This window comes from Alosa alosa, chromosome 13 (genome assembly GCF_017589495.1).
Source record: "Alosa alosa isolate M-15738 ecotype Scorff River chromosome 13, AALO_Geno_1.1, whole genome shotgun sequence".
Taxonomy (NCBI): Eukaryota; Metazoa; Chordata; class Actinopteri; order Clupeiformes; family Clupeidae; genus Alosa; species Alosa alosa.
The window spans coordinates 33,301,879-33,576,524 of record NC_063201.1 but is presented as its reverse complement, the minus strand read 5'-3'; the positions used below and the strand labels follow the sequence as shown (position 1 = coordinate 33,576,524).

The following is a 274,646-nucleotide window of genomic DNA, read 5'->3' as shown; positions in this document are numbered from 1 at the left end:
AATCCCATAACCATAAACCTGGATCTTAAAATCAGCTGCATCGTGGGCCGGTGGCTTACTGGACCAAAGTTGCATGGCTGTTTTTTCCTCTCACATACACTAGTAGTCTGTGCAGGACTTTACAAAGCAAAATATTAGGCAGGATCTTACTTGGATTCCTGCATCATTATGGCCAGGATATCGTAGTTCCGGTTTCCAGGCAGTTTAACCAGAGACTTTCTAATGACGAGACACAGCACTCAAAGAATCTCCTATAGAAATGCATGGGGTTAGTTTGTAACGCCAATATGGCAGTACAGTATCCCGCCCCTTTCGTGGCCAAAAGTCAACATGTGAATACGTTGTACCAATCGTGTGGTGTGTTGTGAATACATTGTGTCAATCATGTGTTGTGATCATGTGTTGTTGGTGTCTTGAAGCCTTGCGCATGCTCAGTTCTGCCCAAAATAGCCTGATAACTGCCCAAAGTGTGTTGCAAGATGGCCGCCGAGTGGAGGAATTTGCCTAAAAGGACATTGGTTAAATTAGGAATCAGCTGACCCTGTGTGACTCGTTACACAGCAATCACGTTCAACTTGGTGCTCAGCTGCGTGAGTACAGTTCTAAAGCACAGCTCAGCTAGCCCAATGCTAACTGACAGAGCAATTGCCCCCATAACTTCACGACCATGTTTGCGAACATTCATGGAACTACAGTATGGATTTGGGAAACACTTGTTCAAACCACCATAGTTCAAACTATCGTTTTGGGAAACGGTTGTGTTGCACTTGCATAGTTCCAAACATATAAGTTGTTAGTTGCTAAGTATGCTTTTGGGAAACATACCCCAGAATAGTAGTGTACATATACATTATGAACACAATAGTGTGCATCATGAATTTCAGCAGATATAAGGCCTTGAGAAGTTACCCTGATTGTATATTAGCTCTGCCACAAGAATTCCAAACCAATCAGCGACCAGAGGGGGCTTACTGTGATTAATGTTTCAGTTAAGAGTTTTTAAATGTAACTAGAAATTCAATTCCAAGGAATTACCAATTAGGTGTCGCCACCTGACGTCATAAAGTGGGCGGTGGCCATGTTTGGAGTATACAAAAGAGAACATAGCCTAATATTAACCGTGTAAGGAAGTCAGTCTCTAACTTCTGTATAAATAATTCTTTCTTTGATCAAAAATGGCATGTTACTGTCGTATAGGCCTACACAGATATCCAGACGAAATAAAGATATGCCGTTTTACAGATTATTCATTGTCAAGGAGAGCAAACTTTAAAACTGATTGAGGAGCGGAGATGTCCGTGGCAGAATGGAACCTAGGGTTAACCTTTTACTACACAGCCATAGCTTTTTGAATAATTAGGCTATTTATTCTATCCAATTTTTGGCATATATTCCCTCACTCCTTAAAATAGTACAATTATTGTTGTGTACACGGTTTCCCTAATCGTGTCACTCATAATGTTAAAAATTGCAAGCCAAGGAGAGCAAACAGAGTGTACCTATCCATGTTAACTTCACGATCAGGCTACTTTATCCTGTCTGAAAGCCTCATATTATTTTGAACCTCCAACACAAACACAATCATCTTTAATTTACTCACAAACTTGTCATTACTTTGAAACTCGTCATCACATATAAGCACCATATAATGTATTTTCCAGGCAAGAAGTCACACTTTTATTCATAGTTTGGCTGAACTTATAGTCAGGTGCGACTTACATATCAAAATATATAATTTAACAATGTTTTTAAATGTTAATTCATGCTGACTGACCAAGGAGTAAACATTACAGTCTACAGCAGCGAGAGGGCACTCTAGGCTTGTGGAATGCACAGCCGTATAGAGATATTTTAAAACGTGCATCTTTTTTTCTCTCTTGCTCTCGGAGGTAGCCTTCTGAACATTTGCTCTGCTGTCGGCTTGTGTCTCCACATCGCCCAAAATGCTTGATTGCATTGCATTCTCCACATTTTAGCTACATTTTCTTATTAACTTATTAGAGTTTATCCACCTTTCAAAGAGTTTATTCACCAATTGCAACTTTTAACATTGAAAAATCACACTGTATTATCCACCTTCACAATATGTACACTCATCAACATTCTAGGAACCATTTGATGCCACTAGTATTGTTATAAACATTGGACTATCTCATCTAAAAATGACGTCTCTTCCGTTTTGATACGTTAAGACGGATCGCTACTTCCGGTCATGCGGAACACCATTCACAGTGAATGGCAATAGCACAGATGATTTGCACAAGGCAGTATTATGTACCTCTGTGTACCAACAGCAGATAAAAACAACCATATTTGAGCTTTCATAATTTTCCCCGCAATGTGGACCGTCGAAGAAAATGGATTCAAGCCATCAGGAGAGAGGAAGGCCCACTGTTTAACGTCTCTAATAGCACAGTCGTTTCTAGTATGCATTTCCATAGCAGTGATCTGTACAAAACACCTAGTGGTTTTAACAAACCAGAGTTAAACAAGACGCGGTACCTTTTGTTTTTTCATGGGTCTCTGACACAACCCAAGCCAGGAAGTCTGTTTTTGAGAGGACAACTGAGAGACTGGGGTTTGATGGTCATGAAGTCCAACAACCTTGTGGAAACGAAGATGTTGATGTTGCTAGCTAGCTTAGCGGACCACGACTACGACCATCCCCTGGTAAGATTTGATCTGAGTAGATGAACTGGCAAGGAGATAAATAGCCAGGTGTACATTTGTATACATTATGTTTATTTGGAGGATTTTACTGGCTCTGTGCACTAGATAATGAGTACTTAAATTGTACCAAAAACGTAAGAAATAACATTACAATGTGCAAGTGTTAAGCTTCTTAAAACCATGGGTGACTGATTAGCACTGATGTGTGCCAGTCTGCTCGGTTTCAAGTTGATATTTAAACACAAATTTAGCTTCCACCTTTTTCCTAAATACACCAGCCTACGGCATGATATGAAATACGAACTTCGTGTTTGTGTTATGGTGGGTGAACGGCACACATTTCTCGCTTGTTGTAATCGCTTTTAAAAAGCACCTAAAGATGAATGCTTCAGTTGTGCCAAAATGTATGAAATACAATTTATGCAAGTGTTTTACGCTTCTTAAACCCGTGGGCAGCTCCAAGAAGCACTGCTGTGTGCCAGTCTGCTCGGTTTCAAGTAGATATTTAAACGCAATTTTAGCTTCCACCTTTTTCCTAAATACACCAGCCTACGGCATGACATGAAAGACGAACTTCGTGTTTGTGTTATGGTGGGTGAACGGCACACGTTTCTCGCTCGTTGTAATCGCTTTTAAAAAACACCTAAAGATGAACGCTTCAGTTGCTTTAAGTGTTTTACGCTTCTTAAACCCATGGGCAGCTCCAAGGAGCACTGCTGTGTGCCAGTCTGCTCTGTTTCAAGTAGATATTTACGTGATTTTAGCTTTCACCCGCCTACGTGCACTAGGAGTTTGTCTCTACCTAGTGCTGCACAGAGCCAATAGCCCTAGGTAACAAAGCAAAGATGTAGATAGTAATGTTAGCTAGGTTTAGACAGCAAATTGTGTGTCTGTTTTAAACTAAACGAGAGATTATTTCATACATTTATATTTCATACACCTTTTACTGAAACACAGATTATTGTGATGTTATTTTGTGTCACAGCACTCATAACTTACTACAGTATGTCATCATTGCACACTACAGTAATTGTAGTGTACCGTAATTATTTAATAAGCATTGTTGTTTACAGTTTAGCAGGATGTCAGCATCAGGAAAATAAGCTATTCTTGATATGGACTGAGTTTAAAGAGGTGCTGTGATCTGTTTCATTATTTCTCTACTTTTTCTCTACTTGTTGTTTGCATCAGGTAGGTGCATTGGATGCAGCTCACACGAGGATAGTGGAACTAGAGGTGCTGGTGTTGTCACATGAGAATTTTCACTTCCCTGCTCTTCTATATGCATACGCACGCACCCATACACTCCCACATGCTAAGTTGTTAGTAATAATCACTGAATCCGAAATCAAGAAAATACATAGAGAAATGTGTCACACACACATGCACGCCCACATGCTGATCAATAGAATACTTGTAAAACAGACAAATTGAAAATTGAACAAAGCACGCATGCATGCACACACACACACATACTATTGAAGAAATACGTCCATAAATGTGGAATGATAAAAAATATCTAATTTGTCTTTCAGAACTTCAATGAAGGACTCGTCTCACCAAATCCTCTCCTCTACACGGAAATGTCTGACTTGGTGTCAGTGACTATCACACCAGGGAAGGCCAGTGACCGCAAGCTGACCTTGCACCTGGGTGAAATTCCAGTGACTCATTTTTAGTTGAGGTTTCACCCCAACGAACTTGAGGTGCCTCGTGATGCTGGTGATGTCTGGTCATTTCGCCTCCATTAGTATAGTGGGGAACCTGCAAAGGATCAACCACCTGACAATCTAGGCTTGCACCCAGATGTATCATAACGATGCTGCAGTGGGAGACCTTGACCTACCAGAGATCCACGTAGTGGTGGAGCCCTTCTGGCTCCAGCCCCTGCCGCATATCTGCGGTTTGCCACGTTCCCTTGAGGATCCTCCCTGCCAACCACTGCTGGGTCTCATCTCTCCTGGCAGCAAGGACCTCATGCTCTCCACAGGTGGCTCCAGGTGTACACACACACACACACACACACACACACACACACACACATATATATATATATATATATATATATATATATATATATATATATATATATATATATATATATAATTGGTTTATAGTTTGTTCATTGTGTTCATTTTGGGTGTTCATGTATTGTTCCATGTTGTGTATTTCTATGATGTCCACAAGTTTTTCAATAAAATATGTTTCTTGTTACTTTGACACCAACCTTTTATAGGGCATTTATAATGTGGATTTCACTCTGCAGCGTCCCGATGTTTTTGTTTTTTTAATGACCAACTGGTTAGGTTACGTTTACCTGAGTGTGTGGCATGTGCAACAATGTGATTACAGAGTCCTCTACCAACACACAAAACAGCATATCCCCGCAGTCTTGCTGGCCGAAGTAGTGTTAGTAATAGCATGGTGAGTGGAACATATTAGCAAAGTTTCTGAACCTTAACTCGTGGAACAACAACTAAAACTTTTGGGAAAGAAATAAGAGCTTTGTCTTCCATAGGGTTGCAACCATTTGCTACTTATGTGTGTTTCTATGGGGAAATGTTTTGGATATCATACAAATTATGGTCATATGAAGGACACATACACACAAGGCATTTAAATCAATGATATACCAGCTTGGCTTTTTATGTAAGATTTCCTTTTATGTAGAAGGCAATCTTACATAAAAAGCCAAGCTGGTATATCATTGATTAAATGCCTCGTGTGTATATCTGTCCTTCATATGACCATCATGTCTCTGATATCCAAAACATTTCCCCATAAAACAAACCTAACTTTCACAAGTTAGGCTCCTTACTGTAGTCTGCACAGGAAGGTGCATTTGTTATTAACATTGCATGATGCTCAAACATCGCCCAGGGGCCTGTACTACGAAGCGGGGTTTCTGGCTTATCTGGGTAACTTCGAGAGTAACTTGATCACGTGTGGCGTAACTTCCCGATTAACCCGTACTACGAAAGGTGGATAGGTTTTAACCGAGGTAGCTGCCATGGCAATTTACGCTGCATCTCAAACCTGCTCCGACCAGGTTATGTTCTTGGTTAACCCGAGGTTTCCGTTAACCACACCCTTTATAAGTACCACCCCTCCCCTAACAATTTCTCCCGAGACATGTCGACGTACCTGGATGATCCATACAACATTGGAGCGCAAATCGTGAGGGACTCTCTTCGCAGGGCGAGGGGTTTTAGAGACCGCCAGAAAATATATATAGCGATATTCTTTATGAAGATATAGATTGTCAGCCGAGGGAATTCGTTATCTTTGTCAGATGATCTAGGAAGACGTCTCATAGCAATGCCCGTACGTGGACATTCATGTATTCAATTGGTCATGCAAGAATACTGTATGTCCGAAAATAAATCAGACATAGGCCTACAGTATGCTGAACATCTGAGCAAGAATAGCCTAAAATAAATCGGACATAGCCTACAGTAGGCCTAATAAATAAAAATCACCATTTTAACAAACTTGTTGAATTGAATGTCATATTACAGTACCCTGCACATAAAGGCTACACATTTCCACAGCACCAGAATCCGACCGAATGACTCCCTCAACCCCCTCCATAATCGGCCTTCCACTATTATTTGCGATGGACAACTCCTCTGCTACTGTAAAACACTCTGGTGCCTTTCCTCCTACAGTAGTGTTCGAAGACACCTGTTTCTTGTTAGCTGTAAAACAGAGGCCAAGTGAAGGCTATAAGCTAGGCCTACATGTTTTCATAATTAAGAAATATTAATGCTAGCTATAACTATATAAACCTACTATTCTGAATAATGTTTTTGTGTTTCATTTTCACCTGCTGCCATGTGTGTTTGGCAATGGTGTTGCATCTGAAATGTTCACAGGATTAGGCATACATTAAATCAGTCAATGGGGGCTACTTAAACATTCAATTATCCTTATTTCTGTCATCTATATGCCCACTTCTGAATTTGGTTGCATCTGTAGGCCTTTCTATGAACTCAAATTAGGCTATTTAATTATTTCAACTCATTTCAGACATTCCGTAAGCTACTAATCCTCCGTAACACATATTTGAAGAACATGTGGGAATAAAACTTTACTTTTAGGCATTTAGGCTACCCGATCTGTAATACGTTGCCAACAGCCTTGCTTGGCTCACTGCCAACGTATTTGATTTTTGTCGTAGAGTGGGTTTTAATTCCTCATAACTTGTCATAATAATTGTGCATTCCTCATCCGTAAAATAAGGTGATCGCGTCATCATTGAAAGTGGTGACAATTGCACTGCAACCCGCCCCTTTTATGTGAACGCGCACAGGTTAACCCCGGCTCAACAAATCAACTTCATAATCAGCGTCGTAGTACCGATTAACACCACTTAAGATAACCAGGTTTTGTCAACCCTGGTTTAACAAAGTAACCCTGGGTTACATCTGGGTAGGTTAAGCTCCCTTCGTAGTACAGGCCCCAGGTCTCAGACATCGACACTGTTGCAAGTAAGATGTCATCCTTCAATCAACTAGGCTTCAGTGACATTTAGCACGAAAAACAGGGTAGGTAGCGTTTGTTTATCAATTATTGATGCATACTCTAGACCAGGGGTTCCCAAACTTTTCCACGACAAGGCCCCCCAAATACCACTAGGTTCTGGACAAGGACCCCCTTGATGTGTTATTAAACCCATCGACAATACTACAGCAAATGTAAAAAAAAAAATACATTAAGCTAATCCTAATAATTATTTTAGCCACAAGCACTTCGCGATGGAGCATACAGTGTGTAAAAATTGTATTTGGGGCTTTCTGCTATATGAGAGCTATCACTCTACTATTATTCCCAGTCATTATCATGGGAAATATAATGTTCAGATATGCGTCACATTATTATGATGGAATTGTATAACAACCCTCATAGTAATAGGTATATTTTATATATATATATTTTTCAGATGTATTTATTTGTTGCTTTTATTTTTCCTTCCAACTTGCTGAGGCCCCCCTGGCACCCCCTCGCGGCCCACCAGGGCCCACCCCCTCGGCCCACCCCCTCGCGGCCCACCAATATACCTATTACTATGAGGGTTGTTATAGTATGTGCCCCCCCTTTGAAAACCACTGCTCTAGACAACGTTTTTGTTGACAAACCATAGCCATTTGTGTTGCATCTTTTTAATATTATTTGGCCAACGCACCCCCTTCAAAAAGACTGTTGTAAACAATAGCTATTTTGGCGTACTTGTTCCTTTTGCCCCTGACAGATTCAATGTTCACTACACCTCGTTTGTGCGGCTCCTCGTTTTTTCTAAGAGATTGGTAGCACAGTGATCTCACGACGACACCTCCATCTAGGCCTACTACGTTGGAGACTATACAAAAACAACATGCACGTAATAATTTCAAAATCAAATACTGCATAATTTCTTTACACAGCTTTATTGAAGTGCATTTACAAGCTGTTTGGATCTGACGTTAGCCACCTAGCTAGCTGACATCAACATTACCTTCACAAAACATAAACTGTTCATGGAACAATCTATATCTACAATCCAATTCTGATGGTTTAGTAGAAGTAGGCTACAGGATAATTTTGTTACACTGCTTAATTGAAGTGCATTTACAAGCTGTTGTGTCTTATCTAGTATTATCCATCTAGTTATCTGGTATTCGCCATCTAGCTAGCTGACTGACTTTACCTTCATATTTATATATAAATTGTTCATGGAACAATTTATATCCCCGATCCAGTTTGGATCGCTTAGTTTTCGTGTGATGTTCCACAATATCTGCCACCTGTGACAGATTAATATTTGGCAGATGCCGCAAATTCCTTGTAAACTTATAGATAGCTCCGATAACATTAGTTTCTCCATAAGACATTGTTAACCGGAAGTGAGTTTACGGCTTATCGATATTTAAAATGGCGGCGTGAAATAGGCGAATAACCTCCACCTTCATCAAACATGTTCTGAATGCCTTTTTTAAAAACCTGCTACCGCATGGCGCAGTCCTACGGAGCCCTAGAGGGGTCATCGCAAAATGTTTTGCATGTTGAGAGAATGTGCGCTCGTTTTACTACATTGTGCGCTCGTTTTACTAAATTGTGCTCTCGTTTAACTATATTGTGCACTCGCTTTTACTAAATCAGACGCAGCTCGTTTTACTAAATTGTTAAACCGGTTTACTAAATCGTGTGCACAATTTACTATATTGTGCTCTCGTTTTACTATAGTGTGAGCTCATTTTACTAAATTGAGCTCTCATTTTAAGCATAGTAAAACGAGGGCACAATTTATTAAACGAGTGCACTATTTACTAAAACGAAGCCGATTTACTAAAAAAAACGAGGGCACGATTTATTAAAACGAGCACAATTTGTGAACATGGTTATAGAACATTGTGTGCACGATCTACTTAAACGTGGGCCACAATTTGTAAAACGTGCACTCAATATTGTCTTGACACATGTAAACATGAGCACGCTTATAGTAGGCTATATTCGAGATCTCGATCTACTAAAACGCACCCACCTAATAATTAAAACGTGGGCTCGAAGAAATTAAATTGTGTGCACAAAAACATAGTGTGGTGTCAAGGGGTATCCCCGGAATGACGGGGAGGTGTGTCGCTTGTAGTGACGTAGAGGGAATCTCATTGATTGCAGTGCACCTGGATATAGCCCGTTAGGTAGGCTGTAGGTGGGAGCAGATGATTGTGTGTGTTTGTACAGGCCCTTGCCATCATCGTCCAGCTGAATGTTTGCCGAAGTTTTGAGTGTTTGTTGAGGTCCAAGTGTATGCAGAGCTGTGGTGTTTATCGCGAACGGTGTGAGCTGAGCATCGTGGAACGCCACTGTTTATGTCTCCGTTTCATAGTCCGTTATCAAAGCTTACCTCGTTGTGTGCACCATTGGTGTGCTTGGCGTGGGTTATCTGGTGAAGCCCATCGGGCTAGAGGGAACCTATTGTATTGGGTGGGTATTAGGCTATACTACTAATACGCAGTAGCCTATTTGTACCAACAGCTTGTCCCTGTGATGTGCTTCGATTGACTTCTAGACCTCACAGTTAAGTCAACAATCCAGGAGATAGTGGAAACCGGTCATTACAACAGAGCCCGAGTAGCCTTTGTAGCCTAGTAGAATTTCCCCATTATGGGTCTCCATAGCTGGCGGTTGACACCACAGTGCCCCTGCTACAAAGAGTAGAAGTCCGCTATAAACCATGACCACCTAAAGTCTTTAATTAGCTGCCTACGGTTATCATCACATTACCAATATGAACTGTTACAGACAGCTGTAGGCCTAGTCCATGTCAAGGTACACGAAGTTGCCACCACAGCACAGCGAAAATGAAAATGACGGAATTACTAAATGTGAGCACGAAATACATATTTCGAGAGCTCAATTTAGGCTTACAACGGGGTCACGTTGTATTAATTCGAAGGCTCAATTAAAGGAAAACGTGCTCACAAATGATCACGACCAGAAAAAATATCACTTAAAGTGAGCTCTCCCGGGCTCCGTACAGTCCACCTTACCGTGATCACAGAATTGATAGTTTACCTCTTATTTTACCACTACACTCCTTATTTCATGTACCACATTAGCATCAGCGTCCAGTGAATCTTTTGTAAATTGCTTTACAATTACTGTCGACTGCCGTCATTATCGCCCGGCTTGCCTCAGCTTTGCCGCCATTCACTCCTTCATCTTCATAACATTCCCGGTAGAATTCTCAATCTTTTTGGCCTCTATGTGTCCAGTTACATAGTATCTGTCTGTTTCTTGGTCTTGGATTTTGTTAAATCAATTTCTAAATAAATGCAACTCAGTCCAGTGCAAAATATATGTTTTTTTCTTCTTCATGACATATTTTTTGACGACTTGGCGACTTACACTCCAGAACGACATATAGTCCGGAAAATACGGTATTTCCGTCAGAAAAACATTCCTGGCAAACCATAGGACAACATTCGCAACTTTCAAGCAAAGTTCCCATGACCAAAAATTGTTAGCTGGGTTGCTTGGAATAGCCTAACTGATCATGTAAATGTGGAATAGCCTAACTGATCATGTAAATGCGTAAGTTTAACATAGAAGCCTATTAATATCAAAAGCACAATATAATAAATAATTCAGTGGTTATTACGTATTGACTGCTTTGAATGATGCATCCTTAAACTAGCCTACCTTCTCACATATTCAGGGTTACCACCTTTAGCCTACGCATCTGACGTGACACTCACGCTTTCAGCACCACTCTCACGCTCATGCAAGAAATGTCACGCCAAATCCATTCTTTTTTTTTTGCAATCCATTCATTTTTTGTTGATGACTAGACTACAGCATTGTTTCTAAATAACAGGAGACGAGTTTAAGGCATACAGCTTTAGACCAACAGCAGGTAGGTCTAATATCTGCCTACAACGTTCTCAGCGCAGTTTTCTGTTGATTCGCGGACTAGCGTTTAGATGTAGGCTATTTAACATTAACGTGACATTGCTTGCTTATTCTTTTGTCAACTCCATGCTTTTAGGAAAACAATCTTTTTATCATAGTTCCCACTTCAATGAGCGATTACCATCTCGTTTTTGTAACAGAGATAGCTGTTTATTGTCCCTAGGTTTACAGAAACACCTATTCATATTAATACGTAGCCTATGGAGAGCTGCCGACCACTGTTCATTACGGCCCAGAATGCCTTGCATGGTCTTTACAACAAAACAACACAGTAAACCTAAATGCCCGTAAACATATGAATTTGCATACTTGTAACATTTTTAATAATACTCTCCCATCATGATATTTAACAATAAAGAAAGATTAAATTTGAATACCGTCAATGTGAAAATAACTGTCCTACGTCAGCAATAAATAGCTAATGTTCTCCTTGCCATTTCAGTTGGTAAGTCCATACTATCCCATGGCTGAGCAAGGTTGCAAGGAGCAATTTCATGATTGGGCAAGGTTGCCCAGAGACATTGTGCATACTTGGAAAGCATTGTGATAGATGTACAACTGTAAATGTGGAAGGTGATAGTTACCAAATACGGGTGGGTGGTTTGCCAAATGCTGGAAACTTTTGGAATGTTTTCTTTTTTTTAGCTTATGCACCCTCACATTGGAGTCCCGAGTTCAAAAATTTGGTATCGATATGTGACAGTGTTCCTGAGATATGGACGACTTCCTGTTTCGGAGCTTCGCCGCCGATTTCGTTTGGCTGTGACGGGCAAGCGCTTTTGAAAATCAAAAATCCTTTCTGTAACTTTTGTGAAGCTTGGTCCAAGGATCATGTACGTCAAGTTTCGTGAAGTTCGGACCAAATTTGTGACCTGTGAAACTTTAGTTTAGCTTTCTATTCAATCCAATATGGCGGAAGAATGATAAGGGTCAGTGACATCCTTTTCAATTTCCACACTACACCAGGGGCGGAGCCAGACATTGTAAACATTCGGGTCTTAGCCCATTTAATTTTTTTTAAAATAACCCCTTAAATAATGACTTCTAGTGAATTTTGTGTAAACTAATGGACACATTGAGACTTAAAAAATGTGAAACTAACATTCAACAGATTCAAGGTATCTGACTGGCACTACACTGTGTAAAATTATAGTTTTGGGTCTTTCAAGAGGCAATATCTGTTCATATCTATTTAGCATGTACTTAGTTAATTAAGCGTTTCTTATGGTTTGTATATTATAGTATTTGTTTATTTTCATTAGGCTATTGTTTTATTGTTTGTATTGTTTATTATTGCTATTCTCCTTCTTCCTCTTCCCTGATCTCATCTGTGTGACAAATAAATAGAATATCTTATACTATATTATACATAATATTATGATATAATTACAGTATGGCCAGTCATCATGATACAAGGGTATTTAAGAAGGAATGCATTATCATCTTGACATAGGCGTTTCTAAATTATATTAATTGTGTAATTTAGCAAGATTATTCATAGGTTTCATCAGGTCCCTTTACACAGGTGCATAAAATCAAGCACCTAGATTATGAATGCAGACTGCATGGTGCTTGATTAACACACTTATGGAAAGGGCCCTTTCCTCTCAATATATCATTGTAATGTTTTTTTTTTTTTAGTTAATAATTAGTTAGGCAGCCAAAACAACATAACATGACTTTTATATGTGGACTCTTGGATTATAAGATCTGTGGTGGTGGATAGGATATCAACAAGGTTTTAAGGTAGGCTAACAGTTAACATTCTTTTGTGCAACATATACGACACTGAAAAGTTGACATGGGCAGATAACTGTTAATGGGTTTTTCTGACATTTCAAAACAGTGTAGCCTAATTTATTACAAGACGAGGATCACTTTGTTTTGGGAGCTGGAATTTCTTATTCTGCAGTAGGCTTAGCTAGCCTATGAGAGTACTGAATTTGCCTTTTCCGCCGACGAACGAGGACATTTAACGTTAACGTTAAGCATTTAGGGAGCTAGCCAAGTAGCCTAACGTTAGCCTGCCTAACTGACTGAAAGCTCTTAAAGGGAAACTTGGCAGGATTTCCCCCTCTGCTGGAGAAATTGTGCATTATGCTATTTCAAACTGTGGGAAAAGGTAAAGATAAAGCACATGGATTTGTTTACAAGCTAGCCAACGGTTAGCATAAGTTTGGCAGAACTATGTGGATGTTACAAGGTAAGAAACACAATGTAAAACGAGTTTCTTGTTTCTCACTTCTCTTTCCGGGACTGTAAGTCTCAATGTTGCAAGGTTGGTTTTCCGCCTGGGGACGCTAGGCGCAGCGGGAAAGTCACCATTTTCACCGGAACAGGTCATTTAACCATCCGAATGATTTCTAAACGGGTTTATTATGTTGAAATAGTTGCCAAGTTCCCCTTTAACGTGAAATCACCAACCTGAAACAACACCATCCGCCAGTTCACTGGGCGATGCTGTTGCTTGAACGGAGCTGAGTGGTCTTTTGAAAAACTTTCTAATATCCATAACGTTTCAACAACATGTACAAAAAGTGTTTTATCACAGACTGTAAAAGTGACAGACTTCTGACAGAGGCTTTTTGGAACACCGAAGCCATGACATAGCGTTGTCAAGGCAGCATTTTCACTGGATCTAAACAAATCAATCTAACCATTGAAATCACCATAGCGGATAGCCCAGAGACCTGGCATAGATCGTGTAGCAAGTCAAATTATTTTTCAATATTGGGCTTTGAAAATAAGGGATATAATTCCTCAGTAATAGAGCATTTTGTGACATTTATAGAGAAACCGAGGGGAAGTTATATTGGAAATAAGAGTTGCCGGGAATTTAAAACACTAAAAAAAGATTCGGGGCTTTTGAAAAAAGATTCGGGGCTTAAGCCCCCCCCTAGCTCCGCCACTGCACTACACCGGTTCCGGCCGGACGTTCTAGAGTTGGACCGGTGGCGATATCTCAAAAGGTCTAGGAGCAGGAGCTGACGAAAAATTTGGCTTACAGGAATAAGAACACTTAAGAAGAACAATAAGTGTGCTGCTTTCAGCAAGCACACTTAATAAGAAGAACAATAAGTGTGCTGCTTTCAGCATTATTCTTTTTTGGAATAAAAGATTAAATTTAAAAAAGGGTGCAGCTTAGTTTTTTGTTTAAAAGAAAAAAAGCAGAAATGGCTGTATTCTGTTTTCAAAATGTATTGTTGTCATCACATAATAGTATTAGAAAATTGGACGACATTTCCGAATTTGCATTTTTGAATTTGCAATATTTATTTGTTCGTTTATTCACCAAATTCACACCGCGGCCATCTTGTTTTGACGTCATGCTCAGGGTGGGACGTTCGAGTTCTGTACAGTTGTGTGTGTGGATGTTGTGGATTGTATCAGTCACGAATATGTCTGCTGTGTGCCTGGGTGTAATTCCTACTACAAAAGACGGGAAAAAGACAAAACACGTTCGTTCCACCGGTTCCTGACAGACACCAGATTGAAGAGAGAGTGGATTTCAAAAATTAGAAGCGACATCGGTACATTTTTCCAGGTAAGTGCATAATTATCTTAACCTGACCCTAGCCAGATGAATGTCGTTCCGCTTAGCTCCGCCTAGCTTCACTCACATCCATCTGGGACCTCTTCCATTGATAGTGATTTCTCCAACCAACTTTATGGTTTAGCCAATCAGGACGAGGGCGGAGTTTCATAGATGTGACATAGCGTAAAGCGACTGTGAGTCTGTTATTAGCGTCACGGGTTGGCTTCGATGTGAGTGGTTGAAGTAGCACGTCAATAGATGACGGACAAGTGGCTTATTCAATCATATGCAAGCATTTTTTGATTAGGCCCAGCCTTCTGAAGCAACACTTCAATGGATCGGTTCCAGATGGATGAGTGGAGCTAGGCGGAGCGAAATTCATCTGGCTATTGCCAGGTTATAATTATCTAGCTGGCCAACCGGTTAGCTTAACCTCAGGCTAATGTTAGTTATAAAGATAGCCACATTGTATCATGCTACTTGTTAGATCAAACGCAAACATGAAGTTTTATTTATGTACACAAAAGTTTGTGCCAAACATTTCACTGAGCAGTGATCTGTTTCGACCTCACTCTGACCGTCACTACGGTCTAAAAAAGGAATGATCACCTTCGTTCTGCCTATCACCGAGACCTTATGTCAACAAAGTCATGCCCATGACCTCCGGAAGCAGAACGACTCGAGCTTGTAAATAGCGGAGATTGCTCCCGGTTCAGTCTCTCACCTTGATCGCCTCATCTGAGACCTGTGATACGTGAGTACTTACTTTCACTGCTTTCTTGCTTGACTGTGTTTGTTAGTCTGCATGTGGCAGTAACCTGTGTTTTTTTCAGGAAACTTCGTTTAACTTTGTTTAACTTGTTGACACCTTTCCTGAGTTCACCCCATACCGCACGGCGGAGGGGCTAGTGTGAGCCTGCTGCCTGCGTTCGTGCACTGCTGCGGGCCGCCGTTTCAGTGTTATTTTCCTTTTGTGTGTGCCAGGTTTCCGGGTTGTTGTTTGTTAACTACTGTGTACCTTATCTGACTGTTCACGGCTAGTTGGGCTTGGTGTGAGCCTGCTGGGTGCGTTCGCGCACCGGCGTGGGCCACTGTTATTATTTCTGTTTACTGCTCTGGCAGCCGGAACCTGTGTGGGCCTGATCAGTGCGTATGTGCTCGGCCGCTTAGGCGCTAATGTTACTGTGTGCTTCTTGTTAGCTTTGTTGTTGTGTGCAAGGCTACTTGCAAAAGGTAAGTTTAGCTGTTTGTGTCTGCTAGGTGCAGTCTTGCACGAGGTGCGGGCTGCTGTGTGTCTTTTCTCCAGTTGTCCACTGGTGTATGCCGTCGGCTGCGTCGCTCACAAGACTGGTGGCCGCCTTCTTTGTGTATCTGTTGTGTACCCGTGCCGCTGCTGTCCGCAGCTAGCTGGGCCAGTGTGAGCCTGCTAAAGCGTGTCCATACGCTGCTTCAGGCCACCTGTGTACTGTATTACACCACTGCTGTATCTCTTTACGGGCTGCTGCTTGCAGACCCAGTGCGTTGTACGGCCAAGGTAAGTGCCTTATTGTATTGCATTGTGTTTTTCTGTGGTAGGCTATGGCGGCACACTACTGCAGAGTCTGTAGGGCCACGATGGCCCCCAATGATGGGCATAGAGAGTGTCCCGCTTGCCTTGGGGCCGCCCACCTCCTGGAGGATGTCGACAGCCCCTGCAGCGCAGCCTGTGACTTTCCTAGGGAGGAACGGCTCCGCCGGGCTGACCAGGCATGTGGCCACGTGCGTGGACGGGACAGGCGGCGCTCACCCGAACGACCATCCCACTCTCATAGGCATGGCCATAAGCATACGCACAAGCGTTCCAAGTGTGGAGAACAGGGCGGCCGACATTCTCTCCAGGACCGGGCCACTCCCGGGGGAATGGAGATTGAACCCAGAGGTGGTCAGCCAGGTCTGGGCTCAGTATGGTACTGCACAAGTGGACCTGTTTGCGTCGGTGGAAACGACTCACTGCCCAGAGTGGTACTCTCTCGTGGGACAGGGAGGCAGTTTGGGCCTGGATGCTCTGTCACAAGACTGGCCGACAGGCTTGTTGTACGCTTTTCCTCCATCCCCTCTTGTACCTCAGGTCCTGTGGAGGATCAGGGAGGGCCGACACACAGTTCTGCTGGTTGCTCCACGGTGGCCGGCGAGGCCTTGGTTCCCAGACCTTCTCCGGCTCCTGCAGGGTCAGCCATGGCAGTTACCCTGCCGGGCGGATCTTCTGTCACAAGCAGACGGGCAGATCTGGCATCCGAACCCAGGTGCCCTGCACCTGTGGGTTTGGCCCCTGCAGAGTCCGTCATTGAACAGCTAGCTGAGTCTGTGCAGGAGACTCTGAACAACACCAGGGCTCCTTCTACTAGAGCTTGCTATGCACTCAGGTGGAGGATCTTTTCGGATTGGTGTGCCAGCTTGGGTCTTGAGCCAGCGGTTTGCCCTGTGCCACAAGTTTTGCGCTTCTTGCAGTCCTATTTGGATCAAGGCAAGGCGGTCAGTACTGTGAAGGTTTATGCCTCGGCCATTTCAGCCTTTCACCAGGGTGCGGATAACAGGCCCTTGGGTAGGCATCCACTGATTGGTCAGTTTTTAAAAGGGGCCCGCCGGTTGCGTCCAGTTCGCACTTTGCAGGCACCAAACTGGGATTTGCCCACTGTTTTAATGTCACTTACTGAAGGCCCGTATGAGCCCATTTTAGATGCAGATCTGCGATCTTTGTCTCTGAAAACTAGCTTTCTCCTGGCTCTTTGTTCGCCAGGCGTCGCCGGGAGCTGTCGCCCTCTCCGTCAGCGAAGACTGCCTGAGGTGGCAGGCAGGGGCACTGGCGTGTCACTTTGGCCTAATCCAGCCTTCCTGCCTAAGGTTCTAAGTCAGCAGTCTATCAACCAGGTTCTGGAGCTGACCCAATTCCAGCCATCTGCTGCCTCACAGGCAGAGCGACAAGTTGCTCACTCTGTGCCCAGTCAGGGCTTTGAGAGCTTATCTGGCCCAGACGCAGTCGTTGAGGAGGGAACACACTCAACTTTTTGTCTCTTATGGGGCGGCGAAGCAGGGACTACCACTTTCCAAACAGCGGCTGTCGCATTGGCTGGTTGAGGTTATTTCCCATGCCTACCGGGCTCTGGGAATGCCGGTCCCTTCGGGTACAAGGGCTCACTCCACCAGGAGTATGGCTACGTCTTGGGCGGCCCTTAAGGGGGTACCAGCAAGCGATATCTGTGCAGCGGCTTCATGGGCGACGCCTTGCACTTTTACCAGGTTTTATAGGGTGGGCGTCCTTTCGCCCAGCTCGGTTGGCGACGCTGCCCTCATGTCCGTGACCGAGCGAGGTTTTAATGGTTAGCTTAGAGCTCCTCGCAACTTTTTTGGTATGTGTCATCCCTTTTTTAGACCGTAGTGACGATCAGAGTGAGGTCGAAACAGATCGTAAGTTACGCATGTAACTATGGATCTGTGAGACCGAGGGATGAACGTCACTATCCTTGTCGCTCGGACCATCCTGAGGCGCTCATTGCCGCTCAAGGTAGGAGACTGAACCGGGAGCAATCTCCGCTATTTACAAGCTCGAGTCGTTCTGCTTCCGGAGGTCATGGGCATGACTTTGTTGACATATGGTCTCGGTGATAGGCAAAACGAAGGTGATCATTCCTTTTTTAGACCGTAGTGACGGTCATCCCTCGGTCTCACAGATCCATAGTTACATGCGTAACTTACGTTTTGTGCACCATGATGAGGCTGGAAAAACGTGACTCCTGCCAGGAAGTGTAGCTGTTCGCATCACAAAAACGACTCATAATAGACCAATGAGAATGAGAGAGAGGTCAGTTAGTGAAATTTGTTTTACACGTCTCCTAATGTCATGTTTAGCCTAGGTCTGTCACAAAAGAGTTGATTCATTCAGTTTTGCAAGAACTAATGTTTTATTATTACATACACATCAATGAACCTGCTGGAGAGACAGAAGATGCAAGTGTAGACCTGGCTGGAGTTGACACTGGGTAAGACACTTAAAGTATATTGCCTATGTCCATCTTGCAAAAAATCACACTGCTGCATAAGACATAGGCTATGTGTAGCAGCAGGGTATAACATGTAATCTCTTAATGAAACAAATTCACTGTAGTAGGTTACATACTATACAACTTAACGTGATACACATGCAGTTGGAACTGAGCGTTTTTGATGTCATTGTCTCCTATAGTGCAGACCATGACTATGCTGAACTCTCGGTCACTGGAAGAGCAGCTAGAAGCAGCATGGAAGGAGATCGCCCACATTACGCATGAGAATAACATCCTCAAGGCATCCTGTTTCAGCTTGAAGCAAAAATTATTCAAAGTTCTTGACATTCTACACTGGATTTCGGGTTAATAATGATCAAACATGCAGTCTTTTTCTACAGTGTTGTTACTATAGGACTTTCTACAGTATTAGCAATACTTTGGACACAAAAAACTCATACAGTAATTTATTTTCCTTGTGCATTAACATTGTGCTGATCTCTGTATTGTACAGTAAAAATAAAAGGTGTCAATTTTCTATTTTCTTCTATTCTATACTTTCTATACTATACTTTTTTATAGGACTACAAGACACAGAGCATTGTTCTTGTCCCTTCAGCCAACGGCAGAGGGCATGTTTTTTGCATCTTTTAGGCATGGAGTTATGTCAGTCATGATATTTCACATTCTTAACTGGAAATGAAATAAACTGAATAGATTCTAAAGCAGCACAATGTAGTTATTTTACTTGTAAAGCATTTAAACTTTGGCTTTAAAAATGTTGATGCTACATTATGGACAACATGGACATCAATAAGGTGAATACAGTAGCTACAGATGAATGAATACATTTTTAATAATACAGTTTATGTACATAACAATGGGGCTGTGGCCACTTAATAAGACAGCATCAAAGTGCACTTCCCCAGATAGTAATCCTCCTGGCACATTACAAAAAAAATTAAACCATTTTGCTCCTGTAAGAGCCATCTGTCCCATGACTTGTGAGTAATATTCATGGCCATGCTTGAAGGAGAAGGTTCTATCCACTATTCTTTTCCGGTATGAGCAGTTTGACTCTCTTGGTTTGGGCATTTGATTTGAAGTAGGCCATGGCCATAATCTTTTTTACTGAACTGTGACGACTGTAGGTCTTGTTGGATTTGACCTTGTTCATTTTTAAGAGAGTGACAGGTTTGGGCCCTAGGCCTAATTCTCGAGAAGGGATGTGCCAAGTTTGGGGTAAGGAGGTTTTACATTTGGTTAGGGGGACTGATTTGTATCCTAATTTAGAGTAATGAGCAAGAGTATACAGGAGGCCAACAAGGTGTGAGTAGTACCCGAGACCTGCTTCACTGGCACAGCTGGTTTGTTGAATCCGCTGATCAATTCAACCTGAAAAAAAAGAAAATATATTTAAAACTTGTTCATGGCTAAGTCTTTATGCAAAGCCTGTTGCTCAGACCACACAAAGTGTTAAGTTCATCTAGGGAAAAAATATATAGTATGCTAATTTGACATCATTGGCCTGTACCCTGTAAGCTGGCTCATTTTTAAACATGCTGGGGTATGCCATCGCCCTGACCCTAACAATATTGGTATTAGTCCCACCCTCCTCAACCCTGACTGAAAGCAGAACAGAACAGAACCAATAAAATGAAAGGATAAACAGGGAAATAAATTAAGCTACGACGTGGGTTGCACAAAAAAAAACATAAGCCTAGTTTGGTTAGTAAGACAGCCTGACCGGCTAATAGCCTACTTTTTAAGGCTAACGATAACACTTGCGTTACCTAGCTCAAAATGCAGAATATACACGTGAAACGGTCTCACTGGCTAATAAAATCAGGCTGGTTTAAATGCAAATCTGTTGTTCTGGACAGAAATGGTAGACAAGGCCGTGCCTTAATACAGGTTTATCGGTGCAACCCAGTTAATAAAGTGGTATTAAGTTAGCAGTTAGCCATATCTTCTTACCTTCAACATCGTGGATATAACGTTCAATCCAGTTGCTGTATCCCTTTTTCTTAATTCAATTAGGGGTGCTGAACTGTTCATCTGTCCATGTCGATTTCTTGGCATGTCAAGGCTGGTAGATAGGTAAGGTTTTTGGACCATCTTGCCATAATTGGGCTAATCACAAACACCGGACAGCTGACCGTTTTTGAGCTATTTGTTTGGACTTCCCCAGAGGATTCCCACCCTGAGCATGGCGTCATAGAAAGATGGCCGCCGTGTGAATTTTGGTGAATAAACGAACAAATAAATATTGCAAATTCAAAAATGATCGGAAATGTTGAAAATACTATTTTTTCTAATAGTATTATTTGATGACAACAATACATTTTGAAAATGAATAATGAAGAATACAGTCATTTCTGCTTTTTTTCTTTTAAACAAAAAACTAAGCTGCATCCTTTTTTAAATGTTATCTTTTATTCCAAAATAGAATAATGAATGAACTAAAAAGTACACGGACCCAAGCACATTTCACAAATTTTGATTTAGAATAAAAACAAGAAAATGAATTCATTTTCTGTTTATTCAATCATATATTGATAACCCAGATGCCTACTTGTGAGTCTTTTTGACTAAAAGTTCAGGCATAATATTGTGAAGCCACCCTTAACTAAAACACTTTGTCCCAGAAATGGATATCATATGGTGTGACGTAGTGATGGCAGTCTGACACTGAAGCTTCGATACGTGCTTCAAACCAGTAACTACAATTCCATTTGAACCACTGCTCCGAAGGTTGCTTTACTACGGAAAAAATCATGTGACACACAGTGGGCATCGCTTTCAAATGACCACTTCAGTCGCGCATTACGAGGCGTGAAGCTGCGTGAAGCTTTAGTACCACTTTCAGCCACTGTGCGTAGCTCTGCCAGCCGCCCCTTCTGAAAAAGCAGGAGACTTGCCGAGAGTAATCCCGGCCTACGAATTCAATAACAAAATAAATCATGCATAATTAAACATTACCTCGATTTAGGCTACTTGGGTATGGCTTAAGGCTTGACTACACGGTGGTAAAGAAAATCGAAATTTGCTGTCTACATTATTGTCAGTTTAGGGGGTAACGCAACTATGCAAATCAAAACAGTGGTGTGATAATTGAGCCAGTAGAAAAATAACTGTTCAGAATTAATCTGTAGCCTTGGGTAGGCTTTTGCAGAAAACAATGTTGTTGCCGATTTAATACTATCTGGCAACGTTTTTCCCCTTTTAGTCCGACCGACTTGACGGTTGTAAACTTGCGTTAAGACCGACCGATTTTTTTTTACTCTAAATAACCAATACAAATAAAATACTATTTATTTTAGTAGGCCTAAGTATTGTGAATATAAATTGCCTACATACAAACGTAGGCTCTCTTAAATGGCGTCATCTCTACACAATTGGTTTACGCATGTCACACTATGGCCTACGCTTCGTTTCATTCACACAAACATCTCGACTCAACGCTTATTACTTGGCACGAAGCTCTGGAATAACTGTGCCCAGATCTTTTCCCATTCTTTCTCCCCTCTAGTCTAACGGTGACCGTGTTGAAGAATTGAAATTGGTTGTGGTCTATTCAGCATTTCTCAAAATATGGGCTTAACCCAGATTCGAACTCTTGGACAGGGGACTGATAACTGCTGCGTAACCGCGGCTGTCATCAGCCGGCCTTAACACAATGCGCCACAGAATTGACAGCGTGGGTGAATAGGGATAAATAACAATAGAGTACACAACTGTTTCACCAGCACATTTAAATGACTTGACTAAAACCGTGCATAACTGGAGGTACACCTGTTATCTGAGCAGTCTGTATGTCCTCATTTTGCGAATCACGAGGACGATATGAGTCTGTTGCATTTCGTTAGATGTCCGAAGTCACGATAATGTTTGAAAACCACTGGCTCGTAATCACAATAATTTAACACACGACAGTTGGATACTTCATCGTGTTCCCATGCCTACATTTTGGTGAGTAGCATAGAGATCGTTAAAACAATAAAGTATGGCTCTCCGTTTGGGACATCGAAAACGTATATTTTTAATAGGGTAGACTACCGTTGGAGATGCTGACTTGCAAAGGCCTCGGGATAACACGTTATCTCCACTATCATCAGTCAATGCCTCCTTGATCAAAGTGGGAAATGAAAGAAAAAGTTTGAGAACCACTGGCTTAACAAGTTACCTGCAGTACAGAACACACAGAATATTGAAGAGAAAGTTGCCTTTATAATCAACTACTATTTGTTCCAACAGCATTCAAACAAAGCCTTTATAAAAGTGAAAAAAAAATATTCCATAAGAAGTAAAATAAAATACTGTTACTGTAGTTACTGTATCCCAAGCTTCAGCTCCCCACGTCTGTGACAGGCAGACGTGACACCGCTAAATTCTCAGCTTGTTTATACCCCCACACTGAACGCCAGAATAACACCGTTAGGCCCATCACTGTGGGGTGCGGTAGCCTAGCCTACTCTCTGGGATTTAAGTCAAGCAATATAACCATACAAATGTTTCAAAATGAGTAATTTCGGCTTTGTCTGAACTGCGAACTACGTATAAAAATAAACAAGTAGGCCTATTCTCTATCCAATGATATCGGCAAATGTTTGTTTTCCAAAGTAAGAATTTCACTTCATGCACCTTCGACAATGAATAGCTTATTACACTTATGTTACTGTTGAACGTAGGCCTAACTGGTATCATTACAAACATTATTCTGTGTCCTAAAAACTGGCATTTTATGGCATTGTGTCATGTAAGGTTGCAAAATCTAGAGAAATGTGTGAGGTGGTCAGCGGGGGACAATTGAGACACACATTGGATTGTGTTATTACTTGAACATTCCACACTATCCACAGCTGTGGTATCGGGGGCAGGAGGATTACTGTTAGCGCAGGCTTTATATAAAATTCTTCAACAGAAGGCCTGCCTCGAATGCAGGCTTGCCCAAAATAAAGGCCTGTGGTTTGCGCAGCCTACAGTAAGTAGGTCTTAGTGAGTTAGGAGTCCTCTTGACTTCTTTTAAGCTGTCTCAGAGGTGGAAAGTTGCGTTCGTTGGGGGCAGGGCCGGATTAACAATTCATAGTGCACTGCATGTTCTTAAATAACAATGATCATCAGTAGCCTAATATTCGACCATTATTTTGTGTAAATGGGCTATGCATTGGGTTGGACACCAGGGGCCATATTCACAAAGCCTTTTACCACTAGGAGTAGGCTACTCCTAAATAGCAATAAAAGATTTTAGCTATAGGAGTTTATCTTATTAAGTTATTCACAATGCCTTTCAGACCTACTCGTAGTAAGGGAAAATGACAACTCCTGAACAGATTCTGGAGCTGAGCTCTAGAATCTTTGACTAAGAGTGAGTGAGTCTTCGTTGCTATGGATGACGTTATTACTCATGCACGAGCTTGACTGAAGTGACCACCTTGATTGGCTGATGATTGTAACGCTGAATGATTCCAAACACCCCCTCCCCCTACGATGAGTGGCAGGTGACAGGTCTGAGAATGCGTCGCTACACAAGGACGGAAGATGATGAATAACTGAATAAAAAGGCCTAGCCTAAATGAATCAAGAGTAAGGCAAAACAAATAGCCTAGTAGCCTAATGAAACATACGGATTGATGTATCTTTGTAACATTATTAAATTAATCTGTTACTATGCCTATGCCTACGTTTGCAAAATAGAACATTTTAATTTGATTCACAATAATGTTACATTTAATTTACATGTTGACAATGAGTAGCCTAGTTTTGGTTGTTGTTGGTGGCGTTATTGCATGTTAGTTATGCCTACAATGCAAAATTGCTTCCACACGATTGGAAGCTCCTGTAGCCGCATAGGATTTCAAAACAGGCGAAATGCCACAAAACCGGTTTGTGAATAGGTCTGTGAATAGAGTCGACTTCTTTTAAGCTGTCACAGCTGGTGGGAAGGTATGATTTGTTGGGGGCAGGGCCGGATTAACTGGGCACAAATGTCTGATGGCCCCTGGTCAGTTAATAGGCCTGTATCGTGAAGATTTTTCTTGCCATCTAAGGCACGGGCGCATCTGTTAGATGTTTTACCTGCACGCCTTTTTAAAGAAGTTTTTACCATCATCTGCCCTCTTGTATTGGCCATAATTAATCACTCACTAACCAATGGAGTGGTCCCCTCAGGTTTCAAACGTGCAATTGTGCAACCTTTACTTAAGAACCCTAACCTTGAGCCCAGTGACCTGAAGAATTATAGGCCTATTTCTAAATTACCTTTTCTGTCAAAGATACTAGAAAAGGTTGTCCTCTCTCAGGTTTCTTCTTATCTGAGTGAGTTCAATATATGTGATAAATTCCAATCAGGTTTTAGATCTTTGCACAGCACTGAATCAGCCTTGCTTAAAGTCCAAAACGACATTCTCTTAGCAGTTGATTCTGGATCTTGCACCCTCTTGGTGCTTCTTGATCTGAGTGCAGCATTTGACACCATTGACCATAACATCCTATTAAAACGCTTGGAGGATGAAGTTGGTCTCCAGGGTTCTGTTCTGCAATGGTTCTCTTTTTATCTTAGTGATTTTCAGTTAGTTTAGGCAATTTCTCCTCTTCCTCTGCCCTTATAAAGTGTGGTGTTCCTCAGGGTTCCATTTTGGGCCCTCTTTTATTCTCTCTTATATGCTACCCCTTGGCTCAATTTTTTAAAAAAAGTATAACATTCAGTATCACTGCTATGCAGATGACACTCAGTTTTACCTGCCTGTTAACACTAATGGCATTTGTTCTTTGGAGAATATTTTTAACTGTCTCAGTGACATCAAATGCTGGATGGCAAGACATTTTCTTCAACTGAACGAAAGTAAAACTGATATAATTATTTTTGGCCCTCCAAGTGATGTTTCCATCTTGAAAAATGCACTAGGACCTCTAGGGGTTTTCTTTGACTCCTCTTTAAATTTTAATAAGCAAATAAATAGTGTGGTCAAAGGCAGCTTTTTCCAGTTAAGAACCATTGCAAAACTGAAGCCCTTTTTGTCCTTCTCCAATCTTGAAACTCTTATACATGCTTTCATAACATCTAGACTAGATTATTTTAATTCATTATATGCAGGCCTGACCCACTCCACTCTCAACAGACTTCAGCTAGTTCAAAATGCAGCAGCTAGATTATTAAGTGGCTCTAAGAGCATACGTATATCCAACCACTTGGATTGCTAAGTAGATGACAAAGATGGGAATGAGCAGGGGCATAATGAACTGGACAATCTGAGCAAACAGGGGCCCACCCCAGCTACTCAACCACCCTCCCAGGGACCAGCTACCATTATCCCGCTTAAGCTGCTGCATGGGACGTAAATATCTTTGATGTAATTGGAGACATTACCGTCGAAGTCAGGCACATAAGTACAGCATTCCTGTCCAATCAGAGCACAAGCACCTCCCTTACTGGCCAAAACCACGCCCAAGCAGAGTCTATTCTGAAGGGCAACCTGTCTTACTGCATACAGTTCCCGGTTAATGTCTGTAAGAGCATCGTGCAGTGTCATTAGCTACTACATCAACAATGTGTACCAGATCTCTAATCTCATCAAGCTACCACAGTTAGGCCATAAGTTGGAATTAAAGCGGCAAAGAATCTCTGTGTCGGGTTTGCAACAGTACTGTGACCCCCAAAGCTGCCACGCTTTAGTCCTAGGGGTGTATGGGTGTTGACTCACCCACCAAATGTTCCCTCCCCCACAATCCTCACAGCTGGAACAACATAAGATAAATAACAAGAGCCTTGCCAATTAGGGGAAGATAGGAATATGCATACTGTCCACACACAAACATGGAACCCGCGTTGCAGGTGCTAGTGCATTAGTGACGCACCGTGCTTCCTGGCGTCCCACCTGGAACCACGATCATCGGGAAGGGGAATAAGGACCACTTCACCTGACTGTTCAATGGAAACTTCAGTCTGTCCAACCTGAACTTCATATGGGCAGATGCTCCTGACCCACCACCGACCGCCCATTCTTTGTCGGCCACCCAACAGATCACACCACGTGGGGCATAACTCAATTTAAGCTTAGAAGGGGCCCTCTGGCCCATGGAGGATGGGAAAAGATGTCATCAGGGGAACCATTTGTAGTACTGTTAAAGGCAGCTACATACTCTGGGATGGTAAAGGGATGGCTATGTAAGGATACACTTCAGAGGCAGATGGCATTAACCCATACCCAACACGAATGCTTACGCTTGGCCTGGGCTAACCCATGAGCCGTCTTCAGAAAAGTGTTGTCCTTGTGCACATCATGATGGCTGTCATACAGAGTATCAGTAACAATAACCAGGTGACACAGGATAACAGCACAACAAAACAACATTCTCGGTGACATTTTTCAGTTGATAAAGAAGGCACACAACAACAGTTACAACACAGAATTCAGTGAGCTGATGGCTGTTAGAGAACGATGGAGTTGAGGATTCCTTTGGGAAACAGAGTCTTTTTGGGGAGAAGTGAAGGAGACCAGCAGGCAACAGTTCAGTTCAAAGGCAAAGTCTCTGTCCTGGATGATGTCCCGTGGCTTCAAGCAACTTCATGGGTACATGTGGAGGAAAGTAAAGAGCAGTATCAGTTGGAGGATAGTCATGGTTGCAGTGAGAACAATCATATAATGATTAAATGTAATATATAATCAAGTTATAGTATTGATTAACAATGTAACATGCAAGCACATAATGATTAAACATTTCACAGGTATAAATAATCACTCCTGAATCAGATAATGGCTAATGCCAGTAATAAAAAAACAGGTAAGACTTGTCCAAGTCTATCACCTTTCTGAGCATGAGTTTGTGTCCCCAAGAGTCAACTAGCACAACACTCCAAGCAGGCTCGGTTTTACAGGGAAAGATTCTACACTGGTGTCCCTACCCTTTTCATTTTTCCCTCTGACCTCCGCGGAAAACAAAAAATCCACCCGTCAAAATGAAAGTCTTCCGTGAATCTTCCTCCCTGGTCTACACCCTATTTCTAAAAGAAGACGGGGGAAAATCAGATATACTTCGTACCCTGCTTTCGGCGTGTCATGTTTCCTCCGGATTAACTAGTTTGCAGTGGCTCGCGTGTATCCATTTGGTTTTGCCCTGGACCTTTACTGCCGACTGTGTTACCAACAATATCTGATAATGCCCATCGTACCTCGCTTCTAGCTAACCTTTGGGGCTTGTGAATCATCACCCACTGACCTGGCACTAGAGAGTGCCCACCTTCGGGGGTCTCCCCCAGGCCTCTTTCACTTGGTTAGCTGTCTGACCGGGCTTCTGTCAATTGCACACAGTAGTTCAGCATTGCATCTGATGTCAGGTGGATGTCGGCTTTCCTCAGATCGATCGTGCCTGGTGCTGAGAAAGGCCTGCCAGTCCGCGATCTCGAATGGGCTGAGTCCTGTGTCCCTGTTGCTTGTAGCATGCTGCACACAGGACTGTTGGTAAGGCGTCAACCCAAGGAATGCCTTCTTGATGTTTCTTGGCCAGTCGCTCCTTCAGCGTCCGGGTTGGCTCTCTCCACCTGCCCAGAGGATTCTGGGTGGTAAGGGGGCAGTTCAGGGACCATTGCACATTCAGCATCGCGGGCCACCTCGGCGCCAGACTGCTCCAGTGAAGTGTGTTCCGTTGTCTGAGCAGATCTGTTCCGCAATCCGTGACGTGGAATGATGTCTTTCACGAGGACTTTGGCAGTGTGTAGTGCAGTTCCAGATCGTCGCAGGGAACCTCGATCCACCTAGAGAACTTGCACAGGACAATCAGAACGCCGCGATAGCCTTTGCACTTTGGAAGGGTGATGTAATCTATCTGAAGAACTCCTGAAAGGCCCTGGTGGAGCAGGTGTTTTCAATGTTGGCAGCTTGACCTTTCTGTCGCGGGTTGTTTTGCCCGACAGGTGGCACACCGCTGACGATGTCCCTGGCCGTTGCTGTGAACTTTGGGGCCCACCAGACCTGTATGAATCTGTTCCTCATTTTTCCACTCCCACGTCCAAGCGAATGAATTTTATGCCGCCAGGTATGGCAGAAGACTTTCTGGAGCCACCGCTCGTGTTCCAAACCTCCACAGGTTGTCGCCATGGAGCTTAGCTGCATTTTCAATCCAAGTCCACTTCTCTTCGGCTTGCGTTCTGTTCTGCATGTCTTTGATGTTGGCCAAACTTTCCCCGTTTTCCCTCTTCCGATGTTTCCTTGATCTTCTTGGTCACTCTCATCATGCATTTTCCTTTGTCATTTTCAAAAAATTTCCCGTTACCGTTAGATCCGTCCGTGTTTCCATTTCCGTGTCCATTCTCGTTAGTCGTTTCGTTATCCCCTCCCTCTCTTTTTCTTGCGGCTGTTCTTGACGCCGCATCCGCCAATGCATTGCCTCTTGCCTCAAGGGTGTCTTGCCTTGTGTGTGCTTTCACTTTTACGACTGCCAGGTCTTTTGGTAGTTGCCTTCAAGCAAAGCAGTAATGAACGATGTAGGATCTTCAATGCGTCAAAAGGGTGCAGGTCTCTCATCTCCTTGAGTTCTTTTTTCTTCGTCCAGGTATGCGTCCGGCATCCCGAGGGTGTTGTATGGCGGCGGACCACTTCTGGATTTCAAATTAAGCCTTTGCTGGTTGGTAGAACACAGACACACCATCAGCGTTGGCTACTGTGCGTATTGGGCATATGAGGGCCTCATCAGTTGATTCATCCCAGACATCCCATCCCTCTGCTGGTGGTCTGCCTCTTGGTCTTGGGCTTAATTACGGGAGCAGCCGCCCTGGCTTGCATCAGATGTGGATGGGGCCAGTCACGGGGACAGCAGTTCGCGTCATCATCCTCATGGTGCTTGGTTGGCTTGTTCGGGTGGCAGGTATTGGGGATTGGTTGCAGGTGGCGCTGGTAACAGCATGGATGGTGTTGGAGTGGGTGCTGTAGCAGTGGCCAGTGGCTGGTATTGGCCCTGCTGGGGTTGAGCAGGTTGTTGGTAGTGGGTCACATATGAAGTGTAGAGGCCAGGGCCTGTTGCTAGGCCCATGCTGGCTTGAGCATCAGCTGTAGATTGTTGGAAGCAGGGGCCTTTCCCTGTTGGCTGTTGGTACCCACCAGGTGGGGTGCTGTTCAATGGCTCAAACAGTCCTCCAATAGCCGGATAGTGTGCGATGAAACTGCCTCCCAGCTCAATAGTGTCAGAGATGTCCACTGCACTTCCAGAAGCCTCCACCCTGGCAGGTGGCGCTGCTGGGTCCAAGCCATGCAGTGTCGGATAGAGGCGGGTGCTGTGCTGCCCTCCACGCCCCCCTCCCCCATGATGGGGCGGTGGTAGTGGGAGGAGTTGGCTCCTCCCCTCAGAGTGGCGCGCTGGGACTGCTCCTCTTCGCCTCATTCCAGTGTGTTCTAGCAACATGTCTGCTTCTGCCAACTGTTCCTCTAAGTCACGTTTCTCCATCTCACTTCTCCAAGTCTTGTCTCGAATTTCTGTCTCCAATTCTTGTATCTTCCTTCTCAATGACTCTTCCACAATCATGGGCCGCCTGCAACCTCTTGCCAGCTTTCCCTGCCTGAGATTTCAATTCTTCTGCCAGACATGTAGTACGGTGTTTTTCGGCATCTACCTCCTGCGAGCAGGATGCCCGCATAGCCCCCATAAAGGATCGCCTTAGCTGGCTCATTAACAAAAAAGCATAGGGCTCACGATGTCTGTTGTGCTTTTTCCAACTCAAATACACCTCACGAACCTTATTAGGTGGCCAGCGCCCCTGGACAATAGATGCAGGATCAATTTCAAAATCTTTTCTCAATTTTTCCTCAAATTTGCCCAATTGAAATTTCTTCGCCATCCAATCTGACACATAATCTTGTATTTCAGCGAATGTCTCCTCCTGCTGAGGCTTCACTCCCTCCTCATCATGGTCAGCTGCTTGCTTATCTTCTTTTTTTTATTATTAGCCCATGAACCATCTCTGATTTCTTACTCTCTTGCACAGTGTCTTGTTCCAGATTATTATTGGGGCCCGAAGCCATACGAATTAGACTATGTGTTCGTACAAGGACGAGGTCCTTTATTTAAACTTTTTGCTTAAATTTGTCAGTAGTGTGTGATGTTTTAGTGCCAATTTTTGCGATTCTGCTTTGGCCAGAGAAAAACCTCTCTCTCTCTCTCTGTCCTTCTCCTTTTTTTTCCACACACTCACACACACACGCTCTGCTCCCCCCGCCAGGAAAAGAAAACACTCTCTCCTTATCTCTCTCGCTCCGGAACCTGGCAAATTATTCTACTCACAGCATGAAGCCACAGCAATAACTTTCACCAGTGTCAGTTCCACTTAACTCAGACTATTTCCTTTCTCCCCAAAACCGGCTGGACAACGACAAAAAATTAATGTCTCACTCACACCTTTAACGATCTCTCGTTAAATTCACAGTTGACCAAGTCAACAAAAACATAGGTTGGAAACCCTATACCACTTTTCACCTACTGCACAACCAAAACACCCCCCTCTGGTGATTTTGTCTCCTCTCCGTATCACTGTAACGCTAAGTTTAGTCCTTGGCCATTAAACTAAACAAAACCCTTGAGAAACAACCACACAGTTCACTTCAGCAACAATAATGACTGTCGCAACAGTAACTCCTTCTATTTTCTCTTCGGCACCCGCACAGCATTTATCACAAAACCCACACAGCTTTTATCACAAAACTCACACAGCTTTCATCACAAAACTCACACAGCTTTCATCACAAAACTCACACAGCTTAGCATGTAATGGCAGTACAGAAAAAGAAAAGCGTTAAACCCACAAGCTTGTCCGTAGTTAATCGATTACTTCTTTTAATTCGTTCACGAATCTATTCCAAAATATGTGTATACACTTCAACCGTTTACTGTTTTATCAGAAAACTTCTTATATCCAATGACATCTAGAGCTCATCAATCATTGATATAGGTACGTTACTTGTCAAAACACTTAATGACACAAACTTCAATACTCTCATTAATGTGCAGCTTCAAATCAAAAAATTCTAATTTACTCCCTAAATTATGTTTATCATTTTTTTAACTTTACTCTTGGTTCTTTTCACGCACAGAGGAGAAAAAAACTCTTTGCTTTCACCTGGTCAGAGTTTCTTCACTGCGGCGGGTGCACACGCGCACAGCGTCCTCCCTCTTGGTAGGCTTCCAGCTGGGGTTGGTCACGTCAGCCCGGGGCCCCAAAGTAGACTCTTCTTACAGATGTGAAGTTTCAAAATCTGCCCTCGACGTCTGTTTGAACCCGAAGACTCAGTCTGACCTCGCCGAATGGATGTTCTCGTCTTCCCCCTCCTCTTGCGTTCGGGTCACGGAAACCAAATGTTGGATATGTATGATAAACGTGAGCATATAACTCCTGTGTTGGCTAAGCTGCACTGGTTACCTGTGGAGCACAGAGTTAAGTTTAAAATGTTACTTTTTGTCTTCAAAGCCCTCAGTGGTTTGGCACCTAGTTACATAGGTGACCTACTAATTCCTTACAGCACTCCAAGATCACTTAGGTCTTCATCTCAGAATCTTCTCTATATCCCCAAAACACGCCTTAAGACTAAGGGTGATAGAGCCTTCTCTGTTGTTGCCCCCCAACTCTGGAATAGCCTACCTGTACATATTAAGTCCTCTCCAACCATTGACTGCTTTAAGTCTAACTTAAAGACTTTCATTTTCTCCCAAGCTTCTAATCAACCTTAATACCCCCACACACACACACACTCTAATTTTCAACATTTTGAATATTAGTGTCGGGTGAATTAGGAAAAGTTCTCAAAGTAGCCTTATGGCTGAAAGCTGCTTGGGATCCCCCCCGTCAAGCAATATAACCATACAAACGCGCGCACTCATTGTTTCAAAAGGAGTAGCCTAATTTCGGCTTTGTCAGAACTGAGCTGTGGACGACACGGCACGGCATGCCCAATTGAAAATAAATTAACGCAACGCAACACAACACAGACTGCCAGCTTCTCTCGCGTCAGTCACTGACATGAACGAAACACAGAACCCGCTTCTCTCACGGCAGTCACTGACAGTAGAATACATGCATGTGGAAAAAAACTTCCCCATGACAAAGACATCGTAAAACACTTGAAGTTAATATTTTGTCACTATAACATACAGCTGTCCTTTGTCAAATGTGTTATGTTCCAAGTAGCCTAGTGCGTAATTCTGCTTCATAAAGTTGAACAAATAGCCTCGAAAAGACGCGTGCTGTAGACATAAGGCCGAACATGCAAAGCGCCAATGAATCGGTTTCACCACAATCACGCCGTTAAACTTAAATAGGTTAACATCACGCTAAGTTCGCCTTCAAGCAAGGAAAACGATGATTTGAAGACATCTGTTTCGTTGGAAGGGCAATGGGTAGCAACAGGGCAACACAGAGACAGGCCCGATGGCAGGGCTGTTATGAGAGTATTAAAATATGTGATATTCTACGGGAAAACATTAAAACGGCAAGACAGCGGGGGGAAGTTAAAATACGTGAGAAACACGGAAAAAGTTGGCATGCATTGTTTCGGTCCCCGTGCACAGGGATTATTTGTCATATTATTAATCACATATGATTATTTGTGCTCACGGGAAAGATTGATTTAAGAATGTTATCACAGTGTGTGGCTGTGGCGCAAAGCAGCGCGGGCGGAAGACAGTGACAATTGGCAGGGGAGGGTCATGTCTTTTTTAACAATTTTTTTACGAGACACCCTGCTCACTTGAGCCATCTACCGGTTGTTTGGGTTGTTGCAGCGTCTCACTGGAAAAATACAAATTTTGTATCGCGTGATAGTCGCGTGATACCGCGTGATCCCACGCGCGGACCGCGAGTGAAGCTGGCCAAGTCGAAGCACTGCCCACTGTATGACGTCCGAAGCAGAAACTGCTTCATTCTCTGAAAGAATCACCTGAGTGGTTCGCAGTGCCACTGCCTCGTGAACCAATTGTGCTGCCACTGCAACTGGCACGGCCTCATTTCTAGTCTGAATTATAGCGCGCTCAAAGCATAAACACTTTAGGCTAATGCAAAACATTGCGTTTGGTTCATAGCCACTACTGTGACAAGCATAGTTTGTTCATATCGATTTATTTTTATTACAATGTAAGAGATACGTGGGAAAACTTTATTCTGATGGTTCCTGATCAATCTTTATTTGTATAAAGAATGATATCCCATTCTTATTCATGTGCACTACGTATGTGTGGGGGTGGGGTTGTTAGGTGCGTGCACTAGATTTATTTCACTAGTAAAGCTTCCTGTCCACTATCTAGCCGGGATAATTTAGATGCAGTCTTGGCTTTTCATCAGGAGAGGTCGCTATTACTGAAGCTTCGAGTAATGAACCCATTTTTGAATCAATTGTTCAAAGTGGTTCAGTGCTTCACCAAAGCTTCAATTGCCCATCACTAGTGTGACGGGCAATTGTTGGGAGACCTTTGGGGAGTAAGGGTCCTCCTTCTTTCAGGAGGAAGAACAACACCTCAGAAGGACACTGAAATGTACAAGGTGAGTTTTCTCTCTACATGTTTTCAAAAAAATCAAGTATATCCGGCACTCCTGCTTCGGTTCCCTTTTGCACTACTGTCTTTTGGTGTGACGCATTTTACACAAAAATGCCCAAATGAAATTACTTTTCAGTCAATATTACCTTTAAAACTATATTGTCATATTGCAGTGAGCATGGTTTTAGGATGTTTGCATAAAAGCACATTGCTTAATGTCATGCTAAAGTACATGAAACCTCATTTGGTGTGACCCCATACCATATACTGTAGTGTGACCGGGTTTTCTCGTCACAACATATGATTTATTTGTCACACTATATGATAGAAACTGCATTTTCCTACATAAATAATGTTTTTTCATACATATGTTTAACTCATAATTAAGTGTAATATATTTGACATATTAAACATGATTTAACATTTATTATTTAAGATGTGCAACTATTGCATGTATTGTGAATCACACATACATAAAACACAGAAATCCCCCCCCCACACACACTCACTTACTCACTCTACAGCCTTGGATACAAAAGATACATATTTGACATTCTAAATATCAATAGTAGTCTGAGAAAATAAATTCTGGTGTTAAAGAAAACAGTAATATTAATGTTGTCTTTAGCACTATAAGTAATTGCAACAATTTAATCTGATTATAATGCAGGATATGCTTTTAAATTATCTGAATAAATTGTTGAATTTGTCTTTTAACAGTTTAACAGATATAAAGAGAATAAACTCAAAGGGGAACTACAAACATTCAGATTGAAGCCCACCATTGAGAAGAGAAAAACTCAGGGAACCCAAGAGCTATACAATATTTGGTTCCATTCTGTTTTACATAGTTGTGATTTCTGAAAGTGAACCTTTACATGATATACCTGTCTTAAACTGTCTTTTGTTGCTTATGAAATACGTATAATACACATTTTTGTATTAACAGATTGTTATGTGGTGTTATTTATCATATGGAGTGACACCATATCATTTGGTGTGACATCAAGAAATTATGAAAATAAAAAGGCTTTCGGGGTCCAAATCATACAAATCTCAATGGAACAAACAGAAAATAGGGTCAGCAAAAGTCACAAGCATTTTCTTTCTTTTATATCAAGGTATGTCACAATGAATATGACGTTTATTGAAAGATTGAGGACATATGCCTTACTCTGTGTATTGATGAAGAAATATACTGTAAAATGTAATAAATTTACACAAGGAAATGCTAGATCTTGATGAAGTAATGATAGAAGACTATAAGACATTGAGTCACATTAAAAACAAAATACCCCATTATAATTTTACACACAATAACTTTCATGTCACACCATATGACAATTTTAGTCACTACCATAACTAATTAGTGAATAAATATGAATTTCAACACAAAATTTAAAAGACCACACATATTTTTGGGAATGGAAGGGTCAGTACAACAGCACTAAGTGATTTCCATGCCTAATATCTGAATTTTTTTTCAAAAACTTTTTTTCGGCCTAAAACGTCAACCACCCAAATGCTAAGACACTGGTTATCAACAGCACAGGTGAAACGGCCTCCTGCCAATGATAAATCAAATTGAAAAAAAACCCCCAGAAAACCAGAAATGAGTTACAAAGTAACAGATGTCGAGACACTGGTTATCTGCAGCACAGGGGAAACGGCCTCCAGCCAGTGGAACACAAACAAACAGACAAATATACAAAATAAAGAAGCGAGCCCAAAGATAACAAACGTTAAGACACTGGTTATCAGCAGCACAAGTGAAAGGGCCTCCTGACAATGGCAAATCAAATCAACAAAAGAAATAGAATGTTAGAAACAAGTTACAAAATCAAACATAAATCAGAGTTGTGGAGGTGAGATGGCTATACACCTTAACTAAACACACAGAATGGAGTGGGGTGATACGTAAGACAACATGAAGTCGGGACAGCAACAATAATGGTCACACAATAACACGCACATAGAAAGACTTTAACAGACCGTAATCTACGACTAACAGCTAACCAGCTAGATGTAAGCTGAGGCTGACTAACCTGTAAATTACGGCCACTTGTCTATGCACCGCTAAAACAATGAAACACAAATACAAGGGCAAATTGCAGCACTCTGTGTAGTAGGCTTAAACACAGGCGGCACAAAGGTCCGACGTCGTGAAGTCAAAGCAGCAGCGGTCACACAGCAGCACGGCAGCAGTTCCCCATCCCGCTGTTAACTACCTACAGTTTTCTACAATACGAAACAAAACAATGTAAATGTACATTTTAAGAGGAAAGACTGGCTAACACTCGAAAGGGGCTACGTACCAGCAAGTTTGCACTGCAGAGGGCAAAAGCACTAGGGTGGAACGTAACAGCAACTACCTAAAATGCAAACAAACATTTACTATATGCGACACAATGTACTTGTGTCGCGAAGAAAAATGTAAACATACCTGCTGCGAAGCGACACCAGCTACAGAGTGGGGAAGGATTCACACAAAAAGGGCACTAGTATGACATTCTCCTTTCTATACTATCTGAACTGGGAATTTCTGGAAAAGCTCTTGACTGGTTTGAATCTTACCTTAAAGGGCGTTCTTTCAACGTGTCTTGGCAGGGACAGGTATCTAAATCTCATGACCTCACCACAGGTGTGCCTCAGGGATCAGTATTAGGACCCTTGCTTTTCTCTATTTACACCACTTCCTTAGGTGAGACCATTCGCTCCCATGGATTTGACTACTGTTATGCAGACGACACTTACCTGTCTTTCCCACCTGATGACTCTAGCGTTTCCAACCGGATTTCTGCATGCCTTAAGGATATTTCAGCCTGGATGAAAGATTGGCACCTTCAGCTTAATCTCTCAAAAACAGAGTTTTTGGTGTTTCCAGCTAAAACAGCTATTCCCCAACAGATTAACATCGATTCAACTTCACTGACCCCAACTAGATCGGCATGTAACTTGGGCGTTGTAATTGATGACCGACTTAACTTCTCTGAGCATGTAGCTTCTATTGCAAAATCATGTCGGTTTATGCTTTATAACATTAGGAAGATCAGACCTTATCTGACACAAGAATCCACACAACTTCTTGTTCAGACCATGGTCATCTCTAAGTAATATTAGTACTAGTAGTGAAGTACTATTGTAATTCACTATTAGCTGGCTTACCCGCTTGTGTAATAAGATCATTACAGCTGATTCAGAATGCTGGAGCATGCCTGTCTTCAATCAGCCAAAGAGGACACATGTAACTCCTCTCCTAGATACTCTCCATTGGCTCCCTATAGTAGCCAGAATTAAATTTAAATCTCTCACTTTGGCCTATAGGACACTGGCTGGATCTGCTCCTAGTTATTTTGATTCAATAATCAAGCCTTACATCCCCAACCGCCCACTGCGGTCTTCTGATGAGCGTCTGTTATGTCGACCAGTCATAAAAACTAGGTCTAATTCAAGACTCAATTCCTCAGTGGTTCCATGTTGGTGGAATGAGTTGCCCAGTGCTCTCCGTTCCTGTGGTAGTTTTGGGTCATTTAAGAGGGGTCTAAAGACATTCCTGTTTAACGTGTAGTTGTTTAAGCGCTTCTTATGTGTTATGGTTTGTATAATATTGTTTTATTTTCATTAGGCTGTTGATTAATTTGACATTATTGTTTATTATTGATATTCTCCTTAATGTAGTCTTACCATGTCATTGGTTTTATATTATTGATTGAATGGGCATTATTGTTTTATTATTGCTTTTCCCCTCATTTTCATTGCTTATTTTATTAGGCTATTGATTGAATTGATATTGTTGTTTATTATTACTATTCTCCTTATTATATTTGACCAACATTCTAATCTGTTTCCTGTTCAATTTTAAATATTATATTGTTTTGTATTTGTGTGTCGCTTTGGACAAAAGGCGTCTGCCAAATCCATAACCATAGTATAACTAAACAGCCACCAAGTCAAATTCTTTCAGTTTGTGCATGATTACATGATATAACTCTAATAATACTGTACCCTAAATGGTGGATAATTAAGCTATACATCATATGCTGAAGTATGGCATTTCTGAAGTGTTAAAGATTAAAAGGAAAAATAACAACAAGAACCGTACAGAACCGAAAACCTTGACCTTAAAACAGTGATATGGACCGAACCATGGTTTTTGTGAACCATGCCACCCCTAACACCCGCAGGCACACACACAAACTTAAACACAAACAGGCATGCACACACACACAGGCAACATGCACGCATGCGCGCACACACACACACATCACCAGCCAAGGGCCAATGACCTCAAGTACCAGTGGATCCCAGTTACACACACACCACAACACGAGATAAAGTTTTTTTTTAAATACAGATTTTATTAAAGGAAAATTCCAGTATTTAGCACTTTGAGTCCCTTTTCTGGCTTGTTTTGGATGAACTTGAGTGGTGGACACCGAAATTTTGACGAGTGGTCCTGTCTCGACTTTTCTGACTCTGAATGACTTTGAATCGCCTTTGACTAGTCAGAGTGGCTGCCTACAGGCATACTCAAACATGTCCTAAAACAACCCTTAGCGTTCGTTTTCAAAACTGTGCAACTCACCGAGTGGTTAGTGGTGTTCGTTGATGTTCCAAAACAAGTAGCTTAGCGAAATACAGTTTATGTAGTGTTTTATTTGGCATTTTGTAAAATCCCATTGATTTCTGTTAGAAGACTCATTGCACATTGATATAACTGTGCCACCGTCTATGCTTCAGGCTCAAATATTGAGCGGAAGTTTATACGCGGTTGTGAGGTGTCTGAAAAAATAGTTCACAATAGCAAACAAGAGGGCTGGAAATCATACATTGTGCCGATATATTTGATTTTAATAATTAACGAACACCACTAACCACTCGGTTGTAGGCCTTCTATACTTCAGCGGTTGAGAGTGTTCTAACTGGTAGCATCATCACCTGGTATGGGAACTCCACAGTTAGAGATTGTAGTAATCTGCAGAGAGTAGTGCGCTCAGCTGAACGTACTTTAAGAACTCAACTCCCTTCTCTACAAGATATCTATTCCAGAAGAGTACTCCTAAGAGCCCAAAAGATCCTAAAGGACTCTTCTCAACCTAACAATGGATTATTCCTACCGCTGAAATCAAGAAGACGCCTATGTAGTCACAATACTAGAACTGAGAGACTCAGTAGAAGTTTTTATCCCCAGGCCATCCGTGAACTCACACTATGCTGACTTTGCACACATTCACTCCTCAGCACTCTCAAACATTTCCCAACTCTGAACTCACACTATACTGACTTTGCACTCATTCACTCCTCAGCACTCATGACGACCCCCCCCCCCCCCCCCCCCCCCCACATACACAGCACATTGTCTTCAGGATCTTCTCCAACACACATCCTCTACATACTTACAGCACACTGCCCCCACCTACCCACATACACACTGCACACACACACACACAGTCACTGCTCCACTCCCCTCCCGCCCACACACACATCTTCACTGTCATCACTCACATACATCATACATTTACATTACATTACATTACATTACATTACATTACATTTGGCTGACGCTTTTTTAGCCAAAGCGACTAACAACATGGTAAACAGTTTAAGTTTTAGAGCAATTCTCAACAATTTTAGGACAATTTAAAAACATTAGAGTACAGTAAGAATAAGTGCATCAGTGAGTGCTGTTTTTAACAGTTACTTGTCAGTTTAAGACGGCTGGTGAGTGCTAGGATCAGTAAGACTTGTTGTAAGTGTTGCTATGAGAGGAGATTTTCTTTAAAGAGCTGGGTCTTCAGGAGTTTTTTGAAAATGGAGAAGGATGTCCCTGCCCTTGTAGGAACTGGCAGTGTGTTCCACCAACGAGGAACAACAGATGAGAAAAGTTTGGATTGGCTTGAGCGTACCGGTGGTAGAGCTAGACGTCGTTCGTCTGAGGTAGTGTAAGTCTGTATGAGGGCATTCAAGTAGGTGGGAGCAGAACCGGAGACTACTTTGTAGGCAAGCGTTAGAGCCTTGAATTTGATGCGGGCCGCCATAGGTAGCCAGTGTAGCTGGATGAGCAGCGGGGTAACATGTGCCCTTTTGGGTTGGTTGTAGACCAGGCGCGCCGCCGCGTTCTGGATCATCTGAAGTGGTTTCACTGCGCAGGCTGGGAGACCTGTCAAGAGGGCATTGCAGTAGTCGAGTCGTGAGATGACTATACATACAGTACTCTGCTTGAAATAGTAAGTCCCTTCACCATACTTGCAGTACACTGCCCCCCCCCCCCCAATACACAGCACATTGTCTCATGAGGAAGCTTCTCCAACACACATATTGCACACTGCCCTCTCCCCACATACACAGCACACTATCCCATCTCCCCTGTCATCCCCCCCAACACTGACCAAGACCCCTGGCAGTTGGGTTAGCCCCTTGAGCCGTGGATCTGCCCAAGGTTTCTTCCTTGGTAAGGGAGTTTTTCCTTGTCCCTGTTGCTCTTGGGTGCTCCTTGTTGGTGCCTCCCCTAATCCCAATCCTCCCCCACCTTTCTTATGCAGCCCTTGCCACTTAATCTACTAAACCCCTCTTCTACTGCACCCCGCCCCCCCCCCAAATGCACAAATAGGCTGACACCAAACATAAACATAATTTCACTGCATTTCTTACTTCCAGTAACTATATGCATGTGACAATAAACTTTCTTGTATCCTTGTCAGTGGCGTAATGCTTTTTAGATGGTGTAGCCTAAGCTAGCAATTTTTAGATCACACGTCTTATGTTGTTAAGCATACAAACTCATTCTCAAGACCACAGATCCTGTTCCACTGCTTCCTCTGTCCACTGTTTTAAAATAAAAGTCCTCGGCACAATAATTCACTGTTAAACAATTTAACCATTTAAACTATCCACCTATTTAACTGTTCAGCCATTCCAACTATATTAAACCACCACCACCTAGCAACCAACCTAGCAACCATGTCAAATACCCTAGCAACAACCTAGCTACTACTTCCACAGTTAAAACCTAGCAACCAATATAGCAACGAATGAGTAACCTAGCAACCGGCATAGCAACCATGTCCAATACCCTAGCAACCACTTCCACAGTTACAACCTAGCAACCAATATAGCAACCAATGAGTTTAACCTAGCAACCAGCATAGCAACCACCACAACTAACCTAGCAACAGCCTAGCAACCACCTCAAGTAGCAATCAAGGTAAGTAACATGGTTAGCATAGCTAGCATGATTGACAAAGTTAACATTGTTAGCATAACTGCTAGAAAACATTAGCTGAGTTAGCAAACTTGTTTACAGTGTTAACATAGTTAGCCAATTAGTTTAAACAATATACTGTACCAATATATTTACACCAGTGGCGGACCGTGCGTTCAGTGGTTAGGCCTTCAATGATGACTTTTTTGACAAAAATAATAATAGGGGGCGTTACGGGAGATATATATTTTTTTTTACATTTCAGCGTTAAAATGTGTGCAATTTCCCAGCATTTCATGGTGGGGGGAAAAGTTCTCTCTTACGCGAGTCTGTGTAGCACTAGAATCTTCGTTACACAAACAATTAATGCTCCAATTGCTTATTGGTTAACAGATCATCCTCAGCAGCAAAGTAGGCTGCTAGGCTATTTATTTACCACCCATATTCACAAGTACATTATAAACTGCTGCCTGCTGCTGTCCAGTAAAGATGTGGAATTTAGTCCATGTCATATTGAAAGTGAACACCAAGTGTAGCCTACTCAAGTATAGGTTTGTGCAGACTACTTTGAAATATTTAGGCTATCGGTTGCCTAATTTATGTTCATGACTCGCACGCACGTATAGCACTGCCACCGGTCAACAATGATGTGTCCAAACCATTTAGTAGTTTAATCTGACATCAGCAAACTTGCTTCAGACTGTGGCTCTCCTATTGAGCTGTAGCTTTAACGTTAACGTTACAGTGCAACTATTCTAGGTGCCGCGCTGCTCTGATTACTCACGTGGAACTACAGTAGGCTATCCTACAGTGTTTGCCAAACATAGGCTATTTCGCGGTAGGCCTACACTATGAGAAAATGTCTCAACAGAAAAAAATATTTAAAAAAAATGTCACAGCACACCACCATGCTATTAAACATAAAAGTCACCAGATGTATTGCCGTATATCTACAGTATGTGTATTGCCCTAATGCTGCTACTGCTTGTTGGCTATTTTAGAATGTCTGATGGTCTGATTTCACCAATAATTTCCACAAAACTCAAAGAGATAAAATGTCAGACTAAACTAGCAGGGCAGGGAACCAAAGACAAATGACAGTTTTCACATAGATGCCGATCCAGACATCTTCACCAAAGCCACCAACTCAAACACAACTTCAAGGTAGCATACAGTAGAGTAACCAAGCAGACACTGCAGTCCTGCAAGCAGTACAAAAACAGGTTTTTTTTTATATATAGAAAAGGACCAGATAACAAACATCTATAGTACCACTGTACTACAAGTCTATGTTATCAAATAAACATGAAACAAAACTTACCAATTCCTGCATAGGCTACTGACCAGCTACGTGCAGAGCTAGCTGACGTTATGTGCATTTTGCTAACATGTAGTCCAGCTGACACTGTAACTTTACATTAGCCTATATTATTTTGCTTAATGAAGGCTTATATGTTTTAAACAAAAACGGTCAATTTACTGTTCATAACTATAACCATAGTCATGCCAGTGTGACATGTACTTTTCTAGTGAATGTCTGTCTGTCTGACTGACAGAAGTTGCTCACGAAGTTAAATCACGTAAAACAGACAGCGTCAAAATTCGTGATGAACGGTTCCAGGTATTCTTTTCGAACATTGCAGGCCCAACTGCAGTCAGACCTGCCTACCTCGCCATAACAGGTCGATTTGATTGGCTAATCAGTCAGATGTAGCCATCAATCAAGCCGAATCCAAACATATGATTTCTAATGGTTGCTAAGGTACCGAAAACGCAGTGATTCCTTGTGAAGGCCTGATGCGGGACTTAACAAGAGAAGACGTGCGATTGGATAAAAATCACACCCCCTCACTATTTGTTCACACAATCTGCCAATCAAATCACATATCGGACAGTGGTAGGATATCAGTAGTCAAGAACGATCGGGGAAGAGAAGCAGAAGCAAATAATAAATGCTAAAGTACAATGTTATTAAAGACGCTATTATTTTTCATTTGTTTAAAAATAGTTAGGCCTTCAGAGAAGGCCTTGAAGGCCCTGACAGTCCGCCATTGATTCACACCATATGTTTTGCATTTTCATGCACTGGTAATTCCCTGGAATTACGTTTTCTAGTTTACTGTGTAGAACTGTTTGGTCATTGACTATGATACTCGGTGAAGTTAGTTTCACTTTGCCTATCAGTTCAAATAATAGATGAGTGCAGATGCATGTGTGCCGCTGACTATCAAAATACCGATGCGCTGTATGAAGTTGCACTGCTTGCTGCTGTAATGAGACAGTGTACCGCCCCTCCCCCAACATTCTATTTATACATTGATTTTGCAAAATGTATCCAGCTATGAGGTTAATACGGGGGAGGGGGTGGGGGGAGTTAAGTAAGGGATCATGTATAGAACGCTGGTCATTATCGGGAAAGAGGTCCCAACAGGGCAAACCAGGTCTTATTCTGACCTGAAAGGACCTATTTCCTGATAACGACCGACGTTCTATACATTATCCCCTTATTACATGGCTACTTGCCAAAACTAAACAATGAACTCCCCACGATATGACTCTTTAGCCTTCATAGCCTATTTGTTACCGTTTCATCGTGGCTTTAGCTGAGAAACAAATAGTTCGCAACAACACATGCTGAACTTGAATCAAATATTCTTTAGAACACAGCTGATCAACCATCTGCTTTCACTTTTGAATGAAGTTCCAGTAGTTGCGGAGTGATATGAAAGACATGAATTAGAAGCACAAAACCCATTTTCCTTGACAGCAGTTATACAATGGTCTGCAACAGTCTGTTATTGAGAAATGTCAGACCACCGAACGTTGGGAAGGCCCATTGAAGTGAATTGAGCATTCTTCCGTATTATAATAATAATAATAATAATCTTTATTTATATAGCACTTTTCAAAACAAAGTTACAAAGTGCTGTACAATATCAACATAAATGAAAATGCAAATAAGACATAATAATATAACAGTCAAATAATATATACTAATTCAATTAGAACTTAACATAAATTTGAAAAAGGAAAATAGAAATAAAACTTACTGAAATAAAACTTGACACTGATATAAAACTTACTGAAATAAAACTTGACACTGAAATAAAACTTAATAAACTTAACACAAAATTAAGTATATTACTTAAACAAAACTAAGGAAGGCTTGCTTGTAAAGATGAGTTTTAAGGAGGGATTTAAAAGAGCATGCTGACTTGGCTGACCTGATTTTATCAGGCAGGTCATTCCAGAGCCTACTTTAGGTGCCCTTAGATGCTCTCTCCCCTTTAGTTTTGAGATTGACCTTAGGAATAGTTAGGAAACCACTACCAGATGATCTTAAAGTACGCACAGGTGTATAAGGTACTAGGAGATCAGATATGTAGTTGGGAGACAGGCCATGTAGAGCTTTAAAAGTAATCAGAAGAATCTTAAAATCAATTATAAAGCTTACTGGGAGCCAGTAAAGTGAGGCTAAAACAGGAGTAATGTGATTACAGTACTTTGTCTTAGTAAGAAGCCGGGCAGCTGAATTCTGAACAGTTATACAACAGTTACATTATGAAGGGCTGTGTAATAATATGGTATTATTATTATTTTTTTTACTTGCATAAAACTGTCCTGCAGCTTATATACAATACTATATATATATATATATATATATATATATATATATATATATATATACATACACAATAATACAAAGGAAATTACTGTAAAGTGGGACACTTGGCAGATGCTACAAATGATCATTTTCAGGAGTGAGTGTAGCAATATCTGAGGCATATCCCAAATTCCCCATCACTGAATGACTCATTAGCAGGAGCAATGTTCAAGTGATATGCAACTAATATGATAGCAATGTGATCATTGAGTGCTCAGTTAATTTTTTGGAAAGAAAAATAAACAAAAAGAAAATGTGTCTGCTTCTTGGACTGACTAGCCCAAGGGACACTTCACTAGCCTACCCTTTACGTACTTGTGAAGGTCAGTGGCTTTGGGAAACTCTTGGGAATTTTCCAAGTTTGAAGCTGTATGCAACCGCTGTCTGGCATACCACCTTGACAGTGTCACCAGAAGGATTATGCTACAAAAAGACAAAGGTTTAGTAGAACGGCCTGTGTTCCTATTTGTGCTTAGCTTTTGGCTACGAGGCAAAGAGCTGCAGCTTCGCCACCTCTGGGCTATACTGGAAAAAAATGCAACATTGGCCAATCATCTTTAGTATCCTTCTTCCTTTCTTTTGATCACTTGGCAGACTTGTATCCATAACTGCCACATGAAGTCATTTACTTCCTGAATCATGCCAAATTATAGAGAACAAAGACAGTTTCCACAATCCTACTGCAGTTATTTGAAAACTAGGTCAAGGTGGATAGTAAATCAAAAGTTAAAAACAGGATATATTGTGCACATCTGGTAAAGCTATTTCCCTTCATCTGGAAAAGGGGCCCTGCATGAGGAAGGACTGGTTGAGTATTTAGTATGTTATGCTGAACCCTCTGGAGGCCTACAGTCTGCAGTCATATTTCAAATGAACTGGTCTGCTGTTTACGGTAACTTTAGGTTTGATAAGAACATTTTACAGACAAGTATACAGTAGTAGACAGACATGTATGCAATGGCAAAAAAGAAGTACTAACAAAAACATCTACACAGTTTGCACTTCAAACTGTTTCAGGAAAAGGATTTATATTTATTTACGTATCTATTTATTTATATCTATATAGATAAATGCTTTGAGGAGTGATCACAAACATGTGATGAGAATGTTTGAGAATTTTCTGAAGTGATTTTATTTGTTGCATACATAAACAGTATACGACTTGCAGTTAAATGTGAGACTGGTACAACTGTGCAAAAAAGACTAAAATAATAGTAGTAATGTAAGAGAGAGAAAAAAAATTAACAACATATGCATTGAATTACAAAAATGATAAGGAAAGATCAATAAAAGGGGTTGGTGATCAGTGTGCACAATGATAAGTGTATTTCAGGTATTTTGATTGTGCACTTATGAACATTGTTGTGAAAACAACATCAAACAAAAAATGTTCAAAATGGCAACTCATCCTTCATGCAATTTTAACATGATTAAGTTATTCATTCCACATCCAACATTATATTGAATCTGCACATGGTGTTTCTCGAGGGAAACACAAGGGGCGGAGATTCAGGACTAGGACAGCAACTGCAGCAGTGGTGCATTTGGCAAAAATCTCCGACAGTTTGTCTCCGACATAGTCTTTCTTGGCTCTGTAGAGGATGGTGTTTTTAACCTGCTCCACAGCTACACTTATGAGGCTGTCCCTAATCCTAATCTATGGGGCACTGCTGATGAAGGTCTGCTCAGGAAAGTCTGACACTCCACGTGGTGTTTCTGTTCCCTTCATTTTTGACCCTAAAGCTACCTGTGACCCACCATGCAGGCATGCAGGCATCTGTATTCGGAACAACACATGCTTCTGCTCCAAAGGATATGAAGGAAGTGTCTGTCAATATGGTGAAGTATATATTTTATTTTCCAACAAGAGCATTATTCAATACAAAATTAAGACGTACTCCTGTCTGCAATGGATAAACTAACAAACGGATAATTCTATTGTAGCAAGTTGTCTTCCAAAGTGTAAAAATGGGGGAGAATGTATTCGTCCAGGAAAATGTCGATGTCCTCAAGGCTTTGGAGGAAAATACTGTCACAAGGGTAAACTGTAATTCTCTGTATTCATATATGCCTGTAATAAATGAAATGCTCAGTGAGCAGTAATCTATGAAGTGTTAATATGTGCTAAACTGTATACTTCACAGTGTTGTGTGAGGGGGGCTGCTGGAATGGCGGTGAGTGCATTGCAGTGAATGGCGTTACAAAATGTCTGTGCCCCTCAAGCTGGACTGGAACCAGATGCCATGAAGGTTTGTTGACATCTTGAACAATATTTTGAACACAAAACAATTGCAGTGGTTACAATCAAAGACATTGGCAGTGGTTTGGCATTATGGGAATGTTTCTCTGCCCCCCCCCCCCAGCAATCTGTCCACAAGGTTGCAGAAATGGGGGCAGCTGTGTAGCTCCAGGAATCTGCAACTGTCCTGAGGGCTGGATTGGTGGTGCTTGTCACATGGGTGAGTGCTACCACTGCACCGCATTACATAATTATATTCTTATCATAGCACCAGCATGAGAATTCTCATGGGAAAATATTACATGTTAGTTTGTTCGACTAAATTAAACACAACTTATAATTAATTTAGGAATTAAAATTCTTATACAATTTCTAATTTTCACATAAATACATCTTAACTGATACACTGATATATCTTTCCAGGTATGTGGAGTGTACTTGAATGTCATAGGGTGTTGTCATGGATGTATGTGAGATTTACATGTGTGTAAAATGTACTTGATTCACGCCCACTGGTGCAAATATGGCCCCATTTGTTGGATAAAAAAAAATCAGGATATATATCACATATGAGGCTTCTTACATCATGGGCTGTGGGAACATGATCAGCTATCGTGACTCTGAGAAGGTAAAATGTGAGGGGCAAAAAAGGCACAGGGGGTTAACAAACACTGTAGCTCCTCTGTGCTTACTACGCTTATCTAAGATTTACCGTGATACTAACGAAAACAGAGTAACAGTCTAATCATTTCTCTTTGCCAGCTGTATGCAGAGAGCCATGTCTGAATGGAGGGAAGTGTATTTCTCCGGACACATGTCGCTGCCGTGCTCCGTATTCTGGGCTACAGTGTACAGAGAAGAAGAAGCTGTTTTAATTTCTGCCTTTGTGTATAGCCTATGACTCTCCACACTGGTTTAAATGCCTCTCCTTCAGAAAATAAAGCAGACTCCCTTTGTCAAACCAATACAGAAATATTTGTCTTGAAGTAATCATCTGATTGATCTGTGTTATATTAAAATCCTTATTAAAGGAATGATCGGGAGTTAAAACAACCTTTTTATGGATGATAACGAATTTAAGCTTTCATTTAGGAGCAAAAGTATGTTAATCGGAGTAGTTTTGTGTCTATTATGTACTGTTTATGAAGTGTTTTAAGTGTTCTAGTAGGCAACAATTTAAAACTTACCAAGGTTACCTTTGCAGCAGCAAAACATGTATTGTAGTTGTCCTCTTGATATGACATTTTTTAGGTAGTATATTTGGAAACAATGTCAAAATGTCATCAGATTGAACATAAGACAGTGTATGTTGATGAATCCTGGCATACGGCAACATTTTAGCTTCATAATCTTTGAAAAAAAAATCAATATTGACAATAATGGCAAGCCTGATAATAATGCCAAAATTGGCAAGCTTATTGACTCAATCTACACACAATTAGACTGGGTAAACCCAGCCTGATCTGCCTGTGATTTATTTTTTCGCCCTGCGGCTCAGGCTGGAAACATGTGCATCTTTCTCTGCTGCTTCCGTTACAATTTTGCTGGGACCAATCACAAACCTTTATCCACCTGGCGCGCTATTGGCTGGTTTAACACGATGACGACAGAAAAGCGACGGCAAAGTCTCTCTCACGACCGTCAATCCAATTCCCTTTAACCTCTCAACGATGTTCAATGTATTTTTTAAGTTAGCAAACAAACTCCATTGTTGCTTCTGCAGAGGCCGCTGATAAATGCTATGGAACGTCACCTATTTTCTGCCACCTGTATGTGTCACTTAATATTAATTTCTATACAAACCAAGACGGCAGATCTCTAAAGAAACGCAAGCCCCCACCCCATAAGAGTGTCTCAACTAGCTATGTACCAAAAATGCCATTTTACCGTGACTCAAAGAGCTGTAAACAGTGTTGTAAGGGTGCGTGTACAAATCCGCTTGGAGCTCCGGTGGAATTTTGATTTCGCTACGTGTGAAATAATGCACCCACCAGCAGGGTTCTAAATTAACACCCGCCAACCCGCCACATACGGGTTAAAATTTTGGCGGGTGTTAATAAAAACTTACTAGCCAGTTTGGCCGGTGATGCATGAGCAAGGGCGGAGTGGGGCACTAAAATCCACTGGGAAAATTCTGACTGCACTACCCCCCACCCCACCCCCCCAACACGCACACACATCAATAGCACAAACAAAATATATGTCAATTTAAAATACTAATAGGCTACGTATAGGCTACATTTGGAGAAAGGAACTATGGATAGTGCTAATGCAATACAACAAGCCAATCAACCACAAACCAGGCACTTTCAATAATTGTGTAAGGAACTAGATATTTAAGTGCAGTATAAAAACAGCTTTGTGGGTGGATGGAAATTTCAAGCATCATGCAAAGACATGTATCTGGGTATCATAGCACTCCAATAGTTGCCTGTATAAATGTAAAAAAGCCTAGCCTACAGACAATGCCAACCTAATAACGCAGGTAATTAAATAATAGGAAAACCAGGCACTTTGAATAGGTTTGTAGAGAACGATTAAAGTAGGCCTATATAGGCTTACATATAGACAGTTCCAACGAGTTCCACAAACCATTTATCAGCCTGACTATGCCTGAGTGGCCCACATAAGACTAGCTTGTGCTAGTTTCCGCCTAGCAATAACGTCAATGCTTTAGCTCCGCTAACCTTTCTCTCTGCCTTCCATCCATGTGTAAAACAGCAAGCAACCACACAAATCCGTCGACTGTCAAAAATCCTGTAGTTTTCTTCTAACTTGAACGTTTGTAGGGTCATGCCATTAGACGAGGGGCCGCTCATTATCTCCCTACATTTCTGTAAATAGACTTGACCTGCAATCGGTTCATTGGATAAACCAGAAACACATGATCACAGAACACAAGGAAGAAGAAGAACGAACGGAGCCAGAGCAGGAGCTGAGACTGAAAGAGGAGGGAGTTAGCTAGTAAAGTAGCCTAAAGTAAAAAGTACGGCTGTCAAAATTAACACGATTTTGAAATACATAACGTGCTACAAAATATTAACACAATTAATGCAATGTGTTTACCTATTTCCTTTGTGGGGGGCTGATGTCATGTGACGGAAGCCGCAAGATCGTTTTTTTTTATTGTCTATGGAGCTGAAGATGGAGAGGAATGTGAGGAGCTTGTAGGCGGAAAGTTTCAGTTTTAAAAAGTTGCCTGATCAGTGCTGTCACTACCACCACACACTTCACGCACTGTGCGTAGGGCACCAAGAGACAGAGGAGGTACCAACATTTAGCCAATAAATAGTAGCTTTACTGCAAACTGTTTTTCACTCTTGTTAGAGAAAGTTTACAATGTCAACATACACCAACAGCATGTTACATAAAGATGATACTTTTCGGGTCCTCTCCATTAAGATCCAACTTGAACATATGCTAGCCTACTCCATTTAATTGAGAACGCGTCTCAGCGCGCATGAGAGGGAGAGAAAACAAGTGGCAGGTTCCAGCTGGCTTGTCATTGTTGATGATAATTGATATCTCCTTTTTAATATACATTTAATATACAGTATACATCCCGCCTACCAACAATAACAGTGATAGGAACACGGCTCTTAGTGAACTGTACCAGGCTGTCAGTGAACAACAGACGGCACACCCAGACGGTTTCACCATCTTCGCTGGAGATTTTAACCATGCAGATCTTAAAACTGTTCTTCCAAAGCTACACCAGCATGTTGATTTTCCAACAAGAGGAGACAACATCCTGGACCTGGTCTACACTACACACAAAGGAGCATACAAAGCCACCCTAGCCACCCCACATTGGACTTTCTGACCATATCATTATGCTAATGCCCGCATACAGACAAAGAGTAAAAGCAAACAAACCGGTTCGTAAGCAGGTAAAAGTGTGGCCTGAGGGAGCCTCCGATGCTCTTCAAGACTGCTTTGACACAACAGACTGGGAAATGTTTAAGCAGGCAGCCACTTACAACAACCAGACAGACATAGAGGAGTATACAGACACTGTAACCTCTTCCATCACCAAGTGCATCGATGATGTGACCCACACAAAAGACATCATCACTCGGGCTAACTGGAAGCCATGGCTGACAGGGGATGTCCTCAGGCTGCTGAGGGTCAGAGACAAAGCCTACAGAGCTGGGGCTGAAGCTGGCATGAGAACAGCGAGAGCCAACCTGTCCCGTGGCATCAAGGAAGCAAAAAAGGAATACACTCACAAGATAACCACCCACTTCAAAGACAGCAGGAACACACAAAGCCTATGGGAGGGTATTCAGGCCGACTACAAGCCCGCGCCACAGAGTTGTGAGAGCAACATCCCTCTGCTCAACAATCTGAACCGCTTCTTTGCTCGCTTTGAAGCACAAAACAGCACTTGCCCACAGAAGACCCCTCCCCCTCCACACGAGCAGCCCCTTGTGCCTCTCTGCCGACAGCGTGAAGAGGACACTTGCTGCCATCAACACCCGTAAGGCAACAGGCCCAGACAACATCCCAGGTCGTGCGCTGAAGGACTGCGCTGAGGAGCTTAAGGATGTCTTCACAGACATCTTTAACACTTCCCTGAAGCAAGCCATCGTCCCATCATGTTTCAAAGCTGCCACCATCATACCCATGCCGAAGAAAACTGCTCCATCCTGCTTCAATGACTACCGCCCCGTGGCACTGACACCCATCATCATGAAGTGCTTTGAGCGGCTTGTCATGTCACACATCAAATCCATTCTTCCCCCCACCCTGGACCCCTTCCAGTTTGCATACCGAGCCAAACGGTCCACAGAGGATGCAATCTGCTCTGCCCTCCACCCAGCCCTCACCCACCTGGAAAAAAGAGACTCATATGTGAGATTGCTGTTTATAGAGTTTAGTTCTGCAGTTTAGTTCTGCATTCAACACCATAATACCACAACAACTCATCTGCAAACTTGACAAACTGGGACTCAGTACCTACCTCTGCAACTGGCTACTGGACTTCCTCTGCCAGAGGCCTCAAGTAGTACGTGTTGGCAACAATATCTCAAGCAGCATCACACTGAGCACGGGGGCCCCCAAGGCTGCGTGCTCAGTCCGCTGCTCTTCACCCTGCTGACGCATGACTGCACTGCAACCTACAGCAACAATCACATAGTGAAATTTGCTGACGACACAACTCTGGTGGGTCTCATCACCAAGGGCTTACGAGACTCAATACAGGTTGGAGGTCGACCTTCTGACCACGTGGTGCAGGGACAACAACCTCCTGCTGAACGTCAGCAAGACCAAGGAGATTGTTGTTGACTTCCGGAGAGGTCACACCCAACACCTGCCACTGACCATCGACGGTGCTGTGGTGGAGAGAGTGAGCAGCACCAAATTCCTGGGGGTGCACATCAGTGAAGACCTCTCCTGGACCACCAACACTGCATCACTGGCTTAAGAAAGCTCAGCGCGCCTCTACTTCCTCCCGGAAACTCAGGGCGAGCAAGTGCTCCACCAGCTATCATGACCACATTCTACCGAGGCACCATTGAGAGCATCCTCTCCAGCTGTATTGCTGTGTTGGGCGGAAGGTGCACTGAATATAACAGGAAAGCCCTGCAGCGCATAGTGAACACAGCTGGAAGGATTATTGGTGCTTCACTTCCCTCCCTGAAAGACATTTACACCACCCACCTCACCCGCAAAGCGACCACAATTGTGAGTGATGCAAGTCACCCTGCTCACAAATTGTTTGATCTACTGCCCTCTGGGAAGAGGTACAGAAGCCTGCACTCCCGCACCACCAGACTCACCAACAGCTTCATACACCAGGCTGTTAGGATGCTGAACTCTCTCCCCCCTCCACCCTCAGCTACATAACATCCTGGACTTTGGACCCACAATGGCTGCCTTGCACTACTCCACTTGCACACTTTGCAACTTGTTGTCCTGTTGTCCTGAAAACACAACACACTTCTGCTGCTCTTACATAACTTGCACCACTATGCCACTTGCTTACTTAGGTCAAACAGAACTACCTCAGCCATTTATTGGCCTGACTTTGCACTATTATATTGACTGTCTATGCACAATTGCACAATTTCAACCCAATTTTGCTGCTCTTATTTCTTCATTGTATGTGCCTTCTTATGTACTTTTTATTTTTTACTTGAATGTTATATTTGTCTGTGGACTTAATTGGTAAAATATGTCTTGTCTCCACCGTGGGATTGTGAGAAACGTAATTTCGATGTCTTTGTATGTCTTGGCATGTGAAGAAATTGACAATAAAGCACACTTTGACTTTGACTTGACAAGGTTAGGGACTGTACGATATTTACCGGGGCTGCTAAGAGAATTTAAGCCTGGGGGAGGGCCGGGGAGGGAATTTAAGCCTGGGGGGAGGGCCGAGGAAAATTATTTTTTCCTGATCCATGATATTTTTTTCCCTGATCAATGATCCGTTTTCGATATTTTAAAAGGTTTGTACAGTAGGCCAAAACATGATTCACGTCTCTTTGACAGAGTGGGCGAGTCCAAAAAGTCGCAACCCTACCTGAATCTCCCACAACCCCCCTCATAAGCTTGCAGGTCGCCCGGGGTTATGAGTCATAAACAAAATATTTTAATGATATTCGGGTCATTTGCGGGCGGGTGAGTTAAATATATATATATATATATATATATATATATATATATTTTATTTTATTTTTTTTCTACAAATAGGCCTACTTAAAATATCACAAAAAGAATATCACTAGCATCAATACGGTAAAGTCAACAGTAAAGAAGCTGAAGACGCGAGTTAAAATAATAAAGACACCCCTTCAGGAAAAGCGATATAGGCTATGGGAAATATTGGGAAAAGTTCTTAAAGTTCTTCTTAAGATGACAGTAGTACAAGTTATGGTCTATGTAGGCCTACTTCTTGCGAAGCCATTTAAAAGTTAATAAATGTTATGGCACAGACTACACAGCCATATCTACCGGTATGTATAGGTTCGCGCATGCATAAAAGTTACCTTAGTTTGTTGTGTTTGTGCCTTTAAACAGTGGATGTGCTTTAGTAAAGCTTTGTGCTTCATTCAGCATTTTAAACCAGTTCTTACGCTAACGTTTTGACCAGCAATGTATCTCTCTTGCCTACCTTAATTTTGTCCTAATTAATATTTGCAGTCCGAGTTGCGGTCGGGTTGATTAAAATATCGGGCGACCGCCGGCCGCTTATGACCAAACCCGCGCAACACTGGTGTGTAGCCTACTCGTGTGTGTATGTGTGCTTATGACATTTGCTGGCCGTTTTAACCTTGTAAACATCATTTTTCGACCAGTTTTATTTGATTCACGTAGGGGGGAGGCCCCTGGAAAAAAAAAATTGACCAGGGAGGAGGCCAGGCAGAACATTTTTAACCCGATCGTCTGGCGAAAATTATACTTTAAATACTTTAAATACTGTGCCATTATTGTCATTTAAATAATATAAAAGTGTTTTACTTTTACCTTTGAGGTTACTCATTCATTTTGTGATTTATATTGTATTTAATATGCCACTTAAGAAGCTTTAGTCTTTTGGGAGAAAATCGTGATTAATCTAGATTAATTCATTTAAAAATATGAGATTAATTAGTTAGTTGTTTTTAATCATAGATAGATAGATAGATAGATAGATAGATAGATAGATAGATCCAAACTTGAAATGAAGTGTTTGCACTTTCTGTGCATATTTTGTTATGTATTCATGTTAATAAAATGATCAAATGCATTCAGTGGCACTCATCATTTCTGTTATTTTCTGAAAAAAATTGGCTAGTGTAAATTCTAAATGGATAGTAACTTTAGAAAGTTACCAGCCACATTGGCTGGTGATCAAAAAAGTTAATTTAGAACCCTGCCCACTAGCCCAGCACAAGCATGGTGAACAAAATCGGATTTTTAAGGTAGTAAATGCTCCAGTTAAAGGGGTGGTTCAGGATTTTGGACATAGGACCTCATTTCCAAGTAAACAAGTGTGATATTTATCAGTGGAGACCGTTTTCAACACGTTTCATCCAGTCGTTCTAATTGCAGAGTTCGCAGGTGCTAGGCTAGCGCAAGTCAACGGTATGTGCTAGCCTGCCACTAAAAACAGTCTTACCCACTCCAAAGTACACCCAAGGCAAATAAATGATAACGCCAGACTATCGATGTAAATGTCTGTATTGATAGTTTTATTTCTAACATTATTCTATCCTTGCATTTCAACGATCGCATTACATTTTGAAGGACTAGTGTCTTAGCAGCGGCGGAATTATGCGATGCAAGGGTAGTTGTATTTCTTACACTATTCTATCAACACAGACATTTACATCGATTGTCTGGAATTTGCCTCGAGTGTCATTTGGAGTAGGTAAGACTGTTTTTAGTGGCAGGCTAGCACATACCGTTGACTTGCGCTAGCCTAGCACCTGCGAACTCTGCAATTAGAACGACTGGATGAAACGTGTTGAAAACGGTCTCCACTGATAAATATCACACTTGCTTACTTGGAAATGAGGTCCTATGTCCAAAATCCTGAACCACCCCTTTAAGAACCAAACCAGATTTTGTTCAAATCTACACACCCATGGCTACTGAAAAATGTAAGGTTAATTTATCAAATGTTATTTTGAAGTATTAATTGGGCAGCCGTGGCCTACTGGTTAACGCTTCGGACTTGTAACCGGAGGGTTGCCGGTTCAAACCCCGACCAGTAGGAAGCAGCTGAAGCGTCCTACTTCTATCAATGATCCTTGAGATGCTTCTATAACTTGATTGGAGTCCACCTAAATGAATGCCTAAACCAATTCACTGGACATTAATAGGAGAGCCACACATCTCTTCATATAAGGTCTCACAGTTGATGGTGTATGTCAGAGTGTAAACCAAGCCATGAGGTTGAGAAAATTGTCTTTAGACCTGCGAGACAGGGTTATGTGAAGACACAGATCTGGGGAAGGATACAAGAACATTTCTGCAGCATTGGAAGTGCCCAAGAGCATGGCAGCCTCCATCATTCTCAAATGGAAAAGTTTGGAACAACCAACAGTCTTCCTAGATCTGGCCACTCAGCCTAACTGAGTAACCCAGAACGAAGGGCCTTGGTCAGACAGGTAACCAAAGACCCAATGGTCACTATGAATGAGATCTAGAGTTCATTTGAGAAGATGAGAGAAGCGTAAAGAAGGACAAAACAAAGACTGAACTATTTGGCCACAATTCCCAATGGAAGAAACCCAGCACTGAGCTGCACTAATGTTTGTCCTTCTTTACGCTTCTTTACACTACCAAGGCCCTTCATCACGGATTACTCAGTTAGGTTTTGTTTTCAAATGTTTTCATGCATGTCTGGATAAAGGGTGAGGAATGTTTAGGAGACAGACTATCGTAAATCCTCAAAATATGGCTGGGGTCTTTTATTTACTTAGGTTGTTGCACAAACTAAGTCCAGGCCTTTATTTTGGGCAGGCTTATATTCGAGGCAGGCTTTATTTCTTACGTACGTTTTATTGTGAGACATGCGTTTCGTTTGGAGCGGCATACTGGTAGGCTATCAAAAGCAGAATATGTTCGGTTTGGTTTGGGATTTAATTTACTTTTGGACTGTTTGATTATATTGCTAAATGTTGGGACTGATGGGCACTGAAATCTGGGGGGTATTTGATGGTTCACTGTTAAGTTGAAAGAGTGTTGGGTAGGGCTGCAGTTATCAATTCTTTTTGTAATCGATTAATCTAGCACTTTATCGATCGATTAATCGATTAATCAGATATTTTTTTTTTTTTTGCATTTTTAAACAACCAAAACAAATAATGCATAACGAAAATTACATGGCTGTAAAATGATCAAGCAATTGGCACAGAGGTATTTAGGCCTATTCTAACTCCAACATTTGGCTCCAAAACTAAGCCCATTTATTGCAATTTACCCATTTAGTGTTTATAAGTGCCAGTGCCAACAATTAAATAATGTTAAAAATATTCTCTGTAAAATTGCAGTGCATGACTTAGCTGTCCATACTATGTTGTGAAGTGCTGAGAGGGAGAAGAGGGAAAGCAATTTCATGTATTAATATGCACAAGTTCCATGATGTAATTTAGACCTGACATTAAAGTAAATATCTGTTTTATGTAGATTTCTACACCTGCAGCATTTACCATTAGGCTACTAACAAATATTTTTACCATTAGGCTACAAAAAATAATTTCTGGGGTGAGCCTATTTGCTATGGTAACCTAGCAACCTGTGTGTGTGCACGCGTGAGGTGCGTGAGGGAAGATGAGGGTGCATACGGTAAAGGGTTCTTTTTTAGGCATACTGTCTTGCAATTGAACGTGAATAAGTTTACTACTTAAAAACATCAAAGCTAAACATATCACGACATCGCTACAAATACAGTATGTGATTAAAATCAGCCAACATCAATGTAGGCTATAGGCTACGCAGATAGATGATAGATAGGCTACATAGATTGATAGATAGCCTACTTTATTGACCCTTGGTGAAACAGCATGGAGTGGATGTTTTCGGTTCAGAAGCTTGTTCTTTTACTTTTTGAGTATGTAATGATCCCAAAACTTTACTTGAAAACTTTAGATATTTTCTGCCATTTATAGACATCTTGACTCTGCCGGCAAGCCTCTGGCAAGCTCAGATGGGGGCAGCAAGAGAATGCTAGCTGAGAGTGATGTTTTGGAGACCCAGTGTAGGACCATGGCTTTTCATTGGCAACCGTATTAAACCAACCAACAATATAAATATTAAAAAGAGCTCTTTTATTTCATTGAGTTAAATCGAAACAATCTAGGCAATTATTAGATATAAATCGCCAAACTATGAAAAAAAGTGTGACTTTTAGTCCGGAAAATACGGTTAATCATTTCTATTTCCTGAGAAATACAACATTGTGTGACTGGCATCATAACCTTGTATCTCACTTTACGGCTTCGTAATAAACTTTTTTTCCGAAACCAATGCTAAAATGATGTCATGAGCATGCGACTTTCAATTGCACATGAGAGAAGTAACCGTATTCTCTGGATAAGAAACTCGATGGCAGTCTTTGTGAAAATCCGAGAGAAAATGCTGCAAAAAATGTAGGCTATGCTGTTAAATATGGTGCTTTGTCACTAAGGTCACTCAGTCTAAGCTTTCTCATAAAACCCTTTCTAATCCAGAAACTCTAGCCTTATTTGTTCGTGCCACATTGATAACACAATATTTACATATAATATAAGTTAATATAATGTCATGCTGTACGATCTTGTGAGGATCCTTGGCTTCTTCCGGACCTAGAGTTTGCATGGCTGCTTTTGCGCAGGCGTGCTGGGACCTCTCTGTGGACGCCGCTTGCAGGTGGCTCGAAGTGGATGAGATGAAGTGAAATGAAAGAGTAAAGAGAAGTATGAAAAGAGTTGGGTACAAGTTGGAGGGAGACAGATGGGATGATGGGAAAGTGAAGAAATGAAAGTGAAGTAAAGACGAAGTAGAAGAAGTTGAAGCCTCGATCTACAGGAAGAGTTGCCCTTTAAAGGAGGAAGACTCCTCCCCTAACAAATCATTGGCTACTTAAAATCCATAAATCACAGACATCTCTATAAAAAAAGCCCTCAAGTCCAGTCATGTTACAATGTTGGATACAATGGAGTCAAATCAAGTCCAAGACATTTTATAGAGTGCTGGTTACAATAGAAAGAATATAAAATATAAAAAGAAACAAAATAAGATATGATTGCATACATCTTCAATTTAACCTACACACAGGATACATCATGAATGCAGGTCTAATTCTTATAAAGGTGGTTACTGTTTTTCATTTAAGTAGGTTTGCATTACAGTTCATAAATGGCATTAGCATAGGTTACACTAGTATACTGTATGCCTCAATATGAAATCCTTAAATCATTCAGTTCAAAGATAAAATGCAGTACAGCATAGCATTATGATAGGCACTTTGCCTAGAACTGTAGACTTTTACAGACACAGCACATGTTCACTGTTTATATGTTCATGAAAACGTGCAAGGTGAAGGTGAACTGATAGATAGATAGATAGATAGATAGATAGATAGATAGATAGATAGATAGATAGATACTTTATTGATCCTCAAGGGGAAATTCAAACATTGAAAAGCAAACAGCCTGCAGTAAAATTGCTCAAAAGTAGTGCATGTGTCTGTGCAAGTGTATGGATGACTTCGGTGAAGTTAGAAAGAAATGGACAGATTCAAACATTATGGGTTATGGGATGATGACTTTACATCAAGTTGAAACTGAAGGTAATATAATAATAGTGGATGATTATAACAGTTTTCCCTATTTAACAAAGTAGCCTTATTTATAAGGTAACATTGGGAAATATGCCACTTTGTGACACTGTAATGGAAAAAAAACCTTATAGTGGCACTCAACCTTAATACAACCCTCAGAAGTGTTTAGCTGGAAAAGTGCTTAAGTCAATGGCAGAATGCACGCAAGAGTTGTTAATATAAGAAACACCTGAATTTTGGAGTAGCTCCTCCCAAATGTGTAACTGCCTCCATGGCGCGTAAATGACAGACTTAAGTCAATGGCATAGTGTGCGCAGGCTGAAAAGCGCATGGGGAAATTTGCCCAATAATGATTAAGGATTTATACGGACATGGACCTTTTTAGGGAATTTTCTTTGCCACTGCAGCCCTTTTGACATGAAATAGGAGGAGGTGTTGTTCTAACTGACACTAAGGCTCCTGCTCATTCCTACATTTGTATTCTTAACATTACATTTAAAGTGGTGCTTGCATATTCATGATTACAATCTCATTCTCACACAAGCTCCCCCCCTAGCTGAAATAGTAGCTGTGAGTTCACAGTTGGTGAACTTTGCTCAATGAAGTGTCCATTACTTCTATTTGTTGAATCCATGTCTTCTATATCTCCTCCATAGACCTGCTGAAATAAAACATTTGAAATGATACTAGCAGGTTTTTAATTCATGCATAATATTTGTTATGAGCAGAAAGTTGAAATGGAATGGCCCCTGAAGTCTTAATTCCTACCTGTCGGTTTGTTTAAACCCTGAGGGCCAGAACGCTTTTGCGCCCATATCAGGCATATTTGTTTCGCAACGTGCGTGTAAAATCATTGCGAGGTATGTACAAACAGGCCACAATGATGTAAAAGCGCAAACTGCCTGTCGCTTTGCAGTTCAATGCGTCAATAAGAGAACCTTTGAAAGACAACAGAATCGCTATTTAGAGCACCAGTTTTGTAAGTATTTGTACTATCAAAAGCAACCTTAACTTTCGTTGGCCTTTCAAATGTCTTACTTTCACTTTCACGTCATTCACTTAAAGAAGCCCTATGCAGGTCTGGTTATTCCTTCGCTGTTTCTGGGTTTGGGCTCGCATTTTTCACGACATAGCTCTGAAACAACATGGAACTTCTTAAAGGTACAGCTTGAGCCCTTCTCCCTTGGTACACCAGTGTTTCCCATACATTGACTAATCTGTGGCGGGGCGCCATGAAATCAAAATCGGCCGCCACAGATTAATATTTTATGTTTAATTTAATTTAATTTAAATATAAGATCAAATCCTTGCATTGCCATTGAGCTGCGCTTTTTAAGCACGCAGCCTTTCCTTACCCTGCCCCGCTCTCTCTCGTAGCCCGCTGCCCCTCCTCTGCATACGCATTTAACAAAATATTCACCATTGTTGAAGGATCATTGTTGCCACATAGAAGCATTGCATAGAAGACGTTTGGCTAAATTGCTCTTAAATCCGCTTAGCATCGTGACCATGCTGCGCAAATTTGTTCAAAACTGCTGCATTGAAGTTAACTCTGCTAAGGTCTTATCACAACATAGTAGGCTACATTGAAGAGACTAAACTAAGTTAAGTTTTGCAATCAAGCAGTATCTCAAAGCTAACGTTAGAATACTGTTTGGATGTCGAATTTAGCATGCTTAGCCTACTTACAGCTGCTTGTCAATTTCGTTGAAGGGCTCATTTTATTGACCCTGACACTGAATGTTTGCAAAATCCCAATGTAAATGCAAAAGTGTTTTCCAAAATTCAAAAGTGCTTGTCCCAAGGAGAAGTACAAACCTTTATTTTAACTACTAGAAAACGTTATGAATTGCATCCACACATCAGCAGCCTTTTAACTGTGTTAGGCTACTCAGGAACGTCTTAAAGTGACCCCCTTCCCCCCACCTCTGACCTTGTCCAAGTCAGCTACTGCCACAAATTGAATCCAATTCAAATGTGGGAAACACTGTACACGTACATTTATTTTTTTTAAATTGCAAGGCAAGAAATTTAAATTGCAAGGCTCTCTGCCTGTGGGGTGCTTCCAGCTATGCTAGGTGCACGACTCTCCCTATTACAAGTTTGTGTACCATCAAAATTATTTTGAAGTTATTATATTAAACCAAAGTCCAAGTCAACTCCTTGAAAGTCAAGTCTGACTTGAGTCTGAGTCTTGGACTCAAATAGCCTCGTTATCACACAGATCTTCACAATTATAATTGAGAGTGGGTCTGGAAAAGGTTAATTGACTTACAACCTCCAGCAGGTGTGCAACTAACAGTGAAATTTAAACTCTTACCAAAGTACGGTGTCTTATGTAATCCTGTTGGATTTTCTTGTGAAAATTGATTTTCTTTTTGCATATTTTTCTAGTATAGTCTAAGGAACAATATATTTTGTCTTCAAATTTTCACGATCCATTTTCACACTTAGACGACATCATCATTTATATAATGCATAATTAAGACTGGGACAATTATCACTTGGGGGCCAAATGTGAGAAAATGCTGGTAAATACGGTATTTTGCATAATTTTTGGGTGCTGATTCTGAATATCATATTTACTGATGTTTTAGTTTTAAACCTCCTAATTAGCATTTGTGGCCTAAAACTGGCAACATAGGCAACATAGAATAGGCAACATAGAATGGGTGAATAGGGTAAAAAATGTAACTCGTTGATATTCTTATGAAACTTCACCAGTGGATTATTTATGTTGAGACAATATTGTTTTGCATTACAAGTTTTCTGAAGATATACAGTATGTTTATGGATGTAATTTAACAATATCTCATTAATTATGCACTAATTTGCATACATTTCAATAATATAACATCTGAACATTGCATAGTTAACAGTGGATGTAGTCAGGACGGAGACAGGCTTTTTCTGGATTCAGAGCCTTAAAAGAACGGTTTGTTCAACAATCCCCTCCAATACCTGCAGTTAGCGAACCTAGGCGCTCTCTAACAGCGCTGGGTTTCTCAGCTTGCCCTCTTCTACAACATCAAATATCGTCCTGGGACAGCTAATCGCAATGCCGATGCCTTTTCTAGGCTTCCCACAAGACCCACTAACACTTCGCGTCATCTGTGTCACACGGCCTGGACGTCCCCCTGTCGATTGCCAAAGCCAACATGCAAGCCTCGAGTACACCTATCCAAGACTCTTGGGTGGCAGAATCTTGTATGGTGGACACCATCCCTGTTCAGCAAACAGTTATTGTGTGCACATCCCACCTTCTGGCAGGTGCAGGACAAAAGAAAACTTACTTAATTGAAAAAATATAATGTCCGCAACACTGCTTTTGACTCCCATATATTTAATGCACAACAGGCAACGTTTTGACCCTGCTGGGTCTTCTTCAGGCAAAAAAAGAAAGACAGGTAAAGTTGAGTGTTGTCTGCATAACAGGGATGGTCAAATCCATGGGAGCGAATGGTCTCACCTAAGGAAGTGGTGTAAATAGAGAAAAGCAAGGGCCTGTTCGCCTATAATACCACTGTGCACCAGTCCACACAGCACTCCCCATACGAGCTGATGTTCGGTCAGAAGCCACAGTTACCAGTTGACCGCCTAATTGGAAATACTGGAGGTGACCACAGGGACAGTCCACCTACTGATTGGGTGGTGCAACATCAGAAGAGTACCTGACTTCTGTCTATGCTAGTACTAAGAGACACTTAGAAGAGGCTGCAGCATATCGTAGGCATGGTGGTCCTGACACCGTACCCATATTACCACCTGGCACTCTAGTCTTTTGCAAGAACCATTTTCACGGTCGCCACAAAATTCAAGATACCTGGGCATCCACCAAGTATGAAATTGTGGAGTGTCTGGATGGAATTGGCACACACTATAAGTATGGGGAAGAAGGCCCCTTTAAGACCATGCATCAAGATGCGTCAAGATTCATCCAGCCCACCAGCACTGGCTGCTCTACAGCCTCAGGAGGGAGCCAGGCCTCGGTAACCCTGTAGTTGGAGACCCGTTGAGGGTAGCCATAGTCCACACCAGGACTACTGCTTAGCATCACAGTGACAAAGATGGTGTCAACTCTAGCCATGATGAGCTGTTCCAGGCTCATTTGAAGGGCATACCCCCAGGTAACCCCCAACACACACACACCAAGACCCCTGGCAGTTGGGTTAGCCCCTTGAGCCGTGGATCTGCCCAAGGTTTCTTCCTTGGTAAGGGAGTTTTTCCTTGCCCCCGTTGCTCTTTGGTGCTCCTTGTTGGTGCCCCCCCCAATCCCAATCCTCCCCCACCTTTCGTATGCAGCCCTTGCCACTTAATCTTCCAAACCCCTCTTCTACTGCACTTTTTACCCTCCCGCCCCCCCCATAAATGCACAAATAGGCTGACACCAGACATAATTTCACTGCATTTCTTACTTCCAGTAGCTATATGCATGTAACAATAAACTTCCTTGTATCCTTGTAACCCCTGAAGTTAGAGACAAGATGAGGGTAGCCGTAGCCATAGCTCTCATCAGCACTAGCACTGAGCCTCCCAGGGGCCAAGATGGTGTTAACTTTAGACTTGACCAACTGTCCCAGACTCATTTGAAGGGTGGGTGGTTGGCGCTGTTTGTGGGGGGTTGGACATCTGGTCCAACCCCCCACAAACAGCGCCAACCACCCAGCAGCGGCACCATTTAGCACAGACACTTCGGAAGAACCAGAGCTGGCCCCAAGCATAGCAGCAGGTGAAGATTTTCCAGTCGTGCGCCCCCTGGAGAAGTTGGGTCTAGACCCTGATCCGGTTCTATCCCTCCGACTTTCCACTCATAATACTGCCGGACAGCATTTAAACCCCAATTAAGAAATCGTTTTTGACATGGGCAACTAGGGAGGAGGTGTTTTTACACTTTTTTTCTGACACTCAAAATTTGAAAACTATGGATATTGTTTTAGAACCAACAACCTTTCTACATTAACTGGGGGTTTTGTGTGCAAAAAGTGGAATTAATTGTCAAAAAATTAGAAGAAAATGTGAAAATCACTTTTCGGACTAGATATAATTGCTTATTTTAAAACATACAGATAAGAACACTAAAGATGCATCGTAAAAATTTAAAGGAAAAAAAATCTTGTTCCTTAGACTCTATACTAGCAAAATATGCTAGTAGCAAAAAAAAAAAATTCACATGAAAATCCAGCGGGAGCCTATTTTCCACAGCGTACTGTACTAAGAAGTGTAGCAATCTTATAAACAAAGGTTTTAAATGCAGTTGTTCACTCAATTCCAAAGAAATACACGTCCATGCCAGATTAGCGATGTATTTGTGTGCCCGTATTTTAGGGACATTGGAAATGGGCTTCAATGGCCTCTTGGCCAGACAGACCTGCAGAGCAAATCCCAAATTTGCCAAAGGCTCGTATGGGACTCAAATACTACAAGCTTGTCTGATATGTTGCAAGCTAAATGACACTTTTGAAGTCATCCTTCTTTGTTTGACACCTACCTCAAAATGATGCTGTTGTTTGTCTCTCCATGGTTGAACAATCAAATATGGATGGGAATGAGCAGGTATTTGAGAAAAGCTCTGCAGGTTTAGTTGAACCTTCTCATTGGTGACCTCCTCATAGTCATGGCCAAAGGGTTCTATTCACAGTAAGACAAAAAAACGTGAAAATATATTCCTCTAATCTACAATATTAGTTATTCATGTCTTTGTTAAAAATAACAATCATGTTTTTTTATTTAGAAAACCAATTGCTGAACTGGTGGAAAAGGTAGATCAGCTGGAGAGAGCTGTGGGCTAGGTTAGAGTAGTACTGGAGTGGCTGCAGCTAATGGCCAGTACTCCCAGTGAGCTAGGTCAAAGATCTTTAATATACAAAGATAAAGCAGCACAGGCTTCTACAATGGAATGATCTATGCCCCGATCCTGCACATTACATATTTTTGTATTAGTTTGTCTCTGATGGCAAATGTGTAGTCAGGGTGGCGCTCAACGATTGTGTTGAATACATCAGTTCTGAGTAGTTTTTCTCGGATGGTCTTGCATGGTGTCCCTCAAAATAGCCGAGGGCTCAATTAAGTTTGCAGTGTCCTAATATTATTATTATTATTTTTAAAGAAATGTAGATGAGCTTCTAGTACAACTGTAATTGTGTTCCACCAGACAGTTGTAGACCAACAGCGCCAACAGCCTCACTAGCCACCCAGAGATATATGTAAGGATGTACAGTACGGGGGAGGAGGGGGCACTGTAACGTGGTCAGCTAATGGAAATGCAGATACTTATGTTTAGATTGTTAATACATAACGTTTTTGAACAGTTTACTTAATGAGCTTTTAACAAAAGTAGGCTGATATATATTTTACGTTTTGGCCCTTCAGTTGAGTTCAAAATAAAGTGGACACGTCGAAATAACAAATACTTAAAATAAATAAATATATAGATTAGTCTACTAATGAAAGATTAGTCATTAGAAAATTAGTTGTTAGTAGCAGCAATAAAATGACCGTCATGTTTGCTAATTCTCTCCCCAGTTGCTGGACGAGCAGAAGAACGCTATGGATGGTGAGGATGAAACCGCGATGACAGGGAGGAATGAACTTGAACCTGTGTTATTCAGAGGATAAGTCAATGCTATGTTACAGTACATAGACTGTTCTGTAACTGTCAGCTCTTGTGGCCTTTCAAATGTATAGGGCAATTCCACGCAAAACTGTCATATCCATAACGGCAACACAATGCCATGGTATTTAGTTGCCATTATGGATGTGACAGTTTTATGGGAATTGCCCCATATACAAGCTACAGACTTTCAAAGTTAAACATATCAAATATAATTTCATATAGGCTACTCACAATCAGACCTGAAGACTTCATGAAACACAACCAAAATAAAGTTGAAACTAATTATACAAAAGGCACTCCAAGGAAAAGCCTTTTTGGCTGCATTGGCCAACATGTTTCGACCAACAGCCTGTCACTATGAAACTCTGTAACTAGATTTAAACTTCCCTCTGTATGGAAAAAAATATCTATTATTCAACATTAGTTAACACACTGAGAATGATTTCTGCACTATATGTATTGTTCTCTAGCAACCTGAAGGTCCAAGACTCAATCCACTGAAGGCTCTCTCTCGTAAGATGGTGGATCTGATGTCTGCTTTGTGGTCCTATAGGGCGACGCCATGGATTGGGGTCAGAGATGCGCCTGAGAAGTAAGTGTTTGTGTTTGTAATCAAGTGCTGTTATCACAATTTGACTGATGTTAAAACTGCAGTAGCGGATTTGAATGTACATTTATACCGTGAATTTAAGACATCAAAAAGCCTGTTCATGGCCTCAAAGAAGTCAGTCGTAGTATTTGCCTCACTTGGCAGCCTCTCCAGCTATATCATAGTCTTCAGTCCTATTGTGTTATCACAGCATTTATAGTAGGAAGGATCATATTAAGCAAAGAAATGTGCAGGTGTAATAACTTAATTCCAAGAACGTAAGAACATCATTGTAATTCATGATGTATTTTTTTTAACTTTGCGGTGTTGTCTCTGTTTTAGGTGCTGTAAATGCTGGCCATATGACTTCAACCTTCATCCAACCAAACGAAGAGATCCTGCTTTCCTGCACTCACACTAATCCATTGAGGATGTTGGTTAACTACCACTCAATGCAATGCCATGTCTCAGCAGGACACATCTACTGGCAGTTGATGGAGGGGGTTTAGGGCAGTTGATTATTGTGGGAACAGCATCATCTGTAAGACGCTTTCTTGTTTGCTGAAAATACATTATCAACATTGTGCTATTCTTTTCCTTGTGGGGAGACTGCAGAATATGTATGCAGGTGTTAAATTGTGGGATTTGTTGAAAATGTGGATTTCAAATAAAACCATACCATTCAAAGTTAGCCTCACACACTCCATACCCTCCTTTCCTCAGGTTTACTTGTTTGGATTGGATGGACAAGTTGGCACTCCTTATATTAACAAGCCACCTCTTTCTTCTACCAGTTCAGTAATATAGTAGCCTGGCTAGCGCCACCACTTCTCAATGAGACGTGGTCTGAGAACCAAACGTTCATTTTCTCGTATTTGAAAAAAATGCCCAGATCCGTTTATTGGGTGCCACGGATGTCTATCAAATGCGTCTGTGCATAGCTCATCATCGTCTTGCTTTCCCCCCTGTTCTGTGATTGGTTCCCTATCTCAGGCGAAAATTTGCTCCATGGTCTCCAGGCTGCCTTAGCAGCGTGAATCAAATCGCGCGCAAGGCAGCATGGGAACACCCAGGCTAGTAATATAGTATAGGAAAGAGAAATGCCAGTGTTCATCATATTATTAGCCTTACAGTATGTCAATGAAAAAATAAGTGATGTAGGCCTATTGTATTTCCATTGTAATTTGCGTGGGTAGTAGGCCTAAAGATGTGGCCGTGTGGCGGCGCTGTGGGATACATCGATTGGCGCTTTATCAAACATCAGAGGCTAATTGAGAAAGCAGACATCTGGTTAGGTGTGTTAGTTAGCAACTTGTTAACCAGGGGCGTGTTTCCCATAACCATAGTTGCTAACTAAGTTAGCTACTTTGTTGGTTGCAATGCAAACTATGGTTTTGGGAAACACCCCTGGCTGTCCAGAATGATATGACCCACTGTTAAACAATAATATGCAATACTATAGTACAGTGGTTCTCAAATGGGGGTATGTGAGATTTTAAAATATACAAATAATTTGCAAAATATACAATCATTTGCAATACATTTAGTCATGGATTATTACAATTTAAAAATGTTCAAAATAGTTTTTTTCCAAATGTTTGAATTTTGTAGGCCTTTGTGTTTATCAGTTTCAAAGTTTAATAAATTAGACACTGGCACAGTGCTCTGTTTTAAATCTTTTTTTTTTTCTCAACTAAAAATGCTTTGCGCTGGTTCATCACCGAAAAAAGGTTGAGAAACCACTGCCCTAGTTTATGTGTATGGCCGTCTGCGATATAGCCTATTTGAACGCAATCCAGACATCAAAAACGATGCTGATATGACTATGTACATGTCTGCGTCCTTAGGGAAGGAGAAGACAGAAAGGTGTCTGTTTATGCACCCAAAGTTTAGGCATTTTCGCGATTGAGTGATAAACATCGAAGTGGTAAGCAACGGTAACTTATTCCAGAGAACCTTCGGCTACCTAATAGATCGCGTGCCAGTGGGTTACAAAAACAGACAGACAAGTGGCAAACAGTCGTTTTTCTCCTTAACTGTTCATTTTAAAAACGCCATGTCGGTCTCAGAATGTAAGGAACACATGTGAATTACAGAAAATGCATTAAAATGTCCAATCTCGAACTGTATAATTAAGGGCTGGGGCATAATCTGAGAAAAAAATGATTTCTTCCATAGGGCCACAGTGTAAAGAATCTCTCGCTAGTCTCCTAAAAAGGCGTGGCGCTAGTGAACCCTACGTCATAGGGGAACAGGAAGAACCCTTCTGTGAATCGTCTCGCTTTATCAACCGTCTCTGGCTAGGTCTTGGGGCATCATCTAAATGTGCCTTTTTTCCTCTTAACAGGCTCAAAATGTCAAAAAAAGTTCTGTGCAACATGAACAGGGTAGCCTGGTCGTTACCATCCTACGTACTTCCGCCCTAAATTTGATTTAGGTCTTGCACGTAGTCTGGCCCAACCCATATTATACGGCTCGCTGGTAGCCGAGCCATTCAGCGAACAGTTGAGTGATGACGTGGAACTTGCCTGCCGAATTGCTTGTAGTCCAGCGAAGCTTGTAGTTCAACAGCATAGCAACAACGACGGAGGAAGAGACGCTAGATGCTATCCGCGAAGTTGTCTCAACTCTTGAGGGCATCACGCAATTAAAGCAGGAACAAGAGGCTTGTCTTGTCAATTTTATAAATGGCAAGGACGTCGTATAACTCTCCTTCCAACTGGCTTTGGGAAAAGTTTGATTTATCAGATGATCAGTGATTGATTTATCAGTGATAACTAAACCTAAACGCACAAGTGTACTACATGCATCAGTAGGCTACTTATCATGTTTTCAAATAAACGTTTGCTGCTCGTTATTCTCCCCCCTACTCTCAAATTACCGAGCGGGGCTCAAGGCGAGGCGGTGTCTTGATGTGAGCTAGCCGGTTACCGAGCGAGGCTCAAGGCAAGGCTGCTGTGATTGTGCTTGACTGGGACTAGCGGTTACCGAGCGTGGCTCAAGGTGAGGCTGCGTTGTTTTATGCCGAACAACTCGCTACCTTAGAATAATAAGGTTCTATCTGCGTTTTGAGTAGTTCTGAGATATTGAGCTTCAAAGTTTTAGAATTCCATCGAGTTACATGGTAAATGGAACAAGTTCTTTTTGATATAAAGTCCAAATATGTACACAACTTTAAGAAACACCTCATCTGAACTTAAGAAACTTTCAAAGAATAAAAATATGTAAATAACTCAGATAGAACCTTATTATTCTAAGGTAGCGAACTGTTAGTTTAACCGAGCAAGCACCAGGTTAAATAACACGTAGGTCGTCAGTACAATCCAACTTATCCGAGAGTGTAGTCTGAACAGCCCGTGGAGGACGAAGTAAGCTCTGTAGCTCCGACAAAGTCACAAAGTCAAAGGGCTGCGTAGAACAACAATCGTCTGATAAGCGGCAAGAAGAGATAAGAGGAAAACTGCCGTGTGACAAGAGCTGATATAATCTCGGTGACGTGAGGCTTTTGGTATACAACTCTCGGTATGTGGCTGGCGCAACAGAGATATATCCACTACGAAGACACTGCCCTGGTGGTAGCCTACAAACTAGCCAGCGGTCTGTTTACTACTGAGAGCAGAAGTGGGAAGTGTCAAAGCCTGGACTGTAAGCGGAAGTGGTAAGCGTAAGAGCCTGAACTCCAGCGCACAGCATACGTCATTGCCAAACGTTGCTGATTGGTTAAGGGAACTCCAATGATTTTAAACCTCAAAATAAGCATTCGCCCATTACGGAGACAGATTCTTTTTACATTGTTCCAGACTGTATGACGAAGAGAAACGTAGTCAGAGGCAGTAAGGACCAGGCTATGAACAGGGCCCTTATGTGACAAAACGATGCATTTTCAACTCATTAATTGTGAAATTATGGTCCAAAATGATGGCCCGGTTGTAGCCACCACTGGCCACTCTGTGGCTCTGTCTCTGTCATCAGAAGACCGCAATGGGTGGTTAGGGATGTAAAGCTGGATCATAGAATTTAAATAGCAGGGAGCACATCCAGTAGGCCTAAGTATCCTATAGGCCAAGGTGAGAGATTTACATTTTATTCTATATGAAGAATAACTAGGAGAAGAGTTACATGTGTCCGTTTAGGCTGATTGAAGACCATGCTGCAGTTGTAACTGTAACAGTTGTAATCAGACTGAAGTAACCTTAAGGCATGCAGAATGAGAAATGGTAGTGTCCTCAGGTGGGAAAGACAGGTAAAGTTGAGTATTGTCCACATAGCAGTGATAGTCAAATCCATGGGAGTGAATGGTCTCACCCAATGAAGTGTAAATAGAGAAAAGTAGGGGCCCTAATGAAAGCAGCGCTTAACAGAAAAAGCCTGGCTGGAATTGGCATAGACTTTCAATTGAGGCCCAAGCCGTTCCACCATTCTGCAACATAGTAACAGCTGTGCGGTGATGATCAACACAGTTTCAACACATTATATGCGATCTATTTGAAATATATAAATGTACAATTTCTACATATTACACAACTGAATATAAATAAAGGAGAGAAAATCATTAGCAATGTGTTAAGCCATTTTTGGTGGCATATCTCAAAATGATTAAGAAATATTTCTCTCTCTCTCTGTCAAGTTTACATTTGTGTCTCTATGTTTGTGACCTGATGTGTTTACACAAGTGATGATTTGTGACATGTGTTTGTATAAGTGCACGTCATGTAACCCAAAGGCAGAGTAAACCTGTGCATGTTTAGCTTACAGTGTCAAAAGAGAGAGGAAAGGAGAGGGGATAAGATCAGTTTATTCTTTACAAGAATTAAGTATTTCATTATATAATGATGTCCAATCAATTACCTTGGTGCCCTGCTCCGTCCATACAGGTGTTTAAAGTAGGATGTAGTTCTTCAATAGGATAATAATAGTGACAGCTCTCCTGTTTGAAAGCAATAATAAACAATAAATCCAGTACTCAAGAAAGCACTTTAGAATTGCCAAGTTACTAATGGCTATAGTAAGTAATCTCTTACCCCAGCATAGCTTTCATAAACTGTGCTGTTTGTTTCCATAGTACTTGCTGTCTGAGAAGTGGCTGCACTGATTAACTCTGTGTTTATGTATCGGCCAGGGAGATTTATAGACCTGCACACAGAACAATAACACACAATAGACCATGTGCATACAGTACACTATGAACTGTTCATAGTGCATACAGTACACTATGAACAGAAGAAAGACCCTGAACAAGTTCTATCTGAAAGGTGTGCAGAGAGTACACTGAAACACTCAAGTAATGGTAGAAGTATACTCATGCAATGCAAACATTTAGGTACATGAATGGATACTTTGTAGCCTAGAAATCTAGAATTACATTTGCTGCCAGGGCTAGTCTAGCAACTCTCCGTTGGCTTGTGAGCTCGAAAAATTAAACTTCTATCAGGCCAATCAAATCGTGTATAGAGTCGTTAGGCGGGCTTAACAATAGACCTCATGTATGCAAATGTGAGGGATGCTTACAGTGCCACCCTTCTTCCCCCACTGGGGAAGTCGGACCATAACCTCATTCATCTTCAGACAATGTACAAGCCAAAAGTTCAGAGGCTACCAGTTGCCACGCACACCTTCAGGAAGTGGACACCGGAAGCGGATGAGGCTTTGAGAGACTGCTTTGAGTCCACTGACTGGAGTGTGCTACTGAATGGAGAAAACACATTGCACTACTGACTATCTAAACTTCTGTATGGACATTGTTGTTCCCACAAGGACTGTACGCTGCTATCCAAATAACAAGCCTTGGATAACCAGTAATGTCAAGACCCTTCTCAATAGGAAAAAGATGGCGTTTAAGGAGGGGGACATGGCAGAGCTGAGGCAAGTACAGGGGGAACTCAAGAATAAGCTGAAAGAGGCTAAGGAGGACTACAGAAGGAAGATGGAACAGAAGTTGCAAGAAAACAACATGAAGGAGGTGTGGGACTGTATGAAATCCATCACTGGCCTTATGAAGAGCAGCAGCTCTGTGGAGAGAGACCTGGACAGGGCGAACCAGCTGAACCACTTTTACAACAGGTTCGATTGCCCTGCATCAGCTCCAGGTACTGCTCTTGGTTGCGTGCCCGCCCCACCCCCACCTCCCAGTCTCCCCAGCTCTGCATCCCGGGGACATCCAACAATCTGAGCCCCCATCACCCCACGCCCTGCCCCTGCCTGTGTCGTGGTCTTTATTGAAATATATCCTTTAGTTTATATATCTTTTATGTAGTATCTTCATTCTGTGTAATATCACTGTTTTGTGAAACTGAACTCTGTAGTATGTTCAGTGTGTGGGAAAGGAAGACTGGTTTAAGGGAAAGAGCAGACCTGGCTGACAGGGTCATAAATAAGGTTTGGCGCCAGGAAATGTGAGCAAAACCTAAGGAATGTGGGAATAACAGGATGAGAGGGCAAAGGTGAAGTACCATTACTTGGTCAGTTGTCTGTAAACATAGAGGGTCTTGTCTGGGATGACTTGAAGGGGTATAAAGGCTGGACAACAGCCAGAGGATGTTATCTCTCACTTACTTGCTTGCTTCACTAATGCTCCGGAGTGCATTAAAGCCATCATCTGCAGTATACATCCACAGTGTGCGGACTTCTTTTGAGTTTGTATTATTTAATGTGGATTTGACACCACACCTGATGCCTCCTTGCCTGTGCCTGTTGAGGTGTCCAAAACTCTGGCAACCTTGACAGGGACATCAAGGAGGTGGTCATCCCCCAGCCCCCACCCCACCTCATTACCAGTGCAACACTCACCCCCACCATCACTGGATATTGCACCCCTCCCCCACATGGCGACTACGAACAACGAGGTGACAACGACTTCAGTCAACAGCCATCAGACAAACAGACCCCAGATGCTGCCTCCCTCCCCTCCCCCCCTCCATCATCACTGCTGATCAGGCTATCGCACCTCGCCCCCACATGGTGACCACGAGTAGTGCGGCAACAATGGCTTCAGCCAACGGCCATCAGTCTCTAGCCACACGACAACCCTCTCAGAAGCACCCCTCTTCCTCCTCACCCTCCACTCTCCTCATCCCCCCATTATTACAGCTGATTAAGTAAGTTATCTTTTAAAAAAACTTCATCCTCGTAAGGCAGCCGGGCCTGACAGACCAAGGCTGTGTCCAAGGCTGCTCAAGGCCTGTGCTGCTGAACTGGGGAGCCACTGAAGCACATCTTCAACTGGAGTCTACGCCTCGACAAGTTCCAACACTGTGGAAGACATCATGTCTCACCCCGTCCCCAAGAAACCACACCCCGTGAGCTTAATGACTTCAGGCCTGTCGCCTCCTAACATCACATGTGATGAAAAAACAATGGAGCGACTGGTCTTAGGTATGCTCAGACCCCAGGTACGCCATGCACTAGACCCGTTACAGTTTGCATACCAGGAGAAAGTGGGCGTGGATGATGCCATCACTTATCTTCTACACAGGACACATTCTCACCTAGACAAAGGGGAAAAGTGCTGTGAGAATCATGTTCTTTGATTTCTCAAGTGCTTTTAACACCATCCAACCCCTCAGACTGGGAGACAAGCTCTTGCAGATGGGTGTGGACGCCACCTGGTAACCTGGATTACAGATTACCTGACCGAGCAACCACAGTTCGGCCAGACTGAAGAACTGTCTCTCTGACACTGTGATCAGCAGCACCGAGCCACAGGGAACTGTGCTCTCTCAGTCCTGTTCACCCTGTACACATCTAACTTCTGCTACAACACCGAGTCATGCCACATGCAGAAGTTTTCTGACGATACTGCAATTGTGGGGTGTATCAGGGACGAGCAAGAGGAGGAGTACAGGAGCCTGGTGGAGGACTTTGTGCATTGGTGCAAACTCAATCACCTTCAACTCAACACTTCAAAGACCAAGGAGGTGGTGGTGGATTTCCGCAGGTCTAAGCCCGCTCTGCTACCAGTCTCCATTGATGGGGTCAATGTGGAGCTGGTAAGCACCTACAAGTACAGTGGGCAGTGCTTCGACTTGGCCAGCTTCACTCGCGGTCCGCGCGTGGGATCACGCGGTATCACGCGGCTCTAATTTGTATTTTTCCAGTGAGACGCTGCAACAACCCAAACAACCGGTAGATGGCTCAAGTGAGCAGGGTGTCTCGTAAAAAGAAATGGAGCCTGGAAAACCCTACACAGACTTCACTACAGACTTTAGCAGACTGGTTTAGAAATAATTTAAAAGCCAGAAATATGCCTGCCCTGCCCTAATAAAGAAATAGAAACGCAGAACAAATTATACATTCTGGTTTTCTCCGAGTGCAACGATGATAGACAGACATCATTTGGACAAAATATAGAGCATATTAACCTCCTTTGCTCAGCCAAATACCTTACGTCCTGTTATCATGGAGTTACAGGCGATAAACGATTTTTGAAGTTTACTTCATTAGCGTTTTTTTTTATTTTTTTTATTATTATTAAAGAGTTATTTTCATTTAAAGGTTTGACTTTGTGCTTATTCAGTAGAGCATTTAGTGTTCTCCCCAATCCCAGACGTTCACATTGCATGTTTGTTTGTAATGGATGCAACCGCGAGATGGGCTATGCGTTTGATGGCAATGAGTTGTTAACAGACATGAACCAAGACATATAGCCCAGCAGCAATCTAGGGACTGTTCGTTATTTATTGAAGGGGACACCCGAGGAATTTTGAGTGCTTCAGTCAAAAGTTGCATGACCCTCTCTTGCCTGCTAGAAATTGTTCAATGACCCTCCGACAGAATTGTTAAAAAAGACATGACCCTCCCCTGCCAATTGCTGTCTTCCGCCCGCGCCACAGCCACACACTGTGATAACGTTCTTAAATCAATCTTTACCGGAGCTTGCATGCTACCAGTCCTTCCTTTTCAAATGTGTTGGCCTGTTTGCACAATTTCACAAATAATCATATGTGATTAATAATATGACAAATAATCCCTGTGCACGGGGACCAAAACAATGCATGCCAACTTTTTCCGTTTATCACGATTTTAACTTTCCCTGTCTTGCCGCTTTAATGTTTTCCGTGAATATCCCATATTTTAATACTCTCATAACAGCCCTTCCATCGGGCCTACCATAACTTACCAACTCTGTACTGTAGACCCTATCTGGCTATTTATATTTTCTGTGAAATAAGCAAATGTATTTGTTCAACTTTATGAAGCAGAATTAACGATAGGCTACTTGGAACATAATACATTTGACAAAGGACAGATGTATGTTGCTAGTGACAAAATATTAACTTTCAGTGTTTTACGATGTCTTTGTCATGGGGAAGTGTTTTTCCCCATGCATTTATTCTAGGTTACTGTCAGTGACTGCCGTGAGAGAAGGGGTTCTGTTTCGCCTCATGTCAGTGACTGACCCGAGAGAAGCGGGTCTGTGTTGTGTCGCTATGCGTTAATTTATTTTCATTGGGCATGCCGTGCCGTGCGTGCCGCCCACAGCTCTTCAGTTCTGACAAAGCCAAAATTACTCCTTTGAAACAATGAGTGCAGGAAGCGCTTTGTATGGTTATATTGCTTGACGGGGGATCCCAAGCAGCTTTCAGCCATAAGGATACTTTGAGAACATTTCAATTCACCGACACTAATATTCAAAATATTGAAAACTATTTCGCATAGCCTATAAAGCAGTTTAATTAAATGGAATGTTAGTTGTAAAACTAACGAGCTACTTGGTGAGGCTTGGCCTCACAGATGCGCCTTAGATGGCAGGAAAAAATTCAACATAGGCCTATTAACTAACCACCCGATTCACGCTGGCTGGGGAAGGGGGCCATCAGACATTTGTGCCCAGTTAATCCCTGCCCCAACAAATCACACCTTCCCACCTCTGACAGCTTAAAAGAAATCAAGAGGACTCCTTACTTACTCACAGACCTATTCACAAACCTGCAGCATTCTGCCGTGTTTTGAAATCATGCAGCTACAGGAGCTTCCAATCGTGAGGAAGCAATTTTACATTGTAGGCATAACTAACATGCAATAACGCCACCAACAACAACCAAAACTAGGCTAATCATTGTCAACATGTAAATTAAATGTAACATTATTGTGAATCAAATTAAAATGTTCTATTTTGCAAACGTAGGCATAGTAACAGAATAATTTAATAATGTTACAAAGATGCTACATCAATCCTGCATGTTTCATTAGGCTACTAGGCTATATGTTTTGCCTTGATTCATTTAGGCTAGGCCTTTTATTCAGCCTAACTGGTGAATTTAGGAGCAACTCCTAAAAATAATGGGCTGCCACTCCTAACTTTAGGACTCCTAATTTTTTCCACAAAAAATGTCATTTTATTTATTTATTTATTTATTGTCAAATAAAAATTCATAAACAGCTTTTTTTGTGGCATTTTACGCTATGATGTTTTGAAATACGAGCCTATGCTAACAGGAGCTTCCAATCACAGGGAACAATTTTGCATTCATAAAAGGGATGCAATAACGCCACCAACAACAACCAAAACTACTCATTGTTAACATGTAAAATGAAATGTAACGCTTTCATTGTGAATCAAATTAAAATGTTCTCCTCTTTGCAAACGTAGCCTAGGCATATGGTGACAGATTAATTTAATAATGTTGCAAAGGTAGGCTACTGCATCAATCCATAGGCCTATGTTTCATTAGGCTACTAGGCTATTTCTTTTGCCTTACTTTTATTCATTTAGGCTAGGCCTTTTATTCAGTAATTAATCATCTTCCGGCCCTTCAGACTACTTGTGTAGCGACGCATTCTCTGACCTGTCACGGTCACTCATCATCGAAAAGAGGTGTTTGGAATTCCCGTTACAAACGCCAGCCAATCAAGGTGGTCACTTCAGTCAAGCTCGTGCATGAGTAATGACGTAATCCATAGCAACTAAGACTCACTCCTAGTTTAGAGTTGTCTGAAAGGCTTTGTGAATAACTTTTAAGAGAAAACTCCAAGCTAAAATCTTTAAGTGCGATTTAGGAGTAGCCTACTCCTAGTAGTAAGATAAAAGCCTTTGTGAATAGCCTACGGCCCCAGTTATTCATCATCTTCTGTCCTTGTGTAGCGCACGTATTCTGAGACCTGTCACCTGTCACTCATCATCGTAAGGGTGGTGTTTGGAATCATGCCCGCGTTACAATCATCAGCCAATCAAGGTGGTCACGCTTGCCCATTTACCCAAATTAATGGTTGAATATTACTGATGATCATTGTTATTTAAGAACATGCAGTGTGCGTAGGGTACCAAAAACATCTTGCTCGTAAAAAAGCATCATAACGCACATTCTGGCGGGTCTATTATTTACTGTGCGCAAACCACAAGCCTTTAGCCTATTTTGGGCAAGCCTGCATTCATTCATTCATTCATTCAACCTTTATTTATTCTCGGAGGGTCATTGAGGGAAGCCCTCATTTTCAATGAAGCCGAGATTACAGACGCGAAGCAAAGCGCTCCACAAACAAGACAACATTCGAGGCCTTATGTTGAAGAATTGTATATAAAGCCTGCGCTAACAGTAATCCTCCTGCCGCTGATAGGCCTACCACAGCTGTGGATAGTGTGGAATGTTCAAGTAATAACACAATCCAATGTGTGTCTCAATTGTCTCCCGCTGACCACCTCACACATTTCTCTAGATTTTGCAACGAACTTACATGACACAATGCCATAAAATATGCCAGTTTTAGGACACAGAATAATGTTTGTAATGATACCAGGTAGGCCTACGTTTAACAGTAACAAGTGTAATGAGCTATTCATTGTCGAAGGTGAAATTGTCGAAGGTGAAATTCTTACTTTGGAAAACAAACATTTGCCGATATCATTGCCGATCATCAGAATATTGCAACAGATTCTGTGTGTTCTGGACTGCAGGTAACTTGTTAAACCAGTGGTTCTCAAACTTTTATTTCATTCCCCACTTTGATCAAGGGGCATGACTGATGATAGTGGAGATAACGTGTTATCCCGAGGCTTTTGCAAGTCAGCATCTTCGACGGTAGTTATTAAAAATATAAGTTTTCGATGTCCCAAACGGAGAGCCATACTTTATTGTTTTTAACAATCTCTATGCTACTCACAAAAATGTAGGCATGGGGACATGATGAAGTAGGCTATCCAACTGTCCTGTGTTAAATTATTGTGATTATACGAGCCAGTGGTTTTCAAACATTATGCGTGACTCGGACATCTAACTAAATGCAACAGGCTCATATCGTCCTAGCATTCGCAAAATGAGGACCAGTGTTTTGTCAAATTGCAAATAGCTATTCGTTTTAACGAATTTTTATGATAGTATGAAGTGCTTTTTGTATAGGCTACTATCTTAATCTTGGAATATGGGGAGGGAAGTGGCGCGTCTGCAGTCAGCCAAATATGAATGTAATTCTGCGGCATAAGCAGATGTATTTGTTTATTATACAGAAAAATAAAAATGACATGTCAAGCAGTCAATTGACTACATTGCAGTCAAGAAGTAGGGCAAATTAAGACACTGTTTTGATTTGCGTAGTTGCGTTACCCCCAACACTGACAATAACATAGACAGCCAGTTAAGATATTTTTTCATTTTGTGGAGCGGCACCGGTAGGCTATCAAAAGCAGATTTCGATTTTTGCTACCACCGTGTAGTCAAGCCTTAAGCCATACCCAAGTAGCCTTAATCGAGGTAATGTTTAATTACGATTTATTTTGTTATTGAATTCGTAGGCTGGGATTCCTCTCGGTAACAATTACCACTGACAGAGCGATGTACAGTGGCAGAGCGACGCACAGTGGCTGAAAGTGGTACTAAAGCTTCACGCAGCTTCACGCCGCGTAATGCGCGACTGAAGTGGCCATTTGAAAGCGATGCCCACTGTATCTGGGTCTCCACCTGGACAATAAACTGGACTGGTCAGCCAACACTGATGCACTCTACAAGAAAGGACAGAGCAGGCTGTACTTCCTGAGGAGGCTGCGGTCCTTCAATGTGTGCAGCAAGCTCCTCAGGATGTTCTACCAGTCTGTTGTGGCCAGCGTCCTCTTCTATGCAGTGGTATGCTGGGGAGGAAGCACAAAGAAGAAGGATGCTGGGCGACTTGACAGGCTGGTAAGGAAGGCTGGCTCTGTAGTGGGAGCTGAACTGGAGTGCATCACTTCAATATCTGACAAAAGGACCCTGAACAAACTGATCAACATCTTGGACAATGAATGTCATCCACTCTACAGCACTATTAAAAAGCAAAAGAGCTTGATCAGCTGGAGACTTCGCTCACTGCCATACACAACTGAAAGGCTGAGGAAGTCATTTGTCCCCCTCACTAAAGGGAAGAGGAGAGATAGACTTCTCTGCGTAGTCTGTCTGCCTCTCCACCCTCTCCATGTTTGAGTACTGACTGCCCACTACTGCTTTACTACTGTTTTACTAATGTCCACAGCCTAATGTTTTCACGACTGTTTTACTGCTACACTGTTTTTCATGCTATATTAGCACACATGATCAATGGCTGCGGTCAGGCTTCTGCTACAATACTGAATGAATGAATGGCTATAACCCTATTACCTCAACCTGTTCTTGCACTGACACAGTTTTTTATATGACCTTGTCTCCTATTTGTTCATATTATTTATGCTGGTCTGTAGACCTTATTCTTGCACTGTTGCACTGTTGGACTAATGTTGGACTACTTTTTGCACCTTCACCATGACACTCACTCTCTTGAGCACCTTTCCATGCACACATAACTAAAGGACTATGGTTGGACTACTTTTTGCACCTTCACCATGACACTCACTCCCTTGAGCACCTTACCAGTCCCGGCCCTGTCACTACAAGCGTCTTATGCTTGATCACCCTCAAACACATTGGACTTTTTAATTTATATAGTGTATTTAGTATTTAGTTTTGTTAGTTTTCTTATCTTATACTGTCTTTATTGTACAGTGGAGTTTAGTTATATGTTTATACTTATACTTATGTTTACCATTTCTGCTGTAAGTGCATGTTGTGTGTGATGTCTGTATGCCACTGAGACCCTTGAATTTCCCTTTGGGGATCAATAAAGTATCTATGTATCTATCTATCAAACATAATAATTGATGGCAGAGTTGCGACGGTTTGGCTTGAATTCCCTGCGACTTGAAAACAAAGAATATGGATGTTGCTGTTGGCGAACAGTGTGACACGAGTTAAGCTTTTTTTAAGTTGGCAAAAGTTTGAACTAGCCAACTAGCTCCGCTGGTGGGAAAATGCATGGGACTCATAGCGCTGTCCTATTGCGTGCAGAGAGAATTTGAAAGACAACCGATTATCCCGCCCAGGCTAGATACTTTGTCCATTGGTGCAGACTTGTCTTAAAGAGGTATTGCACAGATCTTTGTGACCTTGTAGAGAATATAATGATGAATGTGGCTTAAAAACACAAATATTTGTGTACCAAATTTGGTAACCCTTCGTTTTACAGTCCCCTAATTACTAGGTATTGACGTAGCAAGTATGTGGTAAGTTTTGGGGTAATTAGGCCTATAGGTAACATGAGGGTAGGTACAGAGAAACTACATGTGAAATACCAAGAAACACCTAAACTATTACCAACTAGATGTACCGCAGAGGGGTACAAAATATGACCGCCGCCCAGTCCAGCACATTTTTTCCACAAAAAGAAATCACGCTGAAAGGCCTATATGATTCTAACTGTCTCACTAAATTGCATTATCCACACTTAATTCTCACTGGTATCTGCTAGACAACAAGTACCAAAACATGATTAGTTCATAGATTTCACATGTAAAATTCATTTTATACAACCCCACCTCCATCTTGCCTGTTCATAATTCTGAGAAATTCTTGATTGTTTGTGTTATGTTTATGTTATGTGTGTGAGTGTGTGTGTGTGTGTGTGTGTGCGTGCTTGTGTTGTGTGTGTGCCTGCGTATGTGCCTGTGCATGCAAGCGTACATATGTCTACTGTGTGAGTATGTGTCATACGTATGATTACTGTGAATGTATGTGTGTGTGTGTGTGTGTATATCTGTTTGTGCACATGAAATGGGTCAACATGACCCCTGGAGGCAAACATATGGAAAAAAATGGTCATCCTAGGCCCTACAGTTCTCAGGATATTCACAGAGAACTGTGTCTGCCCTTACCCTCCTTTCGGGGGGTCCAGTCCAGCGGGGGGGCTACAGATCAAAACGAAAAATGACGGTTCCATGCTATCCATGTGGGGGTACATGCCCACCAAGTTTTGTGTACCCCGGTCTTTCAGTGTCCCGGGAATCCTTGTTGGTGTACGTCACTAAATGTACACATAAATTATTTTATTGTAAGGCCCCCCATGAACGAAAGTACACAAAACTTGGCATGCATTCGGAGGGTGTCATAATGATCCTACACTTTTAATTTCGTGCAGTTTTGACCTTGTCAGCCAGAGATCTTGTGATGAACACCTAATTTTTTGCTTTTTAATTTTTAACTAGGTGGCGCTATACATGAAATAAGTGGTAATGGGATGGGTTGACATGCCCCCTTAAGACCAACATACATAAAAAAGGTGGACCTCCTAGGCCCTACGGTTCTCGAGATATTCACAGAAAACTGTCTCCAGCCACCTACAGGCCAATTTGTGTATAGTAACATAAATTAATTTATTGTGTGGCCCCCCATGAACGGAATTCCACAAAACTTGGCGTGCATACAGAGGGTGTCATAATGATCCTACACTTCCAATTTCGTGCAGTTTTGACTATGTTAGGTCACAGATACCTTCAATTACAACACCTCATTTTTACTTTTTTGTGTTTAACTAGGTCGCGCTATACATGAAATGAGTGGTTATGGAATGGGTTGACATGGCCCCTTGAGATACAAAAAAAAATGTTTTTTGAGATATTCACAGAAAACTGGGTCTGCCCTACCCTCCTTTCGGGGGGTCCAGTCCAGCGGGGTGCTACAGATCAAAACGAAAAACGATGGTTCCATGCTATCCATGTGGGGTTACATGCCCACCAAGTTACGTGTACCCCGGTCTTTCAGTGTCCCGGGAATCATTGACGGAAATTTGGGCATGCGGAAAAAAAAAAAAAAATCTGACTAAACCTATATGACCGCCGCTTCGCTGCACGGCGGTCATAATAAATTACACAGCATTATTGGATGATTACTACAGGTAAGTACAGAGAAACTACAAAAACAAATACCAAGAAAAACATCCACTCTTACCTATTATTACACAGCTCTCCACAATGTTAGTAGAACGCTCCATAGACTTGAATGGGATTTCCCAACGTTCTACAGTAAAAAATATTAATGTAGGGCTAATTACCGCTGAAACATAATAACCGCTGTCAATGGCAACGGGTTTTGTGCTTTTGATTTACGTCTTTCATTTCACTTCACAAGTAGTCCGGTGACTTCTTGCAGTGGAACTTCATTCAAAAGTAAAAGCAGAGGGTTGATTAGCTGTGTTCTAAAGATTTTTTGATTCAAGTTCAGCGTGTGTTGTGAACTAGGCTATTTGTTTCTCAGCAAAAGCCACAATGAAACGGTAACAAATAAATGTAAAGAGACATATCATGTGGAGTTTATTTTTTAGCTTTGGCAAGTAGCCGTATAATAAGAGGGATAATGTATGGAATGAAAATAATTCCCTTTAGGGCCAAGCAAGTCTAGCCTGGTCCTATACCAGACTCTCGTACATTTCATAATGTACAGAGAGTCTAGCCACTTTCCATTGCAAATTGCGGTTTAACACTTTCAAGTAGCAGGCCTGTCAGACACTTTTGAGGTTGTCTGTAAAGCTTGACATTTTCACATATTTTACCTGTCTACAATCATTGACGCAAAAGTGGTATGCTCTTGAAATTTCACACACATCAGCAATCATATGAAAGTAAAATTAATGAAGCCTAATACAACACTTTATGTAAACATACACTTATCATCCAGGCTTGGTGACATGTCCTCTTTGGCTGATTAAAGACCAGGCGTGCTGCAGCATTCTGAATCAACTGGAATGGTCTCACTACACAAGCAGGCCAGCTAATGAAAAAATGCAGTAGTCCAGTTTTTAAATAATCATGGCCTGTACATGAAGTTGTGTGGCATCTTGTGGTAGGTAAGGTCTGATCATCCTAATGTTGTAAATGTTAAACTGACATGATTTTGAAATTGCTACATAGGCCTACTCAGAAAAGTTTAGTCTGTAGGCTATTGAATTATGACACCCAAATTATGTGCCGTACGTTAAGATGAGCCAAGCAGAAGTGGTGGGTAGTAACGCGTTACAAGTAGCCCTAGGCCTAACGCAAATAAGTAAAAAAATACTTTTTTCGGGAAACGAGTAGCATGGGTTTTCCCATGCTGCCTTACGCGTGCGATTTGGGGTTAGCCTGGCTAGGTAACAAGTAGGCCTAGGCTACTTTCCACGTTCTTTTTTTAAGTCTGTAATTTTCCTCTAGGCTACTCGAGTAAATATTTGAACTAGAATTCCACTGTTTACTCAATTACACTTTCAATTGGGCCCTGTGTATCTCTTTTTCTTCTCCATAACATTAAAAAGAATCAAACTTTAGCGATCATGAAATAATGGCATACATGATAAGATGTCAACAAGCAGGGAGATCATGAAGATCAGTAGTTCCACTCAAACTACTTGTGCACGTAGGCTATGGAAGATTGTGAAAGTTTAAGTGAATGACGTGAAAGTGAAAGTAAGACATTCGAAAGGCCAACGAAAGTTAAGGTTGCTTTTGATAGTACAAAGACTTACAAAACTGGTGCTCTAAATAGCGATTCTGTTGTCTTTGAAAGGTTCTCTTATTAACGCATTGAACTGCAATTTGGATTAACACCTGCTTTTACAAGGCGGAAGTATTTAGGCGCAGAATAGATGTACGCTTTCAGGAGCAGTCTTTGTACATACCGCGGAATACATAATTAGGCGCTTTTTACGCTTCCCCTCCCATCTCTTTACGTTAAACTCCCACTTTCCCCTGGATCCTCCCATGAATGCGTATGCATGACACGAAAAACGCAATTTGCCACGTTCAGCTCCCGCGACAGGTTGTTTGCGCTTTTACATCATTGCGGCCTGTTTTACATACCTCGCAATGATTTTACACGCAAATATGCCTGAAGTGGGCGCAAAAGCGTTAGTACATCTGGCCGTCACTCTCTTGGACATGCTGCGCGGGGCCGGTAGTTGCTAGGTGATGCTGATGGTTAAGGTAAAGTTTCGTTTTGCAGGTCTGCATTACAACCAATCAAATAAGCGCATCCCTGCCTCTGATAGCTGGATACAATCAAGATAACTTAAGAAAAATAGTAGGATTGCAGGAGCGGAACGTAGGCTTTATTGAAAGTGAAAATAGGGAATACTTAAAAAAAAGTGCCTTTGCACCAAAAAATGGGACATTTGGTGTCCCGGGAAAGATTATCATTTTTCCGGGAAAGACATTAAAAAAAGAGAGGCTTGCTCCTCTGGTGTAGCCAATGGAAACATATCTTTGCAAAAGTTCTGTGGCTATTCTGTGCTCGTCCCATACGGTTCATGCATGATTGTTCAAGGACCGAAAAATAATTGCTTTAGGTCACGGGCCCTTTTTCCTCCGTAGCCTACTGGTGTAGCAATACCGCTGAAAATCTTGTGGCATGCATGAAGCCATATTACCTGGCGAAAAACAAAACCTTTTTTGTCAGATCATTTAGGAGGATTACCATCGCAAAAAAGGAGTGAGGGTCTGTTTGTTTCAAATGAGTAGCCCTCCATGTGATTTTGGGTCCTTCTGGTAGCACTCATTCCAAAAAAGGTTGGAGACCACTGGTATAACTATATGCTCCAGGAAGGGTTTACAACAGAATGCAACTTGCTGAATTAATGCAGCAATTATGGAATTATGGTTGTATGGAATTTCGTACATTTCGTACAACTTAACCAAAGAACAGGCAAAACATGATAGCTAGAATAAGTTACCAACCATTGTTCTAGCTATCATGTTTTGCCCGTTCTTTCTCTCTCTCTGCCATTCTCTCTCTCCCCTCTCTCTCATCCCCCTCTGGTTAGTGTTTAATTACATTTTTAGTGTAAATTTGTTTGATGGCCTATTGTTATTCTCTCTCTCTCTCCCTGCCCCCCTCATCCTCTGCCAGCTGGTTAATGTTTCACTGGTAGTTGTGTTCCTACAAAGCTCTTTGTCATATGCACAGAGCTGAAGTTAAAGGACAATTCTGGCTCAAAATGAACCTAGGGGTTAATAACACATGTGTACCAAGTTCGTCCGTTCTCTGGGATGTTATCCTAATCCTAATCCTAATTATGCTAATCGAACGTGACCAGTTTTACCACAAACCACTAATAAGTGTTTACAGCTAGTCTTCGGGGCACAAGCAAAGTCAAAAGAAATCGCTATTTCTATACCAATAACAAGGCTCAAAATAGCACCAGACTTCCACAAGCATTGAGAACTTTGTAAGTGTACGGACAGTTTATTAAAAAGATAGTTTAGAAACAGTACCGTTCACGTATACAGGCTGGCGTCATCTTGGGAAAACAATCACTTGACAATTCAGCTCACGTTGCACGACGTTGGACTGGAGCAATGCGAGCTGAACCGTCACGTGACTGTTTTCCCATGAGGCCAACCATGAGGCCTAAAACTAGGGGGAAAAGAAAGAAAATTATACCTGACACTTTAATATTCAAGTTTAGAGGTAAAGTAAGGATTTGTCCACCTACAGTGACCTTTACTTTGAAAAGGCCACTTCATTCACACATTATGTGACGTGAAGCTGCGTGAAACTGTAATATCACTTTCAGCCACTGTGCGTCGCTCTGCCACTGTACGTCGCTCTGTCAGTAGCCCGCCTGCCGCCCCTTCTGAAAAATCAGGAGCCTCATGGCCTGACCACGACATATCACCCGCAGTCTAACCAGACAGAATGTGTAAACCATACAATCAAGACTGCAATCAGAGCGTATGCAGGACAAAAGCATAGGGACATAATTGTTGCCGAGAGGAATCCCAGCCTACAAATTCAATAACAAAATTAATCATGCATAATTAAAAATGACCTCGATTTAGGCTACTTGGGTATGGCATAAGGCTTGGCTACATAGTGTTAGAACTCCTACGGACTTTCCCCTAAAGATGCCAGCTGCAGCAGCAACATTTCCGGAAAGGTACTGGCTTGATGAAATTCATTCTGGACTCTCTATCTGACCACATAAAGACCTCGGGATACTTCGGTTTGGCTTTAGGGACCCTCTACTCACTACCACATAAGTGTAATGTTGTTTGGAACTGTAGAAGAGGTATAAAAATAGCGTTTTGTAGCGGCGAAATGACATGCCCTGGTCACTTCCAGGCTAACGAGTTTTGACTAAAAACTGTAAAATCGAACTTTCTCAAAAAACACCTCCGAATGACATGATTTTGATGTCAACTCAACGTATCCCAATCATCATAAATCGATCTAAAGTGCATTTTACTCCGGATAATTCCTTTAAAACTTAATACTAAGTGGTTTTGAGCCATTTTAAATCGCTGAGCTGCAGCGTCTCGCGTTTGTAGACTGTGCGCTCCTCCTCTGTCTACTGACAGCCAGGGTGTATACATTTCTTCTACGGCTGCAAACGGGATTCACTCGCAGTTGAACAAATATTTCTTTATTAGGGCAGGGCAGGCATATTTCTGGCTATTAAATTATTTCTAAACCAGTCTGCTAAAGTCTGTAGTGAAGTATGTGTAGGGTTTTCCATCCGCTGTTTATTTTGCGAGCCAATAGCCGCTTCATTCCTTCATTGAACGTTAACCTTAATCCGTAGCCAGGCCTTATGCCGTAGGCAAATAGCCTAAATTAAATTGAAACAATCCCTTCTAGTAGGCCTATTCATGGACTGATACTGTAGCTCTATTTGGGAAGGACACGGCTCCATTTCTTTTTACGAGACACCCTGCTCACAAGAGCCACCTGGTGGTTGTTTGGTTTTGCAGCGTCACTGGGGAAATACAAATTAAAGTTGCGTGAGGTCACGTGCGAATCACGTGTGAAGCTAGCCAATTTGAAGTAATGCCCACTGTATTCACATCCCAGCTACAGGTGACCCTTGGCATGTGTCTAGGGCGGAGTAAGTATGGTTGTGGTTCAGTGTGAGCTGGCTGTGTATGAGTAAAGTGGGAAACACCTGTGTGGGCTGGGTGAATGGGGTATGAATGTGTGCCTGCGTATGTCTGCTGTGGAGGCATGAGTGAAGCGCCTGTGTGTCTAGGGCGAAGGGAGTATGAGTGTGTTTGCATATGCCCAGACAGTGGGTGTGCGAGTTGGAAATCAGTGTGGGGCAAGGAAGAGTCCATAGTGGGCGCGAGAACAGGCATCCTAGCTGCAGTAGCCTGTGCAGCACTCGTAAACTTGTCATGAGGTCCCGCTTCCCCAAACACAAAGTCAAATCCATACTCTTCTTGTTCATCACTTGCCACACTGTCTACACCCTCAGTCTCCGTCCCCTGTTGTGGTGCGTACTCCATCCTTTTTCCAAAGCTTGGCAGTGAAACCCGCTGAAGCGTTTGACCAAGGGTGAGCCTTCAGACTGACCAAGTCACCGATATGGAATGAAACTCCTATGCGTTTCTTATCATAGTGTTTCTTCTGCGTCTTTTGACTGCTTGCCACTGATTCCCTCATGTGCTCATATGCCTCCTGCAAAGCTGAGGTAAGCTCCACCTTGTAATCATAAACCGAGTCTGCCATGCACCCAGGACTTGGTGCCAACCATAAATCAAGGGGTCCCTGCCTTACATGAGAAATGCTGGTGTGTCTACCGTACTCTGGTGTGGAGCAGTCCTCAATGCAAAAGAGATGAGAGGCAAGTGGAGGTCCCAGTCCCTATGCTTTTGTCCTGCATACGCTCTGATTGCAGTCTTGATTGTATGGTTTACACGTTCTGAGGGTTAGACTGTGGGTGATATGTCGTGGTCAGTCTGTGGTCTGAGCCAAAGGCTGAAACTACTGCTTCAAAAAAAATCACTCACTCACAAACTGAACACCCATGTCTGAAACCAGGTGTGCGGGAGCCCCATGTCTTGCACCTCTGAGACAAACTTACGTGCTGCAACCACTGCTGTAGTTTCTTTAACAGGATATATTTCCACCCATTTTGTGAAATGAAGACTAAAATGTACTCCTTCCCATGGCATAACCTGGGGAGGGGACCCATGATTGGTTGGTTTGGACAGCTGACACGCTACACAGGAACGGACATATTTCTTGACATCCCCCGCATTCCTGGCCAGTAGACCCGCTTCTGTAAACACCCCAGAGTCTTAGTTATTCCCAAGTGGCCGGCCATGGGGTGGTCATGGAAGTATTTTAGCAGAGTTGCCTGCAGTACTTCTGGCGCATAGAAACGTAAATCCCTATCTGGATGTAATCGGCAGACTTGTCTATGTAGTAGACCACACCATCTTGAATGAAAAAGTCTGACGAATTCACACAGGACCCGCTCTCTAGGTATAGCATATGGCTGAAATGACTTGGTCAGCCTGCTGGAGTAACTGGAGCTGTGTCTCGTCTTCCAACACCAATGCCGGCTGCCGCCTGAGGTTCAAAGAAGCGTCTGTAGCATAGAGTGGTAACAGGTCTACTGGTTCACTGGAACCACTGGACGGGTTATGGGATAGGGGATCAGGTGCTAAATTGACAGAACCAGGTCTGTGTATAATCTCAAAGTCAAAGTCCTGCAGTCGCAAACACCATCTGGCCAATCGGCTTGAGTGGGAGGGTCTTGTCATTAACCACCTCAAACAATTGTGGTCTGTCATCACTGTGACAATAGAGCCTTCAATGTAGGGTTGGAAATGCTCCAGAGCCCAGATCACCCCAAAGCACTCCTTCTCCGAGGTGGAATATTGGCGCTCAGATTTGTGCAGGGTCCTACTCGTAAAGGCAACAGCCCTCTCTAAGCCATCCTCTCTGACCTGAGTCAGTGCGGCTCCAAGGCCCACATCGCAAGCATCTGTGTGCACTGTAAAAGCCTTTTTGAAATCAGGTAACACAAGGATTGGCGCACTGACTAGCTGCTGTTTTAAGGCGAGACACTACAGGTGAATAGGGTAAAATTTTTAACAAGCAGATGAAACTTCCCCAGTTGATTACTTACATTAATATGAGAAAAAAATGTATTACAAGTTTGCTGTAATTTAATGTTTACATATGCAAATTAGGCATTATCTAATTAAATATGCGCTAATTTGCATACATTTTAAGGCACGAAACCTGAGCATTGGATACAGCCAAGTTCAAAATGATGTTTTCATTGTGTTCAGATATTAGATGGGAAAACATTTACAGAGGGATTTATGAATATCTACTTTTGTTATCCTGTAAATCAGAAAATTATGTCACTAGCCCTAAAAAAATCGCTTTTTTCCATGTTTTTAGGCATAAAATGTCATGTAAGTCAGGCTAGGAATAATATATCAACAAACCCCTCTAGTTAGGCATAAGTCTAGAAAGTTTGGTATATGTACGTGCTTCTGAAGTGGAGTTTTTGAGCTCAGAGTGTGAGCGGAAACTCATATTGAGAAAACAGCCTTGAAAGACAGCCAATGAGATTCCGTTCTCAGTCTAGACTCGCCTTTGAACTTTCGCGATTGGTTACTGATACAAAGGAAGTGTCCATATATGGATCACATAGCGTGATACAGGAAAAACAGAGATTTCCAACGGTAGTACACATGTTATGTTTTGGACCACGGTCGCGGGAGTGCATGCAAGGTTAGAATGCTAACTTTTGCTGAATTTAGGAGAAATATACAGGCGCGAGTAGACACAATATAATGAAATAAACACCTAAATGTGTAAATCGGACTTTTTTGTTGTAGTAGTGTGATAGAATACATGCTAAGGTAACATACTAGCTCAAAATCTCGAAATTGACCAGTGCATGAAAAAACGATGTTTTCACCTGCCGTGTCTCGCCTTAAGCAATCAAATGACTCCTGGCACTCATTGGACCAAACAAATGGGGAATCCTCTCTCATGAGGGCAATCATCGGCTCTGCAATACGGGCACACCCTGAGATGAACCTACGATAGTAACTTGTCATTCCCAGGAATTGGCGTACATTTTTAAGCGTCTTTGGTACAGGGAATTGTTTGACTACCGCCACTTTACCCTCGTCAAGACCAATGCCTTCCAGAGTTACAAGGTAACCTAAATAAAGCATCTTTGGTGTACAGAAATGCCATTTAGACAGTTTTAACTTCTGCTAAATGCCCCAACACCCTTCTAAGATCTGTTAAATGCTGGTGAAAGGTTGGGGAGGCCACAACAATGTCATCAAGATACAGCATGCAACAATTATGGGTGAGGCCTGCCAGGACTGTATTCATCAATCTTTGGAAAGCTGCGGGCGCATTTGATAATCCAAAGGGCATTGCTTTAAACTGATAAAGCCCTTTGTGCGACACAAACACTGTCTTTGGTTTTGAGTCGGGAGCCACTATGAGCTACTTTGACCTGCCAGTAACACCGTGCAAGGTCTAGCATGGAGATAAATTTACCACGTGCCAAAAAATCCAAAGAGTCATCCACTCTTGGGAGTGGGTAGGAGTCTTTCACTGTAGCCTTGTTAGCTTTCCTAAAGTCTACACAAACCCTTGGGTCTGTACCTGACTTTTCAACTATCACAATTGGGGAGGCCCAGGGCCCTGAGGTAGGTTCAATAATTCCATCTTCCAACATTTTGGTGATCTGTTCCTCAATGATTTTTCTTTTCCCAGGTGAAGCACGGTAGGGCGGAAGACGCACTGGTTTTGCCATCCCAGTATCCACCATGTGGTTGACTAAAGAAGTACACCCCAGCAGTGGTGGATAGTAACGCGTTACAAGTAATGCAAATTAGTAAAAAAAAGTACTTTTTTCGGGTAACGAGTACTTTCCACATTCCTTTTTTAAGGCTGTAATTTTACTCTTACTCGAGTAAATATTTGAACTAGAATTCTACTCTTTACTCAATTACATTTCCCATTGTGCCTTCATTAAAATTAGTATTTCGATAGAAGTACACATATCTGAGGGACTTCCAGCTGACGTTCAACATGTAAGGCTGCGAGGTCCTGAGCTCTGCATACAACTTTTAATGTAATCTTTTTTTGAGCGTGCAGAATACAAATAAATATACCAATTAATCTTCCTAAACTCTTCTAACTTTAGTCGAGTCACTTAGACGAAGATATAAAGCCTCTGCAGGGCATTTCGTTTAGTTTAACCCTCTATACCCCGTAACGGCCGCGGCCGGCCGCAATTCTTAAAGAGACATCTGCTACAGTATAACCTTCATACATGAAATAATACAGCGTTAGTGGATAAATAGCACCAGACTTTTATTTTGACACACTTAAATGGCTAGGTCGCTATTGACATTTCTCCAAAAGCATCCACCATGTTTTGATGTAAGTGACGATCATATTGATGTAAGAAAATGACCAAATAAAAACATGAAAGTGTAATAAATTTAACGTTAGCATCCTCCCGTTTGTCATGACTGACTTAGCTGCCTCTCTGGCATAAAAAAAATCGTATGGCTGTCACTGTGAAAGTCAGTTTGAGTTTAGTAGCACCAGCAAAATATAGGCATAATTCAATGATGGGTCATGGCCTAATTAACAATAAAGTTTATGATAAACCCATGCCAGGTTTATTTGCAGTTATATCTTAACACATAACATTAACATTATGAGTTTTTGTTGACTAATAACCAAAGCGGGAACCACCGTTGTGTTTTCTGCTTATGGATGTCAGGAAAATGTATTTGTATACAAGTAGGCAAATGTCTCGTCATCTTCGTGATTACAAAAAAGCCTGCTAATTTGCTACCTTCACTGATCGTTAACGTTAGTCTGAGACTTGTAATGTTAGCACAGGATAGGTTGAAGGTTAGTGAACGAGTGCAACAGGTTCATTATCATCAACTGATCAAGTTTAGATAAATTATATAACATGATGTGCATATAAAACAAAACGTAAATCCATGTCAGGATTAACAGTCCCTGTTGTTGGTGACATGCTTATCAAATGAGTCACGATTTCATGCGCTATGCTTCATGGCCTACGTTAGTTCATATCCTCATCATTTTTTAGCTGTAAGGCTCACTGTCCACCTAAATCCCAAATAAGTGCAAGATATGCCAGTCTATTTCAATGAAATCAGTACTCATATAGTATCTTGTTTCCCAGCTTCTAATACAGAAATATGTGAACCATATTTATAACTTTTTGTTAGTGAAAAACTTTGAGACTGTAAGTGAGTAGGCCTATGGCCGTCTATGGGAAACATGAATATATAATTTTTAATGGATCATATATCATTTTAAAGAGCAATTTCTAATCTTTAAACTGAAAGAAACTTACAATTGACACTTTTCATTAGATTTTTAGTTATTCTTGGTTATTTGAAATGTTTCTCAAAATGCCCTTTTCTCTTAGAATTCCCAGGAATCTGGGGCATTGTTGTAGAATTCCACTGGGGTATAGAGGGTTAAAAACAATGGCTAATCGCAAGCACAAGTCAGCTAACTCGACTACTAGCAAGAAGGGTGCTAGCTCTCCCACCGAAGCTGATGCAGCACCACTAATTTCTTCGGAATCAGTCGAGAAAATTATGTCGGCGATCATTGGGCACGGAAATGGATACTCAGACGGCTGCCCTTCGTCAAGAAATAGCTTCCATTCGCCAAGAGTTGCATACCACCGTCAGCTCTCTATAATAGTCTGCTAACTCTCAGAGCACCAAACGCATTGATGGAGCAGTCTGCTACAGAGTGGAGCTCAACTGTCATGACCCTCGAAACTACAGTGAAAAGATTGCAGTCAGAAGCGTGCGGCTTGACAGAGAAGTGCTTGGACTTGGAAAGCCGTAGCTGTCGTCAGAATATCCGCCTAATTGGAATAGAGGAGGGTAAAGAAGGGAACAACCTGCGGCAATTCTGTGCGGCTGTATTGAAGGAAATATTGGACCTGGAAGACACACCACGTCTTGACTGTGGCCATCGTTCACTGGCACCAAAACCTCGAGAAGGTGAGAGGCCAAGGCCGTTCATAATTCGAGTGCATCATGGGGACGTGAAGGATCGGCCAGGCCCCATCCACCTTTCAAGTCAAAAGACGCAGCTGTTTTACAAGGAGAAGCGCGTGCACATCTTTCCCGATTTTGCACCAGAAGTAGCCAAGAAGCGAGCTGCTTTTGCCGAGGTGAAGCAGCTCCTTAAAGGTAACAAGGATGTCAAGTTTGGTCTTCGTTTTCCTGCCATATTTTGTGTCACGTTCAAAGATGAGGAGAAATCTTTTACTAATCCCGAACTGGCAGTATCCTACATAAAGGATAACATCCTCCCATCATCATTATCAGGTGTGGACATAACACATAGTTAGTCGACTTTGAGTTATTCAGGTTAATTGTTTTTCTTTGCTTTGAACAAAAAAGGAAGATAAAAATGCAAGGCTGCACTTTGTAGCCTAAACATTGGACTTGGGGGTAGCCCTCCTTTATTGTATAGCTTAGCTTAGTTTTCCCCCCCATTTAATGATGCTGTGTGTAGTCATGGTATTTTGCACTGCTATATATTTTTCTTTTATGGTTGCTTGCTGAGCTTTGGGTCAATTTAGGTTAAGTTAGAGACCCAAGCTAGTGATTTTGAGCATTTTTCTCTTGGGGCTTATGCACTTTGTTTGGGATAGTGCTAGGGGTGGGGGGGTAAGTGTCTTTTTTGTTTTTTTCTCTGTTATTTTTCTTTTCACTTTGTCCACTTATGGTTGCACTTTACTTTGATTATTACTTTTGCCTGAGCCATAGCTGCCATCTGTTACAAAATAGATTGTCATGCTTGTTCAATATCTACATTTCCAAATATGGCTAATTTGAATACGCCCTATAGGGGGAGTGGGCAGTCAATAAAGTTTACTAATTGGAACGTGAAAGGACTTAATCATCCTATTAAGCACACCAAAGTCCTTGCTCACTTTAAACTCTTGAAAACTGACATAGCTTTCCTTACTGAGACTCATATACGTGGGTCTGACTATAGTAGCCTGAGGAGAGGCTGGGTAGGAAAATTTTAATTTTTCAGGGTAAGGCCAGGGGTTCTGATTAATAAATCAGTACCATTCATACTATCTGAAACCAAATCAGACCCTAATGGGCGTTTTGTTATTGTGTTTGGGTAAACTCTACAGTCTGCCTGTGACACAAGCTTGTGTTTATGCCCCAAATTGGTATGATTCTAAATTTATGATTAACTTCCTGTCAAGTATACCGTGCTTAGACACTTATCAACTTATACTAGCTGGTGATTGTAACTGTGTTGCAAAATGTCATTGTATGCTGACGTTGTCCTTCTCTATACATCTGACCCTCTTGTATCTATTCCGCATATCACTATCCTTAAAGACTTTGGCAGTTTCTCAGGGTACAAACTCAAACTTGGAAAAAGCGAGCTCTTACCAATTACTACAGCTGCCACTCAGACCTCACTTCATTCACTACCTTTCAAAGTGACTAATAGATTTAATTATCTTGGTGTGTGTGTTACAAAGTCCCACTCTCAGCTTCTGAAGGCCAATTTTACCCCACTCCTAGAGCGTACCAAACAGGATCTCATACGCTGGTCCGCTATGCCCTTGTCTTTGGCTGGGCGAATCAGTATAATTAAAATGAATATCCTTCCCAAATTCTTATTTTTGTTTCAGTGCATCCCATATTTCCTTACAAAAACTCCTTCCTTACAAGCTTTCTTTACAAAGCTTGATAGTCTTATTTAATCTTTTATTTGGAATAACAAAACACCTAGGATCAGAAAATTGTTTCTACAAAGACCTAAAATACAGGGCGGGATGGCTCTACCACATTTTCAAATCTATTACTGGGCTGCTAATATCAAAAGCTTATTGTGCTGGCGGTGGGATATATCACCCCTGGATTTGCCTGGGTGGTTACAAATTGAGTCCAATTCTTGCAGTCCAATCTCACTTTCAGCTCTTTTGTGTTCATCAGCTCCCCTGCCATCAGCTCCCCTGCCTTCACCCCAGTAGTTCTTCACTCCTTAAAAATCTGGTCTCAGTTCCGAAAACATTATGGGCTAGTTTCTATGTCAGTTTTATTCTCCTATTACAGGCAACCACTTATTCCCAGCCTCTTTAGATAATACTTTAAGAGGTGGCTTAAAAATGGAGTTTTAAATATCAAGATATAAGGATGGTGTTCTCATGTCATTTGATCAGGTTAAACAGGAGTTTTCCTTACCAACTAGTAACTTTTTCAGATACCTACAAGTGAGACATTTGATACAGAATCACCTCACTCAATTTCCCTCACTCAGAGATTTCAGTGATTCAGATTCAGAGAGATGTATTCATCACATACATAGTTATATTAGTAACAAGCAGTGAAATGTAAGTCTGGTTAGCTTCATGACTGTGTAAAGTAGAAATAATCTAAGTTTTAGTCTAACAGATAAGATTAAAAGCAGAAATTAATAATAAATAATTCAAAATAATAGAATAATAATGTGACATGAATAATAATAATAATAATAATAATAATAATAATAATGTTATTAAAATGGGATGGAGTCCATGGTGTTCATAAGAGTTGGCATGTCCATGTTGAGGAGTCTAATGGCCTGAGGGAAAAAGCTTTTCCTTAGTCTCTCAGTTTTGGCCTTCAAACTGCAGAAGCGCTTGCCTGACTTCAACAAACTGAACAGACAGTTACTGGGATGGGTGGAGTCCTTTACGATTTTAGTTGCTCTGTTTTTGCAACGGCTGATGTATATATATCATGCAGGGAGGGGAGAGAAGTCCAAGAGATGCGCTCTCTGCAAGGCGTTGCAGTCTTTCTCAGTGCTGTTGGCATACCACACAGTGATACACTGCGTCAGTATACTCTCTATGACCCCAGTGTAAAATGTTTTTAAAATCACTGGGGGGAACCTGAATTTCCAGAGTTGTCTTAGATGGTACATTTGTTGTCTGGCCTTTTTAACCTGAGCTTGGATGTGAGTAGACCTGGTCAGGTCCTCAGAGATGTGTACTCCCAGATATTTAAAACTACTAATCTCTACCTGTGTTCCATGAATCAAGAGAGAATTGTAAGTCTACTGCTGCCTCCTTCTGAAGTCAACAATTAGTTCCTTGGTTTTGCTAACAGTCAGTTGGAGACATATTGCCTGACACCAGGCAATCAGCTTTTTCACCTCTTCCTAGAAGGCAGTCTCATCGTTGTCGGAGATGAGGCCCAGGACTACTGTATCATCAACAAACTTAACGATGGAAGTGGAGCTGTGCGATGACACACAGTCATTGGTGTAGAGATGAGCAGATGGTGTTTTTAATAAGTCTCTCAAACACCTTCATCACTAGTGGTCGGGCTATAGGTCGATAGTCATTCAGGCATGACGGTTTGTTATTTTTTGGCACCGGGACTATAACTGATTGTTTAAAACAAGTCGGGACCACTGACTGAGTTCAAGAGTAATTGAAGATAGATGTAAACACTCCAGACAGCTGATCAGCACAGGATCTCAACAGGATCTTAACATCAGGGCCGGCTGCCTTCCTGTTAACCTATTAACTCGTTTCAAAGCTTTCCTAACCTCATCCTCCGACACGACTCCCACCAAAATCTAGACTTGATTCAATCCTTGAAACCCCACCTGAGGTGAAGGGGACAGTGCCAAGGTTATATACAGCGATATTTGAAATGGAGGGTTCCTCATTGTCAATAATAAAAGAAAACTGGGAAAAGGATATGGATGCCAACATAACTGAAAATCAATGGTCTGCCATCATTCAAAGAATTCACTCTTCCTCCATTTGTGCAAGGCATCATCTTATTCAGTTTAAGATTGTACATAGGCTTCATATGTCCAAGGTTAAACTATCTAAAATATTTCCAGGGGTTGACCCTATTTGTGACAGATGTAAGCAGGCCACCTGCCACTCTATACCACACATTTTGGTCATGTTCTAGTTTAACAGCTTTTTGGTCCTCAATATTTGAAGTATACTCAGTGATTTCAGGTTTAACTGTTGACCCCTGCCCTTTCATTGGACTTTGTGGCGTTCCATCAGAGGACTTTCCTTTACAAAAGTCACAACTAAACTGTATAGCCTACTCCTCCCTTTTAGCTTGGCGACTCATTCTTTTAAATTGGAAGAATGACAAACCCCCTTCCTTTGGCAGATGGATCTGTGATGTCATGTTTTTCCATAAGATAGAAAAAATCAGATACACACGATCAATGGGAAAATGTAGTATGGCAACATTTTATCTCACATGTGGAACAACTTACAATGCACCTTGGCTCTAAATAGCGGTTGTACAAGATGACTTTGTAACTACTATGTGGACTTTTTCTGTGTAATGTATGGTTTTTATTTATTTTATTATTTATTTATTTATGTGTTTGTTTCTGGAGTTTTTGTGTTTACTGTCTTTGTGTATTTGTCTGAAACCACAATTAAAATACATTGACCAAAAAAAAAGTAGAAGACATATCTTTGTTGACTGGAATACAAACATACACGTTAGAGACACGCCTTTCTCTAGGTTGCAACATTGTTGCAATTACACAGCAGAGGAGACGAGGCGACCGTTATGTTGGGACTGAGGACTAGAAACGCCATGGATGCAGAGATGAACACAAGTAGCCTACTACCAAAAGCAGCCCCCCAATCGTGTGGTCAACCCCTGGCCACATCTGCCACACTGTTCCATCCCATGTGAAGGAAGGGAGACAACTGTATAATGAAAGGCTTCATTTGTCACCCTAAGATTAACAATATCAGCCTTCAAAATGTTGAGGTAAATTGCATTGTTTTCTTTCACTGGTTCTCGTAGTGCTACCTAGCGAGCTAGTCCTAGCTGCTTTTGACCTAGAACAAACCTAGCAGTAGGCTATTTCTTGACATAACTCTGGGGTCTCCAAAAACAGGTAGCCTGCGGAATACCTATATGGTACCTATACCTATCCTGCACTTTCTAAAAATAGCCAACAAATCGCCTGCAGATCACGCTCTAAAACATCCTCCATTATGGATTTTTTTTAATAGATATTTAATTCTAGACCATACATTTGTAACATTAACTTGATATTGGCTATATTAGCTGTGTCCGTGTCCATCCCATACGTTTCGTGCATGATTGTTCAAGGACTGAAAAACAATTGCTTTAGGTCACGAGCCCTTTCTCCTCTGTAGCCTACTGGTGTAGCAACAGCGCTGAAAATCTTGTGGTTTGTATGCCAATAGGATTACCTGGCAAAAAACGAAACCTTTGTTGACAACAGAATGCAACTTGCTGAACAAATGCAGCAATTATTGTATGGGATTTTGTAGATTGCTTAACGAAATGTAATGGTAACTATAATACTAGCTACTAGCTATCATGTTCTGGTCGTTCTTTTTCTTTCTCTCTGCCATTCTCTCTCTAAAATATGGCCCGTTATGTCTTTTTCATTGATCCAAGCACTTTAATACAAAAATGAAAAGTAATTTGTATTTTGAGTAACTTAATAACATACTAAAGTACTTTTTTACTATTTCTCGAGTAGGTTTGTCCAATTGGAATATTTACTTTCACTCAAGTAGATTTTGAAGGAAGTAATTGTATTTGTACTTGAGTATAGATTTTCAGTACTCTACCCACCACTACCAAGCAGGATGTTAATCTGTTGGGGAATAGCTGTATTAGCTGGTAACACCAAAAGCTCTGTTTTGGAGATATTAAGATGGAGGTGCCAATCTTTCATCCAGATTGAAATATCCTTAAGGTATGCAGAAATATCAGTCCTCAGGTGGGAAAGACAGGTATCATCCGCATAGCAGTGATAAGCGAATCCATGGGAGTGAATAATCTCACCCAAATAAGTGGTGTAAATAGAGAAAAGAAGGAGCCCTAATCCTGATCCCTAAAACCACACCTGTGGTGAGGTCATGAGACTTTGATACCTGTGCTTGCCAAGACACGCTGAATGAACGTCCTTTAAGATATTAACTTAGACAATGCTCAGACAATGTAGAGAGGAGAATGTCATGATTAACTGTGTCAAAGGCTGCAGATAAGTCAAGTAGAATTAACACTGATGACTGAGCAGAGGATTTAGTTGAGACATTTGTACATGTGTTATTATGGTGGTTATTCTGCTCTTATAAGGTAACTGCTAATACACTACACATATTTGTATTTAATTTATATTACTGTAAACCACCTTCCGTAAACCAACTGTATACTACTGTCTACAATGCACTATATCTTGTTCTGTCTATGCACCACCTGTCTATACTTTGTATGTCACATTTCACTTTTCTGCTTTTTTGCACTTCTTTGCACTTCTGGTTTGCACAAACTGCATTTCGTTGTCTTTTTACTCTGCACAATGACAATAAAGTTGAATCTAATCTAAAAAAGCATAGGCCATCCAATCATTTAATGCGGTCAGGGTAAAATGATACGATTTGATAAAAGCTTAAGAGAACTCACCCCTCCATTTCTGTCTTCTCCCCTTTCAACACAATACCTGTAACATCTAGAGGAGGGAGTGAAAAAGAGACAGATTTTGTGGTAGGACAGAACAACAACTAAATAAAGGAAGGCATGTACAAAAGTAAGGAAAGTAGCTGGATATCAGCCCTGCATACCAGGCTTTTTCATTTAAAAAAAAAAGCTGTCTTACCTATTTGATTTTTGTCTTTTCTCCATCTTACTAATATGAAGCAGCTCAGACAGGAAATGGTGAACAGTATGGCCACACCCGCAGCTACCATCAAAAAATAGTGCCAAACACCAAAGAATTCTGCAACCATAAAATGACACTGATATCTTTGAAAGAAAATAATGGCATTTAGATATATTTGACATAAGAATGTTTTAACAACTGTGCCAACATTCCTTGAATCTTAATCACTGACTTTCAACTCAAGGGTAATATCATAATGATTTATGATTAATTACACTTTGGATTTCAAACAAAATATCAGTGCACTCCTTAGCAATTCACAGAACTTTTAAAGGAATAATGGAGGAAATGTATTTGTATTGTATTTGTAGTGGCCATTGAGCTTAAAAAAGGAAGAAGATTGCCTTTTGTGATAAAGTTATTGTCCCCTGGAGAGTGTTGCTGTACAGTTGGGTCTTCTCCTACTGAAGAAAACATGAATATCTGTGTGAATATCAATAAGCCATGACAAACACTGCATGGAAACACTGAATCAATGGAAACTAGAATTGCAATTCCAAGGAATTACCAGTGCATGAAAATGCAAAAGTTGTGATGTAAAATATCATGTATAGTTAAAATAGATAATGCAGAGATGGTTACTAAGGTGATGCTAGGATAGGCATGGTGGTTGCATAGCTTAATAAAAGTTGATAGTTTAAAAGTAGACAGTTTAAAAGTTGAATGTAGATAGCTTAAAAGTTGTTGACAGACAGATAGTTGTTGATGTTGATACACATAGTTTAATGGATGTTGATTGGCAGAAAGTTTAATGAATGTTGACAGCCATGTTACTTAGCTAACTTTTAGTAACAATTTTGATAACAATGGTAACTATAATAACAATGTTAACTATGCTAAACATGTTACTTAACTAACTTAGCTAATGTTTTCTAGCAGTTATGCTAACAATGTTAGCTATGCTAACAATATTAACTATGCTAACCATGTTACTTAGCTAACTTAGCTAATGTTTTCTAGTAGTTATGCTAACAGTGTGAACAATGCTAACTATGTCAACGATGTTACTTAGCTAATTTAGCTAATGTTTTCTAGCAGTTATGCTAACTATGCTTACAATGCTAACTAGCTACAATTGGTGGGACTCATAGGGGGCAGCCGTGGCCTACTGGTTAGCGCTTCGGACTGCCGGTTCGAACCCCGACCAGTAGGCAAGGCTGAAGTGCCCTTGAGCAAGGCACCTAACCCCTCACTGCTCCCCGAGCGCCGCTGTTGTTGCAGGCAGCTCACTGCACCGGGATTAGTGTGTGCTTCACTTCACTGTGTGCTGAGTATGTTTCACTAATTCACGGATTGGGATAAATGCAGGCAGCTCACTGCACCGGGATTAGTGTGTGCTTCACTTCACTGTGTGCTGAGTGTGTTTCACTAATTCACGGATTGGGATAAATGCAGAGACCAAATTTCCCTTACGGGATCAAAAGAGTATATATACTTACTTAGTTGATGATATGACAACTTACAATTGGAATGGCTATACAGTTAAAAAGCTGAAGCTGAACTAGACGCAGAAATTTGGTGGGAAGAATAATAATAACTAGAAAATGTAATTCCGAGGAATTACCAGTGCATAAAAATGCAAAACTTTTATTTTGAAAACGTTGTGGACAGAGGATACAGCTGGCGGGAGTCATAATTGATGACAACTCACAGTTTGAATGGCTGACCAGTTCAATAGTTGGATAGTTTAAGTAGTTAAATTATTTAAAAGGGAATTATTGTAGTGGGGACTTTTATTTTGAAGCAGTTCTGGGCAGAGGAAACAGTTGGCGGGAGTCACAGTTGATGACAACTGACAGTTGGAATGGGTGAACAGTTAATTAGTTGGGTAGTTTAAATTGTTAAATTATTTAATAGGGTATTATTATAGTGAGGACATTTATTATGAAACAGTTGTGGTCAGAGGAAACAGTTGGCGGGAGTCACAGTTGATGACAACTGACAGTTGGAATGATTGAACAGTTAAGTAGTTGAGTAGTTTAAATGGTTAAATTATTTAATAGGAAATTATTGTAATGAGGGCTTTTATTTTGAAATAGTTGCAGGCAGAGGAAACAGTTGGCAGGAATCATAGTTGATGACAACTGACAGTTGGAATGGCTGAACAGTTCAATAGTTGAGTAATTTAAATAGCTAAATTATTTAATAGTGAATTAATAGATTTGCATAGGTAGATAGTTTAGTGGATGTTGATAAACAGATAGTTTAATGGATGAGGTAAAGAAAAAGAAGTGAAAGAAATTGGGGAAGATAAAAATGAGCTATCCAATTCAATGGAGAGAGACACAGAGAAGAGGTTCCATTGAAGTTTCTGCAGGAGCAGTTGTTTGCATTCTAAGTCGTTAATAGCCCTTGGAATGTGTCTTATATCCTTGTAGAATGGAGAGACACAGAGAGAGTTGGCCTAGTTGAGCAGAAAGCAGTTGATACAGGTGCAATTAGTTTAATTGGCTCTGTGAGGGGGCCTAGTTGAGCAGCTGGCAGTTGATACAGGTGCAAATCAGTTTGATTAGCCCATTGTGATGTCATAGTGCCAATGCAAAGTATACAGGGAAAAATAAGCTTGATTTTTGTTAATATCTCAAAAGTATAAAAGTTTACAAAAACGAAAAATACATTCCTCAAGTGTCCTTTTCAAGACCTATGTTACAAAGTTTGAACAAAGTTTCTACGTTAAACGGTTAAAGCTGAATTAGATGCAGAAATTTGGTGAGAAGAAGAAGAAGACGACTTTGGATAACAGAACAGCAGTGTAACTAGGAAAAGCATTTCCTGAAGGAAATACAGTGCATGCAAAGTTGTTGCTAGGTTGGTTGCTAGGGTAATCATGCTGGTAGCTAAATTGGTTGCTAAGTTGACATTTTGGAAGCAGTTGCTAGTTTGGTTGCTAGGCATTTGAGATGGTTGCTAGGTTGTTGCTAGGGTAATTATAGTGGTTGCTATGCTATACAAAGTTATTTTCAAAATAGTTTAAAAAGTTATTGAAATTGGGAGAAATAGAGAGGGGACGTAAGAGAAAGTGAAGGAAAATAAGTGAAAGTGGGGATGAGAAAATGAGCTATCCAGTTCAATGGAGAGACACAGAGAAGAGGTTCCATTGAAGTTTCTGCAGTCAGTGAGAGAGCGCTGGTGCAGTTGTTTGCATTCTAAGTCGTTAATAGCCCTTGGAATGTGTCTTATATCCTTGTAGAATGGAGAGACACAGAGAGAGTTGGCCTAGTTGAGCAGAAAGCAGTTGATACGGGTGCAATCAGTTTAATTGGCTCTGTGAGGGGGCCTAGTTGAGCAGCTGGCAGTTGATACAGGTGCAAATCAGTTTGATTAGCCCATTGTGATGTCATAGTGCCAATGCAAAGTATACAGGGGAAAAATAAGCTTGATTTTTGTTAATATCTCATAAAGTATAAAGTTTACAAAAACGAAAAATACATTCCTCAAGTGTCCTTTTCAAGACCTACGTTACAAAGTTTGAACAAAGTTTCTACGTTAAACGGTTAAAGCTGAATTAGATGCAGAAATTTGGTGAGAAGAAGAAGAAGACGACTTTGGATAACAGAACAGCAGTGTAACTAGAAAAGCATTTCCTGAAGGAAATACAGTGCATGCAAAGTTGTTGCTAGGTTGGTTGCTAGGGTAATCATGCTGGTAGCTAAATTGGTTGCTAAGTTGACATTTTGGAAGCAGTTGCTAGTTTGGTTGCTAGGGTATTTGAGATGGTTGCTAGGTTGTTGCTAGGGTAATTATAGTGGTTGCTATGCTATACAAAGTTATTTTCAAAATAGTTTAAAAAGTTATTGAAATTGGGAGAAATAGAGAGAGGACGTAAGAGAAAGTGAAGGAAAATAAGTGAAAGTGGGGATGAGAAGTTAGCTATCCAGTTCAATGGAGAGACACAGAGAAGAGGTTCCATTGAAGTTGCTGTAGTCAGTGAGAGAGCACAGTGCAGTTGATTGCATTCTAATTCTTTAATAGCCTATTATGATGTCATAAAGCCAATGTTAAGTATATCAAGTTTTTATTTCTCAAGAAGTAAAAGTTGTAGAAATATGAAAAGTCAAATTAGGGCCTGGAATAATAATACTAATAAGAATAATAATTTGAATATCAATACAGTGCATTTGCATGCACTGTAATAATAATAAGACTTCGGATAACAGAACAGTGCATTTTCATGCACTGTAATAACTCAGATTCTTTAGTTCAAATAATAGATGGTTATGGAATTTGGCAGACGCCTTTGTCCAAAGCGACACACAAACACAAAAACAACATAATATTTCAAATTTAACAGGGAACAGATTAAAATGTTGGTCAAACTATAATAAGGAGAATAGCAATAATAAACAACAATGTCAATTCAATCAATAGCCTAATCAAATAAGTAATGAAAATGAGGGAAAAAGCAATAATAGACAATAATGTTCATTCAATCAATAATTAAAACAATGCCATGGTAAGACTACAGAGAATAGCAATAATAAACAATAATGTCAAATTAATCAACAGCCTAATGGAAATAAAACAATATTATACAAACCATAATGCATAAGAAGCGCTTAAAGAACTTAAAGAACTGCATGTTGAACAGGAATTTCTTTAGCCCTCTCTTAAATGACCCAAAACTACCACAGGAACAGAGAGCACCGGTCAACTCATTCCACCAACATGAGAAAAGAGTCATTGATGTACGCCTTGATTATTGAATTAAAATAACTAGGAGCAGATCCAGTCAGTGTCCTATAGGCCAAAGTGAGAGATTTTTAAGACCAGGCGTGCTCCAGCATTACACAATCTTATTACACAAGCGGGTAAACCAGCTAACAGTGAATTACAATAGTCCAGCTTGGAGATGACCATGGTGTGAACAAGAAGTTGTGTGGAATCTTGTGTCAGATAAGGTCTGATCTTCCTAATGTTGTAAAGCATAAACCGACATGATTTTGCAATAGAAGCTACATGCTCAGAAAAGTTAAGTCGGTCATCAATTACAATGCCCAAGTTGGGGACAGTGAAGTTGAGTCAAGCTGGATGTTAATCTGTTGGGGAATAGCTGTTTTAGCAGGAAACACCAAAAACTCAGTTTTTGAGAGATTAAGATGAAGGTGCCTCCTTCATCCAGGCTGAAATATCCTTAAGGCATGCAGAAATCTGGTGGGAAACGCTAGAGTCATCAGGTGGGAAAGACAGGTAAAGTTAAAGGTAAAGAGTGTCGCCTGCATAACAGTGATAGTCAAATCCATGGGAGCGAATGGTCTCACCTAAGGAAGTGGTGTAAATAGAGAAAAGCAAGGGTCCTAATACTGATCCCTGAGGCACACCTGTGGTGAGGTCATGAGACTTAGATACCTGTCCCTACCAAGACATGTTAAAAGAACGCCCTTTAAGGTAAGATTCAAACCAGTCAAGAGCTTTTCCAGAAATTCCTAGTTCAGATAGTATAGAAAGGAGAACTGACTGAATAGGGTCTAGTAGATTATTCTGATGAAGAAAGTCACATTGAAGACTACTTTCTCCAAAACCTTTGACAAGAAAGGAAGAAGGGAGACAGGTCTGTAGTTCTTCACCTCAGTTGGATTAAGTTTACTTTTCTTTAGCATAGGTGTAACCCTAGCCTGTTTAAAAGAATAAGGAACAATTCCAGAACTGAGTGAAGCATTAAATACATGTGTGACTGCCGGTAGAACAGCAGGTGCGATAGACTGTAGAAGAGTGGACGGGACAGGATCCAATGGGCATGTTGTTGGACGACTTCGCTGAAGCAATTGAGAGACATCATGAGGAGAGAAAGAGTCCAACTGAGCACTTATTTTAGCAACTTTTTCAGTGAAAAATGTTGCAAAGTCATCTGCTGACAGTGAAGTAGTTGATGGTGGTGGTGGAGGATTGAGAAGAGACTTGAAAGTGGAAAAAAGTTTTCTACTCTCAGTGGCGCTCTCAATCTTGCTTTGATAGAATGCCTTTTTTGCAAGTGTAACAGTGGATGAAAAGGATGACAGCAAAGACTGGTAGTTACTAAGATAATTTCCATCTCTGGATTTACGGCATTTCCTCTCAGCAGCTCTAAGTTCCTTTTGTACTGAGACTATACTGTTCGTCAGCCATGGATGACGAGGTTTAGAACGAGTGGGTCTTGAGGAAAGAGGACATGCTGCATTCAGACAAGATGCCAGTGTAGAGCAGAGAGTCTCTGTAGCGTCATTAACCTCAAGTGCCAAGAATGAGCTAGGAGTAGGTAAAGCAGATGAATTGATGTTGGAGGTCATCTCAACAATGCCTTGTCGCTTCAAATTTGATACTAGGGTTTGTATGAAAAGCACCTTTGCACGTATCACCTACCAACCAGCTAGACTTTCATTACTTCAATACTTTAAGTTCAAACATGGTGATGTCCACTCACTGTCTTCATACTGTACATCCCACAGGATGCACAGCAAGAGCAAAATTCATTTGTAGGCAATCATTGGCACACAAAATTCCGCTGATTTGACTCTGACGCATATTTATGAGGAGAACTGGACCTATGTTGTGCTTGATAACCCCAATGAATGGGAATAGGAATGTGTGTGCAAATAGTGCTATGTGAAATTGTGCAAGAAGATTGACACATTTTATCAAATGCAGTTTAAGAAAAAACAGCTTTTGAAAACTGTTTCTTCTACAAAAGGCAGTCATGTTATAGCACAATCACACACATGAAATGTCTCATACCTCTCATACTGACCTCTTGTAGTAACAGTGAGAACAGTATTGCCATCAGCGTAGTTACTCTCTCCCATGTTATTGACAGCATTCACAGAAAAATTATAAGTGGTTGCTGGCAAAAGGCCAGTGACTGTGTAGACTGTTGCTTTGGGTGGGAAAACATCCACATAGTGATAGCTAGAGAAGCCTTTCCAGTGATACCTGTACACAAATGTAAAATTAAAAGCAAAATATCCACTGCTTTTGGACACAATGACTTAATTTGGGTTGTATTAAGTGGATTAGCCTTGATAATCACATAAATAAGCATATACAAATGTAACATGATAAGCAGTGACAGACTGGCCGTATGGATTTTGGGCACGTGCTAGAAAGGCCAGGTTCACAGGCCAATGTGGCCTTGGTGCCCCCTTCTTTCAATATTCTGCTTTGCATCCGACTCATAGCAATTTTTATTTAGCCTATGGCCTGTCAAAATAATCTTATAATTCAAAGTGCAAATTAATTTAGTCTTTTACGCAGTGGAGAAAGTAACAGAGAAACGGAGAAAGTAAAGTAAGAAAGAAAGTGCGTCCAAATTCACCCATTCTTCTCTGTTGAACTACTCCTGAAGTAGCACACAGAAATTACATGTATCACATCACATGAAAGAGCTTTTTCTCAACTTTTAAACAATGTTAGCCGCTAGTTGTTGTGGTAAACGGTTCGCGAGAAAAGTAACTTTAATTTAATCATATTATTTTACATACAGTTCTGCGCCCATCTACCCATTCATCTCGGTGGAATGCTTTACATCAGGATAAACAGCAGACCTTACCGAACTCAAAGGTGTAAAGCATTCCCCCTGTACACATTTCTACATGCATGTCTCCAACTTTGGGCTTTAAAGTTCACAGTCACAATGTGTTTAAATTGTTCAGTACATTATTTCATAACAGGCCAAATACAAAACAAATGTTACAAATATCGCCTAGATATCTGTAAATATTAAAATCAGAGGATATACAGCTGACTAAGAGTTTGTCAAAGTAGCCAATGATCACAAAATGTTAAGCATGCATCTAGACTATTTGAGTTTCTTAAAGCTGAGCTGTGCTTAAATTGTTCAATACATGATTTCATAACAGGCCAAATACAAAATAAATGTTAAATATAGCCTAGATATTTGTAAATATTAAAATCAGATAATTCTGATCATATATCAGATGATTCTGATCATATTCTATGTAATATGTCATGTTTCATGTTTTTGTCATGTTTCATAGTGATGCAGGTCTACTGCTGTGAATAGGCTAAATACAACTTCGATCATTTTTATGTAGAATGCTGTATAGTTAAATTTGGTCTTGGTGCCCTGAAGTGTGGCCTTTGTGCCTCACGCCAAATATGCCCCTAAAATTACGAAATTCCAAGCTTGGTTATGACACATGAAAGCATTGCTGAGACGTGCCACTTCCGGCTTCAATACTGATTTCGATTGGCTGTTAAAGGCAAATGTTTTTTGTCAATTGTTTCCAGTTGTTTTTGAATAAATCCAATATGGCGGCCGAATTACCAGACACCACTAGTAAATTTTAATTCCAAACACATCAACAGCTACAGGCCAAATGTATTTTTGCTAATTGCAGCACCCCCTAGAGGTCAAAGGTCCTCCTAATGGGGTGATGAGTCCATGGACTAAGTTTGGTTTTGATACATGGAAGGGTTGCTGAGATATGAGCTCACTTCCCGTTTGCCGGCTTGTGTGTCAAGTTTGGTGTCGATCGGACAAAATTTTTGACTTGTGAAGCTTTAGTTTCACTTTTGATAAAATCCATCATGGCGGAAATTGACATCATAGGTTGCATAGTTGAACTCAGCTTGGTCCAAGGATTCCAATGATACCTCATTTTTGAAAATCGGCATCAGACATGAAATTTGGTGAAATGAATCATGGGACTGTCCCCAATCAGTGTGCTTAATTTCACAACTTTTTACCAGACGGTTCTATGGGCTACCATAGACTCCCATGGCGGAAGAAAGAATAATAAGAAAACACACAAACACAATGGGTGCCTACACAGCTTCGCTGCTTGGCCCCCCAAAAAACTTCTGCTGATATTGATCCTGCATATGATATGCCAACGAAAGACATGAGATCGTTGGTCTTGGAATTTTGATGTTTGATATAGAATTTTTTTTTTTGGAGATGATAAAGAACACTTCACACTTGTCACAGATGGCTCAAATGATACTGGTATGAGTTTATGCAGGTCTGGTTATTCCTTTGCTGTTTCTGGGTTTTTGCTAGCCTGGCGGGCCATCCTATATCATTGAAATGTATAGTCTGGAATCAAACCATTCACCTCGCTTAATCCAAGGGGCGGGCAGAGAATTGTCTTTCAAACTGCCTAGGCATGCAATAGGCCAGTGCTACAACCATATCCGTATCCGGTCGGCAAAACGGCAAATACATCCTTCTTCGAAAGGAATGACTTAAGTGCATTGCGTTGCTCAACTTTCAAAGAAAAGCACAAGTCCAACTCCTCCAAAGTTGACGCCAACGTCGATTCAAACAACCGCTCTTCGTTCGCCATAGCCACCTTCCTTGTTGTTCACCGTCGCAGGACTGTCGTTATCCTGTTAAGCCCGCCTTAAGACTCTCTAACAAAATAGAGCACTGTGTTTGGATGACGTCCACGGCGTCAGCCAATTGAAATCCCTATGGTTTGATACTAGACGTACAGGCTGAGCAAATTAATTTGCCGCCGCTAGGGTGCGTCTAGATTTCTAGGCTAGGTTTTTGCCTGATTTAAGCTCGCATTTTTCACTACACAGCTCCCCCTGCAGCTTCGGTAGCAAGTGACTGCTACGCTAAACCCCCACTAGCTAGCGAGCTAGCCATCAAGAAACCAAGCTAAACACATACAGGGCTCACAATAAAACCGTCAAGCAAACACATTGTTCAAGAGACTATCAAACCACATTACAAAGACGAAGTTCACCCAAGGGTCGGCTATTTACAATTTCAACAGCAACAAAGCCAAGTCAGTGTCCGTTTTGCAGTCTTCTTCGAAACTACAATCTGACTACATTTTCGAGGCGCAGTTGGATACTTCCGCTGAGTCACATCCGGATTTACCCGGACCGGGTCCAGAAAGTTGCATATTCGTTTTTTCTGCGTTGAAGCGATAGGGGAAGACGAAGCACCCACCAAACGACCCAGAAAGTGTTGTAGAACCATTAGAACGACTCTCAACCTGGATAATTAAGGTAATTTTTGCTAAAATTGTTGCATAGTCCTTCTTTAACAACTACCAGTAATTCGTATTTTTATCCATTTCTAAATGCACACACATACAATTTTTGAACAACATGTAGGTTGGTGGAGTGATGCACTGATGTTTGTCCTTCTTTGCGCTTCTCTCATCCTCTCAAAGGAACTCTGAATGTCATTCATAGTGACCACTGGGTCCTTGGTTACCTGTCCAATTTTCCATTTTCAATTTCAATTTAATTTCACTTATAGAGCGCATAGAACACATTACATATGTCTCATGGCGCTTTACAGAGTGTTAAAACATTCAGGCCCTTCGTCCCAGATTACTCAGTTTGGCTAAGCAGCCAGATCTAGGAAGACTGTTGGTTGTTCCAAACTTTTCCATTTGAGAATGATTGAGGCTAATGTGCTCTTGGGCACTTTCAATGCTGCAGAAATGTTCTTGTATCCTTATCCAGATCTGTGTCTTCACTTAACCCTGTCTAGCAGGTCTACAGACAGTTCTCTCGACCTCGTAGCTTGGTTTTCACTCTGACATACACTCACTCAACTGTGAGACCTTAAAGAGATGTGTGCCTTTCCTAATAATGTCCAGCGTCATAACAAAGGGTGTGAATACTTATGTAAATGGAATATTCCAGTTTTTTATTTCTATAAATGTACAAAACACTCTAAACACCTGTTTTTTTGTGGAGTATTGTTTGTAGATTGATATGACAAAAAATGAATTTAATCCATTTTATGAGTCTGAAACATAACAAAATGTGGAAAAAGTGAACCAATGTTGAATACTTAAGCAATATGACACGAGTGGGAGTGGGGTTGGTAAAGGTATCGCCACAGCTCTAAAAGGAAACCTTAAGGAGAATACTTAAGGGTGTTTGTCAATTTTTTAATTTTTAATTCCTACCCCATCCTTCATTTTGTAAATCCACTAATACAAATATGAGCAGTTCAGTGTCATTATTAAAATATATAGTCAATTTAACAACAAATTAAGTTTAACAGTTTAAAAGTTTGAAACAGTTCCATATTGGTGCTTAATTTTGTGAAGAATACTTATCATCAGTGAGACTGTGATCAAAAAATGACCCTGGCACTTTTTTGATGTAGTAGTGTATTAAGATGATGAAAAGTAAAAAAAAAAAAAAAAGATAATGGACAGAAGTTTCTGGGATTTAGAGAGATGGAATTCTCAAAAATCCACAATTCGTAAATCTATCCTCATATGCAAATTCGTTAATGCATTTGCATGCATATGCATATTAACTTTCACAAAATAATGCACATAATGCATATCTAGATTAATCTGGTGAAAGAATACCAATATTTTCTTGGATATGATGTAGAACAATTCATTCACTGATTTTCCTAATTTGCATACTGTATCTGCAATGTTACATAAAAATGCAACATTTTGTATAACCAGTCCATAAAATTCTAATGTGTTGAGGCCAAGACATGGCTCTGTCTACCTACAGTCAAATTATCAGTAAATGTCTTTGAGATAAATATCTGCTAATTTATTAAAATATGCAAATATTCTAATTGACTATGCGTAATACAAAAATGTCCCAGGGCAAATGTCTTATATCAGGTTTCATCTCTGAAGATCGTGAGTGTATATAATGATTAAATAAATTGACATGATAAGTTGGCATACAGTGACTTTGTGACTTATTGCCAGACTATTTTATTATTTTTTGAAGGAACAAGGCAACTTTTGGGGAAATTACCTTATTTGCAGTCTACGTTAGTGTTAACCTAGCTTTGCATAATTCCCTGAAAGTAGTAAGGGTGCTAGGCTAACAGATGTAACCCACTTCCAGTGGGTGAAAATGTTCTTGTACGATTTATATCTAAAATATGTTCACAATAAAATTATGTTAATCAGTCCTCTTCCTACCTGATACGAAATTTCTGTGTCAAGCCGCCATCAAACCCTGGCTTCCACTCCAGTGTCACAGAGTTATTGCTGACATGCAGCAGTCTCAAGTTAGATGGGGGCTCAGGGTGATCTATGAAAGAAACAGAGACATTAGGGCCAGCTGTCCATTTGTGAGAGTGCAGTGCAAGTGGATTCTTGATTAGAAATCCCTAACTTGTGCCTTATGCTTATACCTGTCAATACAATTAGAGTGGGATAGGTTGATATATTTATAGATACTTTATCATCCTGGGAGAAATTTGGGGGAACAATTTAAATACTGATATTGGGACCTATAGACTAACAAACAACATTACACAATGACCCAGGGAAATACATAAAAGCCTACCTACAGACCTTTCCAGAAAAAAACAATGAAACATGTGTTGATGTCTTAAGTGTTTACAGTATAACATGCATGTTAATTAAATACAGAGCCATACTGGTGCTGAGTAGTTGAATGTCCAAACTGTCCTCCCCCAAGTTGTTAGAGGCGGTGCAGGTGAAGAGAGCATAGTCTTCTGTTGCGCTCACATTCTCAATGCTAAGTGTGCTTGTATGTACTGCTCCCACTCGAACAGTATGCTCCATATACCTGTAATCACAGAAAGAGAATGTGTGGTCTGTAACATACTGGCAACACTTTGACGCTGTTCCTATCCACGTACTTTAGTCAGTTCACTTTAATTTAGTACACTATGTGTGTGTTCCTTCTCGCATAGTGTGTGAATTTCAACAGGGTAGGGTCATCTCAAATCAAACACTCAAATTCTGTGCACTTAACAGAAATGACGATTGTAACATTTAAACATAACATTACTGGTGTTCAAATGCAGTTTTAACACACTTGTGCACTCATATTAGGTATTGTAAGTACAGGAGTATGTGAATTGGAACACCTAGCCTTCCTATAATGTAGAGTGGTCAGTTACTTATTACACATAATGCAGATACCTACACTTCAAGCACATCTTCATTGTGTCATTTCAGAGAGGCATTTTTTTACTGTCCAAATACTTCATCACATCTACTCATGTATGGGTTTTTCTTTCATGTATAGGTTATTTTAATTATTTTTACATTGTAGAACAAAACTGAAGATTGAAACCTCCATATTGATAACTGGTTGGCTACTTTTTATTCACTTTTGTAAATCTAAAAGCATTCTAAGAAACTATCTTATGAAGCTGGTTATGATGATGCCAATACCATTATGAAGGTAAAGTGATGCTATTTGGAGGAACACAGAAAAACTCAAACAAAACCTTGAACATGTTTCTCCATTTAGCTGGCCAATTTGTTATGAAATTTGGTGAAAAGGTGTTGCCGGACTTAAAAAAAGAACCCATTGAATTTTGGAATAAGCGCATGGGGTGCTAATTTAATTTCACTTCTGCTAGGGTGTTGCAACATATGGCATTTGGCCATGGCAGAGGTCTGCACGCACCAAGTGACCTTCTACTGTAGATCTGAACCATGTTATGCTGAAGATGGAATTTTTTTTTTTATTGTTGCCTTTTGTTCTTGAGAGGGATTCTTAAGGCTCTATTTTGACCAGAAACGCAGCGCAAAGCACAATGCAAAGCTTATTTTAAGCTTACACCCAGTCAGTGGCAGATTTTGCGCCATGCGCTTCACTTTTATTAAGACTTGTGCCCAGGGGTCTGGCAGAAGGTGTGGTCTTACACCGTCTAAAAATCATTATGCCACTGACCAAGAAAAACCTGGTCTATAGCGAAAGGCGCATGTAAAGTAGAGCTGAAGACTCACTGTCATAAGATGTAAGCAGTCCTTAGCAAGCAGTCCCAAACAACTTCAGTATCAGAATCAGAATCAGTTTTTATTGGCCAAGTATACTTACATATACCGGTACAAGGAATTTGACTTTGGTAGATGTTAAATCTCTGTACATTTAACAAACAGACATGTAGTAGTGCAACAGACATGTAGTAGTAAACATTCAATAAACAATAGTAATAAAGACACATACTGTACTGTACAATATAGACAACAATATACATGTTAACATAATATACAAATAAGCATAGTATCAAGACAAGTACACATGGAGTGGAGTGGATATAAAGTGCAGAAGTAATAGTGCAAATGCATGCATGTACAGTAGGCGTTGCTTTCAAATGTCCACTTCAGTCGCGCATTACGGGCGTGAAGCTGCGTGAAACTTTAGTACCACTTTCAGCCACTGTGCGTCGCTCTGCCACTGTACATCGCTCTGTCGCCCCTTCTGAAAAAGCAGGAGGCTACCATTAAACATAATTGTTGCCGAGAGAAATCCCAGCCTACGAATTCAATAACAAAATAAATCATGCATAATTAAACATTACCTCGATTTAGGCTACTTGGGTATGGCTTAAGGCTTGACTACACGGTGGTAACGAAATAACTGTTCAGAATTAATCTGTAGCCTTGGGTAGGCTTCTGCAGAAAACAATGTTGTTGGCGATTTAATACTAATCTAGCGATGTTTTTAACAGGCTACGCTATAGAGGCTTAGACAACTATGACCCAAGTTTTGGTTTCGTAAATTAATTTGCCCTACTTCTTGACTGCAGTGTAGTCAATTGACTGCTTGACATGTCATTTTTATTTTTCTGTACAATAAACAAATACATCTGCTTTATGCTGCAGAATTACGCACTTGGCCAGCCTATAGAACGGGCACATTTTGGAGAGAAAAGAGAATGTACGCACGCAAGAATCTGTAGGCTATTTGTGGCTGGTTACCAGCAAACAATGTTTAATGCATTAACTCAAGACGTCAAACGTTTTCAAAACAATACAAACAGAAAGGATGCAGCAGGCAGCAAATGTAGAAGAGTAATTTCCAGTGGAAGAACAAAATGCTGAATGAAGCCCAAAGATATGAAGGCATATCTGGCAAGTTGTTATTTTTTGAAGACGTAAATGGTTGGGCTATAGGCCTAGAAGGAGACATTTGCAAGAAGGAGACATAACGCATGAGCATGCCACACTATCCACAGCTGTGGTAGCGGGGGGTAGGAGGATTAATGTTACCGCAGGATCAGGGCTCTACACTAAAAAAAAATTTCAGGAGCACTTGTGCGCCCAAGTTAAAAAATTTAGGAGCACAGACAAAAATTTGGGCGCACAGTTAGTTCTGTACTTAACTTACACTTAATCTAACATTATACTGCAGCTAACAGTTAAACATACCAGTGCACCAATTGCGAATATTAAGAATGACTGACAACATTTAGGCTACAGGAAACAGGATTTTAAAGATCAACGCCTACTTTATTTTCAGTCTGTTCTATTTTCCTACATTTTGTTAATGTAAAATAATATAATACATTGCCATATTTTCATTTAGCCTGTTTATTAAGTATCCTGCCAAATGTAGGCTAACTTATTTATTTGTGAATCCATCTATAGCTAATCCAAATATGCCCATGGTGACCTATCTGACAGCATACTGCCTAATACTACTACTAAAACAGTCAATTTTCTCTTCCACAAAACCCAACATAGGCTAATCAAGGATATATGTTTTATACTTTTAGTTTTTATTTGAAATATCTGCATTGATGGGGCAGTAGGCAAACGTTAGGCCTACTTTCGTTTTGCACTTCAGCTTGTATTCGTGTAAACAAACAAGCATGCGTGGAAGCCTGGAGTTGTCAGTAGCGTTCTACCTTTGAATAAAATGGGAGTATTACGGGAGGCTACTTTTGTGCCGGTTCGCTACAGCTATATTTTGCATATTGCAGCCAATATATCAACTGGGCTAAAAGGCATGTTAGGTTACCTTTGCTTCTCTCACTGCATTCTCAATATCTCATCCTGTTCCTCCTATATCCAATGAATTCGGTGGATAGAAGTACTAATTTCTTCAATCTTTGCATCTTGGCTGGCTAGTCTAACTTTCCGCCTTTTCTGCGCGCTCTTCAATTTGATAGAAGCGACTACTAGCGAGTCACAACGCGAAACTGCTAACGTTGATGGGAGGTGTAATGTTTCTCAATGTTGCGGTGTATTTTATAGACAAACATTGACACGGTTAGAAGTCATTCGCACCAGTGCGCCTAAATATTTTTTTGCACTCGCACGGCATCATTTTTACTCGCATGTGTACTGCGCACTGTAAAGCCCTGCGCAGGATTTATATAAAATTCATCAACAGAAGGCCTGCCTCGAATGTAGGCTTGCCCAAAAAAAAGGCCTGTGGTTTGCACAGCCTACAGTAAGTAGGTCTTAGTGAGTTAGGAGTCCTCTTGACTTCTTTTAAGCTGTCTCAGAGGTGGAAAGTTGCGTTCGTTGGGGGCAGGGCCGGATTAACAATTCATAGACTCTCGGAAACAAATGTCTGATGGCCCCCCCTGCCCCCCAGCCAACGTGAATCGGGCGGTCAGTTAATAGGCCTATATCATGAAGGTTTTTCTTGCCATTTAAGGCACGAAAAAGTAGTAGCCCGTTTGTTTACAACTAACATTACATTTAATTAAACTGCTTATAGGCTATGCCGAAATAGTTTCAACATTTTGAATATCAGTGTCGGTTGAATTAGGAAATGTTCTCAAAGTAGCCTTATGTCTGAAAGCTGCTTGGGATCCCCCCTGTCAAGCAATATAACCATACAAATGCGTGGCCTGCTCAGTCATTGTTTGAAAAAGACTAATTTCGGCTTTGTCGGAACTGGCCATTGTAGGCTACGTAAAAATAAACTTCCAAAACTAACAAAAAAAAATCTTCTTTCAGTTAATTTAAAAGTTTCCAAAAAGTTAAAAACAGATGACATAATGTGTGTAACTGACATAATGCGCAAATAATATAGCCTAGATATTCCAATATATTTGAATACATTATTTTGTTTATTTTAGAAGGGATATTCGAACGTAATTTTTGAGCAATTTTGACAGCCCTAGTCCACTGTAGGCTACGCCAATCGTCTATTAACACCTTCCACCTAACCCCGGTGAATGGGGGTCGCTATAATGCGTGTGAAAAAGCACCATTGAGTAGCCTATGCGAAATAGCCTTAAAATCGTTCCGGTGTTGTGTGCCTTTTGATTTCTCCACCTACTGGTTTCCTTGCACGTGCATGCGCTGCAGCAGTTGTCAGACATTCACAAACAAGTTGTTTTAGGCGGTTTGAAGTCGCTTTTCATACGCCATGAGCGCTCGGCTACATTACAGCCACTCAGACAAAAGACACTAGCATTAAAACTAGCATTAAACTGGATTTGATCCCGCAAAAGCAACACACACGTGACTCTCTCCAGCCTGATACCCTACTCCTTGAGTCAACTAATACCTGGCTGTTACGCGATACAATTAACTATTGTAGGCTACCATCAATTAATAACGTAGGCAACGCCCAGGTAACATGTTGTCCAGGCTATCTGAAACAAGTGGTTGCCCTTCATCTACAACAACTGGTTACCTTGGGCTGCTACGGTCGTCACTGCACTGTGCACAGTAGGCCTATGCTACTCTTTGTGGTTGATCAACTCAAAATAAAAGATGTATTTGGTGATGACGTTATTGTAGGCCTAGTAGACCTAAATTCTGAGAAATTAAATGGTACGAGAAACGATCTACATAGCGCACCAGACCGCAATGTCTTCAAGGGTTGAATGAAGGGAGTTTGCAAAAATGTGCGTATTTTTCAAGTCAATAAACATTCTTAATTTTCGAATGTCTTTGTCAGGGAACATTTGACTTTTCAAAACCATAGGCCTGGTAGTCGCTCAGACAAGGAGTTATAAGATAAAGGCAATACCATTTGTGTCACCTAATGCAGTTCAGTGAATTAGCAAGATACCATCAGAAGCCAACAATCATAAAACAACTGTGCGCGCGCTCTCACTCCCCTGCACATGAAGCTGTCTGCGTGTTGTAGGCTAGATTTGCGTGAGCTCTTTCTATCTGCTTCACTTTTGTGAGTTGCAATCCACCTAGGCTATGTTCTATGAGGTACCAGTGTTTAGCTGTGTCACAAAACAATACGCTTTGTCAGACTACTTTTAAAATGATATTCAGGGCTATATACATTTTAAACATTCGGGGCTGAAGACCCGACAAAGCCTTACGTTAATTCTTTAGGTGGGAAGTGTCAGGAATTTTCATACCAGAGACGCTCTCATTGGTGGTTAGTATATGGAGTAGGGGATTGATAGATAGATAGATAAATAGATAGAGAGATAGATAGATACTTTATTGATCCCAGGGGAAATTCAAGGTCTCAGCAGCATACATACAACACAACACATTCTCTAACAGCAGAAAGAGTAATTAAAGTATATAATATAAAAACACAACTAAGCAATAAGGACAGTATAAGATAAAGAATATGCTAAATATACTAAAATACAAATTATACTAACTAAACTTAAATACAATATATAAAAATATACTAAAATAGAAATGACAAAAATACAAATTATACTAACTAACACTTAATCTAAATCAATTTTAAAAACAGTATCCACATAGTGGTGATTAATCAATCAGAGGCGCTTGCAATGACTGAGGCAGGGACTGAGCCTGTGATTCTCTGTGCATAGTAAGGTATGGTAAGGTGCTCTGTGTGAATGAGTGTCATGGTGGTAGTGCAATGGTGATAATGGTCATGGTGATAGTGCAAGTGATTAAGTCCAACAGTGCAACAATGCAGAAATAAAGTAAAGTAAAGTCTATATATCTATATATTTAACTATTTAAGAAAATGTATAAGAAAATGTATAAGTGTGGCCACAGTTCGGCTGTGGCATGGAGGGGGAGGGGGGTTATGCATATGTGCTAATGTGCTAATATAGCACGCAAACAGTGACAGCAACATAGCCAATCACATTATGAGAGATGCTGAATTTAACATCAACTGCGATGTTTGATTTTAAATGAATGTAAATTTAGCCGGGACTGTAAGCTGGCACACGTGGGTGCTCGATGTTTTCCACGGTATCGGCGCCTATGACAAGCGTATCTCGCGTTTGCATCCATTACAAACAAACATGCAATGTGAACGTCTGGGATTGGGGAGAGTACTAAATGCTCTACTGAATAAGCACAAAGTCAAACCTTTAAATGAAAAACACTCTTTAATAATCAAAAAAATAAACGCTGATGATGCAATGATGTCTATCATTGTTGCACTCGGAGAAAACTGGAATGTTTAATTTGTCCTGCTTTTCTTCTACGGCTGCAAACGGGATTCACTCGCAGTTAACCAAATATTTATTTATTAGGACAGGGCAGGCATATTTCTGGCTATTAAATTATTTCTAAACCAGTCTGCTAAAGTCTGTAGTGAAGTCTGTGTAGGGTTTTCCAGGCTCCATTTCTTTTTACGAGACACCCTGCTCACTTGAGACATCTGCCGGTTGTTTGGGTTGTTGCAGCGTCGTTGCAGCGTCACTGGAAAAATACAAATTAAAGTCGCGTGATACCGCATGATCCCGCGCGCGGACCGCGAGGGAAGCTGGCCAAATCGAAGCACTGCCCACTGTAATATGTGCAAGATGCATATTGGGATGATAGGTATGTAATGTGAAGGATATGAATGGCAGGGGGATGACCCCACTTAACTGCAGTTCAGTACAGTGATGGCAGACGGAAAGAAGCTGTTCTTGTGTCTGGTTGTTTTTGTGTGCAGGGATCTGTAGCGCCTGCCAGAGGGGAGGAGGTTAAAGAGGGTGTATGCAGGGTGTGTGGGGTCTTTGATGATGTTCTCTGCCCGCTTCCTGGTCCTACCAGTGTACAACTGGATGGGGGGCAGGGGGCACAATGATTTTTTCAGATGTCCTAATTATGCGTTGGAATCTGTGTTTGTCCTGTTTTGTGGCGGCCCCAAACCAAACGGTGATGGATGTGCAGAGGATGGAATCAATGGCAGCATTGTAGAAGATGGCCAGCAGATCTTGTGGTAGGCCATGCTTCTGCCTTTGCTGAGCCTTTTTAAGGATGGCGTTGATGTTGGACTCCCACTTCAGATCCTGGAAAATGATGGAGCCCAGGAATTTGAATGAGTCGACATTTCACTGGGCTGTTGGATATTGTGAGGGGGGGCATCCTGGATGGCCGAATGACAGTGGTGTCATCTGCAAATTTGAAGAGTTTGACAGCTGGGTCTTTGGAGGTACAGTCATTTGTGTAGAGGGAGAAGAGCAGTGGGGAAAGGACACACCCCTGTGGTGCACCAGTGCTGGTTGTACGTGTTCCAGATGTGACATCTCTCAGCCGCACTTGCTGACTCCTGTCTGTCAGGAAGCTGAAGATCCACGGACAGATGGCAGGAGATACAGTGAGCTGAGAGAGTTTGGTGGTGAGGATTTCAGGTATGATAGTGTTGAACGTGACATAGGTCCAGAATTCTGCAAAATTCCAGAATTGAATTGAAACTGGCTCTTAAATTCCAATTTAATTCTTGAATGTCACTTGCATTTCTATTGAGGTAGCAAACAGGAAGCAGAATTGCAATTTGAATTGTGCACAACCCTGTTGTTTACTGCATCATCTACTGACCTGTTTGCCCTGTAGGCAAATAATTAAATGGCCTTAGGATTTTTATTCAGTCATTCAAACATTATTGGGGTAACGGTTGCTTTTTTCAGGCTAGGTTTTTGATTGTAACCCCATGTCAATTAATAGTGAAAGTAAATAACTGTGCAGAACTGTTTTTCCTAAGAGACCATGGTGATGATTAGCCTGGCTAACACCAAACCCCATCTCATTGAGAACTACACATTCATTTTGTCGTATTTGAATCGTGGTTTGCAAATGCCCAGAGCCGTTTATTGGCCATACGTACGTAGCTCATAACCGCTTCGGTGTGTCATCATCGTCTTGCAATCCCCCCTCCGTTCTGTGATTGGTTCCTTCTTTGAGGGGAAAACAAAGTCCATGGAATCCAGGCTGCCTAGCAGTGTGAATAAAATCGTGCGCATAAGGCAGCATGGGAAAACCCAGGCTAGGTGATGATAGTATCACTTTGCCTTTGAGTTCAAATAATAGGTGAGTGCAGAATGCATGTAGAATGCAGAATGCATGCATGAACAGGTTTCAGTAAAGCAAGGTTTTGTGGAATCCCTGTGTTCTATGCACGGTTTCGCATGCAAACAGATTCCTTCCAATGCTCCGCTGACTGGCAAAATACAGATGCGCTGTTTGAAGTTGTACTGCTTGTTGTTAAAGGGAATGACAGATTTCACTTTCATTGGTTGAAAGGATGTTACGCCCAAAACACACCCATGACTGATTAAGAATCAGAAGAACAACCTTTTTGAACAATGCGCACGACGTTTAATAACAAAACCACCTTGAATGTGAACTGGACAGCCCCCTAAATGTAGTTAAGCTTTTTGCCACTGACCATGTGTTTTATATCATCAAAAGACATGTAAGTGATTTTGAATTAGTTTAGATTATGCATGTTGAAACAAAGAGAATACATCCCTACCTGGGATTGCTGAAATCCATGATCATTCCATTCTTGGCCCAGTTGAAATGAACCTTGGGTATGCCTTCTGCTTGACATGCTATATCCACTGTGCTGACACCATCACCACGACTTGCAACCTTATTCCACTGAGGCCCCTTCTTCAAGTGTGGTTTAACTATCAGGTATTGACATTAAATTAAATACTTTGTTAAAATTAAGATATAAAAACAAAAATATCCTTAGCCTTACAAATTCAAATAAACACAATACAGACAAGATATAGTCCAACACATCAGTAAGGAGTTTGCATACACTTGGAGAGGAGATTAAACAAAATGTGGCCTTGGAAATTTTGAACAGCCCCATTTTCCCTCAACATACACCACTGTATTTTTCACCTAGATCTATTTTTTGAACACAGAGTACAATCAGTTCTACCTAGCTAAAGTTGCTGCAGCCAAAAGCTAGAGCCAGGCAGCTACAGTGCTACACTCTGGGGGCATGAACATGGGGGCAAATTAACATGCCCTCAGAACATGCCTCTCCTTTAAGGCTGCATGATTTTGGGGGGAAATATAGCTGTGTTTTTTTTTGACAGGTATTGTAGATCCAAGTTTGGTCACTTCTAATTGGCGAAAGTGCCTAGTGCATGAGGTGCACAGCACCTGTTACATGAGCTTCACTGTCTGTCACACAAGGAGAATGGCATTAATCTAGATAGATTAACAATTGGGACAGAGTTTGGGGCTGTTTGGGTTGTTTGCTGAAGATCCTGACACTAACTTCATAATACTGATGCCTATAATTCCAAATTATAATTAATGACACAATAGACTGGTACTGAGTATGTATCTGTTTCTCATCAGCTTTGTCTGTGAATCTATCCTGTTGTGTTTCCTGCAAACAAACTAATTGTTTAATGATATCTTCAAGGGATTTTTCAACTAAAATTCATCTCATAATTATATGTAGTCCACTATTGCCTTTTAATAATAATATTTTTTTATTTAGTTTTATTTAGTTTTCTCCAACTTTTGCACATCTCCATATAACTTTTTATTTATTATTTTTGATTTCTCCTCCATCTACCCATGTCCTTGATTGCCTAGCCTTTCTGCCCCCCCCCACCCCCATCCCCAACACACACACAAAAAACACACACTTACATCATCACTGTCATCACCTCACATACATACAGCACACTGCTTGCTACAGTAAGCCTCCTCTACTTGCTGCACATTGCCCCCCTCCCTACATACACAGCACATTGTCTTCAGGATCTTCTTCAACACACATCCTCTACATACTTACAGCACACTGCCCCCACCTACCCACACACACACACACACCACACACACAGTCACTGCTACACTCCCCTCCCGCCCACACACACATCTTCATCACTCACATACATCATACATACAGTAATCTGCTTGCAATAGTAAGTCCCTTCACCATACTTACAGTACACTGCCCCCCCCCCCCCCCCTACATACACAGCACATTATTTCATGAGGAAGCTTCTCCAACACACATATTGCACACTGCCCTCTCCCCACATACACAGCACACTATCCCATCTCCCTTGTCATCCCCCCAACACACACACCAAGACCCCTGGCAGTTGGGTTAGCCCCTTGAGCCGTGGATCTGCCCAAGGTTTCTTCCTTGGTAAGGGAGTTTTTCCTTGCCCCTGTTGCTCTTGGGTGCTCCTTGTTGGTGCCCCCCCCCCAATTCCAATCCTCCCCCACCTTTCTTATGCAGCCCTTGCCACTTAATCTACTAAACCCCTCTTCTACTGCACTTTTTACCCCCCCACTTTGCACAAATAGGCTGACACCAGACATAATTTCACTGCATTTCTTACTTCCAGTAACTATATGCATGTGACAATAAACTTCCTTGTATCCTTGTAATTATTGATTATTGTGTTGTATATATTGCCATGTCATGAGAACAGCCAAATATCACACCAGTGCCGCTAGTACTATATTAGGCAGGCATACATATCAATAGTCATTACCATCATGGTACTACCTCTAAAATATGCTCCCAATTTTTACATATGACATATACAGTTAGTAATGTGAATCTTACAATAAACAATGAGTTTGACTTCTGCTACTGCAGGAGGACTGATTCCATTGTCGACACTGCACTGGTAAGTTCCAGTGTGGGCACGAGTAACCTCAAATAGGGTCAGCCATCCAGTTGTACCATCTTCATGCTGAGATTCTAGGTCTATCTCTCCATCTCCCTGCATCAAACACACACACACACGGTAACACTTTATGGTAAGGGTACATGACAGTGTTTCCTCTAGATTTTCTTTTAACAGTGGGGGCAACTTTTTAACTGTTCAGCCATTCCAACTGTCAGTTATCCGCCAACTGTTTCCTCTGCCCACAACTGTTTCAAAATAAGTCCTCACTAGTTAGCTAAGTAACACTGTTAGCATAGTTAGCTTTGTAGATAAGTTAACTTTCATAATACTGTTAGCATAGTTAGCTAATTAGCAACATTAGTTAAAATTAACTTCAGCCATTCCAACTGTCAGTTATCATCAAAGTTATCTACCTATACACAGCCATTAAACTATCTGTCTATCAACATCCATTAACCCTCTATACCCCATAGCGGCCGCCGACGGCCTTTCTATATTCTCCTGTAACGGCCGCGGCCAGTCACAATTCTTAAAGAGATATCTGCTACAGTATAACCTTCATACATGAAATAATAAAGCGTTAGTGGAACACCAGACTTTTATTTTGACACACTTAAATGGCTAGGTCGCTATTGACATTTCACTGGTATTTTTGAGTTTAGCCTACACACACTGACTGATCGGCTGAGGACTTACGTTGCCTCTGGAGTTATGGCTTCTAACAAGCGTCCACGTCTTTTCTCATTAGATGAGATGTGCACCACCATGTTTTGATGTCAGTGACGATCATATTGTATTGATGTAAGAAAATTACAAAAAAAAAACATGAAAATGTAATATATTTAACGTTAGCATCCTCCCGTTTGTCATGACTAACTTAGCTGCCTGCCATTCGTATGGCTGTCACTGTGAAAGTCAGTTTGAGTTTAGCTAGCACCAGCAAAATATAGACATAATTCAGTGTCAATAAAGAATTATAAAAACAAAGGCTGAGCCAGATTTGGCAAAAGTAGCAGGTGTAGTATGATCCTAGGGAGACCTTAGATGTGTGGAGTAATTTTGAAAGTACTAGATTCATAAAGCTTGAAGCTACTTGAACTTGTTCCCCCTTAAAAATAGACTGAGCCAGATGTTGCCAAACTAGCAGGTGTAGTATGCTTCTTGGGAGACTGTAGATATGTGATGTGATTTTTTTCCCTCAATAAAAATATATTATAAATAGGCAGTCAGCTTTTACATAATTCACAGGTGTAGTATAGGGAGGAGATATAGATGTGTGGAGTGATTTTGGAAGCACTAGACTCAATAGGCATGAAGCTATTTAATTTTGTCCCCAACAAAAATATTGTAGCGCCGGTGGATGTACATGTCTGATGTTGAGTGATTGTCTCCCAGAATGCAGTGCGAGTGAATGCTATAATGTGTAATGTCGGTTATAGTAGTTGTATTTGCATTTACCATGTTGTGTATTTGTTAGCGTGTTAGTCTCTTCGGTTGTACCTCATGTGTTTATCCCCGTATTGATGTGTGTGGTAAACCCTTATTGTGTGTTACATGTGCGGCTGAGACTACCCCTGTGTTGCCCTATGTAGTTGTCTGTGTTTTGCATTGATGCCTGTTCCAATAAATGGCTGTCCTGACCAAAGATGATTCTTGTCTGTGGGTTAGATCGCTACAATATATTATAAATAGGCCGAGCCAGCTTTTCCCAAATTAGCAGGTGTAGTGTGTTGTTGTGGAGGCCCTACAGTAGATGTGTGTAGTGATTTTGGAAGCACTAAGCTTAATAACAGTGAAGCTATTGATTTTTTACCCAAATAAAAATATATTATACATAGGCCAGCCAGCTTTTCCATAATTATATCCGTCAATAATTCCCGGGACACTGAAAGACTGGGGTACACGAAACTTGGTGGGCATGTAACCCCACATGGATAGCATGGAACCATCATTTTTCGTTTTGATCTTTAGCCCCCCCGCTGGACTGGACCCCCCGAAAGGAGGGTAGGGCAGACACAGTTTTCTGTGAATATCTCGAAAACCGTAGGGTTTAGGAGGACCATTTTTTTTTATGTTGATCTCAAGGGGCCATGTCAACCCATTCCATAACCACTCATTTCATGTATAGCGCCACCTAGTTAAACACAAAAAAGTAAAAATGAGGTGTTGTAATTGAAGGTATCTGTGACCTAACATAGTCAAAACTGCACGAAATTAAAAGTGTAGGATCATTATGACACCCTCTGTATGCACGCCAAGTTTTGTGGAATTCCGTTCATGGGGGGCCACACAATAAATTAATTTATGTTACTATACACCAACTGGCCTGTAGGTGGCGGAGACAGTTTTCTGTGAATATCTCGAGAACCGTGGGGCCTAGGAGGTCCACCTTTTTTATGTATGTTGGTCTTAAGGGGCATGTCAACCCATCCCATTACCACTTATTTCATGTATAGCCACCTAGTTAAAAATTAAAACGCAAAAAATAGGTGTTTTCATCACAGGTCAAAACTGCAATTTAAATTAAAAGTGTAGGATCATTATGACACCCTCTGAATGCATGCCAAGTTTTGTGTACTTTCGTTCATGGGGGCCTTACAATAAAATAATTTATGTGTACATTTAGTGGCGTACACCAACAAGGATTCCCGACACTGAAAGACCGGGTACACAAAACTTGGTGGGCATGTACCCCCACATGGATAGCATGGAACCGTCATTTTTCGTTTTGATCTGTAGCCCCCCCGCTGGACTGGACCCCCCGAAAGGAGGGTAGGGCAGACACAGTTCTCTGTGAATATCTTGAGAACTGTAGGGCCTAGGATGACCATTTTTTTCAGATGTTTGCCTCCAGGGGTCATGTTAACCCATTTCATGTGCACACATGTGCACAAACAGATACACACACACACACACATACATTCACAGTAATCATACGTATGACACATACTCACACAGTAGACATATGTACATACGCAGGCACACACACAAGCATGCACGCACACACACACACACACACACACACACACACACACACACACACACACACACATAACATAAACATAACGCAAACAATCAAGAATTTCTCAGAATTATGAACAGGCAAGATGGAGGTGGGGTTGTATAAAATTTATTTTACATGTGAAATCTATGAACTAATCATGTTTTGGTACTTGTTTTCTAGCAGATACCAGTGAGAATTGAGTGTGGATAATGCAATTTAGTGAGACAGTTAGAATCATATAGGCCTTTCAGCGTGATTTCTTTTTGTGGAAAAAATGTGCTGGACTGGGCGGCGGTCATATTTTGTACCGCTCCACGGTACATCTAGTTCTAATTGTTTTCCAAAAGTGTCTCAGCCTTCCAAAAGAGAGCAGACGTTTGATTATTGGCTAAAGTATGTAGGAGCAATGCCCTCCTAAGTCAAAATGGGGCAAAAGTATAATTTATAATTGCTCAGATTTGCAAAAGAAATGATTTGACACATGGCACTGACAATTCAATAATGGGCCTTTTCACCACCTCTGAGCATCCACTAACCTAGACCTTTTAGGGGGCTTTCCTCTCAGGGTGAATGAAAGGATGCTTAATTGCTTTTTACCCGATATTTTTGAATACAGATGCAATGATTAATGCATCCATGGCCAGGATATAATTATATAATATGACGTGATTTTAAAAGTGACCTATAACAATAGGCTATGCAATACACTTTAATTTGTTTAGTTCTAATAAAATGATTAAGCCTATTTGGAGAGAGAGATGTTTAGAATGTGACAATATGTCAGTCATCGTGTGAACGAAAGTATGACTAGGCATAGGCTACTTGTTCTGAGCAAGTGTTGTCAATGAACAGGCTGTGAAACTGTTGGCTAAGTTACAGACAGTCATGAACAACTGATGCTAATTATCTGGGAAACATTCTCTATAGCAGCAGTCACGTTGTCATTGTTTGTGTCAAACAAGTTGTGGATTTGTTGTAACATTAAAAGATGACTTACTCTGTGCTGAAACCATGAACTGATGCTCGAAGCTCCAAGGTGAACAAAACTTGGAAGAAGTAGGTAACAGGTTCACGTTCAATAATTCACGTTCAACAATTCCAGGATGCAGCGTTTTCATTGGTTGTTGCGTTAAATCTTACCCAGATACAATACAGTTATTTTCTGATTGGCTATTGTGTAGCCCCTCTCGTTATTTTTGATTGGCTTATAAGTGGCAGGCTCAACTCCAGGGGAGACGCGCTTGATTCCTGCCGGTTCCATAGTGAGAGCGGCGCAGCCAGAGACATTTTGGGCGCTGCCACAGTATATTAAATATATAGGCCTAAATAGTTTTTCTGCGTGAGAAATACAATGTGTGGCGGGAGAGCGTGACAAAAGACTGAAATGAGTCACTGTCACGCTCAATGCGTGACATTTGAGAGCCCTGTAAAGGCCTATAATAACGGTTTGTGGTTATAGTATTAGTTTACTTTTGTTGGTTTACATCTTAGGCCTACTGTTAATTTGTTATGTGGGTAATATGACAGAAAAAGAATAAACCTGCTCAAATATGTTCAACGTCCAGTATTTACTGGAAGGTTCTTAATTTAAGGTGCTTGCCATCCAGTGGCAAATTAAATGGGTAAATGTACCCCCTTCATAAACTTTGGTTTATACTCAAAGATTTTTACATTTACAGTAGGACTTCTATCTATAACTATCTCTGACCACTTTCAAGCCTTTTGAAATTGTGATGTTAAAATCCATGTTGTTTTTCTAACCCTGGCGCCTTAAGTTTGCCAGGTTTAAATATTTTTTTGAAATAATATTTTATTTGGTGTGAAACACACACATACCTGTTTTTATGCGTTTTGTTTGTTTTTATAATTTGTATTAATATTTATTTTGCACTTTCTGTTTGCAGTTTTGTGTAGTATTTGAGAACATTGCATTTTCAGAAATAGCCGTTCTTTTTTTGCATTATTCTTTAACACTGACGTGGCCCTCCAATCAGATGACGTTGGCAGAAGTGGCCCCCAGCTCATTTGAGTTTGAGACCCCTTTTGTAGACGGCCCCATGTCGCTCGGCTGGGATGCATTTTATTTATCCACATATTTACACGGTTCTTTCGGATGAAAACCGGGTTGTAGCTTGTTGTCTACCGTACTACGGTTAGATAGAGCTGCCTATTGACGTTATAACACATCCATAACATAGGCTAATGCGATCATAACACATCAGTGAATTTGCAGGACGGCTACTTTGAGAGGCTGCACTTTCTAATGCATAGCCTACATGGAACAAGTTTCTCCTTACCCTAGCACCTACTAACTGTGTTATTTTCACAGGAAGTCTCGTGGTCTCCCCTCTGCATTCACTCATAAGTTCTCCTCATTTCAAAAGACTGTAAAAAATCCTGTAAGATTCTGGTCAACGATGTTCATCCATTCATCGCCTGAAAGTTCGGTCGAATCCATCTTGCTAGGACTTAGCGAGTTACTATGTAACGTTAGCTGACTGGTGGGGAGACCGCCACACACAATAATTCTAAATAAAACGTTCTCCCCTGCACAGAAAAAAATCCGATGTACCTTACAAAATGAATGTAAAACAAATTATGTGAATGAGTTACACAATTTATGAAATTCTAGTAAGGTCACTGAAGGCAACTGAAAAGTGATGACAAGCAAGCTCACTAATGGAGACAGTGATATCTATGGTAGTGAAGCAAAACAAAAAGTTGGTGAAGCAGTCTGATTCACTGTAATTCTCTGTTCCACCACGGGTAGCCGATAGCGCTGTTGTCAATCACATAATTGATTTCAGGAAAACAGCTTGTGCTAGTGACTGTATTTCTGTGTCAAAGGACTAAAATTGGGATTATTGTAAGATTTTTTTTTGTTTTGTTTTTTCCTTTTGTTTTGGTGAAGCACTGCACCTGTAGTCTTAGGTATGAGCTACTCCAGGCGCGTAACTGAAGTGTTCCGTTCGCGTAGCGTCTGCTGCAACAATTAGCTGGCACTATAATCAATGGAAGTAGATACACCAGACCTGATAGCAGCGCATACGTTCAAAAAAATAGACCATTCATTTAAAATGGATTTTACGCGTCGCGAACGGAACGCTTCAGTTGCGTGCCTGGTGTAGCTCATACCTATAGAGGCCTCCTCTGCTGGGCATGTGAATTACACATGTAAATATCATCACAATCATGATATCCACTATTTTGTAAAGTTTCAGATCAATCCATCAAAGCATTGAAATTTGTTGGCACATTTCCTGCTTGCTTAGGTGGTGGAAATATGCCAGGCAGGCCCATTGGGTGTCTGGATGTCATCATAATCACAATATCTATTAACCTGAGAAGTTTAAGACCATTCATTCAAAGCATAGACAATTTCTGGCACATTTCCTGCTTGGCCAGATGGTGGCGCTATGCTAGGCATGTGAATTACACATGTGAATATCATCACAATCATGATATCCAATATTTAAGCAGAGGTGGAAAGTAACGAAATACATTTACTCACGTTACTGTATTGAGTAGTTTTTCCTGTGTATTTTGTATTTTTTAAGTAGTTTATAAAATCAGTATTTTAAATTTTACTTGATTACATTTTGAGTGAAGTATTGTACTTCACTACATCAAAAATCCCATCCGTTACTTGAGTAAAAAAAAAAAAAAGACTAACGAAAACAGAAAGGGAGAGAAAAAAGCGCCCTAAACCACTAGCCTAGTGAGAATGATCAGCATGTAGCCTACAACAGGACATTAATCAAGCTGGCGCCATGCAGTCTTTCTGAAAGTAATGGAGATGGAGCTGGATCACGAAATACATCAGATTACATGTGTAGCCTATAACCTATGAAAGTGTATTTTCCGCTAGGCTATTTCAATTGGTTGTCTCAGTTCATTTTAGCACTAATGATTGCGAAGATATTTAAGCAAACACCATGGGATTTCGTGTTTTGACGTTTGTGCTCTCCTTTCTTTGGAAAGAAGTTTATTAGCAGTTGTTTCCCCTTATTTTGATGTCTCTCTTTCCTGTTTTGGCCTTTGTTTTTTAGTAACCTGACTTGGCTTTCTTGGAGAAAGACATTGCACCAGCAGCACAACAATTAGCGGTCCACTACTAGCGATGCTCAACTAAATAAACAAAAGATAGACCAGCCTACCTTATGAATCGTGCAGGCGGACTAAACCATTTAGCTCTCTAGCAAGGGAGAGTGATGTATACAAAATCCAGTCTGTCAAACTTTATATTTCGTCTGACATTCATTTTGACATTTAATTTGGAAGTTAAAATATTCAGGTAAAATAAATATATGGTGGAAATAAGTATTGAACGCTTAAATTTTCTTTTCAGTAATTAGCCTAAACTTCCAGTGAGTCTATTCAAAATGTTCACCACACATTATATTAACACACATATAAAAAATCCAAACATAAGAGTTATGTGTATTAAAGTGGAATGACACAAGAAAAAAGCATTGAACGTGCCTACTGAAATTTCTTCAATACTTTGTGGAAAAGCCTTTGTTTGTAAAGACAGCTTCAAGATATTTCCTGTAGGCTTTGACAAAACGTATTAGTCGCAGTATCAGGTGATTTTGGCCCATTGTTCTAAACAGATTCCAGGGGTCCCTCTTGTGAATCCTGATCTTTAGCTACTTCCAGAACTGTTTAATTGAATTTAATTGAATTGGCTGCCTTCGAGTCTTTCTGGAGATTTCTCCGAGTGGTCCTTGGCTCTTGGAATTGACTATCCTTCTGACTCCCTGGTCAGAAATATTGCGAGGAGATCCTGTGCATGGCCGGTTGATGATGCAGTGATGTTTCTTCTACTTGCAGATAATGGCTCCCATGCTGCTTACTGGAAGATTCTGAAGTCTTGAAATAAATGCATCTGTAACCAGTTTCATTGATATGTTTTGCAACAATAAGGTTGCAAAGGTCTTGGGAGAGCTTTTTGCTTTTATCCATCATGAAATGTTTCCTGTGTGACACCTTGGTAATGAAAAACATTTTTATAGCCCATCAATATGTAGGCTACTAACCAAGCTTATATTAATTTGCACAGATAGAAAGGATAACTACTCTCTAACTACTTACAGATTGCAGCTCGTTCCTTCCCTTTCCTTAGTGCTTTTTCTTAGCGTGTTCAAAACTTTTTCCCTAAATAAAAATATTACTAATGCCTGGTGAAAATGTTGTGCCCCCCGTATTCCACTTTTCAAGGGCCCTCTCCTCAACATTGGCCTGCCTGCCTCAGCTGCCTGTGAGGGGCTTTTCAGTTGTGCTGGATTACTGTTCACTGCAAAGCAACCCAAGGATAAGTGCAACTAACTTTGAAAATCAACTACTGCTCATCAATCACTATTGCTCAACATCATTCATTTTCACATACAGAGCAACACTGGCTTGATTGGCTGTGTTCGAGTGTTCTCGTCGCTACTCTTTCATCGTATCTTGTATTAGCGTCTCTACTGGAGTGGTAGTATAATCAGTCAAACTATGATGAGCCTGTATGGCTCTGGGCCTCATAACCGTGGCTGTGAAATGAGTCAAACAGTTCGCTAGGTTCTCCGGGCCTCGTAACCGTGGCTGCCACACGAGTCAAACAGTTCGCTAGGTTCTCGGCAAGTTGTAATCAACCGATCACATAAGCCTTTCTAGTGCAAACTAGATGCTTATGTTCATGGACATTTTATCGATGGGAAAGTATTATATCACATACCTACAAATACACATAGGCCTAATGTTATCTTAGTAGTCATGTTAAATAAATGCTTAGAAGTGAATGACTATAGGCTGCAGGCTGTCACGAGGAGACAGAATGAGACCGAATGTAACCGTGCAACAACCGCTGTAGCCTACCCTTTATCTTGCCTTGGTTCTCGGCAAGTTTGATTCATACCAACCTTGTTAGTGCATCGTAGCCTATTATTTGTTCATGGCAATTCACACATTATCGATGGGGAAGTAGGCCTACATCTCATATTAGCCTACACGTCATATTATCTTAAAGTTATAAAGTTAAATGTTAGAGAAGTGAATGTTGCTTAGCCTCACGAAGACCGTGCCAGGCTGAACGAGACTGTAATCTAGTGTAGGTCAATATGAGTGTGTAGCCTATGTCAGCTAATTTCAGAGACATGGAGAGCATGACATTTGCAGCTTGAGGCTACATGTCTTGGAGCGATATGGCAAGGGAAGTAACGCGCGATATAACCCCCCCGTCGCGCGAACCGGTGACCGAATCTATTAACTCGGTAGGCCAACCAACGACCGTCCGGTTGAACCGACTTGCATATAAGAGTCGGTTGTCCCATCACTATCAGTTAAGGCATTGCCAATTTCTGGCACATTTCCTGCTTTGCCAGGTGGTGGCGCAATGCCAGGCATGCCCATTGGGTGTCAGATATTACGATTATAATGATATCCAATTAACCTGAGAAGTTTCAGACCATTCATTTAATGCACTGTGACTTTATGACACATTGCCTGTTTATGTGGCGAGATATTAAAATCATAAAAAAATCATCTTGGCATCATGTTTGCCAAATTTCACATGAATCTGACAAATCATCTACGAGGAGTATGTTAAAATTGATCATGTGACATCAGTGTAATTGTCATTCTTTCTGTTGCTAATTGGTGGCGCTATGCCAAATATGCATTATGGGCATGTGAATATCATCATTACCATGGTATACTTGACATTAATTGGATCAACCTAGGAAAATGCCCATAACGCACAAAATCCCAATACCTCATTTCCTGTTGGGCATGGTTAATGCATTGTACATACGAAAGTTGTTCATCTTGGGGAGATACATACACCTACCAAATTTGGTGTGTGTAGCTGAAAGTATGTCATCCACTGGATGAGTCACATCAGGGTATTGCCCTGAGTATCGGGCGCTACAAATGACGTGTGTACCAAATTTCCTGCGTTTTCGACCATGGCAACCAAAAAAAGGTCCCAAAAAAAGTGAATAAGAGAAAGAACAATAATCCTTACAAAAACAATAGGGCTTCCCGGCTCGTCCCAGCTCTGCACTGTCAGTGCTCGGGCCCTAATGACAGAACCTGTAATGATGGTTTTGTCAAGTTCAAGTTCAAATTTATTATCATGTACTCATAAAAAAGCATTAATCAGCATTGCAATTCCTTGTGCTCAAGAGTCCATTCAATTTCAAGAATACATTTAAAAAATACTATAAAAAATAGGATGGAGAGAGAAGGAGGAAGAGGGTAAAAAATAATCCAAAAAAGTGCCATTATGTGGTGATTTTCAAGGATGGTTCAGCATCCTGCTGATTTGCGGGAAGAAACTATACCTTTATCTGCTGGTACGGGTCCTTATGCTCTTGAATCGTCTGCCAGAAGGCAGGAGGGTGAAAAGACAGTGGTTGGGATGACTGGGGTCAGAGACTATACGCTTGGCCTTCCTTCTGCAGTTCTGGCTGTAGAGGTCCTGGATGGATGGTAACTCAGTCCTTGTAATGCGCTGTGCTGATCTGACAACTCTTTGTAGCGATTTTCGATCCTGGGCAGCGCTGTTACCATACCATGTTGTTATGCCACCAGTCAGAATGCTCTCTATTGTACCGCGGTAAAAATATTTTGTTGCCAAATTTCCAGACGGTGCAGAAAGAAGAGCCGCTATCTAGCTGTCTTTGTGACCACACCAATATGATGTGTCCAGCTCAGATCCTCACTGATGTTTATACCCAGGAATCTGAAGCTTTTGACTCTCTCCACAGCTGCACTCCCGATGTGAATTGGTGCGTGTTCTTCTCCCTGCAGTCGTCTGTAATCCACTATCAGCTCCTTGGTTTATGTTACATTGAGCAGCAGACTGTTATCCCGACACCAAGATGTCATTGTTGCCACCTCTGCTCAGTAGGCAGACTCATCACCATTCTTGATGCAGCTGATTATGGTGGTGTCATCAGCAAATTTAATGATGGTGTTGGAGTGGTTAGTGGCTGCACAATCATATGTGAACAGTGAGTACAACAGGGGGCTTAACACAACCCTGTGGAACACCAGTGCTGAGTGTTAGACTGGAGGAGGTGGTGTTACCTAGCCGTACTGCCTTTGGCCTGCCTGTTAGGAAGTTTAGTATCCAGCTGCACATCGAGGGACTGATGTTCAAGTCTTGCAGTTTCATGATGAGCCTAGATGGTAATATGGTGTTGAAGGCGGAGCTGAAGTTGATAAAGAGCATCCGTACGTACATGTTGTTCTGATCCAAGTGAGAGAGAGCAGTATTCAAGGCCAAAGCTACAGCATCATCTGTAGACCTGTTAGACCTATAAGCAAACTGGAGTGGGTCTAATGCAGTAGACAGACAGAATGTAATGTGGTCTTTGACTAACCTCTCAAAGCACTTCATCACAACAGAGGTCAGAGTGACCGGGCAGTAATCATTTAGACAGCTCGCTGATGGTTTCTTAGGGACTGGGATGATGGTGGCCCTCTTAAAGCATGTGGGGACGACAGACTGTAGCAGTGAGAGGTTGAAGATGTCTGAATACCGCTGCCAGTTCAGAAGCACAGGCCTTAAGAACACGCCCCGGGATGTTATCAGGTCCTGGAGGTTTATGTGCATTCACTCTTCTGAAGGATTTGCACACATCTGTCACAGATACCTGAAAAGGGCAGCAGTCTTGCTCTAACAGTACCTCTGACCTGGTGGGTGTCCCAAACCGGGCATAGAAAGAGTTCAGCTCCTCTGCAAGAAAGACAGAGGTCGCATCTGCTCTGTGGCTCTTTCCTTTGTAGTCAGTGATGATCCTTAACCCACTCCACATATCCCTGGTGTTGGATCCCGTGTAATATGACTCCACTTTTTCTCTGTACTGTCTCTTGGCCAATTTTAATGGATTTTCTTAGTTCATAACGGGCTATTTTGTACTCACTAGGGTTACCAGAATGATAGGCTGCTGTTAGGGCTTTGAGTGCTGAAGAGACCTCTCCATTCCCCCATGGTTTCTGATTAGGAAAAGTCCATACAGTCACTTGCGGTACAACATCGTCTATGCATTTGCAAATGTAGTCTGATACCATTTCAGTGTATCCACCAGATGCCACCATTTCAGACATTTTCTTCCTCTGTCCCCTGACTTTGTTGGATTCACCTGTGTTTCATTTTGTCCTACTATTTTGGTTGGGTATATAAACACTGCCTTATTGTTCAGTCTTTCAGTGTTTCAGTTCTTGAGTCTGCTACCTAGTGTTACACAATGTCTCAATGTTTGTATTGTATGTTTGTTTTCTTTGAATCACATGTACCATCATAAATTATCTTAGATCAAATGTAGGATGATTTCTACACAGCCTTTTTATACATTAGGGCCCCAGCATGTTTTTATTGTGTACATTCATGTAATATACGTTTTTCATCTAAAGCGACTTACATATGTCAATTATATTACAAGGGTCATTGTCCTTGGAGCAACTAGGGGTTAAGTGCCTTGCTCAAGGGCACATTGGTGGAAGTTTTGGAAGTTTGGTGGAACTTTTCTGGCTAGCCCAGCTCCTTAAGCACTACGCTACCACTGCCCCTAGTGTAGTGTATTTGCCTTGTGCATAGCATTGCATACTATGGACTTGCTGTGTGCCTGTCTTACATTGTTGGTCTAGGTAATTACAAACAGCTGTGAGAGACTGGACCATACATCCTTGGCTTAGCATTGGCGGAGTGCAAGACTGTGTGCGCTAGTTTTCATTTGGAAACGCTGTTCACATACTCTGCATTTTGAAGCATGGTGAAGTGTTTGTAAAAAAAAAAGATCTTATTTACAAAGGTTAGTTGGGCTATAACATTATATGCAGGCCTAAATAAGCATGGAAAGAGAATATACTTAATTTTTCTATACAATTGATTCTGAATATATCTTATTAACTACAATTAACCTAAACTGTAGTTAGAACTTACAAGCCAACTCCAGGAGAACATTCCGGCGGATACAGGATTGGCTTCTACTTCACAAAGCAGATCTATGGTTCCACCAATGTCCACATACACAATATTTGATTTCATTCTGATCCTTGGTGCATCTGGAGATCAAACAAGAAAAGATACTGAATGTCAAGTCACCCTAACTCTACTGGTACACTACTCTGATAGTTTTCATTGTGAGATTACAATGCATCACCAAAAGAGGATTGTTATACCTATTTTAAGTCAAATTTATCAGGATAGGCCTAATAATAATTAGGTAACACTTTGCTTCAAGGTATCTACATAAGAGTGAAATGACACTGTCATGACACATGAACCCAAACCCTAACTCTAACCATAATGAAACCGAATATAACTTAATGACAGAAGCGTTATGGCATGAACGTATTTATAATGTTTATGATATGTTCATGACAGTGTCACGTCACTCTTATGTAGATACCTTCAAGTAAAGTGTAACCAATACTAATTCTGAAGAGCACTGTAACTTGTAAAGCTGTTACAGGTTAGAAATTACTTATAACCACTAACAGTACCTTTAACATTTCATCTCTCCTTATTCTGAATAATGGGAAAAACTGTTTATCTTCTACCATTGTACTCACAGGAAATATGTAGGTAGATTTGAGTATGGTTCTGCCCCTCGTCATTTGAACATTCAATGGCATACACTCCTGCATCATGTCTTGTCACATTTTTGATCTTAAGCACAAAATCATCATCCCAGCTGTATCGAAAGTCAGTCTCTGAAAACAGAACAGCTTTAGTAAATTCTTATAACTAGAAAATAATAACACAGACATTTCCCATAACATCCCAATCAGACAGGGCAGTTTTTACAATGAGAGACATCTTTTTCCATCTGTTTTAAGCAGCAAGTGCTATGTCCACTGAGTATGTGCCCAGGACTCCTCATGTTTTAAATGTCATTTATGATAAACTGTTTGATAAACAGTTCTCCAAGCAAATGTGTAATTTTTACTTATTTACTTTTTTTTTTGTAAAGAATTTTTTTTTCATTTGAGGTTGCTCCCTATAGTTATCTATTGTCCCGAGACCCTCTATCATATTTCAGATGGAACAAATTGCAAGAATTACTCAAATTAGATTTTTGTGTCACTAGACCAATTCAAGGGTATGATTGATGATATGGCTGTTGTACAATGTTCTTGCTTTGACTAATATTTAGACCTTCTATATCATTATTATTATTTATACATACATATCCCCCTTATTCTTTTCTTTCTATTCTGTTATTTTGATTATTGTTGTTGTATGTTTTGTAACTCAGGGCATTGCTGTAAAAGTGCTTGATGCTCAGTCAATTTAAACTCAATCCCTGAATAAAAAACGGTTGATGATGATGATATGTATGGGGAATGATCCCCCAGCCTACTAAGGACTGTGGATAGACTTTAAGACACACTGGCATTCCCAGTCACGCCCACAGCAGATCATAAAGCACCTGTGTTGGCGTGCAATCACTGATTGTTTGATCTCTACTATTACGGTACCGTGTGAGGTTGTGAGTAAGAAAGATTTGTGTGGGTTTCAGTATTGTATCCGCTTACCTGTGTAAGTTTGGACATTCATTGGCATCACATAGGGTTCTGGTTATGAGCAGTACCATCTCCTTGTGGGTGTGTTAAAGAGTTACCCGTACATATGAAATATGTAACAGTGGAGAGAAAAAAACCCATCTCAATAAAAATGCTTTTATTGGCTGTTTGGCTGCATGCATCTGAGTCAGTGCACCACCATGCATAGTAGTTGGCCTAGTGGTACTAGCCTTTTAGAATGTTTTGGGGTTGTAAAGGTTTGAGAACTCATGTATAAGGCTACTGTTTGATTTGAAGGGTTGAGACTGAAAGCACATGAAAGTTTCAGGTGAGCACATGAAAGTTTTACGTGAGCACATGAAACTAAACTTTAGATTTTTATTTTGCTCAAATCCCTTTTAGGGGCTCTGTACATATTATATTAGTAGTGTGTGCAATGAATGTCCTACACTGGGAAGCATTATAGTTTGATACTGCAGCTGAAGTCAGACTTGAAGAAGAATGTGTCTGCTCCCCTGTTCCATTTTTAAACAGCCATTTCATTACTGATAAGTTGATTACATTTCTATATTAACATGTTCTATTAAAGAAAAGATAGAAAATAACTATTTGTGTGTGCTGTAAAGTGGTTAAAAGAAATGAAATCGGAATCGGCTAAAATCGATATTGGTCCAAAAAATCGGTGCATCTCTAATGATGAGCACTGTCTCATGCTATTTTTTTAAAGACATCCCCTTTTTATCAACCTGCCTTGATTAAACGCACGCAAATCAAAAGTGAATAAAAAGGACTTAAAACTGAATGGGAGAATATCATGGCCCAATGCCCATATAGTGCCATATCTATAACATATATATTTTTCAAAATGTACTACAATATACACTATAATGTTCTTCCTAGGCAACTTCTTATTATAGTGCATGAAAATGCACTGTACTGTTCTTCCTAGGCAACTTCTTATTACAGTGCATGAAAATGCACTGTACTGTTCTTCCTAGGCAACAACAACAACTTCCTCTTATTACAGTGCATGAAAATGCACTGTACTGTTCTTCCTAGGCAACTTCAACAACTTCTTCTTCCGCTTACCACTTTTTCCGTACGCAATTTCTCTTGAACAGTTTAACTTAGAAACTCCGTTCAAACTTTGTAACGTAGGTCTTCAAACGGACCAAGCTGCTATGTCTTTTCAACTTTTCAACTTTTATACTTTTTAAACTATTAAAGAAAAACTTTTTAAAAATCCCCATAGACTTAACATTGCCGATTGTGACATCATAATAATGGCCGTTAAGCAATTAGAATCCTATGGCAGGTGTTCAGGCCACCTGCAGCCTCAGGCTTTAAGCATACAATCTGGGTCAATTAAGACTACACATCCTATTCAACTGTTTCCTCTGCCCAAAACTGTTTCAAAATAAAAGTCCTCACTATATATATATATATATATATATATATATATATATATATATATATATATATATATATATATATATATATTCATTTAAAAAGTGAAGTTGCAGCCCTCAACTGATGTTGATGTTGTGTTTTGTCATGTCATGTTGTGTTTTGGCCTGATGCGCCACCCTCCACCTATCTACTAATCACAAAGTCAGTAGTGTTTCGCCATCCGAGTTGGCAACCTCGAGTCAGGGGGGAGGGGGAGGGGATACACCGCTCTTCAGTATTTTGAAAGTGATTGCAGTACCAGTTTTGGCCACAATCTTAAATATGGTTCCTTTAACTTAGAAACTTCATTCAAACTGTGTAACGTAGGTATTCAAACGGACAAAGCTGCTATGTCTTTTCAACTTTGAAACTTTTTAAACTATTAAAGAAAAACTTTTTAAAAATCCCCATAGACTTAACATTGCCGATTATGACATCATAATACAGCCATTAAGCAATTAGAATCCTATGGCAGGTGTTCAGGCCACCTGCAGCCTCAGGCTTTAAGCATACAGTCTGGATCAATTAAGACTACACATCCTATTCAACTGTTTCCTCTGCCCAAAACTGTTTCAAAATAAAAGTCCTTACTACAATAATCCACTGTTAAACAATGTAACCCATTAAACTACTGAACTTTTTCCATTCAACTTTTAAACGGTCTACTTTTAAATTATCATTAAACTATCTATCTATTAAACTAGCTGTCTATCAACAACTTTTAAACTATCTACCTTCAACTTTTAAACGGTCTACTTGTAAACTATCATTAAACTATCTATCTATTAAACTAGCTGTCTATCAACAACTTGTAAACTATACATTCAACTTTTAAATGGTCTACTTTTAAACTATCATTAAACTATCTATCTATCAACGACTTTTAAACTATCTACATTCAACTTTTAAACAGTCTACTTTTAAACTATCAACTATACATGATATTTTACATCACAACTTTTGCATTTTCATGCACTGGTAATTCCTTGGGAATTGCGTTTCTAGTTACAGTGCATGAAAATGCACTGTACTGTTCTTCCTAGGCAACTTATTATTATTCCGCTTACCACTTTTTCCGTACGCAATTTCTCTTGAACAGTTTAACTTAGAAACTTCATTCAAACTTTGTAACGTAGGTCTTCAAACAGATCGGGTTGCTATGTCTTTTCAACTTTGAAACTTTTATACTTTTTAAACTATTAAAGAAAAACTTTAAAAATCCCCATACACTTAAGATAGCCGATTGTGACATCATAATATGGCCGTTAAGGAATTAGAATCCTATGGCAGGTGTTCAGGCCACCTGGATCAACTGCCAGTCTCAGGCTTTAAGCATACAAACTGGCCCTATTAAGACTACACATCCTGTTCAACTGCTTCCTCTGCCAAAAACTGTTTCAAAATAAAAGTCCTCACTACAATATTTCACTATTAAACAATTTAACCCTTTAAACTACTGAACTTTTTAACTGTTCAGCAATTGTAACTGTTACTTGTCATCAACTATGACTCCTACCCACTGTAGCTAGTTAGCATTGTTAGCATGCTAGTTAGCATAACTGCTAAAAATGATTAACTAGGTTAGCTAAGTCACATAATTAGCATAGTTAGGATGTTAACATTGTTAGCATGCTAGTTAGCATAGTTAACATAACTACTAAAAATGATTAGCTAGATTAGCTAAGTCACATAATTAGCATAGTTAGCATATTAACATTGTTAGCATGCTAGTTAGCATAGTTAGCATAACTACTAAAAATGATAACTAGGTTAGCTAAGTCACATGGTTAACATAGTTAGCATTGCTAACATAGTTAGCATAACTGCTAAAAATGATTAGCTAGGTTAGCTAAGTCACATGGTTAGCATAGTTAGCATGTTAGTTAGCATAGTTAGCATAACTACTAAAAATGATTAGTTAGGTTAGCTAAGTCACATAATTAGCGTAGTTAAGATGTTAACATTGTTAGCATGCTAGTTAGCATAGTTAACATAACTACTAAAAATGATTAGCTAGGTTAGCTAAGTCACATGGTTAACATAGTTAGCATTGCTAACATAGTTAGCAAAACTGCTAGAAAACATTAGTTAAGTTAGCTAAGTAGCATTGCTAGCATAGTTAGCATGTTTAGCAAAACTGCTAGAAAACGTTAGCTAAGCAACATGGTTAGCATGTTAGCATTGCTAACACTGCTATAAAACATTAGCTAAGTAGCATGGTTAGCATAGTTAAAAATCTTAGCATAACTACTAGCAAACATTAGAGCCATTCCAACTTTCAGTTATCGTCAAATATCTACCTATACACAGCCATTAAACTATTTGAATATCAACATTCATTAAACTTCCAGTCTGTCAACAACTTTTAAACTATTTACCTTCAACTTTTAAACGGTCTACTTTTAAACTATCTATTAAACTATCATTAAACTATCTATTAAGCTAGCTGCCTATCAACAACTTTTAAACTATCTACTGTCTATCAACAACTTTTAAACTATCTACATTCAGCTTTTAAACAGTATACTTTTAAACTATCAACTTTTATTAAGCTATGCAACCACCATGTCTATCCTAGCATCACCGTAGTAACCATCTCTGTATTATCTGTTTTAACTATACATGATATTTTACATCACAACTTTAGCATTTTCATGCACTGGTAATTCCTTGGAATTGCATTTCTAGTTACAGTGCATGAAAATGCACTGTACTGTTCTACCTAGGCAACTACTTCTACTTCTTATTATTATTCCGCTTACCACTTTTTGCGTACGCAATTTCCCTTGAACAGTTTAACTTAGAAACTTCATTCAAACTTTGTAACGTAGGTCTTCAAACAGATCGGGTTGGTATGACTTTTCAACTTTGAAACTTTTATACTTTTTAAACTATTAAAGAAAACCTTTTTAAAAATCCCCATAGACTTAACATTGCCGATTGTGACATCATAATACGGCCGTTAAGCAATTAGAATCCTATGGCAGGTGTTCAGGCCACCTGGATCAACTGCCAGTCTCAGGCTTTAAGCATACAAACTGGCCCTATTAAGACTACACATCCTGTTCAACTGCTTCCTCTGCCAAAAACTGTTTCAAAAAAAAAAGTCCTCACTACAATATTTCACTATTAAACAATTTAACCCTTTAAACTACTGAACTTTTTAACTGTTCAGCCATTGTAACTGTTACTTGTCATCGACTATGACTCCTACCCACTGTAGCTAGTTAGCATTGTTAGCATGCTAGTTAGCATAACTGCTAAAAATGATTAACTAGGTTAGCTAAGTCACATAATTAGCATAGTTAGGATGTTAACATTGTTAGCATGCTAGTTAGCATAGTTAACATAACTACTAAAAATGATTAGCTAGATTAGCTAAGTCACATAATTAGCATAGTTAGCATATTAACATTGTTAGCATGCTAGTTAGCATAGTTAGCATAACTACTAAAAATGATAACTAGGTTAGCTAAGTCACATGGTTAACATAGTTAGCATTGCTAACATAGTTAGCATGTTTAGCAAAACTGCTAGAAAACGTTAGCTAAGTAACATGGTTAGCATAGTTAAAAATCTTAGCATAACTGCTAGCAAACATTAGAGCCATTCCAACTTTCAGTTATCATCAAATATCTACCTATACACAGCCATTAACCCTCTGTACCCCGTAACGGCCGTCGCCGGCCGTACTGTTCTTCCCCGTAACGGCCGTGAGCGGCCGGTGTTTTTTCATGGATGAATACAGGCGATCACTTAATTTCTACAGCTTATGTACACTACAGATCAATATTTTAGATCCCCTTCGATGTATTGTCATAATCAAACACATATGTTTGTATTGATTTATTTTTAGATATTTGCGTTTTTTTACGATATGTGCCTGTTTCTGCTCCGTGGCCGCTGTGGTTCAGCTGATATGAATGATGGCATGTGTCCAAGATATCTAACAAACGTCACTCATCTTGCCATGATCAATTTGGCACAGCAGTCGTAGGATTTGTAACACTTTACTCTTTTCCCCAGCCATCAAAACAAAAAAATCTGCTTGTAGGCTTTGATATATGTTGATCTTTTATGCTACGAGATGTGCCTATCTGCTCCGTGCGGCTGCAGCAGTTCAGCCGATATGAATGAGGACTCAAGTCTCAAAGTTACAGTAGCCTATGCTATCTGCCAAATCGTCACTCATGTCACATCAATCATAGGATTTGTTACAATTTACTTCTTTTCCCGCCGTCAGGACCTACAATTCTAAACATTATAGCCTCCGAAATCACGAGACAGAGTAACAGGCAAAGAGATAATGTCTTCTGCACCGAAACGCCGCAGGTTTAGTCTGGCCGAGACGGTTTTGATGTGCACTGATCCATCTCAGGTGCTGGAAGAAGATCTTCCCATATTGGATGGCAATGACACTAATGTAAGTTGTAAATGTAATGTCGGCAATAAAAGAATATGACCGTAAACAAAATATGTCAGTGATCGCTAAGTTGATTGCTAAGTTTAGCGCTAACTTTCTAACGTTGAACACTAACACTAGTTACTGTAACACTTCAACAAGTGCAGTGCGGCGCTGGGATGTCTTTTACCTTTTTGCCGAAAAATTCAGAAAACATGACATTTCTTCATTCCTGTCTTCTAATCTGCTAGATCCATACAAGACATTGGCATAGATTTGGCATTACTTCCATACGTTGTTAGCTAGCTCACTATGGCAGTCATCAGAGTAGGCTAATCCATATCGAGTGACAACAAAACTTCTGAATGGATGTCAATTGGTTACGTCAGGGGTGTTCACCCTTTGACCTAGATTTTGTTGCGAGAGCTGGATGGATGGATGGATAGATAGATAGATAGATAGATAGATAGATAGATAGATAGATTTATTATTATTATTATTATTATTATTATTATAACAGACTGTAGATAGGGCTAATATTGAATCCGAACAGACTTTTGGTGTGCAACTTTCATTGTCAGATCAATCTGTCGGATGTGTCAGATCACAGCTCTCAAGGTGAGGAGGACAATGAAGTAGGAGAGGCTATGCGAGAAGAGGAAGAGGTAATGATGGAGAGAGAAGAGGCGGAGGAGGCAGGTGAAGCAGTGGAGGAAGAAGTGGAGACCAGAGTGAGAGCCAGGGCAGAGTATAGAAGAGGTCGAGGGATAGGAGGAAGAGGAGGAGGAGGAGGGAGAGGAAGAAGAGGAGGAAGCTTGGGAGTGAGAGGGAGAAACAGTGGGAGAAGGAGACAGAGAGGAAGGGTACAAACACACGTCGATCCACCATGGTCTGACTCTATCCCAGTTCCCTCCATCCAGCCTTGTATGGTTGATCCTGGCCCCAGATGTATCTTGACCAACGTGCTGGATATCTTGTGGCAGATGGTTGGGGTGTTATTCATCTCAAATCTAGTGCAGTTTACAAATATGTATGCTGCATCCAGCAATCCCCCCGCCACGTGGTATGATACAACAGAGGAGGAGATTAGGGCCTTCATTGGTTTCAATATCCTCATGGGTATCCATCGTTTACCCTGCCTCGCTGACTTCTGGAGCTCTGATCCATGTGTCCGAGTGCCATATATCGCTGACCGGATATCTCGCAACCGTTTTGAATTAATTTGCCAATTTTTTCAGTGCAGTTCACAAGGAGAGGATACAGATAAGCTGGCAAAAGTTAGGCCATTTATACAAGTGCTACAAGAAAATTTCCCAAAACTGCTTGTGCCCTGGTCTGCGCTGTCTGTGGACGAAGCGATGATTAAATTTGATGGGAGACTGCGTTGGAAACAATATATGCCGAAAAAACCAGTGAAATGGGGCATAAAGTTATGGTGCCTTTGTGACTCTTTGACAGGTTATTGTCTCGCCTTCAATGTTTACACGGGAAAAGATGACGTACAGGGAAAAGGTTTGGCCTACCGAGTAGTTATGCATCTGCTTAGAGGATATTTGGACAAGCACTATCATGTCTATGCAGATAATTTTTTTTCTTCCATTCCCTTGGTGAGAGACTTGCTTGATCATAACACCTACTATTGTGGCACCATCAGAAAGACCTCCAAAGGCTTTCCAACGCAAATCACGGAACCAAAATTAATGATAGGGGAGAGCAGAAAAGTGGGAAGGGATGGGATGATGGTATTGAGGTGGATGGACAAAAGGGATGTGTATATAGTTTCAAGCAATCATGCAGGCAGAGACCAAATGAAGCAAAGATCCAAGTTTAATGCTAATCTAATCTCTTGCCCAGAAGCGGTCCTTGATTACAACAGGAAAATGGGAGGGGTTGACCATCTAGACCAGTTTCGAAGCTACTACAATGTTGGGCGAACTGGAAAGAAATGGTGGAAGTACCTGTTCTGGGGACTGTTTGACATAGCAATTATAAATGCAGATATTGTGTGGCAGCTTCAGCTCAGGCCACTTCCTAAGGGCAGGAAAACCTGGGGCCTGAAAGCCTTCAAACTTAAAATTGTGCATGCCCTATGTGATGATTTTTTGGCAGGAAGCCGAGGGTGTCCAGGGCATCAATACCCTGGGTATCGACTTTGTAGTGAGTAGGAATTTAAAAGAAGGCCACTCACTTGTGCGCTTTGAGGGCAGGAAAAAGGGATGTGTAAGCTGCATTAGAGCAGGGCGCCGCACCAATAGTGGGCGGTGCATTGAAACTTCTTTTGGCTGCTCAACTTGTTCTGCGCCATTGTGCAAAATGCCACCATGTTTTCATGAATTTCATGGTATGTTATAGTTTATTGAATAGTTAATGAAATGTAATCTGTTAGGTTTGTGTTGCTTCGGTCTAATTAATATAATACTGTTATAATAATAAATATATATATATAAATAGATAATGAGGTTTATTATAATAACAATACCTTTATTATTATTATTATTATTATTATTATTATTATTATTTTAGTAGTAGTAGTAGTAGTAGTAATTGCAGTAGTAGTAGTAGTATTTATATTACTATTATTTTATTGTGTTGTATCAATGTAATGGTCTCTTATCACTAATAATATTGGCCTATTCTAACTGCTGTAATGTTGTGAAATGGTAGTCGCTAAATGAAAATGACAAAATTCCATCTGCTGCTCTTTGCAGACTAGATAAAAAAAATATTAACCCCTGAACTACTCAACAGTTTCATATTTTTTGCAATGTAATACTTAAGTTGGTCTATCATATATTTTTAGATGATATTTTAAGATTGAAAAGCTTCTCTTTTAGTCTTTTAGTTGTCATCATATCACAATTTCTATCATTTCATTCAGATCAATGGCAGTCTATGGAAATTGTGAATACATAATTGGCAATGAATTATATATAATTTAAAAAAGCAGTTTCTGACCTTTAATATGAATGTAACTTGCATTTGACACTTTGCCTTACTTTTTAAGTTATTTTTCATTATTTAAAATATTACTGAAATTGCCTTTTTTTCCTGGAACTTCCAGGAATCAGAGGCATTGTTGTAACATTCTATTGGGGTATAGAGGGTTAAACTAAGTGAATATCAACATTCATTAAACTTCCAGTCTGTCAACAACTTTTAAACTATTTACCTTCAACTTTTAAACGGTCTACTTTTAAACTATCATTAAACTAGCTGTCTATCAACAACTTTTAAACTATCTCCATTCAACTTTTAAACAGTCTACTTGTAAACTATCAATCTATTAAACTAGCTGTCTATCAACAACTTTTAAACTATATGTTTAACTTTTAAACAGTCTACTTTTAAACTATCAACTTTTATTAAGCTATGCAACCACCATATATATCCTAGCATCACCGTAGTAACTATCTCTGTATTATCTATTTTAACTATACATGATATTTTACATCACAACTTTTGCATTTTCATGCACTGGTAATTCCTTGGAATTGCATTTCTAGTTCAATATGTCACCTTTATCTAGCTTTCTTCCATGATAGATCCAGTCACATGTTATTTCTTTTGGATTGGCAGACACCATCAGAGGAAGATTGACTTCATCATTTTCTACAGCCTTCACCTCTTTGGGCTGGTCAGAGCTGAACTCAGGGGGAACTAGAAAAGAAGAAGGGGAAAGATTTACAAAAAAATCATATCATACCAAAGTAATTTTCTTGGGCAAGGGGTTAGAGATTAAACACAAACATATTCACTCACAAAGCACATTGAGTGTATAGGAAGAGCTGACTCCCCCAGAGAGCAGTTTGCTGAAAGCATTGCAGGTGACCCTCTGCTGGTGGTGCTGAGAGGTGAGAGAGAAGGACAGAGTACTTCTAAAGGACACACCACCATACTCTGCTTCTTTGCTATCTGTTTCCACCCCACTTAGCCTATGATTAAACAACAGAGAAGATGTAAAAAGAGAATGTTAGTATACATTAAAAGACTATTCTCAAGTTTCCAAGAAATTGGTGATCTAGCATGCATCACCCCCACCTGGTCCTCTCATGAACACACTCTTAAATCATATTTCATCTCAGGAATGCTGAGATGACATACTGTAACACATGTGAATTGAGTTATCTTAAAGTTGGACATCAAACACCCGATGTTCCAGGAATGTTCCCTAAAAGTTCCCTGAAGGTCACATAAAAATAATTGTGTTTGTGTAGCATTGGAGAATGTTCCCGGAACCTCCTCTTACAGCTGTTTTTGTGCAACTGTCAGGGAACCTTTTGGGAACGTTCCCTGATGGTTATATTAAGGATACATTTTTTATCCTTTAACTGATGTTCCCAGAACATTCTCTAAAGGTATAGTTTTATGCAACTGTCAGGGAACCTTTTGGGAATGTTCCCTGATGGTTATATTAAGGATACATTTTTTTATCCTTTAACTGATGTTAGTTAAAGGTAAAAAAAAGAGGTTCCCATGAGGTTTTAATCCTTATTTTTGTCAAAACCATAAAATCACGTTTAAGGTACTTCCCTGAAGGATTAATTAAGGTTTAATTTTTGTATAGTCTAATCATTGAAAGTCAGCTGCCGCATTTATTATTGTTTTGATTTTTAAAAAAATATGGTTGAAACAGTTTAGCCTTTTCTTGCTGGTGTTTTGAACAATAAGATGACGGGATATGCCCATTGAAAATGGTTTCGCTATCGCTGGCATGAGGTAAGCATAAACGGTAACACACAAAGAGCAGGATAAATATTAATAATGAATGAATGACTATTAGATTTAATATATGCACTTTGTCTCTCTCGTATCGTAGGCTGATATCTTCCAAATCAAATCATTAGGGGTTTGTCCGGACGTCACGTTCTGGGGTCATTTCTAGAAAAGTTAGCAATGACGTTGCTCAACCACCATGGTACGACGCAACTTGCGACCAAACAACAACATTGTTACACCTGTTTCCAGAAAGCATCGTACCTGTGTCGCAATTCGCTACCTCCGACGTTCGAACACTATAGTTCCAACAACGTTGTTGATGATGCAGCGATAGATATCATTGGTGGAAACAGTGGCAACGTGTAATACCCCACCCCCTAGAAATTCTCTGCCACAGCCTATGTTGACATTTTTCTCATTTAAAGGTGCCATGTGTAATGTCCGCCAAAAATCAATTCATACTCCACATTCCATAAAAGATGGGGGCAGTATACCTCCAGAAAGTGAGTTGGTCTACCCTAGAGTAACAACCAAGAAACGTGTATTGCAGTTTGGCTGGCGGTTATGTTGCCCGCATACCGCCTCCCATGGCCGAAACTGGTATTATGACACCTGTCGGGCTGTGACTAGTAATTTAGCATGCTAATTCAGGTTGATATCTCTGCAGCACTATACCTTGTCATTTTTTTAATGACATCATCACCCTTATTTCTTCTCATTCTTTTGATGTGTGTAGCTCTTTTTTTGGATATTCTTACCTCAATTCTTACACATGGCACCTTTAAACCGAGTGATTAATGCTGGCATTGTCATTGTCATCTGCAAAAACCTAAACCTATTAATTGCAAGTATATAAAACATTTTACTGAAGCCGACCAATAGCCTATGTGCCATTATTTGTGTTAAATATCTATGTTGGAAAAAATGTATAGCCTGGTCGAATGTCTGGGTATCAATTGTCTCGTGGCTTAAGGGCAGCGCGTCAGTGCACTACGCGCTCGGCCGGAGTTCGGATCCTATCTCTTCTTTTCATCTCTGAGTAAGAGTAGGCCTACGAGACACAACAATAGGTTTTGACCATACATATTTATGTATATAGTTACTCTACATCGAGAGACCATAGGTACTAGACATCAGTCAAAAACAATTGAATCTACATGTCACACTAGTTCACCTGCAGGTAGCGAGAAGCAAGAGGACAATCTCACAACATAAGAAAATTGAACCTACAACGTTGGGATAATAAGTCATCTGCTTTAGCCACTACACCATTTATCACTACTGTTGTAAGGGCCTGTGAAGATTATAATACTAAAAGCAAGGCAATACTTGAATTAACATAAATAGCAAGAATGAACCAAGTAGGGGAGTCAGTGTCTTAATCAAAATTTAAGCTACAGGATAGATCAATCATTGAGTCACGAGATAAATATCCACTTCGCAATTTTTGGTTAGCCGGTTGTGATTTTTGGTTAGGCGCTCCGGACACCAACAGGAACTACCAAGGAACGACACAAGTGCGACTGCCTAGGGGCAGTAGTTCAAACTACCAAACTTTGCGTCCTTGTTTGCGATTGAGAGTTCGAACTACCCTTTCTAGAAACACCAAATCCAAGAACGATGGAGCCAACTACCAAGGTTGCGACGCAAGTTAGCAAACGATGCTTTCTAGAAACGACCCCCTGGGCGGTAACCCAGCTGCATGGCCATGTTGGAAGCATAAAGAACTGAATGAACAACAATGGAGTATTATGCACTTTGGATACTTAAGTGATTATAACCATGTCTAAACAACAGAAAAGTCCAAGAAACACGTCCAAGATGCAAAGGCAGGACTTGGACCATAAGAAAAGGCGCGATATTTCGAGAAATTGCGGTTTGTTGGCAGCGCAGATCCATGTGAGTTGGGTGAGGGAGATGCAGTACCAAGTCCAACCACAAGCTCCCCCCTTCCTCTGATAACTTCTAGCATTATTTTCCTTTTGAATTGTTATTGATTTTTAATAACTTTTGGAAGTCGATACCTACTCCAGATGTTTTTGTCTGTCTAACCTATTGGTGCAACCTAGTGTTAATTTTGTCACCTATTTTTAATTTAGTCATAGTCTTAGTCTTGTGACGAAATGTCCTTTTTAGTCTTTGTCATATTTAGTCATTCAAATATCATTTTTGTTAGTCAAGTTTTAGTCGACTAAAAGTCTCGTCATTTTAGTCTAGTTTTAGTCAAAAGAAAACTAAAGGTATCTTAGTCTTAGTCAGTTTTAGTCAACACATTTTAGTCTTTTTTTTTTAAAACAAATTATTTCTGATTGCCATTTGAGTCAAATAGTGTTTCACACATCTCAATTTTCCAACAATATTGTGTGTCCACAGGGCTACTCGTCTGTTATAATTACTCATTCTGATCTTTTGTCAGTCCGTATGTTTACATGCACAGGTAAGTCGAGCTACAGTTATAGCTCGGCTGGGATTTGACCATAGACAGTAAAAGATTTGACTGGACCACTGTCATATTCGTAGACCAGTGATTCTCAAAGTGTGGTCCGGGATCACCAAGTGGTCCCTTGAGCAGGCGTGGTAAAATATAATATAGATGAGTTGTTTGCCAAATAACTTGTAGTTAAATCCAAACAGTTCTGCAACACTGTCTATGTAAGATATGCCAGTTTAAATCATACAGAATGAATCCTCTGACACAATAAGCAAAGTGCAAAGACAATAAGCAAGGTGGTTCAGTGAGTAGGCCTATAGACTAATTATAGGCTACTGTTGAAGTAGGTCTAATCTTTTTTTTTTTTTTTTTGCTAGGGTTAGTTAAGTGGTCCTGAAACTGAAATAGTTTGAGAAACACTGTCGTAGGCCAATGTATTAATGTTTTACTCCGCCTCGCTAGATGGCGATATGCGCCCAAACACAACACATTCCCCAAACAGACTCTCCATCTTAGCCATAGCTAACTTGCTAGCGAACTTTCTATTTTAGCTTACTTGCTAGCAAACTTTGCATCATCAGTCTAACTAGATGAATAGTTGACATTACATGCTGAACATTTTCGTATGGACATTCTGGGGGATGTTAATTTGTATGAGAGAAGCGTCAACTTCTGGGTATGTAGCAGTGGCATAAAGCTTAGGTAGTTAGCTTGCTAACTCTGGCAGAAATCTCCAGTGTTCTTGTTCCATGTAGTTTCGTGTTGCAGCCACAGGGTTGCAGCAGCAGCACGTAGACTAGCCTACAGGAAAGCTGTTGCGTATGAACTCATTCGGAATATTTTGAAAACGTAACAGCTAGATATTCTGTCTTCTCATTTTGTAGACAAACATGAAGGGAGATTTTATCTTAGTTTTATTTCATGCAAAACAATTTAGTCTCGTCTTTTTTCGTCAACAATAATGCATCTTAAGATAGTCTTAGTCAGTGTTTCAGGACATTACTGACGTCTCGTCATCGTCTCGTCTTAGTCATGAAAAAAAAGGTCGTTGACGAACATATTTCCTCTCATCTCGTCTGACGAAATTAACACTAGTGCAACCTAAAGCACGGCAATAATTAACCATTTTCTTTGACGATGTTAGGGATTTATTCAGTGCCAAATGCTTTCTAATGCGGCGAGTATCTCCAATATGCGACGTCCTGATCTGGTGACACGGCGTGCAAACCCCTAATACTCAGTGTCTGCTTAGTAGGCTACGATTTTTCTCTGCTGATTTTAAACATGGTTCAAAGAACATTCCCATAACCAAAGATTTAACCTTGAAGGATCATTCTGGCGTTATTAAGAGGACTAAGCATTTCACTGCATGTATCGCTTTGTATTAATGTATGTGACAAATATCTTGAATCCAGAGGTAGAAAAGTCTGACTCAAGACCTCAAACGTTTTCTAAACAATAAAAAGCAGAAAGGATGCAGCAGGCAGCATTTCCAGTGGAAGAACAAAATGCTGAATGAAGCCCAAAGCTATGAAGGCATATCTGGCAAGTTGTTATTTTGTGAAGACGTATGGTTGCTTTGCTTTCATTAATGGTTTAGCTATAGTCAAGTTTGCAAGAAGGAGACATAACGCGTGAGCAATAGCATGCCACACTATTTTCCCTCACGGGATCAAAAGAGTTATACTATCCAGGGACGCACTCACACAGCTGTGGTAGCGGGGGCAGGAGGACAACTGTTAGCGCAGGCTTTATATACGAAGAGTTTGGTTCCAAAACGCTATACATCCAAAATTGTTAAATTGAGAAAAAAGGCATTTTCTTTCCCAAAAGACTGTTTGTATGAAAACTGTTATTTTCTGTTTCAAACTGTAATATATCATGATGAGTTTGTAATAACATAAAAAAATCAAATCCATATTTTGATTTTAAACATTTATTAAACAAATATATTTTTTTCCTCCAAAATGCAATATAACCATAACACGTTTTTCCCCCAAAATGCTACAAATCCATTTCATCAACAAAAACTCACTTTCTGTATGAAATTGAGCAAAGACATAAGAATAAATAACAAGGAAAGGTTGTCTATACATATGACAAATCCCAAACTTGAACAACATCACTTAACCATTAAACCAATTTTTAAAAGTACATTCATCTAGCCGCCTTTTTCAGACTCCTACGGACTTTCCCCTAAAGATGGCAGCAAAGATGACAACATTTCCGGAAAGGTACTGGCTTGATGAAATTCATTCTGGACTCTCTATCCGACCACATAAAGACCTCGGGATACTTCGGTTTGGCTTTAGGGACCCTGTACTCACTACCACGTAAGTGTAATGTTGTTTGGAACTGTAGAAGAGGTATAAAAATAGCGTTTTGTAGCGGCAAAATAATATGCCCTTCTCACTTCCACGCTAACGAGTTTTGACTAAAAACGGTAAAATCGAACTTTCTCAAAACACATCCGAATTACATGATTTTGATGTCAACTCAACGTATGTACTCCCAATCATCTGTAAATTGATCTAAAGTGCATTTTACTCCGGATAATTCCTTTAAGCACATCTTTTCTTTTTGCATCCTTCACTGTGCTTACATTTGGGAGCTGACTCGGCTTGAAGTTTGCCCAGTTCTGTCCTCGCTTCAAAACCGAGTGATAGCAGAAGTCACTGTTGTACACAGTCTTGAATCCAAGTTTGACATTCCTCAATTCGAGCATTCTAGCATCACTGAGCTTTAATGACTTCTGTGGCTTTACAAAAACCTCTGTTGCCTTCTTGACGTCATAAGCTTGCCAGTCCTGGCCGTAGACATGGACATGCCCATGGTTCCGCAAAATGTCATAGTACTCCTCTGGCATGAGGATGGTATTGTGCTTTCGAATCTGCTGCTCAATCCTCCCGAAAACGCGGTCGACAGGAAGGAAACTGTGTCCCCTGATGGGAAACACATATTCAGTGATCATATTCGGAAAATTCTGCTTTGTTAAAGCAAACAACATTGACAGAACATTCACATTTTTGTTTTGTCCAAAACAGGAATCACTGAATAATCTCAACTTCTGAACATTGCAAAGTGCAACATTCAATGGCTGCCGAAAACAATGGTTCAGAGCTGAAGCAGTCATATTACTGTCTCTTCTGTTCTCGTGTTCCATCCATGTGTAAAGATGGATGTCATCCTTGCTTTGCTTGCTACCTTTCCCAGCATGGACAACAACACCAAAGATGTACATGTAGAGCTGGCGGGAGTAGTACGCCTGACCAATGGGGGTTCTTGGGAGTACCAGATTCTGCATCATGTCGAAACAGACCGTCAATGCTGCATTGTCACTTGATGCAAAATGAAAGATGCTGATGCTGTACGCTTCTCCTCTTCGGGCAAGCTGGGGTTCTTTACTGTGAGATGAAACTTTGCACATGTAGAACATGCGTCGGTGGCTGGATGTCCAAATGCAAGGTTGAAACTGTATCGGAAAACACTGTAATAGAGAGAGTAGGTAACAGCGTCATGATTTTGCTGCTTGAACAAATCGTGCATTTTTTTCACGCTGAGGTCACTGGGAAGGTATTTCCGCCCAGGTGCTTCTCTTCTGCCATAGTGGCTTGGCCTACAAGTGAATGTTTGAATGTGATCCATCACAAGTTTCTTCTTTTCTTCATTTTCTGTAACTTTGCGAGCACCACCCCTACGTTCTGGTCTGGGTTCAGCATTCTCTGCATAATATCTTGCCACTCGAGCTACTCTATCTTTGCCAATACCTGCAATGACAAAAGTTAAAATAACATTTCTTTGTTAAGGGGAAACTGAGATAGCATAGGCTAGTGGCTCATCAGAATATACAGTGGCAGTCAACCACAAATCCATTTCAGCCTGAAATGGGTTGGCCTACAAACCAACAACTTGAGTAACTTTTTACATAATATCTCACTTTTAGCATGTTATTTATTTACTTATTTATTCAGGAACAAAACTATTATGGAAAATCACTAGGTCTAGGCTACCATGGCCTAAACCACGAATGTCTGTCTCTCTCTCTCTCTCACCACTCATCTGACAGACTGAGGTCTATATGAGTTTGTAAGTTTTAACCTGTGGTTGTAACAGTAACGTTGCAGTTATCTTGCTAGTTATTTTATGTTGGCTATTATGGCACCCTACAGTAGCCTACAAGCTTACTGTAGGCTAATGTTACACGCTTACAAGTTTACTGGAATATAAATGTCTGTTTACAGTCTCCGAGCAATTGGTGGATGTGCACATCATAGTGTTATGTCCAGATAAAAAAATACCAATGTTTTGCATTCTGACATGCAGCACTAGGCTATTCTTGATAGATGTAAGGGTGTTAGTTTATGTCTGAAAGTGTAGTTTATGTCTATTGTTTTCCTCCGTTTCTTCTGGAAAGTAGGCTAATGTTCCAACATTTTCGTTCTTCGTTCCGTCATTGCTTTACAATGCTGACATGCTACAGGAGCGAATCAGAGCAACACTTAGCAACACGTTTCCTAGAATAGGCTACATTTTTGTACAGGCAGTGAACTAGTGTCATCAAATAAAACAAACAAACTCACCCAACGCTGCACAGAAAGTTGCCTTGCAGACAGGAACCTTCGTGGGATGATCCTTAGTGAGCAAATAGTACTCCTTCTGTGCATCTTCAATTTCCACCTTGGGACGTCTTCGCTGTACCCGTTTTACTGTTATCAGACGTAAAATTGCTTGGTCTTGTTCAGCCTTCGTTGTATGACAGTAGAGAGTGTCGAAGTTTTTAACAAGATCGTCAGCTGTCAGCATGACAAAAGTTTTTTGCTTCACTGTGAGAACAAGCAATCGCCGGTATTTTACCACCGCCTGAGTTTCTGATTTTCTTTCTGACTTCCCTATCGTGGTTGTCTTTTGACGGCTTCCGCTTCTTTCCCACAGACGACACGACCACTGGCTCCTCAATACCATCAAAGTTATTCGTTTTAGTATATAGTATAAGTAAAAAAACGAGTCCAAGGCGAGAGTTTACCGGCGTCTACTGACAGCGCGCCGTAATGACAGTTTGCGTCATAGAATGGTGCGCGGTGAATGGAACTGTCAGGCTTTGCGGAAAAACAGGATTGGCGTTTGTCTCTGTTTGGGAAAAAAAGGGAAGGAACAGGGCAGCAAAACATGTCGGATATCGCGTTTTGTTAAAAACTTATTATCGAACTTTGAATAGAGAGTAAATGGGGAGCTTGTTTTTGCGGTAACTCGATTTGTTCAAAATTGCCGTTTATCGCGTTTTGGAACCAAACTCTTCATACATTTTTTTTAAGCCTTATGAAAAAAAGGCCTGCCTCGAATGCAGGCTTGCCCAAAATAAAGGCCTGTGGTTTACGCAGCCTACAGTAAGTAGGCTAAATAACAGACCCGCCACAATATGCGGTTTGATGATTTTTTACTAGCAAGATGCCCTACGTGCACTGCATTTTCTTAAATAACAATGAAATATCATCAGTAATATTCAACCATTATTTTGTGATTTGCAGGGCCGTTTCAAGGAATTTGGGGGCCCCAAGCAAAAGTAAAGGCTGTTAAAAAAAGGACAAAAATCTATTATTATGCCTATGCTAATTACCTGAAAAAAACCTTTTCTTAGTAATTTCTTGGTAAAAGTCCTGTTCCCAACTTTTACTAAGAAATGCCTCTAGGATGCACATATCTCAAAAATAGCACTTGTCTAAAAAAATATTTTTATGCTTTAAATGTTTATTCCATATCGCTGTTGTAAAGGTGAATTTGGGTAATTTATTGGGCAACGTGCAATTGTTCGGTTTACTGTTACGACTGACTGTTAAACTGAATGTGTTTGTGTATTACAATATCACAAATATTCTCAGTAATTCCTCTCTTGGGGTGTGGCTGAAGTAGAGTATTGTTGTTTACAGTACACCCTACTATTACTGTAAGTTGGGTATTGTGTACATCTGACTGGTTGAATATCTTTCATGCAGATTCATGCAGATCCTCAGAAATCTCTATGGGCTGTTCAAATTTTCTAGCATCATATATGTGTATCAATACAGGTTGCCATCTCGATAGGTGTACAGTATATATAGGTGTATCAATACAGTTCATTCATCAATAGGTGATCAATACAGTTCATTCATCAATTCTGGCCACACCATATGTACTATTATTTCTTAATTGTCTTTGTATAGATGTAATTGGAATGGATTGAGACTGTTACCTGTTAGAGCCTACAGTCCAGGTAATATTAGCTTTTGGGTTGCTGCTGCCACACAAGCAGATCAGACTCACAGTTTCACCTCTGCGTAGAACTTGCGGTGTTTTTTCCTGCACCACTACTTTGATTTCTACTTTGATTGCTGCAACTAAAAAGTAAGAAAAAGGGAATTAAAATCAAATAAAGGAACAGCTTATTTGATAATGCTATGGAATGTGAGTGTTTGTATGTGTGTCTGTGTGTATGTGCTTATGTGTGTGTGCATGCCTGTGTGTGTGTGTGTATGTGTGTGCATGCTTGGATGTGATAGTGTTAATTTCGTCAGACGAGACGAGAGGAAATATGTTCGTCAACGACCTTTTTTTTCATGACTAAGACGAGACGATGACGAGACGGCAGTAATGTCCTGAAACACTGACTAAGACTATCTTAAGATGCATTATTGTTGACGAAAATAAGACTAAAATGTTTTGCATGAAATAAAAACTAAGATAAAATCTCTCTTCATTTTCGTCTACAAAATGAGAAGACAGAATATCTAGCTGTTATGTTTTCAAAATATTCCGAATGAGTTCATACGCAACAGCTTTCCTGTAGGCTAGTCTACGTGCTGTTGCTGCAACCCTGTGGCTGCAACACGAAACTAGAACAACAACACTGGAGATTTCTGCCAGAGTTAGCAAGATAACTATCTAAGCTTTATGCCACAATGCTACATACCCATAATTTCGCTCCGCCTAGCTCCACTCATCCATCTGGAACCGATCCATTGAAGTGTTGCTTCAGAAGGCTGGGCCTAATCAAAAAATGCTTGCATATGATTGAATAAGCCACTTGTCCGTCATCTATTGACGTGCTACTTCAACCACTCACATCGAAGCCAACCCGTGACGCTGATTACAGTCTCACAGTCGCTTCTACGCTATGTCACATCTATGAAACTCCCGCCCTGCGTCCTGATTGGCTGAACTATAAAGTCGGTTGCAGAAATCACTCTCAATGGAAAGAGGTCCCAGATGGATGGGAGTGAAGCTAGGCGGAGCTAAGCGGAACGACATTCATCTGGCTATTGTCAGGTTAACATACCCAGAAGTTGAAGCTTCTCTCATACAAATTAACATCCCCCAGAATGTCCATACGAAAATGTTCATCATGTAATGTCAACTATTTAACTAGTTAGACTGATGATGCAAAGTTTGCTAGCAAGTAAGCTAATATGGAAAGTTCGCTAGCAAGTTAGCTATGGCTAAGATGGAGAGTCTGTTTGGGGAATGTGTTGTGTTTGGACGCATATCGCCATCTAGCGAGGCGGAGTAAAACATTAATACTTTGGCCTATGACAGTGTTTCTCAAACTTTTTCAGTTTCAGGACCACTTAACTAACCCTAGCTAAAAAAAAAAAGATTAGACCTACTTCAACAGTAGCCTATAATTAGTCTACACAATAGGCCTACTCACTGAACCACCTTGCTTATTGTCTTTGCACTTTGCTTATTGTGTGGATTCATACTGTACGATTTAACCTGGCATATCTTACATAGACAGTGTTGCAGAACTGTTTTTACATACAAGTTGGTTCAATATTGCAAACAACTCATTTATATTATATTTTACCATGTCTGCTTGCGGACTACTTGGGATAGCTTGCAGACCACCAGTGATCCCCGGACCACACTTTGAGAAACAATGGTCTACGAATATGACAGTGGTCCAGTCAAATCTTATACTGTCTATGGCCAAATCCCAGCCGAGCTATAACTATAGCTCGACTTACCTGTGCATGTAAACATACTGACTGACAAAAAATCAGAATGAGTAATTATAACAAACGAGTAGCCCTGTGGACACACAGTATTGTTGGATAATTGAGATGTGTGAAACACTATTTGACTGAAATGGTAATCAGAAATAATTTGTTATAAAAAAAAAGACTAAAATGTGTTGACTAAAACTGACTAAGACTAAGATACCTTTAGTTTTCTTTTGACTAAAACGACGAGACTTTTAGTAGACTAAAACTTGACTAACAAAAATGATATTTGAATGACTAAATATGACAAAGACTAAAAAGGACATTTCGTCACAAGACTAAGACTAAATTAAAAATAGTTGACAAAATTCACACTAGTATGTGAGTGTGTATGTGCTTATGTGTGTGTGCATGCCTGTGTGTGTGTGTGTGTTTGTATGTGTGCGTGTGTCACGGGGTGACTAGGTGGGGAACAAGTTTCTGGAGATTTAGTTCTCTATGGGAAAGCTGAGGGTGTGACACCAAAATGGCGGCCCCCGAGCCGTTCATTGTTTATGGGCCACAGGTGTGTTTAGCTCAGTGGTGGTGGTGGTGATTGGTGCACTGTTTGTGGGATTAGCCTCTTAAGCTCATGATACAGGACGAAACGGGAGAGAGGGCTGAAACGAAGACGTGCTCCGCTGAAACGGATCGAAGCCAGGGACCCTGGATGCCGGCGTACTGGATCTGGATCGACTGAACGCTGCTGTTGTGTTGACGTTACCGACTGGGCTGCGCCGCCGTGCGAAGGGCTATCTGCGTGAACGGATACGAGAGGGGTGGAATCGTCCGCCCCTCCATGAGCTAAGTGAACTCTCTAAAGCCTGTTTGTTACCGTGTAGCTTGTGCTATAACTGAGTGGTGCCCGACGTCTTAGGCTCTGGCCATTTGTATTCCTCCCTCTTCCAGAGGACCTAGCTTCTACGTGGATACTGACGAGATCCCCGGGAGGTTTCCGGTAGCCTATACACTGCTCTGTGGACCAGGAGAGGGGTGAGGACGCTCACCCTTCACTAAGTTAAGTGACTCTTCTATAGCCTACTCCGGCTAACTGGCTCCAAAGCACACTCTCGCTCTTCCTGCTGATCCCTCCCCTCGATCGTAGACCTACTGCCTAGGCTTACGACTGGACTGTCCTTGTTTAAATCCTCCCGCTGTCATTCTAGCCCAATAGCGTTATAGTAGTGTGTTGTGTGAACTTGCTGTGCCTTATAGCTTTAATAGTGTGCTGTGTAAACATGTGGTGAGCCCTATAGCTCCAATAGTGTGCTGTAAACCTGTGGTGAGCCCTATAGCCTTAATAGTGTGCTGTGTAAACGTGGGATGAGCCTATAGCTTGAATAGTGTGCTGTGTAAATTTGCTGTGGGTTGGGATAAAACAAAGAAATTATTCTCTGTCCGTATGTTTGCTACTGCATAACTCGTACTGGGCTAACTGTCCCTTAATAGGCTTACTGTGAACTTGGGTTGTGACAAGTGGGGGTGTACTGTAAAAGGGCTGAATCGCTGTGCCCCTCCATTCCTGTCGCACAGAAACCAACTCCAGTCGGAGCCCTGGGCCGTGGCCGGGCCAGTAACAACATCTGCCTGGGCCTCGAGGTTGGTGACATCACAACTGGAGGTGGCTCTACCTCAAGCGCGGGCGGGTGCAGCTTGGACTGAGCATTGGACTGTGCATTGGACTACTGTTTTAATATATTTTTTCTATTGCATTGCCCTTTTAACTCGTGTATTAATAAATCATATATTTTTATACTGTATCTACGTATCCCCGGTTCATTGAAGGGCAAAGTGTACTCCCCTGGGTTCTGGTGGGGGGGAAGAAACATTTATTAGTGACCCCTGGTGGTGACAAGTGTGTGTGTGTGCATGCTTGTATGTGTGTGTGTGTGTGCGTGCGTGCAAGCGTGCATGTGTGTGTACATTTCAACTTCCGGCAACCCTTTTCTCAACACCACCATCTGTAGGCCACTTTAACACATAAATTAATTAATTGTATGGCCCCCCATGAACAGAATTCCACAAAACTCAGCATGCATTCAGAGGGTGTTATAGTGGTCCTACAGGTAAAAAAAAACACGTCAGCCAAAGATACAGTACCTGCGATTACAGAGCCTCAGTTTTGCTTTTTCATCTTTAACCATGTGGCACTATACCATAAATGAGTGATTATGGGAGGGTTTCGAGATGGCTTCTGGAGCCCTATATACAAAAAACGGTCCTCCTAGGCTCTACGGTTCTCGAGATATTCACAGAAAACTGTGTTTGCCATATCTTCTATTCGGGGGTCCAGTCCGGCAGGGGGGGCGATGGATCAAAGCCAAAATCAATGGTTCCGTGTCATTCTTGTGGGGCTACATGCCCACCAACTTTTGTGCAGCCAGGTCTTTCAGTGTACCGGGAATCGTTGACACAAAATTACTGAAGGAAAAAATAATTCCTTTTATTTTATATAATTAAATAATTCCCCCCAAAATAATCTCTGTAATTCTGATTATTGAACTAAATATATATCACTTATTTTTGGCTCAAAATCGTGTGGATGAACAAAATAATTTTGGTCAAAAGGATGTGATGTGGTATTTAAATTAGATCTTAGAAGTTTAATTTGTTTTAACCAAACCTTTCACTAGCTAACTTTATCACACCTTATTGTAAAACTATTAATTTCCGCCCCTTTCCTTTGAAAATTCGAAAACAAAGATGTTTTTTAATACTTCAAAATAATGTTTGATTGATGAACCTTACATTTTTCAGTAGCCATAAGTGTGTAGATTTGAACAATTCTTAACAAGAGCTTTTACTGCCTAAATTATCCAATTTAGTTTACCATACTCAGAGTTTGGTGCTGGGCTGGTGGGTTCCCTATACACACCCACTCGGCGCATCAACGGTTAGACCAAGAATTATCGTCGCAAAATAAAAATTCCACAGGAGCTACAAGCGGTTATACATGCAGCTTTACAACACTGTTTACAGCTCTTCAAGTCACTGTACAATGTAATTTAAGGTACAGAGATAATTGAGATATCTTTATGGGGTGGTTGCTTGTGTTTCTTTAGGAATCCTCCGTCTTGGTTTGTATAGAAATTAATATCAAGTCATACATACACGTAAAATGGCGAATACGGGCGGAAATAACTTTCCGATACCGCTTGCTTTGCCACACGTGCAACGCTGCACATAAACTCCCATTTTCACCCTCACATTCCGTTCTCAAACTCGGACCCAGGAACTTTGCACCAAATCAGAGATGACCACGTTCTTTTTTGGAATTCTTTCCAGACAAAAGAATAAACAATCTTATCAAGACGCAGGAATTATGCTTTTGTTGGAGGACTAACTACATTATAATCTATTTTTACACTAAACTCTGTAAAAGTCCCCAAGTGACTTTACAATTTAGATCTGATTACTGAATTCAGCAATGTTGGGCTGGGCCTTTTCTCACTGTAGGAGTCTCAACCTTTCTTGAGTCAGTTAAGCAGTATTCAATATTTTTCTCCTTACACTGTACTTTAAGCCTGGTCTTGACAGAAAGTACTTTCTTAGCCTTGTTGGTAGCATCACAGCGGAATGTGGCCAAGTTGTCACTGGGCTGTAGGATGAATCTGAGCTCTCGGGCAACACCTCTTTCTAAGGAGACTTGATTAGAGGTATCCTGTTTGGCTTCACCATTCTGTAGAGGAGCAAGTCCATCACTGCAGAGTAAACAAACTTTTGATACAATTAGGGTGGAACATAAAGCCATAAAAGTATGTACTTATACACATAACAAATGTGGTAATGAGAGTGCACAAAATCTTTGTCTAAATTTAATTTCAGAAGTCAAATCTCAAAATTCAAAATGTAAATGTAGCCCCTGGTATAAACCATATTGAGATAAGATGGACAATGCTTTTAGTAACATACTAGCTACTAATAAATATTACACTACTGTGCATAGCCCCATGCTTTTATGACGAGGCGATGCTAGCACGTTAGCAGCGGTTAGCTAACTATGCTAACCTTAGTCGTTTACGAGTCTCCTCTAAGTGACAATCATTTTATACATAATGCTGGCAGTGCTGAGAACAATAAACGATCTTCTTTATCTTACTTACATTGAGTTAACTGTTTGGCTTAATTCATAGAGTGGTGGAACACTGTTTCATTGTGGTTTGCTAAGGAGTAAGTTTAACTCTTTGCTTAAAATAGGGGAGAGCTGGGAGGAGATAATTTAATCTAATTTAACATAATAACAAAAAAGCATAATCAAGATTGAAAGCCATTATTCTGTGTATCAGTGTTGCGTTAATCCCACACATGTCGTTTGGCCGTCCCTTTTCCATTTACATCACTATTCATCACTATACAATCCCATAAAACCGGAAAAAAATCAAATCACGGCTTCCAATGCATTTCTATGGAGCCATAAGGTGAAGCTGTCGGACTTTATCTACATGTGCGGAGCTACTGGACTGCCATTGGCTCATCCACGTTCGATGGGCGGGGCTTGCGATAGGTCAATTATTCAACCCACTTGGGCTTGATTGCATCCTGCGTTGTGTTGTGTATATTTGCAGATATTGGTGTCACTGTCTGTTGTGCTTCCCACTGCAGCAAAAGCAGTTTGTTGTGCATTTTGCAGATTCAAGTTAGGTCCCAGAGGGTGTATCTAGAGTTAGTGTTCTATTACTTAATGTTTAGTGTAACCTTGCTTGTCAGGTTACATTGTATGTGTTTACATACAGTATATTTACATAGACCCACCTGTTGGCAGTGATCCTACATGTAGGCCTATGTAAATATATATTTTAATGCTTTTAAAACATTACAGCAACATGTGTCTTGCAAACATGATACATTTTTACCTGTATTTCATACAGGGAATTTGTTAGTCAAGGTGGTAGGGTGGGGTATGCCATCGGGGGGCAAAATTATAGCAATTGACCTGTCGCTAAGCGCCACCCTTAGAACGCTGATGAGCCAATGACAGTCCAGCCTCAACGGGACTCGGACATCAGCTCGGACAACTCCATAGGAAACAACAGGGAGGAGGCATAAAATGACAAATCATGGTTATTTGTGTTTATTAACTCAAAAAACCCCGATGGATAACCATGGTCAAACGTTTTGCATAGGGGACGTGTAATACTGATAGCCGGTACCCCAAGAGGCTAGAAAAGGGGTATATCGTCATCAACAGTAGCCTACAGGATGTCTCTCGCGTTTGCAACAGCTCAACGTAATGTAGGCTACTAAGCCAACAACGTGGGCACAGGTTCCCTGTTAAATCCCAAGATGAAAATGCTCATTAACCAACTATTATATTCTTACTACATCAAATATTAACGTAACCTAACATATCTAGCAGGGCCGCAAGAGATATTTTGAAAGTGAGGGGGACCAAATTGTGAACACAACACCCATAGTGAGATCAGATTTCCAGATATCGGATTGCCACCTCTGGCCCACTTTTGACCATAAACTTGCCATATTAAGATAATACCATTGATTGTTTTCAAAATATTGAGATGAGCACAACGCCAGATCTGCCCTTAGACCAGCTTCTTGCTATGTGCAATTCTACTTTTATTTATTTATTTTAGATTTATTTCACACTATTTGGGCCAATGGTAGAATACTCTAAAAGCAACATGGGATGTTGATATTTTATGAAGCCATGAATGAATCATCATGCCTATCATCCAAACATAGTCTACATGATCAAATAGCCTAGTTAGGCCTATACTTAAATTGTCTGGTATAAACCAAATCAACTCTCCACTATGTGTTTTGCAGTTAATATTGATGCAACGTTAGAACATGTTGGCTTAACATGTTACCAGTCCAGAACACACAGTAAATTGCAACAGAAAGTTGACTTTATAATCAACTTCTATTTGTTCCAACAGCATTTAAACAAAGCATTTATAAAATTAAAAAATAAATACTGTTACTGTAGTAACTGTAGGCCTACCACATTATCCCAAGCTTCAAAGAACTCCCCACGTCTGTGACAGGCAGACGTGACACCAGACGTGACACTGCTAAATTCTCAGCTTGTTTATACCCCACACCGAACGCGTAAGAACGCTATAGGCCCATCACTCTGGAGTGTGGTAGCCTGCTCTCTGGGATGTATGCACCAAGGTAACTGACATATCCAATTTGTGTCTTGAAATTATGTTTGAAATAAATGTCTTAGAACAAAAACGTTGAGTATAGACTTGTATTTTATAGTTAGGCTAGTAGTGAAAACGAGTTGATCAGTAGGCTAGTTGAGTTTGTTATCAATAAACATAACAGCTAATGTCATGTTGAGCAGGAGACTAGGCTACCATAAATCCTCAAATTATGCCCGGGATTGATTCTATTTATAGCCGGACAAATAATGGCAGGTTCCCACAAGACGGGGTAACAATTGCCTATACCAACAATTGCCATCAGTCCACCAGCACTAGAAGACATTGTTTCGATTTCAGTCAATGAAATAACACCTCTTCTTAATATTTTATTATATTGTTGGTTGGATTAATAGCCTACGGTTGGCAAAGAAAAGTCGTTTTCCTACCATGGGTCTCCAACACACGTTCTCAAGCTCACTCTCTTGCCGCCCCTTTCGAGGTAATTGCCAGACTGAAGCCTGGCTACTACATTTAAACACAATTGTTGCGCGACTCAAGGCATTCCAGCCTACGAATTTAATAAAAAGTACTAAATCATGCATATTTAAACAATAACTCAATTTAGGCTACTTAGCTACGCAAAAAGGTTTCTATTAGGCTACAGCACAACAATGAATGGCTGCCTTGTCTCGCAATAAACAGCTGCATTTGTTTCACTTCAATGTCACAATCCCGACACTTTTTCAACTGCATGAAACATAACAGTGAACCATCAAATATCTCCCAGATTTCAGTGCCCATCAGTCTCAACATTTAGCAATATAATCACAGTCCAAAAGTAAATTAAATCCCAAACCAAACCGAAAATGTTATGCTTTGGATAGCCTACCGGTATGCTGCTCCAAACGAAACGCATGTCTAAATGCAGGTTAGAAATTAAAAAAGCCTGCCTCGAATAGCCTACCAGCTTGCCTCAAATAAAGATGCTGTGCTTTGCAAAAGACCCCAGCCATAATTTGAGGATTTACGCTAAGCAAGTAGCCTGGATTATTTTATGATGGTTGTTAGTAGACAAACTGGCTTCAGATATCCAACAGAGTGAATATGAGATTGTGCAGTCTTACACTGTAGATGGCTGTGGTTAGTGATGTGATGCTGTTAATGGGGAGTTTTAGTTAGCGCAAACCCTATAGGTTATTATTTATTTAGCGTAGGCCTACCTGTAAGGCTTTTTTTCCTTATCAAAAGTGAGGGGGACGACGGCCGTCTCTTCAGCACTGCGGGGGACACGTCCCCCGTGCCTCCTGCGTCCTTGTATCTTAGTATCAATCTTCCACTAGCTAGCTAGCTAGCATTAACGTCAGTGGTTTTTGCACGGTGATTTGCACGGCCCCTCCATAGCATAATTAAAGGAGAATTCCGGTGTGATATTGACCTAAAGTGTATTGAAACATGATACCGAGTGTGAACGTATGTCTCATAGCCCATCTCGGCTTGTCCCCTGCACTCCAAAAATCTGGCACTAGTTAGCGATGCTACCAACAGCTTTTTCAATAGTGGCGCCGGCATCGGGCTAGCCATGCAAATAAATCACTGTTTTACACCCATTTACGAGGCTCAATGTATCTCCACACTTCATTGGTAGACTTCGAGGGCCCTGACATTTAAAAAGCGAGACATTGAGAACTTTGAAAAAGCACTGGTAGTTTACTTACAAGACGATTTATACAGACAGTATCTTCCGCGAAGTTTAGCGTTTGCAGCCATCTTGAATTTAGTCACGATAAGTCGAAATTTAAATGGCAGTAAGAATGAACAGGTATGATAAGGGATCAGATTCCAAAAATAATTCAGTGGAAATGCATGGATTCCAGTTTCTTCCAGTAGCAGCAACTGGAATCCATGCATTTCCACTGAATTATTTTTGGAATCTGATTAAACGCTATATATATACACACACACTACTTTTATTATTGGGGTTTACATGAATTATGTGACAGATCTGCCAACCAATCACAAGGGATTTTTCTTGTTTGAAAGTTGTGGTTTCATCCAATACCGAGTTAGGAAATTCAAGCCTGGCCTGGCCAGGCGCGGTTTTGCTGCCAATCACGAGTGATTTTTCTTGTTTGAAAGTAGTGGTTTCATCCAATACTGAGTAAGGATATTCAAGCCAGGCCTGGCCAGGCGCGGTTTCGCTGCATTCATATGCTAATTAGAGCTATTAGCACTCCGCAAGCTCTCCACATACGTCATAGTTTGTTTCCGACAATATGTGGCACAGACAAACGCGACCTTCGCAGGTTGCAAATTGTCATCAACTGCCGAAAATTAGGGAGATCTCCAGGCGTTTAGGGGGACGAAAATCACACTTTTCACGCAGTGATATCATACCCGTAAATCCTCATATTACGGCCAGGATGATAATTCCCAGTAGCCTATGGCTATCAGTCCATGTGCTCATAAAATACATTGTTTCGATTTAACTCAATGAAATTAAAGAGCTCTTCTAGGCCTGCTAGGCCTACTTGGCTATACACAAAAAGGTTTCCATTACAGCACAGTGCACGTTCAATGAATGAATTAAGCGACTGCCTATCTCGCATTAAACACAGCGGGTGGAAATCCCGACACTCAACTACATGAAACGTAATAGTGAACCTTCAAATACCCCCCCAGATTTCAGTGCCTTCAGTCCCAACATTTAGCAATATAATCAAACAGCCCAAAAGTAAATTAAATCCCAAACCAAACCGAAAATCGTATGCTTTTGATAGCCTACCGCTGGTATGCCGCTCCAAATGAAACGCATGCCTCACAATAAAACGTAGAAATAAAGGCTTGCTTCGACTAAGCCTGCCCTAAATAAAGCCCTGTGCTTTGTGCAGCCTAAGTAAATAATAGAATTTTTATTTTTTATTTTGTATGCGTTCTGCAGAGAAGGGAGACTGGCGTTGGTCACAGTTTGAAATGAAAGGGAGAAAACAGTAGACCTGGAGTAAGGCGTGTGTTGCTAAGGCGGCCACCTTAAGTGCTGCGGGAAACCTTGTTCATATATGAAGTAACCATGCTAATCAATGCACATGATTTCAGCACCACCCGGCACACATACTTTAAACCATGTGAGCTGTCCTCTAGGATTCCCTCCACTTGAAAAACACAACAGACGCAATGGATGTCCTGATTGGAGTGTTACATCCTCTGGGGGAGCATCTAGCCACACCTTTTGTGGTGGATCTGAATGAAGTAAAGAGAAAAGTGGTGAAATAAGATGTCTGAAAACAAATGGAAAGAAGTAAAAGGTTCTTATGGAACTTACATAACACATTAAGTGGCTTAGATGTGCTGCTGGAGAAGTGGGTGCCTTTGTTGAATGCCTCACATGAGAGCGGAAGACCATTCTCTTCACGAGAGACAGTATATGTAAGGTTGGACATGGTCATCATCCCCCCATTTTCACCCTGATAAAATAATATGATATATAAAAAGCGTTGAGATGGAGGAAAGTTTACTTCTCCTCACATATGGTATATGCCCCAAGTAAATTTCAAAAGCTCGCAACTTCCTGCATTTTTTTTAACTATTCATGTAGTTTACCTCTTTCAGAAACTCCAGACAACGTCTGCAAATCATTCATTAACTATGAATGTGATAGCAGGTCTTAATTGGGAACTTTGTTAATCTGGAATACCTATCAGCTATCGTTAATGTACGGTGGCCGAGAACGGTCACAACACATGCAAACACAACACCTGCATATTCAGAAATCACCTGCAACTTCTGAAAACACCTTCATCGATTTCACAACACGTGTGCTGCAAGTACTTACAGCACGAGCAAATAGTGAAACCTACTGCAAGCTGCAAAGACAACAACGGAAGTGTTTCCAGGGGGGACCATAATCAGTGACAGACCGCATCCGGTTTCCGGTCCCAAAGTGGAATGTGCAAAAATGAACATAAATCGAAGGGATACCTTCTTATATGTGATTTCTGCAACAATGGTAGCAGGGCTGTAGTCAAGACCACCTTTGTCGAGTCCAAGACAAGTCCAAGACCAGGACTAGTCGAGACCAAGTCAAGACCGAGTCCAAAGAGGTTCGAGTCCAAGACAAGACCGAGTCCAAAAGGTTCGAGTAATGAAATCAAGACCGAGTCCAGGATAGGAAAAAAAAAGTCTTGTGCATGACAGTATCAAGACAATCATTTTGGGTTATTATTATTATCTAAAAGCAAAACAGTGTGAACACACCCAGGATTTGTAAGTGTAGCCATTCCCTTCTCCAATATTATTATAGGGCTGTCAAACGATTCAAAATATATATTTTGAAATGAATTAATCTCGATTAACCACAATTAAAAAAGTTCCTAAAGACTAAAGCTTCAACATAAATCACAAAATTAATGAGTAACCACAAAGGTAAAAGTAAAACACTTTTATATTATTTAAATGATAATACTGACACAGTAATTGTGTTTTAAAGTATTCATTTCTTAAGAAATACTACACATATGATGCTGTTTAACTCATTTGTAAATGGTGCACTGTTACTTTAAGCCCATTGTGGCCACGTTCTCATAATAATGATCTTTTTACCAGCTCCATTGAAATATAGCCTATAGCTAGTCCACAAGCTCTAATATTGTTTGTACCACATGTATTGTACAATATTAACAATGATAAGCATGATATTAAGTTGGTATAAACAGTTTTCATTCCTTTGGAAATAGAAGCATGTAATGACATGATGCTAGCTAGACATTTTCTGTTTGCAATTAAAAGTGAATGATGAGCCTGAGCCAGTCACCTAGCTATCTGAATGGAATGTGTTTCAATCGGCATAATATGTGCTTCATGTAAACAAATTATTGAAGACTTCAAGACTCACCAGTTCCATTACACAAAGGCAAAGACAACTCTTCATATTTTTGTCCATTTTTCAAATCACAGTTGTTACATGTATGTAGGTTGCACAGAGTGCAGCCTACATACATGTTTATAACTGGTCAGTAGTGGAAATCGGATAAATCCGCAATCTCCTCTAACCTCGTCTTTGTTGCCTTCCTTTTATAAGTTTCTTATATTAAAAAGGAGATATCAATTATCATCAACAACAACAAGCCAGCTGGAGCCTGCCAATCGTTTTCTCTCCTTCTGTGTTAGCTTCAGACGCTCTTAATTAAATGGAGTAGCATACGTTCAAGTTGGATCTTAATGGAGAGGAGCCGAAAAGTATCATCTTTATGTAACTGTTGCAGTTGGTGCATTTTGACATTGTAAACGTTATCTAACAAGAGTGAAAAGCAGTTTGCAGTAAAGCTACTATTTGGCTAAATGTTGGTTCCTCTTTATCTTCAGCTAACTCCACAGACAGTAAAATAAACTCTCAGGCTTGCGGTTTTAGGTTTTGCGGCTTCCGTTACGTGACATCAGCCCCCCACAAAGGTAAACACTATTGAGTTAATATTTTGTAACGCATTATGTATTTCAAAATGAATCGCGGCGATTAACACGTTCATTTTGATGGCCCTAAAGACACCTGGACTCGGTCGAGACCAAAAGCCATATTTGGCAAGACCAAGTCCAAATACTAGCGAGTCCGAGACAAGTCCGAGACCATAGAAAAACGGTCTCGAGTCCGGACTCGAGTCCAAGACCGGACTCGAGTACTACAGCCCTGAATGGTAGGCTAGCCTACTGAAAACGTTTGGATATTCTGTTATTTTATGCGGTTGGTTAAACAGACACATACGGAAAACACTTTATTATAGATATTGAATTTATATGCTACAATGCAGGCCTGTTAACTGTATGACAACAGTGGTTTATTTAAACTACATCATAGAAATTTATTTTGTTAGTTGTCATGCTCATTTTAATGAGTAAAAATTCAAGTTATACTGTTTTATTTTTGGTTTATTATTTATTTATTGCACACAAAATTCCATGATATCTCCCACAATGTCTCCTGCGAGACACGCCAGGCAGACTGCAGCTGGTCAGGGGTGCGTTTTTAGAAAGCGTTGTTGGATAACTTGCGTCGCAACCTTGGTAGTTCGATCCGTCGTTCATGGATTTGTTGTTTCTAGAAAGGGTAGTTCGAACTCTCAATTCCAAACAAGGATGCAAAGTTTGGTCGTTTGAACTACAGTCTCTGGGCAGACGCACTTGTCATTCCTTGGTAGTTCCAGTTGGTGTCCAGAGCGTCTAACCAAAAATCACAACCGCCTAACCAAAAATTACGAAGTGGATGTTTATCTCGTGACTCAATGATTGATCTATCCTGTAGCTTAATTTTCATTAAGAGACTGACTCCCCTACTGGGCTCATTCTTGCTATTTATGTTAATTTGAGTATTGACTTGCTTTTTGATAGGCTTGTATTATAATATTCACAGAATCTTAATCAGCACAGTGATAAATGGTGTAGTGGCTAAAGCAGGTGACTTGTTGTCCCAGCATTGTAGGTTTGATTTTCTTATGAAGTGAGATTGTCCTCACTGGCTACGTGCAGGTGAACTAGTGTGACATGTGGACTCAATTGTTTTTGACTGATGTCATGTACCTATTTTTCTCTCAATGTAGAGTAACTATATACATAAATATTTATGGTCAAAACCTATTACTGTGTGCCGTAGGCCTACTTTCCGGTTCCGGCGCCGTCAAGTGTGGCAGCCTACTCAGCAGCTCCGTGTCTTAGTGTTTGTTTCTACGTCTTTTGTTTACTTTCTACTTTTTTGGATTACACACTTTGAGGAGTGTTTTTATTCTATCCTATGGATACGGACATATCACAACGCTCCAGCGACAGCAAGCTTGTGTACACAAGGAACCAGCTGATCGCACTACGACGGAATGCTGGCTGTGTTCGCGACAACATTCCAGAGGAACTGTGGTGCTTTCGGGGTTGCAGAGCGGGAGTAAAAGTGAAGACGAGGCGTCGGGAGAAGAAGTGGAGATACAAGCCCTCAGTTCCATCGATTGTTATGGGAAACGTGAACTCACTGGCTAATAAGACTGATTAACTGGATGCCCTGGTAAGAAACCAGAAGTTGTACAGGGAATGTAGTTTGTTATGCTTTACGGAGACGTGGCTAACAAGCCATATCCCCACTTCTAACGTTGAGCTGCCTGGCTTCAGTGTAGCTCGTTTGGACAGAGACTGTAAACTTTCTGGCAAAAAGAAGGGAGGCGGACTGGTGCTATACATAAACAACAGATGGTGCAATCCCGGACATGTTACAGTGAAGGAGACTGTATGCTGTAAGGATGTGGAGTTACTAGTGGTCAGTCTACGGCCATACTACATGCCGAGGGAGTTCTCGCACGCAATTGCTGTCTGTGTTTACGTTCCACCTCGAGCTCTCCCGGATACAGCGTGTGATGTCATCCACTCCACAATCGCAAGGCTTCAAACCCAACACACTGACGCCTTTTTTGTGATCTCTGGCGACTTCAATCACATAACACTGGATTCCACACTCACAAATTTTTACCAGTATGTTGACTGCCCTACAAGGAAAAACAGGACAATAGACCTCATGTATGCAAACGTGAGGGATGCATACAGTGCAAACCCCCTCCCCCCACTGGGAAAGTCAGACCACAACCTTATTCATCTCCAGCCAATGTACAAGCCCAAAGTACAGAGGCTGCCAGTTGCCACACGCACCTTCAGGAAGTGGACACCCGAAGTGGATGAGGCTCTGAGAGACTGCTTCAAGTGTACTGACTGGAGTGTGTTACAGAATGGAGAGGACTTAGAGGAGGTCACACAGTGCACAACTGACTACCTGAACTTCTGCATGGACATTGTTGTTCCCACCAGAACTGTACGCTGCTTTCCCAACAACAAGCCTTGGATAACCAGCAATGTCAAGACCCTTCTTAACAGGAAAAAGATGGCGTTCAGAGAGGGGGACATGGCAGAGCTGAGGCGCGTGCAAGGGGAACTCAAATTCAAGCTGAAGGAAGCTAAGGAGGATTACAGAAAGAAGGTGGAACAGAAGCTGCAGGAAAACAACTTGAAGGAGACATGGGACTGCATGAAGGTTATCACTGGCCTGAAGAAGAACAGCAGCTCTGTGGAGGGGGACCTGGACAGGGCTTAACCAGTTGAACTACTTCTACAACAGGTTTGACTGCCCTGCTCCAGCTCCAATGGCGGTGGTCTGTCCACCATCCCCCAGCCCCCACCCTCACACCCCCTCAACACCAGCACAACAATCACCTCCATCATCACAGGCTATCGTACCCCCACCATCACTGGATTTTGCACCCCTCCCCCACATGGCGATCACGAACAATGAGGTGACAACGACCTCAGTCAACAGCCATCAGACACACAGATCCCAGATGCACCCCTCCCCCTTTACCTGACCGAGCGACCACAGTTCGTCAGACTGAAGAACTGTCTCTCTGACACTGTGATCTGCAGCACCGGAGCGCCACAGGGAACTGTGCTCTCTCCAGTCCTGTTCACCCAGGAACGGGCAGGAGGAGGAGTACAGGAGCCTGGTGGAGGACTTTGTGCAATGGTGCAAACTCAATCATCTTCAACTTAACACTTCAAAGACCAAGGAGATGGTGGTGGATTTCCGCAGGTCTAAGCCCACTCTGCTAATAGTCCACATTGATGGGGTCAATGTGGAGGTGGTTAGCACCTACAAGTATCTGGCTCTCCACCTGGACAATAACCTGGACTGGTCAGCCAACACTGATGCACTCTACAAGAAAGGGCGGAGCAGGCTGAACTTCCTGAGGAGGCTGTGGTCCTTCAATGTGTGCAGTAAGCTCCTCAGGATGTTCTACCAGTCTGTTGTTGCCAGCGTCCTCTTCTATGCAGTAGTATGTTGGGGATGAAGCACAAGGAAGAAGGATGCGGGGCGAATTGACAGGCTGGTAAGGAAAGCTGGCTCTGTAGTGGGAGCTGAACTGGAGTGCATCACTTCACTATCTGACAAAAGGACCCTGAACAAACTGATCAACATCTTGGACAATGAGTGTCACCCACTCCACAGCACTATTGTTAAGCAAAAGAGCCTGATCAGCTGCAGACTTCGCTCACTGCCTTGCACAACTGACATACTGAGAAAGTCATTTGTCCCCAGGGCCATTTAACTGTTCAATGCCTCACTTAAGGGAAGAGGAGAGATAGACTTTGCATAGTCTGTCTGCCTCTTCTCCCCCTTCATGTTTGGTACTGTCTGTCCACTAGACACTTGTACCACTGTCTTTATGCCTCACTGTTTGCGTGCTATATTAGCACATTAGCACATATGCATAACCCCCCCCCCCTCCATGCCACAGCCGAACTGTGGCCACACTTATACATTTTCTTAAATAGTTAAATACATAGATATATAGACTTTACTTTACTTTATTTCTGCATTGTTGCACTGTTGGACTTACTCGTTTGCACTATCACCATGACCACTATCACCATTGCACTACCACCATGACACTCATTCACACAGAGCACCTTAGAGCACCTTACCATACCTTACTATGCACAGAGAATCACAGGCTTAGTCCCTGCCTCAGTCATTGCAAGCGCCCCTGATTGATTAATCACCACTATGTGGATACTGTTTTTAGAATTGATTTAGATTGTTAGTTAGTATAATTTGTATTTTTGTATATTTAGCATATTCTTTATCTTCTACTGTCCTTATTGCTAAGTTGTGTTATTATATTATATACTTTAATTACTCTTTCTGCTGTTAAATAATGTGTTTGTGTTGTATGTATGCTGCTGAGACCTTGAATTTCCCCTGGGGATCAATAAAGTATCTATCTATCTATCTATCTATCTATCTATCTATCTACTCTTACTCAGAAGTGAAAAGGAGAGAAAGGATGAGAACTCCGGTCGAGCGTGCAGAGCACCGACACGCTGCCGTTAAGCCACGAGACAGACAATAAATCTAGCAAAACCCTGAAATTCGTCTAGGCTATATATTTTTTTCCAATATAGATATTCAACATAAACATAATGACACATATTGCTCAGCTTAAGTAAACTGTTTTATATGCTTGCAATAGGTTTAGGTTTTTGCTGATGGCAATGACAATGCCAGCATTAATCACTTGGTTTAAATTAGAAAAATGTTGACATAGGCTGTGGTAGATCATTTCTAGGTGATGGGGTATTACACGTTGCCACTGTTTCCACCAATGATATGTATCACTGCATCATCAACAACATTGTTGGAACTATGGTGTTCGAAACCGGAGGTAGCAAATTGCGACACAGGTACGATGCTTTCTGGAAACAGGTGTTACAACGTCGTTGTTTGATCGCAAGTTGCGTCGTACCACGGTGGTTGAGCAACGTCGTTGCTAACTTTTCTAGAAACGTGCCCCTGTTCGGGATAAGCTGCCGTCTGTTGTAGCTCCTCCCGGCTAGCCTTTGAAGTTCATGTTGACGGACGAAGTAAGCCAAAGTAAGCCGCAGTTCATCTCGAATGAGGCTAATGAAAACACACAAAGCCACTTCGGTATCAGAGCACATTGACAAGTCTGTCACAATAAAAGAGAAACACTTACAGTGGGTCCCAGTTAAGAATTGACACTTCATTCACCATCAAGGTGATTCACGCAGCTGGGTGAAATGTAAGTACAACTGCAGCCGCTTGGGGGCAGCATAGTCCGCTGTGGCGTTCCACGGTCGAACCGGACGGAGCATTCGACAGCAAGGGCTGTGATTGGCCGAGTTTTCAGTGCGTTTCTCTGTGTTTTTAGCAGCCCCTGCAACATGCTAGTCCACTGTAGCCTATAAGCTTTGTACATAATGTTAAACATAGTTTTGAATTCAAGGTGTTGCTCCTGGCAATACTTGTTTATAAGACGTTTGGTGATTAGTTGATAGCTGTTTTTGGGACACGTTAAACGTTCTTTATAATGAGCGCATACGGGGAGTAAAACGACTGTTACGCGCTGTTACAACTGTAGGCTACAATGATTGCAATACAAAAATATGCGTGTGTTAGTTTAGTTAGTTTTGTGATGTTTTGCACTTCTGCCTCATGTGTTTTCAGGTTTGAGGGCTTTTTTGGCAAGATTGACCCTGGTTAGACTCTGCATATGTTATTTCTCCATATGGAAATGAAGTCAATTTTCGACACACGTCTGTTATTAGTTCAATAACAAGTGTTCCTTGTTAAAACATGTGACTAGTGAAACTGTTCGTTATACAAAAACATCGACACATCGAAACGTTAGTCAAAGTTTAATAATGTTCTGCGCCTTTACTAAAGAATAAAGAAGACATCTGAGCTGCACCGGCGTCTCTCCTTCTCTCTAAAATATCTGTCCTGGCCTGGTTGCACCGGATTGTCGCCAAACGACAGAAGCGCGGAGAACCCTCCTTTGTCTACCAAAAGTGTTACTTTGTGCCCAGCTCCCCACTGCTTGTGAAAGAAGGGGTGGGGGAGGGGGCTTAACGCGAAAAAGCTTAATGTCCCAAAACGGCAACAAGTCATAATGGAAGGCTACAGGAAGTGGGGGGAGGGTATGGGATGACCAGAGCCGTCGTCACTGTGCTATTCAGAAAGCATCTTGTATTGTCTTTCCAGGCGCACACAGCTCGTTACCATATAGCCTATCGAGTGCCTTAACAGATAGGCTCTGCTCTTGGGTTTGGCCTCACAGCGAACTCAACCCTCTTGTTGCTTGCAGTTTGTTAAATAAAGCGATGCAGATTATTATTATTTATTTCTGATTAATTGCGTCTTTTGATGTCTTTTGCAACATCTGCTTGTTAGGCTGAGCTACTGTCAATGTCCTGTACAGGTAAATGTTCAACAATTGCTGGTGTAGGCCTACAGGCTATAATCAATTAGGGACTGTTTGTTATTTATTTAAGGGGCTACCGTAGGAGTTTTGGGAGCGTTAGTCAAAAAAGACGTGACCCTCCCTGGCCCTCCAAAGTGATTGAGAAAAAACGCATGACCCTCCCCAGTTCCAACAATTTATTGATGCCTTCTGTAGGCTACTGGGTCAATTTGGGAGCTTGCATGCTACGACACCTTCCTTGAAATGCCTTGAAAAGGCTGTCGTTTGCACAATTTCACAAATAATCACCGGGACCGAAACAAACCTGTCAACTTTTCCCGGGTTTATTGCGTATTTTAACTTTTTCCTCACTGTCTTAGGATGAGCTGCAGGGCCGTCGCAAGGGGGTGCGAGGCCCTGTGCGAACTTGACAGATGCATGCACTTACGTGCATGAAATCATGCGATAGCTTACTTTACACATAGCCAAGGCTACCGTCGGTGCATTTTAGTAGCCTAGTCTAATAAGCTACACCAGCTTGTCTTTAAGAGGGGAAATTGTATAGCCTATAACATTAGCTGAGTCACATATTTGGCCATATGGTGTTTATCATAGGCTACATCACGAAACCAAATAGTGTAACAAAGGCGAACACTTTAACAGGGGAAATTAATTGGGCATGAATCATTGTGCTGAACGGTATTTGTCAATGAGCAGAAACACACACGACATTCAAACTGTTGATAAGATATGCACTATGGAAACTGGTTTGTAGGCATTGGACAAATAAATGACACTGACTCGCCATATCCTGACTCTGAAAAACATTGTCTTGCTTTGCCTCAAACTCAGCAATGAAATCATAGGCCAGTTTGCAGGTAGCATAAGGTCTTTTTCAATTCATAGAAGTGAGAGCCCAGTCTCTCCTGTGACATTGAGGTGCGCAAATAGTTTTTAATAGCCTGTTCAACTTCAAAAAGCTTCACCCGATGCCAGTCACTGATCGCAATTTCAAATTTCGGGAAGCTTCGTTCAATCTTTTTAAGTTTTAAGTGCAGTAGGCCCCTATCGGAATTATATCTCGAGCCTATTATAAGGTCCAGTGCGTTATGTCCTGGGATTCGGACGTGCTCAAAAAGAAAAGAAAAAACACTTTTTTATGGTTATGAGGAGCAATATGAGTCTGAACTCCGTGTCATTCAGACTCAACCCTCTTGTTGCTTTGATATCTTTTTCGTTGTCGTTTGAACGTTGGCAAGCAGGCATGTTGCGATTGCAATTTAAGTGAAATTTCTACAGTAGGCCTACAACATGCAACATGCTTGTTAGGCTGGGCTACTGTCTTGTACAGGTAAATGTTCAACAATTGCTGGTGTGCAGGCTATAATCAATTAGCTAAATAATTTGTCCAGCTGTTTAAAAAAAAATTGTGCTACATTCAAACGCAAAAGGTGCTTTGATATCTTTTTCGTTTGAACGTCGGCAAGCAGGCATGCTGCGGTTGCAATGAATGAGGATAATTGGTTTTATCTGCGGATTTATTTTTTGCATTATTTTGAATATGACGCTCCAGTCTCAACAGCACGTCTACTTTTTCCACACGCATCTAAGTTCTAACACACATCCCCTTTCGCTTTCTCTCTTTCCATCCCTGCGCATGGGGCTTTCTTAAAGGAGCTGCACCATTTTACAACAATTGCATCTACATTTTCATATTAGAATGTTTTGTCTGTTTAAGTGTAAGCTTAAACTACCGTGATCAATTTAAGTTCCGTGCCCCACTGAAAGTCTCATAAACTTATCGTTACACTATTACATCTATAAGTAACCGTGACAAATAGGGTTATAAGATATATAAACTCATATTGTATTATCATATATGTTTGGTAAGCTCACTGCGTCATGGAAGCAGTTAAGTCAAGTCGCATCAAAAATAGTAGTGGCAGAACTTCCAAGTGACACCTTGTGGTTGTTTGTGTCAATTGCAGTTTGTGCCATTTCTGCTGAGAAAATGGGGTGCATGATTTACGAAGGAACCCGTCCAAACTGGGACCCACTGTACCTCTTGTAGCACATTCAACACACAAAGAAGTTTGTGATTGAAAAGAACCACCACCACACCGGATGTGGGTCTGTCACTGATTATGGTCCCCCCTGGAAACCTTTCTGTTGTTTTCTTTGCAGCTTGCAGTTCATTTCCCTATTTGCTCATGCTGTGAATATTTGCAGTGCACGTGTTGTGAAATCGATGAAGGCGTTTTCTGAATTTGGAGGTGTTTTCTGAATATGCAGTTGTTGTGGCATTTGCATGTGTTGTAAACCTTCTCGGCCACCGTATTAACTACATCCTGAGTGTAATGTAAAATGAGATCCAACCCGCAACTATGACAGGTCATAAAAGCAGGTCAACTAGTGAAAATTAATACATTGTTCCATATCAATCATTCAATGAAATATTGTCAACAACATGTAGGTTATAATTGCATGCACTTTTGCATTTCCTCACCTCTGACATAGATCTAACTGTTGTGTTAAGTTCCTTAAAGCCTAACCACCAACGTATCTGGACTGGAGGGTTACTGGAACTTGCATGGCAACATAATGTCACTGTTTTCCCCTCAATTGCTTCAAAAGTTCCCAATAAATTCACCTTGGCAGGCTCAACTGAAAGTGGAAAAATGAAAAAATGTGAAACATTTAAATTACCTGCCTTTCCCTTTTGGATCCCTGGAAATGCATATGGGACACACTTCATGATTAGCATCAAATGCTGTAAAATAGGCTTTATTTTTTAGATTAAATAAATTACCCTTCCCGTTAATGCACATAACTTTTGACCCATATGCCCTATCTATAATGAGGTAGGCCTACTGTTGGAATCCTTTTGGTGAACTGCACCTAATCTAGCCCACTCTTGCAGTTCTTCGGATATGCAATTCTAATGGGCTATTGTTAGTGGGTTTGATCAAGCTATTGTTCTTCTTAAGTTTACTTATTAGTGGGCTTGCAGCTGTAGACCATGTAAATAGGTTTTAGAGTGAGAAGCCAAACCAAACCTTGTCAATGGACAAACAGAGTTCAGGAGAGAGAGAGAGAGAGAGAGAGATGAGGAGACTTTAGCCATTGCAGTTGGGAGAACTGCAGCCGGTTGCACCAGTTGAATGTAAGTTTCATCTTAGTTTAGTTCTGGCACTACGTTGGAGTTTACGAGCTACTAAATATTAACGGGTTGCACCACGCAAAGTTATGACTTTCTTTTTTTACACCTCTCTCTAGGTGTATGATCCATCATAAATTGTTTGTTAACATAGTTTTCTCATTTAAATGGTTGGAATGTTAATTATAAGTATATAAGTATAAGTCGAGAAGAGCTACATTATGTGACCGATTACACACTTTTAATTCACTTGAACAGTGTTTGAATCATGTTTGTATTCACTAGAAATCGTATGTACCTAGCAGTACAAATACCAAACATCTACCCATCATTAGCACACAAAGCACTACATTTAATTGTTGTTGATTGATCTGTTATCAGAGATTTCATTAGCATCTTAGAAATATGGGGGAGTGTTACCGTTACCTTAGCTAACTAGTTAGGCCAACAGTGGTGGCTGTAAAAATTCTCAAAGCACATATACAACCAAATAAAGTCTGTTTTTAAAAATACAGTGTTATTTTATTCCATACATCAAAGTAATTGCGGAGGAAGTCAAACCTAAATGGGGCTTTAGCATACAACGTTACAGCGAACGTTACCAATATGCGAAGTGCGAATCTGTGACGCTTTCAATATCATTAAGCAGTGATATTGATTGGTTGTCAACGGTAAAAACGTCATTCTATGTGACAATATTTTGATTTAGTAGCTACCTACTACGGTATACCTTAAGGACTCATTTATACATGTCTAGATATTTGTATAAACGCATACTTTTGTATGCGCTTGGCCCTTTTGTTTACATGTAAACGGAGTTTTAGCTCCCTCGACGCATACTTACATAACTTATAAACGCACTCCAAAGTGAAGACGTCATTTCTTCAGAAATGACAACAATACTAGGCGGCTGAGTAACTCTGTCTGCATTTTAACACATTTTACGAATGCATTGCAAAATTCACATGTTAACTTTGACAGTATGTATGCCTAGTTATAACTAGGCTTCATTTTTGGTGTCCATAACACAATTTTACCGCCACCCAATGCTTTACTTACAATAGTCACGTTTACATGGACAGTTTTTTTTGTCATTCCGATTGAAATATTTGTGCTGTCTGTTTACATGGGGTACGTTCTATTCTGATCAGGTGCTCTCAAGCGCTTTAGAATCTTTGATCGGAGTAGCCGTTGTTGCCTACTTTTCCTTGAAAAGTTACAGCAGGCAATCCAATTGATTGAATACATGGCTGTTCAATCGGAATAGGACACACCACTTCTTTCATGCCGATTAAAATTCTAATCGGATCAGGCATTTTTATTCTGATTGAGGTATTTATATGATATGTTATTCCATTTCTAATCGGATTTGATGTGTCAATGTAAACGTGGCTCCTGTAATGTTAACAGTCTAACTGCACTGTAATGCACCTCTATGTAATATGTAAGTTCATTGTGGGAAGTCAGCCTCTCTGGTGATGTTAACCAACTAAATTCTGTAATTGTGTACACAGGGGTGTGCTGAGCCACAACCCACAAAAGGGGTTGGATTCGATTATTGATGATTGGTTGGATTGTTTTTTTTTGTCTTGGCAGCTAGGATTTTGCCATCACAAAAACAGTTACCACAACAAAAAGCAGGCCACCACAAAAAGCAGTTACCAGTGGAAACACACTTCATGCACATGGGCAAACTCACAGTACACAGTTAGAATATGGCTGATGTAGAGTGGAGCTAGAGACACCTGGTTGATACTTTCACACTGCAGAATGGCTTGATTATCCTCTGCAGTCACCATCAAGATTAACAGGCTCCTGGATCTTCTTTGAACAACATCCTCTTCCCAGCTACTTGACAAAAGTTTCCCATTCTTGGATGAGGGTAGGAGAAACAAAAATAACAATGAGGAATTGACTGATTTAAAGGATTATCAATTCAAAGGCAATACATTCCAGTGTTTCGTTTTTTTTTAGCAGAGGGGGTAGGCCATCCGCCATGTTTTTTAAATACTAGTTGCTTATCACACAATTTAACGTGATTTGAGAGGGACAGGATTCAGGAATAGGCTACTAAAGACAGGCCCATATTCTGTTTGACTCACGTCCCGTTACCCCATGCATTAAACCATGTCACTGTTTGAACATAGTTCACCTTGACAATGGAGAAAACGCTTTTCTTGGTTTCTGACAGAAATTACTTTCTTTGGTTATAGTCCGCGATTAACACTAGGCTATCACTGTGCATACAAAATGTTTTCCCTAAGTTGTGTGCTGTCTCCACATTTGCAAAATGACCTGCATCGAATCATGATCGAGTGTGCATCTAATGTAACAGCGGAGTCTCCGCAGAGAGATATCCACTCTCCAAGTTTAATTTTCGCTGTTGTTTGCGAGCTAACCGGGCTACGATATAGTAAATACTTTGAAGTTCCCTTTGAGTAGGATCAGCTCCAGAAATTAACTGATTTTCCTTGCTGACCAGTGGTGGGTAGAGTACTGAAAATCTATACTCGAGTACAAGTGCAATTACTTCCTTCCAAATCTACTTGAGTAAAAGTAAATATTCCAATTGGACAAACCTCGAGTAAAAGTAAAAAAGTACTTCGTTAATAAAGCTGCAGTTGGCAAGTCTGACAGATTGAGGGGTCTTAGCCAAAATTTTGAATGTTTACAACTCTCATGCTCTTCCCCCACTACCACCGAGCACCCTCTCATCGAGTTTGCGCTCGTCAGTGCGCACCAGACAGTCAGATCTCACACAGCCCTGCTCTGATTGGAGCAGAAGAACTGTGAGCTGTGGATTTTTGCAAAACAAAATAACAGGCTCTAGGTGGAGGTAGAAGTGCAGGTTTTTTTCTAAAACCGGCTGATTTATGTTGTTCTGTCGGAGCATAGTGTCACATAAAAAAAACACATAATGGGCCCTATTTTGGTGATCTAACACACATGTTCACTAGCGAATAGGTTTGTCCAGTCCACATTCAGGGTGGCTTTGTTATCAAACGTCAGGCGCCTGGAGCAAAAAGGCAGCTCTTATGTTTCTTAATCATATCATGGCTGTGTTTTGGGCGTAACATCCTTTAAACCAATCAGAATGACATCCGTCATTCTCTTTAATAGCAAGCAGTGCAACTTCAAACTGCGCATCGGTATTTTGATAGTCAGCGGCACGTTTGGCAGAGAGAGAGAGAGAGAGAGAGAGAGAGAGAGAAAGAACGACCAGACGCGATAGCTAGAGCAAGTTACTAACCATTACTTTTCGTTAAGCAATCTACAAAATCCCATACAATAATTGCTGCATTTATTCAGCAAGTTACATTTTGTTGTCGACCCTTACTGAAGCATATATTATACTAGTTATACCAGGGGTCGACAACTTTTTTGGTAATGAGGGCTACCTGAAGGACCCAAAATCATATGAAGGGCTACCAGAGGTGGAAAAAAGTACGAAAATATTGTACTCAAGTAAAAGTACCTATACTTTGATGAAATATTACTCAAGTAAAAGTAAAAAGTAGTTCATTTAAAATGTACTTTAAGTACAAGGGGGCTCTTGAAAAGTGGAATACGGGGAGCACAACATTTTCACCAGGCATTAGTAATAACTCAGGTAATCCACACATAAAAAATCCAAACAACTCCATAAGTAGAGTCATGTCTAATGAAGTGGAATAACACAGGGAAAAAGTATTGTGTTACATGCTTCAAATGTAAAGCACTTTGAGCTGCATTCTGTGTATGAAAGGTGCTATACAAGTAAAGCTTATTATTATATTAATATTATTATTATTGAACACGCTAAGAAAAAACACTAAGGCAAGGAAAGGGAAGAAACGAGCTGGAATCTGTAAATAATTAGAGAGTAGTTATCCTTTCTATCTGTGCAAATTAATATAAGCTTGGTTAGTAGCCTACATATTGATGGGCTATAAAAAGGTTTTTCATTACCAAGGTGTCACACAAGAAACAAGAAGCTCTCCCAAGACCTTTGCAACCTTATTGTTGCAAAACATATCAATGAAACTGGTTACAGATGCATTTCAAAACTTCAGAATCTTCCAGTAAGCAGCTTGGGAGCCATTATCTGCAAGTGGAAGGAACATCACTGCATCATCAACCGGCCATGCACAGGATCTCGTCGCAATATTTCTGACCAGGAAGTCAGAAGGATAGTCAATTCCAAGAGCCAAGGACCACTCGGAGAAAGCTCCAGAAAGACTTGAAGGCAGCCAATTCAATTAAATTCAATTAAACAGTTCTGGAAGTAAAAACTGTGTTCAGTTGGAACAGTGGACTGGAAGTGGACAACTGGAAGTGAAAACTGTCTAAGGTCACTCTCACTCTACCTTGCTAAAGAGCAAAATGGTTTAGTCCGCCTGCACGATTCATAAGGTAGTCTACCTTTTGTTTATTTAGTTGAGCATCACTAGTAGGCCTAGTGCAGTGTTTCCCAAACTTTTTTACTGGGGACCCACTTTTTAAAAATGACAGACCATCGCGACCCATTTCACTTCAAATCTACCCTGCAACCACCAATATTGTTTTAGGCCACAGGTTCTCCAACTTTTCTATGCATTCCCCAACCATAGATTGCTATAGGATCTAGATAGATAGATCCTGCTTTGAACACGGTTGTGTTGCATTTTGAGCACCATCAGCGTGAACAGTTGGAAATGACTACTGAAAAGATACGTTTTAATGAGTTTGGGGAAATCCTCGCAATCCTCGCATGCGCAGTCGTCATTCGTCAGCATAGTAAGCTTTTCCTGTATTTCTAAAAAAAAATGTTGTAGGCTACGTTGCGTTGCAGACAAATGGGTCCATAACACTGTGGACGTCAATTCCGATGTAAACAGCAAATAATTCAAGTCGTTATATTGTATTATATTATATTGTATAGTCGTTATATCAGAACAAGAAGCTTTTGCGCAATAGCCGGAAGAATGCGCCTTTACTTTGGAGTTAGCGAGGTAAAAAACGAGAGGAATAGTATTTAAAATGTCCATTTAAATTGTAGCCTAATATAATACGAAACTATCTACATGCAAATTGAATGGCCTTATGTCCGGTCTATGGATGTCTGCTTTAGTTGACAGCACGGTCACTAGATTTTAATCGGTAAAGTTGAGGAGCTGGTATCTGTTAATGTTCGTGCAAATAGGCGGATTCATGTCCCTTGTAGTTTGCAACTGCGAGGTACATGGCAGGCGCCCCACAGAACGGTTTCATTTTGAGAGGTAGATATCCATGCTCTGGCACCCCCTCTGCGATGCGTTCGTCCCTTAGTTTCATGCGCCAGTTTTAACAAGCTTTTATGACAAAACCGTGTGGTAGTTAACAAACTACATCCTAATAGAAAACTGTTAGTTTTCCTGGTATAAAATGACAAATGGTATCAATTAGGCCTATAACACAACATAAATTGTGCTGGCGACCCAAATAAAATCTCCTGCGACCCAGACTTTGGGAAACACTTGGCCTAGTGGACCGGTAATTGTTGTGCTGCTGGTGCAATGTCTTTCTCCAAGAAAGCCAAGTCAGGTTACCAAAAACAAAGGCCAAAACAGGAAAAAGAGAGACATTAAAATGAGGGGAAACAACAGCTAATAAACTTCTTTCCAAAGAAAGGTGAGCACAAAAGTCAAAACACGAAATCCCATGGTGTTTGCTTGAATATCTCCGCAATCATTAGTGCTAAAACGACAGTGCTGAGACAACCCATTGAAATAGCGGAAAATACATTCACATGTAATCTGATGCATCTCGTGATCCAGCTCCATCTCCATCACTTTCAGAAAGACTGCATGGCACCAGCTTGATTCATGTCCTGTTGTAGGCTAGCCTACATGCTGATCATTAAGTGTGCTTGCAAAGCAGCACACTTATTGTTCTTCTTAAGTTGTCTTATTATTCCTGTAAGCCCGATTTTTGGCCAGCTCCTGCTCCTAGACCTTTTGAGATATCGCCACCGGTCCAACTCCGGAACGTCCGGCCGGAACCGGTGTAGTGTGGAAATTGAAAATGATGTCACTGACCCCACTGACACTGTCATTCTTCCGCCATATTGGATTGAATAGAAAGCGAAACTAAAGTTTCACAGGTCACAAATTTGGTCCAAACTTTACGAAACTTGACGTACATGATCCTTGGACCAAGCCTCACAAAAGTTACAGAAAGGATTTTTGATTTTCAGAAGCGTTTGCCGTCACAGCCAAACGAAATCGGGCGGGGCGGCTCAAACAGGAAGTTGTCCATATCTCAGGAACACTGTCACTTATCGATACCAAATTTTGTATATGAACTCGGGACTCCAATGTGAGGGTGCATAAGCTAAAAAAAAGACAATATTCCAAAAGTTTCCAGCATTTAGCAAACCACCCACAGGTATTTGGTAACTATCACCTTTATCCTTTGCAGTTGCACTTCTACCACAATGCCTTCCAAGTATGCACAATGTCTCTGGCCAGCCTTGACCAATCATCAAATCCTTGCTCAGCCATGGGATAGTATGGACTTACGAACTGAAATGTTAGGGAGAACATTAGCTATTTATTGCTGACGTAGTACAGTTATTTTCACATTGACGGTATTCAAATTTATTTTTTCATTATTGTTAAATATCATGATGGGAGAGTATTATTAAAAATGTTACAAGTATGCAAATTCATATGTTTACGGGCAATTTTACTGTTGACAGGTTTTACTGTGTTGTTTTGTTGTAAAGACATGCAAGGCATTCTGGGCCATGTAATGAGTGGTGGTTGGCAGCACTCCATACGTATTAATATGAATAGTTTCTGTAAACCTAGGGACAATAAACAGCTATCTCTGTTACAAAAATGAGCTGGTAATCGCTCATTGAAGAGGGAACTATGATAAAAAGATTGTTTTCCTAAAAGCATGGAGTTGACGAAAGAATAAGCAGGAAATGTCACGTTAATGTTAAATACATCTGAACGCTAGGTGGCAACGTTGTATTTCATTTCACTAAATACGGTGTGAGCTTCACAAGTAAAGAAGGTGCAAATATTATGTAATTTATTATGGGAAATTATTGGAAATGTTATTTCTTGTTTATTCTAATTGCAAACCACACACATCCATTCGTAATCACACGTACACTTTTAATTCATGTGTTTCATCAGGTCCCTTTACACAGGTGTATTAATCAAGCACCATGCAGTCTGCATTCATAATCAAGGTGCATGATTGTATACACCTGTGGGAAGGGACCTGATGAAACCCATGAATACCTTGAAAAGACTCTCATTTCGTTTATTTGATGTTGCCTAGCAACGCAGCCTTCAGAGCAAAGATTCTAGAACAGGGCTTCAGAGAGACACGTTTTGAGTTTGTGGCCAAGAACCTAAAATATTGGTTTTGTGCTGGATGGTGTGCGTCCTTTATAAAACTAAGTGTTTTATACAGTTAACGTTACAGACATGAGTCATGTTGTAGTGGTCAACATAAATGTGCCCCTTCTGTTATTAGAATGCTAAGCGGAGAAGCATGCTAAGCAGAGATTTAGTATCATTAATTTCTTGTGTGGCTATAGGGAGGAGATGTATGTTGCTAATTGGGATTTATGTTGTTTAGCGTAATGCCATGGTCATTTGATATGAGATGCTTGCAGTCGTAACTTCGTCACTTGTAACTTTAGGACTGCTATTTTTTTTACAGTATTTCACGAAGCACGTTAGCCCTAAAAGTAGCACCTAAGTCTGTGACCACTTAAAAGAAGTGGCGAGGACTCCTAACTCCTAACGCAATGTTTTGAAATGCGTCTACTATTGTCTACAGGAGCTTCCAATCGCGAGGGAACTTGCATTGTAGGCATAACTAAGGGATGCAATAACACCACCAACAACCAAAACGAGCCTACTCATTGTCAACATGTACATTAAATGTAACGTTTCATGTGAATCAAATTAAAATGTTTTCTTTGCAAACGTAGGCATAGGCATATGGTGACAGATTAATTTAATAATGCTGCTGTGTGAATCACGGTAAGCACGAATGAAGTGGCCACTTCGTAATGGGACCCACTGTGGGCTAAGTAAAATAGAGATGTTTCAAATAAGATAAGGTTAATCAGAATTCTACGATATGCCCGCTTGACAACGGCAGAGATAGAACTGGCCTTTGGCCATAGCAACCATCCATTTAGAACGATTGGCCTTAATAGCAACCAAAGATCTGAGCTGTGTTGCAATGTGAGGCACAGTATAGAAAGGTGATGAAATATACAGAGACAGGTCAAAAAATATAGTGCAATGTAGACAGTAGTATACAGTTGATTTACAGACGGTGGTTTAGAGTAATATGAAGTATTCCTTTATTCTGAGATACATCTGAGATCAACAGGCATCTCTACATCAATAGGCTCTCAAAACAACCACAGGCTCACAAAACAATCCCAAACAGACATAAGGTCTTTATAGAGCAAATCCATATAGATTATTTGTCAAATAAACCAGTAAAACATAATTTGTGGGATGGAATATATAAAATTCACACATATTTTTTAAAAATAAATCAGTGAAAAAGTATCCTGACAAACGGGAAATTTTATTGATTTGATCTCAGTCATAGAAGCTAAATTCGAAGGCAGGCCCAAAGGTAAAATCCAACGAACAGCATTCAACCCGCAAGCCAATAGTTGAATAGCCCTCTCCTAGAGCTTTTGAGATATTGCCACTGCTCCAACACTGGAAGGCACTGTTACAATGCCTGGATCAAGCCAGATTCAGCATAGCATATGTCTGCTCACGTTGGTGACTGGACCAGGGCAAGCACACTTTTGCAGTTCCCGCCGGAAATGCAGTCTAGTTATCACTAGGCTAGTGGTTTAGGGCGCGATTTTTTCTCTCTCCCTTTCTGTTTTCGTTAGTCTTAACTTTTTTTTTTTTACTCAAGTAACGGATGGGATTTTTGATGTAGCGAAGTACAATACATTTTTTACAGTACAATTTATTTTGTTACTTTCCACCTCTGAGGGCTACTCATTTGAAACAAACAGACCCTCACTCCTGTTTTGCGAGGGTAATCCTCCTAAATAGAAGGCCTATATTTTTTCATTTAAGTTATTAATATTATGTAGGCCTATGAGCCATATTACATGTAAGCAACTGTATTTTCATCTGATTCTTCAATACATCAATATCAATATGCAACACTGGCAACATTTTTGTTCAGTTTGTTCATTTCAAATTTCTATGGGGAATCTAATCTATTTTTTAAAATGAAAAAAACAATCTTTAATGCAATTAATAATTTAGGTTACAATTTTTAACATTGCTTACCATTAAGAATTCAGAGGCAGTTTAAGTTCTGATTTCAGTGGACAATTCGGTTGTAACATTTCAATAGCAATCACCATCACCACCCTAATTTATGAAGATGCCTTTTATAGTTATTGCACATCTGAAATCTCTCCTTGATCTGACAAAAAAGGTTTTGTTTTTTGCCAGGTAATACACAGTCCTATTGGCATGCATGCCTCAAGATTTTCAACGCTACGGAGGAGAAAGGGCCCATGACCTTAAGCAATTGTTTTCCAGTCCTTGAACAATCATGCACGAACCGTATGGGACAAACACAGAATAGCCACAGAACTTCTGCAAAGATATGCTTCCATTGGCTACACCAGAGGAGCAAGCTTTTTTTTCTTTTACTGTCTATGTTTGCAAGCAGCGTGTATGCTCTCCTCTTCCATTGTTGTTTAAAGATTGAATAGGAAAGGAATTCACAGCCAAACTAAAATTTAACCTACAATTTAAGCTACAATGTGTAAGGTATCATCACTAATATCAAGTTATATATGGTCTACAAATAAATATATAAAAATGTCCACAATGGAGGCTGTTTTAGAGCGTGATCTGCCAGCGACTTGTTGGCTATTTTTTAGAAAGTGTGCTGCGGGCGCCTCATAGGCATCCCGTGGGCACAGTTTTTGGAGACTGAGTTATACTGCAATATTCTACTGCTAGGTTTGTTCTAGGTCGAAGGTAGCACTAGCTCGCTAGGTAGCACTACGAGAACCATTGATAGAAAACAATGCAATTTACTTCAACGTGTTTGTGAAGGTTAGATGTAGAGGGTTTTGAAGGCTGATATTATTGTAAGCTTAGGGTGACACATTAAGAATTTCATTATACGGTTGTCTCCCTTCCTTTGAGGGAGACTCTCTCTGCACTACTATCCAAACTAAAATAGAGAAGCTTGGGTTCGGGGGAACCTGACTGCCCTGCCGGAACATTCGCAGCGGGCTAATCGATGGACGCATGGGAGAAGTGGCGGGTCGTGTGCCTGGCGGCTCTTTTCGTGGAGGACATTGAAGATATCTACCTATTTGGAACCATGATAACAGGTCTTTTGCTGATTGGATTAGGCATTGCCCTGGTTTATCGAGGAATTCAGAAAATGGTGACAGCTGTTCAAAGCCCCATAAGGCTGCCCGTCATGATCGAAGCAGTGGGCAGAGCGGTCAACACTCTGACTGGGACTATTAACCGCAATATGAATTACATCATAGAGATGAACCGCAATATGGATAACATCACGGAGAAGCTCACGGCTTTGCAAAGGCAATTTGATCGATTTGGGGACCAGAATGGACTAAGAGAGTGATCGTGTAAATTGGAAGCGGCTACTCGCCCTTAAACCAAACAATCTCAATCTTATCTACTTTCGCCCCCCCCTCAACCAGCACTGGCCTTGGCCAAGGCCGCGGCTGGAACAACAACTCCCCTGGAAGAACACTGCAGTGAGACGCTCTTGCATTCCTTCCCGCACTCCACACAGACGCCTGCTAATTGTTGACTCTGTCTGGGGCCTGATCAAGGTTGTCTCCACGGCACCTTGCTGTGTTATCGCTATGACTATCCTGCGGACTGAGGCACCAAGATTATGGTGCCAGGCGAAGTGACTCTCCAGGCCTACACCTACACGAACTCATACGCTCACACATACAGATATGCAATCACCTCCCATCCCCCCATCCCTCGCCTTCGCCGCTTTGTACCCCCAGTCTGACAGACGGGTCTGTGACCAGCGTCGACAATGGCTGCAGGACCGGATGGCTGCTTGCCTGTGCTGGTTACCCCCCACACCCCCTCCCCTGTTGCAAGTCTTGTGATTTCATGTTGTAAAGTGTACTGTTTATGTGCTTATGTTGCTAAGGTGTTTTTTTTCCCGTCCCCACACTGTTCTCCCTACATAGTCTGGGGGTTGCGTTTTTCTCCTCCTCTCTTTAGCGCCACCTACTGAATGCCATCACAGTAAAATGTAAAGTAGCAGAAAGTAATCTGAATGAACACCCTGAAACTTCTTAGGTTAGTAGATATTATGATTATGATAATATCTAGACACACAATCTGCCTGCTTTCCTGGCGCCACCACCTGGCCAAGCAGGAAATATGCCAGAAATGGGCAACCTTAACTGATTGATCTGAAACTTTAAATATGGATATCATTATTGTGATGATATTCACATGTGTAATTTCCATGCCTAACACAGTGCCACCATCTAGCCTACTAGGAAGTGTATCAGACATGTTCCTTGCTTAAAATGAATGGTCTGACATTTCTCATGTTAATATATATATAATGATTATGATGACACCCAATGGGCCTGCCTTGCATTGCGCCCCCACCTGACCAAGCAAGTAAATGTGCCAGAAAATAACATGCAAAAACAAATAGCACATGTATCAAATATGTACATTTCACAAACGCACCACTGTCTCCCCTGTCTTGTCCAATCCTGTCTGTTCTAGTCACTGTGCCTGTCTCTGTTCCAGTCACCATGCCTGTTTCTGTTCCAGTCACCGTGCCCGTCTCTGTCCCAGTCACTGTGCCCATCACTGTCCCTGTCTGTGTCTCTGTTCCCAGTCCCATCCCCAGTCCCATACCCAGTCACTGTCCCCGTTACAATCCCAGTCACCATCCCAGTCACTGTCTTCGTTCCTGTTCCTTCCCCTGCCCCTAAGTCTGAGTCTGTCGTGTCTGAGTCTGTCGTCCTGCCTGAGTCTGTCCAGACTTTGTCTGCTTGTGCCATGCCAGAGCCTGCCTGCCAGTTCCTACCTGTCCGTTTCTATTGGTCTGTGTATTTCTACTCCCCTGTTCCTCTGTCTTTTGTCAGTTTGTCTCTCTGTTAGTCCTGTCTGAATCCTGTTGTTTGTAAGTAAGTAAGTGAATTAGCAAGGTACTACCAGAAGCCAACAACCACATTAGAGCTGTGCGTGCTTTCTCTCCCGTGCAACTGAAAACGGTGTGCGTATTGTACATATCCTTGAGTACTTTCTATCTGAATGCCAATAGAAATATCTATTCCTATTTGTGAAGAATCTGGCAATATCCAAATAATGATAGTGGCTCTATGGCTTAGCAATTGACAACAATATAGGGTAATGCTTTAGAATAACATGTGCTTATTAGGTATTAACAGTGCATAATAAGCAGTTAACAATTCATTACTAACAGTTAGTTAACTGTTGTTATCCTTCAATAACATCAACTAACTGTTAACATGCAGCTTGTAAGTGTTAATAAGCAGCCTTTTAAGTTACTTACAAGCATATTTGTTAACAGTTGTAAGTGTTAACAAGCAGCTTGTTAATGCTTGTTAACCACACCACTTTTCCATCAGAAACATATTTGTAAAAAGCATAGCTAGTATGATATAGAACATCGGAATATAGAATCAAAATGAACATTTTCATCAGCAAATTAGGAACAATAGTGTAGCTCAACAAGTAGCGATGCACCCCCTGATGCGGGAGACCAAGGTTCGGGTCCTGCTCACTGCAACAATTTTGAAGGTGCATTTCTCACAGCTAAACCAAGCTAGATAGAGAGATACAGTATATAGAGAGATAGAAGGTTGGGCTTGTGGAACTATAGGCTACATGGTCCTCGCTTTAGATTGGGGGGCTGCAAAATGTACTACAAATAGGTAAGAAAGGTCTTATAAGCGTATTAGTTATCCACCTCTTTGTCTTATACACCATTAACAAGCTTGTGCTTGTGTAACACTTACAACTGTTAACAAATATGCTTGTAAGTAACTTAAAAAGCTGCTTATTAACACTTACAAGCTGCATGTTAACAGTTAGTTAATGTTATTAAAGGATAACAACAGTTAACTAACTGTTAGTAATGAATTGTTAACTGCTTATTATGCACTGTTAATACCTAATAAGCACATGTTATTCTAAAGCGTTACCAAATATAGCCTATATACTGACAAATATTTTATTCATGCTAAATAATTTTATTCACTGAAGTCTTCTCACTGAACCATTGGAGGAAGAATGTGCCTTATACTCCTGTGACCTGAAGTAAGCTATGCTTGCACATGTGAAGATGTCAAGCAGCCAAAGGCACAGTTGATCTGTGCATCCCATGACCGATGTTTGATTCTTTGATACGAAAAGAAAGTTCATTATTTTGGGTTGCTATTACATTAGAATTTCAGCCCAAAGTTTGGAGACCATGTAGAAATGTGCTGCAATATCAATACTGAATTACTCAGTAATGACCTACTATAGAGGACTGCTTTATATCCTCATATTCGTTAAAGAAGCCCTATGCAACAATTTTAGCAAAAATGACCTTAATTATGCAGGTTGAGAGTCGTTCTGATGGTTCTACAACAGTTTTTGGGTCGTTTGGTGGGTGCCTCGTCTCCCCCTAGTGCTTCTCCACAGAAAAAACGAATATGCAACTTTCTGGTCGCGGTCTGAACACATCCGGATGTGACTCAGCGGAAGTATCCAATCGCGCCTCGAAAATGTAGTCAGATTGTAGTTTCTAAGAAGACTGCAAAACGGACTCCGACTTGGCTTTGTTGCTGTTGAAATTGTAAGTAGCCTACCCTTGGGTGAACTTCGTTTTTATAATGTGGTTTTTATAAAGTCTCTTGAACAATGTGTTTGCTCGACCGTTTTATTGTGAGCCCTGTATGTGTTTAGCTTGGTTTCTTGATGGCTAGCTCGCTATCAGAAACAGCGAAGGAATAACCAGACCTGGATAGGGCTTCTTTAAGGTCTAATATATGGTTTGCCAAGTGATGAGTGAGGAGTTTGTGAGATATTCCACCGAGAGTAATGGGTGTGGAGATGGACACAGAGCTGTGTGTGTAACGGATGCCAGTTAGCTTAGCTGTGCTTATGGAACGTTGGTAAACCTCACTCCCCGACGCCTCAAAAGTGCTGCTGGCATGCGAGCCAGTAGCCTGGGCTATTGGCTCAAATCTTAGCGCGCTCGCCTCCCGATCCGAGGTGCTGCTGTTCGTGGGTTCGAGTCCGGGCGTGTGCAGGGCTGAATCGCGCAGGTTCAACACAATGCAGGTTACATGTGCAGAATATGATTACATTTCATGTAGATTGAACTTTACAGCAGTATATTGATAATATCGATTTCAGATTGAAGATACATTGTTGTTGCATTATGCATGAAACAGTGTACAGCTATTGCAGTGTAGGCTGCCAATCTTGGAAATTTGTCCTTCATTTAGTTTAACCAAGTGGTGTCAAAATGTGGTGGGGACGAAATGAGTCATGACTAAAAGTAGTTGAATCACATCCCCACCTAAACTGATGCCTATGACCCCAATAGAGTTATAGGTCTAGTGACATCCCTGCTTTGGAATATTACTCTAATTCATATATACTGACCTTTGTCCATTGAAGGGAAGCCAGTGGGTTTCCTCCATGTGACAGGCAAACTAGTTTTAGTGTAGTCCCAGCTTTGACGGTAGTACTCTCCAGGCCTTCTATAACAGGAGCCTGGGGAGGGACTGTAAAAAGAGAGGGACAGATAAAAAAAATGTTATTACCATTCGTCCGATTGATTTCAAACATGGAAGGTGTCTTGCTACGGGCATGAGTAAGTGCAGTGCCAAGTCTGACGTTGATTGGATTAGTAATGCAAAGATATCATTAAATATATCGGTAAAAAAGCACACATTGGCTTTCTCCGCTCTACTGTAGCCACTCCCCCTCTCACACAGCACAGTGCAAGAACAGAGACAAAGAGGGTAAGTAGAATTTTGGCAGCACTGAATCAGGGCAAAGCACGGGTCAAGATGCAAGATGTTTGGATGATTATCATGTCTGTTATCAACAATACATGCCAACAGATACGGGTATGCAGTGGCTAAAAAATGACGTAAAAAGGATGTGCAATAAACTAACACTTCGAATAGCACAGGCTACTTTGGACTTGAGACTTTGAATAAACAAACGACAATTTCGATTACAAGGTCCCAAATTGAAACGAGCGATAGGCTAATGGTCCCGAATTTAAGGATGTGTCAGAATGCCACACAGCTAGACAACAAGTAGCAGACAAAGCGACATTTTACTTATGCTACCATAATGTTTATGGGCCTTATATTGGTGATTAGAAACAGATGGTCAGAGGCATAAAGTTTATAGACATTAAAGGGGGAATTCTCCCATGTGCAGCATGGGTGAGGGGGTCTAGGGGTGGACGCAAGTAAACCCTTGTGGAGCAAGGCTTCTGCAGGAGAAAAGAAGAAAATGGTAGTGGAGGAAATGCATAGACAGGAGGAGACTGTAAGATGTACTAAAGTAGTGTCGCAGGCAAAACAAGGGCAGTGGGTGAACTGGGAAGGGGTGGAAAAAAGACGGATTAGATGGAAAGATCCCAATAACTTAAGTCAATGGTTTGGTGAGGATGATAAATGCATAAATTGATAAATTTGTGTGTGGGCAGCCTCCGCCATATCCTATCAGGGTGCAAGGTCAGTCTCACCCAGGGGCGGTATACGTGGTGTCACAACCAGGTATTGAAATGTTTGGCAGCGGCAATTGAGGATAAAAGGAGAGAAGTCAATTCATTAGCAGCTAGTAAAGGGGTCAGGCAAATTAACTTTGTACATCAGGGGGATAAACCTTGTTCCGCAAAGGCCAGGTGTAAAAGGCCAGGTGTGGGAAATGAAGGTTGGTACCTCCACATAAGTGAGTAGTAGATTAAGACTTCTGTGGTCGGATTCAGAGAAGATAGTTTACTTCATTGAACTTACTGTTCCTTGGGAAGACGACCAACCTAAGAGTATTTGGATATTTTATTGTGGTAATCTGGTGGCAACATGGGGCGTAAGTTAAGGTAAGCTAACTGGCTCATTTGTTTTGTGTTTGTGACGGACTGTGCCTAAGTTGATGGTGGTTGGCTAGGGTTTTTATGGTAATGGTTCAGTCCACATCAACGGGACGGACCAACCTAGACCATGCCTAGGCTGGTTAAAGGGATATTCCACACTATTTTGCTTTCTTTAAAAAAAAAAAAAAAACTGCTCCTTTCGTTTCATAAACAGACTAGCCTACAACTAGAAGTCACATGACTTTACCCTTCTCAAGGTTTGTTTATTCGCCTGGTTAGCGTTGACACTTAACACTTACTGCCAGCTCTTCATGTGAGAGCACCGCTTTCCGTCATTACAAAATAATTTTAAGCCATACGTTTTGGCCCTATTTATGTATCTAAAGGCTGGTGAAGCACTGTAGGGAGACGTTTTTTATCTTGTTCCAGTGATTGGTAGACCTCTATATCTAGGTGATGGCATCGTATATATGCGTTAGCATGCACCCAACAACTGATGAAACAACGCCGACACAGTCTTAAGGCCCATTCACACCAAGAACGATAACGATAGCTATAAATAAATATCGTTCTCGTTAATATGAATGACTACGTTCACACATAAACTATAACGATAACGACATGAAGAACGATATCGTTGGGGATCACTTTCAGAGCGATTTTCACAACGATAAAAAGCTAATCGCCAATCAGAACCCATTGAATTTTAACTGTCACATTCATTAACACAAGGAGAGACTTTGTTTATCGTTCAGTGTGAACGCTTTTATCGTTATGGTTATAGTTATCGTTATCGTTCTTGGTGTGAATCGGCCTTTATCCTCCACTCCCTCACCTGTAGGCTACTACTGTAACTGACTGGGAAACCGAAGTTTTCCCAAACTTGCAATCTTAAAGAGACCTTTCTTGTGGGTCGCCACTGTCACATATGATCTAGGTCAGGGTACTATTTTATGCACAGGTGTTAATGCGCACTGGGGGGAGGTGTCGGAATATAGCGTGGGAATGATACCAAAAACCTCCCTTCCTACCAACCGGTGGATCCATCAAACGTCATGTCAAACGCCTACCAGCACGTTCATTGCTTTATCATCCAACAACAAATTTGTAGTCTACCTCTCCGGAGGTTTTATTTTTGGTGCATTTTGTCTTTAAACATAATTTTCTACTATCTTAGATTTTAGTTTCACATTGAAAGTAACGCTTAACATGACCAATAGGGCTACAAATTGTGGTTAACTAGTGTCGATAGCATATTGTGAGTAGTTGTGAACGATAGGAACTTTAATTGTAGCCTATAGACCAGGGGTTTCAAACTCCCGGCCTGCTGGCCAAATCCAGCCCAATCCCGGCCCGCGACGTATGTCAAAATAATAATGCAATCCGGCCCTTGAGGGTATTTTTAATTGCGACAAACAACGATACTGATTAAAATAGACGATAGATCCAAGTACGGTGACAAATCTCATTTGTAGGCTACTCTCCTCCACTATTTGCTAGACATGCAGAGCTTGATTCATAGCCTTGTAGCCTATTACACGCGAGAAACACGAAGACGTGCATTTGTAATGACGCGATGCAGGCTATAGTTTTGCACAAATTGAAGCAGAAATAGGCCTACACCAAATGTTGAAAAACGTTCACGTGTGATGAAGTCTTGGGTAGGCTATTCACCTATTCTGATTCTGAAGGAGAATATCCTTTTTGGAGATTATGATCGATCGTCTATTGACAGTGATAGTCACGGTGCGTCTGTGAATGGAGGTGCGTCTTTGTGTGTATACGACGATGTCGACTAAGCATACCATGCTTATTTCGATAGCTCGGAGGTTGCAGTGGTAATCGTGATGATAGTGTCCGTAATGGACGTGGTACAGACAGCAGGGCTCAAATAGGGCTCTGAAGAACTACAAAGTCACCCTCGGTAGGAACTGATTTGACCAGGTTTATTGTAGGCCTTGTGGTTATAGGCCAGTAATAGTTTACTATTGTTGGTATAGGCCTACATCTTAGGTGTTTTCCTGTTAATTTGTTATGTGGGTAATATCACAAAAAAGAAAGTAAACCTGCTCAAATATGTTCATCCAGTATTTACTGAAAGGTGCATAATTTGAGGTGCTTGCCATCCAGTGGCAAATTAGATGGGTAAATGTACCCCTTTCATAAACTTTTGTTTATACTCAAAGATTTTTACAGTACAGTAGGACTTTATCTCTGACCACTTTCAAGCCATGGCCTTTTGAAATTTTGATATAAAAATCCAATGGTGTTGCTTTCTTAACCCTGACGCCTATTGCCAGGTTTAAAAAAGTTATGAGAGGAAAATATGTTTATTTGGTGTGAAACACACACATAGCCCTCCCTGTTTTTATGCTTTTTTGTTTGTTTTTATAATTTGTATTAATATTTATTTTATTTATAAGCTACAACTGCTAGCACAGGTGTCTAAAAATAGATAAAATATTTGCACTTTCTGTTTGTAGTTTTGTGTTTGAAAATACAGTACAGTATTTGAAAAAAACATTGCATTTTAGGAAATAGACGGGTTTTTTTTTGTATTATTCTTTAACACTGATGTGGCCCTCCAATCAGATGACATTGGCGGAAGTGGCCCCCAGATCATTTGAGTTTGAGACCCCTGCTATAGACCCTTTTAAGAGAGTTCCATTATCAGCATCATAGTTGGCCCCACAAGGCTTCCGTTTTAACATTCCATATGTTATCTTAATGCAGAGGAAGTAGATTGGGAACCAAAAAGAATGTTAAAGCATTGTTTATGTTTTTATTGTTGAAAGGGTCCATAGCCAAATTGAAATAAGTGTGAATTTATGATAAGCCTGTCAGTTCGACTGGCGACCCACAGTTGGATAAGCAGGTTCCCTGAGCAGTCTGCATTGCTAGACACTGAGGGCTTCTCTGTTTGCTGATGTTTTGCTCAAAGGTCCAGGCGGTCCACAACAAATAGTCTAGGCTCCATGCCATTTCAGCTCAAAACACTTTCCATTTGTTAGCCTATAATAAACGTATCTTTATTAGTGGCAACATTACAGTATTTAGGCTATGTTAATCTCAAGCCACTCTAAGAAATGGCTGTAGGCCTACTTTTACAGTACAGCATAGCAAAATCTATTCAAGATGACAACAACATAACAATGCTTGTAGTATTATTTTTCATTCATTCAATTCAGAAAGTATTTCAAAATACTCGTTCTTATAGAAACTTAATAACTAATTTTGTTCATTGTACTACATTTATGCTACACCAAGGGTTGAAATTGTGTTAGTGTATGGCTACAAATGTATTTGTGTGTCTGTATAGTTGACAAAGTTTAGTTGGTGAAAATAATTGATGAAAACTCTTTAAGAGACCTGAAAATTACCATACAGTAGGGGTGTAACGGTACATGTATTCGTATTGAACCAAAACGGTACGGGCGTCACGGTTCATGAGAGTTACGAGAGTTCTTTAGCGACACCTAACGCTAATCTGTAGCCTCACCTTAGCTCTGAAGCTCTGATTGGCGCCTATGTTATTTTTTTGTTAGGTCGTCAGTCGAGTCAGTCAGTCAGAGATAGCAACACTAAGCGAGTGGTGGCGACCCATTAGAGTTAGAGGACCCGCTGGTCTCTTTAAGATCGCAAGTTTGAGAACTTCAGTTACAGTAGTACAGGCGAGAGAGTGATGGATAAGACAACAGTTGTTGGGTATGTGAGTGGAAATATATATCGAACATGCAATTGCAATCCGAGGGATACATTTGTCCAGAAAACGTTGTTAAACTTAGCCTATAGGTTAGGATACATAATCACATATTTGGACATGATTTGAAGTGGGCTCATATGCTTCCAAAACGTATTGATGTAAAAAAGAGAAAATGTGATAAGGCCAGCCTATGGCATTTCTGATATCTCGCAGATATTTGGTTATAGTCCTGTTTTGCAGATGGTTATTACGCATAATAGTTTTAAGCAACAATAGCAATAGCTTGTCACTAATAACGACACAAATAGGCTAATTAATGTTCATTTAATGAAGTTTTAACATTGTACAGTATTCCTACATGTATTCATGTTCCAACACAAGCCTACATGTATCCATCATGTTCCTACAGAATAAGTACATGTTGCACCAATTCTGGGCATATGTTGGATACGTGTAAGTTCATGTAGGTATATGTAGACTGCTTATAAAAAGACAATTATTCTGATACATGTAAGTAAAGCGGGTGGTAGCCTATGACGTTTGGTTGGTCGATCGGTTGGTTGATCAGATGGACGGTCGTAAGGTTTTTGCCACGATTCCTGCGCAATATCGGAAGGGGACAGCGGAAGGTGAGCCATTCACCTCCTAACAGCACACATGCTACCTTGTACTGGAGAGTTGACCAATAAAGTTTGAATAGAAACGTTCCTGTGGACCCTTGCATTGCTGTACAGCCACCACTCACCATTCCCATCCTTAGTGCTATCTCTGACTGACTCACTTGACCGTCAACCTGACAAAAAACTGTAACCTACATAGGCGGACCTTGGCTACCTAGAGCTTCACAGCATTCTCTGACAGATTAGGTGTCCCTAAAGAACTCTCGTATCTAACAGTAGTTCCTCATTGCAAGTTTTATTTATTTTTATACCTTGTATTCTCTGTGTAAATTCATGCACCGAACCGTGACACCCATACCGTTTCGGTTCAATACGAATACATGTACCATTCCACCCCTAATGCCTTTGGGCAAATTCCACTCTCATGTCATGCTGCTTAAAGGAGAGCTCCAGTATTTATCAACATGGGCCCCATTGTTTGATTACTGTTGGACCAGTATTTAGATATAAGGCTAGAACCATAAACCTTTAAAAGGCTATGCAATTATATATAGCCTGAGAAGTTTACAGAAGAGGCACTTGATTCTGTGTGGGGTTTTGTGAGTGTGTACTGGGGGTGCAAGATAACTTACTTTATAGGTAAAATACTGCCATGTTATAAAGGTTAGACATGTAATCTTTAAATAAATTAGGGCTGTGTGAATTGAAAAGAACTTACAGTAGATTGTCATCAACTTCGTATCAATTATGGCAGCAGTTAGTGCAGAATTCATTGCCTGGCAGACCAACTGTCCTCCATGATCTGCACCTTCTGCCTTGACTCTAGAAAGAATAATTGTGGCAGATCCAAGATGACAACAACATAACAAAGCTTGTAGTATTCTTTTTCATTCATTCAATTCAGAAAGTATTTCAAAATACTCATTCTTATAGAAACTTAATAACTCATTTTGTTCATTGTACTACATTTATGCTACACCAAGGGTTGAAATTGTGTTAGTGTATGGCTACAAATGTATTTGTGTGTCTGTGTAGTTGACAAAGTTTAGTTGGTAAGAGACCTGAAAATTACCATACAGTAGGGGTGTAACGGTAAATGTATTCGTATTGAACCGAAACGGTACGGGCGTCACGGTTCATGAGAGTTACGAGAGTTCTTTAGTGACACCTAACGCTAATCTGTAGCCTCGCCTTAGCTCTGAAGCTCTGATTGGCGCCTGTTATTTTTTTGTCAGGTCATCGGTCGAGTCAGTCAGTCAGAGATAGCAGCACTAAGCCAGTGGTGGGGATCCATAAGAGTTAGAGGACCCGCTGATCTCTTTAAGATCGCAAGTTTGAGAACTTCAGTTACAGTAGTACAGGCGAGAGAGTGGTGGATAAGACAAAACTGTGTGTCGGCGTTGTTCAACAGTTGTTGGGTATCTGAGTGGAAATATATCGAACATGCTACGCATATTCGATGTCATCACCCAGATGATGTAGGCTACCAGTCACTGAAACGAGAGAAAAAAAAAAACTTCCCCTGCGCTTCACCAGCCTTTGGATTAGAGTGAGGCTACCCGAGGTTCGGACAAATATTTAGAAATTATAGTCGGGTTCGGACACATGGGGGCGATATGGATTGGAAGCTTTACATTTAAAATTGCTTATTATGTTGGGTAACCAACAGGTCTGCTTTACATGATGCAAATGTTTGTTTTTTGAGAATAAAGTAAAATGTAAAAAAGACAACTTTCTTCCAGTGTGCAAGATTTATTTAGGCTATGTAGCCGTGACAACGCATGTGCATTTCAGGCGGCATGTCTTGGGTGACGTTAAAAAAAAGTTGTTAGCCTATCAGGAGATTTTAAGATTATTTGCGTTGCATACTGTGGTAAAGACATAGGCTCCCGGTAGGCTATAAGGGACTGTACGATATTTGTCAGGGGGGGGAGGGCCTAAGATATTTTTTTAAGCCTTAGGGGAAGGCCCAGGAGACATTTTTTGGCCTGGGGGGAGGGCCGAGGAAAATTGTTTTTTCCTGATCCATGATATTTTTTTTCCCTGATCAATGATCCGTTTTCGATATTTTAACCTGTTGAGGAGTGAATTCTTTAAGACAATGCCGTTCCGCAGAGAGTGAATTATTTTCCTGGTTCCTTCTAGAATTCTACACGAACATTCTAGAGTTTCAGTGTTCTTAAAATTGATTAATGGCAGAAAAGTCCCTGAGGGTAATTGTTGCGTCATGGTATAGAACTTTTTTCAAAAACGTTCTAATCACATATTTGTGATCGTACTCCTCAACAGGTTAAAAGGTTTGTAGGCCAAAACATAATTCACGTCTCTTTGACAGAGTGGGCGAGTCCAAAAAATCGCAACCCTACCTCAATCTCCCACAACCCCCCTTGTAAGCTTGCAGGTCACCTGGGGTTATGAGTCATAAACAAAATATTTTAATGATATTCGGGTCATTTGCGGCCGGGTCAGTTAAAATTAATTAGATATATATTTTCTACAAATAGGCCTACTTAAAATATCACGAGAAGGCTAGCATCAATACAGTGAAGCATCAATACAGTAAAGTCAACAGTAAAGAAGCTGAAGACGCGAGTTAAAATAATAAAGACACCCCTTCAGGAAAAGCGATATAGGCTATGGGAAATATTGGGAAAAGTTCTTAAAGAAGATGACAGTAGGCCTAGTACAACTTATGGTCTATGTAGGCCTACTTCTTGCAAAGCCATTTAAAAGTATGACAGCCGAAACGGGCAGCCTGCAGGAATAAATGTTATGGCACAGACTACACAGCCATATCTACGTATGTATAGGTTCGCGCATGCATAAAAGTTACCTTAGTTCGTTGTGTTTGTGCCTTTAAACAGTGGATGTGCTTTGGTAAAGCTGTGTGCTTCATTCAGCATTTTAAACCAGTTCTTACGCTAACGTTTTGACCAGCAATGTATCTCTCTTGCCTACCTTGCCTCACCATTTCTGTTTTCGAAAGAAAGATGTATGTCCATGGCCAAATCTTATCCTAGTGTTCTAATCCTTGGTGGTTGCGTGCATGCTTTGCGCTCTTATTCTCATTCTCTCCTGCGCAAACATTATGTCCTGCATGCCTACTGCGTGTAGTTCTACTGCATAAAGTTTCGCAAATAAATTAGTTTTACAGAAATGGACTACTGTCACACTGCATGCAGGCTATAACCAAAAGCACACATTTTGTAAATAAGCGGGTCGGATCGCGGGTCGCGTATAATTGTGTCCTAATTAATACTCGCAGTCCGAGTTGCGGTCGGGTTGATTAAAATATCGGGCGACCGCGGGCCGCTTGTGACCAAACCCGCGCAACACTGGTGTGTAGCCTACCCATGTTATGGCATTTGCTGGCCGTTTTAACCTTGTAAACGTAATTTTTCGACCAGTTTTATTTGATTCACGTAGGGGGGAGGGCCTAGGAGAATTTTGAGCTGGGGGGAGGCCCCTGGAAAAAAAAAAACCAGGGGGAGGGCCAGGCAGAACATTTTTAACCCGATCGTCTGGCGACCGGCCCTTACCCACCCCCCCGCTAAATATCGTACAGTCCCTAAGGTCGTCTCGTTCAACTGGATGAGGATTTTCTCGAATTGCCCCAATTAACGTTGATGCTGCATATGGATCAGTGACAGAGGCACTGTAGTTTCAAAGAGCAAAAGTTGCAGTTCATTTCAAGACTTTTCGTCAATGGTAAGACTAGAATTCTATTTCAATAGGCTATGCTTGCTTGGGCCTCTTGTGTTAATATGCGCTGTGTGTGACCTGCGTGCGTGCACGCTCATCTGATAGACAGTTCCATTTGTTCCATTTATGGGCTGAAAAGACAGGCTATCCACACACGCGAACGTTTAATCACTAGCATGGGAATAACTGAGGCATCATCTGCGTCGGGCTCGGGTCGGGTTCGGACATAAAAATGAAAATGCCTGTCGGGTTTGGGTCGGGTTCGGACGCAACTCTGTCGGACGCTGGCCGGGTTCGGACAGAAATTTGCGGCCTGAACCGCACTCTACTTTGGATACACATACAAATAGAGCCAAAGCCAAAACCTATGGCTTAAAATTATTTCGTAATGACAGAAAGCTATGTAAATCGTGTGGTAATTACCTTTATGTTAGGGTAACTTGTACTTCTCACATGAGGAGCTGGCAGTATTAAGTGCATGGACAGTAAAAGAAAGTGTCAACGCTAACCAGGTTAATAAACAAACCATGCTACGGTGAGTTAACATCGGGGTAAAGTCACGTGACTTCTGGTCGTAGTCTGTTTATGAAATAAAAGGAACAATTTTGTTTTTTTAAAAGAAGGCAAAATAGTGTGATATTTTCACAGTTAGTAGATTATTACTGTACACACACATCATTATTCTATGTAATTTGCACTTTCAGAAATAAGAGATGCTGTAGGCCTATTTTCAGTTTTATAGCCGATTGTCTTATTTTGTTTACAAGTTACAGATGGGGTCTGGATACTTATACACGGGTTTCCCGTTTACCAACAAAACTAGATGCGCGTGCAGCCGTGGGGCAGGAGATGCTTGGTGACCGGCCACAATGTTATAAACTTAACCTAATAGTCGGCTGCTGTAAGCTACAATCAGATTTTTTTGTATAGCCCTGTTGTCTCAATGATGATAACATCTCATTTCAGACTTTATTTCAGAGTTTGTCGTTTATTTGCATTATTTAGCCTATACAGTGGGCAGTGCTTCGACTTGGCCAGCTTCACTCGCGGTCCGCGTGTGGGATCACGCGACTTTAATTTGTATTTTCCCAGTGTGACGCTGCAACAACCCAAACAACCGGTAGATGGCTCAAGTGAGCAGGGTGTCTCGTAAAAAGAAATGGAGCCTAGAAAACCCTACACAGACTTCACTACAAACTTTAGCAGACTGGTTTAGAAATAATTTAATAGCCAGAAATATGCCTGCCCTGCCCTAATAAAGAAATATTTGGTTAACTGCAAGTGAATCCCGTTTGCAGCCGTAGAAGAAACGCAGGACAAATTAAACATTCTGGTTTTCTCCGAGTGCAACGATGATAGACAGACATCATTTGGACAAAATATAGAGCATATTAACCTCCGTTGCTCAGCCAAATGCCTTCCTGTTACGTCCTGTTATCACGGAGTTACAGGCGATAAACGATTTTTGATGGTCATAAGTTTACTTCATTAGCGGTTTATTTTTTTGATTATTAAAGAGTGTTTTTCATTGAAAGGTTTGACTTCGTGCTTATTCAGTAGAGCATTTAGTGCTCTTCCCAATCCCAGACGTTCACATTGCATGTTTGTTTGTAATGGATGCAACCGCGAGATACGCTTGTCATAGGCGCCGATACCGTGGATGCTCCGTCTCTCGGGCACCCACTGAAAACATCGAGCACCCACGTGTGACAGCTTACAGTCCGGCTAAATTTACATTCATTTAAAATCAAACACCGCGGTTTATGTTAAATTCAGCATCTCTCATAATGTGATTGGATATGTTGCTGTCAATTCCCTACTTCATATACTAACCACCAATGACAGCGTCTCTCGTATGAAAATTCCTGACACTTCCCACCTGAAGAATTAACGCAAGGCTTTGTCGGGTCTTCTGCCCCGAATGTTTAAAATGTATATAGCCCTGAATATCATTTTATATTAATATTTTATATCATATTTTAAGTAGTCTGACAAAGCTTATTGTTTTGTGACACAGCTAAACACTGGTACCTCATAGAACGTCTATAACATAGCCTAGGTGGTCGCAACTCACAAAAGTTAGCAGATAGAAAGAACTCACGCAAATCTAGCCTACAACACGCAGACAGCTTTATGCGCATGGGACTGTGCTTTATGATTGTTGCCTTCTGATGGTATCTTACTAATTCACTGAACTGCATTAGGTGACACAAATGGTATTGCCTTTATCTTATAACTCCTTGTCTGAGCGACTACCAGGTTTTTAAAAGTCGTTCCCTGACAAAGACATTCGAAAATTAAGAATGTTTATTGATTTTTTAGTGAAAAATACACTAATTTTTGCAAACTCCCTTCATTCAACCCTTGAAGACATCGCGGTCTGGTGCGCTATGTAGATCGTTTCTCGTACCATTTAATTTCTCAGAATTTAGGTCTACTAGGCCTACAATAACGTCATCACCAAATACATCTTTTATTTTTAGTTGATCAACCACAAAGAGTAGCATAGGCCTACTGTGCACAGTGCAGTGACGACTGTAGCAGCCCAACGTAACCAGTTGTTGTAGATGAGAGGCAACCCCTTATTTAGATAGCCTGGACAACATGTTACCTGGGTGTTGCCTACATTATTAATTAATGGTAGCCTACAATAGTTAATTGATTCGCGTAACATTTTAGTTGGCTCAAAGAGTAGAGAATCAGGATGGAGAGAGTCACGCGTGTGTTGCTTTTGCGGGGATGAATCCAGTTTAATGCTAGTTTTCAAAACATATATTTTTACATGTCTTTTGTCCGAAAGTGGCTGTAATGTAGCCGAGCGCTCATGGCGTATGAAAAGCGACTTCAAACCGCCTAAAACAACTTGTTTGTGAATGTGAATCGACAACTGCTGCAGCGCATGCACGCAAGGAAACCAGTAGGTGGAGAAACCAGAAGGCACACAACACCGGAAGGCTATTTCGCATAGGCTACTCAATGGTGCTATTTCACACGCATTATAGCGACCCCCACTCACCGGGGTTAGTGGAAGGTGTTAATAGACGATTGGCGTAGCCTACAGTGGACTAGGGCTGTCAAAATTGCTCAAAAATGACGTTCGAATATCCCCTCTAAAATAAACACATGTATTCGAATATATTGGAATATCTAGGCTATATTATTTGCGCATTATGTCAGTGATGCGCATCATGTCATCTGTTTTTAACTTTTTGTATGGTTATTGCTTGACAGGGGGGATCCCAAGCAGCTTTCAGCCATAAGGCATTTCCTAATTCACCTAACACTGATATTCAAAATGTTGAAACTATTTCGGCATAGCCTATAAGCAGTTTAATTAAATGTAATGTTAGTTGTAAACAAACGGGCTACTTGGTGAGGCTTGGCCTCACAGATGCGCTCGTGCCTTAAATGGCAATACAAATCTTCACGATAGGCCTATTAACTGACCGCCCGATTCACGTTGGCTGGGGGGCGGGGGGCATCAGACATTTGTTCCCAAGGGTCTATGAATTGTTAACCCGGCCCTGCCCCCAACGAATGCAACTTTCCACCTCTGAGATAGCTGAAAAGAAGTCTAGAGGACTCCTAACTCAGTAGACCTACTTACTGTAGGCTGCACAAACCACAAGCCTGCATTCGAGGCAGGCCTTCTGTTGAAGAATTTTATATAAATCCTGCGCTAACAGTAATCCTCCTACCCCCGCTACCACAGCTGTGGATAGTGTGGCATGCTCAAGCTTTATGTCTCCTTCTTGCAAACTAGGCCTATAGGCCCAACCATTTACGTCTTCAAAAAATAACAACTTGCCAGATATGCCTTCATAAATTTGGGCTTCATTCAGCATTTTGTTCTTCCACTGGAAATGACTCTTCTACATTTGCTGCCTGCTGCATCCTTTCTGTTTGTATTGTTTAGAAAATGTTTGACGTCTTGAGTTAATGCATTAAACATTGTTTGCTGGTAACCAGCCACAAATAGCCTACAGATTCTTGCGTGCGTTCTCTCCAAAATGTGCCCGTTCTGCGGCATAAAGCAGATGTATTTGTGTATTGTACAGAAAAATAAAAATAACCTGTCAAGCAGTCAATTGACTACATTGCAGTCAATAAGTAGTGCAAATTATGAAACCAAAACGTGGGTCATAGTTGTCTAAGCCTACTGTGAGGCCAAACCCATGAACAAAGACGCATTGATATCTGCAATAGTTTTTTTTTTTGGCGAAACAAGCTCACAGCCGAACAAGTCATACTGAAGGGAGAGGCAACTGGCATGTGATCTCCCCACGGGCCAATGGATGTACAAGTTTTCTTCTGTGCCTACGATATTTAATCCAGTGTTTTGTCAAGTTGCAAAATGCAATTCGTTTTAACAAATTTTTATGATGGTATGAAGTACTTTTTGTATAGGGTACTATCTTAATTGCTTTATACTCAATACTTGACCAATGGCTATTGCATCTGTCTATTGAAAGTGAGAATGTGGCATGTGATATACTGTGTAGGCTTCATAAAATAAAATAAACAGATTGCTAATGGCCTACAAGCTGATCTGGGGGGCGTTTCCCGTACAACTACGGAGGTTAGCTTTTTACTAACACGTGAACGGGCACCTGCACATACTTATGTGGCGCATTGCGTTAAGGCCGGCAGATGACAGCCGCCGTTGCACAGCAGTTACCAGTCCCCTGTCCAAGAGTTCGAATCTGGGTTAAGACGTTGACAACAATATTGACATCATTGTTTACCTAAGTTTATCTTTTGTGCAGATCATATTATCAAAATCAGAATCAGCCTTCTTGGCTTGGTTTGCGGAAACTAACAAGGACCCCCTCCATGAAAATCAAAGGCGTGAAGTGGTCATTTGAAAGCGATGCCCACTGTATAACATTGTTTTTTGGTGTTTTTGGCGAAGACATGCATTCCGTTAGGGATATTGAACATATTGAATATTCTCTAACCATCGTGATTTCGAATTGGTGCAGGTTTCAGCACAAAAACTTAAGGTTACTTTTGTAACCCCGGTTCTTTGAGAATATGAGTGAGGTATCTCACATATAGGAATGCGCTCCGCGCATGCCCAATCACAAAAGCTCCAATGACACCACGTCTGCCTAAGCCAGACCAATGGCGTGCGCCGTGCTGTGGCCATGCCCCGGATATATATCTACACGCGCACGTCCATCTCGCCTCATTCTGTGAACATATCTCTTCTCATGCGCAGCAAGACGGGCTGTCTGGTGAGATACCTCCCTCATATTCTCAAAGAACCGGGGTTAAGTAACCTTAAGTTCTTTTTCAAATATTCACTCGGTATCTCACATATATAGATATAGACAACTCCCGCCTTGCAGATACGCTCACCGAAGCAGCTCTCCCACAGACAGATCACAAGGTCACCTAGGTCCACCACTCCTAGAGTGTGCATCCTATCCCGGCTAGTTAGATCCTAGAACCGGATTCACAGTTAAAACAGACTGTGCCAGGGAAGGCCTAGTCACATCAAGTCTGTAAAATCTCACAAAAGTATCTGGCAAAGCCCAAGAGGCAGCTGCCATAATCTCCTGCAATGATACACCCTTGAATAATGCCCAAGATGTAGCAATGCCCCTGGTAGAGTGCGCACAAACCGCCACCGGAGCCAATCCTATAGCGTCCACAAAGTTTTGTGTTAACATTTTGAATTTGTATTTTCTGAGAGAACTGTTCAAATCCCCTTAAATCCAAAATAGGCAGTAGTCGGCCATCTTTTTTGGGAATCAGAAAGTATCGGGAGAAAAACCCCTGAGTGCTTTGTGACTCTGACCACTCCTTTGCGTAACAGCGACGCAATTTCTTGCTCTAAAACGTGTTCCGTACCCACTCTCGCCACTGATTGGCGAATGCCGTTGAAGGGAGGTGGTTTCCGAGCAAACTGGAGTCTGTATCCCCTGGCGACGGTCTGCAAGACCCAAGGGTTCACTGCGCATGCGCGCAGTGGCGAGCCTCGGGCTTGACTCTTTGAGCCGAGAGCTATTCCCGACTGAGTTTCGTTTTGAAACTTGTGTGTGGGATGCTTTATTTTTATTTTGTGAACAGGGAGGGTGTATGTGGGGAGTACAGTGCTTTTGCCACTTAACATCAACAATTCTTTTCCCTTTCCCAGACTGAACTTGAGCTGGGGATGGTACAATGTGCGAGGCACCTGAACATGTGCCTCTGTTACACAAGCATGTAAACAAACATTTACAAACATTGTTGAGCAGTCTTCCCTCCCTCGTTTGAGGGGAAGAGGTGAACAGCCCTCCTCCTCCTCCGAAGCCAAAGAAACGTCAGGGCTGTCGTTTGCGTTTCCCTTCGGCGGCCGGGGGTTTCTTCGCTGTAGCAGCCGCCGCTGCTGCAAAGGATTGCTTGCCCCAAGGCTTCGCTCCTGCATGACTGGGGCCAGGGCGCGGTGCCTCCTGCTGCCCAGGCTGAGGTTTCGGCCCGCGGAAGCCCATAGCGGCCGGCCTATTAGTCTGAGCCACTGGGATGCGATTCACCTGACGAGGCTGCGGTACAAACTTGCGCGGCAGGTTGAAGGCTTCTCTCTCCTTTTTATCCTCCGACCGTTTCTGCATTTGACCCACTGCTTCGCCAAAGAGGCCTTTGGGGTCCACTGTGGCGTCCATGAGCTCCGCCTTGTCTTTCTCGGACAGGCTGGAGAGGTTCAGCCATAAACCCCTTTCTCCAGTGACTGACAGTGCCATGACACGACCACAGCCCTGAACACCTCCGCGCACCGAGCGCAAGATGAGGTCGTTGACCACCACAATCTCCTCGAAGAGCTCAGGCGTAGCATCACCCTTCATGAGCCGCGACCCCAGTTCCTCCAGCAGTTACGCTTGGTATGCGGCGAGGAGCGTAGAGACATTGAGTGCCCTCGCACCCTGGGCTGCAGCCCGATAGGAATTCTGATGGATAGTGAACCGCTCCATTTTCCCAGGGAGGTTGGGCTTCGATATGGTCAGAACGCCCCGCTGCTTTGGGTTGAGGTGGTACGCCACTGACGCAGGCGGGTTGTATAATCCGTCCTCCATTCGCTCCACATCATTCCCGTGGAAAGATCTGGCCGAAACATTCGTGGAGAAGGGGGTCATCCTCTGGTCCTTGAGGACTTTGAGCCATGAGGGGAGTGTGGCTTTCTTCTGCGCTTGGCGGAGAGGGAGCCGCTTTCCATCATACAGATCCCGTTGCAGGCCCAGTTCGCCCTGTGGGGCTGGCACAGTCGCGCCGCTGCTCATCGGCAGACCTCCAGGGTGTCGACCTCTGGGACTTTACTGGTGTCACCACCGCGGACCCAGAGTTCGCTAAGCGTGGGAGGACGTTGTCCTCCTCATTTGAGCCTCCCAGAAGGGCTGAGGCGGTGAGTAGCTCGGAGACGCTATCATCATTGCCCTCTTCGTCACCTTCCTTTGTCACCTCACCGGCACATATGCTGGGAAACAGCTCCCGAAGGGTGACGTCGGGGGAGAGGGGGTCGTCCTCGTTCAACGATTCAGCCCATGACGCCTTGGCCTGCGGTTGCTGGGAAGCTTCCACGGCCGACGCCTCCATGAGGTTCGGGTCGGAGCCGGTTGAGGCAGCCACCTTAAGGCGCCTTCGCAGCGCCTTCGCGGTCAGCGAGCGGCAATCCTCGCACCCTTCCGGAGAATTCAAGCTAGCTTGCACATGCTTAACTCCCAGGCAAGCGATGCAGTAGGGATGGGTATCCCGAGCCGATATAAGGAAACCGCAGCCCTATGGGCAATTGCGGGATTCCTTCTTCTCCTCCATGGTACCACGACTGCTGGAAACCACGCGTAACCACAGAGGAATGTCGTGTAAACGATAACTGTAAATGCTAGCTGGGTAGCTAACACTGAGTAACCGTATAGCTGGGAAGCTCTTTGATTTTAGCTCAACTCCTGCGAGTGGTAGCTAGTCCATGTTCGGCGGAGGCTATCCTTAATGGGTCCTCCTAGGAACAGTTCAGTGGTTGCCAGCTAGAATCCACCCAAGAGCTGAAGAGGGGAGCTTTCTTGCGATTGCTCGTGAGAAGAGAAGCAGAATGAGGCGAGATGGACGTGTGCGTGTAGATATATATCGGGGGCGTGGCCCCAGCACGGCGCACGCCATTGGTCTGGCTTAGGCAGACGTGGTGTCATTGGAGCTTCTGTGATTGGCACAGAAGCGGAGCGCGGAGCGCATTCCCATATGTGAGATACCGAGTGAATATTTGAAAAAGAACTCATTGTATTCTTTTCATGACGAGCACTGCTCTATGCTGTTCTATGGTGCTTTCTGCACCTTAGTTGCGCACATATGTTTTCGTGACGTTGCATAGAAATCCATGTATTGCACTGTTTACATCTCACACACTTCAGGCTGTTGCAGATAGCTCAGGGGAGAGACTCTATGACACTAGGTGATAGTACAGCCTGAGACATGCACAATAAAAAAATTGCTTTAGCATTTTTGTTTTGCTTTTCCCTCCATTGTACCGAACTCGTACCCAGGGCTCGAAATTAACTTTTTTCTCAGGGTCCTGCAGCTGTCCCGAATTCTACTTGGCACTGTCCCGGACTTAAACACCAGTGTCCCAAATTCAAGTTCTTGTTTGTTCCCATTCTACATAATAAACAACATAATGATCAGTAACTTGCATCACTTAATTAACTCGTTCTGGTCCACCATGTCAGTTCTGAACAATTTATTAAAGACCATTTTTATTAACATTAATCAACTGCTGTTTCCGCAAACACTTATTTTCAGAGATTGCTTTTTGGCTCTTTTTTGAGGTTGCACTAGACGTTCATTTTCCATCGTTTTGACGGACAGGGTTGTAAAACATTCCGTCAATAATCTATTTTCACGTGTCTTTAATTTCAATGTCAGTTTGGTGTGAGGTCATGGCCACAGATCTCAGTGAAAACAATAAGTAGCGTGGGAAATTACCACAAAGCTGTCAGATAGGCTACTCTCCTGCCACGCTCTAAAGCCCTCTTGTGCACACTCAAATGCGTTCCCAATTAAATTAAGTAGCAAAGCGTGGTTAGATCTGCTGCAACTATGTATCTCGATGTAACAAGCTGTTTTGACATTGTAAACGTTCTCTAAGAAGAGTGTAAAGCAGTTTGCAGTAACCTAAAGTTAACCACAACGTCGTCTATTGCTGGAAAAAATAGCGAGCGGCCTGGTTTAAAGTGTGTGGCGGGCCGGATCTATGATAAACTAATAAATGCTCGGCGGGCCGGATTGAAGTGCGTGCCGGGCCGTAGTTTGGACACCCCTAGCCATAGAACTGCCACAGCGAAATGTCAAATGCTAACTTAAATAATTGTTTTCATTGTTATAGGCTACCTTGCAACACTATCTTTTTGTCAAATCGCAGTTGCGGTAGGGCTAGGCTATTTAGCTCAGCATGATATTGGTGACGTTTGTCTTTCACTGACAGAAAACACGTAGTCAGAGAGGGCTGTCACCTCGTTTTTTTTTTAGAACACCAGTGTAACCTTAGGCCTGCACTATCAGTAAAAATGTTCCCAATGTCATGAAAACAAATTTAAGTTAAGTTAACCTCTATATCGGAAAGTGACCCATTAGGCCTACCGCCCGTGCCCTATTTTTGTGTCGGCCTATGAGTCACTTAATATTCATTTAACCAATACGGCGGATTCCTAAGGAAACGCAAGCACCTATTCCATTTGGGTATCTTACTATATTTGTACCAAAAATAACATTGTAGCCAACAGTGATTTGAAGAGCAGTAGCCTAAACAGTGTTGTAAGGCTGCGTGTACAAAACCGCCTCTTTACAGATCAGATGGCTAACGCTGCTTTTGCCAGCTGCCCGTCACGCCAGGTCAAATTTTGTATAATTTTATTAAGACGAGAAAGATACGTTTAGATTCCCATGTGGAAAAAGTACCTATTTTGAAATTTGCTTTGCCATTTTTTCTACTGTCCCAGAGTTGTCCCAGACATCATTCTATTGTGTCCCGGAAGCATTTTTTATGGTCCCCGGGACGTCGGGACATCGTTAATTTCGAGCCCTGCTCGTACTGAATCGTGATGTCCGAACCGAGGTATGAACCGAACCGTGACTTCTGTGTACGGTTACACCCCTACTGTACAGGCAATGTATGCTTGTTGCTTTCTGAAATTTTACTAGCTCTGTACACCTTTGTTTGGAATTTTATTCGCCTGTCTGTTTTTGCAAGTTAGTCTGCCTTGCTACAATTTATTGATTTATTGATATTGATTAAATTCCCAAAGAGGCAGGCATATGTTTATTTTTAAAGGCCAGTTATTTCATGGATCACATACCCTTCATCATACCAAGAGATTGGCATGTTTTTATTTCAGTTAGCCTAATAGCTGGTTTGATTTGCATTGAGAGATGATCTTATGGAAAGTACCCCATACATTTGTAACATTAACTTGATATTGGTAATACATTACAAATTGTAGCTAGGTTAAATTTTAGCCTTTCTAATTCCTTCCCCATTCATTCTTTAAACAAGAACGGAAGTGAAGCGCATACACGCTGCTCGCACGCACAGACAGTAAAATAATAAAGCTTGCTCATCTGGTGTAGCCAAGCATATATTTGTGAAAGTTAAGTTCTGTGACCAGTCTGTGTTCGTGCCATAGGGTTTGTGCATGATTGTTCAAGGACTGAAAAACAATTGCTTCAGCTCATGGAGCCTTTTCTCTACATTGTAACCTAAATTGTTCATTGCACAAAAAGGTTGCATTTAAAAAAAAAAAAATGAGATTAGATTCCCCATGCAAACTTTGAAATTAACAAACTGAACAAAAATGTTGATAGTAATGCATATTGATATTGAAATATTGAAGAATCAGATTAAAATAAGAGTTGCTTAATACATGTAGGCGTATAGGCCTACATAATATTGATAATTTAAATATAAAAATAATATATTTAGGAGGATTGCTCTCGCAAAGAGGGGTGAAAGTCTGTTTGTTTCAAATGAGTAGCCCTCCATATGATTTTGGGTCCTTCAGGTAGCCCTCATTCCCAAAAAGGTTGGAGACCCTTGGTGTAGGCTATTACTGCTTTAATTACTGTTTCAAAAGGGTTATTTAGGTGTATGAAGTCACTGTAATGCTGATTAAATTTCACCTAAATATTGATGGGTATTCTTTTTTCTTACTTATTAATCCTACTTATTTTGTTTTTAATATCTTCATATTATCTATGTTTAGGTCTATATTTTCCCAAGAATAATGTGATGTACTTTTGCCTATATAATTTGCTATGTCAATAATTGTTATCCTTTCTACCACGAACCCATCTACAGAGAGCCTGTTCACTTCCTATTAAGCCCCATTGTACCGAATTTGGTTGCAGTTCCACCAGAGTTCCATTGAGGGTGATCGCAAGTGTCAAATGAATGGGGGTCTATGGAGCTAGACGGCTAAATTTGTCTTTCACCTGATTGTCGTTGAAAAATTGCAGATTTTATTGTAGTTTTTGCAAGTTCAATATGGATTATAGGTCGAAAGTTGAATCAACGAGTACTTATGTCCTTTCAATTTCTTACAGGTTGGGTCTTTTTAGAACTAATATGTTCATTTTAAAAAATATAGTACTCAACAGTGTGTATTTTTTGCCTCCCCTTTCGAATGCAACATTCAAATTACTAGACAAAAAATTGTATCCCGAGAAAAGTGGATTTTTCTGCACTCGCCCGCGAGTTCAGGTGTGTTGTCGTTCACATATATGACTGCATAATGTCCGCATGTGTAAGCATCATATTTGAATCACCCGAAGGGTCGGACATCTGTTTGACAAAGATCCGCATATAGTGCAGAGGATGTACTGTATCTGAAAGCAGCTAATAAAACAGTTCAGTTTCTGCTCTAACCATCTCCAAACGCACATACCTCACTTCTGCTTCAGTGTTCATGAGCTTATCCTCTGAGCCAGGCATGGTGTCTATGTCAAGGTCTGTAAGTTGTATTCCATCTAAATCAGAGATAGACAATAAGACCATTATATCATTTAGGCCTATAATTATGTCAAGGCAACACCAACTCACTTTGTCAACTTTTGATAAAGACAACACTTTAAAAATATTTTTTTGGATTGTTAAAATAAAAATGCATTGGATTGTTATTGGAAAATTGTGGACTGGGTGAGATACACATAGCTTACAAATTAAACTACATGAAGTGTCTACTGAGTAAAGTGTTAGACATCCCACATATTTCAGATAGTTATGATAACAGTAGATGCCATCTACAATTGTTTCCAAAAGAACCACTATTAGTCTGGTGCACTTCCCTCCGGGGGGCATCGAAAAGGCCAAGCACAACCACAAGCTAAGGATTGAGGATCACTTCACCCCCGACACATGTGGCAAGGCATCACAGATTACAAAACTACTAACCCCACCTCCTTGCCTGATGAGCTGAACCATTTCTATGGCCGCTTTGATAGGAACAACAAGGAGGTGGCTATCAAGGCTGTGGTCTCTGCAGATCACAAGCCCCTCACACTCTCCACCACCGATGTGTGTGTGGCCCTGAGCAGGACGTAGGACTAATGAACGTAAGGCTGCTGGTCCTGATGGTATCTCTGGACCTCAGGGCCTGTGCAATGCAGTTGACTGAAGTTTGGACTGATATGTTTGGACTGACATATTTAATCTATCACTAGCCCAGGCAGCTGTCCCCGCATGCTTTAAAACCATCGTGCCAGTCCACTGCAACAAGCCTTAATGACTTCCGTCCAGTTGCACTCACCCCTATCATCATGAAATGCTTCGAGAGGCTGGTCCTGGCCCACCTCAAGACCTGCTTACCACCCTCACTGGACCCCTTCCAATTTGCCTACCATTAGAACAGGAGCACAGAGGATGCCATATCTACAGCACTTCACTCTACCCTGTCCCATGTGTATGTGAGAATGCTGTTCATTGACTTCAGTTCAGTATCATCCCATCCAAAATGATCACCAAACACAGTGAACTGGGCATCAATACCTCCCTCTGTAACTGGATTCTGGACTTCCTATCTAACAGACCTCAGTCTGTTAGGTTAGATGACCACACCACCTCAACCATTACCCCGAACACCGGCGTATCACAGGGATGTGTGCTGAGCCCTCTCCTTTACTCCCTCCTCACCTACCTATACCTGTACATGGCTCTAACACCATTGTCAAGTTTGCAGACGACACTACGGTGATTGGTCTCATCAGCAACAATGTTGAGATGGACTACAGGGAGGAAGTCCAGCACCTAACATCGTGGTGCAATGACAACAACCTGGCTCACAACACCAAGAAGACCAAAGCTAGCACACACACACCCATTCTCATCAACGGGACTAAGGTGGAGCGTGTTACATCACGTTTCTGGGTGTCCATATCTCTGAGGACCTCTCTTGGACCCTCAACACCTCTATCCTGATCAAGGAGGCTCACCAGCATCTCTTCTTCCTGAGACTAAAAAAGGTCCACCTGTCTCCCCAGATCCTGGTGAACCTTTACCGCTGCACCATCGAGAGCATCCTCACCAACTGTGTCACAGTATGGCATGGCAACTGCTCTGCTTCTGACCGGAAAGTACTGCAGAGGGTGGTGAACACTGCCCAATGCATCACCGGTTCCTCACTCCCCTCCATCGAGGCCATCCAGGACAAGAGATGCTTGTGTAAGGCGCACAGCATCATCAAAGACTGTTCTCACCCCAACCACAGACTGTTCACCCATCTCCCCGCCGGGAGGCGTTACAGGTCTCTTCCCACGAGAACCAGCAGGTTCAGAGGAAGCTTTTTTCCTGTCACCCTACTGAACTCTAGCTCTGCATCCAGATGATAACCAACCAAGTAAGCCCCCCCAGCCCAGTGCCTGTTGAAGTGTCCACGACCATGGCAACCTTGCCAGGGACAACAAGGTGGCAGACATTGTGCAGACTTTTGCCCCTCAACAGACCCCCACCCCGCTGGACAATTGTACTGCCCTATCCCACCTATCCCACCTGTTCTATTTATTTATGAATTTACATACTTTAATTGCACTTAAAGATAGCCATATTCGACTGCTCTTCATACTATTCACCCTGCACATACACTCACACCATATTTGTTCTGTTTTTCTTATAATATATTCTGTTAAAGCTTCAGTTGGCAAGATGTTTTTGATCATATTCACTGAAACCGACACAATGCTCCAACAGAACAACATAAATCAGCCGGTTTTAGAAAAATACGCACTTCTACCTCCACCTAGAGCCTGTTATTTGTTTTGCAAATATCCACAGCTCCCGGTTCTTCTGGTCTAATCAGAGCAGGGCTGTGTGAGATCTGACTGTCAATCACAGTCTGGTGCGCACAGGGGGTCAGGATTTGAAGGGTTAGCTTCAGCCACTTCGCATGGCATTTGGCCGCCGACATTTTTGAAAACATGGCGTTTCATGGTTGCAACTTCCGGCACCAGTTTTTACATGCTGATTGGTAGATGACAGCTCATGCACGAGTGTAGTGTTGGGCACGAGCGTCCTCGTGCGTCCACGTTGGTTTGCATTTCTGGAAGACGACAAATAAAATAACTACCTACTTGAATTAAGCTACTGATACTTGACTTAATGCCTACATGGTTAGGCTGTATTATATCGGTTTTTGTGGTAAATAATATCCTGATATGACATTTACTTTTTCTTTTATTTGCCTTATGTGTGGGTTGACAAGGTAATTGACTATGACCATTTTAGCAGATGCATAGCAATGACCTATATCCAATTATTAGCCTACTCATTGTGTTCTGTATGAAAACTATTTCAAAACGCACAGACTTAGTTCCTACCTGTAGTCCATGACAATGCAACGTCTGGATCATGTAACCTACTGTATGTCTCCCCAAGTGATTTAAAACGAAACAAATGTCAATGACTTTGAATTTAGTTTGCTTTCTTGCAACATTGACATGACTAAGCTATGCATTTGATTTAAATGGCCAGGCTTCCAGTTGAGGCAAAAGCCAAATATCCAACAACAGTTGCAGACTCTTGAAATGCCTGCTCGAACCACAATACCCGAGGGATGTGCGCTTCTATTGGTAAGTTTAACTTGCGTTGGCTTCATTTCGTCTGCCTGCAAATGTAGCCTAGGTTTAACGAGCTGCAAATTCACACTGGTTGCAGCAAAAATCCCAGCTATCCACACGTTTCTTACATCACATGTCTACTTAATTATAGTCATTTTCGTTGGATAGCCTATTGCGTAATAGGCCTACAACCTGTCCAAATATAGCATTTAGGAATCATTATTTGTGTAGCATAAAGTGACTCAATATTGATTTGCATAAACATATTATCACATATGAACACCACATTAAATAACCTAGGACTTCAGAGACAATGCAAACTTCTACCACCATTCACAAAATGTTATCCCAACCAATGAAATAAATTTGCGCTCATAACAAGGTCAAGTGAAGCGTGTTCCCGAACAACTTCCTCTGAGGGAATGTCCAATCTTTATCAACGACATACCGTTGTACCTTACGTTGTCTCTGTCTGTAACGTGGAATCTAATAGGTTAATTCTAGCTGGTGCCGGAAACGAACACCCATGAAACGCCATTTTCATAAAGATGGCTGCGGTCAATTTCAAACTTTTTTGGCTGAAGTAGCTAGCCTAGCATGGGCCATTGAAATGAATGGGGGCGGGACTTAGTCACTCTCTCCAGTTATATATAATACCTCCATGGGTGCGCACTGATGAGCACAGACTCGATGAGAGGGTGCTCGGTGGTAGTGGGGGAGGGGCATGAGAGTTTGAAAATCAAAATTCTAAATTTTGGCTAAATCCCCTCAATCCGTCAGACTTGCCAACTGCAGCTTTAATACACTGCATCTATATTATTTTTACTAATCGGTAACACTTTATTTTAATGTGTCGCTATTACAGTGTACCTACCTAATTAGGTACAGTGGTACAACCTGTGTAACAACATGTACTATCAGGTACTATCATTGTACTTACATTATGTATTTGTGGGTACCTACAAATAGTTGTTACATTGTAATACTGAGTGTTTTACAAAACTTTGCCAATTTGCCTAAATTTTCATCAGAGGCAAAGAGCTGACCTGAGACCTTCTGGATGGGGTAAATCTGGCCATGATAGATTTGATATACAAACCATTCTTAGCTCCAGTCAAGGCCTCATTATCTTCAGTGTACATGTAACAGCTGTGCTGCTACAACCTTGTTACTCTTTGATACAGTGGAATAAACCTATTAAGTGTACCAGTTAATTACTTACATGTACATATGACATGTATGTTATGTCTTCGACGTCTTGGAACAGGTCTACTAATTCACATGTACTGTGTGGTGTAATAGCAGACACGTTTCAACACATCAATTACAGGATGCATGACATCATTAACAGGATGTATATAATATGTACATGTAACTACTTAACTGGTACACTTTATTTTAATGGGTTTATTCTACTGTATCAAAAGATAAAAATGTGTACCAACACAGTTGATACATGTACTACAGTATGTAGGAAATGGCAGACATGTTCCAAGACACCAATGACACAACATACATGTAATACGTAATTGTAAGTACTTAACTGGTACACTTCATTTTAATGGGTTTATGCCACTGTATCAAAGAGCAATAAGTGTGTACCAACACAGCTGATATATGTACTATGTAGTGAATTAGTAGACCTGTTCCAAGACATCGAAGACACAACATATGTCACATGTAAGTAATTAACTGGTACACTTAATAGGTTTATTCCACTGTATCAAAGAGTAACAAGGTTGTAGCAGCACAGCTGTTACATGTACACTGAAGACAATGAGGCCTTGACTGGAGCTAAGAATGGTTTGTATATCAAATCTATCATGGGCAGATTTACCCCATCCAGCAGGTCTCAGGTCAGCTCTTTGCCTCTGATGAAAAATGTAGGCAAATTGGCAAAGTTTTTGTAAAAGCACTCAGTATTACAATGTAACAACTATATGTAGGTACCCACAAATACATAATGCAAGTACAATGATAGTACCTGATAGTACATGTTGTTACACAGGTTGTACCACTGTACCTAATTAGGTAGGTACACTGTAACAGCGACACATTAAAATAAAGTGTTACCTACTAATCTTATAACGTTACTGCTACTACACTGCACATATCAGAGTTTCCGCTAGAACAAAAATGGTTCGTTTTCCAGACATTTTGACGATATGCCGGTCAAATATCCTATTATCGCTTCTTAATTAGTCAAGTTGAGGAAAACTGGACAGGCTATGTAGCTTAAAGAATGACATAATCAGGCCGTATAGAATGCAACATGTTCATTAGCCTAACTTATACATGCCTAACAAGATCTAGCCAGTATCTATGTTTTCATGGACAGCAAGAATCCGCTTCGTTCGTCGTTTTAAAAAGGCTACGTTGTTTGTTGCTGCTACCCAAGTGGTTCAACTGTTTAACTTGCACAGATGCGCACACACAAGAATGAGCGCTCACACCACTACCCCCTAAGGTTAATCTCCTTTATTTGATAACAATAAATTAAGAAATATTTCCTATTCTGGGAAATGTTTAGTTTCTTTTTCTTTCGGTCCGCGGTTCAATGATATTATTTGATTGTGCCGGAAATGATCCGCGGACCAGCAATCTCCTCGTCGAGGAGGCCCTAACCCTGCAGATCATAGACAGAGAAAGCATAGACCTACTGTATGCTTTGGGTACAAAACCCAGTTGGATGTCCAGTGTACCATGGGTGTGTCTACACGGAGAATGACAGTGTCTTGGAGCAGCCACTCCATTTCCAACGTCACTGCTATGCCCGACACTTCTGCTTTTTTATCTGGTGGTGGTGGAGCTGACCGGACATCTGAGGCTTCAGACGTTACCAATTTATCATCACCAATTTACCATTTTAAGCGTGCGCTTCCTATTTGAAATGCAGCATATTTTCAAATGGTAGAGCCTGTTCATTTAAAAACATAGCCAGAGGACGTATTGCTTTAATATATGCTTACATTAGGCTTATTCTCAAATTCAGATTGCTTAGGGGGACAGGATTATTAGCCAATTTCAATCGGACAATTTGACCAGGGAGATTTAATTTCTTTTTTTTTTTCGGCCAATGTCCGGTAATTACCGGACAACGGCAACCCTGGCACATATCTGTACATGTTGCTCATACATTGTTCATACTAAATAGGCATATTTATTCTGCTCTTATAAATTTACTGTTAATACACGGCACATATTTATATTTAATTTACATTACTGTAAACCACCTTCTGTAAACCAACTGTATGTCTACAGTGCACTATATATTTTGTCCTGTCTATGCACCACCTGTCTATACTTTGTATATCACATTGCACTTTTCTGCTTTTTTGCACTCCTGGTTAGGCGCAAACTACATCTCGTGGTCTTTTTACTTGTAGTCTAGCCTGGCTAACGTCAGACCTCATCTCATTGAGATGGGGTCTGGGAACTAGACATTTATTTTCTCGTATTTGAAACGTGGTTTACGAATGCCCAGAGCCGTTGATTAGGCGTTATGAATGTCTATCAAATGCGTCTGTATGTAGCTCATAATGGCATCGGTGTGTCGCCATCGTCTTGCTGCTCTCCCTCCGTTCTGTGATTGGTTCCTTCGTTGAGGTGAAAACGAAGTCCATGGAATCCAGGCTGCATAGTAGAGGTCTGCACTCCCTTCGCGTAGACCCGCGGACCCGCTGGTCTCGGCGCTAAAAGAGCGGCGGGACAACTTTTGAAAGCTCTTTGGAGGGCGGGCGGGATGAGAGAGGGATGCGTTAGTGCGGGGACAAAACCGATGATTGACTGCACTCCATAAATTAAATAATGCGTAAAATTAAATATGGAAATGATTAAAGTACTGTTCATAACTATAGTTCAGCTGGATGTTCTGTTAGGCAGCATTAAAAAATGGGGTTTAAGCATAACTGAAGGATAGCAGGCCTATAGCCTATATTGTCGTTTACGTGGGTTACAAGGAAGTTTATACAAGATACAAGGAAGTTTATTGTCACATGCATATAGTTACTGGAAGTAAGAAATGCAGTGAAATTATGTCTGGTGTCAGCCTATTTGTGCATTAATGGGGGGGGGGGGGTAAAAGTGCAGTAGAAGGGGTTTAGTAGATTAAGTGGCAAGGGCTGCATAAAAAAGGTGGGGAGGATTGGGATTGGGTGGGGGCACCAACAAGGAGCACCCAAGAGCAACAGGGGCAAGGAAAAACTCCCTTACCAAGGAAGAAACCTTGGGCAGATCCACGGCTCAAGGGGCTAACCCAACTGCCAGGGGTCTTGGTGTGTGTGTTGGGGGGATGACAGGGGAGATGGGATAGTGTACTGTGTATGTGGGGAGAGGGCAGTGTGCAATATGTGTGTTGGAGAAGCTTCCTCATGAGACAATGTGCTGTGTATTGGGGGGGTGTGCTGTAAGTATGTTGGGGATGTGTGTTGGAGAAGCTTCCTGATGAAATAATGTGCTGTGTATGTAGGGGGGGGGGGGGGGCAGGGACTTACTATTGCAAGCAGAGTACTGTATGTAATGTATGTGAGTGATGACAGTGAAGATGTGTGTGTGGGGGGGGGGGAGTGGAGCAGTGACTGTGTGTGTGTGTGTGTATTGTGTGTGTGGAGGTGGGGCTGTGTGCTGTAAGTATGTAGAGGATGTGTGTTGGAGAAGATCCTGAAGACAATGTGCTGTGTATGTGGGGGGGGGGCAGTGTGCAGCAAGTATGTAGAGGAGGCTTACTGTAGCAAGCAGTGTGCTGTATGTATGTGAAGTGATGACAGTGATGATGTAAGTGTGTGTGTGTGGGGGGTCAGGGACTTACATTGCAAGCAGAGTACTGTATGTAATGTATGTGAGTGATGACAGTGAAGATGTGTGTGTGGGGGGGGGGAGTGGAGCAGTGACTGTGTGTGTGTGTGTGTAGTGTGTGTGTGTGGGTAGGTGGGGGCAGTGTGCTGTAAGTATGTAGAGGATGTGTGTTGGAGAAGATCCTGAAGACAATGTGCTGTGTATGTGGGGGGGGGGGCAGTGTGCAGCAAGTATGTAGAGGAGTGCTGTATGTATGTGAAGTGATGACAGTGATGATGTAAGTGTGTGTGTAGGGGATGGGGGGTGGGGTGGGGGGGGGGGGGGCAGAAAAGGCTAGGCAATCAAGGACATGGGTAGATGGAGGAAAATCAAAAATAATAAATAAAAAGTGTGCAAAAAAGTTGGAGAAAGTCAGATATGTGTGTGTGTGTGTGTGTGTGTGTGTGTGTGTGTGTGTGTGTGTGTGTGTGTGTTGTGTTTTGGCGTGTGATGAAATAAGAAAATAAATAAAAGGTCTGTAGCATAGGGAGAGGGATGTAAAAGTGCTAAAGTCTTGTAGGTGTGTGTGGGTGTGTGTGTGTGTGTGTGTGGGGGGGGGGTCATGAGTGCTGAGGAGTGAATGAGTGCAAAGTCAGTATAGTGTGAGTTCAGAGTTGGTTCAATTTGTTCCTGCTGCTCATTGTCAAAACTCAAAAATCGAAATCAAAGGAAGAGGGCACCAGACTAGGCCTACTTCAGTTGTTAGCCTACATTCAGAACCAAGAAACTGACATCTGGAGTTTTTCTCAGGTGTGTGTGCTCCTTTCGTGAGACAGAAAAAAAAAACTGAATAGACTATCCCCTCCTGCATCTCTGCGGGCTTTAGCGGAGGGGAGGCGGACATCATGTTACAGATCTTGAGGCGGGGGCGGGGACTAAAAATGACACATTAATGCGGGGGGGCGGGCAGGAGCGGGACAGAATATTGCGGGAGCAGGCGGGAGCGGGACTGAAAAATCAGTCCCGCGCAGACCTCTACTGCCTAGCAGCTAGAATAAAATCGCGTGTAAGGCAGCATGGGAAAGCCCAGGTTACTTGTAGTCTGCACAATGACACTAAAGTTGAATCTAATCTAATCTTGTGTATTCCCACTGGATTTGATATTAAAAATTTATTTTCTTGCTTTAATTGATTTCACTTTGTGTATATTGTTAATATTGTTGATTGTACTGAATCACTTTGTCTATATTGTTAACATATTTATACTCCATTTTCACAATTTTGTGATGTCATGACTTAGACGCTGCATAATTTGCATACCATGAACACACTAAGTTGCCTATTATGATTTTACAGTGGTGTAATGAATTTAGAGGGATGGCGATTTTTGGATAAGATATATTAGCTAATTGCCATTTTTTGGATCATGCACCATTGACCATTAAGATAAGAATAAGCCTTCGTTACTTTTCTAGCCACCTTGATAAGTCCCCTTGGAAAGTGAACAAGTTATACTCAGAGATATAGAAACTGTCATCTGTTATATTTCAAATGTCACATGTCACGCAGTTGCACTTTCTCATCACAATATTTCAGTCACTGAAAGCTAGTGTTGCATCAATGTCATTTGGTGACACTACACCATGACCACTAAGATGAGTATTGAGTTATGGCTTCAAACGAAGTCTTTAATTACAGTGCATGAAAATGCACTGTCCTGTTCTTCCTAGGCTTCTTATTATTGTTCCGCTTACCACTTTTTCCGCACGCAATTTCTCTTGAACAGTTTAGCTTCGAAACTTCATTCAAACTTTGTAACGTAGGTCTTCAAACAGATCGGGTTGCTATGTCTTTTCAACTTTGAAACTTTTATACTTTTTAAACTATTAAAGAAACACTTTTTAAAAATCCCCATAGACTTAACATTGCCGATTATGACATCATAATACGGCCATTAAGCAATTAGAATCCTATGGCAGGTGTTCAGGCCACCTGCAGCCTCAGAACTTTAAACATACAATCTGGGTCAATTAAGACTACACATCCTATTCAACTGTTTCCTCTGCCCAAAATTGTTTCAAAATAAAAGTCCTTACTACAATAATCCACTGTTAAACAATGTAACCCATTAAACTACTGAACTTTTTACATTCAACTTTTAAACGGTCTACTTTTAAACTATCATTAAACTATCTATCTATTAAACTAGCTGTCAACAACGTTTAAACTATATACATTCAACTTTTAAACAGTCTACTTTTAAACTATTATTAAACTATCTATTAAACTAGCTGTCTATCAACAACTTTTAACTTGTCATCAACTATGTCAACACTTGTCATCAACTATGACTCCTACCCACTGTCGCTAGTTAGCATGGTTAGCATGTTAACATTGCTAACATTGTTAGCATTTTTAGCAAAAATGATAAAAATGATTAGCTAGGTTAGCTAAGTCACATGGTTAGCATACTTAGCATGTTAGCAGGCTAGTTAGCATAACTACTAAAAATGATTAGCTAGGTTAGCTAAGTCACATGGTTAACATAGTTAGCATTGCTAGCATAGTTAGCATGTTTAGCAAAACTGCTAGAAAACGTTAGTTAAGTTAGCTAAGTAGCATGGTTAACATAGTTAACATTGCTAACATGTTTAGCAAAACTGCTAGAAAACGTTAGCTAAGTTAGCTAAGTAGCATGGTTAGCATGTTAGCATTGCTAACACTGCTATAAAACATTAGCTAAGTAGCATGGTTAGCATAGTTAAAAATCTTAGCATAACTGCTAGCAAACATTAGAGCCATTCCAACTTTCAGTTATTGTCAAATATCTACCTATACACAGCCATTAAACTATTTAAATATCAACATTCATTCAACTTCCAGTCTGTCAACAACTTTTAAACTATTTACCTTCAACTTTTAAACGGTCTACTTTTAAACTATCTATTAAACTAGCTGTCTATCAACAACTTTTAAACTATCTACTGTCTATCAACAACTTTTAAACTATCTACATTCAGCTTTTAAACAGTCTACTTTTAAACTATCAACTTTTATTAAGCTATGCAACCACCATGTCTATCCTAGCATCACCGTAGTAACCATCTCTGTATTATCTGTTTTAACTATACATGATATTTTACATCACAACTTTAGCATTTTCATGCACTGGTGATTCCTTGGAATTGCATTTCTAGTTGGGATTGCTGGTGTTACCAAGATAACTTACCTTTGAACAGAGTAATTTCTGCTGCAGGTTTAGCATCAGTAGCCATGCACTTCACTGAGTACTCTTTACCTGCAACCCATGTCTCAGATGACTCCAGTTCGATTTGTAGCTTTAAGGGAGGAACTAACAAACAACCAGCAAGAAAGTAAAGACGTGGTCAGAAAAAAATGTGTATTCATTTTTAATGTGACAACAGGGATGTTTATATCACACAAAGCTAAGAGTATTTTGCACAACTGTAATCTGGTGGTTTAATACAATGTTTTGCTATGTGAGAAAGGCAGGGACCAGTCCGTTACAATAGTCTGCCAGTTTTGCTAATGGGTTTTAGAGACGGCACTGCTGTGTTGTATTTGTTAATAAGGGATGGGATATGATATCTGGGTGATATTTTTCTGCAGCTGCTGTGTCTTGACATGTTAAAGGTTGTATCAGCGATAGCGGGGATACGTCACTTCTGTTGATGTTCAAACAAAACAGAGAGCTAGCTCGCTACTCCCTCCCCCTCCCTCCTATGCAATTAAAACTCCTAAACTCCTTCGCATCTCATCGGTTATTGGTTGAAACACTTTATTTTGCTTTTGAGGGGTTGGCAACCCTTGTTGGTAGCAATTGTTTTTGTGTACAGATCTCGAGCCTAGGCTGCCTACAGAGACGCATTTTTTTGACAGCCTTCTTATGGGGCAGACAGCTAACGGATCGTTAGGAAAGATTAGATAAATGTGATAATTTATGTTTGGGTCTTTTTTTGGGCCTGAAAGCACAAAGAACTGGTTAACCTTCTTTTCAGCTCAAAAAAGTTTTAACCTACACACAAAACTAGACCATCATGCCTACTGTATTTTGATTGAATTTGGAGCATGCAGTAGTAACAATATTCTGCTTACCCTGTACATTTAGCCATACAGTTTGTGAGATGATTGCTGGACTGCTCTCTGACTGTCCAACTTGGCATTCATAAGGGGCATCATCCTCCAAGGCCACATCCTCAATCAGCAAATGGTATTCCCCTTTAAAGTTAAGGCATCTAGTTAAAGTCTAATCATACCAACAAACAATCATTACACAACCGACAGTTGTCATGTGATATTTGCATACATTTTATCCTTTATTCTGTGTTTTGTAAATGCTAATCTAATTCAGACCATAAACATGTTATGTCATGCTATGCCTTTCAAACATACTGTATACAGTATAGTTATTGAGAGACAGATCTAAATCAATCAAGCATCTCTCTACATTGTTTTATCACCATGCATATGTAATTCAACATGTTGAAAGCAAGTCCCCCGCAGTGTTGAAGAGATCAGTCGTCCCCCTCACTTTTGATAAGGAAAAAAGCCTTATAGGTACGCCAAATAAATAATAACCTATAGGTTTATGCTATGTAAAACTCCCCATTAACAGCATCACATCACTAACCACAGCTAAGACTGCACAATATCGTATTCACTCTGTTGGATATCTGAAGCCAGTTTGTCTACTTAGATACTGTAAATCCTCAAATTATGGTCGGGGTCTTAAGACAAAGTACAGGCCTTTAGGGGCAGAATTGTATTCGAGACAGCCCTTTATTTCTTATCTTGAGTTTTATTTTTGAGACATGCGTTTCTTGGGCGGCATGCTGGTAGGCCTTCAAAAGCATGACATTTTCGGTTTAGTTTGATATTTAATTTACTTTTGGACTGTTTGATTATATTGTTAAATGTTGGGACTGATGGGCACTGAAATCTGGGGAGGTATTTGATGATCACTATTACATTCCATGTTGAAAGAGTGTCGGGATTTCAAACAAACCATCCTGTTTCATGCGTTCATTGAACGTCCGCGGTGCTGTAATGGAAACCTTATTGCGTAGCCAAGTAGCCTATTAAGTTATTTTTAAATTATGCATGATTTACTTTTTATTAATTTAAGTAGGCTGGAATGCCTCTCGAAATCGCCGCAACAATTGTGTTTAAATGTAGTAGCGTGTTTCAGCCTCTGGCGAAGCTCTGGCAAAGCGACAGCGACTGAGCTTGAGGCGACATGTTGGAGAACCAGCTGGAAAGTCAGTGGCCGAATGCACGCAAGAGTTGTATACATAAGAAACACCCAGAGTTTGGGGGTGCCAAAACGGGTAACTCTCCCCCTATCGCGCGTAAATGACACGGGAGAATTCTGGCAGGATGAAATATGCGTATTACACGTTTTTTTACTTTACGCACACACTTGGGTTAATTCCCCTCTTAGTGTTTTGTTGTGCCTATACAGTGTTGGGAGTAACGCGTTATAAAAGTGGCATAATGTAGGCCTAATAGGCCTGATTTGCTGTAACGTAGTAGGCTAATGTAATGCATTACAAAAAAATGCATTTTAACCCGAAATTAAGTGGTATTTTGTTTTTATAAGCATATACAAATTCGCCAACAATGTCGCGAGATCAACAGAGGAGAAAAATCGGTGTAAATTGTAGAATGTTATCTCCTGTCAGGCCTAGGCTAAGCTACTTTCAAGATGATTGTGGCTGCAGCAAGTCGGACTCTACATTTGCTACATGGACATAAAGGCCTGCTTGAGCATATGGAGGCAGAACATTCATTCATATCACAGAGGGTAGGCCTCGGACTCTGGGTGGACTGGGTGGAATGCCGCCTAGATTAAAAAAGTTAAAGCAGATAGGCTACACACCTTCCAAAATCGCCTATTTTCCGTTGTATGTTGACAGCTGCTAGACTGGACGGTGGAAGAATAACGTTTTTTCTCTCAATTAGCCTACTGTAACTGTGTGTCAACCTGGCGTTCGTTAGGACCGCACCACTGTCGGAGGGACCACTCATAAACTCCCCTTAATTGCTGCAAATATTGTAGATTATGTTGATGGTTGATCTGGCAACCATCCCTAAATCCTATCTACAGGAGATGACGTTAAGGGGCCTGGGGGAATTGTGGGTAGAGGTCTGTGGGATGTAGAGCTACCTGCATGTTAATAAAAGCTACTTCGCTTTTACAGCGTATACGTTAAGTGTCTGTTTCCACACATCTACATGGTGTCAGAAGACAGCCTGCATTTAAAATGACTCAAGGTGTTGCATGAACGACGACACAAGAGTGCTGGTGTACTTGACTATTCATGTTAATCCTTGGGTGTAGTAGTGCATACACAACCACTAGGTGTAGTAAAACATAAACAACCACTAGGTGGCAGTACATCCTGTAACATCTTCCTTTTACATAATACAAGTTATGCTACCTGTATAACTGAGGCATACTGAATACAAAACGAAATAGCATAAGGCACAGAACTTAGGCCTACTGAATAAGGCACAGAACTTAGGCCTACTGAATACAACAATACAAACCGAAATAACATGTTCCACCACACTGGCAACAAACAGAATACAGTTGTACACTTGTCTCTCCTTTGTTTTTTTTTATATAGTGTACAAACAAACTATTCAAAGATCAAGTCTGTTTGGTGCCCTGGTCAGCCAACCATAGCGCGACGTAACTGGGGGCCTTGTCGGTGTGGATATTGGATCCACGGCTGGGCTGTCGACATGCCTAGGTGGGGAAGCGCATGGTGTGTGACCACCAGGCTCCACGATGGGTGACTCTGGCCCCTTTTGGTTCATGGGGAGCTCCTCCCTCAGCTCCTTCAGTAAGCTTCTCTGCAGATGACTTTCTGAGTTTTGTGGTGTAGTTGGCTCTGCCGGCCGCAGATCTACCCTGTTTCTGTGGTATCGCGATCCCTCTACCTCGACCAGGTAGGACCGTGGGGCGACCCTCTGCACGCAGGATCCCCGTCTCCAGATGCCTGTCCGATCACCAGGCATTGGCTTCATTCGTACCCCTTGGCCTACCGTGAGCTCTGGTAGGTCCTTCGCTGAGCTGTCATAGCTGGCTTTGGAGATCTGCCTCCTGTGACACAGCTTCTCCAACACAGCTTGTTGGCCACTGGTAGCGCTGTCTTAAGACGCCTTGACATCAGGCGCTGCGCCGGACTACTGTCCATCCCTTCGGTCGCCGTGTTGCGCCACTGCAGGATCGCTTTCCAGGCTCATGGTGAGCTTTCTTGCATAAGTTCTTTGCCATCTTGACTGCGGCTTCAGTTTTGCCATTGGCCTTGGGGTGATGCGGAGATGACGTGATGTGCTCAAACTCGCAGTCTTCTGCAAACCGCTTAAACTCGAGGGATGAAAACTGAGGACCATTGTCGGAGACAAGCCGATCAGGCCGCCCATGGCGAGCGAACTGTGCTTTGCAGCACTTGATCGTGGTTTCAGCCGAGAGATCTGGGAGGAGATCAATCTCCCAGAAGTCCGAATAATGATCCACTATCAGGAGAAAGTCTTTGCCATTCTGTTGAAAGAGGTCAGTGCTAACTATCTGCCATGGGCGTGTTGGCAGTTCGTGGGACATCATAGACTCTTTCTGCTGGGTAATGGCATACTCATTGCAGACTGTGCACTTGCCTACAAAGTCTAAGATTTCAGCTCGCATCCCTGGCCAATACAGCGTGTCACGTGCTTGCCTGTAACAGGCCTCACCCCCTATGTGGCTTGAGTGTACCCTTACCAACATCTCATGACGCAGGGCTTTAGGGATAATAACCCTGTCTAAACAGCACTCCATTTTGAACACTGAGCTCCTCCTTGTACGCCCAATATTCTCTCACCTTCAGTTCTGCATCTTCTTTGAGGTCAGGCCAGCCTCATGGCGACTGGGACGTTGCGGGGGGCACTCTGAACTGGCTGAACTGCCGTATTTAGCTGAAAGTGCACCACCCCTGGGACGGATTCTACTGGAGCAGTGAAGACCTCCCGATACCTCTCAATGAGAGCCTCCCTTTTCAAAAACCCAGCATGGGTGCTACTGTCCACTGTGTTCAGGCTTGCTGGGATGGTGAACTGCATAAGTCTGAGGCACTCGCATGTAGACCCCGAAAGCAGGGGCTGCTGACTGGTTTCGACTATCTCAAACTGTAGGGTGTGTTTGCAGCCTCGCACAACACACTCATGGAGGTCATCAACTGACCTGAGTAGAGCTTGAGCTTGGTGCTGCTTGGCATGAGTTTAACTTGTGGTGCGATTCGCATCTTGTCTCTCAGGCTCATGACGTCACAGGTGGCTCCCGAGTCTAGCTGACATTTTTGCTTAATGCCATTCAATAAAAGCGCAGCAAACCACTTTTTTCCTTTGGGCCCAACGGCCCCAATGCTTTCTGTTGAGAAGAGATCATCTCCACTACCGTCTGTTTCCTGGGATGCTATTGGATTCTCCATGGAGTGAACATGAGCAGGTGCCTCCAATCTCCTGGTTTTCATGCACACACGAGCAAAGTGGTTAGCTGTACCACAGGCTTTGCACACTTTTCCATTAGTAGGACAATGCTCTCGCCCTCTCTGATGATGCACACCACAGTATCTGCATGCACAGACACTGCCTGTGGCTGTAGCTGCACTGTATTTCTTCTGCTGCTTCCCGGTAGCATAGGGAATTTTCTTTGATGACTGTCTGAACGCTGCATTGACGCTATCTGTATGTGGCCTTTCTTGTTCCATGGACCTCAATGTCATGTCCGTCAACTCTGCAGCTCGGCATATTTCTATGGCTGTAGTCAGTGTCAGACCTTTCTCTCTCAACAACCGTCTACGCGTGCCCTCATTGGTAATGTCAAGTACTACTTTATCCCTAATCACTCGCCCCTGAGAGCCCCATAGTCACAGGTTGCTGCCTTTTTTCCTCAAACGGGTAAAAAATTTGTCAATGGACTCACCATCCTCCTGTTTGCAACAGCCGAGAACATATCGCTCATATATTACGTTCTTGGCCTGTTTGAAATACTCCCCTAATTTATCCAGAACGGTCTTCACATTGCCGCGCTCGTCCTCTGTTAACTGCAGGTTGTGCTTGTATGTGTGAATGTATGTCGCCATTCTGGCCCCATTAGACTCCTCAGAGTGGCGGCTTGGAATGCTGAAGTTGCCTCTACCAAATCCACAGCCAAACTGTAATCTTCAAATTCAGCCCTGAAGATGTCCCAGTTTGTGCTCCAGTCTCCGCTGAGCTTCATTGGACTGGGGGGCGGGATCGGGTAGTTGTATGCCATCTCGTTCACAAATCTTCGTTATCCACGGAGCCGAAACTAGCTCGTTAGCCTGTAACGCTAGCTAGTAATACTGTGCTAAACTAGTGAAAACAAAATACGAAACGAAATATGCGTGTGCACTCACGGCATAATTGTGCTGATGCACCGACCATTAGCTGTCAATTCGTCGCTTTTATTGAAAGCTATCCCACTTCTGTCACCATGTTGCATGAACGACGACACAAGAGTGCTGGTGTGCTACAAGAGTGCTGGTGTGGTGACTATTCATGTTAATCCTTGGGTGTAGTAGTGCATACACAACCACTAGGTGTAGTAAAACATAAAACAACCACTAGGTGGCAGTACATCCTGTAACACAAGGACTTTGCCGAATTGACCCCCTTGTCTTCGACGAAAACATTGCCGACAACTGGATAAAGTTTAAACGTGAGTGGCGCGTCTACAGCAACGCCGGTTTATCAGCAGCAAGTGAGAAAGTGAAGCCGTACACGTTCTTCAACCTCGCTGGTCCTGATGCACAAGATAAATATGACACCTTCACTTTTGAGGGAGAGGAAGATGCGGAAAATTCCGAAACACTGGTAAAGAAATTTGAAGAGATTTGCCTGTCTGTAAAGAACGTTATCATGGACAGATACATATACAGATACGCATACAATATAACGAATCAAAGCCCGCATGAGACTATTCAGTCATACGTAGCCACGCTAAAAACACTCGCCAAGAAATGTGAATTTGGCACGTTGCAGGATGAATTGATAAGAGATCGGTTAGTATGTGGCGTTCAAAATGACAGCATCCGTGCACAGTTGTTAAAAGAGAAGAAACTAACTTTGGACTTAGCCATTGAAATGTGCATGCTACATAAGCAATCAGAAAAAGGCAATAAAGAACTAAAACAGGGAGCCAGCAGTAAAGAACCACACAAGGAAGAGGTTTGTGCAGTACAACATAACACCTGCTCGAACTGCGGTGGGCGACACACATATGACCGCAGCAGCTGCCCAGCCTTTAACAAGCGCTGCAATGCATGTGGCAAATGGAATCATTTCTCTAAATGATGCAAATCAAGTGGACCACCTGCTCCTCACAGGGCGGGAAACATGCACAAAATCAATGAGCTCGAGACACAATTTGCACATGAGCTAACTGATCTGTTCTTCTGCGAAAGTGTGGAGTCGTCAGCAGAGAAGGGTGAAATATTTGCTGTTCTGTCAACATTTCACACTGGTAAGCAACTGAAAGTAAAGATTGACACAGGAGCCCGGTAATGTAATGTATTATCCAGGGCTATCCTCCTAAACATTGACCGAAATGCCCACATTGACAATAGCCATGTAGTTAATCTTGTGGCTTATGGCGGTGAGGTTATAAGAACTATTGGCATCACTACTGTGAATTTCCCGTGTGGAACACTACAGTTCCATGTTGTGGACAGCAACGTGAAACCTCTACTGGGTCTCATTGATAGCGTCAAGCTAAGCTTTGTGCATCTCGGACCAAATGTGCACACCCTCCAACAGCCGCACCCTCCAACTATGCCTGTCAGAAATTCCACGACTACATATATGGCCGGTCTGTGACTGTTGAGTAGGGATCGACCGATATGGATTTTTTAGTACCAATACCGATACCGATTTTTTTCCATCAGCCTTAGCCGATGACCGATACAGGCTGCCGATTTTCTTGAGCCGATATTTGGAGTCGATACTGCTTTTATTTTGCTCCCTCAATTTACATCATACAAATGACACATAATTACACAAATGATGTTAACAAATGTTATAAGTCTCAATTTAAAAAAGGAACATTTATTGAACTTATGGATGGGTGCACTGGATATGGCTAACTGTGCAAAATGCTTTCATCAAAATCTTACAACACAGCCTTGATGATGCATTGCTTGCTGACTATTAGACATAATTCAGGTCATCACAAAATGTCCTTTGTCAACACATTTAAATAATTTAAGAAAACAATAAGCCTGAAAAGTATCTATTGAAATAAAGTGCTTCATTTGTAATTTAAGAATGCATGGTTTCAATTTTTCTATGTCTATATTTTCCTAAAAAAAGCTGCCAGATTTGTCAAACACAGAACATATATCAGCAGAAGAAAATAACGTGGTGTCAGATGTTTCTGTTCTAAACGCCATCGACGTCAAAAGGTATAAAACATATCTCTCAAAGTTTTAAAATCTCTCCTTCTGGTAGCGCAGTACTCTCATATCGCTGTGATGCGTGTGTCCCACTGAGTGAGACAGACCAGACGCACAGACAAACTTCTGTTTGGTAGCTGACGAACCACCATTGAACTGGATTGATAATGATAAGGTTAGCAAACGGCTCTAAACAAGTAAGGCATACACGGTATGTCTGGGACATGGTAAACGTTAACACGAATTAATAGGAAACTACATATAACACGTCTCTCATTATTAAAGCTCTGATATCACTGCGATGGCAACTCTGCCCAGCTCGAAGGGAGAGGGGGAGGGAGACGCACACACCACACGCGTCCAAAACTCAGCCAGGTGGTCGCTGAATAAAACTCCCACAAATATCACGGAACAACGTCGGCATTACTTAATCATATGATTGACCAGTGTTCGTAACAGCTACCGCTACTGCATGCATACAGATAGCCTACAACTTAGCTATTCAGCTCCCTAAATACAATGGCAAGCAGTTTTATAGAAGAGGCATTCAGGGAGGGAGAGACACACACACACACACCACACGCGTCCAACACTCAGCAAGGTGGTCGCTGAATAAAACTACCACAAATACCATGGAACAACGTTGGCATTACTTAATCATATGACCAGTGTTAGTAACAGCTACCGCATGCATATGGATAGCCTAGCCTACAACTTAGCTATTTGCAGCTCCCTACAATGGCAAGCAGTTCTATAAACGAGACATTAGACATTAAATAAAGTACCTATCTATCTATTATTCTCGTTTTCCATTTGGACTCACAAACTTGCTTTCACCTTCAAAGTATATGGCAATATTTCAGCTAAGTCAAACAGTTAAAAGATGCTTTGAAAGTTTAAAGTGTATATACGATATACCCGTCGATCCCTACTGTTGAGACTGATCATCAGCCTCTCATCACTATCTTGCGAAAACCGCTACACCTAGCATCTGCACGTCTTCAAAGGATGATGCTTAAACTACAGCGCTACAATCTCAATGTCATTTATTAAAAAAAGGGCAAAGAGCTGTATGTTGCAGATGCACTCTCCCGTGCATACCTGCCCTCCACTGACCGGGCTGAAATGGATGAGGACTATGATGTCATGACAGTGGAGACTGTACTCTCATCAAAGACAATTGAGGAGCTCAGACGTGAGACATTGGCAGACCCTCTGTGCAGGCGCTTATTAGATGTCATCAATACCGGCTGGCCTGACTCATCAAAGACATTGTCGCATGATTTGAGGCAGTTCTACTTTGCCACCCACGGAGCACCTCAGCAACTTATGACTGACAACGCGACAACATTCACAAGTAGAGAGTTCCAGGAATTTGCCAGCACATAGGACTTCTGCCATGTCACCAGCAGTCCCCACTACCCCCAGTCAAATGGGCTGGCTGAGAGGGCTGTGCGCTCAGCCAAACACCTGCTCGAGAAATGCACGCGTGATTGCACTGACATGCAGCACTCCTCAACCTCCGGAACACCCCAAGAGATAGACTGCCATCACCAGCCCAGCGCCTGCTTTCCCGACGCACTAAGACTCTTATCCCCATGACCAAGGTCATGTATGTGCCCAAGGTAGAGACGCAGATCCACACAGCTCTATCTCGTGCTAGACAGAAGGGAAAGGCTTACTATGACAAGTCGGCACAACCACTCGTTCCACTGCGAGCTGGACAAACGGTAAGAATGCAGACAACCAGGGGATACGACAGGCTATGAACAGTGCTAGGGAGAGCACAGCAGCCCAACAGTTATCAAGTCCCGGCTGGAGATGGCACGTATGTGAGGAACAGACGCCACCTGCTACATACACCTGAGACCTACACCCCTCCCACGACAGCGGAGGCGCCACCATGTACCACAACTGAACCAACACCAGACCACCAGCCTGATATCATCCAGCCGGGGGCGGCACAGACACAAGAACCTCATCACCCGTTCAGGGAGGTTGTCAAAGCCCAACTCTTTATAAAGACTACACTAGTGTTATTGCACACACCAGACAGATTTTCCTCAAAGTTTCATTTTTATTTTTTAGTTATAGGCCGTTCATGTACCCCTCACAGCAGCCTGCAGCCCCTTTTGGCTGTTAAAAAAAGAGGGAAAAGGATAGGGGTCAGCCCATACAAATGTATTTCTGTTGATATTTTGGGCCTAAGTTATGCATTGTATGCTTATGCACCCCCATACATTCTGGTTACAGTAGATAGCCTATGTTAAAAGCATACAAAATCAGCTGTTCTAACCATAGTTATTAGGAACATTCTTTTGACTGCTTTCTGTCTTTAAGAAGGGGGATGTACAGTGGGCATCGCTTTCAAATAGCCACTTCAGTCGCGCATTACGAGGCGTGAAACTGCGTGAAGCTTTAGTACCACTTTCAGCCACTGTGCGTCGCACTGACACTGTACAAGGGGGATTATGTTTTTGTGAGTGCTACTTTGTTAATTGTTAATATTTGGGGAAACTGCGAGTAAGGGGCTGCGACCGTTCTACATGTAGGCTGCTGAAGTGCCGCGAGGGCGCAGCAAATGAACTTATTATCAATTATCGGCCGGGCCGATTATTAGGGCCGATATTTAGCATTTTTATAATAATTGGTATCGGTCATTTTTTCCACTGATAAGCCAATACTGAAATGGATAAAGAATGAAACGCGCTACTTTGTCTGTAAAGCGTCTCTCACTCCCTGCATTTTCTACTCTGTGGTCGAGAGCACTGTCCCGCCCACTACACCGTCTGATTTGTTAGTTAGAATGCAGCCAATCAGGATCGAAGACTGAACACGGAGAAAGTTTAGAATTTTCACTGAGGCTTACTGTAGACTGGGCTTCAGCTGTACGGAGCTATTTTTCGAAGGTAAGGAAGGTAGGCCTACCTTACATTGCTGAAGTTGCAATGAATCACAATCATCTACTACACTGAAGTTACAATAACACCACTTTGTAAGCTATTGTCTCTTTGATCCGGATCAATAGGTAGCCTAAAGCACCCACCTCCTTTATTTAGCGAATTCCCGATTGATGCACGTTAGTGATAGCCTACCGTTTACTAGTTAGCCTACAAACTCGGGTGCTGCGCGTCGGGAGTTCTTTGCATGCGCCTCGTCCATTAATTGTGAATAACGGGACACCTCGGCGGACGTTATCCCTTAGGCCTACATAGTAGTCCAAAATTATGCGATAGCGAACGTCAAAAAGTCTAGTTGCTGCTTTTTGACGGACTGTCAGAAAAGACTACAGGCACCCAGGGTCAGCCGTAATTTAATCAGACCTGAACTAAATCGCGTCCTGAGCTGGCAATTACGTGCCTTTTAGGCTCACAGAAGTGTAGCTTATAGCCTACATGGGTGATTCTCACGAAATCAGACTCATGAGGTGGCATTAAGGATTGTGATGAACAGATAACTGCTATCAATTTGGGAAACACTGGTTTATAAACATCTCATCATAGGCTATATTGGAAGTGATTAAAAGAAGACATTGTGATATTTTAAATTATGTATTTTTTACAATTTAATGTGAAATTCTCAGTACCGCAACGCGTCCATTACTGAATCTCGGTTCTTCAACTACATAATTTTAATATTTAAAAGAAATAAATAATAAAAAACTTAAATGTATCTCATAAGGTAAATTGTTACATTCAATAAAAAGTTATTGCTTGGAATTCACTGGTAAAAGAAAAGAAAATATTTAGAAAAAGAACTTTGGTCACACCCAATATTCTCAGCCTCCAACAATTTTTCAAGCACCATTTAAGACCACAAGGAACAGACAAAAAAACAGCCATTTTGAGAGGGGGACACCTTTTACTGTAACACCCAAGATGTCTACCAGGTAAGCACCTCATTTTATATCTCTCCAGATAAATGTTAAAAACTTGGTTGTCAGCGAGCATACACAACTTTTTCTTTCTCATTACCGAAACAGCAAGTTTTCAATGTTTAAAAATGAAAATTTTATTGTGTTTTGGGAATTTTAAGGTTTTAAAGTCTAAATACAAAAAGCTAGCAAAAGTTTAGCCTAGCATCATGGTGGCCCCAGAGAGGCCCCAGAAGGTCAAAGGTCACTCAGGCTCATAACAGCTTTCTCATACACGCAACAATTAAAAGCCTGTTCTTGGTGGAGAGATTCACTGTTCTTGTAATGAGAAATTAATGTTTTAAGTGACATGAACTTATATTATTTATTTATTATTTATTTATATTATTTATTTATTATTATTTATATTATTTATTACTCGTTATTTATTTACTTATTATTTATTTATTAATTTACTTGATATATAGCATAGTATATAGTATATTGTATATTATAGTATCTATGTCATAGTTTATTTATGTATTTATTTATTTACAAAAATATTTATTTATGTATTTATTTATATATAAAATATTTATTTATTTATATACACACACATGTATATATCATCAATACTTATTAACAGTTTTTTTTTTTTCTTATTCGGAAATTATATGGGTGCCGCTGTGGTCCTTTGTAATTGAGCACTGACCTGCTATATAAATCCGTTTATTATATGAATTTTCATCATTTCATGTCATTGCATTGTATCATGTCATTTTGAGATAAGTTTAATATACATTGCATAATAGAATGTGTGGTTCAATGTAACAATTCTATGATATGGCTATCCATATAAGCTGTCTTTGTAAATAGTAAAGTAATATTTTTACCTTTTACATTTTAAAATCAACTGTAATATGCAATGTCATTTAATTTCCTAACAGACAGGAATCTGTTCTGAATAAAAAGGCATCCGCAAAGGCTAGGCTGGCTAAGTTCAGAGAGAAAATCTACAGCAATCCTGAGCTACTTGAGGAGTACAGATGGAAAGAGAGAGAGAGGTTCGGGGTGACAGGGAGATAATAGGGACACACACACACACACACAGGTTGAGACAGACTGTGAAAGACAGGCGTGTACATGAGGCTGAGGCAGATGTGCATGCGCTCACACATGGACACACAATGAAGTCCAAATATAAATAACAATGGTTGTGCACAAAACTTTCATTTGTGTAATGACTGTTCAGTAACACAAATCTTGGGTTCTTCTTTCAGGTATCACAAACGTAAGGAGAGTGGTAAAGTGAAGACTGTCAAGGACCTTACGAAAAGAGAGCATGAGAAAAAAAAACTCAAGTGGAGACAATATTCAGCGAAAAGCTACAAGAACAAAAAAACAAACCCAATGTGTTCTCAATCTCACTCCAGATTCTTCTGTGAGTGAATTAAGTGATTCTTCAGCAATAGCTGAAGTAAATAAGCCAACACCTGAGGATCACGTATCAATACAAGACGATGTACCAACACCACCACTGCAGTCATCAACCCCAAAGAGAAGCACAATCAGAAAGAAATCAAAAGTTGTCAACAGATTGAGGACCAAACTGAGACAGGCAGAAGAGGAATTGAAAAAAAACAGAAAAGAAATGCAGAATCTCAACAAGAAATTTAGGAGACTTCAAGCTCGAAGGGTGACTGTGACCAAGCAGATTGCCACGACCGCAAAAAACAAAAAAGTCAGGCAGCAGAAAGGTGGCATTTCGCTCAACAGCAAGAGGAAAGGCCTGTTGAAAATGGTACATTCTTTCCTCCATAGGGATGATGTATCCACTGTGGTCAACGGAAAATCTGGGGAGATCCGGCGGAGAGGAGTGATCCATAGGAAAAGGCACTTGTGTGATACAATGGCTAACCTGCACAAGAAGTTTTGTGGTGAAAACCTGCATCAAAATGTGTCTAAGGCGCATTTCTTTAAGCTTAGACCGTTTTGGATTGTCAGGCCAAAAGTTGCTGACAGGGATACATGTGCATGCAAGCTGCATGAAAATTTCCATTTCAAAATAAAAAAGTTACACCAGCTTGGAGTTTTGGAATCATCTTGCGCAGGTGATGTCGTACAGTCAGTTGTGTGCAACACCGACAACATTGACTGTATGTACAATCGTTGTGAGGCCTGCAAAGACAGAGTGATTCCAACAGCACTTGATGTGGAGAACAAGGGCAACATAATCACCTGGCAGGAGTGGGTGACCAGGTCTATCACAGTGGAGAGGACTGGGAAAGCTGCAACCAGGGAGAAAGAAGTGAAGAACACCGCACTTGAAACCCGAAGTACTTCCATTGAGAGGTTGGTAGCTCTTACCACGGAACATCTCCCCAACTTTGCCGCACATATCTTCAACATCAGGCACCAGTTTTCCGCTCTCAAGACGATGAAGCATAGCATCCATGATGATGATGTGATGGTCCATATCGATTACAGCGAAAATTGGAGCTGCAAGTATGCGCGGGAAGTGAAGGATACCCATTTCGGAGGTGGGAACCAGCAGGTAACCCTCCACACTGGTGTGTTCTACAACAGTAAAGGCAGGGTGGAAGCCTTTGCATCAGTGTCTGCCAGCCTCCAGCACAATGCAACAGCAACATGGGCCCACCTGGAACCTGTTTTGAGGTACATCCGCCAACAACACCCCAATGTATGTAACATACATTTTGTTTCTGATGGCCCAACATCCCAATACAGAAACAGAAATTCGTTCTACTTGGCCTCCACTGTACCATTCCTCCATGGATTTAAATACGTGACATGGAACTTCACAGAGGCGTCTCATGGAAAAGGAGCCCCAGATGGCGTGGGGGCAGCCTTAAAAAACCTGGCAGACCGAATAGTGGCATACGGCCAAAGCATCAAAGATGCAGATACTCTGTTTCAGCAGCTGACCCTGAACTCCTCGGTAACTCTATTCCAGGTGTGTGTGTGTGTGTAACTATGTTCTAGGCTATATTGCACATTGTAGATTGTTTGGTTGAACACCATTTCAATCTTCTGTGAAATGCCTGTGACTTAAGAAACTGATAATGAAGTTCACTGTGACTTTGACAGGTGTCTGAGGACAAAATTAAAGAGAGGGGTGAATTGCTTCCTCCACACCTTAAGCCAGTCCCAGGGACAATGAAAATCCACCAAGTAGGTCAAAATTAATATATTTAAGTGCTCACATAACAAGTCACACTAGCCACATACTGTAAGTTAGTACATTCAAGATATCATTATGTTGCCATCCTAATCACATTTCCATAAATTAGTAAATCAGTAGATAAATTACTAAAACTGTTTTTGTTAATCTACACAACAGCTGATGTCCACCACTCCTGGGGTAGTTCACACGAGGGAAGTGTCATGTTTCTGTCAGAAAAATTGTGAGTGCTTCTCTCCATCACGCCATGCATTTGCGGAGGAAGACGACGTTTCCACAAAGCCACCAGAGGCTTCCATAGAGGTTGGCCAGTGGGTCCTTGTGGAATACGACGCAGATCTGTTCCCCGGTGTAGTTACACAGGTAAAAAAAATATTTCAAGGCATTACTTTCAAGTGAAACTACATTGTCAGGCTTGTTTAGTCGCCAAGTTTCAAATGAGTGCTGGAGAGGCAAGTTGATGGCACTCTCTTAAAATTATTCTTTCTAAAATACAGATTGCAGATGACCAGTATGAGGTGGACACTATGAACTGCGCTGGGGAAAACCGATTTTATGTGCCATCAATTAAGTTTTCTGGGGAAAAGGTGTGGTACTACCGCCACGACATCAAAGACCAAATTCCCGAGCCTCTGCCAGTCACTTCCTCTGCGAGGCATTTTTGTGTTTTGCCTGATATTTGGGCTAAACACAAGCTGCGCACCTGATGCATATTGTGATGTATGAGATGAGATGAGCACAATGAGATGTTGTAATGATCATTTTGTATGTAAACATTCCATTTCGATTTATATCTACATTGATGTGTATTGTTTTCATGAATTTAATGTTTCACAGTTGTGTAATGAGATGTATTGATTATATTGTATTTAAACATTCCTTTTCCATTTATGTCTACATTCATGCTTATATTTTTAATGAATTTGTGTCTGAGGTACTGAGGTACAGTATGCTGGAATGTGTTTTATTAAAATACACAGTTCAAAATGGGATATTTTCATTCTTTCTGAGAATAATTTTCAACAGAAAATGCCACATTTACTTCTCCATACAAAACTCTAAAGGTAAATCTCAAGAATTTGTTATATATTCCCAGCATTCACACTCTGTGTTTGTTGTGTAAAGTGTTATGGTGAATTAAGTAGGAATCTCATTACCGAAACTTTGACACTCATTTCCGAAACACCTTTCTCTTTACATAACACAGGTTTTTTTTTACTTATTATTTTGCTGTTGTAAAACAAATTCTAGTTTATAATGGTATTTGGATAAATTGTATTTCTTCATTTGTCATCTGTACTAAATAAGTAATTATACATTTGAATTTTCAGTTAAATATCCTGAAAAAACAGGACATGAATCATGAAACATGTTGCGGTAATGAGACAAATCATAAAATTGAAAAAAAATGGGAAACTTATAAATATAATATTTTCTGGGCTATATACACATATGGGCACAACTGTTAATAATATCTATTAAAAAACTAAAATAGTTGTAACTTTTAAACCATATCTATTCTATGTTATCATGTTGCGGTGCTGAGAATTTATGTGCTCTGACTGACTAAAATGCTCCAAAATATACAGAAAAAAATGAATATATATATATATTTAAGTGTTTTAAGAAGTTTAGACCCTAATCTTGCATAACAAAAAGAAAAATTGTATTCAAATGCCATTTTAAAATTTTCAAGTGTGAACCGTTTTAAATCTGTTTTTCATGAGAATCGCCCACATTTGGACACAAATTGCATGCTTAAATAGCCTAAGAACTATTTTAAAACTGTTTTGTTAAACTATTAAACCGTAACACTTGCCATCACGCATGCACCTCTTCCTCTCCCTATCCTTCTCTCGTGCACTCACATACACGATGGCATAGCATCCTGTTTGTGACAGATCCCTTACAAGCACATAGCCCATTGTGTATGCCTATGGAACTAATTGCTATCAGTCAGCTCTTGGATTAACGTGATACACAGGATTTACACTTGTGATGCAAGTTGATAGACAATTGTGTATCAAAAGAAGAAAGAAAAGTTAGCATAATTAAATGCTTTTGAATGAAAATTTTCAGCATATCGCCATAGCCTAGGCTACTATCTACCCCCCTTTTTGACAACTGAAATATCGGTTTTACATATCGGTCATCGGCCTCCTGTTTTGGTAATAATTGATATCGGTATCTGCCCTGAAAAAACTTTGCCACCCACGGATCCCACGTCGATCCCTACCGGGAATCCTCCCGAAGCTCCCGATAAGCCACTCATTGCATTCAAAGCATTAAATAACTTAATTTAACAGATATTGCAACTGCATGGTTAACTATACCATGAGGTTAATAAAGCTGGTTCTGAATTAGTCATTGAATTAATAGCTTTATTTTGTTATATAGAAGTATCTAAATAACCTGTTAAAATGTACCAGAATTCAGGAAATTGCATCTAGTCCAAAAAACAAATTCTGGGGGGACCCCATATCCCCCGCTGAAACATAGACTGTATATATAGAACTGGACAGTGTGCCGTCTGTTAAGTGACGCAAGCGTTAGTCCAGAGCCCCCTGGTGGCTGGCTGCTGTACAATGTGTAACTCCGCCCATCCCCATGTATTTCAATGGCCAAGTAGCCAACTTTACGTGTCACTTTTCTCACCTAAAACTATTTTTGTATCAACAACTTTTTATTCGAAAAAATAGTTTTCAAGATGCTTCAATACACACTATTTTTCTTTTCTCACTGAAATTATTTTTTTTTAATGTTATATTAACAAATCCAAAAAGGGCGTGTTTACACCTATGATTGACAGCTGGCTGGCTGCAGACACGACGCTTTGTCCATTATGTTTTACCGTCTAGGCTGCAGACACCACCACGTCATCGCTCACTTATTTTAACGACACCTGATTTCGACACATAATCTAACCTAAATAAGTGTTGCTGTTATTATCATTAGGCTATATCTTAAACCATGTACAATCAACAATATTAACAATATACACAAAGTGAAATCAATTAAAGCAAGAAAATACATTTTTAATATCAAATCCAGTGGGAATACGCAAGATTAGATTAGATTCAACTTTAGTGTCATTGTGCAGACTACAAGTAGCCTGGGTTTTCCCATGCTGCCTTACACGCGATTTTATTCTAGCTGCTAGGCAGTAGAGGTCTGCGCGGGACTGATTAACACGCTCTAGAAATTCACAATTTCGTCGCCGTAGTAGTCCAGCATAGTCCAAAATAGTCCAGTCCATACAACTTCATTTCAATTTCAAAAGAAATACTGGACTATGTTTTTTTTTTTTTTTAAACGGCGACGAAATTGTGAATTTCCAGAGCGTGTTACTCCACACTCGGCAATCGACACAGACTTTCCCCTAAAGACGCCAGCTGCAGCAGCAACATTTCCGGTAAGGTACTGCCTTGATGAAATTCATTCTGGACTCTCTATCTGACCACATAAAGACCTCGGGATACTTCGGTTTGACTTTAGGGACCCTCTACTCACTACCACGTAAGTGCAATGTTGTTTGGAACTGTAGAAGAGGTATAAAAATAGCGTTTTGTAGCGGCGAAATAATATGCCCTTCTCACTTCCACGCTAACGAGCTTTGACTAAAAACGGTAACATCGAACTTTCTCAAAACACATCCGAATGACATGATTTGGATGTCAACTCAACGTATGTACTCCCAATCATCCGTAAATCGATCTAAAGTTTTAAACATTTAAACATTTGAAAATGGTTGAAAACATTCATTGGAAATATAGAAAAGTAATCAATATGTAATTAAATGTAATAACTTACATTACTTTGATAAAGTAATTGAAATAGTTGCACTATGATTACATTTTAAATAGGGTGACTTCTAATCTGTAATCTATTCAAAAGTAGTTCCAAAGTAACCTTGCCAACACTGAAGTGAACACATAAGTGAGCATGACTGTCCAGTAATTACATTCTAAAATGTCTCACCTCTCCTCTCATCTCCAAAGATGCTATACCGTGGAAAGCCTGGCAAGTTTCTCTGGGGCCCCAGTAGTAGACCATCCTTCACCCACTGGACTAGTCCTGTTGCCCTCAGTACGTGACAGTTCAGCTGAGCCTTAGCGCCAGCCTGCACTGTGACATTCCTGGGTTGGGTCAGGAAAGCTTGTTGTGCCTGGATACTTTTCACTGTAGGGAAACAGCCAAGCAGTGGTAAAAGGTTAGCAAAAAATGCAAGTTATATTTTGTGCTGTATCAATGATTTTGTCAAATTAAATATTTGCTGTAACATGTGTGGCTAACACTTGTTTGATTCCTACACTTGTTTATACCAGCATTGGTTACGCTTATTGAAACGGCGCTAAAGAGTTTTTACAAAAGTACTAAGCTAACTCACTTGCAATGACCAAAAATGGTGCAATTAAAAGCCAGCTATGATTTTGGCAATATTCAGGGTTGGGGAGTAAATTACCTGTAACAAAATTGTGTAATTACATTTTAAAATAAATAATTGTAAATGTAATCAGTTACAGTTAGTAAGATGTGGGAAAATTACAATTACAAATAATAAATCATGCTAGTCAATTTGTCTCCATCTCCTGCTCCATCCCCTACTCTTGCAACTTTTGTGTATGTAAATGAGTGTGTGCACATGTGTGTTTGCGTTTGTGTATATGTGTGTGTGTGTGGGGGGGGGGGAGTAATGGTGTGTGTGTGTGTTTATGTGCGTTTCTGCGTGTGCATGCTTGTGTGGGTGTTTGTGTGTGTGTCTGTCTGTGCGTGCGTGTGTGTGTGCATGTGTACTGTGTATGTGTGTGTGTGTGTGTGTTTTATGTGTGTGAGTATGTGTGTACCTGCGTGTGAGTATGTGTGTACCTGCGTGTGTGGATGTGCGTGCGTCTGTGTGTGTGTGTGTGTGTGTGTGTGTGTGCATGTGTACAGTCACTAAATGCACACATAAATTAATTTATTGTATGGCCTCCTATGAACGGAATTCCACGAAACTTGGCATGCATCCAGAGAGTGTCAATGATCCTACACTTCAAATTTTGTGCAGTTTTGAACATGTCAGTGTGGTAAATTTCATGAAGACTAATGTATGGCTAGGCAGCCACCAAGGGATGATGTCATGCACATCCATGAAACAGGCCTGCTGTATGTAATCTAATAGACTTGCCCAGTACCAAATAAATGGTGCACATTCATTTTATGGACAATACGGTAAACTGATCCACCAATATAATTAATTGAGTATGCGCTGATTAGCTAAAAAGGTGTCTTCCATTTGCGTAAAGGGCAGGCCATGATTGGCCATATTGCAGAAAGAGGTGGAGTTTGAACACCAGCTCCGAGAATAAAAGCTGACTCCCAGTTTGTGGATCATCCGCTGCAGAGGACATCCATCCATTCACATCTCCTGCCTGGCTGTACTTAGTCTCTGCCTGTTCAGAGCTGTATACTGGAGTACCAGTATTTGTGAATAAAGGCCATCAGTGGCTTCTTCTCATCTCAGACTGTTCTCTGCTGGTTGCATTATTCAGAGTGCTAGATTGGAGGTAATGGGTTAGTGGCTTTTTCCACCACATTTCTTGGAGGTTCCACCAAATTTTGTTGAAGGACGTGAAGCGTTCTGCCCCGGGAGAAGATACCTGCACCTGCGGAGTTACAACTCCTCATTTTTGTTTAACTAGGTGGCACCATATCATACATAAAGCTCAATAGCATACAAAAAATTGGTCACCCTAGGCCCTACGGTTCTCGAGATAATTACAGCAAACTGTGTCCGGGTGAGCAATGGATCAAAACAAAAATCAATGGTTCCGTGTCATCATGTGGGGCTACATGCCCACCGAGTTTCGTGTAGCCCAGTCTTTCAGTGTCCCGGGAATCATTGACACAAAATGACTGAAGAAAAGCGGTAGTGGCCACTCCTTATCTTTTCTTCTCTGTGGCATTCCTTTAGAGTGTCTGGCGCCCAACAAAATATCCTTCCTTGCTCTTAAGGCCACTACTTCACTGCATTCTGTGACATTCTATGCATAGGGGACGCTACAGCTGCCACATGTCAATATCTCATGAACCGTTTGATGTAAAAGAGAAATATAAATGACAAAAAAAACAACTATAGCAAAGCACAGATGACGCACAACACAAGAAAATACTATGGGCCAGATGTACGTACATTTGCGAACGTAGCGTTATCAGCGTCATAGACAAACCGCACATTGCGAACGCTGTCAGACCCAAGTTTCCGTCGTATTTATCAATCGTTCAATCCTTAGTGTAAGTTATCTGCCTTTCTCCGCCCATAAACGCAATTTACGAACGTCCACAACTGAATGGCAGCGCCTACAAGCGCAGCTGAATGAAGTTAACTGATGACAACATTAAAAGAATCAAACGTTTAGCGATCATGAAATAATACCATACATGATAAGATGTCAACAAGCAAGGAGATAATGAAGATCAGTAGTTCTACTCAAAATGCTTGTGCACGTAGGCTATGGAAGATTGGTCAAATCTAGCAAGTAGGAAAGTTTAAGTGAATGACGTGAAAGTGAAAGTAAGACATTCGAAAGGCCAACGAAAGTTAATGTTGCTTTTGATAGTACAAAGACTTACAAAACTGATGCTCTAAATAGCGATTCTGTTGTCTTTGAAAGGTTCTCTTATTAACGCATTGAACTGCAATTTGGATTAACACCTGCTTTTACAAGGCGGAAGTATTTAGGCGCAAGAATAGACGGCGGCGCTTTTAGGAGCAGTCTTTGTACATACCGCGGAATACATAATTAGGCGCTCTTTACTCTTCCCCTCCCATCTTTTTACGCTAAACTCCCACTTTCCCCTGGATCCTCCCATGAATGCATATGCATGACATTAAAAACGCAATCTGCCACTTTCAGCTCCCGCGACAGGCAGTTTGCGCTTTTTCATCATTGCGGCCTGTTTGTACATACCTCGCAATGATTTTACACGCACGTTGCGAAACAAATACGCCTGAAATGGGCGCAAAAGCGTTAGTGCATCTGGCCCTATGTGTCAGGGCCCAAAGTATTGTAAAGGACTCGTCACATCCTGATCATGGACTTTTCAAAAGACTGAGGTCAGGCAAAGGTCTCTGCTGCTACAAGACCAGAACAGAGAGACTGAGGAGGAGCTTCTATCCTCAAGCAATCCGTATCCTGAACACACACAAGACTATATAAACTTTTTTTGTTTTGTTTTCTTACACACTTGCACATGGACTGTACGTACACACACTGCACTTTTTATTCTCTCTTGGTATTTATTAAAATATTTCTTGATCTTTCTTTCTTCACACTTGCACAGAAAAAGCTGAACACCGAACGTCATTCACATTAACGTAAAGTCATTCACAGAACTAACATCACCCAAAGTAAAATGTTCAAAATGGGCCTAGCCAACACAGGTATCTGTTCACAATGCATTTTAGGTAGCATGTCTATTTTTGTACGCCATGTGGCTCTGTCAACCAGTTCACTCTTTCTGGATCACAGTCACTGAGACACTGTCCACCATCCTGAGCTACAGAATCCCATCATCCCCAACACTCTGTCTCCTTGGTGACATCTCCGAAATCCACATCCTGCAAAAATTCAAGAATCCATTGCTCATCTCTCTAGCTGTCACTAAGAAAGTAGTCCTCCAAAACTGGAAATCTTGCCACATCAATCACTGGACAAATTTAATCTCGGAACATATGGAAAAATACAATGCACACAGAGGGAAGCAAATGTCAGCCTTTGAAGACACCTGGACCCCATTTTTAACATTTCTAGATTCAACAAAAACATAACTTCAAGCCTCCCTCTTCTGTTTTGTAAAGTTTATTTATTTATTTATTTTCTTCTTTTTTTTCTGAAACTTGTGAAATGATTCCGTTAGTGGTAATGGCCCTGGGTGATGTGTACAGTGTTTTAATTCAGTGCATGAACGACTCTCCAAAACCAAACTTGTGAAGTATATTGAATAAAAATTACCAGTTTACCTTAACGAAAGCTTTTTTCTGCATCAAGTGAAATGATAATGATTTTCTGTTGTCTTTCTTGTGATATATTGAATAGTTGAAAAGTCTGACATTATCTGTGGCGTGTTTATTTTTAATGAAACCTGTCTGATCTGGATGAATGAGAGCGGGAGTGACTGTTTCTATTCTGGTTGCTAGTGGTGATAATTTTCAAGTCACTATTCAATAGTGAGAGAGGTCGGTAGCTAGAGGGGTGAGATGGAGCTTTGTTGGGTTTTAACAGTAATATCATGGCTGCTTTATTCATGTGTGTGGGTATGGTGGAAGAAGTTTTAATTTCTATAATTACTCTCTTGAATAGTAGTGATAATATGTCCCAAAAGTGTAAGTAGAATTCGGCTTCTAATCCATCTGGTCTGGGAGATTTGTTGCTAGGAATTTTATTGAGTGCTTTGGTAAGTTCATTAAGACTAAAGGGTGCATCTAGAATGTTTGTTTGTTCTACACTTAATTTTGGTGTATGTCAGACTGTTGGTGAGTGGGGGAATAGAGGTTGCTGTAGAAATTCTGAAATATGTTGTTTATATTCTGTGGATTTTGATTAATGTTTCCTGTGGAGTCCAAGATGGTTGGGATGATTGATTTATCTTTCTTGTGTTGGAGTAGATTTGCTAAATATTTACTGTTTGCTTTATTACTGTATTGAAAAACATTATATATCAGTTGCTGAATTTGAAATTGTGTTTTTTTCTGTATGATATAATCAAGTTGTGTCTGTTTTGGTTCACTGGGATGGCGGGATATTTCATTTGTTAAGTGATTTTTTGTTCTAATGTATTTTCCAATTGTTGTTGCTGTTTTTTCCTGTATGAAGAGTATGATATGATTTGTCCTCTGATTACGGCCTTCCCAGTTTCCCATAGCAGTAAAGGTGAGGTGTCTGGAAAGTCGTTCATCTCCAGAAAGAATGCCCACAGGGTTGTAAAGTTGGGGTCTTCTAACAGTGAGGTATTGAAGTGCCATGTAGTTGAAGTTTTAGCATGTGTTTGAGTGTTTAGAGACTGGGGCTTGATAACTGATATTAATTGGGTGGATTGTGTTGCTCCTTATCCACTACACTATACTGCCCAGTGGAACTACAACACAATTTAAAAATATAATATAGATATGCCTGTTTACTATGAACAAACCATTTTCATAATTTATGTAGGAATGTAGGAATAATGCTTTACAAACGAAGAATACAGCATTTAATAATAGTTGACATATGTTTAATAAATGCTCAGGGCCGGAGCCAGAGGGGTGGCTCCGGGTGGCCAGGTGCCACCCCCAAATCCTAGTCTACGATTGTCCATTAACATGGTCTAAGGCGGGACCTTTCTTGATGCACTTGCAGCAGTTTGAAGTCAGACATCAGAAATGTAAGTGGCAAACACGCTTGCAGACCGAAAGGTTTCCCCGATCAGGAAATACTCCTTAATTCGCAACTTTGTGTAGGCTTAAAAGAGGTAGCCTAAATATCGTGCCTATGGCGATATCTTAAAAAAAAAAAACATTTATTTCACTTGTCTCGCTGGATTGAAGGCAGAATGTGGGTTGTTGCGCAAATAGATGAATGAGGGTCAGGAGATTCCGTTAACAAAAACCTAAAGTTTTTCTAACATTTTCTCCAATATTATCGTAAAATATGTCTCCATGCAGGGCAGGGCTGGTTCTAACCTAGGCTACTATATTTGGGTGGGCTGGTAGAAATTTTGGGTGGGCAACATAGCAAAGCTGTCAAATTGGATCAAAACTAACATAAACAATCAGTACTACCTAGCTTGAGTTGCTGCAGCCAACAGCCAGGGATCGGCAGTATGTCTGATATATGTATTTAAATTACAAAATAGTATGTTGTCATTTGTATTTTATTTAGTTGGAAAAAAATGGCATCATATTTTGTATCAAAATACTTCATAGGTTTGTAGTTTAAAAATACTGCCAAATACTTTTGGTAAAACCAGTAACCTACTTTTGGTGATGTGATTATAAAAGTGCAAAACAATGAATGCAGCACTAGTGCTGACTTGTAATTTGCCCAGAGTTGTTGTGATCAGAATATTGAGATTCAGGCAGATAAGTAAAATGTAGGTTGCTCACACACTCCCTAATACCAACCTCAAGTTTCTTGAGAACTTTAGTCATCCAATTCGAACACATGGAACCGGTTATGTAGTTGCCCTGCAAGAAGTTGCACCATGTGCAACGTGAACAATGTTTGCTCACATCCACAATACGCTCCTTCATACCAACCTCAAGTTTCTGAAGAAACTGATCATTAATCATCCAATCGGAAGACATGAAACCGGTTATGGTTGCCCTGCAACAAGTTACCCCACGTGAAAATTTAATTAATAATTTGTCCAGGGCCCAGTTTCCCGATAACGACAGAGACACGCTCTAAAGAGGGCTTTTTACGATTCATTTTACGATCGTTCGTTTGGTTTTTCCGACTGTTTCCCGAACATGCTCGTAGCGTGAACGCACGTGCACTGCTCTTAAGATGCTCTTAAGGGGAGCTGTCCACGTTAATAGTTCTGAAATATCCTCTGATTTGATGGTGATGTCAGGTGACTGCACGTCACAGTTATAGGCCTACCGTTTAAACTTCGGATCTACACATTAATTCACATCAATACGAATATAGAAACACTTTGACATCTGCATGTAAGCATCCCAAGTAGGTTATACCACACACAGACATAAATAATTGTAATTATTTAAGATTAGATTGTTGCACCATGCAATACTTTTTCGCTGTGTCACTTAAGAACACGTTTGAAGATAAGAAAGAAGTCGAGTAAGAAAGTGAGAAAATGTGTAGGCTTAGATTTTGATGCAGTAGGCCTACAGACTAAACCACATGTTCCTTCTCTGCTTGTACCCTTAAAGGCCTAATAAAATATAGCCCTCACTTAGCAAAGATAATGGCAAACTATTCTGGCAACGTCTCGTTCCATAACTTGATTGCATTTTTGTCCGCTTTTCAATATTATGACCATTAAATGTAGGCTATGCTATTTTGCACGCTAAAATCTGATTCATCACAGGTAAACACAATAAAAAGAATGGGGACGTAAGTTGGATTATGTATTCTAATTTGTAATTCCTCTGTATGTCCTGTTGGTGACCTCAGTGAGAAGTGCTGTTAAGACGCTCTTAGCCGGTAACGAGAACTCTGGAGCACTCGTAGATCTACGAGTGTTTTCACGACGCTCTTAAGCTACGATGGTTTCGGGAAACAGTGGGCAAATCTTAAGACGTTCGTAAGAGGGACTTTACGACGCTCTTAGGCTTAAGATGCTTTCGGGGCTTGTGATTATAATATTGAGATTCAGGAAGATGATATTGCTCACATACAAAATACACTCATTCATACCAACCTCAGGTTTCTTGAGAAAATAAACAAAAAAAGAAAAGACAAAAAAGCAGGTCAAATTATATGGTAACACTTTATAATAACTTCACACAATTCATAATTTATTAAACCTTTGTTACTTATTAGTTAATGATTTGTTCATCATTAGTAATTTATAATTTGTTCACACAGTTATAAATTGTTTGTTCATAGTAAATAAGCCTATATCTTAAATAGGTTTATACATTATTTGCTAACACTTTATTTTAATGTGTCGCTGTTACAGTGTACCTACCTAATTAGGTACAGTGGTACATCCTGTGTTACAACATGTACTATCAGGTACTATCATTGTACTTGCATTATGTATTTGTGAGTACCTACATATAGTTGTTACATTGTAATATTGAGTGCTTTTACAAAACTTTGCCAATTTGTCTAAATTTTCATCAGAGGCAAAGAGCTGACCTGAGACCTGCTGGATGGGGTAAATCTGGTCATGATAGATTTGATATACAAACCATTCTTAGCTCCAACCTGTGCTGCTACAACCTTGTTACTCTTTGATACAGTGGAATAAACCTATTAAGTGTACTGTCACAGTGAATTTGTTCCGGCCAGGGAAAAAGTTCCGGATGACGCAACAATACCGTTCTAATCAGCTGTCTGATATGGTGTGCGCTCGTGAATATGCAGTACCAGTTAATTACTTACATGTACAGTGTACATATGACATGTATGTTGTGTTGTGTCTTCGATGTCTTGGAACAGGTCTACTAATTCACTACATAGTACATATATCAACTGTGTTGGTACACACTTATTGCTCTTTGATACAGTGGCACAAAGCCATTAAAATGAAGTGTACCAGTTAAGTACTTACAATTACATATTACATGTATGTTGTGTCATTGGTGTCATGGAACATGTCTGCCATTACCCTACATACTGTAGTACATGTATCAACTGTGTTGATACACATTTATTATTTTGATACAGTGGAATAAACCCATTAAAATAAAGTGTACCAGTTAAGTACTTACATTACCAGTTAAGTACATACATATTATATACATCCTGTCAATGATGTCATGCATCCTGTAATTGATGTGTTGAAACATGTCTGCTGTTACACCACACAGTACATGTGAATTAGTAGACCTGTTCCAAGACATCGAAGACATAACATACATGTCATATGTACATGTAAGTAATTAACTGGTACACTTAATAGGTTTATTCCACTGTATCAAAGAGTAACAAGGTTGTAGCAGCACAGCTGTTACATGTACACTGAAGACAATGAGGCCTTGACTGGAGCTAAGAATGATTTGTATATCAAATCTATCATGACCAGATTTACCCCATCCAGCAGGTCTCAGGTCAGCTCTTTTGCCTCTGATGAAAAATTTAGGCAAATTGGCAAAGTTTTGTAAAAGCACTCAGTATTACAATGTAACAACTATATGTAGGTACCCACAAATACATAATGCAAGTACAATGATAGTACCTGATAGTACATGTTGTTACACAGGTTGTACCACTGTACCTAATTAGATAGGTACACTGTAACAGCGACACATTAAAATAAAGTGTTACCCAGAAACTCTTGCATAGTTGTAGGGGTTCCTATCTGGGCCAAGGTAGTGTAGTGGATAAGGAGCTGGACTAGCATGCAGTAGCCTGAAAAGTTGAGGGTTCGATTCCCGGCTTTCAATATTATGTCAATGGCCTTCAATTTAATTGACATGTGCACGTCGCTTGTCTGCTAAATGAATGAATGTGAATGTAATCTTTACAACTCATTTGAAAATGTGTTGCAAGGCATAGAAAGTCCTCACTTTAGATAAGCTCACAAAATATCATTAACTAACCACTTGTAACCCCTGAGTTAATCATGAATTATAGTATTAGGAAGTGGTTTATAAAATATGTATCCTCACCCTAACTAATCATTAGTGCATGTGTATATTGCATAATTTATTAAGTATTAACAATAATTCATGAACATATTTTAGATATAGGCTTATTTACTATGAACAAACCATTTATAACTGTGTGTACAAATACTTTATTTATGAGAATTAACATAGAAACAATGCTTTACAAATGATGAACAAAGCATGCAATAGTTTGCAACTGGTTGATAATAAGAAAATGATTTCATTATAAGTGGTTGTTTCCTTACTTATTAAGTATAAATCATGTACTTACAAACATATTTTTGGATAGGCTTATTTACTATGAACAAACCATTTATAATTGTGTGAACAAATGCTTTACTGATGATAAATTATGTATGAACAAGAAATTACTAATGATGAACAAACCATTAACTAATAAGTAACAAAGGCTTAATAAATTATGAATTGTGTGTAGTTATTATAAAGTGTTACCAATTATTTTAACAGCTACAAAAATAGATGGCCATAGATATAAGTTATTGTGGGGGAAATGTCTTAGATGAGTATATTTGTATATCTTCATTTACAGTAATATAATATAATAAAATGTATTATATTTTAATGTCCCCATGATTAAATTTGTTTTAGAACAGCATAGCCCAGTGACAGACAACTTAGATAATTAACTTTAATATGTTTGTATTACATTTTATTCAAATACAAAGAAATGTTATGTGATGGTAAGGTATTTGTGTTTTTTTTGTCCTTCAATTTATGAGTATGGTGTTTGCGTCTGGTTTCCCTAATGTATTTGTGCTAATTTCACATCTTGAGCCTGTTTCTGTTTATCTGGATGTTTTGCCTCATGCCACCCTTGAATTAATCAGTGCCTCACTAGTGCCACCCTTGTTAAAAATGTCTAGAATCGCCACTGTAAATGCTTAACAGTGTGTAGTAGAAGAAAACAGAAACTCTTGCATGGTTGTAGATGTTTTCATCTGGGTGAAGGTAGTGGATAAGGGGCTGGACTAGCATGCAGTAGCCTGAAAAGTTGGGGGTTCGATTCCTGGCTTTCATTGTTGTGTCAGTGGTCTTTCATTTAATTGACATGTGTACGTCGCTTGTCTGCTAAATGAATGAATGTGAATGTAATCTTTACAACTCATTTGAAAGTGTGTTGCAAGGCATAAAACATCCTCACTTTAGATGAGCTCACAAAATATCATTAACTAACCACTTATAACTCCTGAATTAATCATAAATTATAGTATTAGGAAGTGGTTTCTAAAATATTTATCCTCACCCAAACTAATCATTAGTGCATGTGCATGTAACAACTGTTAAATAATGGAAATATTACTTCATCAAAAACATATTATTGCACCATTTATTAAGTATTACCAATAATTTATAAACATATTTTAGATATAGGCTTATTTACCATGAACAAACAATTTATAACTGTGTGTACAAAGACTTTATTTATGAGAATTAACATAGGAGCAATGCTTTACAAATGATGATCAAATGATCCTGATGATAATTTTGTAATAGTTTGCAACTGGTTTATAATGGGAACGTTATTTCATTTATAAGCGGTTATTTTATTATTTATTAAGTATAAATAATGTAGTTACAAACATATTTTTTGGATATAGGCTTATTTACTATGAACAAAACATTTAACTGTGTGAACAAATGCTTTACTGATGATGAATTATGTATGAACAATAAATTACTAACCATTAACTAATAAGTAACAAATACATTAATATTAATGATTGAATTAATTGATTAAGTTATTTATTAATAGCTTAATAAATGATAAATTGTGTGTAGTTATTAGTAGTTATATTAGGCTACTATAGCTCTGCGCTCATTTCAATTCATATAGGTGGAATATCTCACAAACTTTTCGTTCCACACATAACAAACCGTAAACCAGAATAAACAGCAGAGCTTTCCGAACACAAAGGTGTAATGCAATCCCCTGTACAATAAGCCGTTCCAGAGTAATTTGAAATGGTAGCAAATTTCTATATGATTTCCAATTTTAAGTGTCTTAAAACTGAGCTGTGCTTAAATACCTACATATGTGTAAATATTAAAATCAGAGGATATACAGCTTATGGCTCATAATGATTTGTTTTCACAAAATGCTAAGCATGCATGTATTTAAGTGTCTTAAAAAAGTGTGCTTATATTGGTCAATGCATAATTTCATAACAGGCCAAATAGAAAATAAATGTTAAATGTTAAATATAGTCTAGACATAATATTAAAATCAGATTATGTAGGATAGTATAGAGTTAGATAAAGTTGGATGGCTCCAGAACTCACATCAGTGGATTGGGTCTTAAAGGAGCCACACCACTTTTATGACACTATAGCTGTTCTGTTGACCTTTAGATTTGTTGCTACTGGGCATGAATGGCAGGCCAATTATGAGTTCTGTCCAACATTGATGGTAGGTTTAGAAAAAAAGTCAGCACATTTTAATCATATTGCAATAATACCAATAACCGTGATCATTTTGGTCATGATTTTTTATCAAATGTTCATACTGTATCTCTAGTGGCTGGTAGACTTTGGAATCCACCAGCCACAATGGTTGGTGGAAAAAAATATTTTAGGCTATTTCCATCCCTGATACATATGTGCACTCATACACACATTCATAAGTCTCAATCTGTCCATTTCTTTCCACAAAACTCGCCAGAAGTCATCATTTAAGGGGTTAATTGTTTTTTTTTTTTTTCTACTGAGCTACTATCTTTTTCAGGTGGGCAGGGGGGCCCTTTTCATGTCTGTGCCCAGGGGCCCAGTGGCTCATAACCCTTCCATGCCACAGGGTTAAAACCCTGGTCTTGTTTTCAAGTGTTAATTGTACATTTTGAAGAAACTTTTCCATTCTATTAGTTTTTTTTTAAACATAAATCAGGGATGATACTGTACATAGCAAAAAAATCAGGGGAAAGACATTTTTAAAATTAGGTTTAGGGAAAAATTTAACGCACACGCACTATGACTTCACAAACACCCAAAGTTGGCAACCCTGTCTCCATTGAACTGGGGCTCGTTTCTAGAAAGCGTCGTTTGCTAACTTGTGTCACAACCTTGGTAGTTCGCTCTATCGTTCTTGGATTTGGTGTTTCTAGAAAGGGTAGTTCGAACTCTCAATTGCAAACAAGGACACAAAGTTTGGTCGTTTGAACTACTGCCCCTAGGCAGTCGCACTTGTGTCGTTCCTTAGTAGTTCCTGTTGGTGTCCGGAGTGCCTAACAAAAAATCACAATCGCCTAACCAAAAATTACGAAGTGGATGTTTATCTCGTGACTCAATGATTGATCTATCCTGTACCTTTATTTTGATTAAGAGACTGACTCCCATACTTGGCTTATTCTTGCTATTTATGTTAATTTGAGTATTGGCTTGCTTTTTGATAAGCTAGTATTATAATTTTCACAGACTCTTGAAATCAGCACAGTGATAAATGGTGTGGTGGCTAAAGCTGGTGACTTGTTATTCCAGTGTTGTAGGTTCAATTTTCTTATGATGTGAGATTTGCTTATCGCTACCTGCAGGTGAACTAGTGTGACACATAGATTCAATTGTTTTTGACTGATGTCTTGTAGGCTACCTATGGTCTGTCGATGTAGAGTAACTATATATATAAATATGTATGGTCAAAACCTATTGTTGTGTCTCGTAGGTCTACTCTTACTCAGAGGTGAAGAGAAGAGATAGGATGCGAACTCCGGCCGAGCGCGTAGTGCACTGACGCGCTGCCGTTAAGCCACAAGACAATTAAAAATATATGGGATACCCAGACATTAATCCAGGCTATATATTTTCTCTAACATAGATATTTAACACAAACAATGACATATTGGTCGGCTTCAGTAAAATGTTTTATATTCTTGCAGTAGGTTTAGGTTTTTGCAGCTGACGATGACAATGCCAGCATTAATCACTCGGTTTAAATTAGAAACATGTCAACATAGGCTGTGGCAGAGAATTTCTAGGGGGTGGGGTATTACACGTTACCACTGTTTCCACCAATGATATATATCAGCTGCATCATCAAGAACGTTATTTGGAACTACAGTGTTATATATATATATATATATATATATATATATATATATATATATATATATATATAATGGAATTATATATATATATATATATATATATATATATATATATATATATATATATATATATATATATATATATATATATATATATATATGTGGAAACAGTGGTAACGTGTAATACCCCACCCCCTAGAAATTCTATATGTATATATAGATAGATAAGCTCTCATTAAGCAAAATAATATAATGTAACGTTACAGTGTCAGCTACACATGTTAGCAAGATGCACATAACATCAGCTATGTTATAGTTATGGAATGTAAATTGACCGTTTTTGTTTAACAAATACATATATACACTGTAACGTTACACTACGTTATATTCCAAAAATAAGTCAGTGGAAATGCATGGATTCAATTGCTTCCAGTAGCAGCAACTGGAATCCATGCATTTCCACGGAATTATTTTTGGAATCTGACCCCTTATCATACCTGTTCATTCGTACTCATCGCTCGACTTATTGTGAATAAATTCAAGATGGTGTCGAACGGTAAAATTCCTTAAGGTACTGTCTGTATAAATCGTCTTGTAAATAAACTACCAGTGCTTTTTCAAAGTTCTCCATGTCTCATTTTAAATGTCAAGGCCCTCGGAAGTCTACCAATGAAGTATGGAGCTACTTTGAGCCTCGTAAATGGTGTAAAACAGTGATTTATTTGGATGGCTAGGCCGATGCCCGAGGCACCACAACGAAACACTGTGGGTAGCATTGGCTAACTAGCGCCAGATTTCTGAGTGCAGGGGACAAGCTGAGGTGAGCTATGAGACATACGTTCACACTTCATGTTTCACTTTAGGTCAAAATCACACCGGAATTATCCTTTAATGATGATTAATTTTCCATCTGGGTCCATGATAGATCGGTTTAGAACTGAATATCTTTATTTATTAAAATTAAGAAACCTCTTTGTTTGCTGTTAGATGTTGAAGAGTATATTTTGTCAAATTATCTAAAGTTAAGATGCTGTAATTCTGTGTCTGTTCAATGTGTTTCTTGTAGGAAGCAGATATCAGCCCTTATGGTTCAAAGAACGCTCTGCGGACATTCAGAACCAAAGATTTACCCATTCACCTCTGGACCAAGTCTACCTACTGGAGCAGGTAAAAAGAGAATATATCACAACTAATACAACTAGAAATTATTTACGACGAACTGCAAAGTATGCTTGCTCAGGTGCGGTTCATATATATATATTTAAACTTAAAAATGTATTCTGACTCGTTTAATGGATGAATCTCTATGCCCCCCTCCGCTCAGGTCTAAGCAGCTAACAGGAATGTATACCTGTTCATCACCTGTGACATATTGTTAAATTGACAAACACCATCGTTAAGTTTGCTTTTGAAAGCACCATAGTCGGCTGTATCACGAGTGATGATGAGTCTGCTTACAGAGCAGAGGTGGCAACCCTGACATCTTGGTACCAGGACAACAGCCTGCTGCTCAACATCAGCAAAACCAAGGAGCTGATAGTGGACTACAGGAGACTGCAGGAAGAGGAGCACACACCCATCCACATTGGGGGCACAGCAGAGAGAGTCAGCTGCTTCAGATTCTTTGGAACTAACATCAGTGAGGATCTGAGCTGGTCACACCATATAGGGATGGTCGCAAAGTCAGCAAGACAGCGGCTCTTCTTTCTTCTTTTTTTCTCTCTCTCTATCTCTCTTGCCACTTGCCCCCACCCCCACATACAGGTACACCCCTCTCACTCACACACACCACTACACCCCCTCACACACACACACACACACACACACACACACACACACACACACACACACACACACACACACGCAGGTAACAGTGAGAGGTTTAGGAGGAAAGTGTTAAATACCATAACAATAAGGTAAAAGTAATCTTACCTAAAATAATTGTAAAGAGGAGAAGAAAACATCTGGATCCTTGAAGCATTGCCAGTAAAATCATGCTGCTCCTCTTTCATGTGTTCAGTGCCTGCCAAACATAACATCATTATTAAGTGTGCTTGCTGAAAGCAGCACACTTATTGTTCTTCTTAAGTTTTCATATTATTATTCGGTAACACTTTATAATAACTACACACAATTCATAATTTATTAATCCTTTGTTACTTATTAGTTAATGGTTTGTTCATCATTAGTAATTTATTGTTCATACATAACTTATCATCAGTAAAGCATTAGTTCACACAGTTATAAATGGTTTGTTCATAGTAAATAAGCCTATATCTAAGTAAGTATAAGTATACTCTTTTGATCCCGTGAGGGAAATTTGGTCTCTGCATTTATCCCATTTATTTCTTCCGACATATTGGATTTAATAGAAAGCGAAACTAAAGTTTCACAGGTCACAAATGTGGTCCGAACTTCACTAAACTTGATGCACATGATCCTTGGACCAAGCCTCACAAAAGTTACTAGAAGGATTTTTGATTTTTGGAAGCGTTTGCCCGTCACAACCAAATGAAATTGCTGGTGTAGCTACGAAACAGGAAGTAGGGAATTATCTCAGGAATGCTTCCACTTATCGAAACCAAACTTCGGACATGAACTCGAGACTCCAATGTGAGGATGAACAAGATCTAAAAAAAAAAACATTCAAAAATGTAATTATTTGACAAATGTCAAAGGAAATGCCACGTTAACTGGAATATGCAGGAGAGTTCAGAACAGCTATCAGAGCAGCTAAACTGGTAGGAAAACTACCACTTACCACTGTTTATGGGCTAGGTTTGCCCAGGTTGTTTTTGTTGCCGTTTTTGGAGCCTGGGCTGTCCACAGAGATCACGTTTTTTTACAGTGTATTCAGGACACAGACAGCTGGCGGTTGGTTAGGTATTGTTTGCAGTAAGTGACATAAAATGTTTTAGCCTAAAAAATGTGTGGCATCGCTTAGAACACCTTACTGTTATTTCTGTAATACTGTTATTTCTGCATGAAGTCGAAATTTAAAGGTTAAATATGCTTTAGATTTGTTATCGTATAAATCGTGATTAGCATCATGTTATTAAAAAAAGCAATTGAATGGGCTAACTTTCATTAGCTAGCTATGGAGTATGTTTAACACTTTGACTGCCACACTGTTTTCAGAAGCTTTGGCCCAGAGTGCCAGCAATCATTGTTGACGATTTTTGTAGAGCCACAGCGTATTCTATGTTATAGCTATGGAGACATACTATGGCTCATTTGAAAGGTGAGACTTTAATCTCTCAGTGAGTACAAACCGCTTATTTTGTACATGCCTCTGTTCCTCAGAAATCCCAAGCTAAACAGTGGCTAGTTTTCATCAAAATCCTTTTCTAGAAATGGAGATATAGCGTCTTTTATGAAATATGCGCTGTTTGAGCCTATCACTCTTCTGACACTTACATTTCTGGGTCAAAGGACTTGTGTAAAATAAATATAGTTTTTCTGTTCACAAAACCACCATTGAGGGGGGGGGGGGGTAGCATTGCTGATGGAGTTGATGAAACAAGACTTGACCTGTTTACATGGAAGCAGAGGTCCTATGAAGCCATCCCACCAGCAAGGGCATCTCTTAAAATACGTATTTCAAATACAAAATACTATTTTGTAATTTTGTAATTGAAACACTTGAAGCAAAAACTATCACTTGTTCAGAAAATTGAAATAGTCTGGCGAGGTGGCTCCACAGGTTGGCACATTCCCAGGATTGACCTGCTGCATCTTCATCCATTGTTTCGTCCATGGTTTCGTCTCTTATCTAAATTTGACCATGGAGTTGACTTTGGCGGAAAGCTCAAGGTGATTGCTGATAGGCTGTCCCAATCAGCGGCGCCTGCACAATCCAATCACGTTTGAGAGGGAAACAACAAATTGAGGGTTTCCGAGATTTTTCTTTTTTCCTTTTTTTTTAGAAGTAACGGGTACTCACGGTTATGGATAGAAATGTAGTGAAGTAAAGAGTACAATATTTTCCTCTCAAATGTACTTGAGTAAAGTCATGAGTACTCCCCAAAAATGATACTCGAGTAAAGTACAGATCTCTCAGAATTGTACTCAAGTACTGTACTCAAGTAAATGTACTCCGTTACTGTCCGGCTCTGGTTGTGTGCCTGCAAATGCAATGATTACATTAATTTGTAATGCAGATACTCTTTTGATCCGGTGAGGGAAATTTGGTCTCTGCATTTTATCCCAATCCGTGAATTAGTGAAACACACTCAGCACACAGTGAACATACAGTGAGGTGAAGCACACACTAATCCCGGCGCAGTGAGCTGCTGCCTGCGCCACGCTTGGGGAGCAGTGAGGGGTGTGTGTGCTGGGGAGGGGGGTGAGAGAGAGAGTGGGCTGCTGGCGTTTAGCTTGACTGCTTGTTTTTAATTACTATGGCCATCATGTCATCTATAGTCCTGTTTGATTTCTTTTTAAAATTGTTACTTTTACATACCTGCCCAGGGACTACAGGTGGAAATTAGCAATTGTTGCTCTAACCTGGCCAAACACATAGTATCTTGTATCGCAAGATTAATGTTTATTTGTGCATTGTCCCTTTTTTAAATAAATAAATGTCCAATTCCAACTCCAATAGACCTCTGAAGTTAGCCTACAAAAAGGAACCAAAGCTGCCATCTTTGCCCATATAAGGAGATCCAGGTGTTAACTGAAGCTAACTACCTATAGCAAGCTGCATTGCAAGTTCACAGCTCTGGGGTAGCAAAAATCTAAGTTTGCCATCTTAACATACTGAAGATCACAGTACCCACTCGAAGGCAGAGAACAAAACTGTGTTCAGGAAAACCTCTACATTTCAGACCTCTTCGTCCCCGCGAGAGTTTTTGACATCCCCATGTTATTTTCCCATAGGAAAAATTGCAAGATACCAGATCTCAAAGATGGCTGCTTTTTTGTAGGCGAACTTCAGAGGTCTGTGGTAGCCAACCGTACCCCACTACCTAAAATTGGGGAGCAGTTGCACCACTTCCTGTTTGCCAGTGGGACAGCTTGGACCCCCTCCTCAGGTTGGCTACTCTTCTATTTGGAGGATTATTTGATTATTAGTTATACACATAGTGGTGTCAAATACCATGGCACAAGACCACTTGAACGCACTGGCTATACTCTCCACGGAGAAAAACCTAATACATGCTATCAAGCATGAGTAGACATACACTAGGCCTATACATACGTCTCACAATGGCCCCTTTTCAAATGAAAAGTCCCCATTAAGAATATAGCTACCCCTGCCTGACAGTGTTGCTTTGTTTAGGCTATAAGATATTTCCCTACTCTCAGTAAATGTCATGTTAGGTGAGTTTAACAGGTGTGACCTTTACCTTGATGTAGTAGCCTCTGTGATGAGATCAAACTCCCAATAGACTTGCTTAAAATGAGTTGAATATAACAACCTGTGTAGGTTAGAATAGAATAGAATATAGAATAGAATATCTTTATTTGTCATTGTCACAGGTACAATGAAATTAAGTGCATTCCTTGTTCAGTGCAAAAGTAGCAATAAATAAGTAAAAAAAAGTCACTATGTATATAAAAGGACATACAAAAAGTGCATAAAAACTTTACACCCCACACATATCCCACCCATACACATCCACATTCATAAAATGTAAAACATAAAGCTATGCTTTGGTAGCACCGTTCAGTGAGATTATGGCTGTTGGGTAGAAAATGTTTCTTAGTCTATTTGTCCTGGTTTATATAGACCGTATTATGCTTTCAATGCATGTAATATCTTAAGTCAATTTATCAATTAGTTTCCACAAAATTCACCAGAAGTCATCATTTAAGGGGTTATTTTTCAAAACCCCCCTAGCATTTGGGAGACCCAAAAGTATTTTATGTTTTGGGGTCCAAATTCTCCAGCAGCAAATAATTGCCATTTTTGTACATAATGACCACCTATTTCATTTTTGAATCACAAAGTATGTGAGACAGAAAGGGACAAGGGTGTGTGTGTGTGCGTATGGTAGTGGGCCTATTTGGAAGAAAGTCCAGGGCCTTTTTTTAGTCCCAGTCCATCCCTTTTTGGGATGGTTACAGAAACCTACTGGCACAAGCAGCCCCACCTACAATATTTTTCACCAGCCCCCACTGCTGGTGGCCGGCAATGTTTTTTAAATACTATAAAGATGCTAATATTAGGAAATGCCCTGTCATTACAGATCATGAAGGACAGAACAGCTTCTGTGGTGTTGAATTTTAATTATAACTTGTTACACACAGCATGGAAAGTGACACTTGCTCAGCTGTGGATACGTATCTGGCGTAAAAGTTGTTTTGGTTTTGAATTCTGTCTGATGCCTCAGTTGGTTCAGCAAAAATCTGCAAAACATGTCTCAAACTGCCAAGCAAGGATGTCTAAAATATGAAAATAAAAATGAAAAGCTGTGCAGATGTTCAGTGATTCTTTTTGAAGATAGATTGATAATACTTGCATGAATTTGAATTCAAATGTGTTTGTAGATCATGCGCCTCAGAGGCTGCTTTGGGGTATGGGAGGATGGAGGTGAGGAAACAGTAAAGCGATTCAAGTGTACCAAAAATAGTTGCGGATTGCGCTACACAAAGAACATGCTGCACCCAGGAGGATGAGGTTAAGATAGTGTGCACAGCAGTGCACATAAAATGCTTTCTGGGAGTGCTGCTCTTTCACTCTTGCCTGTAAGCCAGATAAATGACCAAACATTTGTCCTGCCCCATCATACGCCTGGCCCAGATTCAGTATTGCATCGAGACCTAGCTTTTACAGCTATGTAGAACTACATTTCTGCATCAGTGCCTGAAAGCTACAACTATTAGTTGAGTTTCTATAGCATCTATATACATTCATTGTCATCTTAATTTAGCTTAGTTTACTCTGAAGTGCGAACGCCTTCCATACAGGGAAATATGCAGATACACACGTTGTGACACTTGTGAGAAACGGGTGAAGTGAGCAGGTCAATGTTGTTTGAGCAAGTAATCCATTTCACTTTTGGCCCAGTAGAAAGTCTGTTTTCTCATCAAAATCTCCTTTATATTTTAAGAACGGACTTTTCCTTAATGGTAATACTGACCATACTCTGAAAATCACCTACACAGTCACTTTGCTCATTAATTGTTCTACCTTGCACATATCTAAAGAAGCCACAATAAACAATTATGAGAAGAAGAAAACATTACAAACAAGAAAGTAGCATTTACCCATAGTCCCTAGAAGCAACTCATGAACATCACTCAGCTTGAGCATTACCATCATCATCACACGGGGGTCATATATCCAGTTTATAGCCACCTCCGTTCTCCTACTGGTGTTGGGCAATTCCATGGAAAATTGACTTTTTGTCACATCCATAACGCCAGTGAAATGCCTTGGCATATGTATGATGTGAATGAGAACATTCCTTTTTTGTGCATTCTTTCTCATGTACATTCTTCAGCCAAAAATAGCAATTGCTCAAATTTCATGTAATCATTCACATCATACCATACCATCACATTTTATTGGCGTTATGGATGTTACAAAAATATAATTTTCCATGGAATTGCCCTGTAAAATGTCCCTTTATTTGCTTGTTCTAAGTTAGCCTCAATTTGAACAGTAAGTAAACTCTCTTATCCGCCCTGCTAGTAACTAACGTATTACAGCCTATTAAGAAGTGCATTTTCTTGATGACTAGTAAAGTCAGCACAATTATGTAAGTCAGATGAGATATTCAAATTTACTGTGACATTACCCAAAAATACAAGATTGCAAGCAGATGTGAGAAATCACCAGTCAATTGATCAGTCAAATGTCTTACCAGTGGAGTGTTGCAAAAAATGGCAGCAACTACAGGTCTTCTCTGGTCTTGAAAGAAAACTTGTCTCAGATGAGCTGATGGAGAACCTCAACCAAATGAATGTGAACTCTACTCTAAGAGGGTTATGAGAAAGGAGTTAACAAGATGTGTAGGAGCTTGACAGAGGGGAGGGCTTGGGCACTTTAATGAAAATAAACAAAGCCGTAGGTTGCATGTGTGGGTAGTGGCTGAAACAACATTTAATGATGAGGCACTACATTCTCTGTCTCATTCACAAACAGTTACTCATAACAAACAAGTAGCATGTTTGGCCTGATAGATAATTGTTCAAACAAAAAATAATGAAATGAGCTGTTGAGTACATGGTGCAACCACAAGGGAGTCAAAAGATCCTATAAAGTAAAAAAAACCACACATACAGGACACACACAAAAAAATATGCACAGTGGCTATCTCTGTAAAAAACAACAGTTAGCAGCAGAATGGTTTCTACAGTGTGTTACAATGTGTGTGACAATAGAATGCATTACATTGAAGACACTAACTTAGGGCCTGAGTTTGGCGGCAATATAGGTAGTGGAAAGCTACGTCAAGGTGGTGACTCTGAAATGGGCGAGACCTCTGTGGTGAAGTGAAACTGAATACACCAATCACATGTAACCAGTGTTAAACTCTATCTATCTATCTATCCCTTTATTTTGGTGTCACTCAATCCACTCTATCCCGACTTCAGATGGTGCAAAATGCATACATTTTTCTCCAGTTTTGAAATCTCTGCAATGGCTACCAGTGAAATTTAGAGTAGATTACAAAATTCTTCTTTTTGTCTTTAAAGCTTTAAATGGACAAGCTCCCCAATACCTAAGTGAGCTTGTAGTGAGTTGCTAGGTTACGGGGACGCTGGTGAGACACGCCGCTCCGTCTGGCATCATGTTTTTGTTTGTTTTTATGTAATGTTCGTAATTTTATGTAATGTCATGTTCATTTTTTGTATTGTTTTGTATAGTTAAATGTATTATCTCTTCATTTATGTTATTTTCAATAGTTGTCATGTTATGCTTAGTCCCTTTTACTGCTTCCTAGTCGGCTGATGTCGTTGGTCCATTGGGAGCTTGCTATGGCTAGAACTAGCTTTTGCCCTGGACTGACATCTTTCCATCCATCCATCCGTGAACGGTGCTGCACTTCACTGTCTGGTCGAGTTTTATCGGGACGGCTGGACCTGGGCCTACTCTGCGAGGGATCTGCCGTGGCCGCCGAGCTGCTGCTGACCTGCAAGCTGCCATCTGCCTTATTGCCTGGAGTCTGCTTGTGCAGACCAAAGTTTTTCGTGCAGACTAATGTTAACTGTGTCTGGATTGAGCAGACTAGCTTCTAGCTAGCAGCTACTAACGTTCGAAACTACCGTTGACGTTGGGGAGCTCTGCAGTCTCTCTGAGCATCAGGCTGTCTGTCGGGGGTCCACCGAGTTGCTGATCTGCGGGATCGCCAATGACTTCAGACGGTTAGCTTCTATGCTTCCAGTGATCTCTAGAATACAGTCTACTAACGTCACTCACAGAAGGCATGTTAACGTTGGATCCTCCGGGTTGGTCTGAAGACGCAGCTGTGCGCCATGTCATTGCCATTGGACTGAGTTGGACTAAGTTAACACAGACTTTTCTTTATTTTAATTTCTTATTTATTTATTTTATTACTTGTTCATTTTTGTTTGTTGTCTGTCTTGTATGTCTACCGTTAGGTGTCTCGGGTACGCTGGCGATTACGCCGCTCTATCAGGCATCTTTGTTATTTTGTAAATTTGTTTGTTTGTCTTGATGTCGCGGGAACGCTGGCGACTACGCCGCTCCGTCCGGCATCTTTTGTCTTTTTGTTATGTCACTTGTTTTGTGGAGCGCTTTGTGTTGCACTCTGTGCATGTTAAATGCGCTATAAAAATAAAATTCACTTGACTTGACTTGTACACTTTCACTGCCCTCCCAGAACTCTGAGGTTTATCAGATAAACTACTGCTCTCAGTACCTCAGAGTCATCTAAAAATAAAGGTGTATGGTCCCTTTGGTGTTGAGTGAATGAAACTTAATCTACGCGTGAACTGAATGTCAATAATCCATACCGGTCAATTCTTTTCTTTGTTTATTCCAAATAGGTGCAGCAAATTGTACGATAGCACATACAAAGACATGGGTAGGCACTGCACGGTAGAAAAACTGTATGCCTCTCCACTCAACTAACAAGCACCAGGTGAACAGAAGGGGCGTGTTTTTATACTAAATTACAAAAAGCGCCCTCTAGTGGCATGTAACAAAAAACAGACGACATAATACAAAATACAGCTACTTGGCCCATACATTTCCGGCCCCTAATTGTTTAATTCATTCTTCCTTTTTTTTTTTTTACGTTTTTTTTTTTTTTTTTGGAACCTGCCTCCACCTGCGGCGAGCATAGAGATCTTCTTCTTGGAACACGCCAGGGGGTAATGATGGTTTTGACCTTAGCAGCAGTAGATGATTTGGAGTTAGTGCCTCTACGTCATTTGGATCGTTGGAAGGGGTGGTGATGGGACGACTGTTGAGTATTGCTTCGGCCTCACACAGGAAGGTTTGAAGGCCCTCTTCATTCAAACTTTGGGTGCTTAGGGTGGCATTGAGGATCTTTCTTACGGATCTGATAAGTCGTTCCCACACTCCACCTTGATGAGATGCCAATGGAGGGTTGAAGTGCCACTGGATTCCTCTTTGTAGCAAGATGTGCTCTATTTTTGCCGTGTTCCAGTCTTGCATTGCCTTCTTCAGCTCGCGCTCGGCCCCCACAAAATTGGTTCCATTGTCACTGCGCATCTCCAGCACTTGCCCCCTTCTCGCTATGAACCGGCGTAGGGCATTTATGAATGAGTCTGTGTCCAAGGAAGCAGTTACTTCTAGGTGCACAGCCCGTATAGCCAAACAGGTGAAGAGGACACCATACCTTTTGACAGTTGATCTTCCATGCTTGACGTCAAAAGGACCAAAGTAGTCAATTTCAATTTATTGTGCTTATAGAGCGCCAAAACATAACACATGTATCATGGCGCTTTACAGAATGTAGGCAATCAGAGAAAGAAGGGAAGAAAGGAAGAAAAGAAAAACAAGAGAGAGGCCCATGGGTAACAGGGGCGAGGAAAAACTCCCTAGAATTGGAGATACATATAGGAAGAAACCTCAAGCAAATCCACGACTCAAGGGCCTGACCCATCTGCCTAGGGTCAGTACATGACAGTAAGGTCTGTATACATGACAAATGCATATGATAGTCGGGTGTAGAGAATAAGACATGGTGTTAAAAGCACTTGAGCTGAAAGTTACAAGAGGTGGGATGATTACGTATCCGTTATGGTAATTTATTATTCCTGATTTAGTGACAGAAAGTTCAATAGTCCAGCGTTGGAATTGTCCAGGGGAAGGGAGTTGTCGAGGGGCATGGGGTGGGTTGGCAGACGGGCCAGTAATCCGGGCAGAGTTGCCATAGGCTGGTGGTGGGTCGCTAGGCTGTATGGGCCAGGAGTCCAGATAGGGGACAGTAATAGGGCAATCGGGCATGGGACTTCAGGTGAGATGGGTGAGAGGAGGGCCAACACACGGATGGTTGATGACTGGTGATGATATACCTCACAAGTGAGGTACAGTAAGGGGGAAGAAAGAGAGATGTAGAGTGGGTTAGTATTACTGAAAATCAGAATGGTTAATGTCAATAAGTAATCAGTAGTACTATATATTGTTACAGTATACCATATAATTAGATGGTGGTCAGTTAAGGTCGGGTGTTGTGGCAAGATTGTTAACTGCTCTATGTTTATGCCGTATGACAAGACTAGATCAATAGTATGGTTATGTCCATGGGTGGGTGAATTAACATTTTGGCAGAACCCGACATGGTCAATTAGGGATTGAAATGCAATTGTGAGACAATCGTGCACATTATCCATATGAATATTAAAATCACCCAATATAAGTATTTTTTTTCTGTTTGGATAGTTAAAGTGGAAAGGAAATCAGAAAATTCCTCTAAGAATTCAGTGTAGGGGCCAGGGGGTCTGTACAATGTGACCACAGTTACAGGCTGATCAGTTTTCCAGTCTGGCGGTAAAAAATTGAGGACTAGAACTTCAAAAGATTTAAACTTGTGTGTGAGCTTGGGAGATGTGAGAAGACTAGATTGATAGATTGTAGCTACTCCACCTCCCCTGCCAGTGTGGCGTGGTACATGATAATTCAAATGGGAGGGAGGTGTAGACTCATTTAATGGAAAGTATTCATCTGGTTTAAGCCAGGTTTCAGTAAGACACATAACATCTATATGATTGTCAGTAATAATTTCATTAACCAAGGCAGTTTTACTTGACAGTGATCGAATATTAAGTAAAGCAAGTGTAAGTTGCGTTTTTGGAGGAATTTGCTTCACCGGAGAAGTTTTTATCGTAATAAGATTGCTACGAATAATTCCCCTAGTGGATCGAGTAAGAGTTGACAGTCTTGGTACAGACACCCTCTCTATTTGGCCTTGTATGCCCTGTATACCTGGGTGACTGTTAGGACGGCAGAGATCTGTGTAAGACCTTATCTCTGCTTCCTGGATCTCTGGTTCGTCAGGAACTAGCCACGGTTAAGTGACGGTCTATGTTCCTTGAAAGGAGGGCAGTACCCTCCCATGTGGGATGGATACCGTCTCTTTTCAACAGTCCAGGTTTCCCCCAGAAGGAGCTAAAGTTATCTATGAAGCCCATATTGTTATTGGCACACCACTTTGACAGCCATCGGTTGAGGTCTGAAATTCTGCTGAGCATTTCATCACCTCTTTTAATGGGTATGGGTCTGGGTCCAGAGAAAGTTACAGAGTCAGACATCTGTTGCGCGAACCTGCACACGGAGATAAAGTTTTGTATGGTGATCTCCGATTGACGCAATCGGACGTCATTAGTGCCAGTGTGGATAACTATTTTCGAGTATTTACGATTAGCTTTAGCCAGCACTTTCAAATTTGATTCGATGTCGTTAGCTCTGGCCCCAGATATCGATTTTACTATGGCCAATGGAGTCGCTAGCATCACGTTTCGTATAGTAGAAGCGCCAATGACCAGAGTAGCAGGTTTCTCGGTTTCTCTAGCTAAGGGGGAGAATCTATTAGAAACATGAATAGGTTGGTGGTTAGCAGTGGGCTTCCTTCGTTTGGATTTAGATCCAGGCGAAACAGGCCCAACGGGCTGCTTTCGCTTGGGTCTGGCTCCCCTAACAGTCACCCAAGGACTATCCCCTTGCTGCGAGGGGGCTGTCATGGTTGCGCTAACTGTGCAGTCAGCTGGTGCATCCACACAATTTACCAAGGGTTCTGCCACTAGCTGTTTGCTAATCTGATCCAGTGTGTGGATGCGATTCTCTAGTTCACCTATCCTCGCCTCCAAGTTAGCTATTAGTCTGCATTTTTTACAAGTAGCATGTCCACTAAAGGAGGCTGAAGAGTTAGCTAGCATGTGACACGCCGGGCAACGGAGAGAATCGGAAATAGGAGAGGCAGGGGCAGCAGAGGACCCTGCCATCATCCTTAAAATAGATTAGACAAGTGAATTATATTAGACAAGTGAATTGGCTACATGAGTGGTTAAGAGTGGAGTTTTTACGTAAATAAAACCCTAGGTGTAGTCTAATTAAGTGGATTACGTGGAAAGAAAAACAGGAGCGAGCTAGCGTGAGAGCAGCCACTCTGACACTACAAACAGGAAATGACGTAAATTTGCTTACCGTAATACCGCATAGTCCACTCCAGTTCTTGTAAACGGAGGCTCATCTGGGACAAGACGATCTCTCGGCAAGTCGGCCATCTGCTGCTTGCCTACGGCACCATGAAGACGTCGACACACCACACATTTCGACAGGACTTTTCTGATGACTGAGTGAGAGTTGGGAACCCAATATCTCTGGCATAGGTGGGACAATACGTGGTTGCCAATGGCCAATCTCCTTGTGAATAGCTTCGATGATAAGCTCAGTCACCCTTAAGTCCTTGGTGAGGATGGTGGGATGTTTACCTTCTTCTGGCATGGCTGCACGGCTCAATCTTCCCCCAACTTTAAGAATGCCATCTTGCAGGAATGGGTTTAGTTTAAAGATGTGACTCGTTTTGTCAATGTCCTTTCCTTTTTGTAGAGCTCTGATTTCGTCCGAGAATTTTTCCTTTTGGCAGTGACGAATAATTTCCAGCTCTGCCTCCTGAAGATCTGTCACGGTGAGAGATGGCTTGTTTTGGATCTTTGTTTGGCTTCTGGTGACTCTTCTTCTGGTCTGCAGGGATTTTGTGTCTTTGTTCGGCATAGCCTTGT

The 274,646-nt window shown here is 41.0% G+C and overlaps 3 protein-coding genes across 3 annotated transcripts; 2 read left to right on the top strand and 1 right to left on the bottom strand.

Annotated features, from left to right (window-relative positions):
• Positions 1 to 46,601: 46,601 nt before the first annotated feature.
• On the top strand, positions 46,602 to 48,261 carry vwde (von Willebrand factor D and EGF domains). Its single transcript, XM_048261237.1, has 5 exons — positions 46,602 to 46,892; positions 46,998 to 47,093; positions 47,198 to 47,302; positions 47,417 to 47,512; positions 48,055 to 48,261. The coding sequence occupies exons 1-5, from the start codon at positions 46,655 to 46,657 to the stop codon at positions 48,165 to 48,167; spliced, it is 648 nt and encodes a 215-aa protein (XP_048117194.1). The 5' UTR covers positions 46,602 to 46,654; the 3' UTR covers positions 48,168 to 48,261.
• A 58,388-nt stretch (positions 48,262 to 106,649) lies between these two features.
• nphs1 (NPHS1 adhesion molecule, nephrin) lies at positions 106,650 to 262,501 on the bottom strand. The gene is made up of 27 exons (XM_048261958.1): positions 262,416 to 262,501; positions 247,083 to 247,283; positions 228,689 to 228,811; positions 227,802 to 227,924; positions 216,637 to 216,718; positions 212,527 to 212,531; positions 212,027 to 212,388; positions 211,618 to 211,893; positions 211,046 to 211,575; positions 201,747 to 201,850; positions 195,256 to 195,377; positions 182,277 to 182,448; positions 179,927 to 180,084; positions 168,966 to 169,107; positions 168,759 to 168,883; positions 163,047 to 163,215; positions 157,751 to 157,895; positions 148,137 to 148,309; positions 147,894 to 148,034; positions 137,573 to 137,713; positions 136,941 to 137,062; positions 123,939 to 124,098; positions 121,860 to 122,016; positions 112,867 to 113,018; positions 112,403 to 112,514; positions 107,244 to 107,438; positions 106,650 to 106,722 (listed from the first exon to the last, which is right to left on the bottom strand). The coding sequence occupies exons 1-27, from the start codon at positions 262,477 to 262,479 to the stop codon at positions 106,650 to 106,652; spliced, it is 4,329 nt and encodes a 1,442-aa protein (XP_048117915.1). The 5' UTR covers positions 262,480 to 262,501.
• Positions 242,221 to 243,906, top strand: LOC125306437. The gene is made up of 4 exons (XM_048261815.1): positions 242,221 to 242,876; positions 243,011 to 243,094; positions 243,264 to 243,467; positions 243,602 to 243,906. Exons 1-4 carry the CDS (start codon positions 242,340 to 242,342, stop codon positions 243,809 to 243,811), a joined length of 1,035 nt encoding a protein of 344 aa, XP_048117772.1. The 5' UTR covers positions 242,221 to 242,339; the 3' UTR covers positions 243,812 to 243,906.
• Positions 262,502 to 274,646: the final 12,145 nt, after the last annotated feature.

Excerpts from the sequence above, each read along its gene's own strand:
- vwde (XM_048261237.1), top strand. The coding sequence starts at position 46,655 with ATGGTGTTTTTAACCTGCTCCACAGCTACACTTATGAGGCTGTCCCTA. Across the intron at positions 47,094-47,197 it reads AGGAAAATACTGTCACAAGG|TGTTGTGTGAGGGGGGCTGC; the intron begins GTAAACTGTAAT and ends TATACTTCACAG. Across the intron at positions 47,513-48,054 it reads TGGTGGTGCTTGTCACATGG|CTGTATGCAGAGAGCCATGT; the intron begins GTGAGTGCTACC and ends TCTCTTTGCCAG.
- LOC125306437 (XM_048261815.1), top strand. The coding sequence starts at position 242,340 with ATGAAGCATAGCATCCATGATGATGATGTGATGGTCCATATCGATTAC. Across the intron at positions 242,877-243,010 it reads CCTCGGTAACTCTATTCCAG|GTGTCTGAGGACAAAATTAA; the intron begins GTGTGTGTGTGT and ends TGACTTTGACAG. Across the intron at positions 243,468-243,601 it reads TCCCCGGTGTAGTTACACAG|ATTGCAGATGACCAGTATGA; the intron begins GTAAAAAAAATA and ends TCTAAAATACAG.
- nphs1 (XM_048261958.1), bottom strand. The coding sequence starts at position 262,479 with ATGATTTTACTGGCAATGCTTCAAGGATCCAGATGTTTTCTTCTCCTC. Across the intron at positions 182,449-195,255 it reads CTTCCCTTCAATGGACAAAG|AATGGGAAACTTTTGTCAAG; the intron begins GTCAGTATATAT and ends CCCTCATCCAAG. Across the intron at positions 113,019-121,859 it reads ATGGATTTCAGCAATCCCAG|GTATATGGAGCATACTGTTC; the intron begins GTAGGGATGTAT and ends CTGTGATTACAG.